We start from the raw sequence: 241,649 nt of genomic DNA on the forward strand, positions 1-241,649 counted from the left end.
GGCTGCATTCCTTCCCACAACCTGCTTGGGAAGAGATTCAATGGTGTAATAACATCAGTTCTCCATCTATTCCTATCAGTAAGTTTCAGCATAAAGGTTTTGTCTCTTGGCAGGTACATCCTGAGACTTACGGTTCCACTGCTTGCAGGTGAGGGTGATTAGTTCGAATCAGTTTCCTAGTATAATGTATGAGACTCACAGACCATGGAGAAAACAATGTTGCTTTCTTGTGTGTGCATCAATAAAAGCCACAAGGTGGCCCGACTCAAGGCTCTCAGTCCTTTGAGGCTGGGAGACCCTTGGCCCCCCGTTTCATAATTTTCTTGATTTCCGTTTCTTTCTTAACCCTTCACCACCCCTTCTCATTTGCTCACTGCCTGTGTTGCGCTGCACATGACATCTGGCGCCCAACTTAGGGTCCCAATTCTGGGACTCACTTGTGAGGCTCGTGGAGGGAAGGACAACTAGGAGTCGACATTAACCGGTGGAGCCACAGCAAGGGCTCTGGGCAACCATCACGTGACAACTACCTGGTAAGGAGGTAGGGAAGGTCCCGGAGAATTTAACCAAGGAAAGGGGGAATTGGATAAAACCTTACTAAACACTTTTGTATGTGAGAGTGTGATTGTGTGAGTGATTGATCTTAGCTCCACGACCTTGACTACGGAGCTTGTGTGGGCTGTAATCTGCAGTACCGTGGCCACGTCATAAGGCAAAACAGTGATTTGGCGCTTAGCCAACCAGGCTTCGGGCTTATACGAGTATAACTTAGCCAAGACAGACCTTAAAGTCCCGCGAGGGACGCGGCCAGACAAGCATCAGAGTGAACTTGAAGTGAAAGCTCTTTTCTTTCCTCTTTTCTTTTACTAACATGGGCAATGCTGAGAGTAAATATAAACCTTGTATTTGCCTGCTTAAACAACTTCTTAAGAAGGAAAAACACAAAACCTCAGAAAAGAAAGTAGAGGAACTTCTTAAGGTGACTGAAACTCATTGTTCCTGGTTTCCAGACCTTGGAGCACTTGATTTAGATCAATGGGAGGAAGTCCGACGAGACCTCTGTAAGTTACATTCCAATGGGGTCTCTTTGCCCGGTTCAATCTGGGAAACGTGGGAACTAGCTCGTTTAGTTTTGGAACCTCTTCAGACTCGGAGGAGGAGACGGAGGGAGAGATAGAAGACCAGATAGGGGAAAGGGAGGATAGAGAATATGAAGATAAAGAGTCTGAGACAGCACCATCAGTAGCCCCAAAATCATTATATCCAAACTTGGGAGACTGTTTAAAGGATGCTTGTCCCCCTCCCACTCGCTTGTCTCATTTGCCTTCACCACCACCTTCCTTTAGGGAACAGACGGGGGGGGGAGCCTTCAAGATCAGTAATAAGAAGTAACAATCCTTTGCTCTGCAAAAGTGTACCTCCCACGCTGAGAGAGGGCATTCACTCTTTATTATCAGCCATAGAGCGTGGCATATGCCACGCCAGGTTAGAAGGGGATGTAGATGCCTTGGCCTTCCCTGTAGTCATTAAGGAATGTGAAGCCCCTACTGCAGAACTCCCCAATGGGATCATGAGGCAGTTCATGAACCTTTTTCTTTTAAATTACTCAAAGAATTAAAACAGGCAGTTTTGCAATTTGGACCTACTTCACCTTATACTATAGGCCTTCTTAGAGACATTGCCGATGGCAATTGGTTGATTCCTATAGATTGGAATGCATTAGCAAAAACCTGTCTGGCCCCTTCACAATTTTCACAATTTAAAACCTGGTTGATTGATGGTGCAGAGACTCAGGGAAAATATAATCAGACTCGTAATCTTGATATCAATCAGGACCAATTATTACGAAAAGGAGATTGGGTAGAAACACAAGATCAATTGGGAATGGAAGATCATGCTATTGGTCAATTAAAACAGATTTGTCTGACGGTCTGGGAAAAGACAGAGGTGGAAGGTAAAGCTCCATCTTCTTGCCAAAAGATTTTACAAGGCCCACAGGAACCTTAGTCCAATTTTCTCACTTGCTTACAGGAAGCTATTAACAAACAGGTGACTAATTCTCCAGCAGCAGATATAATTCTACAAACTATGGCTTATGATAATGCAAATGAGGATTGTAAGCGAGCAATCGGAACACAAAAAGGAAAAACTGATGCCATGGGATATCTTCGATTATGTCAAGGAGTAGGGACAGAACAGTTTAAGGCCACTATGTTAGCTCAGGCAATTACAGGATTTACAAAAGGAAAAAGTTCACAGGCATCTGTTATAATTGTGGAAAAGCGGCACACTAAAAGGGAGTCCTGTAAGAAAAGTAAAAAATGGTTCTCAACCTCAAAATTCCTGTTCCCCAGGGTCCTAAACAACCCGGGATTTGCCCTTGATGTAAAAAAGGAAATCATTGGGCATCTGAATGTAAACCAACATAGCAAAAGGATGGAACCCTCCTTCAGGGAAACGAGAGACAGGGCCGGCCCCAGGCCCAGACAACAATCAGGACAAATATGAGCCAGGCAATGTCTCAAAATTATCAGCCTGTGTCTCCTCCCCAAAATTATCAGTACAACAATTAACTCCTGCCACCGAGGGAAGTGCTGCAGTACATATCTGCACAATTCAAGATATTCTACTGCTTCCAGGGGAAATCCCCCTTCGTGCGCCCACAGGAATATTTGGATCCATCCCTCCAAATACAGTTGGACTTATCCTTGGTCGTTCAAGCTTAACATCAAAGGGAGTTACAGTCCACACTAGAATAATTGATCCAGACTATGAGGCAGAAATTAAAATTACAATGTCCTCTTCTGTTCCCTGGTCAGCTTAAAAGGGGGAACGAGTTGCTCAACTCCTTCTGATCCCCTACATACCCCCAAGAAAAAAGGGAACTCAAAAGAGAGGAACCGGAGGATTTGGAAGTACCGGTTTGGCAGGTATTTTTCTGGCAGAAAAAAATCTCAGGAATCCATCCTATTTGTCAAATTGAAATACAAGGCAAGAAATTTAGAGGTATAATAGATACTGGAGCTGATGTTTCTATAATTAGCTCTCAGGAATGGCCAGCGAACTGCCAAGTCCAGGAGCCCAACATTAATATCGTTGGGGTGGGCTGAGCCTCAGGTTTATGTCCAAGTGTTTACATGCTTTCTTGCCTCGGACCTGAGGGACAAAAGGGATTTTTACAACCTTATGATGCTGACATTCCAGTAAATTTATGGGGTTGAGATCTGCTCACTCAATGGGAGGCAGAAATCTGGATACCCCCTGGACAATATAGTACTCGAAGTCAAAATATGATGAGTCATATGGGCTATCAGCCAGGAAAATATTTAGGAAAATTTAATCAGGGAATCACTCAAACTATACAGCCCTCTTCTAACAAGGACGTGAGGGACTGGGATTTAAATCAGAAAATCGGGAGTCTTTCATGTAGGGGCCACTGTTGCAGAGCTACGGACTCCTGTAGCTCCTAAATGGATTAATAACAAGCCTCTTTGGATAGAACAGTGACCCCTCTCAAAAGAAAAATTAGAGGCTTTGACAGAATTAGTTCAGATCCAATTAGAACAAAACCATATAGAACCCTCCACTAGTCCATGGAATTCACCAGTTTTTATAATAAAGGAAAAATCAGGAAAATGGCGAATGCTCACTGATTTGTGAGCTATTAATGCTCTAATTAAACTTATGGGTCCTTTATAGCCTGGACTCCCACAACCATCCATGATTCCTAAAAATTGGCCATTAGTAATAATAGACTTACAAGATTATTTTTACACTATCCCCTTACATCCTCAAGACTGTCCTAGATTTGCATTTTCAATACCTTCTATAAATAACAAAGAACCTATCAAAAGATATCAATGGAAAGTTCTTCCACCGAGAATGCTTAATAGCCCCACAATTTGCCAGTTTTCTGTACCTAGAGCTGTTTTGCCAGTTAGAGAAAAATTTCCAGATTGCTATATCATTCACTATATGGATGACATTCTCTGTGAGGTGTCATCTACAGAGATTTTAGCTGATTGTTTTAAGTTCCTCCAGGAACAGCTCGAGTCAGCAGGTCTCTGTATTGCTCCTGATAAGATTCAAACTACAACTCCTATACAATATCTAGGAGCTACAGTAGATAGGCAAACCATCCAGCCACAAAAGGTACAAATTAGGAGAGATCAAATCTCTACATTGAATAATTTACAAAAATTATTAGGAGATATTAATTGGCTACGTCCTACTTTGGGTATTCCTACTTATGCGCTTAGTAACCTATTTGGTCTTTTGCGGGGGCCCCCTCAACTAGATAGCCCCCCGCACTCTAGCCCCTCAGGCCAACAAAGACTTAGAACCAGTTGCAAAGAAAATTCAGGATGCTCAAATTCAGCACATAGATCCATCTCAACCTTTACAAATTTTAATTTTTCCCACTCCACATTCGCCTACAACAGTTATTATTCAACAAAATGACCTGGTAGAGTGGATTTTTTTGCCTAATAATTTCATTAAATCACTCCCAAGTTATGTGGAATTAATTTCAGAGCTCACAGCATGAGTCCAATAAAATAATAGTTCTTCTTAAGACACAACAAATAACACATTTATATATTCATTCTGAACCTTGGCAGACTGCTATATGTGAATTTTTTGGAGTAACTGACAATCATTATCCAAAAAACAAGTTATTCCAGTTTGTTTTAAAAACTAAATGGATCTTGCCTAAAAAACTGACAGACCCCTATGCTACAGGGTGTCACAGTCTTCTTTGACGGATCTAGTAATGGTAAGGCAGCAATTTTCAGTGAAACAGATCAACAGATCATACAAACTAATTGTACCTCTGCACAAAGAGCAGAGTTAGTAGCTGTTCTAACTGCCTTAAAATTTTTTACTGAGTCTTTAAATATTGTCTCTGATTCTGCTTATGTTGTACATACAGTACAAAACATTGAGACAGCGTCTTTATCTTATAATTCAAACCTGTCTCTCCAACTTTTTTAATCAACTCCAACAACTTGTAGGAGACCATCAACATCATTTTTTTAATCACACATATTCACGCTCATACCCCTTTACTGGGACCATTGACGAACAGCAATGTTCTTGCTGATTTATTAGTAACAAGTGCCCAGGTTACTGAGGCAACCCATTTTCATTCTTTAACTCATACAAATGCTGGTGGCCTCCGGCCCATTTTCCTATTACTTATAAACAGGCTCGACAGATTGTTCAAACTTGTCCAACCTGTCAAATTCTTAGTGCCCCACAGGAGTGTCCTGAAGGGGTCAACCCCCGGGGTTTAGTCCCCAATGCTATCTGGCAAATGGATGTGACTCATGTCCCCTTTTGGATGTCTGTCCTTTGTTCATGTAACTGTGGATATCACCTCTGGCTATCTCACTGCTACTGTGCAGACAGGTGAGACTGCCACACACTCCTGCAGCCATTTACTTGTCTGTTTTTCAACCATGGGGCTCCCTCAAGCGATCAAAATGGACAATGGCCTTGCTTATACCAGCACAAAATTTACAAAGTTTTGTGAACTGTGGGAAATTAACCACACCACAGGAATCCCTTGTAACCCACAAGGCCAAGCCATTGTTGAACGTGCTAATTGTACTTTGAAAAAAAAACAACTACAAAAACAAAAAGGGGGAGACAGCAAGGATCCTCCACAAGTACAGCTAGCTAAAGCCATGCTTACTTTAAATTTTTTGAATTCTGGCTCTAGCACAGAACCGCACCTTGGGCGTACAGCTGCAGAAAGACATTTTAACAATCGCCATAGTCCTAAAGCTTTGGAGAATGTGTTCATTTGGTGGAAAGATATTCAAACTAATCAATGGCAGTTAGGAACCTTGTTAACATGGGGGTGAGGCTGTGCTTGTGTTTCTCCAGGACCGAAAGAACATCCTGTGTGGGTGCCCAGTCAGTGTATTAAACCATATCATGAATAACACACCGAAGACCAGCCTGACAGTCAACCGCGGGAAGAACCAAAAGATTTATTGGACTTTTAATTGCAGCTATCATGGGAATAATTGCTGTAGCCACTCTAGCTGCTGTTTCTGGAGAAGCTCTACACCAAACGGTACAGACCACTGAATTTGTACAAAAATGGCATGAAAATGCTAGTAAATCTTGGAATCAACAAGATAGATCAGGAAATTAATGTTAGATTAGCTGATTTAGAAACTACTGTTGTATTTCTTGATCAATTGGAAAATCTCCGTACTATAATTACTTTAAAATGTGATTGGAACATATCTACCTATTGTGTAACCCCTTTCTCTTTTAATCAAATTCGTACCTCTTGATCTAAGGTACGAGCCCATCTCCTGGGACATGTGCCCAATCTCATTGTGGACATTTTACAACTACAACAAGAAGTTGATCAGATGTCTAATGCCAGCTTCAACTCCTCCCTGGAGAGGAGACACTTTCTGCGGTTGCAGAAGGACTTTCTACTTTAAATCCTGTCAATTGGATAAAGACTTTGGGTGGAGGGTTTGCTGGTGCTACTACTATTCTGTTTATTGTTTTATGTTTATTTTGTTTAGTTTTGTTTAGTCCTCAGAAGTGGACAAACAGCCCTCCGATCGGCAATGAATGAAAAATCTGCAGGGTCTGTGATTTTTGTATTTCAAAAGCAAAAAGGGGGAGATGCTGCCACACAGCAGCCTACCCGTCTGTCCCCTCGTGTCTACCCCTAAAGAAAGGAGAGTCTATGAGACTAATCCTTTCAGGGACTGTGCTTCACTTTTGTGCTTACACTTCATGTCTCTCTGGCCCCAGGGGATGGCTGGTCAGCCAATGATGGGTAAGATTCCCCATGGAGGGAACAACCTAAGCCAGGTGCAGCCACATGAGGACCAACAGGAAAGTCCACGGGGTTGATAGAGGTGGGCATAGACCCCCACCTTCCCCTGGCTAAAGAGAGCTTCTGCCTTTGTGGCTGCATTCCTTCCCACAACCTGCTTGGGAAGAGATTCAATGGTGTAATAACATCAGTTCTCCATCTATTCCTATCAGTAAGTTTCAGCATAAAGGTTTTATCCTTTGGGGAGGTACATCCTGAGACTTACGGTTCCACTGCTTGCAGGTGAGGGTGATTGGTTCGAATCAGTTTCCTAGTATATGTATGAGACTCACAGACCATGGAGAAAACAATGTTACTTTCTTGTGTGTGCATCAATAAAAGCCACAAGGTGGCTTGATTCAGGGCTCTCAGTCCTTTGAGGCTGTGAGACCCTTGGCCCCATTTCATAACTTTCTTGATTTTGGTTTCTTTCTTAACCTTTCACCGCCACTTCTCGTTCGCTCACTACCTGTGTTGCGCTGGACGCGACACTTAGAGGTTAGATAAGTGTGCACCTTATTATTCACAGTTTCTGGGATGCTGTGTACCTTACCTGACCAAATGACTCCCCAAATTTTACCACAGTGGCTGGGCCTTGAATTTTCTGAGGGTTCATCACCCATCATCTCCCTCACAGATACTCCAGCAAAGTCTACAGAGAGTCTGCAGCAGAGGCAAATCTTCACATGTTAACATTGTATCATTAATGTAGTGAGCCCATTTTACTGATATGGGAAAGCAGAACACAGACAGCTCTCAGGCTACCATCCCATGCCATTTGACGGGATGTGTCAGTGGCCTTGGGAAAACACTTGAAAAGTTCATTTTTGCCCCTCCCATGTGAAGGCTATTGTTCTTAGTTATAAGAAACCTATCCTTGTCAAAGTCTTTTCTTTGAATTTTCTCTACGGTGAAGTACCTTGGCAGAAACACTTTTTCAAAAGCATCAGAGTTAAACTATAACTGTTTTTAAATGACAAAACACTTAAAAAATGGCCATGTTAAATATCTGATAAGAGTTCAGTATAATGCAATTGACAAGGGAATTTTGTTATTTCTTTGATAACCTTTTAAAAATAATAACTAGAATTATGACTGATAACACACTAGGACATAGATTTTTAGGAATTTCATACAATTTCTAGAACACTTAATGTAAATTTACATAAATATAATCTATAGAAAGTTTAGTATCACTTATTTGACAATGCTGCCTATGTAATTTAAAACATCAAATGAGTCTAGTTAGTTTAATATCTCTCTTATCGGGAGAGAGAACAAATCTTTTGAGATGTTCTTGGGACCCTCTGAGAAATCGCAGTTAGTTCATGGTCAAAAAGTCTTCATTGAAAATTTGATTTGGGGGAAGACTGTTAACAATATCAAAAGGTTTTAAAACACTTGATTAGTTAGGATCATAGGTCACCATGAAACAAAATGTACTTACCCATTTAACCAAAATGACAAAGACTTCAAAAACAGAAAGTTACATAATTGAAAAAAATTAGCTCTTTTAATAGAGAAGATTCCATTTTCTTAAGCAATCAAAGAACTAATGAAGACAACATGGAGCACAGGAAATTATTTTGATAAAAAACAGAATTTTGATTTATAGGTGGATTGTTTGAAAGGTACACAGAATATTTGTGGTTTTTTTTTTCTTTTTAGGCGGATTACTTAAAAGGTAAAACTTCACAATTTTATCAAGAACAGACCACTAGTCAAGAAAAACTGTTATTTTAGCATACGAAAGAAAATTAAATTTCAGTTTTACATAAGTACACTATTGATATTAAAGCTTATTTTAAGCCAATTAAATGAGCTTTTACAAATTAATTTTGACAATACCATCAAAAGGTAGACAAATATCACATATACATAATATGTATCCACAGACTTACATAAACACAGACACCATAGCTTGCATTCCAAAACTTTAGCCATGAATCAGGTACAACAATATAAAGCTCATTAGTTTATAAGTATAATAACTGTTGAATCCAAATTGTGTCTCTGGCAAACATAACTAGTTAACATTACTTGCTGAAATGGCTAAAGCTTTTTACTAATATTTGTAGAAAAGACTTTTAAGATTTGTATTTTCCCTTGTCGAGTAATCCTATGGTAGCTGTTGACTAGATTTGGGGCAAGGGAGCTTTTATAGAAGTCTGTATTTTAAAAAGCCTCTTTCTTCCTTTTTTGAAAATTCAGTCTCAGGTGTTTGTAGGTAGTGTTTTAGTTATCTCCTGGGGTGTTTACATTTTAAAAACAAAAATAACATTTACAATTTAAAGGAACAGAGAAAAAAATGCAAGTTTTTCTCCTAGGAGTTTTGGGGTATATTTTTCTACTATCAAGTATCCAAAGATCGAAGTAAACCAACAAATAAACCAGAAACAGACTCACAGATACAGAAAACAAACTGATGGTTGTAGGATGGGAGGGGGTTGGGTGATTGGGTGTAAAAGGTGAAGGGATTAAGTACAAATTGGTAGTTACAAAATAGTCACGGGGACGTAACGCATGTACAGCATAGGGAATCTAGTCAGTAATATGGTAATAATTCTGTATAGTGCCAGGTGGGTACTAGACTAATTGGAGAGATAACTTGGTAAATTATATACATTTCTAACCACTATGCTGTACACCTGAAACTAATATAAAATAATATTGAGAGTCAAATGTAATTGAAAAATAAAAATAATAATAAAAAGAAACAATGAAATACAAAAAAAAAGTCTCGTGTAATTACTATTTAAAACTTTTCTTTGTATTAGGGGTTGTTGGACAGCATGGGGCACTTCATCTGTTTGTCAATCACCACAATATCCTCCCCTTTATTTTCCTCACTTTCCCAGGGATTCCACTTCTTAGAATGTCTCAATCAGGCTTTTTCACAAGTGCTGGGACCTTAATCCATGGCAGCTTGTGTCCTCCTAGCTTTGCAAAATTGTCATGCTTAGGTCTCCAATTTATGACCCTGCTCTCCTACCTTGTCTGCTAGTCTGGACACTACAAGAGTAGTGCACAACTCCATATCCATCTCTAATCTCAACTCCTTTTCCAACTTTCTGACTAAAGTTTCACACTCGAATGGGGCATCAGTAGCCAGGTGAACTGCCCACAACAGAGACCAGCCCACTGCGGCAGCCATTGGTTTCCTTTCTTTGCCACAGTGCAATATGCGGTTTCTCGAATAGGAGCTTCAAACCAGCCAGTTTTTTCATTACATCCCCATACTCATGTGTCACTCCACAGGCATCTAACATATGGTCAAGCCCTCTCCACATAAAGGTTGATGACCAACTTGGAATTTCCCCCATAAATGCTTCTTTCCCAAGGCACATTTCTCCAGTCTTCTGGCTGACTCACCAATTGTTGGTTCACAAACTGGCCCCCATAGAAGGAGAGTAAGGAGAGACTGAAGACAGGCAGACCACGCCCAACTGGTAGATGGTAGTATTAACTTACATATGAGGCTTGCCTTGGGCAATCGCAAGACGAGTAGATCTTTGCACTCACGAACGAGAATCTCAAACGTTTATATAGAGGCTTTAATTAGGTACAGTAACATATTCAGTCCAGATGATCTTAAAAACACATTGATCTCTTAAGACTCCACGCTTGAAAATGCTCCCACTTGTGAATAGTGGGTAGAATGTACATTCCGAGAACACGAGAGGGGATAAGGAATTTCCAGCCGCCTGGGTCCAGCTCATTGGTCCACTCCCAGTCACGTCCTCTCAATGACCCCCTCCAATAATAATTCTAGTAATTTTGAAAAATATGCCGCAAAAAAACAACCAAATTCCCTTGTCAATTGCATTATAATTAATTCTTATCAGATCTCTAGCCCTGACCATATTTAATTCTTTTGTCATTTACAGACAGTTATTGTTTTACTCTAATGCTTTTGCAAAAGTATTCCTGTAAAAATGCTTCATCATCAAAGGGATTAATGGAAAAGACTCCGACAAGTACAGATTTCTGATAACTAAGATCATACCACTGAACTGAACAACAATTTACAGAACTCTAATGAAAAAAATTGATGAACTGATAAGGCTGCTAACAAAAGATGAATATAAACAAGAATTAATTACATGGGACTAAATGAACTGATGAGAATAATTTTATAACTCTTTGTTTGAAACGTTGTTGGTTCTTTTATGTTTTGTTTTTCCAGATATAAGGTAACTGTTTTCTCTTATGCTATCAGCAATTTGTTAACATATACGTTGATAAACAAAGATGAAACATCTTTTTCTCCCTACTTGGTTCCTCCAGAATTCGGAAACTCTTAGTGAGCATTCTTATTTTCATAGCAATGTGGTTATTTGCATAAGTCCAATAAGAATCTGTTCTCCTTGTAACAGGACATAAATGGAATCATAGGTTATATTACCAAGGTTTTGACTGGGATGTCACATTAAAAAATGTGCACAGAATCAGATATGACTAGACACCTTTAAGGAATAGCATACCATGGTAAGAACTTCCTATCAAGAGGTAGATTGGGAATACGTTCTATTGACCCACCTCTGCCATGGCTCAAACTCCCACTTTGACTAAGGGGCATTCCTATGTGGAGTAGAGGAGCACCCTGTCTGCCAGCACACTGTCTTTAGAAATGTGGTGCTACTAGACCCTGGAGAATATGTAGACCCTCCAAATGCCTGCATCCCTGTTTCTATGCTGCCACCTATTTCCTGTAGAGAGAGAATAGGGGAAATTCCCACTTATTCCTGGTATAGTCTAGTTGGGGCAACCTGCCCACATGGACTGCAGTCACCATTCAGCCCAACACTGACACCATCTGGATGGAAACAGGAACAAACTGTAGCAGCCAGTGGCTGAATTTAGTGCAGTTTGACTGGTTATCACTCATGAGCCCTGGCTGTTAACCCTTTGCACTGACAGTTGGGCTGTTCTAAAGGGATTAACCCTATGGCATGAACAATTGGAAGCCAAGGGGTGGGTGATCATAAATAAGATCATAAATAAATATGGAGTCAGCATATGTAGAAAGGCATTTGGGTTTGCCTGTAAGAGCCTGAGACAGTGTCCTCACTGTTTTCCACCCCCTGGCAATCAGAAAGCTGATGCCCTATCCCAGATACGAGCCCTAGCAACTGACCCTTCAGTAGATACAACAGATTAGGTGCACAGAAAGAGTGGCCACCGTAGGGCCCAGGTGGGTAGTGTAATGCCAAAGATGCTAAATTGCCCTTAAAATACTGTGACTTGGTTTATGCAGTAATAGTACATCCTGTGTGTTCTAAACAATGCCAAGGCAACTGCCAAAGGAGTCTGGACCATTCGCCAGAGTTCCTAACTGGTGAGGGATTAGCAAATTGATTGTATTGGCCCCTCCCTATGAGTGATGGTTCTAAATATGCCTTGGTTTGTGTGTGGAGCCATGGTTACAGGTAACTCTGAGCCTTATAGAATGGCTCGGTTTATGCTTAACCTGTTTCTGCCCCTAAGGCATTGTCTCTGCCTACACCTGGAGGGTGCTTACAAGCTGCTGAGGTATGTGGTGGGAGCAGCCAGTTCCCGGACACAGAGGACTGATGGCTATCGGGATAATTGGTAGATTCTGTTATGGGATAATTACTTTTGGGAGTTTCGGTGATTTTGTAGTATCTATGTAAAAGTTAAAGATTTACTTTCGCTGAGGTAATGCATATTTTCATTGTTAAACTGCACGTACTCAAACGGTATATATTGGTGATGGGAAATAAACTCGGAGCTTCAGGATCACTGAAGACCGGCCGCATCAGCATTTGTGTGAGTGTCTTTTTATCCATTCCCACTCCCCCATTTAGGTACTGATCGACTTGTGGCGGCTGGTCCGTCATACCTGGCGCCCGAACAGGGACCTGAATACGGGGGTAACAGTGAGGAACACCGCGTGGCAAGGGCCCGGCTCGAAGAGGAGCTTATTTCAGTGGATGCGCGGTGAGTGAGACACATCAGAAAAAATGGGTCACGCGAGCAGCAAGGACCTGTATGTCAGAGGACTTAAGAAATTGCTTGCCGCCCGTGGCAGTCGGGTGAGCAGAGAACAGCTAGACAAGTTTTTAGAATTTGTAAAAGAAGTCTGTCCATGGTTTCCAGAAGAAGGCACTGTCAGTCTGGGAACTTGGGAGAAAGTGGGAGAACAGTTACAAGATTATTATGCTGTCCACAGACCTCAGCAGGTCCCTGTAGAAACATTCGGGTTATGGACTTTGATCAGGGATTGTTTAGATCTTAAGCGTGAGGGCTGTAAGCTAGAGAAAGTGAAACAAGCTGGAAATGAGGAAATTCTTCCATCTGCCGCTTCTCCAGAGGAGAGAGAGGAGAAGGAGGGAGCCAAACACACAGAAGGATTTTCTAAGGTTAACAAAGAGCCTGTTTATCTGGAACCTCCGGTCGAGCACTGGGAAGATTTAGACCCTCAAGATCAGGAAGAATTAGAGGATGAGGCAGTCAAATATGATAGACAAATACCCTCCATTGGTGGCTATGGCTCAAGAAGACGAGCAACCTGCAGGCACTACACTTTCTTTTGCAGATCAGCTAAAGAAGATTCAGGGACAGTTGATAGAACTTAAAGTTGCTGTGGATGGAGGAAATTGTCCTCGGGGTCCCCAGATTCCTTTTAGAGATCAATGGAATCCTCGGGGTAAAGATCCCCCCACAGTTAATCCCTCTGCACCACCTCCTGAGGAGCCCTGTATGGGGGTCCTCCGCTGCAGCCTCCGGTTTGGGACATGCCTACTAAGCCTCCACCAGGTTGTGTTAAGCCAGGGTTGGACTCTGTTGTGCGCTCCCCTCTTCAAATGGCTTGTGAAGAAGCTCACAAGCAGGGGCAATCCACAGATCAATTTGGAATATATCCTATCTTTGAAAGGCTTGACCAGGCAGGGAATAGGTTTAGAGAATGGAGGCCATTTCAATGGAAACAATTGAAGGAATTAAAGGAGGCTTGCGCACAATACGGTCCTATCGCCCCTTTCACCATGGCAATTTTGGATGCCTTGTCTAGTGAAGCTACCCCTGCAGAGGATTGGAAGCATATTGCTCATGCTTGCCTTTCTGGGGGCGACTATCTCTTATGAAAATCAGAGTTTTTAAAAATTGCAAAAAGAAAGCTAATCAAAATGCCCAAAGGCAAATTCCTATTACTTTTGACATGCTAGCAGGAGAAGGCATATATGCTGAATTAAGAAACCAGATGGGCTTTGCAGCGGGAGTTTACGCTCAAACCACTGCAGCGGCAAAAGACGCTTGGCGAATGTTGCCTGATACTTCCTGCAAGGAGGAACATGTTTCTCAGATAAGGCAGGGAGCAGATGAGCCTTTTCAGGAATTTGTGTCTCGCCTCAATACAGCCGCAGGGCGGATTTTTGGGCCATCGGCTGCCACTCAGTCTTTTATAACGCAGCTTGCTTATGAAAATGCTAATTCTGCCTGTCAAGCAGTCATTAGGCCATTTAGAAAGAAAGGGACATTATCTGACTATATTCGCTTGTGTGCTGATGTGGGATCCTCCTTTACCCAAGGCATAGCCATAGCAGCAGCTATACAAGGGAAGCCTATGAAAGAAATAATGTATCAACAGGCAAGAATCAATGCAGGGAGTCGCTCTGGGGCTTGTTTTACTTGTGGAAAATTGGGACATCGAGCTGCCCAGTGCCCTCGTAAAGGAGAGTCTAAGAACTCGACCGCTCCTGCAAAAAAGCCTCCAGATATTTGTCCTAAATGTAGGAGAGGAAAACATTGGGCCAATGAATGCAAATCCAAGACAGATAAAGATGGGAGACCCATCCAGGGAAACTGGGTGAGGGGCCAGCCCCTGGCCCTGAATCAACAATGTTATGGGGCACTGCAGATCCCAGGGCAGATGCAGGGACAGAAAGGGAACGAGCCTCTGAGAGGAAATACATCACAGATTTATTCCGAGCCACCTCAGGATTGGACCTGTGTTCCACCATCGACATCGTACTAACTCCCGAAATGGGAATGCAAGCATTGCCCACAGGGATCTTTGGGCCACTACCACCAGAAACTGTAGGTTTGTTGTTAGGAAGAAGTAGTACCACTATGAAGGGGATTCAAGTTTCCCCGGGAGTTATTGATGAGGATTTTACCGGAGAAATTAAAATTATGACTCATTCACCTTTAAACATCTCAGTTATACCTGCTGGGACTCGCATAGCTCAGCTAATTATTTTGCCTCGTGTAAAAATAGGGAAAAATAGACAAAATCAGAAACGTGAAGACCAAGGATTCGGTTCCTCTGATGCTTATTGGGTTCAGGAAATAAAAAGAGATCGACCTGTTTTACAGCTTAAAATTAATGGGAAGAGTTTTCAAGGGATTTTGGATACTGGAGCTGATGTATCCTGTATAGCTGTTGAGCATTGGCCTTCCAGTTGGCCTACGCGATGCACTAACACAGACTTACAGGGCATAGGTCAGTCTCATTCCCCTAAGCAAAGCAGTAATTTATTGTCATGGCAAGATGAGGAAGGACATCAGGGGACTTTTCAGCCGTACATTGTCCCCGGTCTGCCCGTTAACCTATGGGGATGGGACATTATGAGCAATATGGGAGTTTATCTTTTTAGCCCAAGCACTCAAGTAACTCAACAGATGTTTGATAAAGGGCTCCTCCCAGGACAAGGCTTAGGCACTGAGGGACAAGGTCATCAGGAACCTGTTTCACCTACCCCTAATTTACAAAGAGCAGGTCTAGGATATTTTCCCCAGGGGTCATAGATCTACCTGTACTCCACCAAAAAACTGCAGAAGCAATAACTTGGAAATCTGATATGCCTGTGTGGATAGATCAATGGCCCCTTACACAAGAAAAAATATTAGCTGCTCAAGCGCTAGTACAGGAGCAGCTTGATAAAGGCCATGTAATTGAATCTACTTCGCCCTGGAATTCACCCATTTTTGTAATTAAGAAAAAATCGGGGAAATGGAGATTGTTGCAGGATTTGAGAAAAGTAAATGAAACTATGGAAGTTATGGGTGCTCTCCAGCCAGGGTTACCTCAACCTTCTGCTATTCCAAAGGATACTTATAAAATAGTGCTAGATCTGAAAGACTGCTTTTATACTATACCACTCCATCCCCAAGATTGTAAGAGATTTGCTTTTAGTATTCCTAGCCCGAACTTCCAGGAGCCTATGAAAAGATATCAATGGCGAGTCCTTCCCCAAGGTATGGCTAATAGCCCCACCTTGTGTCAGAAGTTTGTTAGTGAAGCAATTGATAACACCAGAAAACAGTTCCCTTCTGTGTATATCATTCATTATATGGATGACATCTTATTGGCTTGTGAGAAAGAGGGAATGTTGTTAGCTTGCTTTGTAGATATGAAAAAGAATCTTCTGGCCTCGGGTCTTATTATTGCACCTGAGAAAGTACAGAAAAGTGAGCCTTATTCTTACTTGGGATTTCAGTTGTTTGCTCAGTATTTCGCCCCACAAAAAATAGAGCTTAGAAAAGATCATCTTAAATCTCTTAATGATTTTCAGAAGCTGTTGGGGGATATTAATTGGCTGCATCCTTCTTTGGGACTATCTACTGGAGATCTTAAACCACTGTTTGAAATATTAAAAGGAGATTCTGATCCGACCTCCCCCAGGTCTCTTACTGAGCCTGCACGGAAGGCTCTTTCTAAGGTTGAGGAAGCCATTCAGCAACAGCATGTTTCCTTTTTAGATTATTCTAAACCTCTATATGTGTATGTTCTGAACACCAAGCATACACCGACAGCGGTGTTATGGCAAGAAGGGCCACTTAGATGGATATACCTCCATGTGGCTGCTCAAAAGAATCTTACTCCTTATTATGAATTTGTGGCCAGTTTAATTCAGGAGAGCCGCTTGGAAGCTCGAAAATATTATGGAAAGGAGCCAGATCCTATTGTTATCCCTTTTACAAAAACACAGATTCAAGGCCTGATGCAGTTTACAAATAGTTTTCCTGTCGCATTGGCTCATTTTGTGGGAACTTTGGATAATCATTATCCCAAGCATAAATTGCTTCAATTTTTTCAACGTCGTGATCCAATTTTCCCTTCAATAGTGTCACATGCTCCTCTTCCTGCTGTACCTAATGTTTTTACTGATGGATCCAACAATGGTGTAGCTGTCTATGCGCTCAATAAAAAGGTCACCAAGAGAGTGCAGACACCTCCAGCCTCAGCTCAGATAGTTGAGCTTCGAGCAGTTCATATGGTATTGCTTGACTTTGCTTCCCAGTCTTTTAATTTATTCTCTGACAGCCATTATGTGGTTTGTGCCATCAGGAATTTAGAAACGGTACCCTTTATTAGCACCAGTAATCCTGTTATTCAGGACCTGTTTCTTCAGATACAGCAGGCCATTCAGCTGCGCTGTGAGAAATTTTACATTGGCCATATCAGAGCTCACTCTAATCTTCCAGGCCCTTTAGCCTCAGGAAATCAAATTGCAGACTCTGCCACTCAGCTCATTGCCTTGACTCAAATAAAAAAGGCACAAAAGGCCCATAGCCTCCACCATCAAAACAGCCAGAGCTTGAGACTGCAGTTTAATATAACCAGAGAAACAGCACGTCAGATAGTAAAACAGTGTCCGGACTGTTCACATCTCCAGCCTGTGCCTCATTATGGAGTCAACCCTCGAGGCCTAAGTCCTAATGACTTATGGCAAATGGATGTGACTCATATACCTGAATTTGGAAAGTTAAAATATGTTCATGTCTCCATTGATACCTTTTCAGGATTTGTTGTGGCCACAGCTCAGACTGGTGAAGCTACATCCCATGTTATTAGGCATTGTCTTGCTGCATTCGCCATGATTGGAACTCCAAAAAAACTTAAAACAGATAATGGCTCAGGTTATACCAGCAAAAATTTTCTCTATTTTGCCAGCAATTTTCGATCAATCATGTTACTGGCATTCCTTACAATCCCCAAGGACAAGGGATTGTTGAGCGCACTCATGGTACATTAAAAGTCAATTTGCATAAAATAAAAAAGGGGGAGTTATATCCCCTGACGCCTCATAATTATCTGTCTCATTCTCTCTTTATTCAAAATTTTTTGACCTTGGATGCCCATGGTAAGAGTGCTGCGGAGCGCTTTTGGCATCCTTCTACTGCCCCTCAGGCTTTGGTCAAATGGAGAGATCCACTTACGGGCTCTTGGCAAGGCCCAGATCCAGTCCTCATGTGGGGATGAGGACATGTATGTGTTTTTCCACAGGATGCAGAAGGCCCCCGGTGGCTGCCAGAACGATTGGTGCGACATGTGGACCCTCTACCTACTGATGAGGCTGATAGCCCTCAGCAATGCAGAAGACGACCAGACGTATTGGGCCTATGTACCTGATCCACCAATCCTCCACCCCGTTGTGTGGGACGGTCCTGAGATTCCAATCTATGTTAATGATACCCATGCCTTAGGACTGCCCTCTGATGGGCACATGAAACAGCATCTGGAAAAGAATTTCACTTATAATGGTATAGGAATAGGTTTGCCTATTTGTATTGCAAAAAATATGTCAACATCTGGGTGCTTGCGTGGTTCTCCTGTCACTATGCACATTAATGACTCTTTAGTTGGATGGACTATTCGTCTTAACATGCTAGGCGATTGGTCTGGAGGACGCAAGATAAATCTGCCTGTCCCTCCATCGCGTCCATCTTGCAATAAAAGATTGAAATTGAATATTGAGACTGTCCCATGGAGAGACTGTCCTGGCAATGATCCTGTTCGTTATGACATTCCTGGAACAGGCAGATACATCATTAACTGGTCGAGAAGTAACCGGTCAGGATGGGCCAGAGAACTGACTTCTGGACTTTGGAATTCTGACACGCAATATCAGCAAAATTCATTATGGAGACTTATGGGAGTAATGGATGAGGTTGTTCAAATAGTTGAGTTCTGTAAATCAGGCACTCCCTGCAGTCATGTGAGTGTCTTGAAAGATGGGACTAGAGATTGGACTACTGTTGCTAAGTCTGTTAATATATCTGCTTGTGTTCCTTCCCCTTATGCACTCTTGATTGGAAATGTTAATGTACATTTTATAGGAAATCAATTTAAGGTATCCTGTAGTAATTGTTCTTTAGCAAATTGTATTTCTTGGGTACCATTGGGAACTCATGTTATGATACTTAAGCAACCATCTTTTGTTATGCTTCCTGTTAATATTTCTGGGCATTGGTATGCTGAAAGAAGTTTGCAGATCTTCAAAGAAATTGAATATGCTTTGAGTAGACCAAAGCAGTTTATTGGACTTCTACTTGCAGAAATTATGGCTTTGGTTACTATAATTGCAACTGCTGCTACAGCAGCTGTGGCTCTTTCTCAGACTATTCAAAATGCTCATTATGTTAATACTCTTTCAAAAAATGTTACTTTAGCTTTAGGGATCCAAGAAGCTATTGATGAGAAATTGGAGCAAAAAGTGAATGCCCTTTATGATACGGTTCAGTATATGGGAGATGTGATTCAAGGTATGAAAGTTAAATCTCATTTAGAATGTCATTCAGAATATCATTGGATATGTGTTACTTCTAAAAAATATAATAATAGTCAATATGATTGGAATCGGGTTCGTTTACATCTTCAAGGAATTTGACATGATGCTAACCTATCTTTAGACATACTTCGGCTTCATGGTGAAATCCAAAATATGAGAGAAGCTGAACCCTTGAAATTTGATGCAGCTCAGGCTGCTTCTGAGTTCGTTGATGTTCTTAGGAATGTTTTGCCCTCTATGCCTTATATTACCCATTCTGTTATGATATTTCTTACATTGGGCATCTGTGTCTGTTTGGTTCTGTGCCTACTCCCCATCCTCATTAGATGTTTCATCAGCAGGATGTTAGACTTACGAGCTGACATCCATCAGCTTGAGCTTAAGGCAAAGCCTTAAGCCTCTCACCCCTGTGCATTTAGAGGGACGGGTTAGTCAACGACGGGTAAATACTTGGGAGCCGCTTCAACACCTAAGACAGGGCTTGTATGATGAAATATGAGTACCAAAGACGGGTAAGTTGAGGCGGGCATCCTGGGACACCTAACACAGGCACCGTCACCTTGCCATCCTGGCTGGATGGATTTTGTTCCTATAAAATAAAAAAGGGGGAAATGTGGGGAGCCATGGTTACAGGTAACTCTGAGCCTTATAGAATGGCTCGGTTTATGCTTAACCTGTTTCTGCCCCTAAGGCATTGTCTCTGCCTACACCTGGAGGGTGCTTACAAGCTGCTGAGGTATGTGGTGGGAGCGGCCAGTTCCCGGACACAGAGGATTGATGGCTATCGGGATAATTGGTAGATTCTGTTATGGGATAATTACTTTTGGGAGTTTCGGTGATTTTGTAGTATCTATGTAAAAGTTAAAGATTTACTTTCGCTGAGGTAATGCATATTTTCATTGCTAAACTGCACGTACTCAAACGGTATATATTGGTGATGGGAAATAAACTCGGAGCTTCAGGATCACTGAAGACCGGCCGCATCAGCATTTGTGTGAGTGTCTTTTTATCCATTCCCACTCCCCCATTTAGGTACTGATCGACTTGTGGCGGCTGGTCTGTCATAGGTTTGTGTGGACACTGTGTCTGGTTTAACCCAAGCTTTCCCCTGTAGTCACACAAACCAGGCTGCCCACCATTATGGGATCAGAAAAACTGAGTACTATATATGGACACCCTTGTCGAATAGACAGGGATGGGAAGGGGTTACATTCCAAAAGTCATGATATGCACAACAAAGGTCATGATATGCAAAAGAACATGACATTGAATGGAGGTTCCAACTCCCCTATAACCCACAAGCAGCCAGGTTTGGTAGGAAAAAAAGAATGGACTATTAAAGCAGCAGATTACATAACTAACAAGTAAAACCACCTTGACTGGGTGAGCAAAAGTGCCATCTCAGGCTTTCATACATCTGAATAATCAACCAATAGGTCCTGTTACTCCATATACCAGACCAGGGACCCCTGTGGAGACATCTAACACCATGAAGGTATGTAAAGGTATGGAAGTGGCAGCAGACAGCCATTGTGCTCTCACCATGGAACAATGTGCTATGCTACTGGGAACACCAAGCCCCATCACACCTGGGAAAGGCATTATCTACTGGAATTTGCAATAGGACATCCCACCAGGATGGGTGACTTACTTTGCATCCCTGGGTAAGGGGGAGTTACTCAATCTCCACTGGAATCCCATTATCCTTCTGTAAGCTGCACTTACTGAAATGTACTATACCTGGAATAAAACACACACCATTGAAACAAGGAAGAATGTGGGAGTCCTGGTCTGGTATATCCCACCCCTAGTGTTATCTCCTCATGCCTCACAAGCTGCCTCCCCTGGCCAATATGTATGGTATGCACAATTAAGTCCAGTTCCTAAAGCTGCAGCCATATTAACATCTAAAGACCAGACCACAAGTGTAATTGTTATAAAAGGGGAAGACCTCCCGATACAAGTTTTTACTGAATATCTGTCTTTTTGACATTAAACTTCCGCTGCTTCTGTGGTGTTCAGTCATGGGATAGGCACATCCTGTTGTATGATCGTTTGGCTGCTGTCTTTATTCCCTCAACTGGCCTAGAGGACATTATAGCATACACAGAAGCTCTTACTAAATTCACCCAAGTTTTAAATGATAGCTGGCAAAACCTGTCTTTACTGAACACTGAGATATCTCTAATAAGAAAAACTGTCCTCCAAAATATAATGGCCTTGGACATTATTCCTGCCTCACAAGGAGACACCTGTACCATTACCCAAAAAGGATGTTGTGTTCATACCTGATGACTCTGCTAATGTGCCTTGTTTATTAAACCAAATGAGGACACAAGTGAATGATCTGAGTGACCCAACCCCTAGGCTAGGGGACTTAGTACATCATTTGGATTATGGGGCTTTTGGTGGAAAATTATTACTTATAAAGCCAAACAAAGACATTACAGAAAAATTATAGGCCATTATCCTTAATGAACATAGATGCAAAAATCCTCAACAAAATATTACCAAACTGAATTCAGCAATACATTAAAAAGATGATACACCAGAATCAAGTGGGATTCCTAGGATGCAAGGCTGGTTCAATATCTGCAAATCAATTAATGTGATACAACATATAAACAAAATGAAAAATAAAAATATGATCATATCAATACATGCAGAAAAAGCATTTGACAAAACCCAGCAGCCATTTATGATAAAAACTCTTAAGAAAGTGGGAATAGAGGGACCGTATCTCAACATAATAAAGGCCATATATGATAAACCCACAGCTAACAACATACTCAATGGGGAAAAGCTAAAACCATTCCCCTTAAGATCAGGAACAAGGCAAGGTTGCCCACTTTCTCCACTTCTATTCAACATAGTGCTGGAAGTTCTAGCCACAGCAATCAGACAAGAAAAAGAAATAAAAGACATCCAAATTGGAAAGGAAGAAGTAAAACTGTCATTATTTGGAAATGACATGATACTGATAAGATTTCATTCTTAAAATGTGTATACATTTTTTGGCACCGTGTGTGTGTGTGTGTGTGTGTGTGTGTATGTGTCTGTGTGTGTGTGTGTAATGGAATATTACTCTGCCATAAAAAATAATGAAATCTTAACCATTTGTGACAACATGGAAGGACCTACAGGGTATTATGCTAAGTGAAATAAGTCAGATGGAGAAAGACAAATACCATATAATCTCACTTATATGTAGAATCTAAAGAACAAAATAAATGAACTAGATACAGGAAACAAAATGATGGCTGCTAGATTGGAGGAGGTGAGTAAGGTGAAGGGATTAAGAACTACAAATTGATTATAGCCATTCTGACCTGAAACTAATTTAAAAAAAGAGTACAAATTGGTAGTTACAAAATAGTCATGGGGATGTAAAGTACAGTGTAGGGAATACAGTCAATAACAATGTGAAAACTATGCATACTGTCAAATGGGTACTAATCAGGGAGATAATTTCATAAATTATATAAATGTCTAAACACTATGCTGTACACCTGAAACTAACATAATATTGAATGGCGATTACAATTTAGAAAATAGTGGGCTATATAGTACAGCATAGGGAATATAGTCAATAATATTGTAATAACTATGTACAGTGTCAGATGGGTAATAGACTTATTGGAGTTATCACTTTGTAAGGTATATGTCTAATCATTATGTTGTTTTGTACACCTGAAACTAATATAAATAAATAAATAAATAAATAAATAAATAAATAAATAAATAGTTCATCCTGTTTTCACCTCTTCAGGAGGGTCAGGTCAACTGACCAAATTTGGGAGCAATGGCTTCCGTTCCTGTTCCTTCCACGGGTTGTTTCTGAGCTCAGGTTCTGGCATAGTGCCTCACACTCTTGGCACCTGGTAATGTGTCCACAGGCTTATGTAACTCTCCTGATATGTATTTTGGGGTTTTAGAACACTTTCTGGTTTTTTAGTAAGGTGAAACACAGCAAAGAGAATGGAATTTTCTTTTGAGAAATAGCATTTTAAAAGAATGCTTAGGAAAAATGCATTTGGGGACTACACGATGGGTGGTTTCACTCACGACAGGAACAGGTGGCCACACCTGGGATCTGGCGAAGTCTGGCAGGAGGTGGCTGTGGATGTTTTAGGTGATCTGGTTCATCAGGACGGATGTCGTCTCCAGGTACCCTGGGTCAACTGCTCTTAGAACTTTGGGTCAACATTGCAGACAATACTGCAGGTACCTTAGGTCTAAGCCATAAGCAAGGAAATTGCAGCCCCTTCTCCCTCAGGTGAAGCAAAGGTGAATTCAAAATAGGGAATGATGTCACAAGTCCAACTCCAAAACCTGGGTGCAGTTTTGATGGTACACATTCAAGCGTTCAGTTTAGTGTGACACTGATGTTGTCAGGTGTGAAATGAAGATACTAAATTCAGCTGAACTGGCCTCAGAAGCAGGGAGGGCAGCTGGGCTAGGAGGGTGCAGTGGGCTAGGCCACCTTTGGCTTCACTACCTGCCCGCTCAGCCTCACCCCAACCCTTACTTCTTCCGCCTGCCAATCCCTGAGGTTGAGTGAAGAAAGGGGCAGATAGCTCTTTCTCTTCCAATTCTGGAAAGAACAAACTGTAAGTCCATCCTCTGAATACATCCAAATTATGTCAAGTGCTCAACTGCTCAAGGGTTACAGAGTATTGTAAGCTTGGACTCCCACTATATCTCCAGGTTTCTGTTGACAGCTTCCATCTGTCCTGAAAGCAGAATTGATGGCTCTATGCATACCCTGGAGCCACAGCAGGGATTTGTTCTGAGGAGAGCAGGTGTGATGATAATCACACTCATTTAAAGTGATTGAAGGCCTACAAAGCCAAATTGTCAGGTGTCCTCTTCAGATTTAACAGTTTAGTCTGTCCGTGCTCCTAATTGGAGGCACCCCCTCAGGGGAGCCTGCAGTGGGCTGGTCGTCCGGAGTTTGCCACGGTGAGGCTCAGCGGAGACCCCTCAGATGGGCACTCTGGGACCCTGTAGTCTCCTCAGCCACACAGAGCAACAAATACGTCCTGCATTTGGAAGAGTAAATGCCACTGCATTGGTGATAAAAACAGATTTTTCTCTCTGATTCCATGATCTTGTCAATTAAGACAAGTGGTTAACATAATTTTTAAGTTATGTTAAGAGAATTCCTAAAGCTTTGCTCTGGCCCCATGGGGACACTTAAATGAGCTCAGAATGCTATAACTATGGTGGGCAGCTTGACAGAAGAGACAAGTGTGGGAGAACATGACCTTTGATCACAGCGATGTTCTGAGAGGTCCATGAGATTTTGCTTAGGGGATTGGATTAAGATCCAGCAAATCATTCTAGGTATGGAGAGAATCTGAACTATATCAATAAAGTAAGTAGAAGTGAGCCACTACGAACATGTAATGCTAATGGAAAAACAGGTTTTATTTTGTTAAGTTATTCACTAGGGAACCAACTTTAGTTCTTTCTAATCCTTTTTCTTCAAACCTGATTGGCTGCAAGTTGCAGAAAAGGAAGCATGTGAAGACACAATGGGACACTTCAGGGTAGGTAAATGACATCTGCAAACGGTGGATTCATGTTGGTTTTCACGGTAGAAACAAGGATTTTTAAAACTCACTCAATAAAACCAAACATTCCTAAGTGTATGTGGGAGATACAGCTTACTTATTAAACACTCTTTTTTCTCAGTCTGTTAAATTATGTAATAAGGATTATTTGTATTTTCAGAGAAAAGCTGTTTTCAAATCCAGATATTTTAAAAAGAATGATTACCTTTTCATCTGACACTTTTCCTAACCTTAGGAATCCAAAATAGTATTTGACAAATATTATTTTTTTTAATTTATCTTCATCATCTGTCCCACTCCATTTTGCTTTGTGACTTCTTCATTTAACAATAAATTATCTAAAAAAAAAAAAAAAAAAGATCAGTGGTCGACAGGGATTGCAAGGCAGGAATAGATTGAGCACAAAGGATTTTTTAGGGCACTAGAAATATTGTGTAGGATACTACAATGATGGATACATGTCATTATATATTTGTCCAAGCCCAAAGAATGTACATCAAGAGTGAACCCTAAGGTAAACTATGAACTTTGGGTGATTATGATGTGTCAATATAGGTTCATCAATTGTAACAAAAGTACCACTCTGGTGAGGAATGATGAAAGTGGGGGAGGCTACACATGTGTAGAGGCAGGGGCTATTTGGGAAATCTCTGTACCTTTCTCTCAAATTTTCTGTGAACCTACAACTACTCTAAATAAAGTCTTTAACAAAGAAGACAATTCAGAGAATGGAAGAAAATATTTGCAAATTATGTCTGAAGAACTCTTACAATTCAACAACAAAATGACAAACAGCCCAATTAAAATATATACAAAAGACTTGAATAGACATTTGCCAAAGAAGATATACAGATGGCCAACAAGCACATGAAAAGATGCTCAACAGCATTATTAGAGAAATGCGAAATAAAACCACAAGGAGATACCACTTTATACCCACTATGCTGGCCATAAAGAAAACAGAAACAAGTGTTGCTGAGTGTGTGGATAAACTAGAACCTTTGTACATTGTTGGTGCAGCCACTATGTAAAGTTTGGCACTTTTTCAAAGAGATAAACATAGAATTACCATATGACCCAGCAATTCCACTCCTAGGTAATTGAAAACAGGTGTTCTAAAACGATTTAAAACTACTGATAATTGCATGCCTCTGTGATTATACTAAGTAACATTGAATTATTCACTTTAAATGTGTGAATTGTAAGTTATATGAATAATATCTCAATATAGCTGCTAAGTGTACACATACACACTCACACATATATGTGGAATGAAGTACTAGTATGCTACAACAGGAATGAACCTTGAAAACTATGCTAACTAAAAGCAGCCAGTCACAAAAAGCCACATATTATATGATTCCATTTACCATATATGAAATGTTCAGAACAGACAAATATATAGGACAAAATATACATTAGTGGTTGCCCAAGGCTTGAGGGAATGTAGGATTAGGGTAGTTACAGCTAAAGGTTACAGGGTTTCTTTTTGAGGTGATAAAAATATTCTAAAAATGACTGATAATGGTTCCACAATTGTGAATATACTAAAAACCACTGAATTGCATACTTTAAATGTGAATATGCATACTTTAAATGTGAATATATCACAATAAAGCTGTTTTTCTAAAAACAACAACAACAAAAAAACAAATTAAAACAGTTCACGAGGAGGCAAGGGGATTAGAACTTGGGTTGAGCTAATAAGTTAAGGGGATTGACTAAGGAGGGTAACTCACACATGGAACCCTTGCCGCAGGATGTATCTCCTCTAGCAGAGGACAGGGGTTACAGCTCAGATCCAGGACTGTGATCCACATGAGCAGCATAGGATTTCACTGGCTGAGTCTTCCGGATCTGTGTCCTCCATGCCTTACTGTACTCTTGCTGATGAAGAATGGCAATGGGAGTTTCTACAGACTGAGTCCACTTTTGCCACTCTGGCTTGGTGGCTACCACTAGCATTTCCCTCACAGAAACCCTGGTAGCTTTATATTTCCGCTGGTCACTGATAATTTGCTGAGGATAATGACAGTGCTTCTGCTCCTCTATTTCTCTGCTTCCAGGAAGCTGAAATTCTTCCCCCAGAAAAGATTCCACATTTTGGTGGACATGCAAAATGCTCCCAGGGTCCTGATGTAACATTTGGCAGGCAATGAAGCAGCTTTTTTCAGCGCTGAGGACCATCCCCAGGATTACACCATCAGCGTTGCAGAACAGTTTCAGCTACAAAAGGTATAAAGACAACGAAATGAGGAAAAACAGCAGTACCGTCAAATGGGACACAGCCATAGCATGGCAAGAAGAAAAATGACCACGTAGATTTTCCCAATTCTCTTTTCTAGTTGTGTATTTTGAAAAGAAAAGAAGGGGGAAAAAAGCCAGTTCTTCTCCACTTTATTTTGTAGACAATGAGGATGACTCACATTTCATGAGTTATCACTCCAGCTTAACATTTTCCCCATTGTTTTCCTCTCCAATTTCTTTTAGAGCAGGCAGTCCACATCTTTAAATAGCACTCACAGTCTAAAGTCCCATAGTTTTATTTCAACCATTTTATTATCTTACTTTACTGGTTCCAGACCTTGGCTGCTTACCTCGTCTCCTCCCCCAACCAATAACATGCAATTAACTTTCTACATTATGTCACTCAAATTCTCTGAGTAAAATCCTTCAGTATGAGTCTAGTACTTTGTATAGTAAGATGATGAAGGCAAGCAATACAGTTGGTCTTGTTTGGTTTTTGGAGAAATGTTTTCTGAAAGTCACTGCCTGATAGTATATATGGAAAGTCACTCGGAGTTGTCAGAAGATGTATTTACCCTGCACTCACCTTCTTGTTATCCTCAAAGTATATTTGACACCCATCTGCTATACCATTTATCTCTCGATTTTTGCCTCAGAGCAGCTACAGCATGAGGATTCCAATCACAGGCATGGACGGAGGCAGCAGTAGCATGCACTAGAAATGGCAATGTAGAACAGTAGATTCCTACAGAAAAATTAGACACTGTTTGAAATCATGGGCCCCAGTGGCCAACCATAAAGAAAGGTTCCAATGTATTTCTGAGACTCAGAAATAGCAATTGCCTTGAGGGAACACCCAGTTTTGGACTGAGTTGGGAGTTAATTTCTTATAATCACAGCCAATGGACTAAAGGCACAGTAAAACTGATGAGCTCAGACGTAAGAATTCCCCTTATTCAAATTTGTAGATGACTAGACTCTAGGTCTCTTAGAGAGAGTCTTTATCTTTCTCCTTGTTACCAGTAAGCAGATACTTAGTACTATCTTAACTGGAATACTTATATACATGTTCTTTAGAGAGAACATAACATTAACATCACAAATATTTAGAAGATACATAGACCAAACGTTGAATACGTTAGAATATTTATACCATATACATATCAAGGGCCAGTTCATTCTAGGAGATAATTGAACAGTAGTGTTCAAAAGACAGTAGACAGGGAGGTATTAGCACTCCTTAAATTACTCCAGGTGGAGTTTGAAAAGTTATTTGAATGATAATCTAGTAAAGGAAATTATAAGAAAAGAACATGTCAGGCATGGGCATCATGGGAGAAGACTCACAGGTATAAAAAATGTGGGTGCTGACACTCAGGAGGACGATTTTAGACTTCATCCATAGTGAAATAGGAAGTCCTGTTAGGAGGAGAACCACATGATCAAAAGGAAGACATTTTCTTCTTAAAGGAATCACTTTAAAGAGCTCACCTAACCTAGCAAGGGGACATTAAATTTGTTAGGAGGGCAACAAAGAATTTTTATTCTATTAACAAAAAAAATTTTGGTATTCAGTGCACTTTAATATGAATATATCATATTCAAACAACATAATTTTTCACCCTCCAGGAAGTGGAGCTTTATCTTCTCCCCTTGATAAAGACTCAAGAGTGGACTGAACCTGAACAGGGTTTTGGGGAAGAGGTGGCTATTTCAAGCCAGTGGTCTCAAAAAGTGTCAGCTTCAGGGGTGGTTGGATGGCTCAGTTGGTTAGAGAGCGAGCTCTGAACAACAGGGTTTAGTTTGATTCCCACATGGGCCAGTGAGCTGCACCCTCCACAACTAGACTGAAGACAAGGAGCTGCAGCTGAGCTTCTGGAGGGGCAGGCAGATGGCTCAGGTGGTTAGAGCGCGAGCTCTCAACAACAAGGTTGTTGGTTCAATTCCTGCATGGGATGGTGGCTTGCACCCCCTGCAACTAAAGATTGGAAACGGCAACTGGACTTGGAGCTGAGCTGCGCCCTCCACAACTAGATTGAAGGACAATGACTTGGAGCTGATGGGCCCTGGAGAAACACACTGTTCCCCAATATTCCCCAATAAAAAGTCACCTTCATAGAAATCCCCTAGTGCTTGTCCAGCACAGGGCAGTGATGGCACGTGCAGCTTCTCGATGATGATCTCAAAGGAGAACATGCACTGGCTCACATCAAAATTATTCCTAGGAAAAAAAATATAACAAGAGGGAAGCTGAATAACACATTCATCAAACAAAAAAAGCGAGGGCTCACAGTTGTTCATTATAGTAGCTAGTTCAGACAAGAATCGAAACTAATAACAATAGCTAAAATATAAATGCTTACTATGTGGCAGGCACTGTGCAAAGCGTGGGTTCTATATTATTTAATCATCATCCCAACAACCTCATGAGGCTATTAAACCCATATTACAAATGAGAAAATTGAGGTCCACAGACATTCAGCTAAAAAGTGACAGAGCTGGCAGGTGAACCTAAGGTGTATGACTCATAGTTTGTGCTCTTAAATTGTATAGTACAGTGGACAGGTCTTATTAGGGAGACCACTTCATGGACTGTATAGATGCCTGAACACTGCAGTGTACACCTGAAGCTGAAGCTGAATAATACTGAATGTCAACTATAACTTAATTTATATATAGTCACAGGATGTGGAGTACAGCATAGGGAATAGAGTCAATGGACTTTTAACAGCTATATACCATGTCAGAGGGGTAGTAGATCGGGGGAGGGGGGGTTATCACTTTGGGAGGTGTGTAAACATCTAACTATTACATTGTTTTGTACACCTGAAACTAATAATACAAAAATAGCTTTGTTTATTTGTAGCTAGTAGTCAAGTTTGTGGCTCTTTTTGTGTTGTAACCATTAATATTTTCAGTCCATGTGTGCATGCGAGTGTGTGTGTGGTATAGTGGTACTTGTTGGGAAAAAAATTGTATAGTAAACTATCCTTTAGTTTAGATTATGACCCTTCCACCTTTCTCTTTTTCTTTTGACCCTCTTAACCACTTCCTATACATACATACCCTTCCAAATGGGTTTCCATTGGCTCTACCACAATCTACTAGATCTTTCATATTCTAGAAGACATTGTGATTTACTAAAAGGAACCAAGGTTCCTTGGAGAAATGGCTGATTCTACAATGGCTGTGGCAGAGAATATATAAAATGAGTATCTCATAGTGCCAGAAAGTAAGAAAGTGCCCAAAACACAAACAATGGGGTCATGCCAAGGGGACATAGGAACCAAAGTGATAGAACTTCCAATGGACAAAACTGAAACAATTTGAGACAAACAATTCTTCCTTATAGAAGAGTGCTGAATTTATGTAGATTCTCGCTCTCCATAAAGTGGAGCTTTATCTTTCCCAGCCTTTCTCGAATGTGGGCTGGACTTAATGACTTACTTCTAAAAAAACAGAGTATAGGGCTGGCCTAGTGGCTCAGCTGATTGCAGTGCCGTGCTCCTAACGCTGAGGTCGCCGGTTTGATTCCCACATGGGCCAGTGAGCTGCACCCTCTACAGCTAAGATTGTGAACAATAGCTCTCCATGGAGCTGGGCTGCCGTGGGCTTCCCTGAATGGCTGCAGGATGCTGAGTGCTGCAGCCAGCATGAGTGGCCGGCAGCCATCGTGAGCAGCTGGCAGCCAGCGAGAGCTGCCCTGAGCGGCCTACCAATGCCTGGCGACCGACTGCCTCAGTGGGGGGGTGGGGGGGGCGGGGGGGCAGGGGGGTTGGGGGGAGGCAAAGCTCATAATACCAGCATGAGCCAGGGAGCTGTGTGCTACACAACTAGACTGAGAAACAATAGCTTCAACCGGGGGAAGGCAGAAGAAAGGGGGGAAAAAAACAGAGTATAGAAAGTGGGGAACGTAACTTTACAGAGGAGCAACCCAGCACATACTGCTTTGTCCAACTGATCAAGGCCTTGATATGATGTATGATATGATATGATATATGATATGATATGATATGATAAGAATGGCATTTTAGCTGTATAGTCTTCCTCCCAAACACCCATAATCCCAGTCTAATGAGGAAAGCATCAGACAAATCTCAACTGAGGAAAAGTCTACAAAATAACTGAAAGCAGTACTCCTCAATACTGTTAAGGTCATCAAAACAAAGAAATTCTAAGAAACAGTCACAGACAAGAGGAGTCTAAGGAGATATGACAACAATGTAATGTGGTATCCTGGACTGGATCCTAGAACAGAAAAAGACACTAGGGAAAAACTAAGGACACCTGAATAAAGTATGGACTTTAGTTAATAATAATGAATCAGTATTGGTTCATTAATTGTGACAAATGTACCATACTAATCTAACATGTTGATAAAAGGGATAACTGTGTGCAGGGCAGGGGATAGGTGGATATGGGAACTCTCTGTACTATCTTTGCAACTTTTTGGTATATCTAAAATTATTTTAAAATACAAAGTCTATTTTAAATAATCACAAAACTTGGAAAAAGAAGAAATAGAGTTAAATCCCAGCTTTTATCCTTATTAACTGTGTAACCATACAAAGGTCACTTTCTAAGCTTTGGTATCCCTGTTTATAAAACAGATACAGTACTACTTTTTTTTAGTGACATCTGCAACTTGGCAGACTAGGAAGCTCCAGGCCCTCCTTCCTCCAACCACGCTAACATTTTAACAAATATTTTAACTAGAGACTAGCTAAAATAACTTTATAGGAGCTCTGAAACACAGTCTACAGCAACCAAGCAAATGCTTAATCAAGAAAAAGACACACGGAAAATGATAGGAAATACCAGAGTATTTTTACTTACCTGTACCCCACCCCCTCCTTCCCACATATGCACTGCAGCACCGTCCAGGGGAAGCAGTGGCCCAGCTGCCAGTTTCATCCCTCTAACTAGAGAAAGTTGAACCTTTTTTTCACAATGTTCTAATCTGCCTGCAGGGTCACCTAATCTGGAGTTCAGACAGAGAAAAGTGGCACAGCTTGGATCTCAGGCTAGGAAAATCCACAAGAAATGGTGGACATTGCTTCTGGAAGCTATAGAAGGACTATAGCTTAACAACACCTGGGGTAAGAGATTAGCGTTAGAAAACACAATAGAACGTCAAAAGTACCCAGAAAAAGCAGAGGTGACACTCTGGGAAATGAAGACACTTAAAAACAGATGTGTATTTAGGGGAATTGAAAAAAGCACCCACACAGGCCGAGACAAGATGTATGCCTAGAAAAGATCTAAGAAGACTTTAAGCCTTCACATGAGGCTTATCCCAAGGCTCACAGCAAGCCCTGATAATTAGTGAATGTCTTCCTCAGCACAGAGTCCATCTGCAAAACTGTTTTTTCCAATAATAAATTTTCAGAAGAAAAATCACAAAGCATACAAGAAAACAAGAAAATGTACCATATTCAAAAGAAAATGGCAGAAACTGTCCCTGAAGAAACACAGGCATCAGAAGTATTACACAAAGACTAAAACTACTGTCTGAAATATGCTCAGAGCTAAAGAAAGCACAAAGAACTAAGGGAATGAGGGAAATAATGTATTTTAAAAATGAGAATAACAACAAAGAGATAAAAATTATAAAAAGGAACCAAACAAAAATTCTAGAATTGAAAATATAATCACTGAAATGAAATATTCACCAGAGATGTTCAACAGCAGACTCAAACAGGAAGAAAGAATCAGTGAAGGTGAAGATAGATAATTAGAAATTATCGAGTCTAAGGAGAAAAAAAATAGAATGAAGAAAAAAGTGGACAAAGATGAAGAAACTTATGGAACATCAGCAGGCAATATATGCATTATGAGAGTTCCAGAAGGTTAAAAGAGAAACAAAGGAATCTCTCTTTAGGCAGAGAGATTATCTGAAGAAATAATCATTAAAATCTTTGTAAAGCTCAGGAAAATCATGGATTTACAAGTCCAAGAATCACAATGAAATAAGACTAACCAAAAGAGGCCTACATCAAGATTCATTATAACTAAACTCTCAACAACCCAAGTCAGAATCTTGAAAGGAGCAAGAAAAAAGAAAAAAGCAACTCTTCATATACAAGGGATCCTGAATAAAATTATCAGCAAATTTCTCAGTGAAAACCTCGAAGACCAGAGGGATGCGGTAATAAAGGGCTAAAAGAAAAACAACGAAATGTCGGTTGAGAATTCTATACCTAGCAAAACTGCCCTTCAGAAATAAAGGCAAAATTAAGACATTTTCAGATAAACAATATTCAACACCACAAAGATTTTAGTCACAGCAATTAGGCAAGAAAAATTAATAAAAGGCATTCAAATTGGAAAGGAAGGAAGAATTAAAATTACCTCTGTATGCAGATGACATGATCTCGTATGTAGAACACCCTAAATACCCAACCCCCCAAAAAAAACCCCAGCAGAATAAATGAATTCAGCAAAACTACAGGATAAAAAATCAATATGCAAGAATCAGTTTCTATACACTAAAAATGAACAACCTGCAAAGGAAATTAGGAAAATACCATTTACAATAGTATCAAAAAGAATAAGCAAAGGCAACAAAAGCAAAAATAAACAAGTGCATATACATCAAACTAAAAAGCTTCTGCACAGCAAAAGAAACAATCAACAAAATGAAAGGAAAGGCAACCTACCAAATGGGAGAAAATATTTACAAATCATATCTGAAAAGGGGTTAATATCCACACTATATAAAGAACTCATAAAAGTCAATAACAATACAAAAAGAACCAATATGATTAAAAACTGAGCAGAGAATCTGAATAGACAGTTTTCCAAAGACGACAACATACAGATGGCCAACAGGTACATGAAAAGGTGCTCAACATCACTAATCATCAGGAAAATGCCAATCAAAACCAGAATGAAGTATCACCTCACACCTATTAGAATGACTTATCAAAAATACAAGAAATAGCAAGTGTTGGCAAGGATGAAAAGAGGAAATGCTCATGCACTGTTGGGGGGACGTAAACTGGTGCAGCCACTACAGAAAACAGTATGCAGACTCCTCATAATCTAAAAATAGAACTACCAAATGATCCAGCAATCCCACTTCTGGGCATTTATCCAAAGGAAACAAAAACACTAACCTGAAAAGAGGTCTGTACCCCTATGTTCACTGGAGCATTATTTACAACAGCCAAGACATGGAAGCAAGCTAAGTGTCCATGGATGCATGCATGGATAAACATAATGTGGTATACATATAAAACAGAATATTATTCAGCCAAAGAAAAAGAATGAAATCTTGCCATTTGTGATAACATAGATGGACCTTGAGGACATTATGCTAACTGAAATAAATCAAAGAGAGACAAATACCATATGATCTCACTTACCCTGTTTCCCCGAAAATAAGACCTAGCCGGACAATCAGCTCTAATGTGTCTTTTGGAGCAAAAATTAATATAAGACCCAGTATTAAATTTTATATTATGTTATATTATATTACATTACATTATATATTACATTATAATATTATATAAGACCTGGTCTTATAGCAAAATAAGACTGGGTCTTATATTAATTTTTGCTCCAAAAGATGCATTAGAGCTAATTGCCCGGCTAGGTCTTATTTTCGGGGAAACACGGTATATGTGGAATCTGGAAAAAAAATGGATTCATAGATACAGAGAACAAATTGATGCATGCCAGAGGCACGGGATGGGGAATGAGTGAAATGAGTGAAGGTGGTCAAAAGGTACAAACTTCCAATTATAAAATAAATAAGTCCTGGGAGTGGTGACTATAGTTAATAATACTGTATAGTATACTTGAAAGTTACTACCTTGTTTCCCCAAAAATAAGACCCAGCTGGACAATCAGCTCTAATGCATCTTTTGGAGCAAAAATTAGTATAAGACCCGGTCTTATTTTACTATAAGATGGGGTATAAGACCCATTATTATATTATATTATGTTACATAAGACCAGATCTTATATTAATTTTTGCTCCAAAAGACACATTAGAGCTAATTGTCCAGCTAGGGCTTATTTTTGGGGAAACATGGTAAGAGAGTAGATCTTAAAAATTCTCATCATGAGAAAAAAAGTTGTAATTATGTGTGGTGATAGATGTTAACTAGACTTATTGTGGTGATTATTTTGTAATATATACAAATATCGAATCATTACATTGTACACCTGATACTAATATAATATGTCAATTATATCTATCTATCTATCTATCTATCTATCAAAGAATAAAATACTCAGGAATAAACTTAACCAAGGAGGTGAAAGACTTTTACACTGAAAACTATGGAAGTTTGATGAAAGAAACTAAGGAATACACAAATAAATGGAATGCCATCCCATGTTCATGAAGATTCAATATTGTTAATAACGTCAATACCACCAAAAATGATCTATGTATTCAAAGTAATCCCTATTAAAATCCTAATGACATTTTTTGCAGAAATAGAAAAATCTACCTAAAATTCATATGAAAACTCAAGCGATTCTGAATGGTCACACAATCTTGAGAAAGAACAAAGTTAGAGACCTCACATTTCCTGATTTCAAAACTTACCGCCAAGCTACAATAATCAAAACATGCGGTAATGACATAAAGAAAGAAACATAGATCAATGTAATAGAATAGGAAGCCCAGAAAAAAACCCTCACATACAAGGTCAAATGACTTTTGACAAGTGTACCAAGACCATTCAATTGGGAATGGACAGTCTTTTCAACAAACGGCACTGGGAAAACTGGACATTCATATGCAAAACGAAGAAGTTGGACCCTTACCTTAAATCATATAAAAACATTAATTCATGTTGGATCAAAGACCTAAGTGTAAGAGCTAAACCTACAAAACTCTTAGAATAGAGGAGAAAAGTTTTTTAACACTGAACTTGGCAAAGATTTCGTGGATATAACACAAAATGCACAAGCCACAAATTTTACAAAAATAGATGTTGGTTTCCATCAAAATTAAAAACTTTGGGACGTCATAGGAATGGCAGCAGTGAGATGGTCTTCTTGAGTTCTCCTCCGGAACTTAACACAAATTGAACATCTATAACCCATCAAAGGACTCTCTGCTCATCACACAGAACAGCTAAGAGACTCGTAGGAGGATTACTTGAAGGTGGGCAAACTGGGCAAGCAGGGGAAGAGGGAAGGGAGCAGAGTGGAGACATAGCCCGCAGCCGCTGCTGCAGAGACGCAGGGAGTTCCAGAACAAAACAGAGACCACAAGAGCCAGGAGGCGGGCTCTCTCCCTGCTTCCCACAGCTGATCTCTCCTGACAAGAGAGCAGCATATCCAGCCTTTGAGGCAGTAACCTTAGCTGAGATCTCCAGCTGGGCCCTAGGTTGGACAAAGAACATAAGCAGCATACCTGGGCCCCTCATGCGACTCTCCCAATCGTACCTCCGCCCTTCCAGAGACTCAAGCTGGCCTCCGAACTGAGGAGTAGTGTCAGATTACAGAGGAGCAGTAGTGCTCAGGATCTGGGAGGACACAGTTTGCAACTCTGACCCAGGGAAGAGGCTGGGAAGAGTGTGACACTGCTAGGCTGGGAGACAGAAGACTCCTCCATCCCCAGCCCCCACCTCTTCTGGCCTGCCTAGGGCAGGGTAATTACAACTGCAGAGACACTCCCCAGGGGTCAGCAGCAGGTGGCAAAAGCAGGTCTGGTCTTTCAGCAGCTCAGAAATCTCGCGCACTCCACACACACACACAAGCACAAGCACACACACACACACACGGAAGAAGTGCCCTAACGCAGGAGACCTGGGGACAGGGCTGGCTCTGTTACTCTCAGTGTGCATATGTGCAGGCAAAAGCAGAAACTGCACTGACTTTGTAAAAAGTATCATCCAGACCCCATAGACCCACTCATCTAGAACTGCAGTCCCAGGGTCACTCTGGGCACCAGGTGACCAGCTCTGCCTGCACAAGATGTAGAGGACTCTTTGGTACAGCAGAGGACAACCTGGAGATTATTTGGTGGGCTTAAGCCAAGACTGGCGCTACTTTTTTCGTTTTTGTATTTTTTATATATTTTTGATGGTGTTGAGTGTGGGTTATCGGTTGGTTTTACATATGAGTGTATTTGGTTCTTTTTTTGTTGTTTTTGTTGTTGTTGTGCTTGGTGATTTCCTTTGTTCTGAAATTGTCCTACACCAGGGCCCAGCCCAAGAGGCACAAGATTCAATACACCCAGAGGCCAACTCCAGACCAAACCAGACTATTACCGGGTTTGACCTACAAGGGACACATCCAGAGGGAATTCTCTACCGGCACAGAGCCCAAAGGGGCCAAACCACATTTAAGTGGTCAACCCTCACGTAGCAGAACACCCTGCGGTGGGCAGAGCCAAGTCTCACAACTAGTCAGCCTAGGAGTAAATCCCACCTACTGACAAGCCAAAAGCAATTAAAGCTCAACTTTAACAGGACAATATATATACACAACACAAGGGTCACCTTTGGAGCACACGCACAAGAGAATAGGGAAGTGGTGCAAGTCAAATATAAAGGACACATACTACATAAGATAACCTAGCAAAAACCAAGAACCCTAGGGGAATCTACCTAATATATCAAAGGAAACACAGAGAGTCTCCCACAATGGAGAAACAAACATGTCCCAAATAAAAGAACAGAAGAAACCTCCAGAATTGGAACCAAATGAAATAGAGGTAACCAACCTATCAGAGACAGAATTCAGAACACTGATGATAAGAATGTTTAAGGAGCTTAGTGATGACATAATGAAAGATAGAGAAATCATAACCAACAACCAGTTAGAACTAAAGAATACAATAACTGAAATAAAGAACACACCTGAAGGAATTACCAGCAGGTTAGATGAGGCAGAAGACTGAATCAACGACTTAGAAGACAAGTTAGCAGAGATCACCCAAACAGAACAACAGAAAGAAAAAAGAATAAACAAACAATGAAAATGGTTTAAGAGACCTCTAGGATAACATCAAGCACAACAACATGAGCATCATAGGAATACCAGAAGGTGAAGAGAGGGAGCAAGGGACCGAGGAAATATTTGAAGTAATAATGACCGTAAACTTCCCTAACCTGGTGAAGGAAACAGACATACAAACCCAGGAAGTGCAGAGAGTTCCAACCAGGATAAACCCAAACAGGTCCACACCAGGACATGTTATACTTAAAATAGCAAAGGTTAAAGACAAAGAAAGAATCCGAAAAGCAGCAAGAGAAAGACAGAGGGTTACATACAGCGGAACTCTCATAAGACTATCAAATGACTTTTCTGCAGAAACATTAAAAAGCCAGGAGGGAGTGGCAGGAGATACTCAAAGTGATGGAAAACAAAGGCCTACAACCTAGACTGCTTTATCCAGCAATGCTATCATTTAAAATGGAAGGAGAGATAAAGAGCTACCCAGAAAAGAATAAGCTAAAGGAATTTATTACCGAGCCAGCATTGCAGGAAATATTAAAAAGCCTTCTGTAAACAGAAGAAAGATGAAAACAATCTAACTACAAATTTAAAAAATGGCAATAACTATGTACCTATCAATAATCACTTTAAATGTAAATGGATTAAATGCTCCAATCAAAAGACATAGGGTGGCTGAGTGGATAAGAAAGCAAGACCCTTGTATATGCTGTATACAAGAGACTCACCTCAGATCAAAAGACACACACAGGCTGAAAGTGAAGGGTTGGAGTAAGATATTTCATGCAAATGGAAATGAGAAAAAAGCTGGAGTTGCAATACTTATATCTGACAAAATAGACTTTAAAATGAAGAATATATTAAAAGACAAAGATGGGCACTATATAATAATAAAGGGATCGATCCAACAAGAGGACATAACCCTAGTAAACATCTATGCACCCAACATAGGAGCACCTAAATATATAAAACAGATATTGACTGACATAAAGACAGAGATCAACAGTAACACTATCATAGTAGGGGACTTCAACACACCTCTGACAACAAGGGACAGGTCTTCCAGACAGAAAATCAATATGGAAACAATGGCCTTAAATGACACATTGGACCAGTTGGATTTAATCGATATGTTCAGAGCATTTCACTCCAAAGCTACAGAATACACGTTCTTCTCAAGCACACATTGAACATTTTCCAAGATAGACCACGTTAGGCCCCAAAACAAGTTTTCATAAATTTAAGAAAATGAAATCATACCAATTGTCTTCTCTGACCACAGTGCTATGAAATTGGAAATCAACTACAGGAAAAAAACTGGATGACACACAAATACATGGAGGCTGAATAACATATTACTAAATAATGAATGTGTCAACAATGAAATCAAGGAAGAAATCAAAAGCTATCTCGAAACAAATGAAAATGAAAACACACTGACCCAAAATCTATGGGATGCAGCGAGAGCAGTCCTAAGAGCGAAATTCATAGCAATGAAGGCCTACCTAGAGAAACAAACACCACTAATCAACCGTTTATCTTCACACTTAAGGGATCTGGAAAAAGAACAGCAAAATAAGCCCAGAAGGAGTACAATGAAGGAGATAATAAAGATCAAAGCAAAAATAATTGAAATAGAGACCAAAAAAAAAACAAAAAAAACCCAAAAAACAATACAAAAGATGAATGAATCCAAGAGCTGGTTTTTAGAGAAGAAAAACAAAATTGACAAACTTTTAGCCAGACTCATCAAAAGAGAGAGCGAGGACCCAAATTAATAAAATCAGAAATGAAAGAGAAGTGACAACAGACACCACAGAAATACAAAAAAAAAAATTTAAAAATTACTATGAGCAACCTATATGCCAATAAATTAGACAATCTGGAAGAAATGGACAATTTTCTAGAAACATACAACCTTCCACAGCTAACTCAAGAAGAAACGGAAAACCTGAATAAACTGACGACCACCACGGAAATTGAATCAGTAATCAACAAGCTCCCAACAAACAAAAGCCCTGGACCGGATCGCTTTACAGGTGAATTTTACAAAACATTCAAAAAAGAATTATCACCTATTCTCCTCAAACTATTCCAAAAAATCCGGAAGGAGGGAAGGCTCCCAAACTCTTTTTACGAGGTCACTATCATCCTGATCCCATAATCAGACAGAGACATTACAAAAAAAGAAAACTACAGGCCAATATGCCTAATGAAAATAGATGCAAAAACTCTCAACAAAATATTAGCGAAGAAAATTCTGCAATACATTAAAAAGATCATACATCATGATCAGGTGGGATTCATTCCTGGTATGCAAGGGTGGTTCAACATCCGCAAATCAATTAATGTGATACACCACATTAACATAATGAAAAATAAAAATTATGTGATCATACTGACAGATGCAGAAAAAGCATTTGACAAAATCTAGCAGCAATTTATGATAAAAACTCTTAAGAAAGTGAGAATAGAGGGACCATATCTCAACATAATAAAGGCCACGTATGATAAACCCACAGCTAATATCATACTCAATGGGGAAAAGCTAAAACAATTCCCCTTAAGATCAGGAACAAGGCAAGGTTGCCCACTTTCTCCACTTTTATTCAACATAGTGCTGGAAGTTCTAGCCACAGCAATCAGACAATAAAAAGAAATAAAAGGCATCCAAATTGGGAAGGAGGAAGTAAAATTGTCATGCAGATGACATGATACTATATATAGAGAACCCTAAAGAATCCACCAAAAAACTATTAGAACTGATACATGAATTTAGTAAAGTAGCAGGATACAAAATTAATATTCAGAAATCAGTTGCATTTATATGTACCAATAATAAAATATCAGAAGGAGAAATTAAGAAAACAATCCCATTTACAATTGCTTCAAAGACTATAAAATACCTAGGAATAAATTTAACCAAAGAAGTAAAAGATCTGTACTCAGAAAATTATAAGACACTGAAGAGAGAAATTAAAGAAGATACAAATAGATGGAAACACATACCATGCTCATGGATAGGAAGAATTAATATCGTTAAAATGTCCATACTGCCTAAGGCAATATACAGATTCAACGCAATTCCTATCAAACTACCAAGGACATTTTTCACAGAAATAGAACATATAATCCTAAAATTTATATGGAACCATAGAAGACCCCAGATAGCCTTGGCAAGCTTGAGAAATAAGAACAAAGTGGGAGGTATAACAATACCTGACATCAAATTATACTACAAGGCTACAGTAATCAAAACAGCACGGTACTGGCATAAAAACAGACATATAGATCAATGGAACAGAATAGAGAGCCCAGAAATAAATCCATGCCTATATGGTCACTTAATCTACGACAATGGAAGCAAGAATGTATGGTGGGTAAAGACAGTCTGTTCAATAAATGGTGCTGGGAAACCTGGACAGATACATGCAGAAAAATGAAGGTGGACCACCTCCTTACACCATATACAAGAATAACTTGAAAATGGATTAAAGACTTAAATGTAAGATCTGAAACCATAAAACTACTAGATAAAAGTTTACAGACATTACCCGGAGTAAGATTTTTACTGATATATCCCCTTGGGCAAGGGAAGTAAGATAAAAAATAAACATGTGGGATTACATCAAAGTAAAAAGTTTTTTTCACAGCAAAGGAAATCATCAATAAGACAAAAAGGGATCCTACTGAATGGGAGAAGATATTTGCCAATGATATATCTGATAAGGGGTTAATATCCAAAATTTATAAAAAACTCACTTAACTCCAAAAAAACAAACCCCAAATTAAAAAATGAGCAGAGGACATGAAGAGATGTTTTTCTAAAGAGGACATATAGATGGCAAACAGACATATGAAAAAATGCTCAACCTCACTAATCATTAGAGAAATGCAAATAAAAACCACAACGAGATACCACCTCACCCCAGTCAAAATGGCTATCATCAATAAATCAACAAACAACAAGTGCTGGGGAGGATGTGGAGAAAAGGGAACCTTTGTGCACTGTTGGTGGGGTTGTAGATTGGTGCAGCCACTACGGAAAACAGTATGGAGGTATCTCAAAAAACTGAAAATGGAACTACCTTATGACCCAGCAATTCCACTCCTAGGTATCTATCCGTAATTCGAAAAAACTTATGCACCCCTGTGTTTATTGCAGCACTATACACAATAGCCAAGACTTGGAAACAACCAAAATGCCCATCGGTAGATGATTGTATTAAGAAACTGTGGTACATTTATACAATGAAGTATTAGGCAGCCATAAAAAGAGTGAAATCTTACCATTTGCAACAATATGGATGGACGTAGGGAACATTATGCTAAGTGAAATAAGTCAGACAGAGAAAAACAAATACCATATAATCTCACTTATATGTGGAATCTAAAGAAAAGCATAAATGAATGAACTAATCAGAAACAGTCTCAGAGACAGAGAAAAACTGAGGGTTGCTAGATGGGAGGGAGTGGTGGGTATAAGGTGGAAGGTGAGGGGATTAGACAGCACAATTGGTAACCACAAGATTGCCACAGGGATACGAAAGTCACTTTGGGGAACGTACTCAATAATGTTGCAAATATTTTGTAGGGTATCCGATGGACACTTGTCTCATTAGGAAGACCACTTCAGGGATGGTGTAGATGCCTGATCATTACACTGTACACCTGAAGCTGAACAATATTGAATGTCAATTGCAATTTTATACACATATATAGTTACAAGAAGTGGAGTACAGCATTAGGAACAGACAGTGGAAATGTAATGGCTGCTTGCAATGTCAGAGGGGTAGTAGATGGGGAGTGGGGGGTTATCACTGTGGGAGGGATATAAATTATAAATGTCTAACTAATACTTTGTTTTGTACACCTGAAACTAATAAAAAAATAAAAAAAATAAACTCCATCAAAATGAAAAAGAAATTAAAAACTTTTACGCATCAAAGAACATTATCAAATGAGTAAAAAAGCAACCCTCAGAATAGGAAAAAACATTTACAAATATTTAAAAAATTTAGAAATCATATATCTGATAAAAGATTAGTATCCAGAATCTGTTAAAGAACTTGTACAACTTAACCAGCTAAAAAACAAACAATCCAATTTAAAAAAAGGGAAAAGGACTTAAATAGACATTTCTCCAAAAAAAGATTTATAAATGGGCAATAAACACATTAAAAGATGTTCAACCTCACTGACCATTAAGTATGAGATAACGGGGCAGCTGGACGGCTCAGTTGGTTAGAGCTCGAGCTCTTAACAAGGTTGCTGGTTCTATTCCTACATGGGCCTGTGAACTGCGCCCTCCACAACTAGACTGAAAACAATGGCTTGAGCTTTGGGCTGAGCCCACGGTGGGCGGCTGGTTGGCTTGGTAGTTAGAGTGCAGTGCTCATAACACCAAGGCCGCCGATTCGAGTCCCACATGGGCCAGTGAGCTGCGCCCTCCACAACTAGATTGAAAACAAAGACTTGACTTGGAGCTGAGCTGCGCCCCCCCACAACTATACTGAAAAACAACGACTTTGACATGGAGCTGATAGGTCCTAGAAAAACACACTGTTCCCCAATATTCCCCAATTAGAAAAAAAAAGTATGAGATAACAGAAATATAAATATATTGGTCTCTGCCCCCAGTTCCTGGCACAGAGCTCCTAAAACTCTTGTGCCTTCCTAAGTGATAAGAGCATTAGAAGCACCTTTTGTTCTAATGAGGCAACTCTGGGTGGATTCCTGGATGGGATGACCAAGCCATGATTAGCAGCTTAGAATTTTCAGCCCAACCCCCCCATCATCCAGAGAGGGAAAGGAGCTGGTAATGGAGTTAATGATTGATCATGCCTATGTGACGATGCCTCCATATCTGTCACAAATGGAGGGAGTTCAAATAATTTCCAGGTGGGTGAACACATCCATGTACCAGGAGGGTCCCCAACTCCATGGGGAAAGAAAGAAGTTCCTGCTGTCGGGACCCTCCCAGACCTCACCCTATGTATCTCTTTATCAACCCAAGTGTCCATCAATGGGTGAGTGGATAAACAAAATGTGGTATATACATACAATGGGACATTATTCAGCCTTAAAAAGGAAGGAAATTCTGACACGTCACAATATGGATGAACTTTGAAAACATTATGCTAAGTGAAATAAGCCAGACACAAAAGGAAAAATAGTGTTATGATTCCACTTATATGAGGTACCTATAGTAGTCAAATTCATAGAGACAGAAAGTAGAGTGGTGGCTGCCAGAGGACAGGGGTAGTGGAGAATGGGAAATTAATGCTTAATGGGTATAGAGTTCGAGTCTAAGAAAATGAAAAGTTCTGGAGATGGATAGTAATGATGGTTGCACAATGTGAATATATTTAATGCCACTGAATTGTACACTTAAAATGGGTTAAAATGGTAAATTTTATTTTACCACAATAAAAAAGTTGCATACTAAAATTATTTCCCAGGTATTATGAGAATTAAGTGAGATCTATGTAGAAAAGCTTTGTATTCTATATGGCCCTTCACAAATATTAGCTGTTTTAATCATTATTACCGTTAACCCCAATCTGACACCATTATCCACATTCTCTATCCAGTCATGCTCACCCAGCAGCACACTGTTGGAGTTTAAATGCTGTCCAGTGACATCCACTTTTGTTTTACTAAACTTTGGATTCCAAGTGCAAAGCCAATAGTCTCCCAGAGTTCTGGTTCTGAAACAGAACAAGTCCGCCAAAAGACTTAAGCTTTAGACAAGGTTGGTGGATTCTAAGGAAAGAACTCAGACTTCCTCCTCTTATTCTGTTTTCCCTAATGTTTGGCTTGGAAGCAGTCCTCATTCAGCAAGAAGAGGTCACCATGCCATTGTCAAGAACAGTGGAAATCTTCCTCCAATTCAGGTGATCACCCAGCTCCTTGGCCTGCTGCCAAGCAATGTATCTTATAAGGCAGCCTTTGAGCAGGTGAAGAATTCTGAACCTTCTGGGAAAAGAATACAGAAAATGTATTCACTGAGCATGAACTGAGAGCAAAAGCAGTTAAATAAGAAATAAAAAATGAAAATGCTAAAATCAAAAGACCAGAATGACCAGCTTGGATGGACTGGACAACTCTCTGTAGAGTAGCCTCAGAGCTGAACCCTTAAATATTCCCAGAAAGTACAGATATTGCTGCAGAAGCAGTGTGATAATGCAGTAGTGCAAAACTTAGGAATGATGTTTCTTTCTGGAAAACAAACCAATTGGTACCTACGTCCAGATACAGACTAGGATCTGTTTCAGCATTCAGGTGCTCTCTGAGGGCTCCTAGTTTCCGTAGCTCTTCAGGCATTACTTATTGAGGATTTCTCCTAACACGGGTACAGTGCCATCTGGAATCTTTTTCATGCTATGATGTCTGTCCAGGAGTTGCTGCCTTCCCAGATATTCCCTGGAGGAACAATGAGGGATTTCATTCCATGACTCTTTGAGGAGCTTTAAATGTGGGTCAAACATGAAGTAGTACTTAACCAGCTGTGGAAGTTTGACCTTGTATGGTCAGAAGAAAGAACCCAAGTCTCTGGGCCCTCACAATTCTGAACATCTTTGCTTGCTTCAATTGTACATTATCTAAGATTCTTAGTGTCATCAACAAGATTGAATAAGAACTCAGAACTTTTCCACAAAACTTTCTGCCAATGACCCACAAATCTTGCCTGTGATTTCCCAAATTCTTTGGTTCTCCGCTACATACAAAGCCGTTTTCTGCTCAAGGCCCCCAAATAACACCTATCCTATATATTTAGTCCCTTTTGTGTAGTAATGTATCTTTCCTAGTTTTCCTCCTACCTCTTCATACTGTACCTGTATCATTGTTAAATGAGGCCAAGCCATGATACCTACAACAGTGTCAGACGTCCCATCTTCCGTCTTTATTTTGCTATAACTGGAAGGCAAAGGAAATGTGTCACTCTGGGAGTGCCACAGTGAAGTTTCCCAACACTCTCATAGACAAAAGACGCTGAGGATGGGGTCACTAGCACATAGCCTATAAGTGAAACTCAAATATAAAAAAAACAAAACTTAGGAAATATTCCTTGCACACACCTCCTCTTTTATAACCAGTAGAGTAGGGTTGGTTGATGAAATGATAGAACCAACAGTAAGTTCTCCACAAATGATTAATCACAGCAGAACAAGCTCTGGCTAAGTGCTTCAACCTAGTCTTGGGTGGTTTATTATTGTGAGTCATTGACCCAACATCATCAGGTCACATGCTCTAAGTTCTTTTCCAGCAGTGGTAATACGTTGAGCCACCCACATTCTCTCAGTTATCCTGGGAGGCAACAGATACAGCAGTAAGCGTTCAGTCTCTGGAGCCAAAGCAACCTGAGTTCAAATCATGCTTTAGCTGCTTGTTGTGTACCACCGGTCAATGGTGTTTCCTGTTCTGATGTTTTCTGATACCCTGCCGGCCAATGTCCTCGGCCGCCCCGCCCCGCCCCCCATTACCTGGAACATGGAGCCCAGGGGCTAGACCAGCGTAGATATGGGTCTGTTCTCCCTTTACCTCCCCATCTGCTCAGCTATGTTAACGCCATAACGTTTAGTGCCCCTCACGCTCTTATTCTCTAGGCTGCCGCGACTTTCTTTCCCCATCGCACTCCGTAAACTCACAGTATTTGCAAAATGATAATGTGCACGCCGCTGGGGCGCGGCCAAGCACTTCCCTCCCCCAACAGGGCGTAATTAAAATGAAAGTGCCATGGTTGATAGCAAATGACTTCTCTGTTACTATGATAAAGCCACTGCTTCCATCTTTATTGTGGTCGACAATTACTTGCGTTAGCTTAAGTAAAACATGAACAATAAAGGTTTCAAATTACCCTGGGCCTACCGGAATCCGACCGTGAACGACAAGCGGCAGCCCTGCCCGGAAGGGTTAATGCTCTCTGGGAAGTAACGTGCGCGGGCTGTGACGCAATGACGCCAGGGGAGGGGCCCTGCGTCCCCCCGGCCAGGTGTTTCCGGTTCACGCACAATACGGAAGCGTGTTGGGTGCTGGACGCACGCGTCTTACGGAAGTGTGCCCTGGCGCACCGGAAGCCTCGGGAGAAGAGCGATGGCGGGTTTGACTGTGAGAGACCCTGCGGTGGATCGTTCTCTACGTTCAGTGTTCGGTGAGAGGAATTCGGTGGAACCAAGCATGGGGAAGGGACAGAAAGAGGCAGTGAGCGGCGAGGAACGCCCCCTGCATCTCATGAATCGACGCGGGAACCGGTGATGGGGCCGGCGTGCAGCTCTCCCTGCCTCTTGTGCGGCGGGCAAGCTGGTGGACTCGTGGGCAAAGGGATGCTCCCCTTACTCCGAGGTTTTGCAGCCCTACCACGATGTGGCTGAAGAAGTTAAACTAGCGTTCAACTTCTATGCGTTTCTCCTTTCACGAGCTTCAATTTTCTAGAAGCGAATGCGCATGGCAGCTGTCCCCTACTACTTCTCATCCCCTCTCCCAGAATACAGATTATGTGCTGGGATCCTTGTGTCCACTTCCCGCTTGCTCCTAACGACTTTCATCCTCTGCTTTTAGCCCGTAACATTTTAGTTCGTTAATAGTGGTAGCGGCAACCTGGCATCTTAAGGTGGATTGTAGATGAATGAATGAATGAACGATTAAGACCTCGTCGAAGAAATTTTAAAGAGGATCGAATCTATTCTAAGGAATCTTTTCAGCCGAAATAAGTTGTGTTTTTAAAGTATGTGTGGTGATTTTAAATCACTGTTTGGAAGGGACATGACAAAACACTTAAGAATAATTATTAAACATCTTCCACTACTTCCATGATCATTCTCCTTTGAGTGAATGTGTGTAGGGGGTGGAGGGGGAGTGATCCGGACATATGAGTCGGTTTTAAGAATTAAAATGTTGCTATTTTTAGTAGTTATTGATAATACTTGCAGCCCTTCAGGTAAATAGCAATGCCTAAGTATTTTTCACCAAAACTAAGGAAAATCCAACACTTGTCAGATCAGTCTGAGAATTGATAAAGGTGTTTAGGAATGTCTACACCTTTTGTGTTTAGTTTCAGTGGTTTATTTCTCTTGCAATTAAAGTTAGCAGACAAGAGTGAAATCTTGGAACTGGGATTGGAGCAGCACTGTATTTTGAGCAAGTTGTCACATTTTCTGATATAAATTGGTACTGTATTTTCTTAATAAAGATGTAGGTTACAAACTCAGAATTTTAATGTTATCTGTTTTCTTAGTGGGAAACATTCCATACGAGGCTACTGAAGAGCAATTAAAGGACATCTTTTCTGAAGTTGGACCTGTTGTTAGTTTCAGGTGAGGTTCCTTTTCACTACCTGGTGGGACTTTCTTTAAAATCATCACAAAATTTGGCCCTTAGTAATTATGACAAGGTTTATACTGGTGACTTTTCCTATGCATTCTCCTTTCTTTGTTTGTAACAGCTTCATTGTGATATAATTCACATACCATACAATTCCCATTCATTTTTACTAAAAGATAGATTTCTTTAAATGTATGTGGGTATGGGCAGGTGGCATTCAAAGTGCATGCCAGTTTCAAGTATGCCCAGGCTTTTACTGTCTGCTAGGCACTTTTGTGTTTCCCATGCACGTGTTCAGCTTCAGGGTCAGCCAGGTATGTGTAACTGGTTTGGGTTTTCTGCAGAATCTGCTGTATGTGCACACAGTCAAGCACAAAAATACGCTCTCTCCAACAAGGATTACAACCTCACGCTAGTGGAGCTGTGAGCATTCCCTACTCCACCGCCCCTGTAATTGTTACTTCTACAGACAACACTGCTAGGTGTAGGCTTTTCCCACCACACCAAATTGAGCAAGCCCCTTCACTAGTCACAGAGAAGTTACTGGTCCTTATGACCTGTCCTGCCCTGGAAAATCTTCTTGTCAACTGAGCTGGGGGAGGGATTCATTTTTAAAAAAAAATGTTTATGCATGTCAACAGTAATTGATTAAAAAAAAAAAAGTGTTTAAAAAATATTTCAGTGAGTGATAAGGTTATTTGTCTTACAGTTGACCAAATTGGAATATGTCAATGTTAGCAGGAACCCTGTGTGTATGTAACATTTGTGCCTATACTTGGTTCTGCTCTCCAGGTTGGTATATGATAGGGAGACAGGAAAGCCAAAAGGTTATGGCTTCTGTGAATACCAAGACCAAGAGACGGCACTTAGTGCCATGCGAAACCTGAATGGGCGTGAATTCAGTGGGAGAGCACTTCGAGTAGACAATGCTGCCAGTGAAAAGAACAAAGAAGAGCTGAAGAGTGAGTATAAACCCAAGTTGTATGCAACACGAGTTAGTAAAGATGTAATAATGAAGATTTTCCATTTATGATACGTTTTAGCATCTGCTGAAATGGTTACCCACTCAGCTTCTTTACTTGACTCACCTGAGGTGTTTGCATTAGGGAAGTGTGTATCTTTGAGAAACAAGGTAAAGTTGACTTTAGAAGTCCTTCAGTTGCCAAGGAGTTGATTCCAGTTGAAGATGAGTTCAGGCTCACCAAGCGATTAATAGTGCTAACTATGTCGTTGGTGTTTGCCACTCCTGTAACTATGTTGCCAGATCTATATCTGGTGAGGATATTAGCATTCTTACGGCTTTTTTTTTTAATGAGGTTTATAGATCCAGGAATTCCATTTTGAAATTAGCATCTTTTTCTGTTTAAACCTTTTGTTTCTGAAATGGCTTATCAAAGAAAGTTAATGTGCCTAATCCCTAATTTAGGTTAACATTGTCCACCTATATGATCCTGGTCCCAGCTTTACTCTTGAGAACAGAAAATACATCTTGTCACTTTCCTCCACAGAAGTAAGAGACTTGGAAATCATTTATTTCTCAGCTCTAGAGAATTTAAAGTTATCAGTGGGTCCTTAAACAGCCCTGGAAAGTAGATACTTGAAATGATTTATCTCTTTATTTTGCCTCCTTAACTTTTTTGTACTTTCTTCCTAATCAGGTCTTGGCACTGGTGCCCCCGTCATTGAATCACCTTATGGAGAGACCATCAGTCCTGAGGATGCCCCTGAGTCCATTAGCAAAGCAGTTGCCAGTCTTCCACCAGAGCAGATGTTTGAGCTGATGAAACAAATGAAGGTGGGAGGGGGATTAAGTTATGAATAAATCCAATCACATCAAATTTTCAAGAGTTTGTTGATAAACTTAATGGAAATGATTTCCTGAGCTCAATAGAAGGCGTGCCTGTTGACCACCATTTCTTGCACCTTCAATATTCCATGTGTGCCTGGTGTGTTTTGTATTTCATGCAGAGAGCTTTCCATTTTTGTGCACAAACACCAACACCATCTGGTTGTGTTTCTGTGACCCATAGCTAACAGATGTAGATATTAAAATGTGGCTTTTTCCCTGAATGATAATGTGGTATTTGAAATGCCTCTTCTCTTGCCTGCCATGACCAAGATTGTGCTGTGCAAAAACCAGTGACAGCTTAAAAAGCCTCTGGAATATTACACTTCTCAGGTGGGAATGGCTCTAAATAACTGTCAATTTCTAAGTAATAAATATTAAACCCGATGATGAATCTGTTTATCTTCTCAGCTCTGTGTCCAGAATAGTCCCCAGGAAGCACGGAACATGTTACTCCAAAATCCTCAACTGGCTTATGCTTTGCTACAAGCACAGGTAGTAATGAGAATTGTGGATCCAGAGATTGCTCTGGTGAGTACTTCTGGTTCTTTTATGGAAATGCCAGGGTAATGCATGAGTGGGGTAGGAACTACCTGATTGCTTTGTTAAACAGGCAGCTCATAGATTTGTCTTTTCACTTTGTAGAAAATTCTGCATCGCCAGACAAATATCCCAACGCTAATTGCAGGCAACCCGCAGCCAGTCCACAATGCTGGGCCTGCCACAGGATCCAGTGTGTCAATGAACCAGCAGAATCCTCAGGCCCCTCAGGCCCAGCCTTTGGTAGGGCTTTGCCCCTTAACATTTCCTTTATCTGTTTTAGAATGTCATTTTCATTTTAGGAGGATATATTGAAAGAAGAGTAGTCAGGAGCCAGAGATGATAATTTGAATTTCCAGGCATGAAAGCAGTTTCCAAGTTGCAGACTATTTGGCATCTGAATGAATATAGATCGGGTGCCAGGTTTGTAAAACAAAGAGATTCTGCCTGTATGCTAAGTTAATTTTTATAAGTTATAAAAATTTTTATAAGTTAATTTTGTGTGTATGTGCATGCGTGGCACTGTGGTTAACACTTTGTTTTTCCATATACACTGTTTCATTTAATAACAGTTGTATGAGTGTGGCACTCTTATTGTCTCCATTCTTACCAATGAAAAAAATAAAGCTAGCTTTCTAAGTGACACCAAAACCCTGAAGCCATAAAAGATCAGTACATTTGAAAATTGAAAAATTTTTCTATGGAGAAAAAGAAATAAACACCAAAGACAAATGACAGATTGGGGGAAAAGTATTTGCCATACACATGATGGACAACAGGCTGATTGCCTAAGAGCCCTCAATCATGTTCAGGAATGTTTATTGCCACATTATAAAGTGAAAAATTAGAAACATCCTAAATGTACATCAGCAGAAGAGTGGTGAAAATGTGCTATACTCTGTAACAGTTAAATAAACTACATGTGTCACCATGAATGACTTTAAAAAACATAATTCTATACAGCAGTTAAGATGAACTAGGATATGTAGTATCAACACAGATAACTTAAAGACAATACCATACGGAAGTGAAAATAAGAATGTGGAAGCATTCCCAAAATATGGGAAATATGTGTCTGCATATGTCCCAAAAATATTTTGAATGAGTTGCAATGAATATGTTCAGTATGTAATGATTTACATAAAATTTCAAAACATCTATAAGAATTCTTAAGTGGTTGTCTAAAAGGGGGATATAGGGTGCAATTGGGGAAGACCACATGGGACGTTTTAATTGTATATATAATTTATTTCCTAAGCTGTGTGGTTAATTTTATTTTATATGTAAATCATATATCTGGAATTTTTCATAATAAAAAAGGACCTCCTATAAATTAGTAAGAAAATTACCAATAAGCCAGTAGAAAAGTATGCAATGGACATAAACAGTTCACAAAAGTGGAAATCCAAATATATGTTAAATATATGAAAAGTGTTCAACAACAAAACAAGATAAATACAAACAGAAAGTACAATAAACTACCATTTTTCACCTTTCAGATTGGCAGAGGCAAACAACTTGGATGGATCATACAAAGGTTTAAGACAGCGGCTGGCAAACAACTTCTGTAAATGGCCAGATAGTAAATATTTCTGGCTTTGCAGGCCGTGGAGTCTCTCCTAACTAGTCAATTCTGCAGTTGGAATTTGAAGTCAGCTACAGACAATACATAAACAAATGTGCGTAGTTACAGTCCAATAAAACTTTATTTATGAAACTAGGCAGTAAGCCAGATTTGGCCCATGGGCCATAGTTTGCTGACCCCTGCTCTAATTCAACAAATACTTTTTTGGAAATAGAAAGAAAATAAATTATGACCCTGAGAAGTTAACTGGTCCAAAAATAACAATTGCAAATGGCAAATTCAGGAACTGAACCTGGTTCTGTCTGACCTCATAGCCTGTTTTCTCTTAGCCACCTCACTATACAATTTTCTGTTCTAGAGTTTTGTGTTCTCTGAGAGTATATGTGATTTTTTTTTTATAACTTGGCTTTTATTCTTTCTTAATTGGGCTCTTTTCTATTCCAAGGGACTGCTCAGTTCTCTGGAGACTACACAGGTGAAAACATAACATTCCCTTTTGTTCCTGGAGCTTTTTTACTTTCTTTTTTTTTAAGTTGTGAAATGTATATTTATTCTGATACTTGTGATCAGTTGTACAATTTATCTAGGACAAATTACCAGATAAATTTTACACTGTTTTTTCAGGACTGGGGTTTTTCAATGACTTCAAATTTGAAATCCTGTCTACTTTGCCATACATTTGCTTAAGCTCAGAAAGCCCCCTCTCCAAATCTTGCTGATAATCTGTGCCAGTATCAACAGGTTCTCCAGATGACTGTCACTTAGTACTACATGCTCTAATCTTGTCCACGAAGAGTTTCTGTGTAGATCAAGTTCCTTATTAAATGCCACTGCTGTAACACCAATATTCCTCCTCAAATGGACTGAGATTGCAGGCTGAATGACCGGAGACCCTGAAGAGCCTCTGAAATATCATAGTGATTCTGTTATTTGTACTCGGTCCCAAGCTGCCGTAGCCACTGCTGTCGCCGCCGTTCTACTTAGGCCCTGTTTTCGCCCCCACCCGCCTACCCCTCCTCCAGGAACTTTAATGTAGCATTAAAAAAAATTAACATTGCCCCCAAACCAGAATTATATCTGAGGACAGGGATGAGAAAAGATTGGTCAAATGAATTTTTTTTTCATGTTAAAAGTGCAGGCTGCCAGCAGTTTCTTTATTAAAAAGTCCCAGTCTCCTCTTTTTCTCCTTGGATTCAAGGCACTTTTTTTTCCGACTCTTATCACCAGGCCCCAGTCATGAAGTCAACAATAGGTGCTGCCTGCAGCCGCACCACACAGATAAGACGTGTCAGTCTCGACTTTTAGAATAGGGTCCATCTTAACCATGTTATAACCATGCTCTTCGCGTGTATTGTAACTTCTGTTCAAAGTGTTTTATGAATCTAATGCTGCATGAGATACACTCTGCAGAAAGGGTATTTGGTAGACTATTGGAGGGTGTCAATTTGAAGAGTTCTTTAAGGCCGTAAGCTATGTGTGTTGACTGCAGTTTTTCTCTTGGTCAGGGTGGAATGCATGTCAATGGCGCACCTCCTTTGATGCAAGCTTCTATGCAGGCTGGAGTCCCAGCACCAGGACAGATACCAGCCGCTGTAACAGGACCTGGCCCTGGTGCCTTAGCTCCTGGAGGTAGGTTTCATTTACAGCCTTCACTGTATTGGTATTTTGCTCAGGTTTTATTATAGCGAATGGGATAAATCTCGATATAAGACTAATACACAGCTAGGAAGTATATATCCTAAATGGAGGAAATAGTTGTTTTTTAATATACAAATCCTATATGTCTGATTACAAGAACAGGACAGTAAAGTGGAAAAGTACAGTAAAACCTCCAAATTAACGAAGGGAAAATTAGAATGAATGAAAACTAGACCAATCCAGTAAATACAGAGAAAAGGATATGACGTTGTAAAATAAGTAGTAATAAACGTAGAGTAAGATGGAAGGAATAGCATCTCATATAATGATTATTTTACTGAATGTGCATGGACTGAATTCTCCCATTAAAAGCCAGAGATTAAAAAGTACATGAAAAAAACACACAGAATACATGGTCATGTTTCTCCTTGTTATACTTAACAGACATAAAATTGCATTTCATAAAAATAATCAGACCAAAGAACAAAAGGAAAAGAGAATTTTAGAAACTATATTTTCACGGGAAGTGTATATATAGGAATTAATAGAGTATTGCTATTACACTTGTAGCTTTTTATCATTCAACAATCATAACTAAAAAAGTTATGGGTGAAATAGTGATCTCCATATGAAATGCCTGTATGAACACAAGTATATCAATATTGAAAGTTTTTGTGCAACGAACTTGCTTCTTGATAATTCATCTAATTTAGGTTAGATCGACTAACACTACTCATGGGGGATAATTTAATCTAAATTGTTCTGTTTTATACAGAGCAAAGTTGACAAGGAATGGAAGAAGGGATTTTTAAAGAAATTCCAGCAAACTCAAAATTTTTATTTATCCTATAGAGTTATAGTTAAATTATCTTTCGGTGAAAGAAATAGATTCTGTAATTTATACGTTTTTGAGCTGTAGGTGAGTAGTTTATCATAAAATATCACAATTTGTAATGCGGGCCTACTACACATGACAAGTATACAAGCTAGGACATATGCAGCTCATTACATGAGTTGAAAAACACATGAATACCCTGTTCAGTGAGACAAGTGCACTGATCACTCACTTGGATGTCACAGCAATGCCAGATTGCTATAAAAGCTTCTAAGTGTCTGCTCTCCATTTCTATACTTACATTGTCATGAACTGTTAACACACAGAGCATGGATCAACAATGTCTGTGAACCACAATTTGAGTAGCATTTGTGTTAGTGGACAAAAAATAAGTAAGGGCATTAAGGATAAAATAGTGGAACCAATAAGCCTGATTTACTATATAGAGGGCACCTTGTATCTCTTGACTAGAGAATGCACTGCCCCCCACCAATGACTATGGAACAGTAAAAAGAAAAAAAAAATGACCACGTACTTAGCCATAAAATAAAAACAAATTTTAAAATATGGGTATTTTACAGGCTGTATTCACTGATTATAGGCCAGTAAAATTAGAAATAAGTAATTAAAAGGTGACTGAAAAAAACCTTCACTTAGAAAATTAAGGGACATACTCTAGGTAACCCTTGAATTAAAGAGGAAATAGAAAGACATTTATGAATTAACTACAAGAGAACAAAAAGTAGTACACTTCATACAAAAAAAGTACAGGAAATAGTGAAAGCAGTACTTAAAGGAAAATGAATATCCTTGAATACCTATACTATTAAGGAATAAAGGACCTCGACTAGTTTTAAAGAATTAGAAAAATAATTTTTAATAAAGCTACCAAGAAGAGGAAATTAATACATATAAAAGCTGAAAGTAAGTGTAAAAGAAACTTAAAATAATTTAATTTTCAAGTGTTTTTTTGTGTTTGTACCATTTATACTTCTGAAGTTATTAAAACTTCACTTAAGGGGTGGGAGATGAAGGTAAGGGGGATCGAATATATGGTGATGGAAGGAGAACTGACTCTGGGTGATGAACACACAATGGGATTTATAGATGATGTAATACAGAATTGTACACCTGAAATCTATGTAATTTTACTAACAATTGTCACCCCAATAAATTTAATAAAATAAAATTTAAAACAAACAAACAAACAAAAAAATACTTCACTTAAGATTTTTGAGGTACCCTGTACAAAGCTTTGACAGTTGATGAGAAGGCGGAATAACCCATTAGGAAAGTAGGCAAAGAAATTGAGTAGGGAAGGCAGCGCAGTGGCTCAGGTGGTTGGAGTGCTGTGCTCCTAACACCAAGGTTGCCAGTTCAATTCCCACATGGGTCTGTGAGCTGCGCCCTCTACAGTTAAGATTGTGAACAACAGCTCGACCTGGAGCTGGGCAGCCTTGGGCTGCCGTGGGTGGTGACCGACTGCCTCAGCAGGGTGGAGGGGAGCACAAGGCTCATAATATCAGCATGGGCCAGGGAGCTGCATCCTACACAATTAGACTGAGAACAACGGCTTGAACTGGAGTTGGGGTGGAGGAGTAGGCACTTCATAGAAGTACAAATCCAAATGGCAACAAAAACAAATTCACTTATGGTCAGGAGGTTGAAAATTAAATAAGGACATTTCACTTTACTTAAACCCTTCAGACTAGCAAAAATTTCAAAGAGAGATAACACTTACTATTGGTGGGGAATGTTGGTGGGGAATGTGGTATAGATTCTGGGTGCAATTGTGAAGCTACTTTTAAGAAAGTAATCTCATATTAAAAACTCATATACACTTTGACCCACCAATTCCATTTCTGGGAAGCTAGCCCATACAAGGAAAGCACTGCTATGTGAGTGTATAATATGAGAAATGATGCCCATAATCTCTTCTACTACCAATTTCTTCAAATCCTAAATCTTTGTATTGTTTTGGTGAGTAGTCTAAATAAATCATAGAATGTTATGGCTAGAAGAGAGCTTTGAAATCAGTTAGACCTATGGTTCTCAAACTTTGGTGTGCATTAGAATCACATAAGGGGTTTAATAAAACACAGATTGCTGGTCCCCATCCCCAGACTTTCTAATTCAGCAGGTCTGAGGTAGGGTACTGAGAATTTGCAGTTCTAACAAGTCCCTGGTGATGCTAACACTTGGTCTGAGGACCATGTTCTAAGAACCACTGGTTTAAGCCAGCTCCTTCACATTACAGATGAGGAAGCCTGGAAATATGTTAATTTTATCAGATCACTTGCTCAAAATGACAATTACTTAGTAGCAGGGGTAGAGATAGCACAGATTCAGGTTTTTTATCCATGACTCTTTGATGCCTGGCATGTTAAAATGGAATGGAAGTGAATGTGAACTGTACTTTGATAGTTTAGGTAAGTATTAATGACTGCAAACAGTTCAGCTTGTCTTTTCTCCCCACTCACAGCATATATTGTTCCTTTGAGGAAAAGAGAATTATTGCTTTGTGGAAAGGGCCAGACGAGGACTTGTGGTACATGATTATTCTTTATGGAGCAGTCATCATACCTTGACTGGTTAGAATAAACCAGTGCTTCTCAACTCTGTAAGACCCAGCGGTCTCTCTTCATAACAAGTAGTTTGCAGTGACTCTTTACTATCCGGAAAGGAAATGCACAGATGATAGAAGCTACTAAACATGATTTCCAAAAAAATCAGTATAATGCCCTAACTATAGCATAAAGGGTAAGTAAAAGGAAATCAATTTATAATAAAAAGTATTTTTTATTATGCAAGTGTTTAGGCACAACTGCACTAGAAAACAAAAGATAGGAATCAGATGCTTGCACCTATACCACAAATGTAAAAGCTACAAATGTAGACAGATATAGGTATTTTTTTTGGCAACTCAAATAACACAACTGTTGACATCAGTGAAAGTTTACAAGACGGTAATTCTTAATTTTGTGGGTCTATCTCATACATTGTAGGACATCTATTATCCCTGTTGGGTTCTCATTAAACGCCAGAGTTTTTTATTTTTTTTTAATTATTTATGTCTTGTTTTTTTAGTTACAGTTGATATTCAGTATTATTTTATATTAGTTTTAGGTGTGCAGCGTAGCAGTAGGACATTTATGTAATTTATGCAGTGATCCCCCCTATTAGTCTAGTACCCACCTGGCACTATACAGAATTGTTGCAACATTATTGACTATGTTTCCTATGCTGTACTTTACATCCCCGTGACAATTTTGCACTTTGTCATCCCTCCACTTTTTTCACTGAACTCCCCAGCTCCGCTCTGGCAACCATCCGTTTGCTCTCTGTATCTATGAATCTGTTTCTGTTTTATTTATTCATTTATTTTGTTCTTTAGATTCCACATGTAAATAAGATCATATGGTACCCGTCTTTCTTTGTCTGACTTATTTCACTTAGCGTAATACTTCTAGATCCATCCATGTTGTCACAAATTATAAGATTTCATTCTTTTTTATGGCCAAGTAATATTCCACTGTATATATGTACCACATCTTCTTTATGCAATCGTCCATTGATGGGCACTTGGGTTGCTTCCATGTCTTGGCTATTATAAATAGTGTTGCAATGAACAGAGGGGTGCATATATCTTTTTGAATAGTCATTAAACACCACCTTTGCCCTCACAAATCTTTGTCACAACCAAAACAGTATACCCACACATTACCAAATACCCTGTGAATATTACTGTGAGAGGAGTTACATGGGTAAGTGCCATTGTTCTCCTGTATTACAGAAGAACTTCCTGCCAAGGTATTGATAACCAATGAGATTAAGTATTCTTATAATGCACTTTTCTGTCACTGAAGTCTAAAGTGTACTAACAAATTCCATCTTCTGTATAACTGCATTGTTTGATGGTAGTTATTTTCCTGGTAGGTTTCTGCTTATAGGGCAGAAAAAGGAAATTTGTTAATTCCGCCATTATCGCAATTTTGTTTCCAGCGGTCCTAATTTATGTTTTCTTTCTGGCCCTTTGTCTTCCAGGAGGAATGCAGGCCCAGGTTGGAATGCCAGGAAGTGGACCAGTGTCCATGGAACGGGGACAAGGTAAATAAATAGTAATGTCTGATTAATGTGGACTGGATTGGAAATGTTCTATACCTGCACTAAGATGGCAATGTGGCAGCCACTAACCACATACAGCTATTTGAATGTTAAAGTAATTAAGTTAGCTAAAATCTAAAATTCAGTTCCTCATTCACACTAGCCACGTTACGAGTGCTCAATGGCCACATGTGGCCAGTGGATACCCTACTGGATATTGCAAATATAGAACATTTCTATCATTGCAGAAAATTCTGTTGGACACCACTGGTCTAGACTTTCCATCTAGTGATTCAAAGCCCAGGTCTGCAAGAACTGATGACAAAGCAAATGGATTCTTTGTTTCCATTTAATTTACATCACCTTTTCCTGATAGTCTAATGATTCTGCTGACATGTTTGCTCTCCCTCTATGAATATCTATTGACTGAGTAAGGAATTTTAATAATGAGCAAGTAATATGCAGCCAGTTATATAGAAGACTACATTGAAACCCCAGAGAAAACTGGGAGGGGATCAAAGATCTATGAAGCCTATTTGATGGATGAATGTTATACTGTGCCAGTAATACTGGATACCACAGTAGCAACTGCTCAAAAATTTCCAGGGTATTTCTCTATGTTATTGGAGTTTGAAGAAAAAGAAAGTGCAGTGGTTCAGTTAAAATTGACGTTAGGAGGAGAGAGAGTGAGAAAACAGGAGGAACTAACCATAAAACAGTGCATGCTATAGGCCAGGCACTTGGATTTTCATAAACAATCTTGTGAGTTAAGGGGCAGCGCCTCAAGTTTTCAGATAAAGAAATGGAAGCCGAGTTTTAAGTTACTTACTCAAGGGGACATGGTAAAAATACCAATATCTGAGTAGCAGGGACTGGACTTGGTGCACTCATCTTCTTTTCCATCTAGTAGGTGGCAGAGCTAAAATTCCGAAGTCTCTGATTCTAGAATCTATCCTCTTTTTGTCAATCCACACTGCCTATATTAACTTCCAAAAATATTCTGCAGTGTCTCCTTTTCTTATTCATTATGTCCTTGTGATGAAAAAGAACAACTTTGGACACACAGAGAGAAGCTTAAGTTACTTCTTCTTAGCACACGGCCTGTAAGTGAAACTTATTTTTTAAGCAAAATATTAAGAAATAGGCATATGTACTGTACTCTTTGTCTATAGTTTGTACACTGGGGTTAGTTACTGAAGTGACAGACTAATAATCTTGTCAGATGGTTGACAGTGGGACAAGCTCTTGACTAAATACCTCATCTGAGCAGCCCATGCTTTTATGCTATTGTGCCCCACCCCTTGGCTAATCAGTAGATTGTGTATTACCCCAAAGTATTTTTGCAGTAGTGAGAAGGAATTGGGGTTTCAGTCATACTTTTACCTCTCCCCAAGTCATCAGTCAGGCTAGAGCTATTTAATATACAGGGGTCTGACAATTAAGTTTGCAAACTCATCATAGAAAAAGTGCTACAATATCTCATTGCTGAATATCACTATGGTTACCTTCAAAGTACTCCCCTGGGGAAGCTATGCACCGACGCCAACCCCTAGTCCACCCTTCAAAGCAATTTCGGAACTCTTTTTCTGGAATGGCCATCAGAGTTGTCATCGTATTACACTTGATGTCCCAAATGTCATCCAAATGTCTTCCTTTCAATATTTCCTTGATCTTTGGGTAAAGAAAGAAGTAATTGGGGGTCAGATCAGGTGAGTAGGGAGAGTGTTCCAATACAGTTATTTGTTTACTGGCTAAAAACTCCCTCACAGACAGTGCCGGGTGAGCTGGTACATTGTTGTGATGCAAGAGCCAGGGATTGTTGGCAAAAAGTTCAGGTCATCGAACTTTTTCGCACAGCCTTTTCAGCACTTCCAAATAGTAAATGTGGTTAACTGTCCAGTTGGTACAAATTCATAATGAATAATCCCTCTGATATCAGAAAAGTTAGCAACATCATTGCAGCAAATTCGCAAACTTAATTGTCAGACATCTTTCCTGCTGTAGTTATCTTCACCCTCCTGGTCAAAAGTTAACAAAGGGAAATGACTCAAGTTTTGAAGGTATATCAAGGCTGTCTTCATGAGGAGACAAAGTGAGATGAGTTTCCTTTTATAGTTTTCCTTCAGTACCCAGCAGAGGAAGCAAGAATCTTTCCCTTTATACTTAGTTTGTCTTTTTTTTCCGCCCTGGAATGCTTGCTTCTTTTGCACATTTGTAATGGAGAAAGGAGACAGTGATATGTTTAAGAAGATACTTCCTCTTGCCTTGTGCCACCTTTGTCTAGTATTGGTGCCCTTGTCATCGCATTAATCTTTGTTTGCTGTTGTCGTGATTATTTATTATCAAAGACTCGCAGTAGTGGAATATTTCTTGAGGAGTGATACTCTCTCGTTGTCTAAAGTCCATTCACTGCATTTCCCCATTTGACACTTTTTGATAGCAGAAATTGTTATGCTTTAAAATATGGCAAAATAGTAACTGTTATGGGCCTCTCCAGAATAAATTTTGCCTTCCAGATGCAGTATAATTTCTTTGATTTTTCCTTATGTCATATGTCTGTTTTTTACCTAACTAGAGATTCAGAACCATCCTTTCAACATTTTGTTTCTTTTTCTAATGGTATCATAAGGAGATTTAGGGGGAATCAGGGGCAGAGGTAAAATTGAAAGTAGTTGGTTATTCCTGCCCAAATAAAATCAGTGGCCCAACTGTTTCAGCTTAGGAAGCAATCTCATCAAAGCAGAAGAACTTCAGATCCCAAAGAAACTAGTATAGTTTAGGAAGATTTTGTAGCCTGGGGCAATCTAATGAACTCTTGGCTTCTTAACGTACGTGTATAAATTTCCAGTGTCTGTACGCGTATGTTTCTGCATGTGTGTGCAAGCTATTTTAAGTGTCTGCTCTTTCTCCTTTTGAACTTACTGCTCACCTAGGAACACTACAGCACTCGCCCGTGGGACCTGCCGGGCCTGCATCAATTGAGCGAGTTCAAGGTACCCATTGTGTCTGCAGGTTTCCTTTTGCCTGTGGTGTTCAGGGTGGGACGTTGGAAGGACAAGGGCTGCTTGGCAGTCATCCTCACTGTCAGAACCCAGAAAGATAGTGTTTTGGGTTTTTGTTTTTTAATTTTTTCCTGTTGGGGGCCACAAGCCTAAGATTGATCATCTCACACAGGGCAGAGAACATGGATGATACGGGGGTCTGTCCAAGGTTGTACTCCCTCCCATCTGGTGTCAGGAAGCTTGGATGAAATAGCAGAGTGTAAGGAGACAGCAGGTTCTGGCAGAGCCATGGCAGTGTTCACATATGCCAAGAGCCTACCTCTCTTTTGTGACTCTGGTCCTTGAACTAAGATTAATTATAAGGAGAACCAGGAGCATAAGTTTCTTCAGGTTGCAGTGCTAGTCTTGGGCACGTTCCTCCCCAGTTTGCTCTTCTGTATAATTCCATCCATACCTCTGACATGGCACAGACTCTGCCTACACTGTTCTTGAGCTGCAAGAGGAGTCTGCTATGGTGAGGTTTCACCCACTGTAAGGCTTCTGAATTATGTTGTCAATGGTCTATAGAGTCATTTCTGGTTTCCTTCTGTGTCCTTCACAGCAGTAACTCCCCATTTGTTTCCCCGTCAGTGCCAATGCAAGACCCCAGAGCAGCTATGCAGCGTGGGCCCTTGCCTGCCAACGTCCCAACTCCTCGCGGTTTGTTAGGAGACGCTCCCAATGACCCACGTGGAGGCACTTTACTTTCTGTAACTGGAGAAGTAGAGCCTAGGTAAGCAGTGACATAGAAGGAAAAGCTTAGAGGAATCACAGTTTTCCCTTGCTTTGAGAACAAAGTCTTTCCATACCAGTTGTATCTGTAGGCTGCTGTCCAAAACTAAGCACCTCTCCTTGGGCAGAACTGTGTAATTGAGTCTGTCATTTTGAACGATGGCTACTCCATCTTCAGAAATTGGAAAGTCTAGCACACATACCTGAACAGGAAAAACTCATATTGCTTATTGGTAATAGTCATATTAATCATGGCAACAATAGTAGTTGATATTCATGGTGATTGTGCCTCTGACTCTGCTCTGAATACTTTACTTAGATCATCTGATTAAATCCACACAACAACCCTGTAAGATTGATACTAATATCAGTACCATTTTATAGATGAAGAAACCAAGGCATAGAGAACTTAAGTAAGTGTGCCCAAGATCACACAGCTAATAAGTGATGGAGCCTATATTTGAACCCATACGGTAATCATGTCCTGAAGCACTATACTGCATACTCATTATATATAATGGATATCCATTAATCTCTCCTTAATTATAAGTGCCCTAACCAAATATGAAATTCTAAAATATGTTGATTTACATCTCCATAGCTTTTCTTCAACCTGTTTGATGTTATTCTCTTAGCATTTATAGACTGATGTTTGCATCATTTCTTTATCTGATTTTTACTTAACTGATCCTCTGGCTGACACTTTTATCTTGTTGTTTTGTTCTGTTTTAAAATATAACGTGTTTTTCCATCTGTAGAGGTTACCTGGGACCACCTCATCAGGGCCCACCCATGCACCATGTCCCTGGCCATGACGGCCGTGGCCCACCCCCACATGAGATGAGGGGAGGACCATTAGCCGAGCCCAGACCTCTAATGGCAGAGCCAAGAGGACCCATGCTAGATCAGAGGGGTCCACCCTTGGATGGCAGAGGTAAGGGCAGACCACGTCACAAGACCGACTGGTAATGGCGAGCTGATGATAAACTTGACTGTTAGGCGCTAATCTAGGATACAGAATGCTGGGGTGATAGGGTTGGTAAGTATTTTTAAGGTTTATCTGCAAATCTGAGAAATTGGGGAGGAGAAATAGTCTTACGTAGTTAGGGGGAGATGTGACTAAAGGAACAGATTTCTGTCTTTCTTGGGTTGTTGGTTCTTTTTGCAGTAAAGGTGAATAGGTACACAGTAGTTTTCTTGCGCCTTGTTTTATAGGTGGAAGAGATCCTAGAAGCATGGAGGCACGAGCCATGGAGGCACGAGCCATGGAGGCAAGAGGATTAGATGCTAGAGGATTGGAGGCCCGTGCAATGGAAGCCCGTGCAATGGAGGCCCGTGCAATGGAGGCCCGTGCAATGGAGGCCCGTGCAATGGAAGTCAGAGGGATGGAGGCGCGAAGTATGGATGCAAGGGGCCCTGTCCCTGGTCCTAGAGGCCCTATACCTAGTGGAATCCAGGGTCCCAGTCCAATGAACATGGGGGCAGTTGGCCCCCAGGGGTCCAGACAGGTATGTGAAATACTTCTAGCTTCTATGTGAAATCTTGATCTATTGAGGAATTTATTATTGAGCCTGATTATTACTGCTTTCTGATTTGGGCTATTTCTCAGTTTGTTAGAAAGGGAAGATTAGAATCTCCCTTCCTTTGCTTTCTCTGTCACTTAGGGTGGTGATTTTCTGGCGACCAAGATTGTAATCCAAAAGAGCAACCTTGTCTCACTATTTCAGGAGCTCTTCCATTCAGAGAAGAGGCCCTGGAAATTCAGGAGGTAGTATATCCGTAGAATCTAGGCATGGGTCATTTGAAAGTCTCCCACAAGCTATTCTAATGTACAACACTAAGAGCCACTTGCATTACAGCATGTGAAGAGCACTTAGTGGTCGTTTGGATAATCTTAGGTTTGTATAAACCTATTTTAATTTACTTTGATTGCATAGCCTCAGTGAACAGTGGAGTATGAAAGGCAATTTACTAATGCTAACCTTAAAACCCATGGGACTGAATTTTTATCTCTGCTTTCTCTTTGTTTACCTCTCTCCATCTATGAGTATATGGTAGTCTCTGATTATTTTTGTGTTGTCACCACCTCCCTCTTCACCCCCAATTTGTTATGGGGAGGTGGTGTATGCATTTCTTCCCTGAGTTTTTATATGCTAGAACCTTCATCTCCCTCGACCCCCTCCACCTTCCTTTTTCCTGTATGTGTCTTTCTCCTTCCTATACTTCTGTCTCTTTCCTCTTCCATATGCTTCTGTGCCTTCCTCCCCATGTTTGAATGTGTGTGTGTGTGTGTGTGTGTGAGAGAGAGAGAGAGAGAGAATGTGAGAGCTAAAATGGAACATGTCAATTTTCCAGTTCTTTCATTTTGTAAGTTTGGAAACTGAGACCCAAGAATTCAGTTGACTTAATCTAAATTCACACAACTGAAAAGTGGCAGAGCAAGGAATAGGATCCACTGTTTTTTCCATTGTACTGTTATCTGCATGTTGTATATGTGTACAGATGTGTCTACCGCCCCCTCTTTAATATGAAATCTGAGCATATTGTTTCTGGTATGTGTAGAAGAAATCTCTGTTGTTTTTCAAGTTGTGCTTTAAAAAAAAATGTGTTCATGGACCTTGATGTTTATTGTGCCCTCTATGGTCAGTAGCCTCATAGAAATGGTTTTTGTGCATTCAGTCATTCGACAAATATTTATTGACCACCTACTATGTACCAGACAGAGCTATATGTACTAGGATGTAGCAGTGTGAACAAAACGAAGTCCCTGCCCCATTAGGCTTGTGTTCTAGTTGGAGAGGCAAACAAGAAATAACTACATGATGTGCTTATATAAATCTGTTGATAATTCTGTGGAGAAAGATATTGAAAAGAATGGTTGGAAGACCACTTCTGGATAATATCTTGCTCCTTTATCTCTGCTAGTGCTTGAACTCATTACTATGTAATATTAGATTTATATAGTTTTCATTAGTAGATTCTATACAGCTAATTAGATCTGAGGTAGAAAAAAATAAAAAAAAATTATCTTCAAACCTTTTAAAAATTGTCTAAATCAGTGTTTACTTATAAATAAATATATAAAATACATTCACTCATATATAATAGATACACAATAAGAATCTTACTTTCTCCCCTGTACCAATCTTCCCTGTGACCCGTCTCCTATAGGTAATTGTCACTAGATTTTTTTTATGTATCCTTCTAGCAAATAAGAATATATATTCTTATTTGTTTCAAATATGAATATACATATACTCTTATATTTCCCTCCTCTAACTCTTCTGGACCTTGGTTTTTTACTTAACAGTATATCCTTAATAATTTTAAATCAGATTTTAAAATTAACTCCAGTGCACCTAAGTTGGAAATTGGTCGGTAAAAGGCTTATTAGCGATTATATAACTTATTCAAACAGGGACATGTTTGACAGTGAGAATGCTATTGGTAATTACTCTGGGACAAAAGCATAAACTGGGACTGTCTTAGGCAAACCTAGATGTGTGATCACCCATATTACTACTTGTCTGCCTAGAACAGGTGCTCCTGGAAACTTTAAATGGCAATTAGTGGATGGTCAGATCACATTGCAGTACTTCAAATTAGTATTGAGTGAAGTTTCAAAAAGGTTCTTCTCAGAGATGTTTCCAATCCGTAACAGATTTTGAAAGTTCAGACCAGTCTCTGGATTCAGTATTAATAAAGAACAGAAAGTGATAATATTCTAGCAATCTGTACAAAGCTGTACTCATCATGTATCATCTCTGGTGTCTTTGGGAAATGAGCAATACATGTAAGTGAATGTTTCAGGTAATAGGAATATTCTACCAAGTTTTTAAACTACTTGAGTGAAAAATAATTTAGAAAGTGTATATGCTTCCTTCCCTTCTTAAACAGGATATACAAAATTATTCTAATCCTTTTGATTACTCAAGGCCATCATTACATGTACCCATTATTGTATATGTATGATAGAAATAGAAAACACAGTTATCTCCTGTTTGGCTTCTGGTTCCTTCACCATCAGGCTGTCACCTGGCTCCTCCCATTTCTGTCATGGTGTCTGCTTCTAAGGGTCTGTCGACATTTCTTTTATGCTTCGTTGCTTCTAATATGCTGGGGAAGCAGGTAACATGTTTATTAACAGTTTGTGTTTAATAAGAATACCTAAGCTCTGGGTGAATGCCTCAGTGTGAACATAACTCCAGCACAGGGACCTTTTAATACTTATTCTCAGTGCTTTGAGGCCTTTTCTTGGGTTCTGGTAGTCTTCCCAAAGGTTGAACTCACTGAAGATCTTAAATACCAATAGGTATGATATAACTGCACTTTGTTCATTTAATTCAGGTCAGTCATATTTCTTGGTCTGTCTTTAGCAGAAAGCATCTGCTGTATATTCGCTGGAAATTACAAAAAGCAAATGTTGGGCTAATGGCAGTCTTCTTCCCAGAGGCCTTCCCATCTCTTTTCTGCCTCTGCTGGCTTTATCATCTCTGCCTTACTTGTGGGATAGGCCCTTTGGGATGAACCACCTGTGTCTAATTGAACCAGAGGTAGGCGGTGTCCCTGTGAATGGAGTTTCCCCATGGACCAGCACACATTATCTTTAGACTGTCGGTTTCCACTGAGCACTAGTTTCCTGGATGCTCTCAGTTTTCTCTGTGCTCACGTGGCTAAATTTTAGTTGATTTGATGGTATCCTGTTGTGCGGTGGTATTTGTTGATGATGCTGGAGCTGTGGTAAGCAGATGTGTCTAACTTGCTCGTTGGCCTCTGCCTACATCCTTCCTTCTGCCATTGCTAGCACTGGGAACTGATCTTCATAGTCATTAATTTGCTTCTGTTACATCCATAATCAGATCCTGTTTTTCACATTGCTGTTACTGGATTCTGGTTACCTAGATGACAAGTTCCGAAATCTCTCCTCTCTTTGTGCACATAGGTCCCAGTCATGCAGGGTACAGGGATGCAAGGAGCAAGCATCCAGGGTGGAGGCCAGCCTGGTGGCTTTAGTCCTGGCCAGAACCAGGTCACCCCACAAGACCATGAGAAGGTAAGCAGTGCTGACTGCCTCCATATGCTGTCTTCCTCTTTTTAGTTACCATGTACAAGTCCTGGGTTTTCGGAGTCCCTTTGGAAATGACATTTACTCTTAGAACTCTTGATGTTCTTGTTACCTGAAAATTTGTGGGCCGGTCCTAAAATCCTTAAATGGATGTATGTAAATGGCAGCTTATCTTACATTTCAGGCTTATCTGCCAATAGCAGTTTTTTTGTGCAGGCCCGATTTACCTGACAATCCAAATCCCTTCCTTCCCTTTTCTACCTTATCCCTGAAAACAGTAGCAGATTCCCCACGAATATCTTTCTGTTTCTATATTTTACCATTTTGGGAAGCTTATGTCTGATGAAAAGGCTGAAACTTGTAAAAAGGAGAGACTTTCAAAACAGGATTAAAAATTGAAGACTTCCCAGGGCTCACAGATACCAATTTAGTCTGCAAGAGCTTTGGGTTCATGATGGTGTCTGTTTTGAGTCTTCTAATCTTGGGTATTATTGTCCCTGTGCTTTTTAGTGTGGCTTTTCTCACCAGCTGCTTTTGGGTTTTTTGTGTGGTTTGGGTTGATTTGGTGGCGGGGGCTGTTTCCTATGTGTGAAATATCCGTCCTTTTTGGACAGAAGCTGATGTTGTTGTTTTTAGCTGCTGTCATGAAAACTTCCTACTTTTTTTTTCTCTGCACAGGCTGCTTTGATCATGCAGGTCCTTCAACTGACTGCAGACCAGATCGCCATGCTGCCTCCTGAGCAGAGGCAGAGTATCCTGATCTTAAAGGAACAGATACAGAAATCCACTGGAGCACCTTGAAAGGTGAGCAGACCCACCCCACCTGAGTGAAACAAGCTCCATGTGTATTTGGGGTATGTACTTTCAACCTCGGCCAACAAAACTGTCCTGATCTCAAGGCTCTAAGGCCTGCATTCCTTGGCTAGACTTTTCACCCTTCAGTCGCTCAGCCCTATCAGGATAGTGGAAGGCTACAGGGCATTTGTTGCATTAGTTGTCATCTTTTTTAACTTTTCCTTCCTAGTGGCAAAAGTAACATACAATCAGTTTAACAAAATTAATCAAAAACAAGAAAGTAAAAAGTTCAGGGTAAAAAGCACTGTATCCTCAATCTTGATCCCCAGACATAACTTCTAAAATAAAGTTTAGTGTATATTCTTCCAGATAATCAGTTATTTTATTCCAAACTGTCCCATATAAATGGAAAAAAATACAAAGCATTTTAGTAAAATGTATTAATGTTTTAGTTCCCAGTATTTATTTTATATTGACTGTTTGGAGGTTGAAGTACTGTGGCGCATAATTAAGATCGTGGGTGTCCGCCGTCACCATCAGTTCCGATACATTTTACAGGTTGCTGTACGCTGCTGCCCTTGTCTTTCCTGCTCATCGGCCAGGTAAAAAGGATCATGATCATGTGACCTAACTAGATTACATGTATTGGTGTTTCTTTTAAAAAATTTCCCCCCAACATCTGTATTTCATAAACAATTGTTTCCCAAGAACACTTTACAAGTCACATTGTCCCAGTGTCAATTGGAACATCATATTTTGAATTTCTACTTTTCACCCCATTTGTATTATAATTTCCATCCATATAGTATCATATAATAGTGAACGCATTTACACTAATTAGCAGTCTTAACCAAATACATTGTATTTTAATCCGTATTTGTAATGTCCTTGAAGCATCCAAACCTGAAATATGCATCATATCTGTAATGGATGAATGGCTAGCTAGACTATCGGTATGACCAGCACTTTAACTTTTTAGTCCAAATACCCAACGCGTTCTGTGTTCCTCAGTAAAAGTATAGACTACTTATATTCAGAGGAACAGATAAAAAACAAACACTTCCTCTTTTACTTTTTCTAATTTATTTATGCCAGAGAAAGTATTCCCTACAATGTCAGGAAATGATTATTTTGGGGTAGTGGAGATAAAAATGTTTCAGAAAGTTCTTTCATTATGTATTCTTGCTTATATCTCATATCAGAGACTTGCACATAAACCACAGGGTAAGGTTTTTATTTTATCTTTTATTTTGAAATAATTGTAAATTCACAGGTAGTTGGGAAAATAGTACCAAGAGCCTCTTGTACCCTTCCCCCAATGATAACATCTTGAGAAGCTGTTGTACAATACCTTTTTGGATTGTAGTAGAAAACCAATAAATTGACATTGGTACATTACTGCTAACTAGACTACAGACCTTACTCAGTTTTCACCATTCTTTAAAACTACATTAGTGTGTGTGTGTGTGTGTGTGTGTGTGTGTGTGTGTGTGTGTGTGTGTATTGTGTGCATGCAGTTCTATGCAGTTTTACACAGGCAAAGTTTTAACGTGTATTTGCTAGTATCTGCATACTGTAGTCAAAATGTTGGCTCTCCATCCATCCTATACCTCGCTAGTTTTAATCCATCTCTACTGTCACTGACAGGTTTACATGCCATTACCATTAGATCACCAGTTCTCAGCCAGAAGCAGTTTTGCCCACTATAGGACATTTGGAAATGTCTGGAGACATTTTTGGTTGTCACAGCTTTAGGGACTATGGTGGGCTGCTGGCATTCAGTAGGTAGAGACCAGAGATGCTACTAAACATCCTGTAATGCACAGGACATCCCCCCATAACAAAGAGTTATCTGGTCCCAAATGTCTGTAGTGCTGAGGTTGAGAAACCTTGCTGTAAAGGATGATTACTTTGGGGAGGCAGGAGGCAGATACCTTGGGATTCTGCCCCTGGTGTTTGGCTCTTATGCATAGCCTCCCTCCCGCGCCTTTAATTTTTTTCCCCTGAGGTTTGGGGAAGAGAACTTTGTCTCCACTTCTAATGGCTTTCTCCCAACTTTTCCTTACAGGTTTTCAAAAATACCTGGCAACAAGTCTGGAAGTTAATTCCATAACTTGTTGAAATGTTACAAAAAGATGACTTCTACATCCTAACCCTTGAATGACTCAAATTGGTGCCAGGTGGAGGCCTCCCATCACCTTCTCTCAGAACGAAACCAGTTCATTCTGTTGTCTGAGTTTGTATACTTTCTGTGACTTGAAATAAACTTTGAACACAATTTTAGTATACTGCAAATTGATATACATGACCTTTTTGCTTTTAAAAAGCTGAATACCAAGGGTGAAACCTTAGATGTATTTTCTGCCCTTACCGCAGTATTGTACTTGGTTGTTACATTGCTGTAGCTCTGTTTTTCCTTTTAAGTTAACCATTTATTCTTCTTAATGATATTTGAGAATTTCTCAGAAACCATGTTTTCTGAAACTTAGTTTTTACTTAGTTTGCTTCCAGCAGGAATAATGAGATTTGCCCTTTGAGAACTTGCTAGAACTTTTGAGTCTACTGGGAGAAAATAGCACGTGCTTAGAGCTATAAAATGGTCAGAAGGCCAAACAAAGCAAAAAGGCTAGTGTATTTAGTTTAGAAAAATTCAAATATCAAAATGCTTTTTTTGTCAATAGTAGGTCTATTTACATGCATAGTTCAGAGTTAAGACAAAGATGTTGTATAAACCACTGGTTTGAGTGTGTCGACAACACAAGAGACTGTTGACATTTACTTGTCTGTTCTAATGCATATTTGATAAGAAAAGCATGGATACCAAAAAGCCCTCTTCAGTCTTGGTAGTCAACCCTAAAAGTTTAAAAATCCACTAATTTTCCATATGTTCACAGTGAAAGAAAAACTGAACAGAAATCATGTGAACAAAATACATGTTATCCTACCTTCTAGATAGTCACTAACCTATAACCAAATTTATTCTGGGACATAGAAAACCTGAAACTTTTACATTCTTATTTATTTTAAGAGGACCAAATGTAGAGCACAAGCAGTCAGAGTGCACATTAGCCCCTCCCCCACCTGCTTCCTTGCAGATAGATCCGAACATAATTAGTTCCCCAGCTCTACCCTATGGCTCTTCCAGCCTACTGTTCTCTCTCTCATAGTGGCATTAAAGAGGGACATGATGTCTCTCCATCAGGCCAACCTCAAGAGGTTATGAGGTACCTTAATAATTAGTAAAGTTCCACTGGAACTACTCGAGCCTATTTATATTCTCAGAATCCTACCCCCAGGTTAGGATTATGGTCAAGTGAATTAAAAGCCTGCCATAGGCTTAGAGAATGTAATAGCATATTGCTTACATGTCAAGCAAAAGAATGCAAAGATAACCAAGATAATCAACTTTATGAGAGACATTGAAATTGAGGGATTTTCTACTCTCATATATAAGCCTTTACTACAATGAATTTGCTGAATAAGATACTTCATATTACAACTGAAGAAGGAAAACTTGCTCAAAACAGCTGAGGAGCTTTCTGAGTATCCTGCACATCCCCAATTTGGGCTTGAATGTTGATTACATGTAGGATTTGTTATTATTACCTTTTCTGCCTACTTCCATGAATATTCTAGACCTTGATATGTTGATTTTAGCAGCAGTCATAACCTGAAGTGTCAATATATTTAGACATTAAGACAAAGAGTGAAGCCTTTCTCATTAGGAACTCGTTACAAGTTTCAAGGAACCTTAAGATTCCAAATCAAAGTCATTGAAGATCAAATTATCATTTGGTCAGCAGTTGTCTAATAGGAACCATATTGTCAAGGTTCCATTGTGCATTTTTCTAAAATCTTACTAAATTTAATTTAGACAGCTGACATCCAGGAAATTGGCAACAGTGGGGGTATCCCAATATATTCCTTTGGAAGCCTCCGTTACCGTGTTTCCCCGAAAATAAGACCTAGCTGTACAATCAGCTCTAATGCGTCTTTTGGAGCAAATATTAATATAAGACATATAAAAAATTATATAAGATCTTATATAAGACTGGATATTATAAGATCCCATCTTATAGTAAAATAAGATGGGGTCTTATATTAATTTTTGCTCCAAAAGACTCATTAGAGCTGCTTGTCCGGCTAGGTCTTATTTTTGGGGAAACACGGTAGTATTTTTTACTTATGTCCAATTAATAAATGAAACAGTTCGCTACCATGAGTTCCTGACCTACCTTTATTTTGTTCAGACTAGTGACTGAAAAAATAAATCTTACTAATCCTTCAAGTCATATAGGTTTCTGGGTAATTTGAAACAACCATTTATCCATTTTTGATCACTAAATGGTAGCAAAATAGGTGCTATAATGCTAATTGAGTAGAAACATTCTTATAAACCTAAGGAGTTGAATTGTCTTTGGGCACAATAAAGTATGGGTTTTTTCCCTCTTTTAAGGGACCTGTCTTCATTCCTTTCTGCTGATTCACTGTGACTACTAACATCCCAGAGCCAGGTGGATGGGAGAAATAAAAAGCATTTTGACAGAAGGAAAAGGCATTTTGCTTATGTCATTAGGTGAATGATTTCCCTAATGAATAAGTAAGTAGGAGCAAAAAAAGTTATCAAAATTCTAAATTGCCTTCTTCTAAAACTAGACATTAATAAACCCTCTTAATAAAAATGGTGATAAAGAGCCATTGTTGACTAAGTCATCCAAAGATGGAGTTCAAGTTTTCACAATTATTTCCAACAGAGCAATGCATGAGAATGACAATATAGCTGACTTTCAATTATTATACAATTATGATTAGCATACTTTCCAGACTTTCTTTCCCAAACAAAGAGCCTAGATAAAATAACAAAAGAGTTATTGAGAAAACAAGAAAATCCTTCGTTTTTTGACAAGCAAAAATAAGTAAAGCATAAATTGCTGTTCACACTGGAAAAGACCATGTTTAAAATAACAGTAAGAATGTACATAGTGTAATATAGTGATGGGGTTCTTGGTAATTTCATGTTTGTTTTATTATTTATGCTTATTATTATGTTTTTGTTAATAATTCTTAAATAAATTTTTGTTTAAAAAATCACTGTACTTAGAAATTTTCTTTGAGGGTGGGAGGGAGGGGAGAATATGACCCGAAGTCCAGGAATAGTAACGACTGGAATCAACAAAATCACCCTGGGTTAAGTTGTTAACCACCTCTGTTATCAGGCCTTGCTGTAGTCATGGCATTCCAGAATGATTAAGTTGTTTTCCCAAGAAAGATTCCGTGGGCTTTGCAAGTATTGTGACTTCTGAAGTTCTTAGGTTCTTGAACCTCAGTGACAACAAAGTTGAATCCAAAAAACAAATGCCAGGGAGTCAAGGCTTATAAGAGATATTGTCTTAAGTAGCTGCCCAAACCTGACCATACCAAGTCAGTTGTTGACGATACAAAGGAGAGCTTAAATGCAGATTAGCATCCTTATTCCTATAAGTCAGAAATTTTCTTTGTTGAAGAAGAATTGAACCTTCCTAGGATCCAGACTGGAGTATTGGTGACAGCACTTGCGCAGGCTCTTTGCCAAAGCCTGAGGGCCACACAAGAAGACTCCCACCACAGACCTGTAAGAATAGAACAGTAGTCAGGGCTAGAATGCATCAAAGGCTGTGATGTTCGTGAGAATGGAGAGCCGGCCTCTGCAGGCCTTTACTACTCCAAACAACCTTGCATAAAAATTCCGTTGACTCCCCTCACATTCTTCATAGTACTTTTCTCACCTTTTCTGCTTGTAAGCCCCAAATATGCTTCCAGTCCTTAGCACTCAGCCTTGCCTAGCCTATAGAGAACAGATAGGAGATTCTGTGCCCTGTGGTGGTTAAGTGCTAGCTAGACTAGAAAGCAAGTCTGCCTGAGTTCAAATCCCAGCTCCGACACTTGTCCCAGCTGTGTGACTTCGGGAAGCTTAACCTCTCTGTGTTACTGTTCCCTACCCCACCCCACACCTGTCAAAAGGACACAAAAAGAGTACCCACCTCATAGGGTTGTTTTGAGGTTTAAATGAAAACAATATACATAAAGCAATCAGAAAAATGCCTGGCACATAGCAAGTGCATATGTGTCAGCTGCCATTAAACCCATCCATTTGAACCCCACTTCAAAATTTCTCACTGAAGAGGCAGTGGAGGGTAATCTATTCTCAGGGTCTCACCCTCTTCCTCCTTCTCTCATACCTTCTCCCCTCATTTTTACTTAATTGAGGTAATTCGCATTTCATAATATTCATCCTTTTAAAGTGTGCAGTTAGTGCTTTTTAGTATAGACAAAAGGTGGGCAACCATCACCACTTTCTAATCAGAACATTTTCATCATCCCAGAAGGAAACCCCACACTCATTAGCAGTAACTCCTCATTTCTTCCTAACTGCTCACCCCCAGCCCTAGACAACCAAATCTACTTTCTGTCTCTAGATTTGTCTATTGTGAACATTTCATATAAATGAAATCGTATGTGGCCTTATTGTCTGGTTTCTTGCACTTAACATACTATTTTCAAGGTTCACCCATGTGGTAGCATGTATCGGTACCTCATTCCTTTTTACAGTTGAATAACATTCCATTGTATGCATCTGCTGCATTTGGTTTATCCATTCATCTATTGATGGACACTTGGGTTGTTTCTACTTTTGGGCTATTCTATGTACATTTGTGTACAAGTTTTTTCAGGGACATATGTTCTGTTTCTCTTGGGAACATACTAAGGAGTGAAATTGCTGGGTCATGTGATAACTCTATGTTTAACATTTTGAAGAAATGCGTTTTCCCCGAGGTTTGCACCGTTTCACATTCCAACAAGCAATGTAGGAGGAACCCTCCTATAATTTCTCCACTTCCTTGTCAACTCTTATTATTGCCGGTCTTTTATTGTGGCAATCCTAGCCCTCTCCCCCTTTTGTATATTTATTTTGTTCCTATCTACTTGCTCCTGGTCTGTCTAAATATGCTTAGATCATCTTTATATTAAACAAGCATTTCCCGGACCCTGCCACTCCTCCAAAACTGTTGACCACACTTCTCTGATATTTCCTCCCTTGGATTCTGTGACACTACTTCTCCACATTCTCCTCCTCCTTCCTTGGTTCATCTTTCTCCCTTCCTACATAATGTAAGCATTCCTTAATACCCTGTAGTCTGTCTCTATCACTGTTAACAATCTCATAATTTCAACTATGGTCAACTCGACCCACTAATTAAAATAATCTCTGTTGCTTATTTGCTGCTTACAGAACATTGTCTCGCTTAATATTCACAACAATCCTGCAAGTGAGAGAGCAGGCATCTATTAACATAACCCCCATTTTACAGATGAGAAATCTGAAGATCAGAGGGTCTTCTAGCTCGAGATCCCAGACCTGGGAAGTCTCAGAACTAGCATTAGGACCCAGGATCAAATGATTTCAAGTTACTGAGTGACCACTGCCTTCATTAATCCTTTCCAGATCACCCCATGTGGGCATAGAGTTTCCCTCCCTCAATGTCCATGCACTTGTTTCACGGAGTGCGTCATTCTGCTTTGAGTTGATTGTATGCATCTCATATTAAAATGTGTGCTCCTTCAAGGTAAGAACCATATTGAGTTTGTCTCTCAGCCTCCAAAGCTTCCTGAATAGTGAGTGCTGAGCTTATAGAAGGTAACCAATAATGTTTGTGGAATTGAATTGATCTTCACCTGCCAAGTTGTTCTGGGAATTTATCTAACATGATCAGCTTAATCTCTTTCCCATCAGAATGGCTGCTCTCATGGCACCACATTTTCCTATACGCTCTATCATGTCTCAAAACCCCTCCAGAAAGACCAAGGTCAGGTAACCAGTTAATTAGATAATGTACTCCCAACACTTGCTACTTTGAGTAGAGCTCACTAAGGCCAAAAGCAATGCATTTGAATTGTATTATTTTGTTTAGTAATACAGATCAGAACTGAGTCTCCTTGCCTCACTATTTGAATAGGAGCTTGTAGGAGCAGCAAACATGTTCTCAATTACAAGATCATGACCCTTATTTGGCTAAAACCTCGGATGGAATTTCCTCAGTTTTAAGCAGGAATCTAAGAATGGTGCAAATAGTTTCTGCCCCAGAGATCTTTTCCAAAGGGTGTTCAACATGTTGTAATACCTTTCCCAAACCTTAGTTCTGCAAACTCAACTAACCAGAGGAGAATACACTTACTTGGGGTGGGTGGTAGCTATTGTACAAAACTCATTGTCCCACATAGGTCTCCCAAAGAAGGTTTTGTGTTTCAGACCTGTCAGGATGTCAGTGGCTTTGTCAAAGTTTAATGCTGCATGACCAGCCTGGAGTCAGAGAAATAAAAAGTTAGAAAAATCAGATCCTGATAACTGTCTCTTCTTTCAGCCATTTTAAAACTTGGACGTGAGGGTGAGGACAGGTAGGAAATCACAAGAAATAATTATTTCCAATAAGCATGCATGATCTTTTGTCTGACATTCAGCTTGCATCCAACATGGGAATTGGTGTGTTGTTTGAACTCACGATGTTGCTGTCCCATCCAGTGAGGAAGAGACGGTAGTTTAGAAAACCCACTTTGCCTAAGTCCTCCATCTCCTGTTCCAGGGAAGCCAATAGGTCATTGAACCAGGCAAAGGCACCTATCTCCCTGCAGATCCAGTAGAAATAGATCTGGAACCAGCAAGAGAAAACACAGCCTTATTAAGTTCCCTTTACAATATGGACTGTGGTGACATGATTAGGTACATATACTCTATATTTGTTGGTCAAGTGAAGGGTGACCTGAAAAATCACCTCTACAGAACAGCAAACATTAGGCAGCATGAATGTCCAGAGTCCTGACAACTTGCCTTATGGAGAGAGACCTCCAATGTCATCTTTGGTTCAAGGTGATTTTAAACTCCAAATTGAAAATGAAGACCCTGTTCTTATGGCTAATCTGTAGAAGCAGATGCCTTGGCGGAAAGAAGTGATCACTTGCTCTCATAACTCCAGGGAGGGGTTACTCTTATCAATTTTAAAGAGCTCAACCCATGAAAACAATGCACTAGTCAAGCCCAGACCAGATGAAAAGTGGTATGAGGGAGTGTACCGTTTGTGTTTTGAGGCTGTGATCTGCATGCCGGAATTTGTACCAGATGGACTTTAAAATGGAAGCAAAGGGGGTGACCCCAATTCCTGCTCCAACCAACACAGCCACTTCATAATGGAAAACATCCGTGCTGACAGTACCAAACGGACCATCCACCTGAATCCTGGCAGAAGACAGAAGACAACAGGCAAGTGAAGTCTCACCCCCAACCTCAAACATCCTCCTAGAGACTTAGTGGTTTCCACGGCTGATTTTGGGCCTGTTTATTTTCATCATATTATATTGTACCAGACTTAAGGTTCAACAACGATTTGTTTTCTCTTTCCTGCCTTTTGGCATTCCTGATCTGGGTCTCTGCTACTGTCCAGGACCTACCTGGGAACCGGTGAATGCTGTTGTTCAAAAGTCCTTAGGAGATTTTCTGTCCAGTCCCCTACTGCTCGGATATGAATGGAGAAGAAGTCTTCCTCTGGACTAGAGGTCAGAGTAAAGGGATGCCACTCAAGGTAAGAGATTGAGGGGCAATTCACAAAAATATACTGTCCCACTTCCATGCTGAAGCCACGCTTGTTCATCTGCAATTCCAAAACTTTGGATGGATGCATGACAACCTGTGAATGAAGCACAGAGACCAAAGGAGACAATTTCAAATGGAGACAGGGGCAGGTAGACAAAGTAAATGAGTAAAGTTTGAGGGCTGGTGACAGTGGTGAACTGTGAGCACGTCCTTTCAAATGGGGGCAGCAGTTACTTAGGCCAGACAATGTTGGCACTACCAGGTGGCGACTCAATACTATCAGTTCACCTGATTCTTCAAGAGAAGCCAGAAATGCCATTTCTAATGTAAAAGCCTCCATCCAGATTTTTAAGTGTTAGCAACCAGTTTGACTTTCTAAACAATCAGATGTGTGGGCCAAATAGAATACGTCGGTGGGTTAGATCTGGCGCAGGCTGCCAGTTTTGCAGTCTCAGACATAGACCCATGGTGATGATTTCTGTCTAAACCCTCTTCCCATGGTTCTGTCCAGCACTGGAGGAACTGAAGTATTATGTTACCCCGAAATTCTTTTTTTTTATTCTCTTCAGGGTGACGACATGGCAATTTATTTCTATAATCAGGAAGAACAGAACTCTTATCATGGCAAGATGTAATTGCATATGCTTTACCTTGGTAATCACAACCGGCTGCTGGGAGCGATAAAATCGGAGGATCCTTTCAAAGATATAAAGAACAACTGGTGCAAGGATCCACTTCCAAGACTGCACAGAAACAGAGTAAAGAATGTGGTTATACATTAATCTCTTATTTAGAATTTACTTGTGTAGCAGTTTGTTCCCTCATTCAATAAATATTGATTGAGTTGTCTGATGTGTATCATTATTAAGCCACTAATTTTACCAAATCTTGAGGACACAAATGGAAAGGAATAAACTACAATGGTTTTGTTTGCTAATCTGTTACTCATAAAGCAGATCACTTCCTGAAATTTTACAGGTTTCACCAGGAAGCAAAAGAAAAGCACAGAAATTAAGTACACAGTAAATAAATAAATATATATATATATATATATATATATAATTTTAAGAATCTAAGACTGTTTTGCAAGACAACTTGTCTAATCTGAAAAACCAACAGACACGGTAGATGTGTAATAGAAGCAGATGATTAATAACAAAACTAACACAAAAGGGAAAGTACGTGGCTGACACTATTGATAACAACAATATATAAAACTTGGTATTTATCCATCACCTCTTTTCTCAGGTAATCAAAACACCTAACATAGTAATATGTTTTTTATCTTGTCTACACTTTTTTCAAAGCAACCTTTCTATCCCTGAGATCTTCTTAAAGGTAGCAAGTTGCTTCTATATGCACAGGAGCTACTGAAAATGTATTCCCTAGCAATGTTAAGTAATGTCCTTTCTTGCACAATTGTTCAAGTGTGATACATCAGAACAGTTTTGGAAACATGGAGGAAAAAACAGAGGGTTGCTAGAGGGGCGGGGGGGTGGGGATAAGGGGAAGGTGAGAGGTTTTGGGAACGTACAGAGGGATAGTGGATGGGGGGAGTGGGGTTCACACAGTGTGAGGGATAAAAATGATAAATGTCTAAGTTTTGCTTTGTCTTGTGCACCTGAAACTAATTAATAAAAAAAAAAAAAAAAAAAAAAAAAAAAAAAAAAAAAAAAAAGAACTGTGTGGAATGAGGTTTCTTATACTGTTTCAGGTAAATAACTTCCTTGGGTAACTCTGGGGAGAAAAGGGGCAGAGATAGGGCTAGTGAACCTGAGAGTGGGTATTATACAATCTGATGCTACTTCTTATTTGGAAAAAATCCCTAGCTGAATTCAGAAGACATGAATTCAGCTCCCCCCGAAAAAAAAGAAAGAAAAGAAAGTGTGCACAAAGTATACAAGTATAGTAATGGCCGCATTAGTTTTCCTAAGGAAAAAAAAAGACAAAATGGTGTACTATACATTTTTTTGCCAATACCAAACTTTTTAAAATTTTATTTTTTTGTATTGAGAGATAATTGACATATAATATTATATTAGTTTTAGGTGTACAACATAATGATTCGATATTTGTATATATTGCAAAATGATCACCACCACAAGTCTAGTTAACACCTTAGATAGTTACAAAAATATTTTCTTATGATGAGTACTTTTAAAATCTACTCTCTTGGCAACTTTCAAATACGCAATACAGTATTAACTGTAGTCACCATGCTGTACATTACACTCACAGGACTTATTTGTTTGTACCTGTTGACCACTTTCACCCATTTTGTCCACCACCATCCCCTGCCTCTTTAATCTCTGGTAACCTTTAATCTCTTCTCTGTATCTATGAGCTCAGTTTTTTTTTATTATTATTAGATTCCACATGTATGTGAGACCATATGGTATTTGTCTTTGTCTGACTTATTTCACTTAGCCTATTGCCCGCAAGGTCATTAAAAATAACCATGTAGAAAAAATATGAAAAATGGTATACCATACAGCTTTCTAAAAACAGATGTTTCAGAAAAAATATTTGACAACAGAGGAAAGTATCCAATGATATAGATGAAGAGGAAAAAAATATTACCTCTAAGTGGTAGAACTCTGAAATTTTGATTTTTTTTCCTCTGAATATGTTTCTGCGTTTTCCAAATTGTACATAAAAGTGAGTTATTTTTATAATTTTTAAATAGGGAGAATGTGGAGAGAGTACTTTTTAATGTTTATGAAAGAAACAAACCAGTACATTCAAATAGGTGGCAAAACTGGTGTCCTCTCCCTTGGGGTATCACTTGACCAATCAAAGCAACACTTGAGTTTTCAGTCTACCCCCAAATAGGCCAAATATACCTTATCTCAGGCAATCTAGGAGAAAATGATAGACACTGATGTGCAAGGTAAGACAGGGAATTAACAGCTAGTAATGGGCTGATCAAACTTTATAGGTTCCTGTCTTTAAGGGCCTCTTGTCAAATACTACAGAAGGTCTCTGGTTATAACTTACAGCTCCTCTGACTTTTGAAATGAAAGGTGCTGTTAACATATGCCAGGTATGTCCTTTCAAAATTATTTTTTAAATAAGTAATACATGTACATTGCACAAAATTTAAAAGTACAAATCTGCCTTCCATCTCTGTCACCCAGCTCCCCAGAGACAAAGAATGTTATTATTTCGTGAATCCTTCTGGAAATACACATTTACGTGATAACATTGCATTAAGTACAAATGGTAGCAGACCATACACACTACCCTGCCTTTTTTTTATTTAACTTCTTAGAGATCGGTCCCTGTTCGTACATATGCAGCTGCCTCTTTCACTTCAATAGTTGTAGAGTATTCCATTGTAGGAAGTTCCCATAATTTAACTAGTCTTATATCGATGGGCACTTATTTCTAATCTTTTGTTCTATCAAGCAATGCTACAATGAATAACCTAACACATGTAATTTAACACCTATGCAAGTATGTTTTTAGAAAACCTCCTGGAAGTAGAATTTTAAAGTTTGGTAAATACTGCCAAATCACCCTTACAAGCAGTTGTATAAGTTTACACTCTCACCAGTAATGCACGAGAGCAATGCCAACACAGCTTGTGAACAAACAGGCTCTTTGATCTTGGCTAATCTGTTTGCTTAAAAAAAGAGTATCTTAATGTAGTTTTATTTTGCATTTCTTCCATTATGAATAACATTAAGCATCATTTCATATATTTAAGATTAACATAAATCTTCATTTCTGTGATCTTTCTGTTCATATCTTCTATTATTTTTTATTTGGTTGTTAGGCTTTTTCTTATTTTTAAGTAAACTTTTTATTTTTGAACAGATTTATAGAAAATTTCCAAAATAAAGAGGAGAAATTGTACAGAGAATTCTGATATACCCCACATGCAGTTTCCCCTGTTATTATAATAACATCTTACATTAGTGTGTTACATTTGTTGCAATTAGTGAACCAATATTGAGACATGAATCTTAACTGAAATCTATATGTTATTCACATTTCCTCAGTTTTTGTCTAATGACCTTTTTCTCTTCCAGGATCCCATCCAGGATATAATGTTACATTTGGTCATCATGTCTCCTTAGGCTCCTCTTGGCTGTAATGGTTTCTCAGACTTTGTTTTTGATGATCTTGACAATTTTTAAAAAGATTTTTATTAAAATGTAGCTAACATACAATATTATACTAGTTTCAGGGGTACACCATAGTTATTCAACATTTATATACCTAAATAAGTCATCAGCATGATAAGTTCAGCAACCATCTGACACTGTAGTATGCTCTCACAATATTATTGATTATATTGTCCATGCTGTATGTTACATCCCCAAGACTTATTTGTTTTATACCTGGAAATTTGAGCCTCTTATTCCCCTTCACCTTTCCCCCCCTTTTTAACTTTTCCATTATAGTTGACATTCAATATTATTTTATATTAGTTTCAAGTATATAGCATAGTAGGCTTTTATTGATTTGTAGGAGTCATATATTAGGAAATTAGTTCATGGTCTATAAGTTGTAAATACTTTTCCTCCTTAGTAATTTGTTGCCTGTCTTTATTTATGATGTGTTTTTTTGCCACACAAAATTATATATATATATATATATATATATATATATATATGATAATAAATTTGAATATATAAAGATAATAAGTTTGAATATATACTTAATCCAATTGTATTATCTTCCCTTTTCTGGCTTCGAGATTTTTTATCTTATTTAGAGAGTATTTTTTACTACTACTCCAGAATTAGAGAAAAAAAATTCCCATGTGGTCTTGGGGGCTTTTATGATTTCTTTCTTTTTTTTAACATTTAAATTCTTGATACATGCATCCTTGATCCATATTTTAGTGTAAAGTGTAGAATAAAGATACAGCTTTTTTTCCTAGATGTTTATTCTATTATCCTAAAGAAAATTATTAAATACTGTATCTTTTCCCCACTGATTTAAATTGACAACTTTAGGGCATATTTTTAAAGATATTTTCCCCTTTCTTGATGAGGACTGAGCTATTGCTCTTCATTCTGCATCTGATTTAAAGACTTTAATCACCCTGAGATCACTTTGAGGCAACACAAGTTAACCTTTCCTTTCCATTTATTCCTCAATCTAACATATTTTATGAGCAATCAAAGATAAGTCATTATATTTACATAATTACACTGAGGCACACCTTGGGTTCCCTGGAACCCAGTTTCTTCATCATCCATTGTCTAACAATAATTTCCAAGTATGTTCTTATAACACCAATGAAAGCCAACCTCAAGAATGCTTTTAAAAACAAAGTTGAACTCATAGAAACAAAATAGAAAGGTGGTTAATCAGGGGTTGGTGGTGGGGATCATGATGCGGGCAGAATGGGGAGATGTTGGTGAAAGGGTACAAACCTTCAGTTATAAGATGAATAAGTTATGGGGATCTAAGGTGCAATATGGTGATGTTAGTTACTAGTACCATATAGTGTACTTGAAATTTGCTAAGAGAATAGATCTTAAGCATTCTCATCACACACACACACACACACACACACACGCACGCACGTGCATGCACACACACGCACGCGCATGCACACACACACACAAATGGTAACTACATAAAATGACGGATGTGTTAATTAACCTCACTGCAGTAATCATTTCACAAAGTATACATATATCATTCATCACATTATACACTTTAAGTATATACAATTTTATCAACTATACTTCAATAAAGCTAAAAAACAGTTTTCTTTTTCTCAAAAACATCGACTGGGTTCTACAAATAAGTTTTGGGATAGTACAGTGGTCAATGGTCAAGAGCATAATCTTTGGGATTCAAAAGGCCTGGGCTTGAATTCTAGCTCCACAAGTTACTTACTGTGAGAGCTTCACAATTCACTTAATCTCTCTGAATCCCAGCCCTTATATCTCAAAATGGAGACAAAAGAAGTATCTACCTCATAGGTTATTGCTATGTATAAATGAGATAATCTATGCTATGCAGCAAACTTGGCCCATGGTAAATACTATTCATAATGCAGGTTATCATTATTTCCTTTCGAGAGGGTCTCACAACATGCATTAACCATTAGTTGTTCCTCTTCAGGGTTATCTGCTAATGATAGTTCACTAGCTTGTTGCCAGTGATACTGTAATTCCTTGATGGTAGGAACCTTGTGAATATAGCCGCTGAGCTAATAATAATAATAAGTAATAATAACAACAATAACAGCTCCTAACAAGAGTCTATCCTTGTCCATAGGGTTTTTACCTCAGCGGGGTTCCCTTCAAACCGGGGCGGCTTGCAGTGGGAGTTATGATCATTCCACTTTTCAAAAGACTCTGCACACCTGTGAGGATGATTCTCCTTCATGCTCTCTTCCGTTTGACCCCGTACAATTCCACTAAAATAGACAAAGGAGGACAGTTTGGAGCGAAGAATTATGCAAGGTCAGGGTCTGGTGCATGAGAAAGGAGTTTGAGGACCTTACCCAATGCCGTGAATTCCTAAGCCGATGAAGTAAATAATAAAAATGTGGTGTGTATACCAGAAGACCTCAAAATAATTCCTCCGGATAAACTCTGTAGCGGAAGTCACCATGAGAACCAGAGCTATTGTGATGATCACTCCAGTGAGACCAGGAATGCTGGTGAATGTCACATACGTCACTGTCTATGAAAGGAGAAATATCAGAGAGTGACATCATCAAAATGGCGGCGTGAGGTGAACCTCTGGAAATCTCCCCTGGAATTTACAACAAATTGAACAACCATAACTCCACAAAGGAATCCCTGCACAGCAGACAGGCGAGATGAAGAGGGTCACTACTCAATTCACCTAAAGTGGGGCAAATTGCACGAGCAGGGGAGGAGTGAAGGGAGAAGTGCAGGAACGGAGCCGCTCCCTGCTCTGAGCTCGCTGCATCCCGGAACTACGGCAGCTGCGGGAGACGGAAGACCTCGGACTGCTAGGGCTCCGTTTATGGCCCACAGGGCTGAGAGGACAGCATATAACGTGGCTGAACCCAACGCTCACGGCAGAGACCTCGGAGCAAAGACTGAGGGAAGAAGGCTGAAAATGATGGTTTAAGCCTCACTGCTGAGCAGCGAACGGAAGCCTTAGGCACTGAGACTAGCTGCCCCCTCCCTACCCTCACAGAGCTCGCCCCACTCCCAACTTCCCAGTGCTAGAAGCAGAAGAGTAGCAGTGTCAGATCAAAACAACAGAATATTTGTAATTCTGAGAACTGTGGTCCACAGACACAGATTTGCAGCCCACCTAGTTAAAGCAAAGGGGAGAGAGCTATGGAAACGGGACTGGCTGTGGTGGCGGTCCCGCCATCACTCTGGGCCACCTCTCACAACTCATCCCTCCCCTGTGCCCACCCATCTGGGTGGATCCCTGCAGGAGTAAACAGAACTGCTGAAGCACACGGGCTCTGAATCTGGTGCAGCAAGAGCTTCGGAACTTCAAAAGCTCATACCCACAGGGACGCGTCACTGTATTACCCAGGCAAACTGTTAACAGAGCAGAAGCCCCACTTCCAGGGACTCACCCCATTGTATGACAAGCTGGAATAGTGCAGAGAAAACATAACACTACAGTGTGTGAGAGAGAAAAAAAGGCTGCAGTTGGAGAGAAAATAAAACATTGTACCAGCACATACTGGAAAACAAAACAAAGACCTCTTCCTATCAACCTGTTGAAGAACTCACTCCTGTAGATGTCTAGGAAGAGAAATAATAAATCATTAATTGCCATGAATAATGAAGGCAACAAGACAGCTCAGAAAGAAAGTGAAAGTCTCCAGAAAATGAACTTAAAGATATGGAAATATGTGACTTAAATGACAGAATTCAAGATTGCAGTTCTGAAAAAACTCAACGAGATGCAAGAAAACACAGAAAGGCAGTTTAATGAACTCAGAAGCACAATCAAAGAACAACAACAACATTTTACAAAGATTTGAAATGTCAAGGAAGAAGCAAATAGAATTTCTAGAGAGATTAAGAACTCAATAGAATAAATTAAGAATGAAGTAGTCAGCTTAGGTAGTAGAGTTGACCAGATGGAGGAAACAATCAGTGATATCGAAGATAGAAACCTGGAAATGACACAGATGGAAGAAGAAAGAGACTTGAGACTTAAAATAAATGAAAGAACTCTGCAAGAACTTTCTGACTCCATCAGAAAGAGCAATACAAGAATAATGGGCATACCAGAAGGAGAAGAAAGAGAGAAGGGAATAGAGAATATATTCAAACAAATTGTCGAGAACTTCCCAAACTTGTGGACAGAATGGGATCCTCGAATCCAAGAAGCAAATAGATCACCTAATTACCTCAACCCCAACAGGCCATCTCCAAGGCACATTGTATTGAAGCTGTCTAAAATCAACGACAAAGAAAGAATCCTCAAGGCAGCCAGGGAAAAGAAGACGGTAACCTACAAAGGAAAGCCCATTAGATTATCATCAGATTTTTCAGCAGAAACTCTACAAGCCAGGAGGGAGTGGAACCAAATATTCAAACTATTGAAAGAGAGAAATTATGAGCCAAGAATAATATATCCAGCAAAGATATCCTTTAGATATGAAGGAGGAATAAAGACCTTTCCAGACATACAGAAGCTGAGGGAATTTTCTAATACATGACCTGCACTACAAGAAATACTAAAGGAGGCTATTCGACCACCATCAACAGGGACAATTTGTGGCAACCAAAACATAAAAAGGGGGAGAGTAAAGGCCTGAACCGGAATATGGGAATGGAGAAAGTAAGCATGCTGAAGAAAATGGAATACTCTAAATATCAAACTTTCTTTTACATAAACTTAAGGGTAACCACTCAAAAAAATCCAGAACTGAAATATATACTGTAATAAAAGAAGAAACAGAGGGAAACATCATAGAATACCACCACACAGAAATAATAGACAACAACAGAAAGGCAAAGAAACAATGGAGACACAGTCTTACCAGAAAACTAAAGATAGAATGACAGGAAATCCTCACATATCAATAATCACCATAAATGCAAATATATTGAACTAACCAATAAAAAGTCACAGAGCAGCAGATTGGATCAAAAAACTAATCCCAATCATATGCTGTCTCCAAGACACACATCTCAGCTATGAGGACAAGTATAGACTCAAAGTGAAAGGGTGGAAACAGACACTCCAAACAAATGGTAACCAGAGAAAATCAGGTGTAGCCATAATGATGTCAGATGAAACAGACTTCAGGGTGAAAAAGGTAACAAGAGACAAAGACGGATATTTCCTAATGGTAAAGGGGACTATACAACAAGAAGATATAACAGTCATCAATATTTATGCCCCAATCAGGGAGCACCAAAGTATACCAAGCAACTACTAACAGAACTAAAGGGAGAAATTGACCAAAACACAATTATACTAGGGGACCTAAATACATCATTGACAGCTATGGATAGATCATCCAAACAGAAAATAAATAATGAAATAGCAGCCCTAAATGACACATTAGATGAAATGGACATAATTGACATACATAGAGCACTTCATCCTAAAACATCAGACTATACATTCTTTTCTAGTGTACATGGAACATTCTCAAGGATAGACCATATATTGGGACATAAAACTAACCTCAGCAAATTTAAGAAGATTGAAATCATACCAAGCATATTCTCTGATCACAAGGCTTTGAAATTGGATATCAACTGCAAAAAGAAAGCAGGAAAAACCACAAATACATGGAGATTAAACAACATACTTTTAAAGAACGACTGGGTCAAAGAAGAAATTAGAGGAGAGATCAAAAGATACATAGAAACAAATGACAATGAAAATACATCCTACCAAAATTTTTGGGATGCAGCAAAAGCAGTTTTAAGAGGGAAATTTATATCATTACAGGCCTATCTCAAGAAACAAGAAAAATCCCAAATAAATAACCTCATGTTACACCTTAAAGAACTAGAAAAAGAATAACTTAATGAAACCCAAAGTCAGCAGAAGAAAGGAAATAATAAAAATCAGAGCAGAACTAAATGAAACAGAGGACAAAGAGGCAATAGAAAAAATTACTCTGACAAAGAGCTGGTTATTTGAAAAGATTAACGAAATTGACAAACCCTTGGCTAGGTTCACTAAGATGAAAAGAGAGAAGACACTAATAAACAAAATCAGAAATGAAAAAGGGGACATTATCACCGATGCCACAAAAATACAAAGGATCATCCAAGAATACTATGAAGGACTATATGTCACCAAATTCAATCACATAGAAGAAATGCACAAGTTCTTAGAAACATATAGCCTTCCTAGGCTGAACCATGAAGAAATGGAAAATTTAAACAGACCGATCACCAGTCAGGAAATTGAATCAGTCATCCAAAATCTTCCCAAAAGCAAAAGTCCGGGACCAGATTACTTCACTAGTGAATTCTACCAAACCTTCAAAGAGGAGGATCTAATACCAATCCTGCTCAAACTCTTCCAAAAAATTGAAAAAGAGACAGTACTCCTTAACTCATTTTATGAAGCCGACATTACCCTGATACCAAAACCTGGTAAGGACAGCACAAAAAAAGAAAACTACAGACCAATATCTCTGATGAATACAAATGCAAAAATCCTAAACAAAATTCTAGCAAATCGAATGCAACAATGCATTAAAAAATTATTCATCACGACCAAGTAGGGTTCATCCCCGGAGCACAAGGATGGTTCAACACGCAAAATCATCAATGTGATACATCACATAAACAAAATAAAGGACAAAAATCATATGATTATATCAATTGATACAGAAAAAGCATTTGACAAGATACAACATCCATTTATGATTAAAACACTTAATAAAATATGTATAGAAGGAAACTACCGTAACATAATAAAGGCCATATGTCATACAGGAGACCCTGCCCGCTGCGCCATTTGTCGTGTGGAGCGGCCTGCAGGCTCTCTGCTCCTGCTCCCCACATAAGAACACAGGATATGGTGAGGCCAAAAGGGAACACTCATGGAGCCACAAATAGGGCAGTCACACCACTAAATTCTTGCTGACTGCTGGGTTGGAGACACAGGAAGCAGAAGCCACACTGTCTGCAACCTGCTGTCCACTTCTCTGCAATCCGCAACCCGCTCTCCGCCATGCTAACTGCAATCGCGCTTGCCAGCCCAGCCACCATCTTCTTGCTAGCCTCCATTTTCTGCTAGCGTAGCCACAGCAGTTATATTAGTGGCCAACAGCGCACTGGTCACAGCCGACAGCCAACTAGCCACAGCTGATGGCCATGCAATCACAGTTGACGGCCATCCACTACCGGAGCCAGCACCCCTCCACGTGAGGCCGAGAAACTGGAAATTGCACTCCCGGCCCTGTCCCCACACCATATATGACAAATCCTCAGCTAATCTCATAATTAATGGTGAAAAACTGAAGCCCTTTAGTCTACATTCAGGAACACGACAGGGCTGCCCCCTATCACTTCTGCTTTTCAACATAGTGTTGGAAGTCCTTGCCAGAGCAATCAGGCAAGAGAAAGAAACAAAAGGCATCCAAATTGGGAATGAAGAAGTTAAATTGTCACTCTTTGCAGATGACATGATGCTATGTATAGAAAACCCTAAAGACTCCACCAAAAAGCTTTTAGAAACAATCAACGAATACAGTAAAGTTGCCGGCTACAAAATCAACATACAAAAGTCCATTGCATTCCTATATACTAACAATGAAATCTCAGAAAAAGAAATAAAAAACACAATTCCTTTTGCAATTGCAGCAAAAAGAATAAAATACCTAGGAATAAACTTAACCAAGGATGTGAAAGACCTATTTGCTGAAAACTATAAGACATTTTTGAAAGAAATTGAAGAAGACACCAAGAAATAGAAAGACAGTCTGTGCTCATGGATTGGAAGAATCAACATAGTTAAAATGGCCATATTACCCAAAGCAATATACAGATTCAATGCAATCCCGATCAAAATCCCAATGGCATTTTTTAAAGAAATAGAACAAAAAATCATCAGATTTGTTTGGAACCACAAAAGACCCCGAATAGCCAAAGCAATCTTAAGAAAAAAGAACAATAATGGAGGTATCACACTTCCTGACTTTAGCTTGTACTACAGGGCTACAATAATCAAAAAAGCATGGTATTGGCAGAAAAACAGACACATAGACCAATGGAATAGAATTGAGAACCCAGAAATAAAACCACATAAATATGGACAGATAATTTTTGACAGAGAAGCTGAAAACATGCAATGGAGGAAAGACAGCCTCTTCAATAAATGGTGCTGGGAGAATTGGATAACCATGTGCAAAAGAAGGAAACTGGACTACTGTCTGTCACCATGTACCAAAATTAATTCAAAATGGATCAAAGACTTAAGCATAAGACCTGACACAATAAACTGCATAGAAGAAAACATAGGTACTAAACTTATGGACCTTGGGTTCAAGGAGCATTTTATGAATTTGACTCCAAAGGCAATGGAAGTAAAAGCTAAAATAAATGAATGGGACTATATGAAACTTAAAAGCTTCTGCACAGCAAAAGAATCCATCAACAAAATAAAGAGGAAACCAACTGAATGGGAGAAGATTTTTGCCAACAGTGCCTCTGATAAGGGGCTAATATCCAAAATATACAAGGAACTCATGCAACTAAACAACAAAAAACCAAACAATCCAATTGAAAAATGGGCAGAGGACTTGAAGAGACATTTTTCCAAAGAGGACATACAAATGGCAAATAGACATATAAAAAAATGCTCAGCATCACTAATCATCAGAGAAATGCAAGTAAAAACTACAATGAGATATCACCTCACCCCAGTCAGAATGGCTATCACCAACAAGACAAATAGTAAGAAGTGTTGGAGATGCTATGGATAAAAAGAAACCCTCATACACTGTTGGTGGGAATGCAGACTGGTGCAGCCGTTATGGAAGGCAGTGTGGAGGTTCCTCAAAAAATTACGAATAGAATTACCATATGACCCAGCAATCCCTCTCCTGGGTATCTACCCAAAAAATCTGAAAACATTTATACATAAAGACACGTGTGCTCCAATGTTCACTGCAGCTTTGTTTACGGTGGCCAAGACATGGAAACAACCAAAATGTCCTTCGATAGATGAATGGATAAAGAAGTTGTGGTATATATACACAATGGAATACTATTCGGCGGTAAGAAAAGATGATATAGGAACATTTGTGACAACATGGATGGATCTTTAGAGAGTAATGCTGAGCGAAATAAGTGAGACAGAAAAAGCAGAGAACCATGTGATTTCACTGATATGTGGTATATAAACCAAAAACAACAAAAGAACAAGACAAACAAATGAGAAACAGAAACTCATAGACACAGACAATAGTTTAGTGGTTACCAGAGGGTAACGGGGGTGGGGGGTGGGAGATGAGGGTAAGGGCGATCAAATATATGGTGATGGAAGGAGAACTGACTCTGGGTGGTGAACACACAATGGGATCTATAGATGATGTAATAGAGAATTGTACACCTGAAATCTATGTAATTTTACTAACAATTGTCACCCCGATAAATTAAAAAAATAAATTAAAAAAAAAAAAAAAAAAAAAGAACACATACTGAATTTTGAAGACTGGTACAAAAAGAAAAATGTAAGCATTTGATTTTAAGTAGAGATTGCATCATAAAATAGTAATATTTTGTATATAGTGGGGTAATAAAATACATTATTAAAATTTAAAAAAATTAAAAATGAATAAAAAATAAAAATGGAAAGACATTCCGTGCTCATGGATTGGAAGAATCAACATAGTTAAAATGACCATATTATCCAAAGCAACATACAGATTTAATGCAATCCCCATCAAAATCCCAATGGCATTTTTTAAAGAAATAGAGCAAAAAATCATCAGATTTGTTTCGAACCACAAAAGACCCCGAATAGCGATAGCAATCTTAAGAAAAAAGAACAATACTGGACGTATCACACTCCCTGACTTTAGCTTGTACTACAGGGCAACAATAATCAAAACAGCATGGTATTGGCAGAAAAACAGACACGTAGACCAATGGAATAGAATTGAGAACCCAGAAATAAAACCACATAAATATGGACAGATAATTTTTGACAAAGAAGCTGAAAACGTACAATGGAGAAAAGACAGCCTCTTCAATAAATGGTGCTGGCAGAATTGGAAGGCCACGTGCAAAAGAATGAAACTGGACTGCTATCTGTCACCATGTACCAAAATTAATTCAAAATGGATCAAAGACCTAAGCATAAGACCTGAATAAGTCAGATAGAAAAAGCAGAGAACCATATGATTTCACTGATATGTGGTATATAAACCAAAACCAACAAAAGAACAAGACAAACAAATGAGAAACAAAATCTCATAGACACAGACAATAGTTTAGTGGTTACCAGAGGGTAAGGGGTTTGGGGGGTGGGAGATGAGGGTAAGGGAGATCAACTATATGGTGATGGAAGGAGAACTGACTCTGGGTGGTGAACACACAATGGGATTTATAGATGATGTAATACAGATTTGTACACCTGAAATCTATATAATTTTACTAACAATTGTCACCCCAATAAATTTAAAAAAGTAACCTTAAAGGGAAACGATGTTACATTAAAAAGCTAACAAGTCTCTGAAAAAAAAAAGAAAGAAAGACCTGAAACAATAAACTTCATAGAAGAAAACATAGGTACTAAACTTATGGACCTTGGGTTCAAAGAGCATTTTATGAATTTGACTCCAAAGGCAACGAAGTAAAAGCTCAAATAAGTGAGTGGGACAATATCAAACTTTAAAGTTTCTGCACAGCAAAAGAAACCATCGACAAAATAAAGAGGCATCCAACTGCACGTGAGAAGATTTTTGCAAACAGTGCCTCCGATAAGGGGCTAATATCCAAAATATACAAGGAACTCATGCAACTCAATAACAAAAGAACAAACAATCCAATTGAAAAATGGGCAGAGGACCTGAAGACAGATTTCTCCAAAGAGGACATACAAATGGCAAATAAACATATGAAAAAATGCTCAACATCACTAATCATCAGAGAAATGCAAATAAAAACCACAATGAGATATCACATCACCCCAGTTAGAGTGGCCATCATCAACAAGACAAATAGTAACAAGTGTTGGAGAGGCTGTGGAGAAAAAGGAACCCTCATCCACTGTTGGTGGGAATGCAGACTGGTGCAGCCGTTATGGAAGGCCGTGTGGAGGTTCCTCAAAAAATTACGAATAGAATTGCCATATGACCCAGCAATCCCTCTCCTGGGTTTCTACCCCAAAAATCTGAAAACATTTATAGATAAAGACATGTGTGCTCCAATGTTCATTGCAGCTTTGTTTACGGTGGCCAAGACATGGAAACAACCAAAATGTCTGTCGATAGATGAAAGCATAAAGAGGTTGTGGTATATATACACAATGGAATACTATTCGGCGGTAAGAAAAGATGAAATAGGACCATTTGTGACAACATAGATGGATCTGGAGATTATAAATGCTAAGTGAAATAAGTCAGACAGAAAAAGCAGAGAACCATATGATTTCACTGATATGTGGTATATCAACCAAAAACAACAAAAGAACAAAGCAAACAAATGAGAAACAGAAACTCATTGACACAGACAATAGTTTAGTGGTTACCAAAGGGTAAGGGGGTGGGAGGTGGTAGATGAAGGTAAAGGGGATCAAGTATATGGTGATGGAAGGAGAACTGACTCTGGGTGGTGAACACACAATGTGATTTATAGATGATGTAATACCGAATTGTACACCTGAAATCTATGTAACTTTACTAACATTTGTCACCCCAATAAACTTTGATTTAAAAAAAAAGGAAGAAATATCAGCTTGACACAATATCTACTAAGGATAGCATGCCTTCGATGTTCATGACAAGAACTCAGATGCTTTGCCATTGAGTCAACTCACCGTGTTTGGAGACTTGATGGGATTTAGCCAAGAAACCCCCTCTTCCTCTTGAAATAGGCTAGAGAGAACAGAAGCAAAGGATCCATCTGTGGCCTGTCGGCTCCTGCTGTATCGTTCAAAGTTAAACAGGTGTGCAATGATGTGAATAGCTAAATGGAAAAATGGAAAGAAATATGAGAGCTGTCTCAGGAACATCATGGCAGGCATGCACTTTAGAAAATGAGAATCCTATAGATAGTGTCTAGCAGAATGCCAAGTCCACAGAAAGTGCCCAATAAACCTTGATCGCAGAGAGATCCAAGATCTTTTTGATATTCTGTTCCCAAAGGAATAGAATGTAAGTTCCAAAAAAAAATGTAGGCCTAGAATACTACCTGGCAAACAGTGCCAGGTGTAAAATAAAAATTTCTTTTTATTTTTAAGAATGTTTTTATTAAGAATATAGTTAAAATATAATAAAATAAATCTGTAGTTAACATACAGTGTTATATTAGTTTCAGGGGTACACCATAGTTATTCAACATTTATAAACCTAAAGAAGTGATCACCATGATAAGTCCAGCAACCATCTGACACTGTACCACACTATCATCACAATATTATTAACTATCTTCCCCATGCTGTACATTACATCCCAATGACTTATATGTTTTATCTGGAAATTTGAACCTCTTATTACCCTCCACTTTTCCCCCTGCTTTTTAAATTTTTCAGTTACAGTTGACATTCAGTATTATTTTATATTAATTTCAGGTGTATACCCATTTGGTTGGACATTTACATAATTTGGTTAGACATTTACATAATTTAAGAAGTGATCTCCCTGACTTGTCTAGTACCCACCTGAAACTATACATAGTTGTTACCATATTGTAATGTCTATATGCATGGATGAATGAAACTAGATTCTGAATATCTGGCAGCCTCAGTTACCTGTGTGTAGGCAGATCATATATGCCACCAGCTTATGGAAGGTGAGGTTGTGATCCAGTTGCTTTCTCAGGCTGCACCTGCAAAACTATAAATGTAAAGTGATCGAAGTCAGGTGTCTCCAGACGGCTTTATGAAACTCACTAACCCATAACCAACATGTCTTACATAGAGCACGCCAATACCCACCCACATTTGCCCATACCCTTGGCTACCAAAGGAGACCTCTAGCTTCTATTCCTATGACCTTGGTGTAGGGCTGTCCGACTGAGGAGTCCAGGGTGTTTTGCCTTTAATGTGAAAGTTGACCTACGAGTGGTTGGAACTCACTGAGCAAGTTCCCCTCAGGAAGGAAAGCAGGTTTCGACACATGGGAAACAGGATCAGCATGCTGTTGAAATTCAGGCAGCGAGCAGAGGCTCGGGCCCAGGCCAACGCCGACTAGAGCAGAGGAGAGAAGAGACCATCAGCTGCTTCATTTCACCATCTAGCAGGGGAGCACTTGTCTGAGACCTTAAAATGGGCAGGCTGCATCTTCCTCCCCTCTTTCTCAGTAACTAGAACAAACAGGCCAGGCCCTCCGTTTGCAAATGACCAAAAATTTGCTGAATTTAGTATCGATTTGAGAAATTCCCATGACGGTGGTTTGGAAATGTTTGACTATACATTTATCAGTATGAAAAAGAACAGGATTTAATAATTCCACGTTAAAAAACACAATCTGTGGTTGTAATACTTTGCAACAAGCATGTTTGCTTAATGTACTCAGTTGTGATTTTATTATCATTTGTGAAACGATCTTGAGGATCATATATATTTTGTTTGCATTTTAAATAAAGTGTATATATTTAAAGGTATAATTACAGATGGTGACTATTTTTTCTCTTTTTTGTATTTTCTAAGGTAGCAATTATAAGCATGTAATAATTGTGTAATAAAAATAATTCAAGATCTAAGCACTTGTATTTAAGATGCTTTTAATAATTGAATAAAGCTTAGGCAAATCTAGTGAACCTCTCAGAGCAAAAAGTTTAAACTTAGAGATTTGAAAAGGGAGAGCTTCTGCAAACAGAATTTCAAACTGATTTCCTAGGGTGGCCAGGCAGCAGACATCAAGACTTATCTGATCCACCAGTAGAAACTGTTAGAAAAGGAGACAAGGAATCAGTGCTTCAAAGAAGTATTTAGCCCAGAAACAGGCTTGATTAGGTCTAGGCTGGACAGAATATGCTCAACTCCATGGTAGCTAAATCCAAATTCTTTCCTCAACCCTGTACAACTGGTCTGAGTCAGCTCCATGTACTTCTAACTGCAGGCTATGAGAGTGTGACAGTCTCACAGCAGCCACACAGCTATTGTTGCACTTCAGCTAACAGGTTAGCCTTACGTGTGTGCCTGTCAATGACTTGCTAAGAGGAAGAATATGGGTTCAAGTTAACAATTTCTCAGACTTTTTCTAATAATATTTTTGGCACAAAAACTATTTTTCCATACACCCCAAACCCAGGACAACATGACATCGGTTTAATAAGCCAAAACAAGATCTGCCTCACATCCATAATGGCTTACAATTTGTCAGGCAGCACAGTGAACAAGAGCTGCCCTACTGTTTTTCATTTCTTGCTCTTCCACATGACCTGTGTTTCTCCCTCTGCTGAGTCACACTCCAACTGCTTTTGGTAGAGACAGCCTGTTCCATTTCTGAGTAAAACTTCTCTGCTCATCTCAAAGATCCTGCATTTCCACATTGGTTCCCACAGCTTGCTTATTTGAGTCACAGAGGTTTCTTAAGGCTAAAATTGGCAAGTGAATTGAAAATATAGAACTACAGTTTCACACAGTGGGGGCCATTTGTATAGGATGAATTCTTTTTAGAGAAAATCTTTTTTCCCATTGCAGCACATTGAAATATCCCAATTTATGTGCACTTTTCAACATCAACAGTAACTGATGTTCTACTTCAACTGCTGCTGTCATTAATGCCTCATTGACTATGGATTTAAACTCCTTCTTCAGCTACTTATTTGCTCTGCTTCATAGTGAATTAAAGAAGTCTCTGCATTTTTCTAGAGGGAGCATGAATTTAAGAAATACCCTACAGAATGATTAAATAAATTACGGCACATCAATGCCATGGACTGCTATGCTCTTAAAAGGATGAGAGCTATATGAAATGGTGTAGGGATGGTAAATGTTTAATAATCAGCTTTTGGGGGGAGACAGGGGTCTTGATTTCCAGCATTTGCCAATTTACATGATGTATGTACTCCCACTGTGGCAGATCTCAAGATACCAACTTGATGTCATTGAACACCACTGAATGAAGGGTTGGTAAGAGATTCATACAACTGGCTATTGCAAGCTGGTATTAGCTGGTTCCAGCACATCACTGGTTACATACCCACATGAAAAGATATCTGAGATAAACCAAGTGTAAGAAGAAATTTCTAGCCAATGTCTACAACGTGACTCCTTTTGTGGTTAAAACAAAAACAAAAACAAAAACTATGTGTCCTACTGAATGTGTTTATCAAAACTCAAAGAACAGTACACCAAAAAGTGCAAATTTTACCATATACAGGAAAAAAAATGAATAAGAATAGTATACCTACCTCAAAAACAAAACAAAACCCATATGTCTGATGTATTTGTGAGCATATTTCAGTATGTCTACATATGCACACACACCAAACTATTAACAGTGGTTATCTTTAGGCAATGAGATGGGAAGGTGATTTTCACATTTTATTTATACACGCCTATATCATTTGACCTCACTGAAAGCAGTATTGTTTATAATTATTTTTTTTAATAGAGAAGACCTTTAAAAATGAAATGTCCACAGGATATCAGCATGAGGCATGATTCATTTTTCCGCTGTTGACTTTTTGGTCATAAAGCAATTCAGCTCTTAATAATTAGTCACATTTATTGCATCATTCTCTTCATTAAAAGCTATTATAAAGCAAATTAGCATTTCCTTTGGAGTTATAGTTTCCAAAGAAGGATCAAAAACCAACATTTAAAATGGAAAACAGCAGGGTGAAATAAGCCATGAACAGAACATTCAAATTATTTGTGATCTCAACATGAATCCTTTGATTATAGAAAGAAAAGAAGGATTCTTTTTTTTTCAAAAAGACAGGCTCTCTTTAAACTCGTACATGAGACAGGTCTTTGTGGAAAGCTAGCAGAAAAAGACATCATCAAGAAAGGGATTTAACTAAATCCTTTACCCGTTACTGAATAACTTACTAGAGTTAGCAGTCACATTTGCTTCTCTAATTGGGTAGTGGCCAGATTGATGAGCCTGTGAGAGAACCATTCTCACCTCCTTGCTTCCTCCTAGAAACTTCCACACCAATGTGCCCTATCCACCCCCACCCTTCCTCTTTTATTCTTTTTTTATTATTAAATTTACTGTGATGACATTGGTTAATAACATATAATTTTCAAGTATACAACTTTATAAAACGGTATCTGTATACTCTATCGTGTGCTCACCACTCGAAGTCTAGTCTCCCTCTGTCACCATGTATTTGACCCCCTTTGCCCTCTTCATCCTCCCCATCCTCCCCTTCTGTTCTGGTAACCACCATTTTGTTGTCTGTATCTACCAGTTTTTTGTTTGTTTGGGTTTTTTTTTGGGGGGGGTTGTTTATTTGTCCATTTGTTACCTTTTGTTTTATATCCTACATATGAGTGAAATCATACAGTTCTTGTCTTTTTATTTTTGACTTATTTCACTTAGCATGATACTGTCAAGATCCATCCATGTTGTTGCAAAGAGCAATATGTCATCTTTTTTATGGCTGACTAGTATTCTCTTGTATATAAGCACCATGTCTTCTATTCTTAATTTGCCACTTCCCTCGCCTTCTCCATCCTGTTACTCTGACCTGACTCCCACCTTTCTGCAGGCCTTCAGTTCTGCAGCCCCGCACACCTCTCTGAGTATCCATCTTGTTTGATGGAAGGTCATCACAGTGGTGGTTTTAAGTTGTTTATTTATTTTTAACTAAACTCGTAAAATCGTAAGCAGGAGTCCGTGAGACAGATGAAGGCTGCTTTGATTGCAGTAGGGCCTGGGGCAAGAGCACTACCAGTCAGCCGTCTCCTCACACCCTGTAGGAGCACCTGAGTTTCTGCAGAAACCAATTTGAAAACACTGCTTAATCATTTTCTTCATTAATAGGTCTGGGGAGTGTGCCCTTGATAGGGCTGTCAGATTTAATGAACAAAAATACAGAACATCCAGCTAAATTTGAACATCAAACTTAAAAAATGAATACAGATATCTCCTTCTTTTTGAAAGTTCGCATTACTCCACTTAGCTTTTACAAATGACATACATACATGGTAGTACCTGTTTTCACTAACTGATAAAAATCCAAAGAGGATTATTGCCTTAACCAAAAAAAAAAAAAAAAAGACAAGAAAAATAATGAAAAGTGAAAACGGCGTTCAGCATTTGTTTTGCAGTGAGCCCTTATAGAGGCACAGTGAACACTCAACAGCAAGAGTGGCCAGCCACGTCCCTTCCCAGGAACCACACTTAGCATCTCAGCACCAAGCCACCATAGCTTTGAACTGTGTCTGTGAACATCTGTGCTTTATCTGGATTCATTTCATGCATATGTTAGCCAGATGCATTTTAAGGTATCAGAGCTTGTAAGGATGTTACACTTAGCATAAAACTGGACGTAATTAAACGTATTTGGTATGATTTGGTAGGTTATTGGGGGGGATTCTAGGAATGCTAAAAAAGTTTTCCATATAAATTAATGGTAATTGCTTCTTTGATTTATGCCATTTTGGCTTATAAAAGGTTTCATAGGAACACTCTACTTTCAGATAGCAGGGGAAACCTGTAATTTTTTAGCACAGCAGGTTCTAGAATAAAGTCTTTTATTTAAGGTCGTTTCATAATAGTATTAATCAGAAGCCATAAGAATTTAACTCTTGTTTATATCAATTAGCCTATGGTAAAATTGGTTTCGTTATACTTCATTTTGCTTAAAGTCGCAAAACCTATTAATGATGACGTTAAGTGAGGACTTACTGTATACCTGTGACCCATGCAATATTTGGAAGACACTTATACCAAAACAGATGGTTTGTTATTTTTCTGGAATTTTTTTTAATTTATTGGGGTGACAATTGTTAGTAAAATTACATAGATTTCAGGTGTACAATTCTGTATTACATCATCTATAAATCCTATTGTGTGTTCACCACCCAGAGTCAGTTCTCCTTCATATATGTTGATTTTTCTGGAATTTAAATTTAACTGAGCATCCCGTATTTTTTCTGGCAACTCTAGCCTTAGAGGAAATAGGGGCATTGTGTCTCAAAGGAGCCAGGGTCAGAAATAAGAAAAATGCCGAGATTCCCCACATTACAACTGTGATACTCACCCCCAGGATTTCTCTAGTATAGTAGTACTTGTCGGCCTTCTCATATAATAGGAAGGCATGCACAAACAAGAAAACATTCAGCCCCAACCAAGTAGCCTAGAGGAAAATAAGTAAAACAAATAAAGAATTAAGTGAAATTTGGGTATGGGCAGGAGGAGATAAGGAGTAGAAAATAGTGTCATCCTTTGGTTATTTTGCATTTATCTGTTTTCATTTTAAATCAGTATAATTCCTCTAGTATCTAACTTATTTTCGGAGTGAGTTAGCACTTCGATACATGCATTAGACACTAATGAGTACGGTCCGCAAACAAAGGTCCATGGGCCAAATCTGGCTCATTCATTACCTGTTTTGTACAACCTACAACTGAGAACAATTTTTACATTTTTTTTGTTTTCACATTTTTAAACGGTTGGAAAAAATCAAAAGAAGAATGACATTTTATTACATGAAAATTATATGAAATTCAAATTTCAGTGTTTATAAATAAAGTGGTATTGGAACTCAGCCATGTCTACTTACATCTGTATTATTTATGACTGCTTTCATGATACAGTGAACGAATTGATTAGGTGTGATGGAGCCCATATGGCCTGCAAAGCCTAAAACGTGTACTATCCAGACCTTTACAGAAAACATTTGCCAATTCCTGGACTAGAGCATTTAAACTATATTACCTAAAATATGGCAATCAGTGAATATAGATTTCTAAAGAAAAAAAAGTAAAAGAACAAATTTAACAGCTGTAACAATATTCATCTGAAAAGAACTAAACCATTCCAGATGGGCCTGCCTCTTTAATTACACCCTGACACACATTTTCCTGTTTTCAGATTGTGAGTCTCTTTGCAAATTAACCTATCATTGCTTTGGACTCATTTGAGTTCTTAAGACTGCTTTGTCTATTCCAAGCTCTGCCTCTGCATTGGCAAAGGGGGATAATTGGAACCCACTGCCCACTGCCTTGGAGACCAACCAGTTGGGATCTAGCCCAAGCTTGGAGGTGCTAGTCTGTAACTGCGCAGGACTCTAGGGCACTGGGATACTTCTAAAACATATCCCTGCCCATTCAGATTCACTAGATCTGAACTACTTACACACCTCTAGCAGCATGGCCTAGTGATTTAAAGTGTGGTACTGGAATCAAACTCCTTGGGCTCAAATTCTAGCTCTACCACTTTCTAGCTCTAATCTTAGACAGACATGTGATTTAACTCTCTGAACCTCAATTATTTACCTGTAAAATGAGAATAATGACAATATCTACCTCACAGCACTGCTGTGAGGCTTATGTGAAATAATGCATGTTAAGTAATTAATACACTGCTTGATGCATAGTAAGAGCTCAATGAATGCCGGCTACAGAGTTGCATTGTTACCAGACTGGCTTTACCAATTAATTTCTTCCTACATCCTTTGCTTAGATACCCTTTCAGAGATGAGTGTCTTCCAGAGATTCTTTGACCCTAATGGAAAAAGAGATGAAAGCCACAGATACCTCAAGATTCAGAAGACAGAGGAGAGAAACTTATTTAGAGGGAGCAGAAACATTTCGGGATCTGAGAGGGACACAGAGGCAAGAACCTCTGTGTCCGCCCATAATCAATTGCAGACAAGACAAATGATGAGATACAGTGACATCTGGGAGTCAGGAGTTCCATTTCTCACCTCACCTATCATTTCCTCCACTATAAATGGAAAATAAAGTGCAGTAGAATACCTTTCAGGAAAAAGGAGTAAAAATATTTTTTGAGTAATTTATTTTTCATTAAAAAAAGTAGTGCATAGGAGTATCTGTCAGAGAGAGCAAAAAGTCTGAGCCTGCCAGCAGGATTGGTGAGGGATACAGGAAATTCAAAGATAGATTGTTAAATGTGAGTCACCACCATGGGCGATGAACTCTCTGTGAAAAAAATAAGAGAGGGATAAAAAGCGCAGAGGATTTGAGAGCTAGAAACACCTTTATTAATATTTTCAATATTGATTACATGTTGAAAGGATAACATTTTTGACATATTGGGTTAAACAAATATATTACTAAACATTAATTTCACCTATTTCTTTTTACCTTTTTCAATGTAAGCATTAGAAAATTTAAAAATCACATATGTGGCTCACATTATATTTCTAGTGGACAGCCCTGAGCCAGATGGTCTCTAAAATCACCTCTAACTCAAATGTTCAATGATTTTATGAAATCTTGATGTGAGCAGTATAGGAAGGATGGGGAGAAATGAATGCTCCATAACAGTAGTTAGAAGTGAAATGGAAAAGGAAAAGAGAAGACTGAAAATGTAAACAGATTGAAATTTCAAATACTTGTGGCTTGAAAACATGAGCAATTGCATATTACATGTCCCTTTATCAATTTCTAGAGTTGGATATTTTTCCTTTTCTAAAATGGTGAAATATATCATACATAGAAGACTATATAAAATACATATCTTCAGTCCTAGAGTTGGACTTTTTAACTGATAACTGGCCTTGATAAGCCCAATATTGGCATGGAATCTTTCCCTTTAAATAACTTTACAAATATTAACAAACATGATGTCTCTTTACTCTGTTAAAAGTAATTAATAGGCAGTACAACATCACTTACCAGAACCAAAACTGACAGCCAGTGGTTAACCACCCAGTTTCCCATTGTCAAGAGGTGCTTTGGATCCTCTCTAGGTAGCAGGAAGATTCAGCAACCTGGATTCTGGAGAGGTTCTTCAGGGTTGGAACCTCTGTCCAGCTAGGGTCTGTGAATCTTTAAGAGATGAAAGACGCACATCTACCCACAAAGCTTCCAGGAATAAATAAGTACATTCGACCTTCCTCCTCTGGACGGAACTATGTTATCAGCTTTGGTAGACCAGCCCTACCTATGAGAACCACCGGGGTTTTCCCTAGTGGGGATTTATCCCTTCAGGAAATAGCAGTCTTCTTGGGTGAGAATATGCTCTCATCATCTTATCAACATGACCTAATGTGAAGCATTGCCTTCCTTGATAAGGCATTTGCTAAGGTTCCTTGCAAGAAAGACATTAAGCTGGGCTATAAACAACAGATAAGCTCAGAAGAAGCAGGACAGGAAGCAAGCATATTTAGGAAGTTGCTTTAACATGAGCTTTCAGAAGAGCCTCCACATCTGCCAGCTGCGATTTGGACATCAAGCCTGGCTGGCTTAGAAATTTCAGTATCTGGAGGGTGATCAGTATCCAAGGGGATGATCTGGCTTTGGGGAGAGATTGACTGGCTGGGAGGACAAGTGAAAAGAATGGCCAAATAGAATAAGAGAAAAGTGAACGGTATAAGTGTACACCTCGGTTCACAAAACGGAGTCAAAGTACTCAAAATGAGGGAGGTGATTGTCTCCTAGTTTGATTGATTAGCTAGAGTTGTGTGTTTGGTTCTGGGCACTGAGTTTTTCCTTTTCTAAAATGGCAAAATATTCACTGAAGGGTATATAAAACATATATGAAACTTAAAGAATTGTTTTAAGGAACGAATATCTATGTACTCAATACCTAAGTTAAAAAAAAAAATAGAGCATTTATTTCCAGTATCTTAAAGCCCGCTGTGGGGCCCTCCCTGATCACATCCCCCTGCTGGCCCTCTCTCTTCGTCCATCAGATATAACCACTATCCTGAAATTGGGGATAATCATTGCCTTGTTTTTCTTTATAGTTTTAACTAACTAAATGCATCCCTGAATCTGTTATTTAGCTTTTTCTGTTTTTGAACTTTTTAATAAATGGAACCTAGCTGTTCGTATGTATATATGCTCCTGGGATTTCTTTTACTCAACATTGTGTTTTTGAGATTCATACATGTTGGTACATATAGTTTCAGTTTATTTACACTGCTGTATCATATTCCATGGCATGAATATACCATGGTTTAAATAAACCATTCTACTATTGTTGGATATGCTGATGGAACAATGTTGATGGAATGATGAACATGTGCTACAGTTTCGCTAAGGTATATACCCAGGAGTGGAATTCCTGAGTCCTGGGATTTGTGCACGTTCAACTCTACTATGCAATGTCAAATCCTTTTCCGGAGTGCTCACATAAATGTAGACTCCAGCAAGCCATCGATGAGCATTCTACTTCCTCTGCGTGCTTACCAACACTTGGTACTTTCCAGACTCTTTATCTTTATGATTCTAGTGAATGTGAAATACTATTTTATTGTGATTTTTATTTTCATTTCCCTGGTTACTAATGAGGTTAAGCATCTTTTAATTCAACTATTGTCCGTTTGAGGTTTCTCTCTTGAGAAGTCCCTATTCTAGTTTCTGGCCTATATTTCTATTGGTTTATTTTTCTATGGCTTATAGATTCTTAGAGTTCTCTTTATAATCTGATAGTAATCCTTGATTGGTTATGTCTGTGGCTTGTCTTTTCACTCTGTCAATAGGGTTTTCTGATAAATAGAAGTTCTTAGTTTTAATGTACTCTGATTTACCAGTATTTTCCTTTATACATTTTCTGCCTTTCTTCAGAAATCCTTCACTACACAGATATCATTAAAATATTCTCTAATGTTTTCTTCCAAAAGTTTTATACTTTTTGTTTCACATTTATATTTTAAACCCATCTTGAGTTCATTTTTCGTATATGCTGTATATGCAATTTACTGTTTTACCATAGGGAAAACTTATTGTGCCAGTATCATTTTTGAAAAGTACCCTTCCTTCACTGACCTAAAATGTCAGTTCTATTATACATAAAATGTCTGTATATGGGTGGGTTTGTTCTTGAACTCTCTGTTTAGTTCACCCCATGCCACAGCCATAATTCCTACTGTCTTATGATAAGTCTTGATATTCGATAAGGCCAGTTACCCCAACTTTGTTCTTCAAGAGTGCTTTGGCTGTTCTTGAACTTTTGCACTTTCATGTAAATTTTATATTCAACTTCCTCTTGAACTTCCTATGTTACATTTACTCCTAAGTAATTTATATTGTTATCTAATTGTAAACTATCTTTTTATTTTAATTGTGGCTATTATTTAAAAGTGCAACAGGGGGCCAGCCCCGTGGCTCGGGCGGTTGGAGCTCCGTGCTCCTAACTCCGAAGGCTGCCGGTTCGATTCCCACATGGGCCAATGGGCTCTCAACCACAAGGTTGCCAGTTCGATTTGCCACAGGGGATGGTGGGCTGCGCCCCCTGCAACTAGCAACGGCGGCTGGACAGGGAGCTGGGCTGCACCCTCCACAATTGGGACTGAAGGGACAACAACTTGAAGCTGAACGGCACCCACCACAACTAAGATTGAAAGGACAACTTGGAAAAAATCCTGGAAAAAATACACACTGTTCCCCAATAAAGTCCTGTTCCCCTTCCCCAATAATCTTTAAAAATAAATAAATAAATAAATAAAATAAAATAATAAAAGTGCAACAGGTTTTTTACATACTGATTTTTGTATCCAGTAATGTTGCTAAACTCATTATTAGTTCTAATAATATTGTACACTAAAAAATTCTTGTCATCCATCTCCCTTTCTTGTAAATCCTCCAAGAAACACTTTCCTTCTTTTGGCTCTAGACATAATATTTCCCCTCCTTCTTTGTTTCACCAGACTGTCTTAATGTTTGCATTTCCCAGGTTTATAGATTGATATTAAGTTTGAGGTTGGCTGCTTCCTGGAGATCTCTAGGGAGTACTGAAGTGTCATCAGTAGCTTATCCACAGTTATACTACAGGCCACAGTCTTTTGGAAAGATTTCCTGTAGACCGTTGTTCCCACCCATGGTAGGTGGATTTTGATAAATTGCTAACACAGAGCCCTGCCCTGACTTGCTTGCTCTGTGTTCTTCCTGATCACTTGTCTCTGTCATCATTTGTCCCCAACTTGCCTTGACAATTATAACTCATGTACACCTTTTCCAGGAAGTAATATGTAACAGTCAGTACTGAATTACTTAACAGTTTAAACATGTGCTTAGGACACCCAGAAAAAAATGCTTCTAAGAATTATTTTAAGTATTTGATTGTTAGGATTTCACAAAGAAAACTTTAAGTAGTCATGATAGAGAAAATATGTACTCTGTTGTATTTATTTTACTGTTTATAATTGTTTCTAATTTGAATCCATAGAGGATGGTGCTGGGAGGACATCCTTCTCTTTTTAGAGCTTACAGCTTCTAAAGGTATTAATCGGTCTTTGATCACAGTGCTCAAAGATTAAATATCCCATAATGATAAGAGGGATTGATGCGTGTGGAATCATTTGAAATCAGTTCTTTTCACTATGTTGGATCAGAACCAGATCTCACAAAGCAGTCTCTCTTAAAGATAACATGGAGTGATGGAGCTGGATTTAACTCCTAGCTCCCCACTCACTACCAATGTTGCCTTAGAAAAGTCTAACTTTTCTAGGCCTCAGTTTATTCATCTGTAAGTTAGTGCAGTGGTTCCTCATAGAGAAAATGTCCAAGTGGTAGCCTATATTGACCGCAGAAGGAGGGTGGTGGTAGGGAAGAGGCAGTATTGTATAGTGGTAAGAAACAGATTTCAGAGCCAGTCTACCTGGGTTTGAAGTCTGCCTGATTTTACTTATCCATAAAATTAAATGTTGTGAAAATTAAATGAGTTAAAATATGTAAAGCAATTGGAACAATGTACTCCATAGTTGCTTGCTGCTATGTTGATAATGATCCCTAAGAAAATATAAGCTGAGGGCCTGAACCCAATGGTACCTTCTTTTACCACTGAAAAAGGGAATACAAACTATATATTAGAGGCCATGATTATATAAACTTTGTAAGATTATGGAACCTTTGCCACTCCCTTATCTCTTAGCTTTATTCTCTGTTTATCCAAAACAGTTAGCAGACAAACCTTAAATTATATGAGCCTGTTTGCTTGGCTTAAATGGCAGCAAGGAAGTGGGGGAGGTAGAGAGACTGTGTCTCATTCTTCAGCTAGGCTTAGGAAGCCAGATCCCAAAGGGAGAGTAAACAGGCTGTGTCCCTGTGGCTACAAGGAAGAAGGAACATGGGAAGCAGACCTAGGTTTGGGGACTTAATGATGACAAATTCATGTGGTTCTCTGCCCTCCCTACTTCCCTCACAGGGCTATAAGGAGCATCAAATGAACTTATAAAAGTGCTTTTGAAGCTGATAAGTGTTATGGTGGCATCACTTGAATAGCAGTGAGTACTTTCATTTTACAAATGTTACATTGGAAAGCTGCACTCAGAAATGTGTGTTATTAAAAGATAAACGGAGGCATATTAAAACTTTGAAGAGTTTCTTTAAGCAAAAGTCATTTTGAATCAGGCAGCACCAAACCGGAAGTGGTTATGAGTGCTCCATGGACAAGAGCTAGGGGAATGACTTATTTAAAGAAAGTAAGGAAGCAAAAAAAAAAAAAAAAAAAAAAGAAAGAAATTATTTGATTGGCTATAGTTTAAAGCCTAGTTGGCTCTTCGTGATTGGGTATCCATAGGATTCTATTTCTTAACCTTGAGACATTTACAGGCACAGGTTTTGGTTTGTTTACATAGGCCACCTCAGTGGCCTATGTAAAGCATTAGAGCCACCTCAGTCTAATGGCTTCCTTGTTTAATTAATTTAACAGTATGTAAGACTTGTTTAACTCATTGAATTCAGTTCAATACTTAAATGTTGTTGAAGCAATATTCAAGTTTTGTCCTTTCTTTAAGATTGATTGAGCAAGTTCTGCCTCTTCCAGGAAGCCTTCTCTGAACACCTCAACAATCACACCACACCCTCTTCTAATTTTCATAGCAGAATTTCCTCTTGTCTTATCTCTCCTGCAGCCTATAAAAACTTTTATTGTTATTTACCTGTTCTGAATAAATCCTGTCTCATCCAGATGGCCCTCTAAGTCAGAGCATGAAGCTGTCCATGCACAGTAAGTACTCAATAAACATTTGTCAAGTGATGGTGCGGTAGGCAGTATAAAGACCCTCAAAGATGTCCCATCCTAAACCCTGTGACTATGTCACCTTACATGGCAAAGGGGAATTAAGGTTGCAGATGGAATTAAAGTTGCTAATCAGCTGATCTCAAAACTGGGAGATTATTCTGGGTTATACAGATAGGCCCAGTGTAAACACAAGTATCCTTAAAAGTGAAAGTGGGAGGCATAAGGAGAGGTCAGAGTGATGTGATGTGAGAAGAACTCAACCCTCTATGCTGGCTTTGAAGATGGAGGAAGGGGAGCATGAGCCAAGGAGTATAGAAGCTGGAAAAGGCAAAAAAAACAGGTTCTTCCCTACGACCTACAATAAAGGAATGCTGCCCTGCCAAAACTTTGATTTTAGGCTAGTGAGACCCATTGCAGATTTCTAACATCCAAAACTGTAAGATAATAAATTTGTGTTGTTTTTAGCCACCAAGTTTGTAGTAATTTGTTACAGCAGCAATAGGAAATGAATACAGATGGCAATAAATGACTTCCCTGTGACTATTCACTGGCTCTAAACTTCCTACTCCACCTAACAAAGAATTATAAGCCTCAAGTTTTCAGAGCTAAAGGTTGACAGATTATAATCTCTACCATTAGCATAACACGTGCAGTCGGGTAATTGAGTTAGAACTATTTTCGTTGCAAGTAAAGCAAGATATAAATGATTGGTCTTTTTAATAAGGAAATGCAACTGCTTTTTAAAAACCCTTTTCCTTTGTTGTATTAGAAATATTCAGCTCATTCTAGGGGTAAGGAAACTCTCCCACAACAGGATGCAGATATTTGTCTTCCTTTCCAGAGAGCACAAGATGAGATTACCTAAATTTTGAGGACTGAGCTTTTCTTGATGTCAAATAAAAAAGTTTTTGATTGTTAAGGATTTGGGTCATCAAGGTCTCTTGGCAAAGAAAATAGAACTGGGTTTTGAATAGAGAAGAGGGATCCTGAAACCCAGGGAAGTTTCCAAGTGGGGGAGACAAGGAAGAGAATTGCTAAATGGGTTAGAGAAGGTGGCCCAGGTGCTCTGGGGCTCAATCCTAGAAGGCTGTCCCCACACCTATAGCTAGTCAAGTGTATTGAGAGAAGAGCCACACTAAAGCGTAATGTTAGGTAGAAGTCAGAAAATGTAGGAGGAGGGGTGGGAGGGGATCCATAGTGCCTACAGAAAAAGCTCATAACTAACTTTGACTGTCTCCAGTCATATTTACGACAGATGACAAGAGGTGGTCTGGAGCAAGATAAGGATCTGAGTCAACAGACCTCCACCCATCTTAGGAGGTCATGCCCTCCTGTGGAAGAGCATGCATCACTTTTCCCGCCAAATCAATATGTAACTCCCTCACCCTGCCCAGCAAACTTTAAGTCCTTGGGACAAGGGCTTTCTCTCTCTCTCTCTCTCTCTCTCTCTCTCTCTCTCTCTCTCTCTCCCCCCCCCCACCTCAGCCCATTCTCTTCCCTGAGAACTGTGGGTGGAAAAGGGGCCACATATTAAAGCTGACAAGCTCAGGAAACTGAAAATAACCATAGAGGATGGCGTGAACATAAAAATTCCTAACTAAGCTGGGCCATGGCAGGAAGTCACATCCTTGGCCTGTAGCCTCCTTGACAAAGGTCAGTCTTTACCTTAAGTGAGTCTGTCTGTCATCTTTTTGCATGTAAGATAATGTTCCCTTGGAATGTCAGAGTAATCCCTTTTTCCAGACCCCCAAGGGGACACAAACCACCACACCATAGCAGGAAACTACAAAATCCCTCATTGTTATCTTGTTCCCCAAATATTATCTCTATGTGTTGTAAAATGTTATTAACTATCCTGTACCCACCAATGTAAAACAAAAGTGTGCCTTTCCATTTCACTTTTTATCCAATCTCAGAGACTTCCCCACTTTGCTTTCTCCCACCCCCTTAATCTACAACCAATAGATTTCATGTAACCTTCCTCCTTTGATTCTAATGTATAAAATTGTCATGTCCTGCACGACAAGAGCTGTGGGAAGCAAGAAGGGCGGCGCAAGGTTAAGAAAGACAGTAGCCAAGAGTAGACTGCAAGCAGGGCGAAGGGACTCAAGCATCAAGGACTGAGCCCCGAATCGGGCCAACACATGGCTTTTATTAGTTAACAATTGAGGAGGTAAAGATTGTCAATCTCAAGATCTGTGAGTTATGGGCCTGCTGGCTGTCTTCCCAAAAGTCCCCATTGTGCTCCTGCTTGTACTTTGCCTTCACACACACGCACATCCCCAGGGGACCCAGGGTATCCATTGAAGACGAGGGACGGATATGATTCCATTGGGTCTCAATTTGCTGAGACATCCCCTCAAGGAAGCTCTGCAATATGATTCCATCAGGCCTCAGTTTGCTGATGCACTCCCTTGTGAAATTCTGGGAAAAGCGTGGGGGAACAAACAATTTGGCAGCTGTAAGGCAACATAAAACAAGTTGCAAAATGGCCATTTTCTGGAGCATTTTCTCAATCTGTTGAGACTTTGCTTCCCAGCAATTGTCAGTTTGGGTCAGATAAACTCTTATAAGCTTTCTCTTAGCCTGGATGTTTTTTCGTCGACAGAATGTAACACTAACACCAGGGACCTAGGCTTCTCTCTCTCTCTCTCTCTCTCTCTCTCTCTCTCTCTCACACACACACACACACACACACACACACACACACACACACCTCAGCTAGGCCTGTTCTCTTTCCTGAGAATGTATCATTAATAAACTCTGCTTGCATATTAATCAGCTTGCTGACCTTTGATTCTTCACTGTGTCGGCAAGAAGAACCGAGACCCCCGTAACAGTAATGCCTGCACCCAGAGCCTGTGCCTACTGCTCCTCCGGTCTGAACATGGGCAAGAGTACACATAACATAAAATTCACTATGTTAGCCATTTTAAAGTACACAACTCAGTGGCACTTTGTACATTCACAATACTGCGCAACCATCACCAGTATCTAGTCACAGAAAACTTTCATCACCATGGAAAGAAACCTCATACCCATTAAGCAGTCATTCCCCATGCTTGCCTTCCCCCAGCCCCTAGCAATTGTTTTCTGCTCCTTGTTATTTTTTTTCTTTCTTGATGGATTTGCTTATTCTGGACATTTTGAATCATACCATATGTGACTTTTATGATCTTTTTTTTCCACTTACCTATTACCTCTTACTCATTATTGTTAGGCATGGCTGGAGGAATGAGTCGCGGGAGACCAAAATTAGTCTATTGGAATTTATTTGGTGTGTTTGAGCTGCGGGAGGTCAGGCTAGAAAAGACCATAACCTCTCTGAGCAAAGAAGGGTATGAAGTTTTATAGGAGGTTGTAAATGAGGCTGTTCCCCCTTCAATGCTTTGGGGGTTTTCATTGACAAAGTGTTTCAGGGCATGACCAGGCCCTCCAGCTCCACACCCTGGCCCCAGGTCGCCATCTGGACCACCCAGGCCCTCCCAGGCCCCCTGATCACAGGCTCCTGGGAGATAAAGCAAGATGAGATCAAGACAAGATGGCTTTTAAGATAAGGTTTCTGCTCCTGGCCTAAATATGGCTTAACAATTATATTTTCACAGAAGGCAGGATCCATAGAGAAAGGGACCTAGGACAGGTAAATTTGAAGGCAAGGTAAAAACAGAGAGATCTGTAAATAGGTTTCTGGCAAGAAAGGTGGTTATAATGGGGTACTGAAGGAGTGGGCTTTGGAAAACAGGGCTGCATTGGGTGTTTGGAGGTCTGCTGAAGCCAAAGTAAGTGCCTGAAAGGGAAAGCTTGAAAACCCACTTGATCCACCCTATAATTTCTTCTCCAGACCCACTGAATCAGAATTATAATTTTAACAGGATTACCAGGTGATTCATGCACATATTAAATTTGAGAAGCCCTGCTCTAAAGGGTCTGCAACCCATAGGGCTCAAAAACTTCAGACTTAAGCAGTGTTGGGAAAAGATTAAATGGAAAAAATGTTGGGAATTGATCTCACAAAATAGTGTATTAAATTCATTTCTCCTTTTATTAAACAAAAATTTGTCTTTTAAAAATTAGCTTAGAAACTAAACCTCCTTCCCCCCACCTCTTGCTTGAATCTTCCCAGTTCACAAGCCACAAACAGTCCCTTTTTTATTACAGGAAGAGCAGGAGTTTAGGTGAATAAATACCAAAGGTTCTGGTTCGAGTCCTCTTTTGATGTTTAAGGAAATATGAAAACAAACAATAATCAAAAACCCCCGAGAGACTGTTTAGATATCACTTTATCTTTGCACCTGTTATAGGTCATACAGCCAAAAGCTGGGAGACAAGTGGAAGGTCAATAAGTTGACGCTTCTACTTTCAGGCAGGTCAGAACTCAAAGTGGACAATTCTTAAAACAAGCAAGGAAGCAAACAAACAAACAAACAAACAAAACCTTTGAGGAACAAAATATAGCTATTGCTTTGACTTAAGGCTCTTACATTTAGAAATCTCAATTGAAAGTCAGCTTAGTTCCTTGGCCTTTTCTGAGCAAATTGGTCCAATGATGGGATCCCCGTTTTTCCCTAATAGGTAATCCAGACAGTCTTGTTAATGTGTGCCTACTGAACCTGAAAATAGCCCGGCTGGAAAGAGAGCAGGTGGTGGACAATCTTTGAGGAAAGATTGAAAATGTGCCTCTGACTCAGAACAGACCTCTCTTCACTCTGATTTTTTGCTGCCCTTGGGTGGTTTCTAGGTAGTACAGAGGAAAAACAGACAACTTTGGGGGAGAAAAGTAATATTATTTTATTGCTTTGTAATTGGTCTTTTAGAGGGGATTGTTTCATTTTACAAGGGGGAAATGAATACCTTGAGGAGTTTGAGATAAGTTCCATTTTCTCAGGGAAAACTTGATTCTACTGGGCTTTCCAAAGACTAAATCAGAGAATCAACAAAGTGAGCATTTGCTCAGTCAATGTTTATTCAACAAACATTTATTAAATATTTACTCTTTAACAGGTACTGTGTTAGGAGCTGATGGTATAGCAATAAATAAGATGGACAAGTTCCCTGTCCTCATGGAACTAATATTCTGGTGACAAGGACTAATACAAACAAGTAAAAAGACTTATTTCACTTAGGATAATATCCTCTAGGTCCATCCATGTTGTTGCAAATGGTAAGATTTCATTGTTTTTTTATAACAGAGTAATACTCCATTGTATAAATGTACCACAGTTTCTTTAGCCATACATCTACTGATGGGCATTTCATTTGTTTCTATATCTTGGCTATTGTGAATAGTGTTGCAATAAACATAGGGGTGCATATATTCTTTGGAATTAGTGTACATGATCTAACTTATATGTGGAATCTAAAGAACAGAATAAATGAGCAAACAAAACAGAAACAGACTCAGAGATACAGAGAGAAAAAACAGATGGTTGCTAGATGGGAGGGGGTCTGGGGGATGGAGAAGATGAAGGGATTAAAAAGTACAAATTGGTAGTCACAAAATAGTCGTGGGGATGTGAAATACAGTATTGGGAATATAGTCAAGAATGTTGTAAAAACTACCGTGTTTCCCCGAAAATAAGTCCGGGTCTTATATTAATTCTTGCTCCAAAAGACGCATTAGGACTTATGTTCAGGGGATGTCATCCTGAAAAATCATGCTAGGGATTATTTTCTGGTTAAATCATATTTTCTGGGAAACACGGTATGTAGGGTGTCAGATGGCTACTGGACTTATTGAGGGGATCACTTCATAGATTGTGTAGATGCCTGACCACTGTGCTGTACACCTGAAGCTCAAGTAAAATAATATTGAATGTCAACTATAATTATATATATATATATATATATATATATATATATATATATATATAGAGAGAGAGAGAGAGAGAGAGAGAGAGAGAGAGAGAGAGAGAGAGAGCAAAACAATGTATACAGGGAAAAACTGTATTAATATATACTGATAACAAAAGATGAATACAAGTCATGTTTCACTTCTGCAGTTGCAAGAGGTGCTCAAAGTGGTTACCATCAGTGTCCGGACACTTTCGATTATGGCAAACTACTGTTTGAGCAACGTTGACCAAAGTGTTAACGTCTCTTAAAATGTGTATACATTTTTGGCACCACCGAGATATAGATATAGATGTAGATGTAGATGTAGATGTAGATGTAGATATAGATATCACAGGATGTCAAGTACAGCATAGGTAATATAGTCAATGGTATTGTAACAGCTATATACAATGTCAGAGGGGTAGTAGAATTGGGGGGTATCACTTTGTGAGGGTTGTTATTGTGTAATCATTATGTTGTTTTGTACACTTGAAACTAATATAATTTTTAAAAAGTAATTTTTAAAAAGTTAAAAGAAATATATTTCAGGTAGTGATGAGTACTATGAAGAAAATTGAAACATGGGGCAGCCAGATGACTCTGTTGGTTAGAGCATGAGTTCTTAACAACAGTGTTGCTGGTTCAATTCCCATATTGGCCAGTAAGCTGCACCTTCCACAACTAGATTGAAGGACAACAACTTGGAGCTGATGGGCCCTGGAGAAATACACATTTCCCCAATATTCCCCAATAAAATTTTTTTTAAAAGAAAGAAAAGAAAACTGAAACAGGTAAGGCTCTCTGAACAGAGAACAGTGTGTTTGTGTGTGTGTGTGTGCTGGAGGGGCTATTCTAGATAATCAGAAGACCTCTTTGAGAATGTGACATATATGAGATGACACTTAAGTGCTGAGAAGGAAACAGTCATGCTTCTTTGGAGTTCTAGATGGAAGGACTGGTATGATGTATAAAGGACCTGAAGTGGAAATGAGTTTGGTGTGCTAGAGGAGCAGCAAGAAGCCCAGTGTTATGGGTTGAGTCATGTCTCCTCAAAAATGGATGTTAAAGGCATAACCCCCAGTACCCCAGAATGTGAACTTATTTGGATGTAATTTGTTAAGATGATGTCGGACTGCAGTAGGGTGGACTTCTATTCCAATATGTCCTTATAAAAGGGGGAAATTTGAACACAGACATGTACACGGGGAGAAAAATTATGTGAAGATGAAAACAGGAATCAAGGCGATGCTTCCCTAAGCCAAGGAATGCCCCAAATTGTCAGCAAAGCACCAGAAACTAGGAAACAGGCATGGAACAGATTATTCTTCAACAGAGTCTTCTTCAAAGCTCTCAGGAGGAACAAATCCTTCCAATATCTTGATCTCAACTTCCAGCCTCCAGAAATGTGAGACAACAAATTTCTGTTGTTTAAACTACTCTGTGTGTGGTACTTAGTTACGGCAGCTCTAGAAAACAAATACAGCCAGTGTTGCTGGAAGGAAGTGATAGTAGGTGCTAAGAAATGAGTTCAGAGAAGTAGATAAAAGTCAGATTAGCTACCTAGGGCCTTGCAGGCCTTTGCAATGTATTGCAAATAGATCTAAACCCATTGTTTTGAGTAGACTTTAGGGAGTCTCTGAAGATTAGAGGTAGGTGAGGGCTATAGGTCACCTCTCCCTCAGCCTCCTTACTAAACAGAACCTTACAGTGAAGGTAATTGTCAGACTGAATTCTATGGCTCATACAGTTATTAGTGATAATGGACGAAAGCAATCATATAACCTCTTCTTGTGAACTGGGTGACATACATGTTCTCTGACCTTTAGGAACTCCAGCAAGTTCCTTGCATGAAAGATTTACCTAAAACACATGGCCTAATAATGTGGTAACGGGAGCAGTCTATCTTCTGGGCGGAGCAGGAAAATCTTCTATTAAGTGATTATCTATTGCTATGCTACAAATTACACCAAAATGTAGTGCCTCAAAACAATAAACAGTTTCTGTGTGTCAGAAATCTAGGAGGAGAGACATCATCAAAATGGCGGCGTGAGGTGAGCCTCTGTAAATCTTCCCTGGAATTTACAACTAATCGAACAACTATAACTCCACAAAAGACTCCCTGCACAGCAGACAGGCAAGACGAAGAGGCCCACTACTGAATTCACCTATAGGTGGGCGAATCGCGTGAGCGGGGGAGAAGGGAAGGGAGAAGTGCAGAGACGGAGCTGCATGGGCGCAGGACGCAGACCTAGCTCAGTGCTCCGAGCTCGCTGCATCCCGGAATTACCAAAGCTGCAGGAGTGGGAAGAACTTGGACTGCTAGGGCTCTGTTTATGGCCCACAGGGCTGAGGGGACAGCACATAACATGGTTGAACCCAATGCTCAAGGCGGAGACCACGGAGAAAAGACTGAGGAAAGAAGGATGAAAACGATGCTTTAAGCCCTCACTGCCACAAAGAACGGAAGCCTTAGGCACTGAGTCTAGCCGCTCCCTCCCTACCCTCACAGAGCTCGCCCCACCCCCACCTGCCCGGTGCTAGAAGCAGAACAGTAGCAGTGTCAGATCAAAAGAACAGAATATTTGCTGTTCTGAGAACTGTGGACCGCAGACACAGATTCACAGCCCAACTAGTTCCGGCAAAGGGGAGGGAGCTATGGAAACATGACCGGCTCTGGTGGTGGTCACAGCCATTGCTCTCGGCCACCTCTCACAACTCACCGTGCCCCTGGCCCCACCTATCTGGGCGGATCCCTGGAGGAGTAAACAGAACTGCTGAAACATACGGGCTCTGAATCTGGTGCAGGAAGAGCTTTGGAACTTCAAAAGCTCTCCACATACCCACACGGACACTGCGCCCTGTGACCCAGGCGAACTATTAACAGAGGAGAAGCCCATCTCCCAGGGAATCCCCCCCCCATTGTGTGAGAACTTGGAATAGTACAGAGAAAACATAGCACTACCGTGTGAGAGAGAAAAAAAGGATGCAGTCGGAGAGAAAATAAAACATTCTACCAACAAGTATTGGAAAACAAAAGAAAGACCTCTTCCTATCAACCTGTTGCAGAAGCCACTCCTGTAGATGTCTAGGAAGAGAAATAATAAATCAGTAATTGCCATGAATAACCAAGGCAACAAGACAGCTCAGAAAGAAAGTGAAAAGTCTCCAGAAAAGGAACTTAAAGATATGGAAATATGTGACTTAAATGACAGAGAATTCAAGATTGCAGTTCTGAAAAAACTCAACAAGATGCAAGAAAACACAGAAAGGCAGTTTAATGAACTCAGAAACACAATCAAAGAACAACATGAGCATTTTACGAAAGAGATTGAAATTTTAAAAAAGAACCAAATAGAATTTCTGGAGATTAAGAACTCAATAGAAGAAATTAAGAATGAAATAACCAGCTTAGGTAGTAGAGTTGACCAGATGGAGGAAAGAATCAGTGACATCGAAGATAGAAACCTGGAAATGACACAGATGGAAGAAGAAAGAGACTTGAGACTTAAAAGAAATGAAAGAACATTACAAGAACTTTCTGACTCCATCAGAAAGAGCAATATAAGAATAATGGGCATACCAGAAGGAGAAGAAAGAGAGAAGGAACAGAGAATATATTCAAACAAATTGTTGATGAGAACTTCCCAAACTTGTGGACAGAACTGGATCCTCGAATCCAAGAAGCAAATAGAACACCTAATTACCTCAATCCCAACAGGCCTTCTCCAAGGCACATTGTATTGAAGCTGTCTAAAATCAACAACAAAAGAAAGAATCCTCAAGGAAGTCAGGGAAAAGAAGAGGGTAACCTACAAAGGAAAGCCCATTAGATTATCATCAGATTTTTCAGCAGAAACTCTACAAGCCAGGAGGGAGTGGAAGCAAATATTCACTATTGACAGCGAGAAATTATCAGCCAAGGACAATATATCCAGCAAAGACATCCTTTAGATATGAAGCAGGAATAAAGAACTTTCCAGACCTAGAGAAGCTGAGGGAATTTTCTAATACACGACCTGCACTACAAGAAATACTAAAGGAGGCTATTCGACCACCATCAACAGGAACAATTTGTGCAACCAAAACTTAAAAAGGGGGAGAGTAATGGCCTAAACTGAAATATGGGAATGGAGAAAGTAAGTGTGCTGAAGAAAATAGAATACTCTAAATATCAAACTTTCTTTTACATAAACTTAAGGGTAACCACTCAAAAAAAATCCAGAACTGAAATACATATGGTAATAAAAGAAGAAACAGAGGGAAACATCATAGAATACCACCACACAGAAATAATAGACAACAACAGAAAGGCAAAGAAACAATGCAGACACAGCCTTACCAGAAAACTAAAGATAGAATGACAGGAAATCCTCACATATCGATAATCACCCTAAATGTAAATGGATTGAACTCTCCAAAAAAAGGCACAGAGTAGCAGATTGGATCAAAAACTAAACCCAACCATATGCTGTCTCCAAGACACACATCTCAGCTACAAGGACAAGCATAGACTCAAAGTGAAAGGGTGGAAATTGACACTCCAAGCAAATGGTACCCAGAGAAAATCAGGTGTAGCCATAATGATATCAGATGAAACAGACTTCAGGGTGAAAAAGATAACAAGAGACAAAGATGGACATTTCATAATGGTAAAGGGGACTATACAACAAGAAGACATAACAGTCATCAATATTTATGCCCCCAATCAGGGAGCACCGAAATATACCAAGCAACTACTAACAGAACTAAAGGGAGAAATTGACCAAAACACAATTATACTAGGGGACTTAAATACATCATTGACAGCTATGGATAGATCATCCAAACAGAAAATAAATGAAGAAATAGCAGCCCTAAATGACACATTAGATGAAATGGACATAATTGACATACAGAGAGAGAGAGCACTTCATCCTAAAACATCAGACTATACATTCTTTTCTAGTGTACATGGAATATTCTCAAGGATAGACCATATATTGGGACATAAAATGAGCCTCAGCAAATTTAAGAAGATTGAAATCATACCAAGCATATTCTCTGATCACAAGGCTTTGAAATTGGATATCAACTGCAAAAAGAAAGCAGGAAAAAACACAAATACATGGAGAATAAACAACAAACTTTTAAAGAACGACTGGGTCAAAGAAGAAATTAGAGGACAGATCAAAAGATACATAGAAACAAATGACAATGAAAATACATCCTACCAAAATTTTTGGGATGCAGCGAAAGCAGTTTTAAGAGGGAAACTTATATCATTACAGGCCTATCTCAAGAAACAAGAAAAATCCCAAATAAATAACCTCATGTTACACCTTAGAGAACTAGAAAAAGAAGAACAAATGAAACCCAAGGTCAGCAGAAGAAAGGAAATAATCAGAGCAGAGCTAAATGAAATAGAGAACAAAAGGCAATAGAAAAAAATTAATGTGACAAAGAGCTGGTTCTTTGAAAAGATTAACAAAATTGACAAACCCTTGGCTAGACTCATTAAGATAAAAAGAGAGAAGACACTAATTAACAAAATCAGATATGAAAAAGGGGAAGTCATCACGGACGCCACAGAAATTCAAAGGATGATCCAAAAATACTATGAAGGACTATATGCCACCAAATTCAATAACCTAGAAGAAATGGACAAGTTCTTAGAAACATATAGCCTTCCTAGGTTGAACCATGAAGAACTGGAAAATCTAAACAGACCGATCACCAGTAACGAAATTGAATCAGTCATCCAAAACCTTCCCAAAAGCAAAAGTCCGGGACCAGATGGCTTCACAAGTGAATTGTACCAAACCTTCAAAGAGGATCTAATACCAATCCTGCTCAAACTCTTCCAAAAAACTGAAGAAGAGACAGTACTCCTTAACTCATTTTATGAGGCCAACATTACCCTGATACCAAAACCTGGTAAGGACAGCACAAAAAAAGAAAACTACAGACCAATATCTCTGATGAATACAGATGCAAAAATCCTAAACAAAATTCTAGCAAATCGAATACAACAATGCATTAAAAAGATTATTCATCACGACCAAGTGGGGTTCATCCCGGGGCACAAGGATGGTTCAACATCCATAAATCCATCAATGTGATACATCACATAAACAAAATAAAGGACAAAAATCATATGATTATATCAATTGATGCAGAAAAAGCATTTGACAAGATACAACATCCATTTATGATTAAAACACTTAATAAAATAGGTATAGAAGGAAAATACCTTAACATAATAAAGGCCATATATGACAAACCCTCAGCTAATCTCATAATTAATGGTGAAAAACTGAAGCCCTTTGCTCTACGTTCAGGAACACGACAGGGCTGTCCCCTATCACCTCTGCTTTTCAACATAGTGTTGGAAGTCCTTGCCAGAACAATCAGGCAAGAGAAAGAAATAAAAGGCATCCAAATTGGGAATGGAGAAGTTAAATTATCACTCTTTGCAGATGACATGATGCTATATAGAGAAAACACTAAAGACCACCAAAAGGCTATTAGAAGCAATCAACGAATACAGTAAAGTTGCTGGCTACAAAATCAACGTACAAAAGTCCATTGCATGCCTATATACTAACAATGAAATCTCAGTAAAAGAAATAAAAATAAAAATAAATTCCTTTTGCAATTGCAGCAAAAAGAATAAAATACCTAGGAATAAACTTAACCAAGGATGTGAAAGACCTATATGCTGAAAACTATAAGGCATTTTTGAAAGAAATTGAAGAAGACACAAAGAAATGGAAAGACATTCCGTGCTCATGGATTGGAAGAATCAACATAGTTAAAATGGCCATATTACCCAAAGCAGTATACAGATTTAATGCAATCCCCATCGAAATCCCAATGGTATTTTTAAAGAAATAAAACAAAAAATCATCATATTTGTTTAGAACCACAAAAGACCCTGAATAGCCAAAGCAATCTTAAGTAAAAGAACAATGCTGGAGGTATCACACTCCCTGACTTTAACTTGTACTACAGGGCTACAATAATCAAAACAGCATGGTATTGGCAGAAAAACAGACACATAGACCAATGGAATAGAATTGAGAACCCAGAAATAAAACCACATAAATATGGACAGATAATTTTGACAAAGAAGCAAAAACATACAATGGAGAAAGACAGCCTCTTCAATAAATGGTGCTGGGAGAATTGGATAGCCACGTGCAAAAGAATGAAACTGGACTGCTATCTGTCACCATGTACCAAAATTAATTCAAAATGGATCAAAGACTTAAGCATAAGACCTGACACAATAAACTGCATAGAAGAAAACATAGGTACTAAACTTATGGACCTTGGGTTCAAAGAGCATTTTATGAATTTGACTCCAAAGGCAATGGAAGTAAAAGCTAAAATAAACGAATGGGACTATATGAAACTTAAAAGCTTCTGCACAGCAAAAGAAACCATTGACAAAATAAAGAGGCAACCAACTGAATGGGAGAAGATTTTTGCAAACAGTGCCTCCGATAAGGGGCTAATATCCAAAACATACAAGGAACTCATGAAACTCAACAACAAAAAAACAAACAACCCAATTGAAAAATGGGCAGAGGACCTGAAGACACATTTTTCCAAGAGGACATACAAATGGCAAATAGACATATGAAAAGATGCTCAACATCACTAATCATCAGAGAAATGCAAATGAAAACCACAATGCGATATCACCTCACCCCAGTTAAAGTGGCTATCATCAACAAGACATATAGTAACAAGTGTTGGAGAGGCTGTGGAGAAAAAGGAACCCTCATCCACTGTTGGTGGGAATGCAGACTGGTGCAGCTATTATGGAAGGCAGTGTGGAGGTTCCTCAAAAAATGACGAATAGAATTACCATATGACCCAGCAATCCCTCTCCTGGGTATCTACCAAAAAATCTGAAAACATTTATCCATAAAGACACGTGTGCTCCAATGTTCATTGCAGCTTTGTTTACGGTGGCCAAGTCATGGAAACAACCAAAATGTCCTTTGATAGATGAAAGGATAAAGAAGTTGTGGTATATATACACAATGGAATACTATTTGGCAGTAAGAAAAGATGATATAGGAACATTTGTGACAACATGGATGGATCTTGAGAGTATAATGCTAAGCGAAATAATTCAGACAGAAAAAGCAGAGAATTATATGATTTCACTGATATGTGGTATATAAACTGAAAACAACAAAAGAACAAGACAAACAAGTGAGAAACAAAAACTCATAGACACAGACAATAGTTTAGTGGTTACCAGAGGGTAATGGGAGAGGGAGGTGGCAGATGAGGGTAAAGGGGATCAAATATGTGGTGATGGAAGGAGGACTGACTCTGTGTGGTGAACACACAATGGGATTTATAGATGATGTAATACAGAATTGTACACCTGAAATCTATGTAATTTTACTAACAATTGTCACCCCAATAAATTTAATAAAAAAAAAAAAAGAAATCTGGGAGCAGCTTAGTTGGGTGGTCCTGACTGAGAGTCTCCCATGAGGTTGCAGTCAAGATATTGGCTAAGGCTGCAGCCATCTGAAGGCTTGATAGGGCCGGGGATCTTCTCCCAAAGGTGGTTCACTCATATGTCTAGTAAGTTCACGTTAGTTCTTGGCAAGAGATCTCAGTTCCCCACCTGGACCTCTCCATAGGGCTGCTTGCATGTTCTCATAACAAGATCACAGCAAGGATCCAAGGTAGAGAGAGACAGAAGCTGCAATGTCTTTTCATAGTCTTGGGAGTCACACTCTGTCGTTTCCATAATATCCTACTGGTTATACAGGTTGCCCCTATTCAGTGCGGGAAGAGACTACAGAAAGGAGGCATCACTGGGGACTATCTGTCCGGCTAGGTGCCACATAGCGGTATAGAGGACTACACAGAGTCTGAGGCCTAGAATGCTACTCCAAAGAGTGCTGAGCTGTGGGGCTGGCTTGCTAGATGTTTATACAGTGGTACCTTGGTTTTTGAACATAATCCGTTCTGGAAGACCATTGGTGTTCTGAAACTTTTGAAAACAGCCAACAGCTAGGCCTCAGGATCTTGCACTCAGCGGAAGCTGTGACATGTTCGACTTCCGAGGCATGTTCGAAAACTGAAGCATTTACGTCCTGGTTTACGGTATTCATAAACCAAAATGCTCGTCTACAGAGACGTTCGAAAACCGAGGTACTACCGTGTTCTATTCATGAAAGATTACAGGTACCTGGACAATATTTCTAGCCACTCCACATATTTTGAACACAATTCTTTTTACCAATGAAATATCATTTCTTACACCTCATGCTAATTAATAGAGTCAGTGGTGCAAGTTTTCTTAACCTTGGGTCCTGTGGGTAGAGCTCAGGGGAGCCCATGGACTTTAACGGGAAAAGTTATGCCTTTATTTCTATCAATTTGTAATTGAATGTAGTCAACAGTCTTATTAGCAGTATCTATGACTTGGTCACCAACACATATTGAAGATATTTTCACTTCACATTACAGCTGTCGCCAATATCTCAAAAGGTCATTTATGCTCATAACTATTTCAAAATTATTGGACCTGCTGCCAGATCTTGTTATTTGCTAGGTTAATAAAGAAGCACACATATTAATGTCAAAATTGTAACTTTATTATTTTGATAATTGCATTTCACCACAATTTGTTTTAAGTGTAATCCTATGTGTTTTAATTTGTGCATTAAAAATGTGGCTCTGAAAAGGGTTCACCAGTTGACAAAAGGGGCCCATGGCACAGAGAAAGTTTAAGAACTCCTGGTTCAGCACATGTTCAGGTAGGAAAATGTGAACATCATGGGGTTGAGTTGTGGAAACCTGAATAGGGTCTTTCAAATGCTGACTAAGCACGCCTGAGTGCATATTTCTGATTAGTATAATTCAAATGTTAACTAACCACCCAGAGAGTGTGAATTAAAACTAATTTACAACAACCTGTATAAATTGTTTATCAGTATGAATAAACATTTTCTGGTTCTTCTCCATTTCCAAATACATACTAAATCCATGCCTTCTTCCTACCTCCACTGCCCTCACCCTAGACCAGTATTTCAAAAAATAATTTTGTGAACAGATACACATAATTTCATTAAATCATTGCTTCCATAAATCCAAGATGTCATGGGTTATAGGACCCATCATTCTTTTATGTACCAAGAAATAAAAATTGTTCTCAATTAAACTATGACGTACCATTAATGGTAAAATTCATTCCAATTTCAGAGGTGATAAAAAGTGAAAAAAATATACATCTTAGAGTAGATTAAATAAGATAAATTGCACAGTGATACTGAAGTGTTTTGAAGTAAATTATAGATAAGATAAAACATTGCACATATATGATATAAAATGGTAAGGAGTTTGGATTTTATTTTAATGTGATAGAAAGCAGTACTGAGCAGGGAAGAGATGGGATCTGGTTTCCATTTTTTATAAGTATACTCTGGTAGTGGTGTAAAGAACAGATTATGGGAGTGGGGCATGTGATCAGAGTGGCTTGGTCTAGAGTCAAAGCAGTGGAGATAGGAAGAAATGGTGGATTTAGGATATATTTTGAGGAGGACGAGGACCAGTGATGTTTATTCATATTGATAAACAATGTGACAACTCATTGAGCAAAAAGAAAACATTGCTCCAAATCTAAATAATTCTTAGCATTATTAACTCTTGTTTTGGCATTTATTAACTCGGCACCGCTATGTAGGTCTCTGTGACTTTCAGAAGCTCTACAAATCCCTTATTAGCTGCAGTGAGTTCCACCTCCAGGTGCCAGTATTTCACTTCATTGCAAAAGACAAAGCAGCATATTAAATTAAGTCCCACTAGGGCAGGGGTGTCAAAGCTTTTTTCAACGTTTTTTACCTAGGGCCACATGTGGTAAAATACACAAACAGCCGGGCCACTCACTTGAGGTAAAGTATGTATTGCCTCTCCTGGTTTATTTAAGTAAACTAAATATATTTTTGGAATTTGCTGCGGGCCAATTAACAATGGATTGTGGACCGCAGTTGGCTAGCGGGCTGCAGTTTTGACACCCCTGCACTAGGGTATGAATGACTGACAATACCCCTTTGTGTGAATCTTCCCCAGGGACACTGACATTTTTACATGGGTGCTTTATTTATTTTTTTATTGAAGTAACATTGGTTAATAACATTATATAAGTTTCAAGTGTACAACATTATAATTTGATATCTGTATACATTACAGACCAAAAGTCTAGTTTCCATCCATGGATGCTTTCAAATATAAAGAAAGCATGTATGTTAGTCTACTCGTGCTTCCATAGCAAAATACACAGACTGGGTGGCTTAAACAACTGATATTTACTTTTTTCACATTTCTGAAGGCTAGAAATCCAAGATCAAAGTACCACCAGGGTTGGTTTCTGGTGAGAGTTCTTTTCCTGGCTTGCAGAAAAGCTGCCTTCTTCCTGTGTCCTCACATGGCCTTTCCTCTGTGTGCACAGAGAAGGGGAGAGATGAAGAGATGGAAGGAGAGAAGAAGAGAGACAGGGAGAGAGAAACCTCTTGTGTCTCTTCTCTTATAAGGACACCAGCCTTATCAAAATAAAGCCTCATCCTTATGACCTCACTTAACCTTTTTCTTTTTTGGATGCAAACAGTTTATTTGAGAGGTAATCTAGGAAACAAGATGAAGGAGTAGAGAAGTAAGACAGAAAAGAAAGGAAAACAAAAAAATAAGGGTGTGTTAATGAGATAATCAACTCTGTGGGCCACTGGGGCTCAGTCGTGCTGGGGTCCACTGAGAGACTGTGAAGGACAACTCAAAACTGTTCCACTACAAGGCAAGGAAAAGTGGAGTTGAGGGTGGTTCCACAGGGATTAACTCCCTAGCCCTTCATGCAGGCCTAACTGCAGAGGAGACTAGAAAGACTCCTCAGACAGGAATATGCAGGAAGACCTGGACCTGTCTGGGATGACATTCAGGGTAGATCTAGGGCAAGGACATATGGGCAGGCACAGATAATGTCATACAATCCCTTCTAGGACTAAAGTTTTAGATAATCTGATGAGATCTTTACAGAAAATGTAACCAATTGATGATATTGATAAGATTTGAGAAAAACAAAATTCACATAATCATAATCAGTTTTTAATTATCTGCAGTAATAGAAGACTGGGTAGCTTGTTATAAAGTTCAGAGGTTTTTTTAAAACTTGTATTTCTTCAGCTTAATGGAGATTTGTTTTACTGCCACCCCTCCTTCTGAACCTATACTCTCCGGAAGTAAAATTGTTGCTAACAAGAAGAGGGCCAAGGGGCAGACTAACAAGACAGAAATGGGAAAACTAACTGGATTGAAAGGTTTCTTTAAATTAGTTTCAGGTGTACAAAACAATGTAATAGTTAGACATTTACACCCCTCACAAAGTGATAACACCCCTCCCCCAATCTACTACCCCTCTGACATTGTATATAGCTGTTAACAATTCCATTGACTCTATTCCCTATTACTTAATCTCTATTACCTACTTATATGCCCTATTTCCAATACAGACAGCCACATTGGGGGTTAATGCTTCAACGTATGAATTTTGGGAACACACAATACAGTACCACTCTGCAGAATGTACACTAGGGAAATAATTTGAAATACAGGAAAAATTAAGAATAAAGATGTTCATTGAAGCATTAGCTATAATGGCAAAGAAAGTAAACAATCTAAATACTAGTAGAGGATAGTGAAGTCGATTACAATATATCTATACAGTGGAACACTACATAGCCATTTAAAAGAATATAACAGGATATAAGTTGTATATGCTTTGATGTTAATAGAGAGAAAAGCCAACATATCAGGATAATCACAACTATGTAAAATTGGCTTGCAAAAAGCCTGAAAGGAAATATAGCAAAATATTAAATGTGGTGATTGATAAGCAGTGAGTTTCTCTGTAATTTTTTTTCTTTTCTAAGTTTACTAAGTTATTCATAATTGGCATGCAGTTCTTTTATATTTTGATTTATTTTATTTTTTATCAAAGTTATTGTGAGGACAGAGTCCCAGAGAGCACTTTCCAGGCTCTCGGCCTCATGTGGAAAGGTGCTGGCTCAGGTAATAGATAGTCGTCAGCTGTTATTAGTTGGCCATCAGCAGTTACCAGTTAGCCACTAGCCACTAATATAACTGCCGTGACTGTGTTGGTTGGCAGAGAAGCAGATGGCAGATTGCGGATCCTGTGGCTACTACTTCTTGTGTCTCCAACCCAGCCGCCAGCGAGAATATAGTGGTATGACTCCCCTATCTATGGCTCCGTGGGTGTTCCTTTTTGGCCTCACCATGTCCTGTGTTCTTGTGCAGGAAGAGGGAACAGAGACCCCGCATGACACATGGCGTAGCAAGTAGGGTTTGGTGCCGGCCAAAGCTCTCCGAAGGATGGTGGAGCAGTTTGTGCGTATGAACACTAAGTCTCAGGAAGCCTGTGAGGAGCCGGCACTGGTAGCAAGAAATGCAATCTGCCTAGGAGAAACGTGACCCCTCGGTGAATTGGTGGTCCTCTTGAGCCTCCGGATGGCACATCACCCTGTTGGCCATAGCAGGCGTCACCTGCTATTTGGTAGTCTGCTGCTGCCGTGGGCTCTGAGGGTTGCGGACATCTTACACGGAGGCCTCCACTCAGTCGGACACCTGGCACGGCGAGCAGGATTCCAGCCAGGTAGGAATGGTGTCTGACTCTGGGCAGGAGGATGTGTGGTCCCCACACAATGTGTGGTACCCGGTAGCTACTGTTCTCAGGAGTTGGACCCCCGAGGAGGGATGGGAGGACATGGATGGCTCTCTGGCCAGTGTGGAGAGGACCCTGCAGGCTCTGGCTGAGCAGTTGCCGGAGGAGGCAAAGGGTACAGTTGGCCGTGTGGGCTGGATGTTCCTCGCCACCTTGTGTCGTAGCACGGAAGACGCACTTAATAAAATAACTCAGGTGCCGGACCAGCAGGCCTGGGGGGAGGCGCTAGAAGTTCGGGTCTGCCTGTTAGAGGAGGAGCCCCACAGTGGAGACTGAGGTAGAGACAGAAGATGTGAGTGGAGACAGTGTAGCTCCCAAGCCCCATACCCAGCCCATCATGAAGGAAAAGGTAAAGCATGAGAGACCTTTGGGCCCCAGGGGCGTTGCTGCAGGTAACCCAGCTGTGACTGAGTTCACAACCTACACCCCTTACACTCCCACTGAGTTGCAGGAGCTGGAGAGGCAGTACCGACAGCGCCCTGGAGAGCCAGTCTTGGCTTGGCTGCTACATTTATGGGATGAGGGAGCAGACAACATTCTCTGCTCCCCAGGCGAGATGGAAAAGCTAGTCTTTGTGACAGTGCATCCATCCCTGCGACAAAGGTTACAGAATTGCCATAGGTTGGCCCAAGACCTGGGCAACCACTCTCTAATGGAGTGGCTCACGGCTGCGGTACGCACAGTATGGGGACAGGCTGGTGAGCTGCCAGACACTGTGAGTCAATGGCAGTCATATACGGAACTTACTCAAATCATCTGTGAAATGGGTATGAGACACGTTATGTTCAATCCTAATATGCGGGGGACGGATGACGAGCGTTTTACAACCAGCATGAGAGATCTGGTTTTGGATACTGCCCCTGCAAGTGCTTTTGGATCCTTGGTTGCCATTCTTATGCCCTATGTGGGGTGGTGGATCCATGAAGTTACCACCGCTATGGCCACCCTGGGGGATGTTGAAAGCCAGCAGCAAGGGAAGTTAAGACAGGAGGTCTGAAAAGTCAAGGCCTGGAAGTCCAAGTCAAAAGTAAGGAGGCGAGGTCGCGGGCCTCAGAGAGTAACACGTGCACAGATGTGGCATGATTTTGTGGCAGCAGGGTTTGATCTGGAAAAAGTAGACCGACAATTCAATGCACTCTTGTTGGAAATTTAGAAACTGCTGCGTGCAGAAAAGCAATTCCAGCAAAGCCTAAAGGAGAAGTCTGGGAAAGTACTACCCATGTCCCTCCAGGACTTCATGCTGCCGGTTGAGGCCAACTCCTTTCAGCTTGATTGGGGGAGGGGGAGGGTACCCAGTCAGAGGGGACGAGCGGGGATCAAAGGCCCCACGTGGCACTGTCCATACATTGGTCCCCTTCTAATGTGCAGAGGGTTTTGGCCCTAGGTGACACTGGCGCAGGCTGCAGTCTTATTTATGGGAACCTAGAACTGTTCCCCAGACCAGCACTCTGCATTGATGGCTACGGGGGAAAGACTGTGACTGTAAAAGCTGTTTCCTTACCACTGGGTATAGGAAGGCTTCCCCCTCGTACCTACAAGGTGTATGTCTCCCCCGTTCCGGAGTATATTCTAGGGGTGGACGTTGTACATGGCCTCAGCTTACAGACGTCGGTAGGAGAGTTCCGTCTCCGGATCCAGGTGGTGAAAGCGGTGACACGCGGGCATGATCACCACCCTCCTCAAGTGTTGCCACAGCACTGGTGCGTGGTTACACTGCGACAGTACTGCTTGTCAGGAGGGCAGGAGATTGGTCGTACAATTTTGGATTTGGAGAAGGCACATATTGTGAGGCCAATGCACAGTCCCTTTAACCCCCAGTATGGCCTGTCAAAAAGCCAGATGGGACCTGGCGAATGACTGTGGACTGTAGGGAGTTAAATAAGGTGACGCCACCTTTGCACGCAGCAGTACCTTCAATACACGGTTTGATGGATCGTCTGACTGTCCGCCTGGGGACATATCACTGTGCAGTGGACTTGGCCAATGCTTTTTTCTCCATTGACATTGCACCCGAGTGTCAAGAGCAATTTGCTTTTACTTGGGACGGGCGGCAGTGGACTTTTCAAGTCCTTCCGCAAGGATACTTGCACAGCCCCGCTATTTGCCATGGACTTGTACCCCAGGACTTGGCACAGTGGGATCATCCATCCTCTGTGGCTTTGTTTCATTATGTTGATGACATATTGCTAACTTCTGATTCTCCTTCAGATTTAGAGCAAGCAGCTCCCTCTCTTCTCCGCCACCTGAAGTCACGTGGCTGGGCGGTGAATGAGGAAAAGGTCCAAGGCCAAGGCTTATCTGGGAAGTTTTTGGGTGTTGTGTGGTTGGGTAAGACAAACGTCATATCTGAGGTGATTACTTATAAAATACAAGCCTTTTCCCGGCCGACCAAGGTCTCCCAACTTTAGACATATATTTGGGTCTGCTGGGGTATTGGCAGGGGTTTGTACTCCATTTTGGACAAATGGCAAGGAACTTGTATAACATGATAAAAAAAAACGGGCCTCATGGGATTGGACAGAGGCTACAGAGCAAGGCTTTGTTGCCACAGAATGGGCAGTGCAGCAAAGCAGGCACAGGCTCTGCAAGTAGTAAACCCTGGCTGCCCATTTGAACTTGATGTTCACGTGACCCAAGAGGGGTACGGTTGGGGCCTCTGGCAACGGCAGGAGCGTCTCCGGTCGCCAGTCAGATTTTGGTCCCAATTGTGGAAAGGAGCGGAAGTCCACTACTGTAAGAGAAACAGCTGGCTGCTGTGTATGCAGCCCTAGTGGCCACAGAAGTTATCACAGGAACAGCACTGGTGTTGGTTCGAACAACCTATCCCATCCAGGGGTGGGTCCATATGTGGACCCAGGTCCATATGTGGACCCAGGGACCCAAAACGGGGGTGGCACAGACCACCACCCTTGCCAACTGGGGTGCCTACTTGGAGCAACGTAGCACCCTTAGTTCAAGCCCTTTGAGCACAGATCTACTACAGGTCCTGGGGCCTGTGGAGCTTGTAGCCCAGGCTGAGCCAAGTGCTCTGCCTAGAGGGGAGGACTTGGAGCCCTCGCCCTACAAAGAAGGACAGTTCCCAGTACCTGAGGATGCCTGGTTTACCGATGGTTCTAGCCGAGGGGCTGCAGCCATTTGGACGGCTATTGGTGTGCAGCCCAAAACAGACACCATTTGGTTTGATACTGGGACGGGCCAGAGTAGCCAGTGGGCTGAGCTACGGGCTGTGTGGATGATAATCAGCCACGAGCCCGGGCCCCTAGTTATTTGTACTGACAGCTGGGCGGTGTTCCGGGGCCTAACGTTGTGGCTCCCTACGTGGAAACACCAAAACTGGTTGGTAGGACACCATCCACTGTGGGGTCAAGCCATGTGGCAGGACCTCTGAGACCTAGGGCAGAGAAAGAAGGTGACCCTAATACATGTCACAGGTCACTCCCCCTTAGTGTCCCCAGGTAATGATGAAGCAGACGCCCTAGCACGGGTACGATGGTTAGAGCGGGCTCCTGCCACTGATGTGGCCCACTGGCTGCATAGGAAATTGCAGCACACTGGAAGCTGAACCATGTGGCAGGTGAGCAGACTCTGGGGCCTGCCTTTGAAATGGCAGGAGATAGCAGATGCCTGCTATGACTGTGCCATCTGTGCCCAGGACAGCCCCCACAGGTGGAGGCTCCCCTGGGAGACACAGCAGATTACACGAGGGAGGGTGCCCCTCACTCACTGGCAAGTGGATTACATTGGACCCCTGCCTAAGACCCGCAATGCGATATACGTGTTTATAGCAGTGGACACTGCTATGGGGTTGATGTTTGCTTGGCCGTGTCTGGCTGTGGATCAGCGGCATACAGTGGTCGCTCTTACACGGCTGTGTGCCCTCTATGGGCCCCCCCAAGCCATTGAAAGTGACAGGGGCACTCATTTTACGGGGCAAAAAGTGCAGCGCTGGGCTGCCAGGATGGACATGCAATGGTTGTTTCATACCCCGTACAATTCATAAGCAGCTGGCATGATTGAACGCTACAACAGCCTTTTGATGCGAGGCCTCCGGTCAAAACACCCTCCCACAATGCGTAACTGGGCCTCTCGCCTGTGGGACGTCTTGAGAATCCTGAATGAGAGACCATGGAAGGGAGGGCCCGCACCAGTAGAAGCTCTGCTACATTGAACTGCAGCTCCTATTTAGTTACAAGTTACCACAAGTGAGATTCTGTTAAAGCCAGTCTATGGCAGAAATGGAAACATTTTGCTGCCAGCACCCACATGCTTGAAAACAAGGGAACGGCAGCAATGGACTTGGCCCTGGCAGGTCAAAATCCCCCACTGTCAGTGGTTGGGCCTGATAGCCCCATGGGGTCCGGTTTGACTCATGATTTGCGAGTGACGCCAGGGGTGGTGGCTGAGTGGCCACCACGAGTAACTGTGATATACGGAGATCCCGATGCCGGCACAATTTTGCGGGGAACCTATGTGCTCTCACTATGGCCTATTATGGGGTCCCCTGTTCTGTTACTTGTTGAAACTATGCAAGGGACCCCAAGCACTGCCATGAAGGTCTGGTACTACAAACCGGGTGTCGTGCGGGGGACCCTGCTTGCTGCGTCATTTGTCGTGCGAGATGGCCTGCAGGGTCTCTAGTCCCGCTCTCCACATAAGAACACAGGATATGACTAGGCCAAAAAGGAACACCCACGGAGCCATAGGTAGGGGAGTCATACCACTATAGTCTCACTGGTGGCACTATAGTCTCAGTGGAGCCTGGAGTCACGTGACCTGCAACCTGCAGTCTGCTTCTCTGCCTGCCAACCCACCAACTCTCGACTCGACTCGCTAGCACAGCCACGGCAGTTATATTAGTGGCCAATTGGCTAACCGGCTACAGCTGACGGCCAACTAGCCACAGCCAACGGCCATCTACTACCCGAGCCAGCACCTTTCCACGTGAGGCCGAGAGCCTGGAAACTGCTCTTTGGGACTCTGTCCCCAAACCAGGAAAGATGCCGGCGGCAGCGACCCTCCTTTCCCAGGACAAAAAGCTAGCATGTATCCTCTCAGATGGAAGGGATTTGCCATTGTTGGTTCCTATGACTACTATTTCTTTCTTCCCGTAGATGTGTTTAGGCTAATGCGGCACAGGGTCGCTCGCGGAAGGCGCTTGTCATGTAGATTGTAAGGCAAGAGCCTGTAGGGGTTGAGTGTGGGGGCAGAGTCCCAGAGAGCAGTTTTCAGGCTCTTGGCCTCACATGGAAAGGTGCTGGCTCAGGCAGTAGATGGCCATCAGCTGTAACTAGTTGGCCATCAGCTGTTATCAGTTAGCCGTTAGACACTAATATAACTGCAGTGGCTACGCTAGAGGGTTGGTTGGTTGGCAGAGAAATGGACGGCGGATTGGGGATCGTGTGGCTCCTGCTTCCTGTGTCTCCAACCCAGCTGCTAGAGAGAATACAGTGGTATGACTCCGCTGTCTATGGCTCCGTTGGTGTTCCTTTTTGGCCTCACCATATCCTGTTCTTGTGCAGGGAGCGGGACCAGAGATGCCGCACGACAGTTATACATTATCATAGTTTACAGAGTTAAATAGTTCTATAAGTTTTGTTATGAGAAGCAGTGCTTTTCTCCTTCTCCATAATTTCCCACTCCCCAGAGGCAAGAGCTTTTGAATCTTTTAGCTGAATCTTTTGGTGATTATCTTGGTTCTCTAAGTAGCATTATCTTGTTGCTACTTCTTGACTTTTTTAGTTTTTGGCATTGTCCATTGACATACCTACACACACCCTGCTCCCCACATCACTCAAGGACCCTTTCTATCCCTACATTCTTCTAATATAGGCATATCATGATTTTGGTTAGACCACTCTTCAGTGTTTACAGCATGGTGGCTAAGTAGATATTTGCAGTTGAGTGACGAAGTATCACAGATACTTTTCCTTACTGACACAACCTTTTACTTTTCCTGGATCTAGTAATTTTTTCTTTCAATGGTTTTCTTTAAATAGCTTAGCAGAAATTCAACTTTAAACTCTTCATCAGTTACCTCCATCTCCTTTCCATGTGTTCAGGTGTATCAGGTATCTCTCCTGAAGTCTTCTGGCCTATATGAGCTGGTTGTCTTCTATTCTTTCCTGATGTGTGTGCAGCTGTCATCCTGGAGATTCCCTTTTGCCTCTGTCTTATGCTGGATCCTTTGCCCAATAACCCAAGTCTTTCCTCTCTTGGTTTAAAACTTTTGTTTTAATCAAGAGGTACATGAAGGGTAAGTTTTTGAAACCTTGTTTGTCTGAAAATGTCTTTATTCTACCCTCACACTTGATTGACAGCATGGCTGGGTACAGAACTCTAGGTTGAAAATAATTATCCTTCAGAATTTTGAAGGCATTTCTCCATCATCTCCTAGTTTCCAATGTTGATATTGAGAAATCCAAAGCCATTCTGATTTCTGATCCATTATATGTGGTCTGTTTTTATCTCTGGAAGCTTGAATGATCTTAATTCAACATTGAGATATTTTATGATGTGTCTTAGTGTGGGTCCATTTTCATTAGTCATGTGATCTTTTAACCTGGAAACTCAAGACCTTCAGTTTTTGGAAATTTTCTTGAATGAATATATTAAAATTTTCATTCCCTTCATTTTCTCAGTATTATTATAAGGTTCAGCTTCCTCAGATCTGCTGAGTAAATTAACCACTTCACCATTTGCTTTCCAGCTTTCAAAATACTATTGATTCTATCTTCTTTCCTATTCTCTTTGTTCTTGTGAGTTACGCCTTTTTAAAAATCCCATCACTGTCATTTTTACTTATTATACACACATTCTGGGTACTAATACGTTTAGTTTTGTTATTATTTTGCAAGTCTTAGAGGTTTTCTTTCACTATCATTAAAACAGGGCTTGGTGAAGGAGCAAACACAAATTTATGTGTTCAATCTGCGATCCTTATGTAGAACCATGCATTGCTTTTATAATTTAATATACATATTTTTACATATCAGTAAAAATTTCCGGAATAGTAAAAAGCTAGGGTAAAATATATTTTGTGCTCTGAACTCTTCCTAGAACCCTTTGGAATGCCCCTTAAAAATCAGCACTGAAATATCAAATGAGCTCTGGGGGAAAGCTTTAATGTGTTACGGGTACCCCACATGCACCATGGATAGAAATAACTGATACAATATTGTGCAAGTTTGCCATTATATTAGAAAATGCTTTCAGTTCCTCTCTCAGCTTGCTAAGTCAGGGTCCCAGTACAGGCTGAATAGATGATGATTATATGGCATGATTTCAGGAAAATCATTCTTAAGTTTCTGCCTTCCCTTCATCCTGCCATTGCCACCCTCCCTTATGCCTGAAATCCTTTTAGGCAAAGACAGACTCTTTTCACAGCCAGAGGACAAACTCTCTGGGAGAGGAACATGGTGATATATCACCACAAGAAGCTGTTGATGTGTGCAGAGACCACCATGGATCTGAGTATGTGAGGTCAGAGAGAGGGCACCTTGAGGAAGGGCTGAGAGCACAAGAAAGAGGGGAGGTCTAGAAAAGAAAATCTGGGAACATTGGTAATGAACATTCCTTCCTTCACAGTGTTGCCAAAGGTGATGAGGGAGTGGGGAGAGCCTGAGCCTCTGATATTTTAGAAAACATTTTATTCACACTTATGAAAAGTCAATATTTCAGTTTTCAGGCCTGCTGACCTGCCACAAGATGTCAAGAGCTCCAAGGAGACACTTGGAGAAGCAGTGAATGGAAGTGAAGGCAAGTGCCACAGATGAAAGAAGTATCAACAACAATGACTAACTGAACCTACTGTGGTAATCATTTTACAATATGTGTAATTATGCTGTATGCCTTGAACTTTTACAGTGATGTATGTCAATTGTTTCTCAATAAAACTAGAAAAAAAACCACCAACAATACTAATGATGTATTTGTCTCTGGGGAGCCTCTAATGGTTTTACTTCAAAGTTGATAATAATGAACAGAAGACAGTTACTTCAGGGAAGTATAAAGATGAATGTCTAATGTCCCTTCCTGCCTCATGTGCACTGGGCCATGCCTTCCGGTCACAGGGGCATAGGCCAGATCACATGGTTGGTATAGGCAGCAGACAATGTGGACTCATTTGCAATCAGGCTGTCAGGGCTGTTTAACATGTTTCAGAAACCTTCCACAGCCCCAGGCAACTTGAGAAGTGGCTCATGACAAGCCAAGGCTTGCCACATCATTCTTCATTACTGCCAGGCAACCGATTTGTTTTTAGCACAGGGTATGTAATAAGAATAATAATAGGATGCAACTTCTGGTATGTACCTGGGAGATGAGTGGTGAGTGAGGCGAAGTCTCTCCCATGCCATGAAGGGCAGAGTTAGCAATTTGATCCACGCTGGCTCTGTGGAGAGATGTAAAGAGACATGAACTCTCATATGTTGCTGGTGGGAATACAAAATAGTATTGCCCCTATAGAGGGGGAATTTGTTGCTATCTAGTAAAATCACATATGCATGCATAAAGCAATCTCACTTCCCAGAATGTATTCCAAAGACATACTAGAAAAAATACAAAATGACACATGCCTGATCCTATTCACTGTAACATTATCTGTAATATCAAAAGGCTGAAAGAAACCTAGCACGTCCACATAATGGAATAATATACAATTATAAAAAGGGATGAAGATAAGCTTCACATACTGACATGTAATGACCTCCAGGATATACTAATTGATAAAAAGCAAAGTAGAAATAGTTTTTATAGTATGTTACCCACTTACACACACACACACACACACACACACACACACACACACACATATGCTTATATTTTTTAACAAGAAACATCAAAAGTTTCAGGTGTACAATTCTGTAATACATCATCTATATATCACATTGTGTGTTCACCACCCAGAGTCAACACCTGAAACCAACATAACTTTACTAACAATTGTCACCCCAATAAACTTCAATTAAAAAAAAGAAACATCAAAAGTATAAACAAAAATCTAAAAAACAAAAACAAAAAATTGGGGACTTAGGAAAGGAGGGAGCAGAGTGCAGTGATAGGGATCGAAGTTAAACTTCTCTAAATGTACCTTGTTATCTAGTTTTGACTTTGGAAGCATAATTTAAAGTAAAATAAAATCAAAAGGAAAATAAAAGCAATCCCTAAAAATTGAAAATAAAGAGAAACAAATGAACCTTACTGTGTATCATGATAGTGGCACAATCATACAAAGAAGATAATAACTACAAATGACTTTAAAACACAGTATTTGGGCTTACATTCTTAGTGATATGTGGTCTAAGGACAAAATGAACAAAAAAAATCTTAAACTGCTTTCAGTAGTCTTATTGTTAATAGCAATATTAGCATAGTTGTTTTGAAATTATTATTTGTTTATTTAGAGTAAAAAAATAAGTATGAAGTTAATGTAGTTAGAAACCAAGATTGTCAGGGTAAGAGAAAAAAAAGACATAGCACAAAATAAAGAAATTAGGTAAAACCCTGTACTATTAAATTTGAATTGGAAATATTACAAATTCATGATACAAAAAACTGAGGTCACCAAAAATGGTGGAGTAGGTAATTCCAGGGCTCTTTCCCCCACAAAGATAACAAATAAGCTGGCAAACAATCAGAATCAACTTTCAAGGAACTCTGAAACCTAATAAAAAACTTATACAAATCAAGGGAAAACTTAATGAAGAAAGAAGCTGCTGCATCGCAGTAAGAGGGGATTTTTGGCATTTTAAATTGCCTGCTTTCCATTCGTCATTCCCCAGATTGGTGGCCACTGTGAAGATGGCCACCCACACCCCTGGTGCAGGTTGCTTGTATCAGAGGAAACAGCAGAGACCTTATTCTCAAAGAATCGGGCACGTGTACTTTGACCTGTCTTGTAGTTCACTAAAGAAAAGTCACACGGCCTTGCTTGTTTTGCCCAACTTTGAGAGTTCAAGGGCTGAGGCAGCTTACTGGGTGGTACTTTCTGAAAGCATTTCAAGGCAAAGGTATTTACTGGTCTCTGCAGCCTGTGGCAAGGGATATCAATTGGGGCAAGCAATAAACAGACTGAAAAACATGGAAGAAGGAGTTTGGGAAATGTGATACATGAGGGAATAAAGGCTTTTAAAAATTCCTGGGTATACCAAGAAAACAAGGCCATGCACATGCCCATGGCTGAACACATGCTCTGAAAAGTCCCAAGAGGACCCACAGGCTGACCTTCAGACTCCAGGCAGCAGGAAGTGGAAGGGGAAGCACAGTTGCAAGCAGCCTGGCTAAGTACTGAAGGATGACCCCCCCACACCCCAAGGAGAGCCAATCTCAAATTTGGAAGAATATTACTTTCCTTTTTTCTTTTATTTTTCTCTCCAGGTATTTAAAGGAAAGCTCTGTTAAAACACTAGCTGACCACTAAGCTAATGGAACATAGACTTCAGTGGACACACATGACAGAGAAAACAGACTTTAAACAAATAGTTTAGAAAAGTCACTTAATAAACAACAACAAGTAGCCACAACAAGTAGCCACAACAAGTCCTGGGGAGAAGGAAGAATCTGAGTTCCAGAATTTCAACTTTACAATATTCAAAATATCCAGTTTTCAACAAAAAATCATGAAGAATACAAAGAAACAAAAAGTATGGTCCATATATAGGAAATATTCTACCTAGTTTCAAGGCATCAGGGCAGGGGAGGGGGGGACAGGGGGAAAGAATATGGGGCTTTTGGAAATGTAGAATATAATAATGAAGAAAATCGTCACATCTAATCCCACCATGCAGCAATAACAAATGAAGATCTTAATGTATATTTATACACCTTCCAGATATTTTCTATGAGTATATATACACGTCTTTTTTAAAAATAAAATTTGGACTATACCATATTTGTTCTTTTGTGGCCTGGGTTTTTGTTAGTTAGTTTTTTTGTTTGTTTGTCTGTTTTGGTCTGTGTTTGTATTATTATATCCTTTGGCTAATCATGCTAATGTATATCAAAACATTATAGATATATAAACATGACCTAGTTGAGTTTCATCTTCTTCCCACAGCTGTTTCATTAACTACAACCAGCCTTTTAATGAATGTGTACCATATTTGCCAAAGGAATGGTCATCTGTGGTTTGAACTCTTGCAGCTGGTTTCCTGGCTTCTAGTTTTACCCTCATCTAATCCTTCCTTAATACAAACACCAAAGTGATCTTCCCGAAATAGTCCTGTGTCACTCCTTTGCTCAGAAACCTTCAGTGCAAGACGTTATAATACTGTACGATTCCATTTATATGACATTCTCAAAAAGACAAAACTATAGGGACAAAAAACAAATCAGTGGTAGCCAGGGGTTAGGGGTGTGGAGATGGTGTGAATATGAAGAGGTAGTAAAATGAGCAAATTTCATATTGGAATTGTGCCAGTTACACAAATCTATAAATGTGTTAAAATTCGTAGAACTATACCTTACCCCAGAATGTAAATTTTTTTCTATAATTTAAAAAAAAGCCTTCAATTGTTTCCCATTACCTACAGATTCAAATTCAGGAATCTTGGCTACCATCTTTCCCCAAAAAAATAAGACCTAGCCGGACCATCAGCTCTAATGTGTCTTTTGGAGCAAAAATTAATATAAGACTGGGCATTTATTATATTATATTATATTATATTATATTATATTATATTATATTATATTATATTATACCCAGTCTTACATTATATTATATAAGACCCGGTGTTATATTAAAATAAGATCGGGTCTTATATTAATTTTTGCTCCAAAGACACATTAGAGCTGATGGTCCAGCTAGGTCTTATTTTCAGAGAAACACAGTAACATATGTAAAGCCCTCCACTGTTCCCCCTCCTCCCAGTCTACCTTTCTAACCTCATCTCTCACTGATCCTCGCCCCTAATGAACACTATATTCCAGCCGCACTGTATCTACTTGCTGTTCCGTGAACATATATGTCATAGACCTTGACATCTCTGTGTGTGTCCTTGTAATGTTTCCTCTGCTAAAGTGAACCCCCACCCACCACCAACAGCATCCCTACTTATCCTTCAAGGCTTAGTTCAAATCTCACATCCTCTGTGGACTTCAGCTCCTCAGTTAGAATTGAATCTGTTTCCTCAGTGCTCCCACAACATTTAGCTTATATCTCATTGCCTGACACTGCCAGGTATTATAGGAAAAGCGCAAACAGAAGCAGCCTCCAATGATTATGTAATAAAACCCCAATCCCCACTCAGAAGCATTCACTTAGCACCAAGCATTTGGATTCCTTCCGTTCTTGTCTCAGTACTCAATGCCCCGCTGGTTTCCAGGCCAGCTTATACCTGTAGACTTTAGATTTGCACTAGTATTTACCTCTCAATCCTTCAAACCACAGCTTCAACTTCATTCTCAATTAAATAAGTTCTAGCTTTTCTTTTTTCTTTTTTTTTTTAATTTTTATTGAGGAATATTGGGAAACAGTGTGTTTTTCCAGGACCCATCAGCTCCAAGTCAAGCCATTGTTTTCACTCTAGTTGCGGAGGGCACAGCTCACTGGCCCATGTGGGAATCGAACTGGCGATGTTGGTGTTATGAACACTGTGTTCTAACCAACTGAGCCAACTGGCCGCCCAGTTCTGGCATTTCTGTTTGACACTGAATTCCTGACTTGGCCCTCTAAACAGGATTCTTTCATGACATTCCCAGGGACATTCTAGTTTTCTGACCTTTCTATGCCTGTTCCAACATCCCACTCTCTTGGCTGGAAGACAAGAGAGCTTGCCTAGCAGGTGTGTGTACCTGAGGCTGAGACTGAGGCTGAGGCTGGTAGGAGGAATGTTTCATTGGTAAGTGAGCCAACCCAATGGGGAAAAACAAATTGGAGAGTCAAGTGAGGCAGGCACAGGGTGGTAAACAAGAGAAGCAGAGCCAGTCGAGTCAAGTAAAGAAGGAGGGACTGGAACCCAAAGCCAAGAATATGAGCACACAGAGAGCAGGGAACCATATAAAGTGGGCTAAGCCACAGGCTCATTTGGGTAAGTATTTGAGATATGGGGCCCTTTCCCTGGTCATTTATGTGTTATCTATAAACGGACCTGCCCTATTTAAAGAACCAAAGATGAGTATAAAATATCCACTAGATTCAGTCCTACCCAGTCCAGACCCTGGGATCCAATACCAATGGGAGGCAACATGGTAGAATGGAAAGAATATGAGCTTTGGAATAAGAAACAGCAGGATTTAAATTCTGGCTATTTCCCTTAATAGTTCTGTGACCTTGGGCAAGTCAGTCTCAGCTTCAGCTTCTTCATCTGAAAAATGGAGATAGACAGCATCTACCTCAGATGATCATTGTGATGATGAAATAAAAATATGTAAATGATCCAACATAGACTTTGGTATCTAATAAGCACTTGACAGATGTTCCCCACTTCCTTCAAAATCATCTATCATAACTTGTCTTATATTTCTAGTTAGATGCCACACATGTCTTTCACTCCAACCAGATCTTAAACATGTTGAGAGCAGACACTATGTATGAATCATTTTCACATATATTTACTTAAAATTTTTGTTTATTTTTTAATTACAGTTGACATACAATATTATATTAGTTTCAGGTGTGCAGCATGATTAGACAATTATATAACTTACGATGTGATCCCCCAATAAGTCTAGTATCCACCTGACATCATACATAGCTATTACAATATTATTGACTATATTCCCTATGCTATGTTTTACATCCCTGTGACTACTTTGTAACTGCCAATTTGCACTTAATCCCTTCCTCTTTTTCACCCAGCCTCCCAACCCTCTTCCCATCTGGTAACCATAAGTTTGTTTTCTGTATCTATGAATTTGTTTCTGTTCTCTTTGTTCATTTATTTTGTTTTTTTATATTCCACATATAGGTGAAATCATATGGTATTTGTCTTTCTCTGTCTGACTTATTTCACTTAGCATAATACCCTCTAGGTCCATCCATGATGTAGCAAATGGTAAGATTTCATCCTTTTTATGGCCAAGTAATATTCCATTGCATATATATACCCCATCATCCTTATTCATTCATCTTTTGATCAGAGCATTTAATCCATTTACGTCTAAAGTAATTATTGATAGGTATGTAGTTATTACCATTTTATAATTTGTTTTCTGATTGTTTTTGTAGTGCTTCTCTGTTCCTTATTCTCTCGCTCTTTTCTCATGTATTTGGATGACTTTCTGTAGTGTGGCGTTTGGATTCCTTTCTCTTTATTTCTTGTGTGTCTCATAGATTTTTGGTTTGTAGTTACCATGTGCTTCACATATACCAAGCTACTATGTTTACAGCAGTCTATTTTAAGTTGATGATCACTTAAGTTCTAACACATTCTAAAATCACTACCATTTTTACTCACCCTCTTCATGGTTATGTTTTTGTCATTACTTTTTACTTCTTTGGTGTGTTTTCGTGTGTATCCCTTAATTTACATAATCTTGCTACTTTTGCCTTTTAGCCTTTGTACCAGCTAGATAGTTGGTTGATCCACTGTTTTTATTATGTGTTTGCCTTTGTCAGAATATTTTTTCTTTGTGATATTTTCTTATATTTTTGATGTTTTTTCCTCTTCTTAGAGAAGTCCCTTTAACATTTCTTGTAATATTGGTTTGGTGGTGATGAACTATTTCAGCTTGTTCTTGTCTGGGAAGCTCTTTATCTCTCCTTTGATTCTAAATGATAGCCTTGCTCGGTAATCTCGGTTGTAGGTCCTTGCTTTCAATCACTTTGAATATTTCATGCCAATCCCTTTTGGCCTGCAAAGTTTCTGTTGAGAAATCAACTGACAGTCTTATGGGAGTTCCCTTGCAGGTAACTAAATGCTTTTCTCTGGCTGATGTTAAGATTCTCTTTGTCTTCAACCTTTGCCGTTTTAATTATGATGTGTCTTGGTGTGGGCCTATTTGGGTTCATCTGGCCTGGGACTTCCTACGCTTCCTGGACTTGTATGTCTATTTCCTTTGTTAGGGAAGTTTTCAGTCATTATTTCTTCAAATAGGTTTTCAATCTCTTGCTCTCTATTCTCTTTGTTACCTCTATGATGCAAGTGTTGTTACATTTGATGTTGTCCCAGAGGTCCCTTAACCTATACTCATTTTAAAATTATTTTTGCTGTTACAATTGGGTGTTTTCCAGTACCTTATCTTCTAAATCACTGATTTGATCCTCTGCTTTATCTAATCTGCTGTTGATTACCTCTAATGTATTCTTCATTTCAATTATTGTAGCCTTCATTTCTGACTGGTTCTTTTTTATGTTTATCTCCTTTTTTATGTTTCCTATCTCCTTGTTGCAATTCTCACTGAGATCATCTATTCTTTCCCTAAATTCATTGAGCATCCTTATAACCAGTGTTTTGAAGTTTGCATCTGGTAAGTTGCTTGACTCCACTTTGTTTAGTTCCTTTTCTGGAGTTTTGTCCTGTTCTTTCATTTGGAATGTGTTTCTTTGTCTCCTCATTTTGACTGCCTCCTCTGTTTATTTCTATGTATTAGGTAGATCTACTACGTCTCCCAGTCTGGGAAGAGTGGCCTTATGTAGTTGGTGTCTTGTGGGGCCCAGTGGCACAATCTCTGTTCACTTGAGCTAGGTGCTCCAGGGATGTCCCTTGTGTGTGTGTTGTGTTTGCCCTCATGTTGTAGTTGGACCTTGATTGCTGTTGGCATATCAGTAGATGTGACTGACCTTCAGGCTGACTGGCTGCGAGGACTGGCTGTGACTACAGTAGATGAGCTGTTGTGTGTGGGTTGACCCCATGGAGTAAGATTCGCTTTAGCAAGGCTCTTGTGCCTGCCATGCCCACACTTTGGGTGTGTCATTTGAAGGGTACTAATTGGGTGGGGCTCTGGTGTGCTCTGAAGCTGGTGACCAGGTATGTTGGTTCTGGGGCCTCTGTGGAGGGGCTCCAGTGCAAGCCAAGGTCAGCTGCTGCCTGTGACCAGCCAGGGCCACCTGGTAGGAGCTACAAAGTGATATGCAGTTTGTCACTGCCTGTGCTGGGCTTGGAGGTGCCTGGAAGAGGTTATGCTGTGAACTGAGGCAGCTGCCACTAGTGCTGTGCTTCAGGCCACTTAGCAAGAGGTACGGGGCATGTTGAGGCCAGGCACTGCTTGTTTGGTGTTTGTGGACCTTTGAGAGATTTTAGGAAAGTCCAAAGCACAGGCCCAGGCTGGCTACTTGTGTGGATTAGCTTCTGTTACTGTGTTCTATTTATCTGAATTCATCTTGTTATAGTCCCCTAATAAGTTTGTACTCTTTTATACAGTGTTTGTTTCCACATATATTTACTTTTTGAAGTAATATATTTCTCTGATTATAAATATCATGTGAAGTTATACAAAATTCAAATATTGCAAACTACTTAACACAGAAGAAATCTCCAATAATCTCCTTTACCTCCTCAACCAAAGAACTCGTGTAAAGAGTTTGGAGCATCATATCATATTGTTGTTTTTGTTTTGTTTTTACAAAACTGGGATCATTGTTAGCGTATGATTCTCAAAATGCTTTTGTTTTTTTTAAAGTTCATACAAATAGCGAGCCTGTGTCAAAGTTTAATTTTAACTCATGAAGGAGGAAACCAGCAGGGTGGCAAAATAAACTCAGAAGAGGATATGAAAACTGGTATTTTCTAGTCAGTTAAAAAACCAAGAAGTGCTAAAATAATATTGCTAAGTTAAAGTCCAGGCTAATTAATGTTGTATAGGGCAATGAGAACCAAAATTGTGGTCTTCTTTAGATGGATAGAAAATTTCATTGCCTCTTATCAGTTTTATAGAATTGTAAAATGACTGGACCCTAATCAAGTGTCCTAAAGTACAATTCTCTAGAATTAGAGTCAGATAGGCTTGTTAGAAAATACTTTTAATGTGACGTTAAAGCATTAAGTAACCCATTCCCTTTGTATTAGTTTCCTAGTGCTGCTGTAATAAATTACCATAAACTAGGTGATTTAAATTTTTTTTCTTACAGTTCTGGAGGTCAGAAGTCTAAAACCAGTTTTACTGAGCCAAAATCAAGGTGTCAGCAGGGCCCTGCTCCTTCTGGAGGCTCTATAGGAGAATGTATCTACAGCTTCTAATACTGTATTCCCTCCTTATCACCCCTTTTTCCATTTCTAAAGCCAACAGTGTAACATCTTCAAGTATCTCTGCCTCCATCTTTACATCACCTTCTCTCTTATAAGGACCTTAATGATTACATCTAGCACAGCTACAGCTGGATAATCCAGGGTAACTCCCCATTTCAAGGTCAACTGATTAGCAATCTCAATTCCCCCTTAACTCCCCCTTGTCATGTAACATAACATAGTCACAGGTTCTGAGAATTAGGATGTGGGAGATCTTTGGGAGGGGGCATTATTTTTTCCTATCACAACCTTGTTCCAAATTTTGAGTAATTTTTCATAACTTCATTCTGTACATTTTTTTCTCTAACTTGCTTTTACCACCTATCTTTTCACTCAGCACATGCTGTACCTATCTGCCCAAGTCTTCTTAATAGCTGAACATATTTCAATTATGGAATTACCAGAATTTAATCATTTCCCTATAGATGGAAATCTACGTTAACACCAATCTTTCACCATTACGAAGTGCTGCAAGGAACATTCCTATACGTATCTCTTTACACAATTGTGGCTATATTAATACTACCACATGAAAAATTCCTGGAGTTTAAAATTCTGAGACAAACAGCATGTCCATTTAACTTTGACAAATACTGACAAATTGGCTTCCAAAAATTTGTGCCAATACTTTGCTCTCATACCAGTAATACATGAGAGTGCCTGTTTATCTCCAACATCATTTACACTCGATATTTGGGATTTACTTTTGAGTCTTTCAACATCTATAAAGCACTTTGAGATATCCACATAGGTTTTCCTGACACAAAATAAGAATCTAATAATTGTTTGATGAATTGAAGGTTAGAACAATGTAAATACATGTGTATAACTCAGAAGACTTGTCCTAACAATGATACATTAGTAACAGAGCTAATGTATGCTTTGAATATTATGCAGTGCTATTCAGATATTTCCAGACACAGAAATGTGTTCTTTTCACTTAGTTCTCATATCTCACACAGGTTGGCCTTGCTACTTCCCAGTTTCACATGCTATATGCTTTGTTGCTAAGGGTCATAATATAGCTTTCACTGAGAACCCCAGAGATTCTAAGGTCTAAAGTGTGTGATTGATGGTGCCAGTCCTTCAGGAGGAAAGACATAAGATTATGAGAACGTGTATCCTCTGAAGATAGTAATAAAGCCCAATATGAAAGCTTCAGAGAATGAGGATTCCCACTTCTGGGTAGGTATTTTGGAGGGTCCAGAGTCAACTGGTTTTATACTAAAGGACTTCTCAGAGACAGAGCCCCATGGGTTTAGATGGGATGTCCTGATAAGTACCCTACCTTACAGCTGCCCACCCCGCTTCCACACTAGGAAGCAGAAGTCAATGCTAATGCTAAGGACCATGATCTTGTGAGGTGCAGGCTTGATGGGGTTAGCTGAAAGAGCACTGAAGGTTGACCTAGGCTCTCAGGACTGTTGACAGCTTGGGGAGAGGGTATTATTCTCCACCATCCACATTCTGTGGCCTGCTCTAAGAACTAGGAGTCAGCTTCTCAGTGAGAGTAAGGGCAGTGTTGGCAAAAGTATAAGAGAATGAGCTTTGGCACTGACCTGCTCTGATTGGTTGTTCCTGGGGGAAGAAGTCATACAAACCTGAATGGAAATTCCTTGCTCCAGTTTTATTCCCATGACCAGGGTCTGGAAGATGTGTGTTTAAGAACACACAGGATGCAGAATCTTGAAACTAGAAATAGGCCCCTCTAGCATTCTCCCCCACCCCAGTCCCACTCCCAGTACCAATGTACATGCGAACACACACTTGGTTTTCACCCCAGGCCTTTCAGGATTTGACTCTTCTCTATAGTGAATTGAGTGGTACCCCTTAATAAGGAGTGTTTGTGAGAAAGAATGTTTTATATGAACCCAGACATAGCCCAGAAAATATTCCTGAAATCACTAACATACTAAAATTTCACAAAGGACCTAAGAGGATTTAAAGTTTTGTATCATGATTAAGAGTGTAAGCTCTGGAGCCTGAGAGCCCAAGACTGAAACCTGGCTCTGACACTAGTTGTGACCTTGCGCTTCACTTTTCTACACCTTAGAATCTTCACCTGCAAAATGGTGGATAATAACAGTACCTACCTCATAAGTAGGTTTTGAGGGCTGAATAAAATAATGCATATAAAGCACCATGCCAGATATATAGTAAGTGCTCATTAACATTAGCTATTATTTAATTCTCCCACAGTGCCTTGTGGTTCTATGCCCATAGTCTTTAAAGCATTTGTGTGCAAACAAAATAGACAATTAGCTCATTTAATAGATTTCCTTACCATGTTCATTTGCCCATATGTAGCCTACCAAATTTCCAATAATATGAGGAAATCTATTGTTACAATGGCCTATTTCCTTTCCCCCAACTTCGTGCTTCTGCCTTCCTTTTCTAAGACAGATTTGCTGGCCCTATCTCTGCCTCCTCTCCCACTCAGTCAGACTTGCCCCTACACAAGTACCCTGTGATGCTTTAAGATTTCAGAGGGTAAAAAGAGAGTAGTCAATTAAGGAAGTTGCAGATGGAAGAGGACACTTCCTCTGCCCCCGCCCCCACCACAGTCCACAATTCCATGTTCTCCTGTGTATTTAAGACTGCTGTGGAACATAAAGGCCACCCATATAGGAGGTTCTAAGGGTTCTCTTTTATATATATCGAGTGATACATTTGCATAATGTATCACTAGAGTCTCTTCTCCTTGGGTAAGGGCAGCAGGTTTTTCAGGTCAGAAACTGCTCCACACCTCTTGCTTAAACGTCCTGCATTCCTGGGATATTAAGTCACTGAGGCTGTGGAGGATACATGAGAAAAATATGCCTGGTACAGTACCAAGACACACTTTTCTGCCCTGTATATCTCCACTTTAGCTCTAATTGGTCTGCCTGGCTCAGTGTATGTCTCTCTTTATGTTTCATAGCACCCACCCCTTAAGTAGATGATTCACATGGCTTTTATGGACCAAATTATAGTTATACACTGCTTCTGCTTTCAATGGAGGGCATATTAACCAGTGGGGAGAAATTCTTGCTTGAATTCTGAAGAGGCAATGTTCTTCTGGAGGTCTCGTAGATTATTTCTTTCAAATTCACCTTGAATAACATAGTTAGAAGACAGCAGTATGAGCTTTTTATGAAAACCTAAGTCTCTTCATCATGAGAGATGGAATGAGGGAGTTGGGTTGAAACAGGAAATCTCCACTGCTCCAAAGCAAGGCACTTCAGTCTCCCCGAAACTAAGTAGTATCCAATCCTTTTAGCCCCAAACAGTGGTTGTAGATGAGAAAACCACACTCGATATGCCAGGAAATAGGATAATTCTGGCTAACAGCCCTGCTACTTAGAGGGGGGAGCTCCCGCAACATGTCCTAACACTGGACAAGAGGAGGGAAATGGCTAAATTCTTAGCATGATCCCAAGAGTAAAATTGGATGGGGATGAGAAGTCTTACATCGGACTGATCACAATTCCGCGCAACAATTGTGGCACTGGTACATGCTACTAGTAAGTTCTCACTTTCCTGGTCTGTGAGGGGCAAGCATTAGATAGATAAATGCTGGGATTCTCAGTCCTAATAGTAACCTCAATTCCTTGGTTACCTTAGGGGCATTCAGCTGACATTCCCATCAAAATACACAACTAATATGAGATGTAAACATCAAAATACATGAAAAAGGGAGACCTGCATTTATTCACTGGGGGTGTGGGAACGATAAGCATATTGTCCCAATTAGAAAATAAAACTCTGTGTCAGAATCAAGTATGATTTAATATAATCTGGTTTCCCTCCTCTGCCTTCACTCTACATTGGAGTGTTAGCCACCATCCCAAGCCCAAACAACATGAAGGTGATGTCCCAGATATTATTATGTTCTCTCTCTCCCTTAAAAAAAAAATCAAATAAAAAAAATACTCAGAACAGGAAAAGGCATAATGAAATCTTCATTTCTTCCACACATTAGAAACATTTTTAATTACAGTTCAGCTTCTCTAAGGACCATATCCAGTAGAAAAATGCCAAAAGCACAGAAAAGTTGGGTTGGAGGGAATCCCTGATAATGAGGCACGAAGTGAGAGATTTTACTCAGCCACTCCAGTGGACAAGCTGGAGGCTCATGCAGGTCCCTGAGAAAAAGAGTCATTCTGGCAAATGCCCTGAAGGAATCCTACTCTGCACTCCCTCCTCAGAGTGTGCCTACGAAGGTCCACTGAAAAGAGGGGTCCTTGATGAATGATCACTAGTAAAATCCTAATGGAGAGCTAACTCATTTGGGGAGCTCTTTTAATAGTAGGGGTTTTCTAATTAACAGTTTCTCATTGGAATTAAAAGACCCCAGCCAGGCTTGTTGCTACAAGTTCCACGTTAGTCAGACTATATTCTGGGGGATACTCATAACTAGTAAGCGGTCACATCCTCTGATCAGTCAGGATACATGATGGTGGGATTCTGGGCCATCTGCTCATCCTGGGGAAAGCTCAGTAATGCTTCAAGCAAATGATCAGAGCTAGAAGGTCACAGAGAGATTAAGGTGCATTATCCTGTAGGGTAGCCAGACAGCTGACGTGGGAGGGAGGAGTGCAAATGTTACTGCTGACCCTTTTAGGTACATGGTGGCTACCATGTTGTCCAAATATAGCAGTCATTCTAAAGGAAATCAAACCTATTTGGGGGCTGCTCTTTCTTCTGATAGGCTTACCAGAAAACTCAAGAAAATGTTCTGGTGGGTACTCATCCATAAGCCTCATCTTCTCCTTCAATTTCACAGTTGCTCTTGGCCATCCCCAACCCATCCCCGAATACCCAGAATATAGAATCAGACAATGCTTTGTCTTGCTTCGGCATCAAAGGATGGCTCCAAGTTCTCAACCCTGCCCCGAGGGTGCCGGTGGCAGCAGACACAGTGGAGGTAGTCCACTACATTGTGGGTGAAGAGTGAACGCAATGGATGCAAGTACTGGAAGAAAAGGAGCATGAAGCCAATGGAAATCAAGTAAGCAATGATGAGCTGCAAGGCAATCAAGGAATGGCAGTAATTCAGTAACACTTTCACTCCAAAGAACTTAAAAACTAAGACCATGATCACATTCTCTACCAATCTCACACTATAGTGCAGGCCCATATGTCCCCAGTTCTGACCCTTTTCCACAAGGTCCCTGTCTGCCAACTTCAATTGCAAAGCTGACCAGCAGGAGAAATTGATGCCTGCATAGAGGACAGTAACGGAAATCAGCACCACCAGGGTGCCTACCCGGCTGAAATTTTTCTCAATGTTATTGGGCATCTGGGCACCACTCCTCCAAAATTTAACCCAAGGCTCAAAGAGGATGATCAGGAAGTTGAGCAATAAGAAGGGCACAGCCTTCAATTTCAAGGTGGCTGAGAAGAGCACCAGAATCAGGAGGCGGGACGTGATCTCTAGTGTCCTCCAAATGGTGATGCAAAGGACTTCCAGCAGCCCCAGGCGGATTTTGTACTCATCATACTTAATCTGGATAGCCAACATGTTGCAGAGCGTAGCCCCATACGTAACAGATATCAGGGAAAAGACCATTAGCACAGCTGTAAAAAGAAAAAAAACAAGAAACAAAAAATAGGCCATCAGTCAATGTTGGTGAACCTTGTATTCTGACCTAGAGATCCAGAGAGAAGCTACGTAAACAAATAGCATGCACAAAAAGAAAATGGAAAGGATAAACTAAAAAATATTTTTTCATGATAGGGATTATGTCTATTTTTAAAATATTTTTTCTACGTTTCTCTAGTTCCTAAATTTCCCATGATGAATACACACTGTAATTTTCCAATAACCATATGATCATACACAATGGACTTTTTAAAAAGAGTGGGTCTCAAAACTAACATTAAAAGGTCATGAACATAAGAAGAGCACATATAAAGGGATAGCACAGCATCTACCTGAGGAAACAGGCTTCTGAGCAAACAATAAAGAATGCAGAAAGAACTCTTATCAGAAAAAACACAGTTTTAGGAGGCTCACAGAGAAGCCCTTTGGTTTTACAAGTCTCTTCTTTGATGTATATCTTCGTCAAGGAACTAATCTTGTTGGTGCATATTTCTAGAATGTGTCAAAATGCATGCTGGAAATTACATGAGGGCAGAAGGGACCATGTCTACTTTGTTTACTGCTGTATCCTGAGTCTGACACACTACCTAGAATACAGTAAGTGCTCAATAAATGTTGGTGGAATTAATGAATACTTCTGAGTTTAGCGAAGCAGCATAAAATACCCACTATTAGCAGCCCTTGGTTCAGCTGTGTGGAAGCTTGTGGAAATCACTGAGTATCTATGTACCTCAGTTTCCCCAATTCACTGAGCTACTCTAGAGGTGCTTGTCTTAATCATCAGCAATGGCAATTTATCACCCCAATGCTTTAGGAATCACCAAACTTCCAGCAGAGTGCTTTAAAAGTATGAAAACTCCGTTTCCTAGCCCATGACATCCATACCACTATATATTAGAATAGGGGCCCTGAAGGGCCAGGATGCTCACTAACCTGCTATGCTAAGTCCCAACTACAGATCACAGCATGGCCCTTTCCTTTTCTTCCTTTATATCAAAGGATACCGATCACTAAGAAAAATCTAGTGCTTTCAAGAAGAATGATAGGCCTGAGCGGTACTCATCACCCCCTGAAGAAAAAAAAACAACTGCTGAAGCTTTCTGTTGCCATAAAAACACTGCATCCAGAGATCTAGAGCTATGGAGGTATCTATTTAACCTGCAAGAAAGATGAAGGTCTCCTCATGGAAACCCAAAAGGAAGCACAGCTTTGTTTACTAGATCTTTTTCAGTGCTAAGAGTGCTGAAATCTCAAAGACTGGAATGGGAGATTCTCCTAAAGTGTCTACTCTTAGCTGTATTTTTTTAAATTTTTCCAGTTTTATTGAGATATAATTGACATATAACATTGTATTAGTTTAAGGTGTGCAACATAATGATCTGATATACCCTTAGATTTATAAACCACTCTCAGTCCCATCCTTAAGAATTGATGTTCCTCCTGGAGTTGGGAACTTCAGAGCTTACGTACATTTATCCTAGTGTGGTAATGCTTTCCCTTAAATTAGAACCCATTCACTGATAGTAGTGCAAGAAAAGGAGGAAAGCCTGATGCTTCCAATAAGTGTAAAAACACCTTCCATCTGTCTCTCTACAAGTAGACTCATGCCATCAGAGATCATAATGCTGCTAGTGAATTCACTCATCTGTGCTGATCCAGATGGCCTCTAAGAGAAAAAGGGATTAAAAAAGGGGTAGCAAGGAGAAGGTAGGAGGAAAACTAAACCAAAAAGTTGTTTACAAAACCTTAAAAGAGACGGTATTATCAGAAAGTTTTTAATAGGAGAAATCACTGAAGAATTGAAAACAAGACCTTGAAGAAAGCTTCCTTTACATCCTTTGCATAGTAATATAGATAGAAATGCAGGCTCTAAATGCAAATATCCTGGATTCCAAACCAGTCTTTGCCACCTAGTATTATTTATGGAGCCTTGGGGAATTTGCTTAGCCTCTTAGTGCTTTTGCTTCCTCATGTGTAAAATGCGATAATAGCAATAATTATCTAATAGGATTGTTGTGAGGATTAAATGAAATAACTACATGTAAAGGGCTTAGAAAAATGCCTGGAACATAGTACTATCTGCTAGCTCCTATCATCCTCACCATCCTCACCATCCTCACCATCCTCACCATCCTCACCATTCTCACCATCATCCCATACTTCCAAAAGTGTAGTAGGTGCATTTAATTTACTTAGAAACTACCCTGACAGTTTGGAAATCAGGTGATTTTAAAACTGATAGAACACCTAGAAATAAGCCTTACAAAAATGTGTAAGTCCTTTACACATATAGCAAGTTTTCTTGCTATAGGTCTTACACACTTATGACATAGATTGTGGTGAGGTTTCATGGAAGTATACTAATCTCCAAATTCATCAAGTTGTATACATTAAATAGGGAGAGGTTTTTGTTTGTTAATCATGCCTCAATAAAGTGTTTTAAAAACATTTAATGAAATGGAGTGATGTATTATCTTCTTCTAATATGAAATTGATTGATCCTATGAAGATGTAAATTCCCTCCAAAATAGCCTAAATAATTTAATGTGATCCCAATCACAGTCTCAATGAAATGCTATTTCTTTTGTTGTTATTGCTTGCTTTGTTTTGTTTTTTGGTGGGGGGATTGACAAATTGTGAAAATTCATCAATTTGGAAGATCAGGCTAAATTACTCTATCAGATATGTATTGTGAAAGGCCTTTGTGAAAAAAAAAAAAGGCACAAGACCGAATATCAATTAAGTATTTGAATACATAAAAATGTAATACTTCAGAATGCCAGAAGTATACTATGCATCTATACATCGTGTGCTGCACATGTGTTCTGCACATGTTACATGTATGACATGTATATGCACATTTAAAATATGTGTGTATGTACACAAACACAAAACATTATATAAATGTGTACATACATACTTATCCACAGCAGAGAAAGGGTTAATAGCGAGAATAAGTAAAATTAATTACGTATTCTATAAATTAATAGAAAGATAACCCACTGAAAAAATTGAGAGCAATTTAGAGAACACAATGACCAAACATGAAAAGATACTCAGCTTGCTTCATAATAAAGAAAGCAAATTATTTTAAAAAATCATTTATTTTATAATTATACAACTAAATGATATTTAGTTTAAGATATGAAGAAACAGGCATATTCATAAGCTGTTGGTGAGAATAGAAATTCATATAACCTTTAGGGTGGGCTATTTGGCAGAACTGATAAAATTCTAAACATGCATATTCTTTAATCCAGCAATTCTACTGCTCAGAATTTATCCTACAAAATCTCAGTCCAGTACACAGATGTTCACTGAAGCATAGTTTGTAATTAGAAAAAACTTTTTGTGTGGAAAATTAGACACAAACTTTAATCCTACCAATAAAAGTTTAGGAAAATAAGAAAGAATGATCCAACTCATATAAGGGAAATATATATTATATATTTATCATTATTACTATATATGTATGTATAAATAACTGTTGAAGAAAGATATATTGGTATACTTTTGAAAAAGACATGTTACTGAACAGAATGTTTAATACAGTCCTTTTTTGACAAATATATATATATATATATATATATATATATATATATATATATATATGTTGTATGTATGTTTATATTTACATAGTAAAAAGAAGTCTGAAAGGATATATACTAAGTGATTAACAGAGATCACCTTTGAGGAGACTACATTTCACATACATATAATATATTATATATATAATATATATTATATATTATATATATATTTATTTCTATATGGTTTTGAATCTTTACAGCCGTATATGATTTTTATAATTAAAAAAATAAGCAGCAAAAGTAAAATGTGATCATGATAAAAATTTCAAACCATACAGCGAAGGGTATAAAATAAAAAGGAAAATTTGGATGACTCATTTCCACTCCCCAGAGGTAAACTGTTTCCTGCATATCTTTCCAGAAATTTTCTGTGCATATACAATTATGTGTAGGTCCGTTGGTTTGTTCATGTATTACCTTTATAATGTATACATATTTTAATTAGATGATTTGATGACCCTCAAAATTCTCAGGAGGAAAAGCATCATTTCCAGAGATTTTTCTCCTCACACTATTGTCCATTCTAGGTATGTAAAAAGCTTTAAGAACAATAGAACTTCATGAACAATTCTTAGTGGAGAAAAGCAGAAAAGAGGGCAAATTTCCCCTTCACATTTGAGACATGGGTGTTTGCCAAGCAGGGTAAGTGCCTAATAATAAGAAAATGGTACAAAGCTGTACCCACAGCTGTACCAGCTCCAGCCCAAGCAGATGAAGCTAATCTTAGGTTGTTAAAACTTATTAATAGTATTTTATCTCAACTTTGAAAACACTGACTCACATTTCGTCCTCTGCTAGAATTCTTACTCATCTCAGGATCCCTCTTTTACAAGTGGGAAATGAAGATGCCTAACTAATCAGCACTGCACCTTCACAGAGGTCACTAACATCAAACATCCCTATTTATTTACTTATTTTACAAAAGCTCTTAAAGAATTTAAGTTTTATGGATTTTCTTAGGATTGGGGGCAAGTTATGCTTCCTAGTCAATGTGTTCCATAAAATCGACAAAAATAAAACAAAAAACAAGGTGACAAATTAAGACAGAGACCAATCTGGTAACTTCCCCCAAAGATCACAGAGAAGATCAAAACTGGGACCAGGCATGACTCTCATCAGTATTCGTCCCACACCCATTCTCTTTCACCCCACTGGGAGAAGTGATTAAAATCACTGTTCCAAAATGTGGCTGACCAGAATCAACTGGGTACATTCAAACAGATTCCTGGCTTCCCCCATCAGGTCTGAGCAGGAAATGTGATTTTAAAAGCAGCTTTCACCCAGTAATATGTTTCCTCATGATCGATAATATTTGGGAACCTCTTATTTAAAGATAGTCATCCATAAAACAAACAAACAAACAAACAAACAAAAACCCTCTCAGAATAATTTAAACAATTTGGGCTGGGGAATATGTCCTACTGACTGCTGGTATTACTAGCTTCTTTTGGGCCCAGAGAGAGTTTATCTGTGGCATCTTTAGTTTAAATAGCTTACCCCAATTTAAGAAATCTGACAGGCCTGAGGTCAGATCCCCAAATTCTTTGACTATCTACCAGTGTTGTCCAGTAGAATTTTCTGCAATGATGAAAATGTTCTGTAATACCTGTACTGTTCAATAAGTGACCACTAGTCACACATAGCTATTGATACTTGAAATGTAGTTAGTATGATTGAGGAAGCAAATTTTTAATTTCATTTTTCTTTTTAACTTAAATAGCCACATGAAGCTGCTGGCCAGTGTATTGGACCACTCAGGTCTAGAAATCTAAAACCCTTGATTTAAATGGAGCCCTCCCCAATCCTGACCCCACTCACCTCTACCCTGGGGCACTTCTGCAGAGATCAGGGTCACATAGAGCTGATAGGTCAGCTGGGGCACTGAGCCCAAGAAGGCTTGGATCTGTGACATACGTTTGTAGGCATTGCGGTGCATAGCCAGGGTCCGGATGGAGTGGCCCACCTCCCATTCTATCAGCACCTCCTCGCCATTTATTAGCATCTTCTTTCGGGTGAGGCTGACATAGGGCTCCTCCTGCCCTTCTTTCTTCCACAGTGTGAGGTACTTAATCATGGCCTCCAAACATCTGCAGAAGTAAAGCATCATGGGAACTTAACTAAAGCTGTCCTGTGAAGGGAGGTTGTAGTGAGGGGGGAAATAATTTGGGGAGGTGATGCTACTTTTTGCCATTCCTTCTCTCCTGTTCTACTCGTTTTTCATGAGTCAAACAGTTGGTCATGCCTTCTAAAAGTTACTTGAGTCTAAATCTTTTATTTTTCCCCTGTTGGTCATGGACCAACCTAAGAACACCATTTCAGAAGTGTTTCTTTGAGGACTTAAGGAATTGCTTTGTCTCCTTAAGAATAGGCCTGTGGTAGAAAAGTGCATTGACCACAAAGATATGAAGTAAATAATGTGCTGAAAGAGAATAATGAAGGTTCCAAAAAGCCCTGGATTTCATAACACCTTAAGTTCCTGAGGTAAAATATTCCTAACTCAAAGCACTCGGCCCCATAATCAGGGCTCCTGAGTTCTGCTTTTCCAAGAAAAAAAGCCTACAACTATGACTATCTCAGCCAAAATGTCTTGGAGGGGAAAAAAACAACAACACCTCTCACATACAAGGAAAAGCCATTTAGCAACAAAGGTACTTAAAAGACTTGACAATTCAGAATCGAATGCACTATGTACCTAGAGGACTTCAAAAGTTCTCTCTAAAGGTTGCTTTAGAGGCCTCCTGACCTGTTTGTGGACAACAGCCTTTTAAACACCATTCTTTATTTACAAAGAGGAAAACATCCTGATAAGAGTCTACCATCCTTGAAATCGTGGTAAGACCACATTTCCTGCTGTAGCTGTACCCATTCCATTTCCTTCATATAAATCAGAACTGTTTAACAGTTCTGATGTGATGAATACAAGTAACTAGAACATCTTGTTTTGGAACACCTGAGCTACCAATTCCTCCGTTCACCCTGAAATGAATGGAAATTGTGGACTATTTCTTATGAAGTGTGTAGTTTGAAACATCCACTTTCTAGGGACAAACTCGAAAACCAGAAGAGAAAAAGATGGAAGGAGACAACAGAGAAGGAAAAAGTGACATTCCCTTCCTACTCAGGGAAAATGTATAGTGCATTTCTAACAAAAGATTTTAGATTTTAACCCAAGCCCATTAATGTTATTGCTGAATAAAATATTGGAGGAGGCGGTGGCATGAAACGTTGATTATCTTTCTATTCTTAAGGCTATTTACTGGTTTAAGTAAGGATGTTAGCCTTGTTTATAAGGTTCATAAATTAGAGTACATTTTCATTTCCAGAAGTATCTTTGCATTTCATGTAAGGGAGCCAGGCCCTCTAAACACCTTCATGTGCCTAATAGCACTGATCAAGTTCCTACCTAGCTAAAAAGTAATTTGCCTTGAAAATAAGAATATCAAGGATATAATTTATCAGCTTTTAATTATTTTTTCCCTGCTGTGGGGCTAGCTGACTAAGATTATAAATGGTTTCCAATAGTTTCTAGTGGAAGCTAAATGACTGAAATGAAATATAGTACTCAACACACCACATGGAGGGTCCAAATCAAAGATGACTTGGGAGGCTACAAAGCAAAAAGGGAAGTAAAAACTGGGGGCTGGGTCATTACTTGCTGAAATTTGCATCTTGAGAGTGTTTGAATCTGTTAACTCAATAAATTGCATTTGAAAAGGGAGAGAGAAATGGTTTCTATGCTCCTCTAGTAACATCTCTAAATTTCTTGGTTCCAAGTTCATAATGAGGTCTTCCTTTTACAGCTTAACTTCAAAGATTCAGAACTGAAAGGACCTTTTTAGATTACCTAGTCCAAAGGTTGTACATGGGCCAGCTGAATCACAGCTGACCAACAACTGCAGTTTGTTTGGCCCATACCATGTTTTTATTTCATTAGTCAGTTGCCAAAATTTTAAATCATTATATTTCTTATAAAATCCTGTCTTGGAAGCTTCTCCTGAAAAGTTGGGTGATCTGGCGATACTGGGTCTGAATTCCAACAAGGAAATAATGGGCAGGGGCTATAGAGTGGCTGCCTCCTCTAGGCAGATCACGTGGACTCCAGATTGCCAGTTCTCACTGCTCTCCATCATTTCTCTAACACTGAGACTCCATTTTCATTTATCGTCACATATAAAGCTACTGTTTTTCTCATACTTCGCCCACTTCAATCATTTATGATATATGCCTGGTCTCTGTAAGCATTTGAGATCTATGATCCAGCCTAACCAACCCATTTATATTATAGATGGAGGAACTGCGATCCAAGGCATCTTCAGAGATTTCATCAAGGCCATGCAACTAGTCGATGACAGAGAGAGGACTAGATTCTAGATCTCCTAAATTGTAGGCCACTGTTCCAGTTGATAGCCCATATTTTTCTCTGATGGAGCATAATCAATTCCTCCCTGTTTAAACACATATTTATTTTTAAAAATTTTAAACAGAGAGTTCCATTCTTTATCAGTTTTAGACTGTGTTTATTTCTATAAGGATGAAATAGCTTCCCATCGCAATTACAACATCAACATTCTGAACCATATTCCTCAGCTGACTGCAGATTTCTGCCGCTCTTGCAGTCAAGACAAACTTGGTCCATTCCTTTCTCCTGACCTCATAAGTTTTGCAATGTCTCTCTACCTGGAAAATCCCGTAGTGTCCAGATGAGACTGCTGACACAGATGCCTGCCTCCCTGGGATAAGGCACATTCTTGTCCCTTCAAGGCAATCTGAGTGGAAAGACTTGATACTATTACATTGTGCTACAGCATCCAGATGGACAAAAGAACTATCTTCCTTTGCCCCCTTCTAACCATGTACCTTCATTGCAGAAAGATACAAAGAGATAAACAGTAGACAGATGAACTGACAGAGAAAAATGAACTACAATGGGTTGAGGTACTAGATGACCACAGATGGCTTAAAGTATTTTCCAGATGTCAAATAACTCTGGAAAATTTTAAAATGGCAGCAGCAGCACCAGCCCAAGTAGTTCAGGGTAAAGAACCTGAGTGTGAGATGGGATGGAAGGGGGGAAGGAAATTTCATCCATCTATGGAGTGTCTAAAAGGCAGTCAAAATAACACACTCTTAAGCTATGACCAGTGTGCACAAGGTGACCACATCAGTTGGTCCCATACCAATTTTCACAACCCAAAACCAGATAGCAAACATTGTCTCCTCTATGAAATCTTATCAATGGTACCACACATAGTTTTGGAACACAGGTATACGTCCTGTGTTCACTGCGGTGGTATTTAAGGTTTGCAGATAAGATTTTTTTGGACAGTAGTCAGAGAAGCCAAGAGTGGGAGGATATGGGAGAATTAATTAGAGGCACAGTATCAGTCACAAGACTGATTGGCTTCATTTTTCTCTGCATAAGTGTGGGGTGGTAGGGGAGAAAGGAAGAGATTAAAAAGTTGCTCACCTGATAACAGGTCCCAAGAGGATTAGATGCATAAACAATGATAGTGGCTTGTCTTTGGCCAGATCTCTGTGGACAAAAATGAGTGTCAACTGGACCATAATAGATGAAAACATAAAGAAGGAAAAGGTGTATGTCATCCAGTAGGTTTCACTATTCTTTAGATAGATTCTAACCATGTACAAGGCAGATGCAGCCTCCCCACAGTACAAAAAGGTGGAGAAAAGGATGCCAAATGGAAAGGTAAATCGGGGGTTGACCCCACGGATGACATCTTCCTCCAGGGATGAAATCAGATCCACGTTTGGCTCCTCAGGAATTTCATACACTCGGTCCATCGTCGAAGTTCTGAGTGTTGTGGTCTGGTCTTCAGAGCACTTCCCACCCCCAAACCCCAAGAGAACCTTGTAGCCACTGCAGTCCAAGTATTGGCGAGGAGAGCTGTCAAGTCTAATTCCAGTTAGGAGATCTACTAGTCAGAGCAGGAGACCGTCTCTTCTGGTCTCAAATTAGACTTGTTGGAGTCTGGGATGGAGAGCCCAGGAGTACCACTTTGAACGTGACTCCTGATTGACCCAGGATTACAATCGTCAATATACATGCTGTGCAACTTGGACGAGGCTAAAGCAAGCAGTTTTGCACCCAGTCCAGAGTCCAGTTCCAGGCGCTTGAAGGGCCATGGTGACAGTTGTTTTCGTGGCAGCTCCTCCTTTCGCGGCCCCCCAGGCCGGGGCGGGGGGCGTAGCCACTCTGTCGGGACACCCGCACTCAACGGCTCCTGTCGAGGAGTCCTGACCAGTGTGCCCTCTCAAATCAGCCGATAACTGAACCAGGGCAGAAGAGGGGGCGCAGCCTGAGCGTCCCTTCGTGGATTCAGTTCAGTGCCTAGGTACCGTAGCTAGTGCTGGGCTGTGGCTATTAAGTCGCCCGCTCGCGGGCTCGCCCGACGCTTCCTCCGAACCCGGGCTGAGTCGAGTGTTTTGGGGATGGCTTCTCAGAATCCAAGCTCCGCCCCCAAGGCAGCCGTGCCCGAGGCAGGAGCAAAGCCACAGCGCTGTCTCCGAGTGCAGTCTCTGGGGAGAGAAGCAGAGTGCGTGCTACAGGGTTAAGAGAAAGCTGGAGGGGCTTTTTTCCCACGGAGAGACTTTCCTACCGAGAAGCACGACGTGCGAGGCGCCAACCCAGCTGGGCATGTGTCGCCAAACTTGGGTGCCTTCTGCTGCCGGGGTCCTGCCTTGCCCGCATTTCAGCTGTGAGAGGACGGATGTTTCAGGAACTAAGGCACCAATGGGCGCACGGGGGCTGGGGGCTGCGAAATGGGAGGGATAGCTGGGGCCAAAAAGCAGCCTTCGAGTTCCAGGGCGGGATGCTCGGTGTGGAGCGGCGAGACACAAAGGGGCTTGCGCCAATCTTCAGAAGCACTTCTCACCTTGACTTCCAACCCTGGAGGGAGCCACAGCTTTCCTCTTCCCCCAAAACAGCAGATGCCTGCTTCTACCCCGCCCTCCCTAACTAGCTCATTCCCACACTTGCTCAACCCACGCGGTTAGGCAGGTGTGTCTCCCTGGGCCTCACGGTTGAACTTCCCTAGGTCCTATTGCCCTGCAGATAATATCGTGGTGGGGTGGGGTGGAAGACCTGGGAGGCAATTGGGCCACAGAGTTTCCTTTCCAGACAAAACTGTATGCAGCAGAGGGAAGATAAAGAAGGATAGGAGGGTGTCAAGACTCAAGGTCAGCCCACAGACACTGAAAGCTGATATTATATGCCTTAATTTCTTCACTTGCAAAATGAGGAGCCTATAGGAACTTTAAAATGAACTTTGAGGTCTTTGGCTGGGAGGTTCTGAAGAGGTGCCAAATTCTAAATAGACTGAGAGGAGCCAAGAGAGCTGTTAGTAAAAACTGAGAGGGATGTCTTAAAGAACTCTGAAAATTGCCTGAATTCTTAAGAGCAATACTCCCCCACTTCACTGAGCTTTTGTTTGCATGCCTTCATTTGCATAATTCTAAACCTCAGAGAAAAAGAAAGCATCTGCCTCCTGGTAGTAATATAAATGTAGCAGAGCCTGTGCCAGTCTCCTTTTGCTGCAGGAAGTTAGTAAAAAGAAATCTGTGTGAGGATTGGCCAAGTAGTAGCCACCAAAATGATGGCCTTGAGAAAGACTTAGTCTTGTGTTGGTGTTTAAGATCCCTGAGATTGCTGCCTCCTTTGCTCAGGGCTGATTCAGAGACAGATCAACTTCTAAAGTTTGTTGCTTTTGAAGTAGTGGTCCCATCTTGGTCTGCACCTGTGCTACCAGCTGGGCTAACAGGCTGACCCTTCCTACTTTCCATTTCACAAGGCGGGTCCACACTGTTTGAGAACATCTCACACAGTGTTGATTGCTCAGGGCTTTCCAACTGGCATAAGGTTCTCCACCAACAGTATATGGTGCGGAACTTCTTGGGGGCTTCTTAGGAACCTATTCTCAAGATTGATCTCAAGTAAGGTGACAAACTCATCTTAGGTTGCTCAGGATGAGTTGGTCACCCTAACACTGGAGACTGAAGCTAGGAAGAATATAGAATGCCAATGCTTTTCTTTTAGTCTTTCCTCCTTCTTTCCTGTGCCTTCATCACTCCCCCAATACACAAATCTACAAGGCCTTCCTACTTTGGTCCAAAACAACTCCTGTCTGCCTTTCAAGACTCTCTATAATCACTAGTATTTCCCTCTCCAACTTTATTGCCGACGTCACTCTACCACACACCCTGTGCTCCAGTCCAGCAGGTTTTCTCACTTAATTATACTTGCCTTGCTCACTCCCACCTCTGTGCCTTGTTGAGGCCATTTACAACCCCCTTCACTCTTTTCTCTCTAGTCCAAACCCTGACCTTTCAAGGGTCAGCTCAAGTACAAGTGCACCTCATTTTATTGCGTGTCACTTTATTGTGCTTCACAGATGCTGCAATTTTTACAAATTGAAGGCAAGAACCTCCAGCAGTAAAAAGATTACAATTCCCTTTATTGGGATGGTCTGGAATCGATCCACAATACCTGTGAGGTATGCCTGTACTACCTCCTCCAGGAAGCCTTCTCTTACCTCCCTAACCCTCACTTTTCCCTTTGTCTTTGTGCTACTGGCACATGCTCTCTTGTACTAGTCCTTGAACAATTTGTGTTTGTCCTGCCTCCCCAACAGAAGTGTAGACACAGGGAGTGTTGCTCAATTACTCTTTATTGTGGTTCTTGTTGATGGCAATGGTGATTGACAAATGGTGATGGTGATGAAGCTTCTTACCCCATACTTCCTCCAGGAAACCATGCAAGACTCAGGCACACTCATCTCTAAAAGCTGTACCTTCTGTAGCCAGGGCATAAAGTCCCTTGGGACACCCACTGCCTTTGTTAGCCATTCAGCTCACAGAGGATGCCAGGCACATGATCTGTCCCTTCTCAGAATTCTTACAGCACATGTTTGTCAAGACCACAGTTCAGCACCAAATTACAAATTATTTCAAGTGTATTAATTTTTACTCCACGACTAAATTACCATACGCTCCTTGAAGGCAGAGCTGCTGCTGTTACACTTTTTCTGAATTCCCCCATGGCTGGTATAGACCTGTAAATTTCCTGCCATCTGATCCCCCTCACCCACCAGCTTCTCTATTTTCAGCCCCAGGACTCTCTGGCGCTTTAGGTCACTGAATCCTCTGGTCTCTTATTTCCCTGTTCCTTTTGCCCTGCTGGGAGAAACTGAGAATTTGCCCTGCTTCTGTCCAACTCTCTTTCCTCTTTCAGGCAATCTCCAGACTCCAGCCCTTTACTCTTTTTAGGACTAGAGACATTGGAAATGTTGACAGTCAGGAGACTGCTGAGGCCCTGGGAACCCCTTCCCCATTAAGAGCACTGATATCCCAAGGACTGGTTATCTATGGTGATACCCCTAGCTAACCCCTGGATGCTAGGTAGTGTTCAGGGAAATTTCTTCCTCTTGAAGAACCAAAGTTCTGCAGGAAAGGGTGATCCAAGATTGATTCCTCACCGACCCCTACCTCCAACCCCCAACTCAGCAGGAACAGAAAATAGGTCTAAAAGCTCTCGGCGTCTTTATCAGCATTCAGAACCTCTCTGAACCACGTAAGGCTCAGGTATAGGTTTGAGCTTTCAAGGCCATTGTAGCCAGAGCTGACTTGTAAGACATAGCTGGCATCCACATGGGAAGAGGTGATTGACAAATAAATGGTGATGGTGATGATGATCCAGTCACAGGACTCTAGGTGGTGGGAGGGGCTGGGCAAGGCCTGGAAAATCAGTAGCTAGGATGGAAAAATGGCTTCCTTCTATAGAATGCTCGGTTTGTACTGTTAGCATCCTTCAAGATACCTGATGCAAAATCAGTCACATAACCTCTGTGCCTTCTCTCTCCCTTTTTTAAAAAATTATATACCATAGTCGTTTTTGTTTGTTTGTTTATTTTAAGGAGGGTGCAGCTCACAGTGGCCCATGCAGGAATCAAACTGGCAACCTTGGTGCCATCAGCACCACGCTCCAAACAACTGAGCTAACTGGCCACCCCTGTGCCTTCTCTTTTCGACAGACTCTTGCCCATCCTGTTTCAAGCCACTCCCTCATCAGTATCCTCCCTAGGTGGCATCTGGGCCTGGAGTCAAAACAAGTGAGTTCCCTGCAGCTCTCACCCCTAGCATTTTTCTTTTTAAAAATCGGGTTAAAATGATCACCTCAATTAGCATCGAAGGGGAAGAAGTACTATCACAAAATGCAGCATGGAATTTGGGGAGAATGGATGTTGCCAGGCAGTTGGCAAGCTCTACTTACCTTGCCCGGTGGAGGGAAGGGATGGGGGGGGGGGGTTGTAATGGATATAATTTATTCTTTAAATAATGGCTGTATTGAGATATAATTTACATACCATACAATTCTCCCATTTAAAGGGTACAATTCACTTGTTTTAGTAAAAAGTTGTACAGCCATTACCACTATCTAGTTCCAGAATATTTTCATCACCCCAGAAAGAAACCCAATAACCATTAAGCCTTCACTCCCTATTCCCTCCTCCCCCAAGACCTGGAAAAATAACTAATCTACTTTCCATCTCTATGGATTTGTCTATTCTGGACATTTCATATAAATGGAATCTTACAATATATGGCCTTTTGTGTGTCTGGCTTCTTTCACTGAACATAATGTTACCCAAGTTCATCCATGTTGTAGCATGTGTCAGTACTTCACTTCTTTTTATGGTGAATAATATTCCATTATATAGAGATACAACATATTGTTTATCCATTTATTTGTGGATGGACTTAAAGGTTTGTATTAGTCAGGATTCTCCAGAGAAACAGAATGGTGAGGGGAGAGGAGGAAGATATGTTACGAAATTGGCTCATACAATTACAGAGACTGGTTTGCAGTACAGGCAAGCAGGCTGTAAATTCAGGAAAGACTTGATGTTGCAGTCTTGAGTACAAAGGCCGGAGCCTCAAGTAGAATTTCTACATTGCAGTCTGGAGGCAGAATTCCTTTTTCTTCAGGAGACTTCAGTCTTTGCGCCTCAGGCCTTCAACTGATTGGATGAGGCCCATCCACATTATGGAGGGTAATTTGTTTTACCCAGCATCTACTAATTTAAATGTTAATCACATCTAAAACATACCTTCACAACACATCTAGACTGGTATTTGACCAAACAACTGGGCATTACAGCCTAGTCAAGTTGTCATATAAAATTAAGCATCACAGGGTTGTTTCTACTTTTTGGCTCTTATGAATAATGCAGCTAGGAATATTTATGTACACATTTTTGCATAAACGTATGTTTTGAGCTCACTTGGGTACATTCCTACAAGTAAAATGCTCTGGATCATATGGTAACTACATGTAAAATTTTGAGGGACTGCCAGACTTTTCCAAAGTGGCTGCACCATTTTACATTTCCATCAGCAGTGTTTTTCCATATCCTCAACAACACTTGTCATCTTTTTCATTATAGTCTTCCTAGTGGTTTTGGATTTGCATTTCCCTGATGGCTAAATTGGTTGTGTGTGTGTGTGTGTGTGTGTGTGTGTGTGTGTGTGTGTTCATTTGAAAACCAGCTGGCCACATTCATTCAATTATTTCAATAAACATTTATTTGTAAATATTTGTAGTAACAATGAGCAAGACAAAGATCTCTGCTCTCAAGTAGTAGATATTTATCCTTTTTGAGAGTGTTGCTGTCCAGCATTTGAACCCCTTTATTTGGGGGAGAGGACATAGGAATCTTGGTACCATGTTTCCCCAAAAATAAGATGGGGTCTTGTATTAGTTTTGCTCCAAAAGACGCATTAGAGCTTATGCTCAGGGGATGTCATCCTGAAAAAATCATGCTAGGGCTTATTTTCTGGTGAAGTCTTATTTTTGGGGAAACATGGTAGGAAGATGGTCCCTCTTACAGTCAGAGCACAGGTATGTGATTTAGCCTTACTCAATCAAAGGATTCATCCTCTGAATTGGGAGACAGTGACCCAAAGAAGTAGACAATCTTCTCCAATTGAGACAGTCATGAAAATGTACCTCTCAGTTCTTCCAATGTGGAGAGTGTAATTGACCTTTGCCCCAGCTGCTGTGCTCTCAATTCACCCCAATATTTGCTGCTTTGCTCCGAGGCCACATTGCTCCCAGCCAGTAACTGAGCACAGCTGGGATATGAAGTTAGGTCCATTTCTGGGAGACATAGGACTGTGTGACCTATAACTTTGGCAACGGGACTCCCCTTCAGCCTGGCCAAACTTTATCAGCACTGGACTTCAGTCTTTGACTTCATAGCCAACCTTCTTTCCTTCTCCCATCCATAAGGTCAGATTTACATTGAAGTCTGACAGTTCTCCCAGCTTCCTCCAGCTCCCTCCCTATTTTCTCTCACAGGCATTCTCCCCAATAAATCTCTTCTGTGTCTAATACCAGCTTGGTATCCGCTCCTCCGAGGACCTGTGCTAACACAGTAATGGTGTGAGCAGTGGCAGTGGTAGTAATTATGGCAGCTGTGATGTTGGCTGTGTAGCCCTAAGTCTGGTTCTCCAGTCCAAGCTGTGATTCTGTGAGCTATTCCATATGCTTTCAAGACAAATGTTTTCTGCTTAAGTTTGTTCACAACTAAGAACCCTCTGGATTATATGGAGAAGGGACAAAAACATTCAGTTATGACACAGCATGACACAGAGTCTGTGGGAACATGTAGGGGGCACCTAACCCAGTCTTTATGAAATCTCAAATAAAATAACTGTATGCTATCTGGAATTGCTAGTCAGCTCTTGTCACTAACCTGATAGGCCATCCCAAATTCAAAGGGCCATGACCAATTCCCCAATTTACCATTCCTTAGGCAGTTCTCATAGTTACATTCACAGAAGAATCATTTGGGGAGGAGGACCACTCTCAGACCCCAGGGACCCATGCTTTTCAGCAATGCAGGTGCTCAGAGAATTATACATTAAGAAAAACTATCCTAGGGGTAGCCCCACAATCTGTCCCCAGAATTATTTAATCCATTATCATAGTATGCATTTCATAAATATTGGCAGCAAAGGTCAATTAACTCTGTGGCCTGGGCCAGAGTTAAGATAGACTTAAGAGTCATTCCACTCACAAATGTCTGTCCCTGACGCCAAAGCCTTTGATTTCCTTGGACTGCCCACAAAGAATATCACCTGTAGTTTGCTCCCTAGTACAATTCAGTAAGAATTAAACTATCTGCACAATTTTCATATTCTTTCTTATTGGATACCTTATGCATTTGTTGGACCTTGATGTGCTCAACCTTATGGCCAAGTGGAGGAGCTATTCCAACAGTGCCAAGAGGAGAAAGAGACTCCCCCTAGGCTGCCTGATGACTTAATAGATGAGCTAAGAGTAGAAAGCAACAGGTAAGATCATGAATCTTGTGCCATTACCAGATTACCTCCCCAGCATGCCTGCCTTTCCTATTTGGCTTTACTATGAAAGGGTCCCCAAACCATAAAGAACTTCAGCTCTCTTTTTTAAAAATGGAGTTATTATTAGTGGGAGAAGTCAGAACAGCAGGGAAAGTAGGGTAAATTAGGTTGGCAAAGTAAGGGCCTGGAAAGAGAAATCAGGTAAAGACGGAGTAGTGAGATCACAGTGGGCCAGTTAATGTACAGTCCTGTCTGTTGGGACAGAAATCAGGCCATGCCAAATCTCTCTTACAGACAGCAATATAGTGTAGTTAAAAAAAAAAAAAGCTACATTGTGGACTGCAGTAAAAAGTTGTGAGTTTTAATCCTGGATCTGCTTCTATATTTCTGTGTGATCTTGGCCCTCTCTGAGATCTCTAAGATCCCTTCTAGCTTAACATCCCATGACATCTGTGTAGTTGGGCATGGCTAGACCTCCTAGAAACTTTGATTCCACATGTAGTAGTGTGGTTTTATAGCCTGAACAAATCAATGGCCAAAGTGCCCTAACCAATTTCTCCTAGAGATATAGTCTCACATGTGAAATACAATATGTATAAACATGTCTTGTAATAGCCAAAGATGGATACAACCTAAACATCTACCAACAAAGGACTGCTTAAATAAATTCTAGTACATCTCTAATAATTATGAAATACTGTGCAGCCATAAAGAAGCTCTTTATATACTCATATGAAACAGTATTCCATGTAAAGTGAAAAAAAGCAAGGTGCAGAATAGCATTTATGGTATGCTATAATTTGTATGAAAATGAAGGGTGTATATATTCAAATATGTATAGAATATCTCTGGGAGGGTATACAAGACACTGGTAGCAGGTGACTGACACCAGTGAAGTGAAACAGACAATTAGGGAGGTGGTTGGGAAAATATGTATTCATCTGTTCAAAACATTAAAAAATAACCTTAACCATGTCACAGATCCATCTTTTTCAACCATCTAACAGAACCTAAGTGAACAAAGTTAGGAGTGACTTTGTTTCTGAACGCAGAAAGAAGAATTGAAGACAATTTCTTGTCTTACTTAGCCTGTCTCAGAAGTGTGTAGGTGGCTATGATGGATTTTCAGCTTGTTTCCTTCCCTCTCTGCCCTCAAGACTGGAAGGTGCATCATGAGAACTGCTTCAGGCAACTGACTGTCAAAGCAAAGTAAAGAGGCTAGGAGAAGCTACTGTTCAGGTGAGGCCTGGAAGAAGAGTGAAGCAGCAGTCAGCAGTTCACAAACTGCCAAGTTAGTCACCTAAAGAGACCTTCTCATTCCTTGAAAAACTTTCCACGGTACATTGTAGGGTCACTGGCACTAGCCCACATTCCCATACAACAAACTAAATTTTATTTTCATTATCAGTCCCTTAGAACAAAAAGAGTTCATTCTTTTTCTCTAAAATAAATATCATAAACAGCATTCATTGAAAGCTAGTAGCAATATAAAAAGTACAGAGTTTTTACAATATAAAAAGTACATAGCCAAGAACTGAGTATACACAGGTTAATACATTCAGTGAAAACAACAATTCATCCTCTATTTAGACTTTCTTTCTTTCTTTCTTTCTTTCTCTCTCTCTCTCTCTCTCTCTCTCTCTCTCTCTCTCTCTCTCTCTCTCTCTCTCTTTCTTTCTTTCTTTCTTTCTTTCTTTCTTTCTTGGAGGGTGCAGCTCACAGTGGCCCATGTGGGGATCAAACCGTCAACCTTGGTGCTACCAGCACCACGCTCTAACCAACTAAGCTAACCAGTCACCCCCTATTTAGACTTATTTTATGAAGGATAATTATATGTTAAATTGAATGAAGAATTAGGCTTTAAAAAACAACTCTTCAAGCAAAAAGTGTAGGGCTTGGTTTTAATATTCTAAATGAGCAAATTTAATACTTCTTTGGTGAAATGTAACTGATTACCTTTAAATATTATATAAATTGGAATAAATTAAAAGAGCTCTTTAGTTTAAATAATATTAATACCAACATTAATTAAATGCTTACTATGTGCCAAGTACTGTTGTAAGCAGTTTCTGATCTCATTTAATACAACGCCCTTATGAAATAGGAGCTGTGATCATCTCCAGCTTATAGATAAGGACATTGAACTTATAAGAAGCTTATCTAGATTAAAAGAGCTTAGATAGTAGGGCTGGGATTTTAACCCAGAAAGTCAGGCTCTGGTGTCTGGGTCCTCGTCATTTAAAACAACAAACAAATTATGTGAAAAATTCAAATAAGGCCTGCAAGGAATCAATTTGACAGTTCCAAAGGTATCAGCCAGAAAGATCTGGATTTGTGAAGTTCATACCTGACTGGTTTCCTTACCTATTTTCCATATTCTACACCTTCCCACCTTATCAAGCTTCCTATGATAGCTCTATCATCATGTCACTCCTTTAACCGGCAGCTACCAAGTGCTCCCTTCTTCCTGTCTAACAGATCTCAAACTTCAATGTGCATCATACACACCTGGAGGACTTGCTTAAAATACTGATTTCCTAAACTGCAACCCAGAAAATTTGATTTAGTAAGTCAGGATGGGGCCTGGGAATCTGTGTTTTAAGCAAGCTTTGCAAAACTTGCAAAACTTGGCCTATGCGGAGAAAGCCCAAATGCTTTGTTCTAGCATTCAAGCTGTCCATGACCTGACCCAAACCCACTTAACTCCTAATATGAATGCTCTATTCTAGAATTGCCGTTTTCCTCAAACTGGTCATAATAGGAGGCATTTCTAACTCTAAACCTTTGCCCACCCCCTCCAATCCTGGAAGGTGCTTCTGGAATGACCTTCCAGCCTTCTTTCTTCCTATCCAAACACTATGCATCCTTCAAGATCAAGCCCAACTCTCACCTGCTCTATAAGACTCTTCTTAAGTTCTCCAACCCTGAAGGGTATTGCTTTTTTCTGAACAATTAAGTCACTACTGTCTGACCCCAATCCTTTAGGTATTTAACTGGTTTCTATATGCCTTGCTTTCCCAATTAGACTGATGACTGCCCCTATCCACATGTGGTTATTTAAATTTAACCTAATTACAATTAAATATAATTAAAATTTCAGTTCCTCAGTTACACTAGCCACATTTCAAGTGCTCAAGAGTCATATGTGTTTCGGTCAGTGCAGATAAAGCACATTTCCACATTACAGAAAGTTATAATGGACAGTGTGACAAGCGTCTGCTATGGCTGTCACAGCTCTCCCTATAAGCATTGCTTGCTCCAATGTTAAAGTAAATATGTATCCTGACCACAAAAAGTAATGGATTTTCTGTCTGATTCACATTTCCAGTAAAAGTAAGGAACTCAGAAGTTAAGTCTCAAGTATAAATATCACTCGGCATTTCTAATCAAGCCGCAGAAACTTTGCCTTTTCTCAGTTCTCATCGTCCTTGATCTCTCTGCTACATTTGGCATTATGTAGAGCAGATTCCCGTCTCCTACTCGAAATGTTCTCCTCCTTTGTTTCCATGATGCTCTAACAACAAGAATGATCATCATTAATTTATTGAGCTCTTACCATGTGCCAGACACTGTACTAAGTGAAGTATGTAAATACCATATTAGGTAAGTACTATTATTATCACTATATTATATATGAGGTATCTGAAGTTGAAAGTAGTTAATTGATTTGTTCAAGGTCACAGAGCTAGTAAGTGGTGGTGCTGGGACTAGAACCCAAACCTCTTTTAAGGCTTCTCTCCGGAGTCAGACTATCAATTTCAATATCAAAAGACAAAAACAACAACAAAAACACTGAAGAAAGCCTCCTCTTCTTTTTCCCCTGTTCTTCTAAAACTTTTATTCTGCCTATCTGACATACCCCTTTGGTAGATTTTCAAGGTCTTAACAGCCTGGGGAATTTAAAGCCAATTTATAAGTAATTGAGAAAAAAGTAACCACAGTAGGTCAGGGAGAGCAGGGACCATGTACTGCCTTTCATTTTCAACAATTCTGTTGTTTTCTGCTAAATACCCTGTAGGTCCTTAACATTAAAACCTGTGTTGTTCAGAACTTAGAGTTATGATTCAATCACTCTGCCAATAGGCCATTTTAATTACACTGAAGACCATTTATAGCTTTTATGTTCTCTGGGCTGGGCTTTTGTTGTGAAGCTTCAGCCAAAGCTAGTCAAACATGACAGAGAAGTGCTAGAGGAGTTCAGCTTTAGGTTGGAACAGTCACCTGCTTACTAGTGTTTCACGTTATTTACCCTGTTTACTGATACCCTTAAGCAGGTCAAACTCAGCATTCTTGGCCAGTAGACAGAGAGTGACGATGTAGAAAAAAAGCTAAGAGCAACCTTGCCTCCTGACTTCATGTAAAAGAGATGGTTAACCCTCTTGATCCTCCAAACTCGCCAGGTTCCCATAATGTGTTCTGAGCTACACAACATTAGCTACTGGAAACAAGGAGCTAAGTTAATAATCATGCGGATTCTTTGGCTTTTGAAGCCCCCATTGCTTAGGTTAAAGAATATGGAATATGGGAAACCTCTGTACCTTCCTCCCAATTTTGCAATGAACTTTAAACTGCTCTAAGAGATAAAGTCTTAACTGAAGAAAAAGAAATAAAAGGAGGAGGAGGAGGAGGAGGAGGGGGAGGAATACTGGCTCCTCATCCTACTTCTGCAACTAACTGGCCATGTGTGTGGGGTGGGCAGGGGGGGACAGAGCCAGGAGTGCAGTTTCCAGGCTTTCCGCCTCACGTAGAAAGGTGCTGGCTCAGGTAGTAAATGGCCATCAACTGTGATTGGATGGCCATCAGCTGTGGCTTGTTGGCCGTCACCTGTAACCAGTGAGCCATTGGCGACTAATATAATTGCTGTGGCTACGCTAGCAGCAAATGGGGGGCTAGCAGGAAGATGGTGGCTGAGCTAGCAAGCGGCGGAGTGTGGCGGAGTGTGGATTGCGGATTCTGTGGCTCCTGCTTCTTGTGTCTCCAACCCAGCCGCCAGCGAGAATATAGTGGTATGACTCCCCTACCTATGGCTCCGTGGGGGTTCCTTTTTGGCCTCACCATGTCCTGCATTCTTGTGTGGGGAGTGCGACCAGAGACTCCGTAGACCGCACCACAAATGGTACAGCGAGCAGAGTACGGTGCCAGCCAAAGCCCTCCAAAGGGCGGTGGAACAGTTTGTGCTTATGAACACTCAGTCTCAAGAAGACCAGGAGGAGCAGCTGCCAGAGGGCTCGACCCCCGTGGAGGGGTGGAAAGACGTGGACGGTTCCCCAACCAGCAGAGGCCAGAGAAAGCAAAGGTCGTTGCGGCCCTGCGGGCTGGCAAGTGCTTACTGAGGCAGCCCGGATGCAGGACTTGTAATCCCAGGAGGAAACGCTTGCTGAGTCCTCTGTGGGAGCTGAGGGTGAGGTCAAGGTCGTCCCTCACCCCCAGGACAGCCCTGGCGAATGACTATGGACTATGGGGAATTGCCTTCTATCCCTAATTTAATGAACCGCTTGACTGTTTGCCTGGGAACATACCACCCTGTAGTGGAACTGGCGGATGTTTGCTTTTGTGTCTTGACTGGCCACCATCAAGAATATGTAAGCACCTTGACTGTGAGTCACTGTTGTTCCAGCACGGTACCCTGAGAGGCCCAGAGAGAGTGGCAGGGACCTGAGAGCCCTGGCTGTGTCCAGGATACTGCATTCACCTCCAGGCTCCTCGCACAGAGCCCCTCGCAGAAGATGCTTGTCGTGTAGATTGTGAGGCGAGACCCTGTAGGGGTGGAGTGTGGGGACAGAGCCAGGAGTGCAGTTTCCAGGCTCTTGGCCTCATGTGGAAAGGTGCTAGCTCAGGTAGTAAATGGCCATCAACTGTGATCGGATGGCCATCAGCTGTGGCTAGTTGGCCATCAGCTGTAACCAGTGAGCCACTGGCCACTAATATAATTGCTGTGGCTACGCTAGCAGAAAAATGGGGGGCTAGCAGGAAGATGGTGGCTGAGCTAGCAAGCAGCGGACTGTGGCGGAGTGTGGATTGCAGATTCTGTGGCTCCTGCTTCTTGTGTCTCCAACCCAGCCGCCAGCGAGAATATAGTGGTATGACTCCCCTAGCTATGGCTCTGTGGGGGTTCCTTTTTGGCCTCATCATGTCCTGCATTCTTGTGTGGGGAGCAGGACCAGAGACCCTGCAGGCCGCTTTGCACGACAGTGTGTGTGTGTGTGTGTGTGTGTGTGTGTGTGTGTGTGTAGAAATATTTAGTGAGAACTTTACTTTTATTATCTATGCATGAACTATAAACATTATAGGATATTGTTTTCTGTTCTTTTGTTTTACATAAATATATTTATACAGAATTTTATGCAACTTTTTACCTGAACAATATAGTTTTAATACATTTTGCTCTAGTTCTATGTTGCTATATGTAGTTATAATTCCTTTTAACTGCTTTATGGAATTGCATCAGGTGAATACACCATAATAATATATATGCTAATTCTGTTGATGGTCATTTAGGTTGTTTTCCATTTTTTACTATCACAAAATTCTTCAATAGATATCTGTACATGCCTGTGTATTCTTGTGCACACATGTAAGAACTTCTCTTGATTAAAAATCCATGCGTGGGAGTTCCGGAAAAATGGCGGAGTGAGGTGAGCCTCTGTAAAGCTCCCCTGGAATTTACAAAGAATCGAACAACAAAAACTCCACAAAGAACTCCCTGCACAGCAGACAGGCAAGACGAAGAGGCCCACTACCGACTGAAATCACCTACAGGTGGGAGATTCGTGCGAGTGGAGGGAGGAGGAAAGGGAGAAGCGCGCGGAGACGGAGCCGCGCGGGCGCAGGACGCAGACCTAGCTCAGTGCGCCGAGCTCGCTGCTTCCCGGAACTACCGCAGCTGCGGGAGAGGGAAGAACTCGGACTGCTAGGGCTCCGCCAGGGCTCCACAGGGCTGAGGGGACAGCATATAACACGGCTGAACCCAACGCTCACGGCAGAGACCTCGGAGAAAAGACTGAGGGATAAAGGCTGAAAACGGTGGTTTAAGCCCGCACTGCCGAGCAGAGAACGGAGCCTTAGGCACTGAGACTAGCCGCCCCCTCCCTCCCCTCCCAGAGCTCACCCCGCCCCCACCTGCCTGGTGCTAGAAGCAAAACAGTAGCAGTGTCAGATCAAAACAACAGGAAATTTGCTGTTTTGAAAACTGTGGACCGCAAACACAAATTCACAGCCTAACTAGTTCCAGCAAAGGGGAGAGAGCTGTGGAAGCAGGACCGGATGTGGTGGTGGTCCCCGCCATTGCTCTGGGCCACCTCTCACAACTCACCCCTCCCCTGACCCCACCTATCTGGGCGGATCCCTGCAGGAGTAAACAGAACTGCTGAAATAAACAGGCTCTGAATCAGGAGCTGGAAGAGCTTTGGAACATCAAAAGCTCTCCACATACCCACCGGGACACTGCGCCCTGTGACCTAGACGAACTATTAACAGAGGAGAAGCCCGTCTCCCAGGGAATCCCCCCACTGTGTGAGAAGTTGGAATAGTGCAGAGAAAACATAGCACTACCGTGTGGGAGAAGAAAAATAAGTTGCAGTTGGAGAAATAATAAAACATTCTACCAACAAGTACTGGCAAACAAAAGAAAGACCGCTTTCTATCAACCTGTTGCAGAAGTCACTCCTGTAGATGTCTAGGAAGAGAAATAGTAAACCAGTAATCGCCATGAATAACCAAGGCAACAAGATAGCTCAGAAAGAAAGTGAAAAATCTCCAGAGAAGGCACTTAAAGATACAGAAATATGTGACTTAAATGACAGAGAATTCAAGATTGCAGTTCTGAAAAACTCAACGAGATACAAGAAAACACAGATAGGCAGTTAAATGAACTCAGAAACTCAATCAAAGAACAGCATGAGCATTTTACGAAAGAGATTGAAATCTAAAAGAACCAAATAGAATTTCTGGAGATTAAGAACTCAATAGAAGAAATTAAGAATGAAATAACCAGCTTAGGTAGTAGAGTTGACCAGATGGAGGAAAGAATCAGTGACATCGAAGATAGAAACCTGGAAATGACACAAATAGAAGAAGAAAGAGACTTGAGACTTAAAAGAAATGAAAGAACTCTACAAGAACTTTCTGACTCCATCAGAAAGAGCAATATAAGAATAATGGGCATACCAGAAGGAGAAGAAAGAGAGAAGGGAACAGAGAATATATTCAAACAAATTGTTGATGAGAACTTCACAAATATGTGGACAGAACTGGACCCTCGAATCCAAGAAGCAAATAGAACACCTAGTTAACTCAATCCCAACAGACCTTCTCCAAGGCACATTGTATTGAAGCTGTCTAAAATCAACGACAAAGAAAGAACACTCAAGGCAGTCAGGAAAAAGAAGACGGTAACTTACAAAGGAAAGCCCATTAGATTATCATCAGATGTTTCAGCAGGAACTCTACAAGCCAGGAGGGAGTGGAACCAAATATTCAAACTATTGAAAGAGAGAAATCATGAGCCAAGAATAATATATCCAGCAAAGATATCCTTTAGATATGAAGGAGGAATAAAGACCTTTCCAGACATACAGAAGCTGAGGGAATTTTCTAATACACGACCTGCACTACAAGAAATACTAAAGGAGGCTATTCGACCACCATCAACAGGGACAATTTGTGGCAACCAAAACTCAAAAAGGGGGAGAGTAAAGGCCTGAACCGGAATATGGGAATGGAGAAAGTAAGCGTGCTGAAGAAAATGGAATACTCTAAATATCAAACTTTCTTTTACATAAACTTAAGGGTAACCACTCAAAAAAAATACAGAACTGAAATATATACTGAAATAAAAGAAGAAACAGAGGTAAACATCATAGAATACCACCACACAGAAATAATAGACAACAACAAAAAGGCAAAGAAACAATGGAGACACAGCCTTACCAGAAAAGTTAAGATACAATGACAGGAAATCCTCACATATCAATAATCTCCTTAAATGTAAATGGACTGAACTCACCAATAAAAAGGCACAGAGTAGCAGATTGGATCAAAAAACTAAACCCAACCATATGCTGCCTCCAAGAGACACATCTCAGCTACAAAGACAAATATAGACTCAAAGTGAAAGGGCGGAAATTGACACTCCAAGCAAATGGTACCCAGAGAAAATCAGGTGTAGCCATAATGATATCAGATGAAACAGACTTCAAGGTGAAAAAGATAAATAGAGACAAAGATGGACATTTCATAATGGTGAAGGGGACTGTACAACAAGAAGACATAACAGTCATCAATATTTATGCCCCCATTTCTCTGAAGGCAGTGTGGAGGTTCCTCAAAAAATTACAAATAGAATTGCCATATGACCCAGCAATCCCTCTCCTGGGTATCTACTCAAAAAATATGAAAACACTTAGAGATAAAGACACGTGTGCTCCAATGTTCACTGCAGCTTTGTTTACGGTGGCCAAGACATGGAAACAACCAAAATGTCCTTCGATAGATGAATGGATAAAGAAGTTGTGGTATATATACACAATGGAATACTATTCGGCAGTAAGAAAAGATGATATAGGAACATTTGTGACAACATGGATGAATCTTGAGAGAGTAATGCTGAGCGAAATTAGTCAGACAGAAAAAGCAGAGAACCATGTGATTTCACTGATATGTGGTATATAAACCAAAAACAACAAAAGAACAAGACAAACAAATGAGAAACAGAAACTCATAGACACAGATAATAGTTTAGTGGTTGCCAGAGGGTAAGGGGGGTGGGGGGTGGGAGATGAGGGTAAGGGAGATAGAATATGTGGTGATGGAAGGAGAACTGACTCTGGGTGATGAACACACAATGGGATTTATAGATGATGTAATACAGAATTGTACACCTGAAATCTATGTAATTTTACTAACAATTGTCACCCCAATAAATATAAAAAAATAAAAAAAAAATAATAAACTAATTTCTAATATAAAAAAAAATAAAAAAAACTATTTATGCCCCCAATCAGGGAGCACCGAAATACACCAAGCAACTACTAACAGAACTAAAGGGAGAAATTGACCAAAACACAATTATACTAGGGGACTTAAATACATCATTGACAGCTATGGATAGATCATCCAAACAGAAAATAAATAACAAAATAGTAGCCCTAAATGACACATTAGATGAAATGGACATAATTGACATTTATAGAGCACTTCATCCTAAAACATCAGACTATACATTCTTTTCTAGTGTACATGGAACATTCTCAAGGATAGACCATATATTGGGACATAAAATCAGTCTCAACAAATTTAAGAAGATTGAAATCATACCATGCATATTCTCTGATCACAAGGCTTTGAAATTGATATCAACTGTAAAAAGAAAGCGGAAAAACACAAATACATGGAGATTAAACAACATACTTTTAAAGAAGGACTGGGTCAAAGAAGAAATTAGAGGAGAGATCAAAAGATACATAGAAACAAATGACAATGAAAATACATCCTACCAAAATTTTTGGGATGCAGCGAAAGCAGTTTTAAGAGGGAAATTTATCTCATTACAGGCCTATCTCAAGAAACAAGAAAACTCCCAAATAAATAACCTCATGTTACACCTTAAAGAACTAGAAAAGAAGAACAAGTAAAACCCAAGGTCAGCAGAAGAAAGGAAATAACAAAAATTAGAGCAGAACTAAATGAAATAGAGAACAAAAAGACAATAGAAAAATTAATATGACAAAGAGCTGGTTCTTTGAAAAGATTAACAAAATTGACAAACCCTTGGCTAGACTTACTAAGATAAAAGAGAGAAGACACTGATTAACAAAATCAGAAACGTAAAAGGGAAGTTATCACGGACACCACAGAAATACAAAGGATCATCCAAGAATACTATGAAGGACTATATGCCACCAAATTCAACAACCTAGAAGAAATGGACAAGTTCTTAGAAACATATAGCCTTCCAAGGCTGAACCATGAAGAACTGGAAAATCTAAACAGACCGATCACCAGTAACTAAATTGAATCAGTCATCCAAAACCTTCCCAAAAGCAAAAGTCCGGGACCAGATGGCTTCACTAGTGAATTCTACCAAACCTTCAAAGAGGATCTAATACCAATTCTGCACAAACTCTTCCAAAAATTGAAGAAGAGACAGTACTCCCTAACTCATTTTATGAGGCCAACATTACCCTGATACCAAAACCTGGTAAGGACAGCACAAAAAAGAAAACTACAGACCAATATCTCTGATGAATACCGATGCAAAAATCCTAAATAAAATTCTAGCAAATCGAATACAACAATGCATTAAAAAGATTATTCATCACGACCAAGTGGGGTTCATCCTGGGGCACAAGGATGGTTCAACATACGAATCCATCAATGTGATACATCACATAAACAAAATAAAGGACAAAAATCATATGATTATATCAATTGATGCAGAAAAGCATTTGACAAGATACAACATCCATTTATGATTAAAACACTTAATAAAATGGGTATAGAAGGAAAATACCTTAACATAATAAAGGCCATATATGACAAGCCCTCTGCTAATCTCATAATTAATGGAGAAAACTGAAGCCCTTTGCTCTACGTTCAGGAACACGACAGGGATGTCCCCTATCACCTCTGCTTTTCAACATAGTGTTAAAGTCCTTGCCAGAGCAATCAGGCAAGAGAAAGAAATAAAAGGCATCCAAATTGGGAATGAAGAAGTTAAATTATCACTCTTTGCAGATGACATGATGCTATATATAGAAAACCCTAAAGACTCCACCAAAAAGCTATTAGAAACAATCAACTAATACAGTAAAGTTGCCGGCTACAAAATCAACGCACAAAAGTCCATTGCCTTCCTATATACTAACAATGAAATCTCAGAAAAGAAATACAAAAACAATTCCTTTTGCAATTGCAGCAAAAAGAATAAAATACCTAGGAATAAACTTAACCAAGGATGTGAAAGACCTATATGCTGAAAACTATAAGACATTTTTGAAAGAAATTGAAGAAGACACAAAGAAATGGAAAGACATTCCGTGCTCATGGATTGGAAGAATCAACATAGTTAAAATGGCCATATTACCCAAAGCAATATACAGATTCAATGCAATCCCCATCAAAATCCCAATGGCATATTTTAAAGAAATAGAACAAAAATCATCAGATTTGTTTGGAACCACAAAAGACCCCGAATAGCCAAAGCAATCTTAAGAAAAAGAACAATAATGGAGGTATCACACTTCCTGACTTTGGCTTGTACTACAGGGCTACAATAATCAAAACAGCATGGTATTGGCAGAAAACAGACACATAGACCAATGGAATAGAATTGAGAACCCAGAAATAAAACCACATAAATATGGACAGATAATTTTGACAAAGAAGCTAAAACATACAATGGAGCAAAGACAGCCTCTTCAATAAATGGTGCTGGGAGAATTGGATAGCCACGCAAAAGAATGAAACTGGACTGCTATTTGTCACCATGTACCAAAGTTAATTCAAAATGGATCAAAGACTTAAGCATAAGACCTGACACAATAAACTGCATAGAAGAAAACATAGGTACTAAACTTATGGACCTTGGGTTCAAAGAGCATTTTATGAACTTGACTCCAAAGGCAATGGAAGTAAAAGCTAAAATAAACGAATGGGACTATATGAAACTTAAAAGCTTCTGCACAGCAAAAGAAACCATTGACAAAATAAAGAGGCCACCAACTGAATGGGAGAAGATTTTTGCAAACAGTGCCTCCGATAAGGGGCTAGTATCCAGAATATACAAGGAACTCATGCAACTCAACAACAAAAAACAAACAACCCAATTGAAAATGGGCAGAGGACTTGAAGAGACATTTCTCCAAAGAGGACATACAAATGGCAAATAGACATATGAAAAAATGCTCAACATCACTAATCATCAGAGAAATGCAAATCAAAACCACAATGAGATATCACCTCACCCCAGTCAGAATGGCTATCATCAACAAGACAAATAGTAACAAGTGTTGGAGAGGCTGTGGAGAAAAAGGAACCCTCATACACTGTTGGTGGGAATGCAGACTGGTGCAGCTGTTATGGAAGGCAGTGTGGAGGTTCCTCAAAAAATTACAAATAGAATTGCCATATGACCCAGCAATCCCTCTCCTGGGTATCTACTCAAAAAATCTGAAAACATTTAGAGATAAAGACACGTGTGCTCCAATGTTCATTGCAGCTTTGTTTATGGTGGCCAAGACATGGAAACAACCAAAATGTCCTTCGATAGATGAATGGATAAAGCAGTTGTGGTATACATACACAATGGAATACTATTCGGCAGTAAGAAAAGATGATATAGGAACATTTGTGACAACATGGATGGATCTTGAGAGAGTAATGCTGAGCGAAACAAATCAGACAGAAAAAGCAGAGAACCATGTGATTTCACTGATATGTGGTATATAAACCAAAAGCAACAAAAGAACAAGACAAACAAATGAGAAACAGAAACTCATAGACACAGACAATAGTTTAGTGGTTGCCAGAGGGTAAGGGGGGCGGGGGGTGGGGGGTGGGAGATGAGGGTAAGGGGGATCGAATATATGGTGATGGAAGGAGAACTGACTCTGGGTGATGAACACACAATGGGATTTATAGATGATGTAATACAGAATTGTACACCTGAAATCTATGTAATTTTACTAACAATTGTCACCCCAATAAATTTAATAAAGTAAAATTTAAAAAAAAATCCATGCGTGGATGCACTGTACCACTGTACACATGAAACTAATATAATACTGAATGTCAACTATAATTATATATATGTCACAGGATATAAAGTATAGCATACTGAATATAGTCAATGGTATTGTAATAGCTATGTACGATGTCAGAGGGGTAGTAGACTCAGGAGGTGAGAAGTGTAAATATCTAATCATTATATTGCTTTATACTCCTGAAACTAATTTAAAAAATAAAATCTAAAAAACAAATCGACGAGTGGAATTACTTGGTCATAGGGTATGCATAAGTTCAGCTTTAGTAGGTACTGCCAAATGGTTTTCCAATGGAGTTGTACCAATTTACACTACCACCAAGAGTTGATAAGAGTTCCAGTTGATCCATGTCTTCCTCAATACATGGTATTGTCCATCTTTTTCTCATTTTAGCCACTCTGACGGGTATGTAGTGGTATCTCATTGTGGTTTTAGTTTGAATTTCCCTGATGACTAATGAGATGGAGCACATTTCATAGGTTTATCATCTGATATGCTTTCTGAAAGCATAATTGACAGGGACAGAAAGGGTTGAGAGGAAGAACATGGGGTGGGGGATGAGTAGTGAAAAACAACATAAACAAAGCCACTTTAAAATGGAACTGGAACTGCCATCCCAGAGGAACTGCCTTGCACATCTTATGCCTCAAACCTTTAGAGTGTTAAAACAGGGCAAAATAACCTTTGGAAAGGACCTTAAGCAACATCGTGTCCCAAAGAACTGTTTTCAAAGAACAAGAAAGCAGATATTATGACTACCAGACTGATGACTATCAGACTGAAAATTAAAAACATTGCTTAGAATTAGCATCAGTATGTTAGCTCATCTGGACCAATAGAAATGCCTTCCTTGTATTGATGTAATTGTTCCCCTTCCCTTCCTTTGTCTTCCTTGCTTTTGTCTCCAGATTGGAACACCATTTGGACTTCGGTCTGATTCAGTGCTTCCAGAATAGCTATTCTTTTTTTCTTTAAATCTCAAATAAATGCTTGTTGCCTCTTATTTTGGCCTTTTATTTTTAGGGGAACATGACTAAGGAATGAGGGTAGGAAGCAAACACTGTAGAAAGGAGAGCCTAAGGGCATTAAGTCAAACTTTCTGAGCACCCCAGTTTTTCTGAGGAATGGCCAAGTATACACAGATTCAGGAGTCTCTGAAGTGTAGCAGCTACAGGTGCTCTACAGGTACATGTAAAAGTGTACATTTGATCCTTGCATGGGTCATGTGAGCTGTGCCCTCCTTAAAAAAGAAAAAATAATTGTACATAAAACATGTTTGAAGTCCAACCATAAAAATCTCCTGGCAGTGGTGGGTACTAGACTTATTAGGGGGATCACTTTGTAAATTATATAAATGTCTAACCACTGTGTGGTATACCTGGAGCTAATATAAAATAATACTGAATGTCAACTGTAGTTGAAAAAAATTACAAAAAAAAAAAAAAAACAAAAAAACCCTCCTGGAAGCAACCTGTGTCCAAGCTCTCTTTTCCATATCAGCGGCAGCTCTGGCTGCTTCCTGACATCTCTCACCAGGTTAGATTCCTGAATAGCTCTTAATGTCCCTGTCACAAAAAACACAACATTGGCTTTGCAGATTCCAGCTAGAAGGCCATATGATGCCAATGTTACGAAGCACAGGATGGTTAATATTTTTTTGCCCCAGATTTATTGAAGTACGACTGACAAAATATAATTGTATACATTTAAGGTATACAACAGTGATGTTTTGATATATGTATACATTGTGAAATGATTACTACAATCAAGCAAATTAACATATCTATCACTTCACATAGTCACTCTTTTAGGCAAATGCTCTTTTTACCCAGCACCAATCAAACAGAACATTCTACAGTAGTCAGGCTGCAGAGCACCATGCTGTAGAGTACTGCTTCTTAAACTTTCATGTGCATGTGAATCCTTTGGGGATCTTGTTAAAATGCATATTCTGATTCAGGAGGTGTGAAGTGAACACTGAGATTCTTATTTCTAACAAGCTCCCGGATGCTGCTGATCTGAGCACCACACTTTAAGTTCAGAACATGGGCTATGGAGTCAGACACACCTGAGTTTATAGCCCAGCTGTGCTTTCTTAGCTGTGAAATCTCTAAGAAGCTATTTAACCTCCATGAGCCTTAGTTTCCTCACCTATACAAGAAAAAAGCATTACCTACTTCATTGAGTTATGGAGGGTAAGTGAACTAATGCATGTAAAACATGTTTAGCACAGTGCATGGAAAGAATAAGTAAATAAGAAATGCGAGCTACTGTTAATATTCCATGAACTGTAAATACTCCATATCATAGCTATGATACTCTGAAGACTGAAGTTCAGAATGATTATCTGGAAGCACTGCAAGAGCCTAGATTAATCAGAGAGAGACAGATTGGATCATATTTAGTCATATTTTATGTTAGGCTTATTTTATCGTACTCTAAGTCTTTGAAAATTGAGACATTATTTATATTAGTCAGGGTCCCAGCAGGAAACAGATGGCACACTAAAATTAGCATAATTAGTAGAAAGTTTAACAAAAGGACTATCTACAAAGGTATGGGTAGGGTGTAGGAAAACCAAGAGAGACAGAGTGCAGTAACCTGGGGCTGTTACCACCTCTATACCCAAACGGATAAGTGGAAGGACAGAAATCAGAAAAAGGAAAATGTAATATAGAAAGTATTCCCTTGACAGGAGCTGTGACCTTTAGTTAAGGGACAGCAGCCAGCCTGATGTGATACTATAAGGAGGAAGCCAGGAATAAACACCATGGCCACAGTTTCTTCATTCTTTTTGATATATGGCCAGGGATCTCCACTGCACAAACCCTACCAGAAACCAAGAGGGGAAGGGAACTCACTGATGTAATCCATATAGGTTAACTTCCCGGGGCACAGAGCATGCTATAAAAGGGTGGAGAGTGGATCCCGAGGGATAGCAGAAAATCTCTGGTACAACTGGTACACTATCAATGACACATATATTCAACCAAAATACCATCCAAACCAGTTACTTATGTATGAGTATTTTTGGGTACAGGTTTTCTAGCAGTTGCTTGAATTACATTATGCATAAGTAACTTATCACAGTCTACTAATGTCAACATTTTAACCTCTGTGAAGCTTTCAGCCATTACTTCTTCAAATACTTTTCAGCCCATAGTCTTTCCTCTCTTTTTCTGAGACTCCAACTGTATGAATGTCCTGTTCTTTTTCTTTTTCTTTTTTTTCATTTTCTCACAGGGTCCTGACACTCCGTTCATTTCTTTTCAGTTACTGTTGAGAGCGGGTAGAAGTTCATCTTCCTGCTATGCAGAACCCATTCCTGTACATGTCTAGGAAGAAAAATAATAAATCATTAATTGACATGAATAACCAAGGCAACAAGACAGCTGAGATAGAAAATGAAAAGTCTCCAGAAAATGAACTTAAAGATATAGAAATAAGTGACTTAAATGACAGAGAATTCAAGATTGCAGTTCTTAAAAGCTCAATGAGATGCAAGAAAACACAGACAGGCACTTTAAAGAACTCAGAAACACAATCAAAGAACAAAATGAACATTGTACCAAAGAGATTGAAATTTTAAAAAAGAACCAAATAGAATTTCTGGAGATTAAGAGCTCAATAGAACAAATGAAGAATGAAATAGCCAGCTTAGGTAGTAGAGTTGACCAGATGGAGGAAAGAATCAGTGAAATTGAAGATAGAATCCTGGGAATGACATGGATGGAAGAAGAAACAAACTTGAGACTTAAAAGAAATGAAAGAACTCTACAAGAACTTTCTGACTCCATCAGAAAGAGCAATATAAGAATAATGGTCATACCGGAAGGAGAAGAAAGAGAGAAGGGAACAGAGAGTATATTCAAACAAATAGTCGATGAGAACTTCCCAAACTTGTAGAGAGAAGTGGATCCTCAAATCCAAGAAGCAAATAAAACACCTAATTACCTCAACCCCAACAGGCCATCTCCAAGGCACATTGTATTGAAGCTGTCTAAAATTAGTGACAAAGAAAGAATCCTCAAGGCAGCCAGGGAAAAGAAGAGGGTAACCTACAAAGGAAAGCCCATTAGAATATCATCAGATTTTTCAGCAGAAACTCTACAAGCCAGGAGGGAGTGGAACCAAATATTCAAACTATTGAAAGAGAGAAATTATGAGCCAAGAATAATATATCCAGCAAAGATATCCTTTAGATATGAAGGAGGAATAAAGACCTTTCCAGACATACAGAAGCTGAGGGAATTTTCTAACACACGACCTGCACTACAAGAAATACTAAAGGAGGCTATTCGACCACCATCAACAGGGACAATTTGTGGCAACCAAAACATAAAAAGGGGGAGAGTAAAGGCCTGAACTGGAATATGGGAATGGAGAAAGTAAGCATGCTGAAGAAAATGGAATACTCTAAATATCAAACTTTCTTTTACATAAACTTAATGGTAACCACTCAAAAAAAAAAAATCCAGAACTGAAATATATACTGTAATAAAAGAAGAAACAGAGGGAAACATCATAGAATACCACCACACAGAAATAATAGACAACAACAAAAAGGCAAAGAAACAATGGAGACACAGTCTTACCAGAAAACTAAAGATAGAATGATAGGAAATCCTCACATATCAATAATCACCCTAAATGTAAATGGACTGAACTCACCAATAAAAAGGCACAGAGTAGCAGATTGGATCAAAAAACTAAACCCAACCATATGCTGTCTCCAAGAGACACATCTCAGCTACAAGGACAAACATAGACTCAAAGTGAAAGGGTGGAAATTGACACTCCAAGCAAATGGTATCCAGAGAAAATCAGGTGTAGCCATACTGATATCAGATGAAACAGACTTCAGGGTGAAAAAGATAACAAGAGACAAAGATGGACATTTCATAATGGTAAAAGGGACTATACAACAAGAAGACATAACAGTCATCAATATTTATGCCCCCAATCAGGGAGCACCGAAATATACCAAGCAACTACTAACAGAACTAAAGGGAGAAATTGACCAAAACACAATTATACTAGGGGACCTAAATACATCATTGACAGCTATGGATAGATCATCCAAACAGAAAATAAATAATGAAATAGCAGCCCTAAATGACACATTAGATGAAATGGACATAATTGACATTTATAGAGCACTTCATCCTAAAACATCAGACTATACATTTTTTCTAGTGTACATGGAATATTCTCAAGGATAGACCATATATTGTGACATAAAACTAGCCTCAGCAAATTTAAGAAGATTGAAATCATACCATGCATATTCTCTGATCACAAGGCTTTGAAATTGGATATCAACTGCAAAAAGAAAGCAGGAAAAAACCACAAATACATGGAGATTAAAGAACATACTTGTAAAGAACGACTGGGTCAAAGAAGAAATAAGACGAGAGATCAAAAGATACACAGAAACAAATGAGAATGAAAACATGTCCTACCAAAATTTTGGGGATGCAGCAAAAGCAGTTTTAAGAGGGAAATTTCCATCATTACAGGCCTATCTCAAAAAATAAGAAAAATCCCAAATAAATAACCTCATGTTACACCTTAAAGAACTAGAAAAAGAAGAACAAATGAAACCCAGCAGAAGAAAGGAAATAATAAAAATCAGAGCTGAACTAAATGAAATAGAGAAAAAAAGACAATAGAAAATTTGAAAAGATTAACAAAATTGACAAACCCTTAGCTAGACTCACTAAGATAAAAACAGAAAAGACACTAACAAACAAAATCAGAAATGAAAGAGGGGAAGTTATCAGGGACACCACAGAAATAGAAAGGATCATCCAAGAATACTATGAAGTACTATACGCCACCAAATTCAATAATCTAGAAGAAATGGACAAGTTCTTAGAAACATATAGAATTCCTAGGCTGAACCATGAAGAACTAGAAAATCTAAACAGACCGATAACCAGTAACAAAATTGAATCAGTCATCCAAAACCTTCCCACAAGCAAAAGTCCGGGACCAGATGGCTTCACTAGTGATTCTTACCAAACCTTCAAAGAGGATCTAATACCAGTCCTGTTCAAACTCTTCTAAAATATTGGAGAAGAGGCAGTACTCCCTGACTCACTTTATGAGGCCAACATTACCCTGATACCAAAATCTGGTGAGGAAAACACAAAAAAAGAAAACTACAGACCAGTATCTCCGATGAATACAGATGCAAAAATCCTAAATAAAATTCCAGCAAATCGAATGCAACAATGCATTAAACAGATTATTCATCACAACCAAGTGGGGTTTATGCCAGGCATACAAGGATGGTTCAACATATGCAAATCCATCAATGTGATACATCACATAAACAAAATAAAGGACAAAAATCATAAAATTATATCAATTGATGAAGAAAAAGCATTTGACAAGATACAACATCATTTATGATTAAAACACTTAATAAAATAGGTATAGAAGGAAAGTACCTTAACATAATGAAGGCCATATATGACAGACCATCAGCTAATCTCATAATTAACGGTGAAAACTGAAGCCCTTTGCTCTATATTCAGGAACACGACAGGGCTGTCCCCTATCACCTCTGCTTTTCAACATAGTGTTGGAAGTCCTCGCCAGAGCAATCAGGAAAGAGAAAGAAATGAAAGGCATCCAAATTGGGAATGAAGAAGTTAAATTGTCACTCTTGCAGATGACATGATGCTATATATAGAAAACTAAAGACTCCACCAAGGGACGGCCCGGTGGCTCAGGCGGTTAGAGCTCCATGCTCCTAACTCCGAAGGCTGCCGCTTTGAACCCACATGGGCCAGTGGGCTCTCAAGCACAAGGTTGCCAGTTCAATTCCTCGAGTCCGGCAAGGGATGGTGGGCTCTGCCCCCTGCAACTAAGATTGAGCACGGCACCTTGAGCTGAGCTGCCACTGAGCTCCCATATGGCTCAGTTGGTTGGAGTGCATCCTCTCAACCACAAGATTGCTGGTTTGACTCCCGCAAGGGATGGTGGCTGTGCCCCCTGCAACTAGAAAACGGCAACTGGACGTGGAGCTGAGCTGCGCCCTTCACAACTAAGACTGAAAGGACAACAACTTGAAGCTGAACGACACCCTCCACAACTAAGATTGAAAGGACAACTTGACTTGGAAAAAAGTCCTGGAAGTACACACTGTTCCCCAATAAAGTCCGGTTCCCCTTCCCCAATAAAATCTTAAAAAAAATAAAAAATAAAAACAGACTCCACCAAAAAGCTATTAGAAACAATAAATGAATACAGTATAGTTGCCAGCTACAAAATCAACGTACCAAAGTCCATTGCCTTCCTATATACTAACAATGAAATCTCAGAAAAAGAAATACAAAAAACAATTCCTTTTGCAATTGCAGCAAAAAGAATAAAATACATAGGAATAAACTTAACAAAGGATGTGAAAGATCTATATGCTGAAAACTGTAAGACATTTTTGAAAGAAATTGAAGAAGACACAAAGAAATGGAAAGACATTCCGTGCTCATGGATTGGAAGAATCAACATAGTTAAAATGGCCATATTACCCAAAGCAATATACAGATTCAATGCAATCCCCATCAAAATCCCAATGGCATTTTTTAAAGAAATAGAACAAAAAATCATCAGATTTGTTTGGATCCACAAAAGACCCCGAATAGCCAAAGCAATCTTAAGAAAAAAGAACAATAATGGAGGTATCACACTTCCTGACTTTGGCTTGTCCTACAGGGCTAGAATAATCAAAACAGCATGGTATTGGCAGAAAAACAGACACATAGACCAATGGAATAGAATTGAGAACCCAGAAATAAAACCACATAAATATGGACAGATAATTTTTGACAAAGAAGCTAAAAACATACAATGGAGGAAAGACAGCCTCTTCAATAAATGGTCCTGGGAGAATTGGATAGCCACATGCAAAAGAATGGAACTGGACTGCTATTTGTCACCATGTACCAAAGTTAATTCAAAATGGATCAAAGACTTAAGCATAAGACCTGATACAATAAACTGCATAGAAGAAAACATAGGTACTAAACTTATGGACGTTGGGTTCAAAGAGCATTTTATGAATTTGACTCCAAAGGCAATGGAAGTAAAAGCTAAAATAAACGAATGGGAACATATGAAACTTAAAAGCTTCTGCACAGCAAAAGAAACCATCCACAAAATAAAGAGGCCACCAACTGAATGGGAGAAGATTTTTGCAAATAGTGCCTCTGATAAGGGGCTAATATCCAGAATATACAAGGAACTCATGCAACTCAACAACAAAAAAACAAACAACCCAATTGAAAAATGGGCAGAGGACTTGAAGAGACATTTCTCCAAAGAGGACATACAAATGGCAAATAGACATATGAAAAAATGCTCAACATCACTAATCATCAGAGAAATGCAAATCAAAACCACTATGAGATATCACCTCACCCCAGTCAGAATGGCTATCATCAACAAGACAAATAGTAACAAGTGTTGGAGAGGCTATGGAGAAAAAGAAACCCTCATGCATTGTTGATGGGAATGCAGACTGGTGCAGCCGTTATGGAAGGCAGTGTGGAGGTTCCTCAAAAAATGACGAATAGAATTACCATATGACCCAGCAATCCCTCTCCTGGGTATCTACCCAAAAAATCTGAAAACATTTATACATAAAGACATGTGTGCTCCAATGTTCATTGCAGCTTTATTTATGGTGGCCAAGACATGGAAACAACCAAAATGTCCTTCGATAGATGAATGAATAAAGAAGTTGTGGTATACGATTCGGCGGTAAGAAAAGATGAAATACGACACTTTGTGACAACATGGATGGATCTTGAGATTATAATGCTAAGCGAAGTAAGTCAGACAGAAAAAGCAGAGAACCATATAATTTCACTGACATTTGGTATGTAAATCGAAAACAGCTAAAGAACAAGGCAAACAAATGAGAAACAAAAACTCATAGACAAAGACAATAGTGGTTACCAGAGGGTAAGGGGGGTGGGGGGTGGTAGATGAGGGTAAGGGGGATCAAATATATGGTGATGGAAGGAGAACTGACTCTGGGTGGTGAACACACAATGTGATTTATAGATGATGTAATACAGAAGTGTATACCTGAAATTTATGTAACTTTACTAAAAATTGTCACCCCAATAAACTTTAATCTGAAAAAAATAATGTAATGTTGTAAAGGTGGTAAATTAATCACTTAATAAAGCTAGTAGGATGGTTAAAGGACAAAAGTAGTAAAAATATCTATAACCACAATAATTTGTTAATGAATACCCAAGATAAAAAATGTAAATTGTGACATCAAAAACCTAAATTGTATGTGTGTGGGGGGACAAAAGTGTAGAGTTTTAAATGTGTTCAAAGTTGCTATCAATTAAAATAAACTGTTATAAATATAAGTTGTTTTATGTAAGCCTTATGGTAACCACAAAGCAAAAACTCATAGTAAATACTCAAAAGATATAGACATGAAACCTAAGCATATCAATACAGAAAAATCATTAAATCACAAAGGAAGAATGCAAGAGAAGAAGGAACAGAGGAACTACAAATCAGCCAGAAAAGAATTAACAAAAGGGCAGTAAATACATAACTATCAGCAATTACTTTATTTTTTAAATTATTTCAGTTACAGGTGACATTCAATATTGTTTTATATTAGTTTCAGATGTACAAAATAGTGGTGAGACATCTTTATAATTTATGCAGTGATTCCCCCCCCCATTAGTCTAGTACACCCGTGGCACTATATATAGTTGTTGCAACATTGACTATTCTCTAAACTGTACTTTACATCCCCGTGACTATTTTGTAACTATCAATTTGTATTTCTTTATCCCTTCACCTTTTTCACCCAGCTCCCAACCCTTCTCTTCTGACAACTATCAGTTTGTTTCTTGTATCGGAGTCTGTTTCTGTTTTGTTTGTTCATTTTGTTCTTTAGATTCCATATAGAAATGAGATCATATGGTCTTTGTCTTTCCCAGTCTGACTTATTTCATTATAATAATACCCTGTAGGTCCATTTATGTTGTCACAGCTGGTAAGATTTCATTCTTTTTTATGGCCGAGTAATACTGCATTGTATATAGGTACTATTTCTTTATCCAATTGTCTATTGATGGGCACTCGGGTTGCTTCCATATCTTGGCTATTGTAAATAGTGTGTGATGAACATAGGTGTGCATATATCTTTTTTTAAAAGATTTTTATTGGGGAAGGGGAACAGGACTTTATTGGGGAACAATGTGTACTTCCAGGACTTTTTTTTCCAAGTCAAGTTGTTGTCCTTTCAATCTTAGTTGTGGAGGGCGCAGCTCAGCTCCAGGTCCAGTTGCCGTTGCTAGTTGCAGGGGGCACAGCCCACCATCCCTTGCGGGAGTTGAACTGTCAACCTTGTGGTTGAGAAGACGTGCTCCAACCAACTGAGCCATTCAGGAGCTCAGCGGCAGCTCAGCTCAAGGTGCCATGTTCAATCTTAGTTGCAGGGGGCGCTGCCCACCCTCCCTTGCGGGACTCGAGGAATTGAACTGACAACCTTGTGGTTGAGAGCCCACTGGCCCATGTGGGAATCAAACCGGCAGCCTTCGGAGTCGGCCCCTACATATATCTTTTTGAATTAGTGTTTTGGATTTCTTCAGATAAATACCCAGAAGTGGAATTGCTGGGTCATAAGGTAGTTCTATTTTTAATTTTTTGAGGTACCTCCATACTGTTTTCCATAGTGGCTACACCAATTTGCAATCCCACAGTGGGATTGGTTTCCCTTTTTTCTGCATCCTCCCCAACACTTGTTTGTTGATTTATCAATAATAGCCATTCTGACAGGTGTGAGGTGATAGCTCACTGTGGTTTTAATTTGTATTTCCCTGATGATTAGTGTTCTTGACCATTTTTTCATATATCTTTTGGCCATGTGTATGTCCTATTTAGAGAAACATCTGCTTTGGTCCTCTGTCCCTTTGTTAATTGGATTATTTAGGTTTTTGTTTGTTTGTTTGCTTGTTTGTTTTTGGTGTTGAGTTGTATGAGTTCTTTTTTTTTCTTTTTTTTTAAATTTTATTTTATTAAATTTATTGGGGTGACAATTGTTAGTAAAATTACATAGATTTCAGGTGTACAATTCTGTATTACATCATCTATAAATCCCATTGTGTGTTCATCACCCAGAGTCAGTTCTCCTTCCATCACCATATATTCGATCCCCCTTACCCTCATCTCCCACCCCCCACCCCCCACCCCCCTTACCCTCTGGCAACCACTAAACTATTATCTGTTGTGGCTATTAACCTTTAATCACATGTATCATTAGTAAATATCTTCTTCCATTCAGTAGGCTGCCTTTTCTTTTGTGATGGTTTCCTTTGCTGTGCAAAGTTTAGTTTGATGTAGTCTCACTTGTTTATTTTTTTGTTTTGTTTCCCCAAGGAGATATACCAGAAAAAAAATATCACTAAAAGCAATGTCAGAACTTTACTGCCTATGTTTTCTTCTAGGAGTTTCATGGTTTTCTGTCTTACATTTAAGTCTCTAATCCATTTTGAGTTTATTCTTGTATACGGTGTAAGGAGGTGGTCCAGTTTTATTTTTTGCATGTATCTGTCCAGTTTTCCCAACACCGTTAATTGAATAGACTGTCTTTACCCCACTGTATGTTCTTGCCTCCTTTGTAATAGACTAAATGGCCATATAGCCGTGGGTTTGTTTTGGAGCTCTCTATATTGTTCCATTGATCTCTGTGTCTGTTTTTATGCCAGCACAATGCTGTTTTGATTACTGTACCCTTGTAGTATAGTTTGATATCAGGTATTGTGATACCTCCAATTTTGTTCTTCTTTCTCAAGATTGCTGTGGCTATTCGAGGTCTTTTGTGGTTGCATATAAATTTTAGGATTATTTGTTGTAGTTCTGTGAAAAACGACATTGGTATTTTGAAAGGGATTCCAATGAATGTATACATTGTTTTGGGTAGTATGCACACTTTAACATCAGTAATTCTTTCTATGCATGAGCATGATATATGCTTCCATTTACTTGTACCTTCTTCAATTTCTTTATTCAGTGTCTCATATTTTTCCAAGTACAGGTCTTTCATCTCCTTGGTTAAATATTCCCCTAGGCTTTGGGTTTTTTTTTTTTATGCAATTGTAAATGGGATTATTCTCTTAATTTCTCTTTCTGACAGTTCGTTATTAGTGTAGTTATTAGTGTACAAAATGTAACTGATTTCTGAATACTAATGTTGTATCCTGCTACTTTACTAAATTCATTTATCAATTCTAATAGTATTTGGTAGAATCTTTAGGGTTCTCTATATACCCAGTACCATGTCATCTGCAAATAATGACAGATTCACTTATTCCTTTCCAATTTTGATGCAATTTTTCTTTCTTTCTTTCTTTCTTTTTTTAAGAGATGTTACCTATGTATTACTTTTTTAAAAAAATTATTGGGGTAACAATTGTTAGTAAAATTACATAGATTTCAGGTGTACAATTCTGTATTACATCATTTATAAATCCTATTGTGTGTTCACCACCCAGAGTCAGTTCTCCTTCCATCACCATATATTTGATCCCCCTTACCCTCATCTCCCAAACCCCACACTCCTTAACCTCTGGTAACCACTAAACTATTGTCTGTGTCTATGAGTTTTGTTTCTCATGTGTTTGTCTTGTTCTTTTGTTGTTTTTGGTTTATATACCACATATCAGTGAAATCATATGGTTCTCTGCTTTTTCTGTCTGACTTATTTCGCTTAGCATTATACTCTCAAGATCCATCCATGTTGTCACAAATGTTCCTATATCATCTTTTCTTACCGCTGAATAGTATTCCATTGTGTATATATACCACAACTTCTTTATCCATTCATCTATCGAAGGACATTTTGGTTGTTTCCATGTCTTGGCCACCGTAAATAAAGCTGCAATGAACATTGGAGCACACGTGTCTTTATGTATAAATGTTTTCAGATTTTTTGGGTAGATACCCAGGAGAGGGATTGCTGGGTCATATGGTAATTCTATTCGTAATTTTTTGAGGAACCTCCACACTGCCTTCCATAACGGCTGCACCAGTCTGCATTCCCACCAACAGTATATGAGGGTTCCTTTTTCTCCACAGCCTCTCCAACACTTGTTACTATTTGTCTTGTTGATGATAGCCATTCTGACTGGGGTGAGGTGATATCTCATTGTGGTTTTGATTTGCATTTCTCTGATGATTAGTGATGTTGAACGTTTTTTCATATGTCTATTTGCCATTTGTATGTCCTCTTTGGAAAAATGTCTCTCCAGGTCCTCTGCCCATTTTTCAATTGGGTTGTTTGTTTTTTTGCTGTTGAGTTGCATGAGTTCCTTGTATATTTTGGATATTAGCCCCTTATCGGAGGCACTGTTTGCAAAAATCTTCTCCCATTCAGTTGGTTGCCTCTTTATTTTGTCGATGGTTTCTTTTGCTGTGCAGAAGCTTTTAAGTTTCATATAGTCCCATTCGTTTATTTTAGCTTTTACTTCCATTGCCTTTGGAGTCAAATTCATAAAATGCTCTTTGAACCCAAGGTCCATAAGTTTAGTACCTATGTTTTCTTCTATGCAGTTTATTGTGTCAGGTCTTATGCTTAAGTCTTTGACCCATTTTGAATTAATTTTGGTACATGGTGACAGATAGCAGTCCAGTTTCATTCTTTTCTATGTGGCTATCCAATTTTCCCAGCACCATTTATGGAAGAGGCTGTCTTTCCTCCACTGTATGTTTTTAGCTTCTTTGTCAAAAATTGTCTGTCCATATTTATGTGGTTTTATTTCTGGGTTCTCAATTCTATTCCATTGGTCTATGTGTCTGTTTTTCTGCCAATACCATGCGGTTTGATTATTGTAGCCCTGTAGTACAAGCTAAAGTCAGGGAGTGTGATACCTCTGGTATTGTTCTTTTTTCTTAAGATTGCTTTGGCTATTCAGGGTCTTTTGTGGTTCCAAACAAATCTGATGATTTTTTGTTCTATTTCTTTAAAAAATGCCATTGGGATTTTGATGGGGATTGCATTAAATCTGTATATTGCTTTGGGTAATATGGCCATTTTAACTATGTTGATTCTTCCAATCCATGAGCACGGAATGTCTTTCCATTTCTTTGTGTCTTCTTCAATTTCTTTAAAAAATGTCTTATAGTTTTCAGCATATAGGTCTTTCACATCTTTGGTTAAGTTTATTCCTAGGTATTTTATTCTTTTTGCTGCAATTGCAAAAGGAATTGTGTTTTATTTCTTTTTCTGAGATTTCATTGTTAGTATATAGGAATGCAATGGACTTTTGTACGTTGATTTTGTAGCCAGCAACTTTACTGCATTCGTTGTTTGTTTCTAATAGCTTTTAGGTGGAGTTTTTAGAGTTTTCTACATATAGCATCATGTCATCTGCAAAGAGTGATAATTTAACTTCTTCATTCCCAATTTGGATGCCTTTTATTTCTTTCTCTTGCCTGATTGCTCTGGCAAGGACTTCCAACACTATGTTGAAAAGCAGAGGTGATAGGGGACAGCCCTGTCGTGTTCCTGAACGTAGAGCAAAGGGCTTCAGTTTTTCACCATTAATTATGAGATTAGCTGAGGGTTTGTCATATATGGCCTTTATTATGTTAAGGTATTTTCCTTCTATACCTATTTTATTAAGTGTTTTAATCATAAATGGATGTTGTATCTTGTCAAATGCTTTTTCTGCATCAATTGATATAATCATATGATTTTTGTCCTTTGTTTTGTTTATGTGATGTATCACATTGATGGATTTTCAGACGTTGAACCATCCTTGTGCCCCGGGGATGAACCCCACTTGGTCGTGATGAATAATCTTTTTAGTGCATTGTTGTATTTGATTTGCTAGAATTTTGCTTACGATTTTTGCATCTGTATTCATCAGAGATAGTGGTCTGTACTTTTGTTTTTTTTGTGTTGTCCTTACCAGGTTTTGGTATCAGGGTAATGTTGGCCTCATAAAATGAGTTAGGGAGTACTGTCTCTTCTTCAATTTCTTGGAAGAGTTTGAGCAGGATTGGTATTAGATCCTCTTTGAAGGTTTGGTAGAATTCACTAGTGAAGCCCTCTGGTCCCAGACTTTTGCTTTTGGGAAGCATTAGATGCCTGATTCAATTTCGTTACTGGTGATCGGTCAGTTTAGATTTTCCAGTTCTTCATGGTTCAGACTAGGCAGGCTATATGTTTCTAAGAACTTGTCCATTTCTTCTAGGTTATTGAATTTGGTGGCATATAGTCCTTCATAGTATTCTTGGATGATCCTTTGTATTTCTGTGTTGTCCGTGATAACTTCCCCTTTTTCGTTTCTGATTTTGTTAATTAGTGTCTTCTCTTTTTATCTTAGTGAGTCTAGCCAAGGGTTTGTCAATTTTGTTAATCTTTTCAAAGAACCAGCTCTTTGTCACATTAATTTTTTCTATTGTCTTTTTGTTCTCTATTTCATTTAGTTCTGCTCTGATTTTTGTTATTTCCTTTCTTCTGCTGACCTTGGGTTTCATTTGTTCTTCTTTTTCTAGTTCTTTAAGGTGTAACATGAGGTTATTTATTTGGGATTTTTCTTGTTTCTTGAGATAGGCCTGTAATGATATAAATTTCCCTCTTAAAACTGCTTTTGCTGCATCCCAAAAATTTTGGTAGGATGTATTTTCATTGTCATTTGTTTCTATGTATCTTTTGATCTCTCCTCTAATTTCTTCTTTGACCCAGTCGTTCTTTAAAAGCATGTTGTTTAATCTCCATGTATTTGTGTTTTTTCCTGCTTTCCATTTGCAGTTGATATCCAATTTCAAAGCCTTGTGATCAGAGAATATGCTTGGTATGATTTCAATCTTTTTTAAATTTGTTGAGGCTGATTTTATGTCCCAATATATGGTCTATCCTTGAGAGTGTTCCACGTACACTAGAAAAGAATGTATAGTCTGATGTTTTAGGATAAAGTGTTCTATATATGTCAATTATGTCCATTTCATCTAATGTGTCATTTAGGGCTGCTATTTCGTTATTTATTTTCTGTTTGGATGATCTATCCATAGCTGTCAATGATGTATTTAAGTCCCCTAGTATAATTGTGTTTTGGTCAATTTCTCCCTTTAGTTCTGTTAGTAGTTGCTTGGTATATTTCGGTGCTCCCTGATTGGGGGCATAAATATTGATGACTGTTATGTCTTCTTGTTGTATAGTCCCTTTACCATTATGAAATGTCCATCTTTGTCTCTTGTTATCTTTTTCACCCTGAAGTCTGTTTCATCTGATATCATTATGGCTACACCTGATTTTCTCTGGGTACCATTTGCTTGGAGTGTCAATTTCCACCCTTTCACTTTGAGTCTATGCTTGTCCTTGTAGCTGAGATGTGTCTCTTGGAGACAGCATATGGTTGGGTTTAGTTTTTGATCCAATCTGCTACTCTGTGCCTTTTTATTGGTGAGTTCAGTCCATTTACATTTAGGGTGATTATTGATATGTGAGGATTTCCTGTCATTCTATCTTTAGTTTTCTGGTAAGGCTGTGTCTCCATTGTTTCTTTGCCTTTTTGCTGTTGTCCATTATTTCTCTGTGGTGGTATTCTATGATGATTCCCTCTGTTTCTTCCTTTATTACAGTATATATTTCAGCTCTGGATTTTTTTTGAGTGGTTACCATTAAGTTTATATAAAAGAAAGTTTGATATTTAGAGTATTCCATTTTCTCCAGCATGCTTACTTTCTCCATTCCCATATTGCAGTTCAGGTCTTTACTCTCCCCCTTTTTGAGTTTTGGTTGCCACAAATTGTCCCTGTTGATGGTGGTCGAATAGCCTCCTTTAGTATTTCTTGTAGTGCAGGTCGTGTGTTAGAAAATTCCCTCAGCTTCTTTATGCCTGGAAAGGTCTTTATTCCTCCTTCATATCTAAAAGATATCTTTGCTGGATATAGTATTCTTGGCTCATAATTTCTCTCTTTCAATGGTTTGAATATTTGTTTCCTCTCCCTCCTGGCTTGTAGAGTTTCTTCTGAAAAATCTGATAATAATCTAATGGGCTTTCCTTTGTAGGTTACCGAATTCTTTTCCCTGGCTGCCTTGAGGATTCTTTCTTTGTTGTTGATTTTAGATAGCTTCAATACAATGTGCCTTGGAGAAGGCCTGTTGGGATTGAGGTAATTAGGTGTTCTATTTGCTTCTTGGATTCGAGGATCCAGTTCTGCCCACATGTCTGAGAAGTTCTCATGGACAATTTGTTTGAATGTATTCTCTGTTCCCTTCTCTTTCTTCTCCTTCTGGTATGCCCATTATTCTTATATTGCTCTTTCTGATGGAGTCAGAAAGTTCTTGTAGAGTTCTTTCATTTCTTTTAAGTCTCAAGTCTCTTTCTTCTTCCATCTGTGTCATTTCCAGGTTTCTATCTTCGATGTCACTGATTCTTTCCTCCATCTGGTCAACTCTACTACCTAAGCTGGCTATTTCATTCGTAATTTCTTCTACTGAGTTCTTAATCTCCAGAAATTCTATTTCGTTCTTTTTAAAAGTTTCAATCTCTTTCGTAAAAGGCTCATGCTCTTCTTTGATTGTGTTTCTGAGTTCATTAAACTGCCTTTCTGTGTTTTCTTGCATCTCATTGAGTTTTTTTCATAACTGCAATCTTGAATTCTCTGTCATTTAAGTCACATATTTCTATATCTTTCACGTCTTTTTCTAGAGACTTTTCACTTTCTTTCTGAGCTGTCTTGTTGCCTTGATTATTCATGGCAATTACTGATTTATTATTTCTCTTCCTAGACATATACAGAAGTGGCTTTTGCAACAGGTTGATAGGAAGAGGTATTTCTTTTGTTTTCCCGTACTTGTTGGTAGAATGTTTTATTTTTTTCACCGACTGCAGCCTTTTTCTCTCTCTCATACGGTAGTAGTATGTTTTCTCTGCACTATTCCAGCTTCTCAGACAATGGGGGGATTCCCTGGTAGACGGGCTTCTCCTCTGTTAATAGTTCATTTGGGTCACAGGGCGCAGTGTCCAAGTGGGTATGCAGAGAGCTTCTGAAGTTCCAAAGCTCTTCCTGCACCAGTTTCAGAGCCTGTATGTTTCAGCAGTTTTGTTTACTCCTGCAGGTATCCACCCAGAAAGGTGGGGCCAGGGGCGGGGTTAGTTGTGAGAGGTGGCCCAGAGCAATGGCAGCAACCACCACCACAGCATGCCCTGCTTCCACAGCTCCCTCCCCTTTGCCAGAACTAGTTGGGCTGCAAATCTGTGTCTGCGGTCCATAGTTCTCAGATCAGCAAATATTCTGTTCTCTTGATCTGACACTGCTACTGTTCTGCTTCTAGCACCTGGCATGTGGGGGCGGGGCGAGCTCTGGGAGGGTAGGGAGGGGGCGGCTAGTCTCAGTTCCTAAGTCTTCCGTTCTCTGCTGGGCAGTGAGGGCTTAAACAACCGTTTTCAGCCTTCTTCCCTCAGTCTTTTCTCCGAGGTCTCTGCCGTGAGTGTTGGGTTCAGCCATGTTATATGCTGCCCTCTTAGCCCTGTGGGCCATAAACTGAGCCCTAGCAGTCCGAGTTCTTCCCTCTCCTGCAGCTGTGGTAGTTCCAGGATGCAGCGAGCTCAGAGCACTGAGCTAGGTCTGCGTCCTGCGCCCATGCAGCTCCGTCTCTGCACTTCTCCCTTCCCTTCTCCCCCGCTCATGCGATTCGCCCACCTTTAGGTGAATTCAGTAGTGGGCCTCTTCGTCTTGCCTGTCTGCTGTGCAGGGAGTCCTTTGTGGACTTATAGGTGTTCAATTAGTTGTAAATTCCAGGGGAGATTTACAGAGGCTCACCTCACGTAGCCATTTTGATGACGTCTCTCTCTTTTTTCTTGATGAGTCAGGTTAAACATTTATCAATTCTGTTTATCTTTTCAAAGAACCACCTCTTTGTTTCATTAACATTTTTGTTATTTTTTAGAACTATTTATTTCCACTCTGATCTTTTTTATTTTCTTCGTTCTCACTTTGGGCTTTGGTTTTTCTTCTTCCATGTTTCCCCGTAATAATACCTAGCCAGACAATCAGCTCTAATGCGTCATTTGGAGCAAAAATTAATATAAGACTCGGTCTTATAGTAAAATATTTATATTATGTTATATTATATTATATATTATATTGTATTATATTATAAAGACCCGGTATTATATTATAGTAAAATAAGACCAGGTCTTATATTAATTTTTGCTCCAAAAGTTGCATTAGAGCTGATTCTTCGGCTGGGTCTTATTTTCAGGGAAATGCGGTTTTTCTAGTCCCTTTATGTGTAATGCTATTAGGTTGGTGCAAAAATAATTGCAGTTTTTGCAATCATTTTTAACCTGTTGAACTACAATTACTTTTGCACCAACCTAATAGATTGCATGAGATTTTTCTTTTTCATGACATAGGCTTGTATTGCTATGAATTTTCCCTCTTAGAACTAGTTTGGCTGCGTCCCATAGATTTTGGGTCACTGTGGTTTCATTTGCATTTGTCTCAAGGTATCTTTTTATTTCTTCCTTGAGATCATTGAATTGTTCAGGTATTCATTGTTTACTAGCATGTTATTTAGCCTTCATGTGTTTGTGTGTTTTTCATTTTTATTCTTGTAATTGATTTCTAGTTTCATACCATTGTGCTCAGAGAAGATGCTTGATATAATTTCCATCTTCTTAAATTTATTGAGACTCGTTTTGTGTCCTAATGTCATCTTTCTTGGAAAAATGTGCACTTGAAAAAAAATGTGTATTCTGCTGCTTTTGGTTGAAATGCTCTAAAACTATCAATTAAATCCATCTGGTCAAGTGTGTCCTTTAAGTCCCCTGTTTCTGTGATTTTCTGTCTGAAAGATCTGTCCATTGATATCAGTGGGATGTGAAAGTCCCCTACTGTGATTGTGTTACTGTTGATCTCTGCCTTTATGTTAGTCAATATTTGCTTTATATATTTAGGTGCTCCAATGTCGGGTGTATAAATGTTTACTGCAGTGATGTCCTCTTCTTGGATTGATCCCTTTAACATTATGTAATGTCCTTCTTTGTCTCTTCTTATAGTCTTCATTTTAAAGTCCATTTTGTGTAATTTAAGTATTGCTTCTCCAGCTTTTCTCTTGTGTTTTATTTGCATGAAATATCTTTTTCTATCCCTTTACTTTCACTGTGTCTTTTGATCTGAGGTGAGTCATTTATAGGAAGGATATGTATGGGTCTTGTTTTCTTATCCATTCAGGCATATTTGATTGGAGCATTTAACCCATTTACATTTCAAGTAATTATTGATAGTTATATAGTTGTCATTTTGTTGACTGTTTTCTAATTGTTTTTGCTGTTCTCTGTTCCTTTCTTATTCTCTCGCTCTCTTCTCATATATTTGGATGATTTTCTGTAGTGTTGCATTTGGGTTCCTTTCCCTTTAATCCTTGTCTATCTCTTATAGATTTTTGGTTTGCTGTTACCATGTGCTTCACATGTACCCAGCTATGTTTATAGCAGTCTATTTTAAGTTGATGATCACTTAAATTCGAACACATTCTAAAATCACTACCATTTTTACTCACCCCTTCCATGTTTATGATTTTGTCATTATTTTTTTACTTCTTGTGTGTTTGTATGTATCCCTTAATTAACTGTTGTAATTACACATGATCTTTCTACTTTTGTCTTTTAATGCCTGTACTAGCATTATAGTTGAGTTGCTCCACTGCTGTTATTATCTGTTTGCCTTGTCAGTGAGAATATTTTTTTCCTTAGCTATATTCTTATTTATATTTTGATCTTTTTTTGATCATCATCATCACTTTGAATATTCCATGCCAGTCTTTTCTGGCCTGCAAGTTTCTGTTCAGAAATCTGCTAACCATCTTATGGGAGCTCCTTTGTAGGTAATTAACTGCTTTTTTCTTGCTGCTTTTAAGATTCTCTGTCTTCAACCTTTGGCATTTTAATTATGACAGGTCTTGGTATGGTCCTCTTTGGGTTCATCTTGTTTTGAACTCTCTGCCCTTTCTGGGCTTGTATGATTATTTCCTTTGTAGGTTAGGGAAGTTTTCAGTCACTATTTATTCAAATAGGTTTCATTTCCTTGGTCTTTCTCTTCTCCTTCTGTTACCCCTGTGTAAATGTTGTTATACTTTATGTTGTCCCTGAGATCCCTTAAACTATGCTCAATTTTGATTATTTTTTCTTTTTGCTGATTGGGTGTTTTCTGCTATCTTGTCATCCAAGTCACTGAGATGGTCCTCTACTTCATCTAATCAGCTCTTGATTCCATCTAATATATTCATTTCAGTTATTGTATTTTTCATTTCTGACTGGTCTTTTATCTTTTCTGTCTCTTTGTGTAAGTTCTCACTAGGTTCATCTATCCTTGTCCTAATTTAATTGAGCAACCTTACAACCAGTGTTTCAACTCTGTATCTGGTAGGTTGCTTACCTCCATTTCATTTAGTTCTTTTTCTGGAGTTTTCTTCTTTTCTTTCATTTGGGACATGTTACTTTGTCTCTTCATTTTGGCTGCCTCTTTGTGTTTCTTTCTCAGTGTTAGGTAGATCTGCTATGTCTCCCAGTCTTGGGAGAGTGGCCTATGTACTAGGTGTCCTGTGGGGCCCTGTGGCAGTTTCCCTGGTCACCTGAGCCACGTGCTCCAGGAGTGTCCTTGTGTATGCCCTCCTGTTGTAATTGAACCTTACTTGTTGTTGGCACGTCAGTGGGTGGGACTGACTCTCAAGCTGACTGAATGTGAGGACTGACCCTGACTACAGTAGATTAACTGTTGTGTGGGGGCTGACCCCATGGAGCAGTATTTGCTTTAGTGGTCTCTGGTGCCTGGCATGTCCACCCTTTGGGTGTGTCATTTGTGGAGCTAATTGGGTGCTGTTCTAGTTACTCTAAAGATGGCCATAGGCTGTGTTGTTTGTTGGGCCTCTTTGGAGCGGCTCCATTGCAGGCCAAGATTAGCTGCTACCAGTGCGTGGCTCAGGGACACCTGATAGAAGCTACAAAGTGATCTGTGATTAGTAACTGCCCATGCTTGGCTTGGAGCTGCCTGGGAGAGGCTATGCTGCAAACCAAGGCTGGCTGCCACTAGTGGCAGGCTTGGGGACACTAAGCAAGATGTACAGGGCACATCAAGTCCAGCCACTACTTGTTTGGGGTTTGTGGACCTTTGCGAGATTTTAGGAAATCTGCAGTCTGGGCTGGGGTGGGCTGCTTGTCTGAACAGTCAAAAAGAGGTTCCGGCCAGTGAGTTGGGTGTGGCAGGTTCTCAGGGAATGACCCAGGTGAGGAAAGCAGTGTTAGCCAGGTTAATGAAAAATCAGATTTGGTGCCTGCCTGTGCCTGCTATCTGTTTGGGGAGGGCTCAACAAAGGAAAAATGGCTCCTGCTAGCACTTCTGCCTGCACCTGCCAGTTGCGTGGGGGGAGTGCTCAACGAAAGAACAATGGCACCTGTCAGCACTTCTCTCCCAGAGAGAGTTGTCCCTCCAGCCCTGGCTCAGAAGCCAGACAATTCATTTACTTCCCATACATCCCTGTCACTTTTGAACTGCTGCCCATTCAATGGAGCATAGACTGACTGAGTCTGTAACTCAGGCCCTTTAAGGGGATGCCTTGGTCTACAGCAGCCCTCTGTCTCACCTGGAGAAAGTGCCCTCTGATTTTCACAGCAAGATGTTGTGGGAACTCCTATTTTTGCCCTCGTACTCCAGGTTAGGGAGTTGGATGTGGGGCTGGGACCAATGGCTCCTCAGAGGAGACCTCTGCAGCTGAGCTATCCCGCCTGATTCTTAACCACCACACGTGGGTTAGGGACCAGTCTGTTTTGTGTCTCTGCCCCTCTTACCAGTCTTAATGTGTCTTCTGCTTTATATTCCTAGTTATAGAAGTTCTGTTCAGCTAGTCTTCAGGTTGTTTTGAAGTGTAGTTGTTCTATAATTTAGTCGTAATTTTGATGTGGTCATGGGAGGAGGCAAGCAGTGTTTATCTACTCCATCATCTTGACCAGAAGTCTCAAATAATGTCATTTTTGTTCAATATTGTTTCTTTATAACATTGACGAGATGCCATAGGAAATTCACTCTTTTTATAGCAGTTATCCTATGGTAAAATTGGTTTCATTATATGTCATTTTGACACAGTTCCAAGAACCTATCGATGATGTTATGTGAGGACTTACTGTAATTGTTCATATTCCAGCAATAGGGCGTGTGTGTGCGCGCGCACACAGATTTATTGTAAGGTATTCACTCATGCAATTTTGGAGTCTGGCAAGTCCCAAGATCTGCAGGGTGAACTGGCAAACTAGAGACTCAGGAGAATTGATGGTGTAGTACTAGTCTGAAGGCAGCAGGCTTGAGACCCAGGAAGAAGCACTGTTTCAGTTTGAGTCTGAAGGCAGGAAAAAAGCCAATGTCCCATTCTAATGCAGTCAGGCAGAAAGAATTCTCCTCAGGGGAGGGCCAGACATTTTGTTCTACTCAGGTCTTCAACTGACTGGATGAGGCCTACATATCAGAGACAGTAATGTTCTTTACGTAGTCTATTTAAATGTTAATCTCATCCAACAACACCCTCACAGAAACACCCAGAATAATGTTTGACCAAATATTTGCGCATCCTATGGTCCAGTCAATTTGACACATAAAATTAACTTATCACAGTTTCTCTATTACAAATGTATGAAACGATTTCACAGAAGGAGGTAGTATAAGTGTGCTGACCCAAGTAACTTTGGAAATAAGTGGAGTCTGTAACACTAAAGGCAAAAGGAAATGTACACAGCACTACACTCTAGCTAATAAAGTCGCTTCCCATGGGGGTATATGAGTTAACAATTCTAATACTGCTACACATATATACTGGAATTGAGCAATCAAGTAAATAGACTGTGGATGGTGGAAGCCAGGTTTCTCATTGTTGGAGTGGGAGATTACAGACAAGCAAAGTGAGAAGGCTAGAATAATCCACAGGGTGATGGGTTAGAGTTGGAAACATCACTATGATTTCATGTTTGGTTCAATATAGAAAAACATGGTCACATAAATGTTTATAGATAGATACATGCATATAAACAAGTTAGTACATACATATATTTCCTTGCCCTGTCATCTGAGAGGGCCTAGAAGCAATGGCACTCCAGTAGCAGTGAGCACAAGTAATACCTAATCTTGGTTTCTAAGGCCATTCTCTAATGAAAAGATCCAGGGATCCTTGGAGAAACAGCTGGTTCTAAGACTAGGGCAGGAAATATAGATGAGCCTGAAGCCTCTCACAGTGCCAGAAAAAAGGATGTGCTAAAAAGAAACAAACAAAAACCACAACAATGGAGGTACGTCAAACGGATACAGGACTCAGCTGAAAGAACTCCCAATACCAAAGTTGGAATAAATTGAGCAAGTAGTATTGGATTATAACTCAAAGTAGAAAATAAATATCCATTAGTCCATACTGTATTAATGATTTAATAAACAAATGGATGAGAGTAGACAAACCTCCCCTACAGAAGAATCCTAAATAATTTATATAGATACTCCACTCTCCAGGAGGTAGAGCACAACTCCCCATTCCTTAAGTGTTGGTTGACTTCCTTCCAAAGAGTACAGCACTGAAAGGGGGGAATATAATGACTTTACAGTGGAAAGACCTGACAAACACGACCTCAGCCAAGTGATCAAAGTCAACATCATCAGTGATAAGTCATGTTGATATCATGTACTCATGATATGATGTGATGAGAAGGGCGTTTACCTCTGTGGTTTTCCTCCCAAGAACATATAACTCCAATTTAATCATGAGAAAAATATCAGACAAACACCATGTGAGGGGTGTTCAACAAAATGCTTGACCAGTACTCCTGTCTAAGTCATCAAAAACAAAGTCTGAGCAACTGTCACAACCAAAAGGAGTCTAAGGAGACTTGACAACTAAATTTACTGTGGTAACTTAGGTGTGATTTTCAAACAGAAAAAAGGACATTAAATAAAAACTAAGGAAATGTGAATAAAGCATGGACATCAGTTAATCATAATGTATCAACACTGGTTCATAAAAATAAATTATGAAAAAAAAATAATGTATCAACACTGGTTCATTAATTCCAGCAAATGAATCATATGATATTAAGAATAGGGGAAACCGGGTGTGAGGTATATGGGAACTCTCTGTACTATCTTTGTAATTTTTCTGTATATCTAAAACCATTCCTAAAAATAAAGTTTATTTTTAAAAAGTTCACTAAACATTGTAATAAGTTTGTACAGTGACAGATGGTTACTAGACTTATTGTGGTGATCACATCACAGGGTATATAAATGTTTAATCACTATGTTGTATACCTGAAACTAATATAATATTGCATGTCAACTTGCTTTAATAAAAAAAAAAGTTCACTAAAAAAGGAATAAGTACAGTACAGTTTGGCTAGAAGAGACGGAGATGTCCAGAGAAGGACAGTTTCTCTGGTGCCCGAGGTCTTCTCACATAGCTTGTGAGACCCTTCACCTAATATACAGACTTTGAAGCCAGACTTCCTGGGTTTGAATTCTGATTTACCACTTACTAGCTGGGTAATCTTGGGCAAGTTATTTAACCTCTTTGTGAACCTCATCTCTTTATGAACCTCAAGTAGGAATTATAGTCCCTACTTTTTTTCATTTTATAATAAAAATTAAATGAGTTAATATGTATAAGTGCTTAAATGAGTGTTGGCACACTGTAAGTTCTATACAAATAGTTTGTAAACTAAAAAAAAATGACTAAAAATTCATTTAGTAATCATTTGTAATCATACAAGGTAGGGTGATGTAGGTTTGGTTGCTATGAACCAGGCAGTGGTTGCCATAGATATATTAGAACCTTGAAAGCCATTGTTAGGACGTTGTCATGCCCTTATAAGTAGGCAGTTGAGCTGTGTTAATCTGGCACTAAGGCTAGAAATCTCAGTACACCTTCCTATCCCTCTACGTATCTTTCATCCATAAAGAACCAACTTCTATCAGATAATTAACCACCTCAGGTAAGTAAACTATATCATTATCTGCATTCTACAGATAGAAAATCTGAAAACGGTAAGTTGAATTTAGGTGATTTCATCCCAGGGTAACCAGGAAAGGCACTGGAAATGAAAGCAAGGACCAGTAATCCTTAGTCCAATTATCTTCCTCCTCAGTTATCTTACTTACCCTTCCTTGGGGAAGTTTTTAAGGAGGAACTTGTGTGATGCCAGTTTGACCTTTCTTGGTGGCACCAACTAATACAGAGAGCCTGAGCTCAAGCTAGGAAACTCTGCCAATTACCAGGAAATAGACATGAAGCTGCTACAGGCCTTATCTCAAAGGGAGATAGCTATCATGGAATCCAGACAATTAGGCTCTGGTGTTTCAAGCTCCAGGTCTTATCAGCTTTATGAACAAAGCTGGAGGAAGGCTGGTTTTGATCATAGGCCATACATAAGGTTTCCCTTTTGTCTGGCATAAGCCAGAGCCATTCTCCAGAAGGTCCTTATGGGAAGCCAAATGATTTCCTAGGAAACAAAATGTGCTCTAACATGAAATATGAAATATGAGTCTCTATTTGGGAATAGCAATTCTCCAAAACAGTGGATGACTCTGCAGAAACCTTTTAAGTTAACCATTGATAAGAGGGCACATATACTGTTCTCATCAGATAGCTAAGCAAAGCCCATCTGAGTATCAGCCCAAATACTTTGCTAACCCAACCAGAGCTTCCCCCAGCTCTAGGCTTCAATATAATCAGTCTTTAGGAAAATGTAAATCAAAACCACAATTAGATACCACTTCGCACCCAGAAGGATGGCTATAAACAAAAAGAGAACAACATATGTTGGTGAGGAGGTAGAAAATTGGTACCCTCCTACACTGTTAGCGGGAATATAAAACGTTGCAGCCACTTGGGAAAACAGTCTGGCAGTTCCTTGAATGGTTAAACATAGAGTTATCACATGACCCAGCAATTACACTCCTTGGTATCTACCCAAGAGAACAGAAAACCTATGTCCACGAAGAAATTTGTACAAAAATGTCTATAGCATTACTCACACGAGCCAAAAATTAGAAACAAGCCAAATGTCCATCAACTGATGAATGAAGAAACAAAATGTGGTCTATCCATTCAATGGAATATCATTCAGCCTTAAAAAGGAACAAAATACTAATACATACAACATGGATGAACCTTGAAGTGATTGTCTAAATTATCCTTTTTACTTAGGCTATCACTTCCAAATATGGCTACATTTTGAAATCTCCTGGAGAGCTTATGCAGCTCCCTGGGAATCTTTGAGAGTCGGGTATCTAAACTGATGTTTGAACTCTATTAGACTAGATGATCTCTATGGTCCCTTTACAGTTCTAGGAATTGTATGAAATTTATGACAGTGGATCACCAAAACCCACATTTTTGAAGCAGAGGCAGTAAGAGAACCAAGCCCAGTGGATAGTTGTTCCTTAGAACAAGTCTCCCAATAGGTCCTTCTTGAAATCTAAGCTGGTTATTCTCCAAGCATCATCCCACCCCAAACCCAAGTTTGAATGAAGATATCCCTAACAGGGATGATCTGTGGCTGAAAGGATAGGCCACACCTGATGCCACTATGCCTGTGTGGGTAGCTTTAATAAGAAATCACCCTATTTTGCAGGAATCTGCCACTGGAATTAAGGATCACCAGTCCCTCCCTCTATGGCATTTATAAACAGATGAAGTAATGGTGTCATGCAGGGTGGTATGCAGGGTCTCTGGTCCCACTCCCCACATAAGAACGCAGGACATGGTGAGGCCAAAAAGGAACACCCACGGAGCCATAGGTAGGGGAATCATACCCATATACTCTCGCTGGGTTGGAGACACAGGAAGCAGGAGCCACAGAATCCACAATCCACACTGCCACACTCTGCCGCTTGCTAGCTCAGCCACCATCTTCTTGCTAGCCCCCATATTCCGCTAGCGTAGCCACAGCAGTTATATTAGTGGCCACTGGCTCACTGGTTACAGCTGATGGTCAACTAGCCACAGTTGATGGCCAAGTGAGCACCTTTCCACATGAGTGCAAGAGCCAAAAAACTGCACTCCTGGCTCTGTCTCCACACTCCACCCCTACAGGGTCTCGTCTCACAATCTACGCGACAAGCATCTTCCATGAGGGGCCCTGTGCGAGGAGCCTGGAGGTGAACACAATATCCTACACACAGCCAGGCTGTCTGGGCACAGCCAGGGTTATTCAGGGCACCACCAGTCCTTCTGGGCACAGCCAGACTTCCTGGGCTTCTTAGGGTACCACCACTCTCCCTGGGCACAGCCAGGGCCTCTCAGGGCACTGCCACTCTCTCTGGGCACAGCCAGACTTCCTGGGCTCAGCCAGGGCTCTCAGGGCACCGCCACTCTTTCTGGGCACAGCCAGACTTCCTGGACTCAGCCAGGGCCTCTCAGGGCACTGCCACTCTCTCTGGGCACAGCCAGACTTCCTGGGCTCAGCCAGGGCTCTCAGGGCACTGCCACTGTCTTTGGGCCTCTCAGGGTACCGTGCTGGAACAACAGTGACTCATAGTCAAGGTGCTTACATATTCTTGATGGTGGCCAGTCAAGACACAAAAGCAAACATCTGCCAGTTTCACTACAGGGTGCTATGTTCCCAAGCAAACAGTCTAGCGGTTCATTAAATTAGGGATAGAAGGCAATTCCCCATAGTCCATAGTCATTCGCCAGGGCTGGCCTGGGGGTGAGGGATGACCTTGACCTCACCCTCATCTCCCACGGAGGACTCAGCAAGCGTTTCCTCCTGGGACTACAAGTCCTGCATCCGGGCTGCTTCAGCAAGCACTTCCCAGCCCACAGGGCCACAACGACCTTAGCTTTCTCCGGCCTATGATGGTTGGGGAACCGTCCACATCTTCCCACCCCTCCACGGGGTCCAGCTCTCCAGCAGCTGCTCCTCCCGGTCTTCCTCAGACTGAGTGTTCATAACGCACAAACTGCTCCACTGCCCTTTGGAGGGCTTTGGCTGGCACCATACCCTGCTCGCTGCGCCATGTGTCATGCAGGGTGGGATGTGGGGTCTCTGGTCCCGCTCCCTACATAAGAACGCAGGATATGGTGAGGCCAAAAAGGAGCACCCACGGAGCCGTAAGTAGGGGAGTCATACCACTATACTCTCGCTGGCTGCTGGGTTGGAGACTCAGGAAGCATGAGCCACAGAATCCACAATCCACACTCCGCCACACTCCGCCGCTTGCTAGCTCAGCCACCATCTTCCTGCTAGCCCCCCATTTTTCTGCTAGCATAGCCACAGCAATTATATTAGCGGCCAATGGCTCACTGGTTACAGCTGACGGCCAACTAGCCACAGCTGATGGCCATCCAATCACAGTTGATGGCCATTTACTACCCGAGTGAGCACCTTTCCACATGAGGCCAAGAGCCTGGAAACTGCACTCCTGGCTCTGTCCTCACAAATGAACTTCTGACAGTCCCAGACTTTCTGTTTGTCAGCACCTATGTAGTCATAAACTGACAGGTTCAGTTTTAATAATGGGGCTGTTTTCTTGTTTACTTATTTCCCTTAATATTACAGAACTAAGTTGAACCATGTTCCGGCTGCTGACCTCCTGCTGGTCTCGACTAAAGACAACTGAAGAGACACGAAGGTAATGTTGTAATTATTTCTCTAGACCTACTTCACTATTTCCTCCAATGTATCTGCCCACACTCCTCAAGGCACAAATGGCTCATTTTTCTTTTCCATGTCTAGGATTGCAACCATCATCATCATCGGATTGAACAATTCAGGCAAAACTGTTCTTATGGAGGCCTTCCAAAGATGTAAGAGCTTAGATACTGGTTTAAGTTTTCCATGGGCCCCAGAGACCAAGAGAAAGAATCATTCCTTCCTAGCCTTACTTTATGGCCCTGAGGTTCCTTCTTTTGAAGATAAGCACTTCTCAACACATACACACACTCCTCTCATCGGGTGTTATCAGCCTGTTTATGTAATGAATGCCACCCTCTCCCTTTACAAGATATCCTAATTGAAGCTCCTCTCATAGTGTCAGTATGAATGAACTCAAACTATGGAAAGCACTGCAGTCAATTAGGAAGGGTAGCATGTTTAAAACAGTGTCTAGTTTCATAGCTCAATAAAAGTAGAATTTAGTCTAGATAAGAGAGACAAGTGTGGATGATGAAGAAGTTTAATAACATGAAACTCTTTGTGACAGTTAATCTAGAGGGTTAGAGCTTGAGAAATGTTGTCAGTTCAGAGACATACAAATTTAATACCAGATCTCCAGTTTAATACTTTGACATTTCAAGAAGCAGTTACACAGAATTTCAGGGAGCTACTATTCTATTTGTGAAGACCCAGCTGACAGCCAGCCAATGAAAGAGCCCAGAAGAGTGGCTGGCGTAGCATGCCCTCCATTGATGTTTATTAAATAAAAGTGGGGGTAGGATGATGTGGCCAAGTTTTATAAAACCTGGGAGCCCTCAGCAAAGTCCAGGAAAGGGCTAACCTGACTCCTCTGGCACTGGCCTACTTGAAAACTGCATCAGTTCCTTGAACTATAGCATCAGCCTACTGGGTGATCGGGCCATCTCTAGTTGTCCCCCCAGCAACAGGTCCACACAGTTGCCGGGAGGACTTTATACAAAAATCTGATCATGGCACTTTCCTGCTCAAAGCCATTCAATCCCTCCCCATTGTCATCAAAACACAACCTAAGATCCTTAGTAGCACACAGTGTTCTCCATGATTTGGTCTCTGACTTCTCTTTCAGCTTCATTTCTGATAGTGTCTACATGTGACCATATAAAGCCAAAACAAATGACTCACCATTCCTCTACCATCATACTGATCTAGTTCACATGCTGTCCCACCACCTAGCATTTCATCCTCTCCATTATCTACCTGCATAACCAAATACCGCTCGACACAGTCTAAATTTGACCTCAGGAAAGCCATCCCTAACGCCTAACCCTCCTTCCTAGTTCCCACTCTATGCTGTGCCGCTCTCTATCATGCACTTATCACATCATTGCAAAACTGCAAGTCATCCCCTAGACCGTGAGCCCCTTGAGGAAAAGTAATGGATCTTTTCAGCTCTGAATTTTTAGCCTCTACACTTCTAGTACCTTCAGGTAGGTACTCAGTAAATATTTGTGGAATGAATGTTCTCCCCTAATCTACCACTTTCCTCAGGCCACATGTTGCCTCTTTACAATTTCTCTCTCCCTTCCACCCCCACCCCCAGAGTGGCAGCCCCAAGCACCACATTTTATCCAATGGTTCAGCCTAGTATCTCACCTTATAAATAGCAAACTTGGCTCTTTGCCTTTCCCAATTCTCTGATAAGCAGAAATGGTGAAGAGGTAAACAGCAGGAAAACCAAAGAGCCAGGATAAATCACAAGAGTAGTGATAAAAGTGGGGATAATTTTTAGAGCTCCCACGTGGCCCTGCCTCTAGATTCCCATGCATTCTGGGTGGGGCCTGGGAATCTGTATTTTAAGAACTCTCCAGGTGTTTATAACGGCCAGCCAGCTTTGAGAAGCACTCATCTGCAGTTAGCCATATACTACTTCGTCTGTGAGAACAGTGTCTGCTTTCCATCCTAATTTCTAGAGGGTAGAGCTTGGAGTCTATTTCATTTGCTACTGTAACACTTGTCTCGTGCTTAGTGAATAACTTGGAGCTGAATCATAAGCCCATAGGTCTATGATTGTAACTTCATTCGCAGAGAAGTTTCTAATGGCCAAGAAGCAAAGTGCCACTGATATCACATTCTGAAGAATGTCTCAGGCCACCGCCATCCATGCAAGACTATCACAGTCAATCTAGTAGTAGGTTGTTCTGTACCCAAAATGCAATAGCTCACCCCCACTTCTACCGCAAATGTTTATGAGTGCCAAGAACAGATAATAGCCTAGGAAGGAAATTCCAATCTACAAGTAGTAACTCATGTGAACATCTGAAGATTCCGGCTATAAAATATTTGGGGACATAAGCCATTATTCTCGATGACACCATTCTTTATAACTGTTTTGTCTGGCATGGTCACATGGGGTGAAAAATCCAAGCATGACCACAAGCAGGTACCCTAAACGAGGGCATTTAGAGCAGTCGCTCTCACACCTGGGTATACATTTCAATCACTTGGGGAGCTTTAAAAAGATAGCCATGATGCTTGAGCCCTACACCAGACCTGGGGCATCCAACCCTCAGAGACTGAGGCCTACTGTCATAGTTTTAAAAAATTCCATAGGTGATCCTGGAGCATAGTGAGTGCTGAGACCCAAACAATCAGAATCACCTGGGGAGCTTTCACACCTACTGACCCGGGAGCAGGAGTCTCAGATACTTTGGTCTGGGGAGAGACCATGGAATCAAAATCTTAACAAGTGGCACCAGATGACACTGAGGCACAATAGACATGAGTTTCATTGTTCTCTAGAGCAGTGGTTCTCAAGCTTAAAAGTGCAGAAGAATCACCTGGAGATTTTGTTAAATATAGGGGTTTGTTAAACATGCAAATGGTTGGGTCCCAAGTGTAGAGATTCTAATTCATTTGGTGTAGGGTAGGACTTAATCACACATCCATGTAACTCTGAAGCCGACAGTCCCCAGACTGTGCTTTATGAAACACTCCACTAGGGATACAGAGAAATATAAAGTATCAGGGAACAACTTCTCGTGGCTTATGGTGTTCACCAACAATAGATTACATTTTTGAAGGAACTAGTATGGTTTCAAGTAAAGAGAAAAAAATAACTAGGGAAAATGTTTTGCTCTGACAGGAAAAAATAATATAAAGCTTGCTTGCCTCGATGCAGGAAACAAGATTTTAAAATTACCTTTAGAGTTTTAACTTATTCACTTATTATTTTTAAGTAGCTTAATACAGACATAGCAAATATCACATCAAAGTTGTGACTGGAAATTATGTTACTCAAAAGCTATAATTAGCTGTATTTTAATAAAAATCTTTTTAAAAAGACACACACACACAAAAGATCACTTGCTAACATGAAAACAGGAGTTATAAGAGCACATTAAAACCTAATAATAATTGGATAAAGAAGTTATGGTATATATACACAGAATACTATTCTGCCATAAGAAAAGATGAAGTACTGCCATTTGTGACAACATGGATGGATCTTGAGATTATAATGCTAAGCGAAATAAGTCAGACAGGAAAAGCAGAGAACCATATGATTTCACTGATATGTGGTATATAAACCAAAAACAACAAAAGAAAAAGAAAAACAAAGGAAGAAACAAAAACTCATAGACACAGACAATAGTTTAATGGTTACCAGAGGGTAAGGGGGGTGGGATGTGAGAGATGAGGGTAAGGGGGATCAAATATATGGTGATGGAAGGAGAACTGACTCTGGGTGGTGAACACACAATGTGATATACAGATGATGTATTACAGAGTTGTACACCTGAAATCTTGGTAGCTTTGCTAACAATTGTCACCCCGATAAACTTTAATTAAAAAAAAAGATAATATATACATATATACACATAGATATATATGTATACACATAAATGTGTGTATAATCATACATTTCCAAAGATCTGAAAGCATCTTACTAACTTCTCAGCTAAACAGCTCATTCTGGCAATCCTATGGAAAATGTCATAGGTAGATCTGAGACTAGAAATAAGAAGCTGCTGATTCTGGCCTTAGAACTCCCAGGTATGAGTATAGAAAACCTACAAAGTCATTTTGCTATTTATGTGGGCAGAGAGCTAGGCCAGAACTGTCAGTTCACCAACATGGAATGTATATAAAAACTGTCCTTTTGAGCTGCATTTCTATGGGAGCTGAAGGAGGTATGGGATGCTCTATGGGACTATGCTCTGGCCATGGACTTGAAAGGGCAAATGTATCCTATGAGATAGGAAGAGGAGTTCATACTCTCATCCACAATAACAGGCACCACAAACATTTACTGAACACTTACTGTGTGTAAGCTAATGCAGAGTCCCTCCCTCACAGAGCTTCTATTTTAGTTGGGAAGACATGACATGCACAGAATGAGGTGAAGGACAAGTTTAACAGACCATATGCTCAAAGAGAGAGAGAAAGTGAGAGCTGAGCAGGTCAGAGAGGCTTCCTCAAGAAGCCTTCCGAAGCCTTGAAGAAAGGGTGGGAAAGAAGGGCCTCCTGTTCATCCACTCACTCATTCACTTATCAAATTCATTCAACAAATATGTACTGAGCACCTATATACCAGCTTCTATGCTTGGCATCATGAATATAATGGTGAATAAAACTGGAAGGGTTCCTGTCCTGTTGCATTTTATAACCCAGATAAGTAAATTATTGCATTTATAACTCTGTAATATGTGTTATGACAGTGGTAAGCCCAGAAGAAAGGCACCTTATCCAGACTGGGGGATGGTGATGGAAGTTAGGGAAAAATTTCTAGAGGAAACGAGATCTAAATGGATATGTTTTGTTTTTTTTAAAATAGGTATTGACCAAAGAAAGGGTAGTGAAAGAGTGCTCTAAGCAATGGGAATAATGCCCTGTGAAGGCCCAGGGCAAGAGAGCAAGCCATTCTTGTGGACTGGGGGGAGCGTGAACCAAGGAGCAGAGGGAGGAAGAGGCTGGGTGCGTACCAGGGACACTGTGGACACCAGACAGGAGAGAGATAGGTCTGGCAGGATAGAAGGGCACTCACTGAAGGTTACTGAGCCAGGAGATAGTAGCCTAGGCACAGTGCTGGTTTAGGAAGATGAATCCATGAGCATGGGCAGGATGGCAGTATGCCTCAGCAGGATTTCTGAGGGCAGGCTCTAGTCAATGTCTGTTTAACAAATTCTTCCGTCTAACTATATCCTCGTGCTTTGTGGTTGCTTCTCTTCTCTTCCCCTATGTACAGTGCTCCCGAGTAGGATGGGCAGTTGTGTGACACCTGAACTGACAACACTCCTGCTAGATGAATATGAAGTTTCCATCTATGACCTAAATGGAGATATGAAGGGCCGAGAAATCTGGCCCAACTACTATGCACAGGCGCATGGGCTTGTTTTTGTCCTGGATTCCAGTGACTTGGCACGCATGCACGAAGTGAAGATCATCTTAACACATCTGCTGTCTGATCAGAGAGTGGCAGGAAAACCTATCCTAGTGTAAGCCTCCGACTTTGTGCTCAATTTCCCCTTCCCATTTTGAGCCTTCAAAAAACAAGTAGACAGAGGAAGGCCTCGGTGGTCCCTTTGTCACATCCAGTTAGACCTCCTCATCCCTTTGGCTCAGTGAGGGCGGGGAGTGGCCCAGTCCTCTAGGGGCTGTTTTCAAAAGCCACTTCCTCCCAAGCATCACCATGTTACCTATTTGTGCAAAGGTAATTTTGAAGACAAGCATCAAAGGGAAATGGAGAATAATATCTAGATCTCCTACCCCCATCCCTCAACTTCTCCTGAAGACTGCCTTTCTGAATCTGCTTCTTTTCTGGCATTAGCTTCTGACCCTAAGATGGTGGCAGAAAGCTACCCCTATTTTGCATAATTTATGCCAATGGCTTCCTCCCTTGGCAGACTACCCAAGAGTTACATAACTAGGACTGATTCCAGGGTGATACTTCAGGTGACCCATTGATTCCCCACTCCCTTTTCGCCATTTTTGTTCCTCATTAGCACCCTCAACTCAAGCATGAACAGAGTTTGGGAGAGCATGTGAAAATTCCAAATCTGTTCATTTCCCAGTTAGCAATTCTAATTAAAGATTGATGGTGTAGCGTAGAAGTGAGAAATGAGGTCTGGGGATGATCTTCGATTCAAACTATTTGTGCTATTCTTTCTTCCACTGAGTTGGCTGGGGAAACTTCTGGCTCATCTCATTGGAAATGTCTTTAAAGATACTTTGGATATATAGCAGTTGTACCAGGATTGGTTCTCCCCTTTTCCCTTCTTTTCTTGCCCTTGGCCTCTATTTCTCTCACTCTTCCTCTCTTCTTCCCATCCTCTCTCCTATGTCATGCTCTAGCCTGGCAAACAAACAAGACAAAATGAATGCCCTGCTACCTTGTGACATTATTAAATATCTACTCCTGGAAAGGCTAGTAAACGAGAACAAGTCCCTGTGCCGAGTGGTAAGTGTCAACCCCTCCCCTCCCTCACCCTCTCGAGCCCAGCCGATGCATCCCTTGGCCCATTCCATAATCAGCCCCATATGCTGGGTCTCAGGCAAAGCCTCTCCCAACTAGGCAGTATCTACAGTAATGATTTCCAACTTGACGGTGATAATACATATCACACTCTTAACACTCTCACATCTGTTTTCTCATTAGGCCTTTAAAATTGCTCTGTAAAGTTGGAAGTTTCAATATCCTCACTTTATGGATAAGAAAGTTAAAGCACAGAGACTCTGGGTGACTTGCCCAAGGTTGTATATTTAACACATTACATACCACAACCACCTTATTAAACAAGCTTAGCTTTTGCAGCGTTCATTTACCTTCTTAGGTGTGAATGCTGAGAGTCTCTTAGGAAGTCTTAGAGCCTCTCTAGGTACAGCAAAGCTTTTGGGTACCTCTGCTCCTTGGCTGAGCATGGTAGGGACTATGGCCCCAAGCATCCCTGGTTCCTGGGCTAGAGCCTTCCCTTCTCTTTTTGTCACAGGAACCATGTTCAGCCATCCAAAACATCCAAGGAAGGAACCACCAGCACATAATTGAAGGACTGCGCTGGCTGTTAGCTGCCACTGGGGCTAAATATGAAGAGCTGTGTCCTCACCAACAGCCACTCACCTCGAGCATCCCAATGTCCAACAGAGTCTTGGGGGAAACATGCTCATCAGGGAGGTACTGAGCTGTCTCTATTACATATACTGATAAGAACACATGCAGCAGTCAATCTTCAACATAAGCAGGGAGTTTTGGGAGGTGCTTGGATTCTGTGTGGTTTCAATCAAATCTCTCAAGATCAGTTGGCCCAAACGGGGCTAAGGCAGTGACCACAAATGTTCCAGCATTATTAAGTACACCCTCTTCTGAGCACAACTGGAGTGGTCACATTAGAGGGATGAGTTGTATAAAGGTAAAGTCAACCTATCAACATTAGAGCTTCTCCAAAATAGGGTTTCTATTCCCTGGTTTGCCTCATGGAGGAGAAAAGGAACATGAGCACCTTAAGAAGCTTATAGGCAATATTCTCTGGATAAATGTCCTGAAGCTACTCCACATTCTCCACTTCCAGTTCTCTGATCCAATAATAAGGAAAGGTGGGAGAGAACAGGAATATGGAAAATTAGAAGAAAATAAAACCGAGATGATCAAGATTTTGAGGAGTAAAGGCTTAAATGTCCTCTTGCTCTATTATCCCTTTCATTGTCCAAAGGCATATGTCAGGAATGGGGTAATAGGTGCATTCAGTTAAGGACCCTGAAGTGTGAGCTTTCACAATTGTGTTGTCTTTTCAATCCCCCAGATTCTCTACCAGAATTGGAATGTCCAAACTAAAAAGACAGCCTGTAGGACAACAGTCCACGGAAGCTAGGCCCCTAAAGCCAATCCTACGGGTAAATGGTTCTTTAAATGTTACTGTTCCAGGGACCAATCTCTAAACTCTTGGGCATCAAATGACTTTTTTTTCTCCATCTTCTCGCTGTACAGAAAGAAGGTTTAAGATTAAGGCCTAAAAAGAATGTATCAGTGACATTTGCTTTAGATGAGCCCATGGAGAAAGGTGAATGTTCTGGGGAAACTGGAGCTCAAAACACCACTAAGCTTAACTACAGTCAGAATCCTGACTTGCAGCCCCCAGCAACTTACGATGATGATGACGACGACGATGACGATGATGATCTTTTTGAAGGTAATGCTGGATCAGTGGTTAGTCAGAGAAGAAAAAATACCTAGGCCTTCCCTCACAATTTATAAAATAGTATTCTTATTTTGAGTCTGAAATTCTTTTCTCATGCTATGGTTGGTGGTCAGGAGAAGTGGATAAAGTGCAGGGAGAATACTTGGGGACCACCATCTGGTAGCCCAGTATGATGCCCCAGCACTAGCTGATACAAGATCTTTGTTTGAATGGTTATAAGGTTATCTTAAAGGTTATGATTTCCAGTGGTGGCAGTACAAATTGGTACAACCTTTCTGGAGAATAGTTTGGTTGGCTGTCTCCCTCTTGCTTGCCCTCTCTCAATATACTGGGGGTGCAAAGTAAATGTATACAAGTGGACACTTTGGTCAACATTGCTCAAGCAGTAGTTCGCTGTAATCAGAAGTGTCTGGATGCTGATGGTAACCACTTTGAGCAACTCTCGTAATTGCAGAAGTCAAACGTGACTTTTATTCATCTTTTGTTATCCGTGTATATTGAGTATTACAATTTTAACACAGTTTTTATTTCTTAAAATGTATATACATTTTTGGCACCCTCTATATATACTGAGAACTCTAAAAATGTAGAAACCCTATGATCAAATCATTTCATTTCTTGAACTGTACAAAAATAATTACACACGTATCCAATAAATGGATTCTTATGGTTGTTCAATCACAGCACTGTGTACCACAGCTAAAAGTTAGGAACAAGCTAAATGTCTAACAATGGGAAATGACTAAATAAATTATGGTGAATCCACACAATGGAATACTATGCAGGCATTAAAAGGGCTATTGTTGACTTATATTTACTGATGTGGAAAATTTTCCACAATCTGATGTTTAGTTAGAGAAAATGGCAAGTCAGAGTATAGCACGTACAGCATGGTGTGTATATATGCATAGAACATCTGGAGGGAAAACACTAAAACATTAGTAGTGGTTTTCTCTATGGGTTAGATACTACATGATTTTGAGAAGTAAACAGCCTAGGTGCCTTCCTATGAATTTTTTGGGCTTTTTTGGAATTTTTCTTTTTTATAATAAGCATACATGATTTCTCCCAATACAATAAAGGCCTTAAAGAAAAAAAGTTGTGAGAACTTGAAGGCCAATTGTTTTTAATGGCCACACCTTCTCAGTGTTCCTTGGGACCCCAGTCGGGGCGATGGTCAACTGTCAATATTATAATGTTACCTCTGCTCTCCAAGGAATCTGGCCATTAAGACTACCCGAGCCTTGGGTTGTTACACCTATATGGCGGGGCCTGGACGTGGCCAGGGGCACTGAGGAGGAGAGAGGGGCTGTTCTGGGGATGAGGGGTGAATATGAGAGTTGAGTGGAAAGAATCTGGTAGAAGAGTAGAGGAGGTGTTTTCTAGATATCAGAAATTACCCCCTAAATCTCTGTTCAAAATTGCAATCCATTTTTCTTTTCTATAACCTCAGAACCCAGGGCAAAAAAGAGACTAGATACCTGGGACGTAGAGAAGATGATGCTGGAAGATGCCTGTGAAGACATCTTTGAATCCTGTGGTTAGTATTCCTTAAACGAAGGGGGGAGGGGAGATAGCAAGAGTTAGAGAAAGTATGAGGCCAGGGCTGAGTGGGGGTTCTGGTGGGGTGCAATCTACACTCCCTTAGAAAGTGGCCTCCTAACCTGGAGTGGTCTGGGAAGGACAAGAAACCCGGAGGTTAGCTTTGCTTGCAGTAACTGGCTGTTTTCTTTCTCTTTAACTTTTAACAGAGTACTAAAGAGAAAAATGGAGGGCAGTCCAAAGAAACATCTAATATCCCTCCCTCCATAAATGGGCTCATCTCTAGAACCATCAGGACTATTTCATTTTTTTTTCCAATTTCTACTTCCTAATACTTCTACAGTCCCCTACATATCCACCTACTCTAACATTGCATCCCTTAGAACTCCCGTTGTTCCTGTACATCTGCATTCTAGCAATCAAATGAATCTTACACCCACCAAGAGGCTCGAGACGACCTTGGCAAAGAAGAACAGAGACCTTACATCTTAGCGTCCAGATGATGCTCCTGATGAAGCCTGTGAGCAATATGTCATGGGCGACCAACTGAAATTGAGCCTCAGAAGTACAAGGCCAGTTTAGAATTACATTTCCTCCCCTAAGGTTCTTGGGTGTAAGGGGACTGGCAGAAATAAATATGACTTTTCTTGTGAGAATTATGGTCTGCTGAATCATTTTCAATTGTGCCTCTAAAAACAACTCAGTTTTAAACTCCCAGCCACTGTCAGTGAAGTCTGGTGGCAATTTCTAACACTTTGGTTAGGTATGCAAAAACTGTACAAACTTGAACACATTCAAACCTCCATCCCAATGATGGTAGCAGTAGTGGAGGCAGTCATTTATTCTTATAGCAATGATTAATTTCACTATCAGTACCACAGCCACCATCTCTTTAGTGGCTCCGGGATGTCAAGCACAGCACTAAGTTCTTCACATTGATTATAATATTCACAACGACGCTTGGGGGGAGGCAATATGCCTGCCTGCATTTTACAGATGAGGTAACTAAGGGGCAGAGAAGTTAAATAATTTGTCCAAGGTCCCAGAGCCTGTAAGAAGCAGAGCAGGAAACTGAATCCAGATCTGACTCTAGAGCTGCTTTAAGCCAGCAAGATCTGCTTATGCTTTCCTCACATTCCATCCAGAAAGAGAAAGCTACATCCAGGAAAAAATGCTGAAGCTTAGCCACGCCCCTGTCAGGAGAATTATGCTGATAGCAGTAAGCGCACCAATAGTAGTAGCAGACACGGTTGACTGAGCACTTCCATTCTGCCAGGTGTTGGGCTAAGGGCTTTACACAGACTACTGCATTTCCTTTTCACAAGCCTATCCAAGAGGTCAGTTCTATTATCTTACAGAGGCAGAAACTGATATTCATAGAGGTCAAATCGTTTGTTCCAGGGCACCCACTAGGAAGCAATGGAACTGGTTTCAAACTAAGGTCCTACTCCATAAGTCATGATCTTAACTCCTACCCTATACAGTCTCACCAGGCAGTATAAACCAAGTAGCTCGTAATTGTTTCTGAGAGATAGAAACCTTGCACAGAAAGGTCAGACTTACAACCATATCTGGAGGGTATGACACTGTCTAAGGCTGAGTCATCTGCTATTACGCATTGCATGTGGCCTCGTCTCCAAGGGAAGCACCTCAGGCACCTTGTGGGTCTGACAGGATTCTGACTGAGACTCAGCTTATTAGTCATGGAACCAGAAGGAACCTTACAGAGTCTCTAGTCCAACCCAGTTATTAAACAGATGATGAACTTGGGGGCACAGAGAGGTTAAGTGACTTGCCCAAGACTTTACAGCTGATCACTGACAGCTGCTCATAAAATGCAGATGTTCTGTGTACCTGAGCCAGGACTCTATTTTCCTTGTCCAAACACAGTCATGCATTGCTCAATGATGTGGATACATTCTGAGAAATGCACAATTAGGCAATTTCGTCATTGTGGACATTGTGGACATCACAGAGTGCACTTCCACAAACCCAGATGACATAGCCCACCATACATCTATGATGCAGCCTATTGCTCCTAGGCTACAAACCTTTACGGCACGTGACTATACTGAATACGTAGGCAACTGTAATATGGTGGTAAGTATTTGTATATCTAAACATAGCTAAACATAGAAAAGATACAGTAAAAATATGGTATAAAAGATAAAGCACATATGTGCACACACATGCACACACACATTGTGGGGGACTGGAGGAAGGCTGTGGAGGGCTGCACTGTCTAAGGGAGAAGAGACATCAGAAGAAGGGAAGGAGTAAGGGAGAGAGGGAAGAAAGAGAAGAGGGGGCACAGATCAAAAGAGACCCAGAGAGATAAAGCCTGAGATGAGAAATTTAAAAAAGGGAGAATGGGAGGAGAGAGAGGGAGGGAGGGAGAAACTGGACTGGGAAGAAACAGAGAGAGACACAAAATAAAAACCGGAAATTGAGTTTGAGAGAGAGAGAGAGAGAGAGAGAGAGAGAGAGAGAGAGAGAGAATGTATATGTGCAGGGGTTGGCTTGGGCGGGCTCCCAGGCCCCCTTCCTCCCCAACCCACTCCTTTCAATCCCTGGCCAACTCCAGGCCCCAGCCTGGGGCAGGCACATGGTGGGAAGAAAGCACGCCGAGCCTCTTAATTTATTTAAACCACCCAGAGCTAGCAGTAAATTCAACATCTCAGTAGGGTCCAGCCTTTTCTTTCAACATTGCAAACAAACTTTTTGTTTATAATCCATTATAATCACATGGGACCACCGTTGTATACACGGTACATCACTGACAGAAACATCATTATGCAGCACATGACCATAAGCTACATCCTCCCTGGGTCTCCTCTGGCCGCTTTTGACCCACCTTCTTTCCTCCAATTTACCTGATAAATATCACTGGAGGATTCTGCTGACAATCATTCTCACTCAGGGATGCAGCAAATATCTCCACTGAAGAAGAATTTTATCAGGCAGCAGACTGTAATTCAACAAACCAAGGTTCTCAAGAAAATTGGATCATCCACATTTCTTTTTATGGCATGTGTGTTTATGAAGCAGGCATATTTTTTCAACCCAGAGGGAAGGGGAAGTGTGACTAAAATGGGGTGGGAGTGCCACCTATGAATGTGGGCAGGGTGCAGAATTTAGCTTGAAAAAAACCTGACAAAATTGAATTTCAGAAACTGGCACACTTTTCTTTGTACAATATATGTGTTTCTGGGTGTCAACCAAATTTTTCTACATAGAATTCACCAATCACAAGAAGTTATTTAAAGAATATCCTCCCAATACTGCCAGCACACCCTCATTTATTGTTGAAAGAATCTTAATTTTGTTACTATAGGCTATCACTATACTTTTCAAACCTCTTATCAAGCTGGGTGACCTAACAATTTCTCCCAGTGAAGACAGGTATAAGGGTACCTGCCTCACAAGCTTGTTGTGAGGATCAAAGGGGACAATCCATATAAAAATGCTTTGCATAGTGCCCGACACATAATCAATAGATCACTAAATGTTAGCTGCTATTATGATTAGGGGAAGAACTTAAGAGGTCTGACAATTAAGTTCGCAAACTTGTTGCAACGATGTTGCTAACTTTTTTTGACACCAGAGGGATTATTCATTATGAATTTGTACAAACTGGACAGTTAACCAAGTTTATTATTTGGAAGTGCTGAAAAGGCTGCATGAAAAAGTTAGACGACCTGAGCTTTTCACCAACAACTCATGGCTCTTGCATCACGACAATGTACCAACTCACACGGCACTGTCTGTGAGGGAGTTTTTAGCCAGTGAACAAATAACTGTACTGGAACACCCTCCCTACTCACCTGGTCTCACCCCCAATGACTTCTTTCTTTACCGAAAGATAAAGGAACTATTGAAAGGAAGACATTTTGATGACATTCAGGACTTCAAGGGTAATACGACAGCTCTGATGGCCATTCCAGAAAGAGTTCCAAAATTGCTTTGAAGGGTGGACTAGGCACTAGCATCAGTGCATAGCTTCCCCAGGGGAGTACTTCGAAGGTGACTATAGTGATATTTAGGAATGAGGTATGCAGCACTTTCTCTAGGATGAGTTCTCAAACTTAATTGTCCGACCTTGTAGATCATTACACAGCTATATCCCTCTTCTGGGAGAGGTACCCCCTTTTCTGCAAAGAACAACACAAAGAGAGATATCTTAGATTCTAAAGTACAAAGAGCATAGAGAATCTAGAGTAACTATAACCACTATCAACCACTGCCTCCCATAGCCTTGTCTGAGAATCCCAAAGCTGCCAAAGAGGTCTTACAAATCTATCTCAGTGCGTGGCAGCCCAGGGATCAAGATTAAGGATAGTTTCTTGAGCCTATAGGGCAAATTTTCTTTTAGGCAAGGAAGTGCTTGCCTTGGAATTTCTCTCCTTCCATTGTCAAGGTTTTAGCTTCCCTCCTTCAGGACTTTTAGAGCCTAGCTCTCAGAGGCACTTCAAGCATATGACCCTGGCCCATCATTCAAGAAGTCCCACGAGGCTTTGGATACTTGTCCATTTTGTCTTGCAAGACAGGCCTGGGCTTTCTGACTAGAGAATTCGATTTGCATAGGTAGAAGGGTCTCTCTGCTCTGAATGGTTTTTCAATTCCTGAAATCTGGTCACTACTCTTCATTCTTATGTTGTTTCTACCTACCCTGTGGTACCCTACCAGCAGGGCAGGCATCCACTGTGATCTGTAGGACACGGGTCATATAGTTAGTCCACAGTAAGAGGTAAAGGAGAATCATGGCAATTTAGGGCTGGAGCATGGAAACCAGTAGTAACTAACTTAGCTATACATACCCTGGAGATTTGAGCAGTACGTAGCCCATACCAGTTGTATTTTAAATATTACTCTTCTTTCCCAGTAACCTACTAGAATCACTCATTTCCAAGGCAGTTGCTACTCGCAAGAAGTAACCAAGTGCACCGAATACCATACCACTCTTCTCAGGAGAATAATGCCAACTAGCATTCTTAACAATGAAATGCCATTGGCCATGGGTGGGGTAGGGGTCAAGCCTGGGCTCATTGCTTTGTCACTCACCACTATAAACCTTTATTGGATGGCCACAACTTGGATTTTTGACAGGAAGGGGTGTAGAGAAGGAGCGCTATCACCCAGCTTTCCAGGCCTTGAAATCATCCCCTCATCCCACTTCATTTTTACAGGTGCACCTAAAAGAACTATAGCCATGACACCCCTGACCTGTACCTTATTTCTTTAGTATAATAATCCATCCTCCCACTCCTCTTGCCTTTTCTTTCGTATCGATCTCTGTGGGAAAAACAAGTGGAGTTGTTATGCCAGGCGAGAGAGAAAGAAGCAGGAATTTCCTGCTGTTTAGCCTGGAGATAGTATCAGGTTAGGGTCGTGGGAGTCAGGGGGCTTGTACTTCTGTCCTTGGGCACATGAACTGGCCGGAAGGCTCTACTGTTGGGTGGTGGGCAGAGCGATGTTTAACAAAGCACTCCAACTGTGCTGTGCAATGATGACTCAAGGAATCCCACGCAATCCCACATTCATGCTAGTTACCACTTCCAGGAACTGTTATGAAATAGAACTCTGGTGCTAAGAGACAGCAGTCGTTTTATATCTGCTCAGAAAAATTAGCCCAGTCCTAAGAACTGTCATGCCATTCGATACAATGGAATGTTACACCACCACTAAAGATGACAATTATGTGCACTGTGCAGGTGAGAACCAGAATGTGAAATAATGTTAAGTGAAAACAGCAAAATAGAAAATAGCAGGCACACATGCTGATCACAGCTATGGAAAACATACCTAGAAGGGTTCGTCCTTAAAGCATCTAAGAGAATGAAGAGCGCCAGAGTCCTATTTTAGATTTTACCCCCCTCTGCCAATACCTTTTGTAATAATATTTATTTTTAATTGTCATGCTGATTACACTACGTTACTAAGACACCTGCCTTTTAACTGACACAGGAGTTACCTCTGCAGGTCATCTGATTCAGGGAATGGAGAACAGAATGCAAAGGGGGATGGCGCTTTAAAGTGGGCTGGATCCTTCCACTTCCCACTCCCTGTCTCATGTTCAGGGCACAATTACCATTTCAGGTTTAGCACTATAATGAGAAATTCCTTTCAAACACCTAACCGATCAAACTCTAAGATGGGAGTTAAGAAAACTTACATATTTGGACCTCTTTTAAATCAGGCTGCTATGTTTTCAACCAGGTTAGCTTGTATGGAGAGAAAGGAACTGTTTTTGGATAGGCTGCCAGAAGTTCCTTTTTGTAAAAGAATTGCCACATGCTACACCGTCCCCCTTCTCACCTTGTCAAAGACAGTGCTTTCGGTGAGTCAAACATCTAGCACATATCTGGGTATCTGGATGAGCACAACTCTTGTTGTGCGGGAGACCCTGCTCACTGCGCCATTTGTCGTGCACGGAGGCCTGCTCACCGCGCCATTTTTCAGGCAGGCCGGCCTGCGGGGTCTCTGCTCCCGCTCCCCATACAAGAACGCAGGATATGGTGAGGCCAAAAAGGAACACCCACGGAGCCATAGGTAGGGGAGCCATACCACCACAGTCTCAGGACGCGGGACCTGCCGTCCGCCTTTCCGCCAACCGACCGACCGACTCTCCTCCACTCTCTCGACACTGTTCCTCTCCTCTCTTCCACTCTCTACGGCTCTGCTCAGCTCTTCGGCAATCCTCGGCAATCCTCGGCAGTCCTCGGCTCCCCTCCATAGCAGCAGCAGCCACACCAGCAGCCAATCAGCCAACCGGCCACAGCTGACAGCCAATCAGCCACAGCCAAGCCAGCACCTTTCCACGTGAGGCCGAGAGCCTGTAAACTACTTTCTGGGGCTCTGTCCCCATAGCTCTCTTCCTGGAGCCCTGGCCTCAACATCTGCCCAGACTTGGTTTTCCTAGAATTAGCTTTCAATGAGTACAATTAGTTTTTAAAAGACTATGTTTAGTATTTTTAACTTCATATTTTGAGATAATTTTAAATGTACAGAAGAGTGGTAAATATAGCACAGAGTTCCCATCTCCCCTTCACCCAGCTTCCCTAACGTTGACATGACATCTAACCCTGGTACACTGATCAAAACTATGACATAACATTAGCACAATGCTGTTTACTAAATGACAGACTTTATTCAGATTTTACCAGTTTTTCCCACTAGTGTCCTTTTTCTGTTCAGAATCTAATCGAGGATCCCAGGTAGCATTTACAGTATGTTTAGTTACAAAAAAAAAAAAAAAAAAAAAAAATGAAAACCCACCCCTAGAAACAAGTTTCCTTTTAGGAGATGGAAAGGGTAATATTACTAGATGTTCTGGGCAATTTATGATCCTGAGTATAAGGCACGGTCTCAGCTCCTGCTCCCCGCACAAGAACGCAGGACATGGTGAGGATGAAAAGGAACACAAATGGAGCCCTGGATAGGGGAGTCATACCACTATATTCTCGCTGGTGGCTGGGTTGGAGACACAGGAAGCAAACATCCACCAGTATCCCAATGAGGGGTCTTCCTGCACCCCAGTCTTGCTGGTGGCCAGGCGAGACACAGGAAGTAGGATCCACATGACCTGCAATCTACCATCCACACTTGCTAACCCCACTTGCTAGCCACAATCCTCCACCAGCTTCTCTGTCAACCAACCAACACCACTAGTGTAGCCACACTAGTGTAGTCAGTTATATTAGTGGCTAATGGCTAACCAGTAACAGCTGATGGCCAACTAGTCACAGCTGATGGCCATCTACAACCCGAGCCAGCACCTTTTCACGTGAGGTCGAGAGCCTGGAAATTGCTCTCTGGGACTCTGTCCCCACACTGAGCTATGCTACTCAAAAGGGAACCCCAACACTTCAGTACCAAAGCCCTTCATTCATGACACCTCATCACGGTTATTTTCAGAAAACATGTCTTACATTAGCACTTCTCATAGTAGTACAAAGGGAGTTGACAAGCGAGCTATTTTAGCAACCAATATTACGAGGGTGACAAAATGATAGGGATGGCCTTATCTCTTTTCCATGCCTCATTTTCCTTTAAGCTGTATTTAAACTTTTTACTTGAAGCTGTGCTATTTGACTGGAACATAAATGCTGAGAAACTCCCACATCAACCGGGAAGGGACTCTTTCCAATGTGTGTTTGGTTTTTGTTTGCCTGAAATTTAGTATTGAAATCATATAGAAAACAACTTGATTAGGTTCTTTTCGTTTGCTAATCTCAAGAGAGGGAAGGAAAAGCAGGTCATGGTGTCACCGGAGGCCAAAGGAGTCTGGGGCTTGTGCTGCCTGCGCCACTCAGCCAACAGACCAACACAGGAGTTGGATCATAGAATAAGCGTTTATTGTCAGAGCACCGGTGGTCTGAGAAGGCAGTGGGTTAACACCTCCAAAAACTGCCTTCACATCCTCAAACCGGCTGGGGGTATTTAAGGGAAAATCAGGGCATTCTCCCAGAGGCTGCATGATGTCGCAGAGGTCTGATCTCCTTTCATGATGCCCCCTCTGTCCCTCTGTCATCATATCTCTTGTGCACCAGTGGTCAGGGAACGGTGGGGGAGTAATGTGGAAAAATGCTAAGTGATAGAATTTGTAATTAGCAAGCATCTACAAGGTGATCTTCTAAGACAAGGAGCCAGAACCGGGACAGGGCCTCCTGGAGGCATTCTGAGCTCAGCCACAGGGGTGTGAAGCCCACCTGGATGAGGGTGGGGCATCCCAGAGCATTCTGAGTACAGGGGGCCCAGCTGGGCCCTGCTTCAATGGCATCCATTTATTCCTTCAACAAATAACCAGATTATTAAGAATAACCCCCACTTAACGGATACCTACTATGTTACAGGCAGCTTGCAACATGCTTTACATATACTGGTTCACTGAATGAGTCATAACAATCCCGTGAGGTAAACACTACTATTACCCCTTTTTTATAGGGAGTGGGGTAAGGAACAGAGGGTTGGAGAGGTAGCTAGCCCTAGGTCACACAGCATGTAAGTGAAGGAGCCAGGATTGAAGGCCAGGTCAGCCTGATTCCAAAGCTGCTCTTCTTGGTCAGTATGCTTGTATGGATGGAGTCCCAGAGAGCAGTTTCCAGGCTCTTGACCTCTCGTGGAAAGGTGCTGGCTCGGGTAGTAGATGGCCATCAGCTGTGATCAGAGTACCATCAGCTGTAACTAGTTGGCCATCAGCTGTAAACAGTTAGCCATTAGCCACTAATATAACTGCTGTGGCTACGCTAGCAAGCATGGTTAGCAAGCAGATTGCAGGTGGCGCAGATCTTGTTGATCCTACTTCCTGTGTCTCGCCCGGCCGCCAGCGAGACTGGGGTGCAGGAAGACCCCTCATTGGGGTACTGGCACATGTCCGCTTTTGTGTCTCGACCAGCCGCCATCGAGAATATAGTGGTATGACTCCCCTATTTATGGCTCCATTGGTGTTCCTTTTTGGCCTCACCATATCCTGCATTCTGGTACGGGGAGCGGGAGTTGAGTTCCTGCATTACAATGCTATACTGCCACTCTGAGAACCTGCCACATTTCAGATACTGGGTTGGGTGCTAGACAGAGATACAGCAACCAACAGGATATAGCCCTTATCCCCACAAGCCTTACAGTCTAATTGGAAGAAAGAGACTATTAAACAGCCAAGTATAACACAGCCCTCTCTTTTTCTCAGGTATCCCTTGGACTGGTTACAAGCAAAGGTGATCAGTAAAATGCAAGCAGTGAATGTCAACACCTTTAAATATTTAAATTCTGGGGCCGCCCGGTGGCTCAGGCGGTTAGAGCTCCATGCTCCTAACTCCGAAGGCTGCCAGTTTGATTTCCACATGGGCCAGTGGGCTCTCAGCCACAAGGTTGCCAGTTCAATTCCTCGAGTCCCGCAAGGGATGGTGGGCTCTGCCCCCTGCAACTAAAATTGAACACGGCACCTTGAGCTGAGCTGCCGCTGAGCTCCCGGATGGCTCAGTTGGTTGGAGCACATCCTCTCAACCACAAGGTTGCCGGTTCGACTCCCACAAGGGATGGTGGGCTGTGCCCCCTGCAACTAGCAACGGCAACTGGACCTGGAGCTGAGCTGCGCCCTCCACAACTGAGATTGAAAGGACAACAACTTGACTTGGAAAAAAGTCCTGGAAGTAAACACTGTTCCCCAATAAAGTCCTGTACCCCTTCCCCAATAAAAAAAAAAAATCTTTAAATATTTAAATTCCTTCTTAGGGCCTCAGAACAAAGACCTCTCCCCTTGACTGTACCCTGAGGATCTCAGGAATGGTGAGGATATTGATATGTTCCTCCATTGTGTGGCTCTTGCTAGATGTTGGCATTGCCACCTGTCGTGCGGGAGACCCTGCTCACTGCGCCATTTGTCGTGCGCGGAGGCCTGCTCGCCGCGCCATTTTTCAGGCGGGCCGGCCTGCGGGGTCTCTGCTCCCGCTCCCCACACAAGAATGCAGGGTTCCAAAAAGGAACACCCACGGAGCCATAGGTAGGGGAGTCATACCACCACGGTCTCACTGGAGGCTGGGTTCACCGGACATGCGACCTGCCGTCCACCTTTCCACCAACCGACCGACTGACTCTCCTCCACTCTCCTCGACTCTGTTCCTCTCCTCTCTTCTGCTCTCTTCGGCTCTCCTCGGCTCTGCTCGGCTCTTCGGCAATCCTCGGCAGTCCTCCGTAGCCGCAGCAGTTATACCAGCGGCCATTCGGCTAACCGGCCACAGCCGACGGCCAATCAGCCACAGCCGACGGCCATCCACCACCCAAGCCAGCACCCTTCCACGTGAGGCCGAGAGCCTGTAAACTACTCTCTGGGGCTCTGTCCCCACACCACCTCATTTAGTTTCTTTTGTGGAGAAACCATGGGAAATGTAATGTGGAAATACATATAATGATGGAATCAAATCAGCTGACAGAAAACTTTTAATTCTGGGACATAATAATTACATTCCATTTCAATTGTCCTTTTGCACTTCCATTAATTGGTGAGCTCTAAGGTAACCTTGATTGGTTCATGACTATACTTTACAGGCATGCTATTTTTAAACATATTTCTTAGGAAAATGACGATGACCCTGTAAATTATAAATTGGCAATATGATTTTGAAGGTAAATGGTTGGAAGACTTGAATCTCAGCAAACGACAATCATTCTCTTCTCTCTCTCAACCCCAAACAACTAAATACACTAACCCTGCAGTTTACAGTGCTGGGTGCATATTGGAATCACGGGAAACTTCAGAATTACCAATGCCTCTGTCCCACCCCTAGAGATTGTGATGATCTAATTAGTCTGGGGTGTGGTCCAGGTTTTGGAAGGTTTAAAAGATCCCCAGGGGATTTTAATGTGCAGACAAGTTTGGGGACCACAGCCCTAATTGGAGGATCATAACCCTGGCTTCACATTAGAATCAGCTTGGGGGATCTTTAAAAAAATCCGGATTCTGGGCCACACCCCAGACCAATTAAATCAGAATATCAGGGAGTAGGGCCAAAGCCCTAGGAACTGGGATTTTTTTTAAAGGTCTCTGATGAGTCCAACTTGCAGCCAAGACTGGTAACCACTGCTATAGGTGAAACTCCAAACCAGCAATAAAGGCAATTGCAAAAATTTGTACTCAGAGGTTCAGCAACTCTAAGATGAGCTTAATGAGAAGACAGTTCTGGAAGAAAGGTAGGAAGTAGGATGAGGACAAACCCTTAACATTTTCGCTGTGACATTCATCCATAATCGAATGATATTTTCATGCCTCTGACTGCAGCGTTCAACTTTACCCCACGAGCTCAGTGTTCCAGAAAGGAAGTTTAGGAAAGCAGATGTACATTTTTCTATATTTTTGTGTTTTTCAAGAATGAATAACAATAGGAAATTTTTATACTTTAATCGTTTAATAAAATGTAGCACCTTAACTGTATTTACTTAAAAATATAAATACTGCATTTTCTGTGGATTTTTGACACATTTTGGAGAACAAACTTGAAATCAATCCAGTGAAAAGGTTAAAACAACGGTCCTACTTTAATATTAAAATGAACTCACTTTGACATGTGCTAACTGACAGAACGGTACACCAAAGCTGGTCCCCAAAGTCCCCAAAAGCAGTACCAGCAGCTGAATCTGGTGTCTGAATAGTCAGTACAGCCAGCTGGACGAAAAGGTAATCCTGGAACTGAGAATCAAGAGGCCTCAGTTTTACTTTCGACTCAACCACACACTAACTGCCTGATGCAGGGCCAGACAAACATTTGTGAGGTTTCCGCATCTTCATTTGTAAACTTAGGACGATCGGGTGAGATCATTAATGTATAAGTATTTTGAAAGTTTAGAGAGTCCTGTGAATGCAAAGGATTATTAAAATATTGCCACCATGAAAAAAAAATGAGCTCACTTTTCTCTTGTCATGTATGATGGTTAATTTTAAGGTTTAGCTAAGATGACTAGCAATTGATGGTATCTAAGCCCCACTCTATCACACCCACCAAAATAACTGCAGAAATGGGAAAGGGAATTCTTTAAAGGGATGAAAACTTTTGCAAAGGGCTTCAAATCAGTGTTCAGAGACCCTGGGTGGCTCTAGATAAAGAAGCAAAAAAAGCAACCTACAGGCCTCCCTCGAGATATTGCGGGTTCTGCTCCAGACAACCACTATAAAGCGACTCATAATCTTTTTGCTGGTGGAAGGTCTTGCCTTCAATTTGTAAAAAAACACAACATCTGCAAGGTGCAATAAATCAGGCTATGCCTGTATTTTGCCCATTACCCAACTAGTTAGCTTTTATCTGAAACTTGATGTGCACTTTTACTCATCAAACCTAACACTGGGCTCGGAGACAAAAACTCCAGGCTGTGATTTGCATCCTTACCTGCACATTAGACTTATCCAGGCTGTGATTTGCATCCTTACCTGCACATTAGACTTATCTGGGGATCTCTTAAAATAATGACGCTAGGGCCACGCCCAAAATGAATTAAATCAGAATCTCTGAGGGGATGATGCCCAGGAACCTTTTTTAAAAGGTCCCCAGGTGACTCTAATGTGCAACCAAGAACAGTCACTCTAAACCAGTGGTTTTCAAACTTGAGTGGGCACCAGAATCCCTGGGAGGGTATATTAAAACACAGATTACTGTGCCCCACCCTCCAGAGTTTTTGATCCAGTTGAGGTGGAGCCTGAAAATTTTGCATTTCTAACAAGCTCTTAGAGATGTCGATGCTGCTGGTGCAGGGGCCACACTTTGAAAGGTAAAGACCACCTAGACCACTGGCTCTCAACCTTGGCTGCACATAAGAATTTTTAAAATACTGATGCCTGAGCCCCTCCCTAAACCAATTAAATTGGAATGTTCAGGACCTAGGGATTAATTTTAAATTGCTTTCCCGGTGATACTAATGTACAGTAAAGTTTGTGATCCCCTGCCCTAGACCTAGATATTTTACAGCTGGAAGAGGTCATTTAGTGCAAACCCTTAAATCTCCTGGGAATTCACAGCTACTTCAGCTACTACTGCTCCATATGTCCCAACCCCAATTTCCACTGTTCTTCCTTAATCATTGCTATGTATTAAGAAGAATCAGGGCTACTTGGAAATGATTTATCCCAGCTGGGGCAGGGAAGTTTGTCCAGAACCTAAGAAAGTGCTCAAAGACTTGCGGAGGCCTGTCAAAGGAACATAGGAGCCTGCCTGAAGGGACTCCCACCGGCCAAACCAGAGAAAACTAGAGCGTTACAAAGAAAATAACTGAACTGAATGTAAAACATTGAATTTAAACAAGAAACACATTACTACAAACTGCCGGTTATATTAATCACGGGGATGTCAAGTATAGAAGAGGGAACAGAGTCAATAATATTTAATAAGTGTGTATGGTGTCAGATGGGTATTAGACTTACTTGGGTGATCACTTCGTAAGGTATATAAATGTCTAATTACTATGTTGTACACCTGAAACTAAGATAATATTGTATGCCTACTATAATTAAAAATACATTCTAAGTAAAAGAAAAACATTGAGTCAAGTGATATTAAAAAATAAACAAAACTACTTTGCTACTCTTGGTAATTACTATTGTATCAACATCTTGCTCTGAAAATTGGTATTCAAGAGGAAAGAATTAGGATTTAACCTGGTCCTTTTGGTTCATATCTTACAGATGAGAAAAAGCTCATCTTTACAAAAGAATGCCAGCTAAGAAACAAAGACTGGATGATAGAATTAGGAAATCACCATTCTGCAAATCCCAATTAAATCACCAAGTCAGAAAATACATTTTAAAAATCAGAAAAACAAATTTCCTGAGTCAGGAAACAGTAATAGACAGATGGTAAAATCTTTAGGTGAGAGGTTATTGGGGAACAGGACAGTCACATGGTACCAAGGTATCACCCCACATACCTCTTGTTAATTATACAGGGAAAATTACATGGCAAGTTCTGAGGGCCAGCACCTTAAGCATCACCTTTATTAAGAGTGGACAACTGATAGTAGGTGCCTCCTAATGGGATGTGACATAAAGTTCTGGCATTACTTATGAAGCATTCTTGCCAAACATGGTTTAATCTGACTGTAATCAAGCCTCTAGACCCAACAACTTCCAGTTTACAGGAAATTCAGGGGCTGGAAGAAGGAGCTAAAGACCACCACAAGGAAACAAACCATCCTGGTTTGCCCAGGACTGAGGGGTGTCCTGAGATGCAGGATCAGTGCTAAAACCAGGAATGTCCCCAGCAAACCAGGAGAGTAGGAGAGTTGGTCACAGGTCACACTACAATCAGATTCCTAATGTGGAGCAGATTTGGTCTCTAAAAGTCAATGGCATTAAAAAAAAAAAAAAAAATAGATGCCTGATCACTGTGCTGTACATCTGAAGCTGAAGCGGAATAATAATGAATGTCAACTATAATTATATATATATAATGTGTATAATTATATATATATATATATATATATATATATATATATATATATATAATACACACACATACATACACACATATATATAGTCACAGTAAGTGGAGTACAGCATTAGGAATAGAAACAGTGGAAATGTAATGGCTGTATGTGATGTCAGAGGGATAGTAGATTGCGGAAAGGGGGTTATCACTTTGTGAGGGGTATAAATGATAAATGTCTAACTATTTGTTTTGTACACCTGAAACTAATTAAAAAAAAAGCAAACCTAATAACCAAACAAACAAACAAAAGGAATGAAGCACTGATACAAGCTACAACATGGATGAACATTAAAAACATTAGGCTAAATGAAAAAAAAAATAGGAGGAAGAATTTTCTAAATTAAAAGAGACTAAAGAGGTGGAGGAATGCGTAAAAAAAGGTGAAAGGGATTAAGAGGTACAAATTGCCGGTTATAAAATTAGTCATGGAGATATAATATACAGCATAGGGAATATAGTCAGTAATAACTACGTACGGTGAAAGATGGGTACTACATTATCAGGGTGATCACTTTGTAAGGTTTACAAATGTCTAAGCACTGTGTTGTACATCTGAAACTAATATAATACTGTATGCCAACTATAATTAAAAAATAAATCAGAAAAATAAAGAAATGCTGTAGGGACAGAGTCCCAGAGAGCAGTTTCCAGGCTCTCGACCTCACGTGGAAAGGGGCTGGCTCAGGTAGTAGATGGACATCAGCTGTGATCAGGTGGCCATCAGCTGTGGCTAGTTGGCCGTCAGCTATAACCATTAGCCATTAGCCACTAATATAACTGCCGTGGCTATGCTAGCAAGTGTGGATTGCAGCTAGCAAGTGCGGTTAGCAAGTGGATTGTGGATTGTGGATCGTGTTGACCCTACTTCTTGTGTCTCGCCCGGCTGCCAGCAAGACTGGGGTGCAGGAAGACACCTCATTGGGGTACTGGCAGGTTTGCTTTTGTGTCTCGACTAGCCGCCATCGAGAATATAGTGGTATGACTCCCCTATCTATGGCTCTGTTGTTCCTTTTTGGCCTCACGATATCCTGTGTTCTTGTGCGGGGAACGGGAGCTGAGTCCCTGCATTGCAAATGCATAAACAAACAAATAAATAAAAAAGAGACTAAAGAGATACCACACACAAATGCAACATGTAAACTGGCCATAAAAGACATTCAGTGGACAGCTGGGGAAATCTGAATATAGAGCAGTGCTACTCAGCCATAGAGGTAAATGAACTATGCCACTAAGCACACTATTTAATTCAGCTGACATTTTTGTGCTAACAAGACTTTCTCGAGGAAGGATGTAACACACTGATTTACACTCTGGTGCAAGTTCCCTATCTCCCTGTAAGCCATCAAGCAGTATACAGAACACACTTCAGGAAGCACTGGAGTAGATAGATATTCAATGATATTCATGAAGATCGGTGAAGTACTGTTATTTATTTTTTAGCTGGGCTTATGGTATTATGGTTATACAGAAAAATGTCCTTATGTTTAGAAGATGTATGCTGCAATATAAGTGGTAAAGTGTCATTATGTCTAGAACATACTTTCAAAAGGTTTACCAAAGAACAGATACACAGATAAAGCAAATAAGGCAAAATGTTAACATATGTTGAATCTTGTTGGTGGATATACTGGTGTCCACTGCACTACTCTTTCAACTTTCTTGTATGTTTGAAAGTTTTCATAATAAAAATGACGGAAGCAAAATGAAACAGGGAACAGATTCTATGTTTGAAAACTGGGAACAAAGACAACAGGCCTTTTGCCATATAGTATTCAAACGAGTCCAAAGAGAGATTTTCTTTTTTTATGGTAAATTTCTTTCTTTCTCTCTCTCTCTCTTTCTCTCTTTCTCTCTTTCTCTCTCTCTCTCTCTCTCTCTCTCTCTCTCTCTCTCTCTCTCTCTCTTCTTTCTTTCTCTCTCTCTCTCTCTCTCTCTCTCTCTCTCTCTCTCTCTCTCTCTCTCTTTCTTTCTTTCTTTCTTTTTTAATTGAGGTAACTCTGGTTTATACCATTAGGTAAATTTCAGGTATGCAATATTATAATTTGACATGAAGTTTTCTGACAGCTTAAATGAATGATTTAATACTATTTGTATTTTGTATTGGTTTGTAAATGTGTTGTTTCATTTCAAAAAATAGAGAAAAGCAAGGAATACTTAGAAGGCTTGTCTGTATCAACTAGCTAACAGTGTAATAATTCATATGGAAATATGCACATTAAATATCACTGTCGACAGCCAAAAACAAAGTGATGGAAGCATGATTCTAAAACCATCTGAATTACAAGATATAACACTAACAGAATTATCAGGAAGCTGATTATCCACAGCCAATCTTATATTTATTTAGTAGCTATTCCTTGGGGAATATCTAAGTTAAAAAAAGAAAGATGTGTAGAGTTAGCTAGAAGAGATAAGGAAAAGCATATTCCAAAGGATCCAAGATGGCAGAGTAGATTAAACACTGCTTGCTTCCTTACATGCACACATTAAAATTACAACTAAATTATAGAACAATCAACCTGGAGAACCATCTGAAATCTAGCTAATCATAAGTTTTACAACTAAGGATATAAAGAAGAAACCACATCGAGACTTGTAGGAAGGGAGGAAATGTGAAATGGGCTGGCCCCAAAGCTCCATGTGGTGGCTGACAATCAGGAGGGATATCTCAGCCATGGAGGTCCTCTCCTCCCTGGAGGAGCAAGGGACCCAAGCCCCACATCAGGCTCCCCAGACCAGAAACTGTTGCCGGGGAATGGCACCCACAACATCTGGCTGTGAAAAACAGTGGGGATTCTAACCACCTGGGTGGGATGGGAGGCTGCAGGAAACCCAGACGTTCTCTTAAAGGGTCTGCACACAGACTCACTCACTTGCAGGTACTCACCCTGGGCTCCTGCAGAGGAACGGAGACTTGGGGTGTGTCAGAGGCATAAAGAGGACTGAATGAGACATGTGGTTTCAGGGCGAGGGTTGGAGGACAGTCACCATGTTCTCTGTGTGGGGTCCTTTTCCCGTGCAGCTGGCAGGCAGGCACCATCTTTCCTGTGTTGAGCCCCACCCCAACATGGACAAATCTGAATCTGAATTGGTCTAGTGAGCTTTGCTGGGACCCCACCCCACCCAACTCCCTCAATGCTGGAGGTACTTTTTTGACTCGCTGCCAGCCCCATCAGCATTTCACTCTTTCTTGGAAAACTATCAAAGACTGTGGGCCCAAGGCAGGTAGTGATTGGCCTCGGTGTGCTCTGAGACTTGTGCTAAGTGTCTTCAGGCTCAGGACTAGTACCAAACCAGAATCTACATGACCCAGTGAATACAACTCTTCCCACTCTAGTGACTCCCTGAGACCCTGTTTCACCCAACTTGTGTACCACGGGAGGCTTTATTAGTGGCTGAACCTTAAGGGAGCTGGCAGATAGCAGCAGACCTTGGGGTGTCCTGGCCTTTTGTGGAGCTAACCCAGGCCCGGTACTGGTGGTAGCCATCCTTGGTTCACAGTGTAGCCTCTCCCATGCACTTCCAGGTTTAGCACAGGCAACGAAAAACTACAGATTTGTAGCTACTCTCAGGTAGTCCCTGCCTGGTCCCAGGCAGTGGGTGACCTGGGCTGGCACCAGAGCCCTTCCCAAGAGGCCCCAGAACCAACGTACTTGGAGGTTGGATTCAGACCACAACAGACTACTGCCCAATTAGCCCCACAAGTGGCACGCTCAAAGGGTGGTCTCAACAGGCACCAGAGTACACTGGGGTAAATCCCACTCATTGGGGTAAGCCCCCACACAGCAGCCTATAAGCTGTGGATGTGGCCAAACCCCATAGCCAATCAGCCTGAGGGTCAACCCACCCACTGACGTGCCAATAGCAATGAAGGCTCAACTATAACAGGAGGGCACACACAACCCACACAAGGGTCACTCTTGGAGCAACTGGAGCAGGTAACCAGGGAGACTGTGCCAGGACACTACAGGGCACCTACTACATAATGCCACCCGGCCAAGACTGGGAGACATAGCATATCTACCTAATACATAGAAACAAACAGAGAGGTAACAAAAATGAGGAAACAAAGAAATGTGTCCCAAATGAAAAAACAGGAGAAAACTTCAGAAAAAAGAAGTAAACGAAATGGAGGCAAGCAACCTATCAGATACAAAATTCAAAACAATGGTTACAAGGATGCTCAAAGAACTTAACAAAGAAAACTTCAACAAAGAGATAGCAAGTAAATGAAAGAACACAGAAACCCTAAAAAAAGAACCAGATAGAAGTGAAGAATACAGTAACTGAAATGCACTAGAAGGAATCACCAACAGACTAGATGAAGCAGAGGGTTGAATCAGCGATTTGGAACACAAGGTAGCAGAAAACACCCAATCAGAACAGCAAAAACAAAACAAAACAAAACCAAAAAAACCCCACAATCCCCCCAAATGAGGATAGTTTAAGAGAGCTATGGGGCAACATCAAGCATAATAACATTTGCATCGCAGGGAAATGAGAGAAAACAAGGGACTAAGAACCTATTTGAATAAATAATGACTGAAAACTTTCCTAACCTGGCGAAGGAAATAGATACACATACAAATCCAGGAAGTGCAGAGAGTCCCAAACAGGATGAACCCAAATAGGCCCACACCAGGACACATTATAATTAAAACGGCAAAGGTTAAAGACAAAGAAAGCATCCTAAAAGCAGCAAGAGAAAGGCAACCAGTAACTTATAAGGGAGCTCCCATAAAACTGTCAGCTGATTTATCAACAGAAACTTTGCAGGCCAGAAGGGATTGGCAAGAAATATCCAAAGTGATGAAAAGAAAGGACCTACAACCAAAACTACTCTACCCAGCAAGGCTAGCATTTAAAATCAAAAGACAGATAAAGAGCTTCCCAGACAAGAAAAAGCTAAAGGAGTTCATCACCACCAAACCAATATTACAAGGAATGTTAGAAGGACTTCTTTAAGACAAAAAAATCAAAATTATGAATAATACAATGTCAATAGCTACATATCAACAATTACTTTCAATGTAAATGGATTAAATGCTCCAATCAAAGGGCATAGGAGGGCTGAGTGGATAAGAAAATAAAACCCTTACATATACCACTTACAAGAGACTCACTTCAGATTGAAAGACACACACAGACAGAAAGTAAAGGGATGGAAAAAGATATTTCATTAAAACAGAAATAAATGAAAAAACAACAGTTGGGTTAGCAATACTTATACGAGACAAAATGGACTTTAAAACAAAGGCTATAAGAAGAGACAATGAAAAACCCAGCAATCCCACTTCAGGGTAGTTATCTGAAGAAACCCAAACCGCTACTTTGAGGGGACATGTACATCCATATGTTCATTGCAGCATTGTTTACAATGGCCAAGATGTGGAGGCAGCCTTGGTGTTCATCAATGGATGAATCGATAAAGAGGAGGGGGTACATATATACAATGGAATATTGCTCGGCCATGGAACGGAATGGGTTCTTGCCATCTGGGGTGGCATGGATGGACCTGGAGGGTATTGTGCTGAGTGCAGAGTCAGACAAAGTCAGATGCAATGTGATTTCACTTATATGTGGAATCTAAAGAAGAAAATAAACAAACAAAACAGTAACCAGTTCATAAATACAGAAAACATTTTGATGGTTGCCAGATGGCAGGGGATTTGGAGGTGTAGTGAAAAAACAGGAAGGGATTAAGAAGTACAAATTGGTAGTTACAAAATAGTAATTGGGATATAAAGTAAAGCATAGGGTATACAGTCAATGATATGGAAATAACTATGTATAGTGCCAGG

General features: G+C 40.2%; 4 protein-coding genes and 1 long non-coding RNA gene across 12 annotated transcripts; 2 read left to right on the forward strand and 3 right to left on the reverse strand.

The window, feature by feature from the left end:
- Window positions 1-26,683: 26,683 nt before the first annotated feature.
- Window positions 26,684-46,765, reverse strand: LOC109437434 (tRNA wybutosine-synthesizing protein 2 homolog). Its single transcript, XR_012493290.1, has 4 exons — window positions 46,677-46,765; window positions 29,321-29,430; window positions 27,796-27,954; window positions 26,684-27,188 (listed from the first exon to the last, which is right to left on the reverse strand). It is a non-coding gene; the product is annotated as a tRNA wybutosine-synthesizing protein 2 homolog (long non-coding RNA).
- A 400-nt stretch (window positions 46,766-47,165) lies between these two features.
- Window positions 47,166-70,914, forward strand: CSTF2 (cleavage stimulation factor subunit 2). Of its 5 annotated transcripts, XM_019716664.2 has the most exons (16): window positions 47,166-47,286; window positions 48,370-48,448; window positions 49,248-49,417; window positions 50,114-50,250; window positions 50,713-50,832; window positions 50,947-51,084; window positions 53,932-54,055; window positions 58,944-59,006; window positions 61,937-61,996; window positions 62,636-62,777; window positions 63,535-63,710; window positions 63,992-64,284; window positions 67,719-67,829; window positions 68,520-68,645; window positions 69,195-69,238; window positions 70,705-70,914. In XM_019716664.2, the coding sequence occupies exons 1-14, from the start codon at window positions 47,229-47,231 to the stop codon at window positions 68,640-68,642; spliced, it is 1,794 nt and encodes a 597-aa protein (XP_019572223.2). In that variant the 5' UTR covers window positions 47,166-47,228; the 3' UTR covers window positions 68,643-68,645; window positions 69,195-69,238; window positions 70,705-70,914. The 5 variants fall into 5 exon arrangements, with proteins under 5 accessions (XP_019572223.2, XP_019572220.2, XP_074179444.1 ...); XM_019716661.2 differs by lacking the exon at window positions 69,195-69,238; XM_074323343.1 differs by lacking the exon at window positions 61,937-61,996.
- Window positions 70,915-73,758: 2,844 nt separating this feature from the next.
- On the reverse strand, window positions 73,759-136,401 carry NOX1 (NADPH oxidase 1). 4 transcript variants are annotated; one of them, XM_019716626.2, is made up of 14 exons: window positions 136,323-136,401; window positions 103,144-103,296; window positions 100,542-100,637; window positions 95,455-95,565; window positions 95,128-95,212; window positions 94,195-94,343; window positions 84,734-84,915; window positions 84,514-84,646; window positions 78,909-79,001; window positions 78,117-78,352; window positions 77,742-77,904; window positions 77,174-77,320; window positions 76,850-76,974; window positions 73,759-74,245 (listed from the first exon to the last, which is right to left on the reverse strand). In XM_019716626.2, exons 2-14 carry the CDS (start codon window positions 103,186-103,188, stop codon window positions 74,119-74,121), a joined length of 1,692 nt encoding a protein of 563 aa, XP_019572185.2. In that variant the 5' UTR covers window positions 103,189-103,296; window positions 136,323-136,401; the 3' UTR covers window positions 73,759-74,118. The 4 variants fall into 4 exon arrangements, with proteins under 4 accessions (XP_019572185.2, XP_074179839.1, XP_074179840.1 ...); XM_074323738.1 differs by lacking the exons at window positions 100,542-100,637; window positions 136,323-136,401 and having other exon boundaries at window positions 103,144-103,362; XM_074323739.1 differs by lacking the exons at window positions 100,542-100,637; window positions 103,144-103,296; window positions 136,323-136,401 and having other exon boundaries at window positions 95,128-95,204; window positions 95,455-95,495.
- Window positions 136,402-149,096: 12,695 nt separating this feature from the next.
- On the reverse strand, window positions 149,097-161,309 carry XKRX (XK related X-linked). The gene is made up of 3 exons (XM_019716630.2): window positions 159,816-161,309; window positions 156,167-156,435; window positions 149,097-150,733 (listed from the first exon to the last, which is right to left on the reverse strand). Exons 1-3 carry the CDS (start codon window positions 160,148-160,150, stop codon window positions 149,988-149,990), a joined length of 1,350 nt encoding a protein of 449 aa, XP_019572189.1. The 5' UTR covers window positions 160,151-161,309; the 3' UTR covers window positions 149,097-149,987.
- A 49,738-nt stretch (window positions 161,310-211,047) lies between these two features.
- Window positions 211,048-221,385, forward strand: ARL13A (ARF like GTPase 13A). Its single transcript, XM_019716621.2, has 8 exons — window positions 211,048-211,149; window positions 211,254-211,324; window positions 216,397-216,646; window positions 217,503-217,608; window positions 218,138-218,319; window positions 218,945-219,035; window positions 219,130-219,348; window positions 221,299-221,385. Exons 1-8 carry the CDS (start codon window positions 211,091-211,093, stop codon window positions 221,383-221,385), a joined length of 1,065 nt encoding a protein of 354 aa, XP_019572180.2. The 5' UTR covers window positions 211,048-211,090.
- The last annotated feature ends 20,264 nt before the right edge of the window (window positions 221,386-241,649 follow it).

The sequence above is a fragment of the Rhinolophus sinicus genome, chromosome X, assembly GCF_036562045.2.
Source record: "Rhinolophus sinicus isolate RSC01 chromosome X, ASM3656204v1, whole genome shotgun sequence".
NCBI lineage: Eukaryota > Metazoa > Chordata > Mammalia > Chiroptera > Rhinolophidae > Rhinolophus > Rhinolophus sinicus.

What these genes read in the sequence shown, in the direction of transcription:
- ARL13A (XM_019716621.2), top strand. Translation starts at nt 211,091, where the DNA reads ATGTTCCGGCTGCTGACCTCCTGCTGGTCTCGACTAAAGACAACTGAA. An exon ending in ACAACTGAAGAGACACGAAG is followed by an intron (nt 211,150 to 211,253) that starts GTAATGTTGTAA and finishes TTCCATGTCTAG; the next exon opens with GATTGCAACCATCATCATCA. An exon ending in GAAACATGCTCATCAGGGAG is followed by an intron (nt 218,320 to 218,944) that starts GTACTGAGCTGT and finishes TCAATCCCCCAG; the next exon opens with ATTCTCTACCAGAATTGGAA.
- NOX1 (XM_019716626.2), bottom strand. Translation starts at nt 103,188, where the DNA reads ATGGGAAACTGGGTGGTTAACCACTGGCTGTCAGTTTTGGTTCTG. An exon ending in TTAGGAATTCACGGCATTGG is followed by an intron (nt 84,647 to 84,733) that starts GTAAGGTCCTCA and finishes TGTCTATTTTAG; the next exon opens with TGGAATTGTACGGGGTCAAA. An exon ending in CTGGATGGGACAGCAACATC is followed by an intron (nt 76,975 to 77,173) that starts GTGAGTTCAAAC and finishes CTCTGACTCCAG; the next exon opens with GCTGGTCATGCAGCATTAAA.
- CSTF2 (XM_019716664.2), top strand. Translation starts at nt 47,229, where the DNA reads ATGGCGGGTTTGACTGTGAGAGACCCTGCGGTGGATCGTTCTCTACGT. An exon ending in GGACCTGTTGTTAGTTTCAG is followed by an intron (nt 48,449 to 49,247) that starts GTGAGGTTCCTT and finishes TCTGCTCTCCAG; the next exon opens with GTTGGTATATGATAGGGAGA. An exon ending in ATCAATTGAGCGAGTTCAAG is followed by an intron (nt 61,997 to 62,635) that starts GTACCCATTGTG and finishes TTTCCCCGTCAG; the next exon opens with TGCCAATGCAAGACCCCAGA.
- XKRX (XM_019716630.2), bottom strand. Translation starts at nt 160,150, where the DNA reads ATGGACCGAGTGTATGAAATTCCTGAGGAGCCAAACGTGGATCTGATT. An exon ending in CTCTTGGGACCTGTTATCAG is followed by an intron (nt 156,436 to 159,815) that starts GTGAGCAACTTT and finishes TTACTTCTGCAG; the next exon opens with ATGTTTGGAGGCCATGATTA. An exon ending in AGAAGTGCCCCAGGGTAGAG is followed by an intron (nt 150,734 to 156,166) that starts GTGAGTGGGGTC and finishes TTCTTTTTACAG; the next exon opens with CTGTGCTAATGGTCTTTTCC.